The sequence below is a fragment of the Pelodiscus sinensis genome, chromosome 2, assembly GCF_052426305.1.
Source record: "Pelodiscus sinensis isolate ZL-2025 chromosome 2, ASM5242630v1, whole genome shotgun sequence".
Taxonomy (NCBI): domain Eukaryota; kingdom Metazoa; phylum Chordata; order Testudines; family Trionychidae; genus Pelodiscus; species Pelodiscus sinensis.
The window spans coordinates 41,997,488-42,238,526 of record NC_143053.1 but is presented as its reverse complement, the minus strand read 5'-3'; the positions used below and the strand labels follow the sequence as shown (position 1 = coordinate 42,238,526).

The 241,039-nt window shown below is 44.5% G+C and overlaps 3 protein-coding genes across 9 annotated transcripts; 2 read left to right on the top strand and 1 right to left on the bottom strand.

The window, feature by feature from the left end:
* Positions 1–40,943: 40,943 nt before the first annotated feature.
* Positions 40,944–42,926, bottom strand: LOC142826993 (GSK-3-binding protein-like). Its single transcript, XM_075920370.2, has one exon. The coding sequence runs from the start codon at positions 42,842–42,844 to the stop codon at positions 42,314–42,316; it is 531 nt and encodes a 176-aa protein (XP_075776485.1). The 5' UTR covers positions 42,845–42,926; the 3' UTR covers positions 40,944–42,313.
* A 95-nt stretch (positions 42,927–43,021) lies between these two features.
* Positions 43,022–239,375, top strand: DPY19L4 (dpy-19 like 4). 6 transcript variants are annotated; one of them, XM_089776202.1, is made up of 21 exons: positions 43,022–43,212; positions 49,226–49,339; positions 154,533–154,642; positions 165,895–166,002; positions 172,774–172,898; positions 178,205–178,295; positions 179,555–179,676; positions 184,010–184,155; positions 187,238–187,361; positions 188,405–188,539; positions 190,503–190,634; positions 190,729–190,827; positions 195,140–195,213; positions 198,830–198,988; positions 205,137–205,253; positions 210,670–210,790; positions 212,955–213,011; positions 222,162–222,244; positions 224,836–224,968; positions 225,676–225,834; positions 231,603–239,375. In XM_089776202.1, the coding sequence occupies exons 4-21, from the start codon at positions 165,948–165,950 to the stop codon at positions 231,765–231,767; spliced, it is 2,097 nt and encodes a 698-aa protein (XP_089632328.1). In that variant the 5' UTR covers positions 43,022–43,212; positions 49,226–49,339; positions 154,533–154,642; positions 165,895–165,947; the 3' UTR covers positions 231,768–239,375. The 6 variants fall into 6 exon arrangements, with proteins under 6 accessions (XP_089632328.1, XP_075776477.2, XP_075776478.2 ...); XM_075920362.2 differs by lacking the exon at positions 43,022–43,212 and adding an exon at positions 43,237–43,380; XM_006134071.5 differs by lacking the exons at positions 43,022–43,212; positions 49,226–49,339; positions 154,533–154,642 and adding an exon at positions 161,063–161,299.
* LOC102450114 (uncharacterized) lies at positions 71,226–106,315 on the top strand. Of its 2 annotated transcripts, none has more exons than XM_075920365.2 (3): positions 71,226–74,306; positions 75,207–75,298; positions 78,991–106,315. In XM_075920365.2, exon 3 carries the CDS (start codon positions 88,966–88,968, stop codon positions 90,376–90,378), a length of 1,413 nt encoding a protein of 470 aa, XP_075776480.2. In that variant the 5' UTR covers positions 71,226–74,306; positions 75,207–75,298; positions 78,991–88,965; the 3' UTR covers positions 90,379–106,315. The 2 variants fall into 2 exon arrangements, with proteins under 2 accessions (XP_075776480.2, XP_075776482.2); XM_075920367.2 differs by having other exon boundaries at positions 74,306–74,441.
* Positions 239,376–241,039: the final 1,664 nt, after the last annotated feature.

Sequence of the window (241,039 nt, the reverse complement as noted above, 5' to 3'; positions counted from 1 at the left end):
ACCGCAACTCGAGACCATTGCTCCTTATTCTGCCATCTATCATGACTGAGAACAGCCTCTCTGTCCTCTTTGGAACCTCCCTTCAGGAAGTTGAAGGCTGCTATCAAATTCCCCTCTCACTCTTCACATCTGCAGACTAAACAGACCCTACTCCCTCAGCTTCTCCTCAAAAGTCATATGCTCCAGCCCCCTAATCATTTTGGTTACCTTCCGCTGGACCCTCTCCAATGTGTCCACATCCTTTTTGTAGTGGGGGGGCCTAGAACTGAACACAGTACTCCAGAAGTGGCCTCACCAGAGCTGAATAAAGGGGAATAATGACATCTCTGGATCTGCTGGCAATGCTCCTCTTAATGCAACCTAATATGCCATTAGCTTTCTTGGCTACAAGGGCACACTGTTGACTCATATCCAGCTTCTCATCCACTGTAATCCCCAGGTCCCTTTCTGCAGAATTAGCTGGATGGTCCCCAGCCTGTAACAATGCCTGGTATTCCTCCATCCCAAGTGCAGGACTCTGCACTTGTCCTTGTTGAACCTCATCAGATTTCTTGTGGCCCAATCCTCCAATTTGTCTGTCACTCTACCCTATCTCTGCCCTCACGCGCATCTGCCTCTCCCCCTAACTTAGTGTCATCTGCAACCTTGCTGAGGGTGCAATCCATCCCCTAATCCAGGTCATTAATAAAGATATTGAACAAAACTGGTTGTAGAACTGAACCTTGGGGCACTCCGCTAGAAATGGACCGCCATCCTGACATCGAGCCATTAATCACTACCTGCTGGGCCTGGCCTTCTAGCCTACTTTCTATCCATCTTACCGTCCATTTTTCCAATCCACATTCCCATAACTTGCTGGCAAGAATATTGTGGGAGACCGTATCAAAAGCCTTGCTAAAGTCAAGGTATATGACATCTACTGACTTTCCCACATCCACAGAACCAGTTACCTCATCATAGAAGCTAATCAGATTGTTCAGGCATGACCTGCCCTTCATGAATCCATGCTGACTATTCCTGATCACTTCCCTCTCTTTCAAGTGCCTCAAAATGGATTCCTTAAGGATCCCTTCCATGATTTTTCCAGGAACTGAGGTAAGACTGACCGGCCTATAGTTCCCTGGATCGTCGTCCTTCCCTTTTTTGAAGATGGGCACTACACTTGCCTTTCTAGTCATCTGGGATCTCTCCTGATTTCCATGAGTTTTCAAAGATAATGGCCAAAGGCTCCTCAATGACATTTGCCAACTCCCTCAGTACTCTCGGATGCGTTAAGTCCAGACCCACGGATTTGTGTACATTTAGCTTTTCTAAGTAGTTCCTAACCTATTCTTTACCCACCAAGGGCTGTCCATCTTCATCCCATCTTGCGTCATTTAGTGCATTAGTCTGGGAGCCGACCTGGTCTGTGAATACAGAGGCAAAGAAAGCATTGAATACTTCAGCTTTCCCCACGTCATCTGTCACTAGGTTACCTCCTTCATCCAGTAGGGCCCCACATCCTCTCGGATCACCACCTTCTTGTTAACATGCCTGTAGAAACCTTTCTTGTTATCATTCACATACTTTGCCAGTTGTAGTTCCAACTGCACTTTCGCCTTCCTGATAACCCCCCGGCATTCTCAAGCTATACATTTAAACCCCTCCCTGGTCATTTGTCCAAGTTTCCACTTCTTGTAAGCTTCCTTTTTGTGCTTAAGTTCACCAAGGATTTCCCCTGTAAGCCAATCCGGTCTCCTACCTTGTTTGCCTCTCTTGCTACACATCTGGATGGTTTCTTTCTGTACCTCCAATAAGGCTTCTTTAAAATACTGCCAGCTCTCCTGGACTCCTTTCCCCTTCATGTTAGCATCCCAGGGGATTCTGCCCATCAGGTCTCTGAGGGAGTCAAAATCTGCTTTTTTTGAAGTCCAAAGTGTGTATTTTACTACTCTCTTTTCTTCCTGTGGTCAGGATTCTGAAATCTACCTCCTTCTTCGGGGATGTCCCCGTGGGTGCTCCACTATGGGTGCTGGGCTTGCCCCCGCACCGCAGACGTAAGCTTGTCATGAGCAGTGTTCGGCCGACCACACATGTGCTGCGGGCTCGCGGCTTTCGCGCTTTTTTCTGTCTTGCACGGTCCGCCCCCCGCCAGTTTCTCTTCACCGCCTCAAGCTGCAGACGCTTGGAACCGCGCTCTTCATTTAGTTCACTGAACTAGATTATTTCTAGTTCCCTTCTTGTACATACACCCTTACTTCCCCTTTTTCCTTTTCTCCTTATCTCTCGCTCTCAAAAAAACAAAAAAACACTATTGTACGGGAGTAAGAATAGAAACCGCTTACTGTTCTTACCTCCCGCTTCTCATCTGTTCTCCCTTTCGCCCCCTTGTAAATAGTTGCGTTCCCTTAAAGAGAGAAAGAAAGATTAAAAAAAAAACAGATAAAGAGAACAGAGTCATTATCACCACATTACCATTTACTCAGAGATAAAACTCGGCTGGAAACAACACTTGCCTCAAGGCAGCCGGCGAAATGTCAACTGCCGGCTTCAAAGAATGCGGCTCTTGCCGGGAGGCAATGCCAGCCTCCGATGGCCACTCAGAATGTATCCGTTGCTTGGGGTAATCTCATGTCTCCCAAAAGTGTACCCACTGCACCAGACTCCCCTCTAGGGCTAAGAAAGACAGAGAGGCGTCCGCGAATGCTTCTCTTCGACAAAGCCCTGCAGCCGCAGCAAACTGTTTCTGACCAGCAGCCCCGCCGGGCTTCCTCCCCGACTACTAGGGGGCTTCAGAAAAAGCTAAGGGTCTCCCCGACGAGATCCCTACCAGCTGCCTTAAATGGCAGGGAACGTCAGCCTGACAGACCTGGGACCTCTGGCACTGTGAAGCCACGTTCTCCTGTCTCAGCAGCTCCAAAGCGGAAGCGCCCGTGGGAGCCTTCTCATGCTCCGGCTCCCCAGGCAGCGTTGCCTCAGCCCCTTCCTCTGCCTCCGTTGCAGAGTGCTGAGCCAGCTCCGAGAGCTGACCTGGAACCGACCATCACAGCACCGGCACCCGCACCGCTCTCAAGCCATCGTGCAGTGCCGGACTACACGGCGCCGACTTGCCTCACCGGCACAGTGCCGGTTGCTGCTGCCCCTGAGCCGCCAGCACCGATCAACAGAGCGCCTGCTAGCTCTTCAGTGCGCGCCGCCAGATCAGGAGCACTGAGTCCTGCTCCTTTGATCTCCCCGCACCACAGCTGCTCTCGTTCCCACCTTCTCTCACCGGCACCGTCCTCACCTCTCCCGGTGCCTCATTCTCCACGCCGCTATACTCACTGGCATGATTCTCCCCATGCCTCCTCCAGGCTGCCTTCACCATTTCTGGCTGCTGCACCTTCCCATTGCAGACATCACTACATGCAGCTCTCTGCGTCCCTTGCTTCTGCCACGGCATCAGACATCCACTCCTGTTCGCCCTGCTCTCCGTACCGTTACCGATATTACGCCTGTTCCAACTATCACCACGGCCGCTCACTGCGACATGACAAAGGTCATCGTGGAGTCTGCCACTCTCAAGACTCCTGCAGCGGCTACTCCTATCGATCACGTTCTGCCTACGATTATCCATCACGCAGACGCTCTCCAACTCCAGCTCCCCTTACCCCTCCGCACCACTCAGCATCACTACCTCATCCTCCATCAGAGATGGATCACACCGCCTTCGGGGACCACCTACCGGGGACTTCTATCCCAGACTCGTCCCCGCCAGAGGAGGCAGTCACACCGGGCAATAGCTGTCCACCAGATGACCTCCGTCAGTTCCAAGAGTTGTTTAAGCGAGTAGCCATTACACAAGAGATTCCGATGCAAGAACTCAAGGACAAGCAACACAAGCTTTTCAGGAATCTCCAACCGCAGGATAGGTCATGCCTGGCCATTCCTTCTTGACGGCGGCATCCTGGAACTGGCTGATGAAGTGTGGCATGCTCCAGTGTCGGCTCTTCCGACCAACAAATGGGCCAACAAGAAATATTTCGTACCACCGAAGGGCACGGAATTCCTCTTTGCCCATCCACCACCTAACTCCCTAGTAGTCGACGCAGCTCAACAGAGGGCTAGAGCCCCACATCTCAAACAGGGCTCTGATAAGGATTTAAGAGACTGACCTCCTGGGCAGGAAGGTCTACACTTCAGCAATGCTACTCCTCAGAATCGCCAATTACTCGGCGCATCTCTCCAATCACGTCTTTGATACATTTTCACGCCTCACCCCCGTCGTGGATCATCTTCCTGATTCTAAGAAATCGATCCTGAGGTCCGTAATCCAAGAGGGCTACATATCAGCGAGAACGTCCCTCCAAATAGCCATGGATGTCGCTGATACCGCTGCTCGCTCCACTGCTACTGCCATCATTATGCGCAGAGCTTCTTTCCTTCAAGCGGCGGGAGTTCTGAAGGAACTACAGGCCAAAGTCGAGGACTTACCCTTCGACAAGGATAAGCTCTTTGCAGAGACCATGGACTCAATCTTACATTTCTCTAATGACTCCCAAACAACTTTGCGAACTCTAGGGATGTACACTTCCCCCCCTTTAAGAGACGCCGGTACTTCCAACGTTGGGGTTCTCCCCGAGTGGACCTCTTTGCAACTCCTGCCAAAACAAAATGCCGCAAGTACTGCACCAGGGCGGGCCTAGGCCATGCATCCCTGGGGGACGCCTTCCTTACGACTTGGCGCAGACCCCTCTTCTATGCATTCCTCCCCATACCTGTGATCCCCGAAGTCCTTCAGAAGCTGAAGGCGGACAGGGTAACGCTGATATTCACAAACCTGGACTGGCCTCGCCAGCACTGTTTTCCCTTCCTACACAGTCTCTCCCTGCGGACACCGATCCGCCTTCTTCCGCTCCACGATCTCCTCACGCAAGACCGAGGACGCCTGAAACACCCCCAGATACAAATGCTGAACCTAACAGCATGGTTCCTAACTGGCTGACTCCATTCGAATCTCTCTGCTCCATTCCAATCCAACACATCCTAGTACACAGTAGGTGACAAACCACAAAAAAAATAAAATAAAAAAACTTACCTTTGCAAGTGGCGCAGATACTCCTCCTGATGTACCTCGAACCACCACGATCCGATAGATCCGTCGATTCCCTCCGTCATGGACTATGCGTTGCACCTAAAGAACAAAGGCCTCACGTTAGCCTCCATCAAGGTGCACCTCGCAGCAATTTCAGCATTCACATAACCCATAGATGGCGTTTCTGTCTTCGCCCATCCTACTACTAAGAGATTTCTCAAAGGCCTTACCAACATGGCCCCTCCGCACGACCCAGTCCCACTGGTATGGAGCCTGGATGTAGTCCTCGACACCCTAATGAGGCCACCATTCGAGCCTCTGGCGACTGTACCCTTTCATTTCCTCACTTTGAAAACCGCTTTCCTGCTTGCCATAACATCAGCACGCAGAGTGAGCGAGCTTCCCACCATGATGGCCACGCCACCATATACAATTTTCCGTAAGGATGGAGTAGTCTTGAGACTACACCCAAGATTCATACCCAAAATAGTCTCACATTTCCATGTCAACGAACCAGTAATCCTGCCCACTTTTTTTCCCGAAGCCCCATGCCTCACCACGAGAAGTGGCCCTACACTCCTTGGATACCCTCAGGGCCTTAGCATTCTACATAGATTGCACTAAACCTTTCAGGCTTACTGACCACTTATTCGTCTCCTTGGCACACAGGTCAAAGGGTCAACTCCTATCTTCCCAGAGAATTTCCAATCTCGTAACCTCATGCATAGTGCAATCGTATGCAACGAAAGGCTTACCCCTTCCGTCCCAACCACATGCTCACTCCACTAGAGCCACAGCCACATCTACAGCGTTTTCATAGAGGGGTATCTCTGGAAGACCTCTGTAGAACGGTGACTTGGTCCTCACATGAGACCTTCGCCAAACACTATTCTATTTCCCTACTCACTCGTTCAGAGGGGGCAGTGGCAACTGCGGTACTCTCCGCAGCGGATAAATAGGGACTCCTTGCCCTCCTTCTGTTTTGGCGACTACTGCTACGCAGTCACCCATAGTGGAGCACCTGCGGGGACATCCCCGAAGAAGAAAGCGAAGTTACTCACCTCCGGTGCAGTAACTGTCGTCCTTCTAGGTGGTGTCCCCGTGGGTGCTCCACAACCCACCCTCCTCCCCGCTTCGGAGTCCTCTCTCTCTCTGCTCTTGTCTCTTACAGACTCCGAGGCAGTTTAGAGGAACTGGCGGGGCGGACCACGCAAGACACAAAAGAGCGCGAAAGCTGCGAGCCGCGGCACATGCGTGGTCCAGCCGAACACTGCTCATGACAAGCTTCGATGTGCGGCGCCGGGGCAAGCCCAGCACCCATAGTGGAGCACCTGCGGGGACACCACCTCGAAGAATGACAGTTACTGCACCGGAGGTGAGTAACTTTGCTATCTCATGATCACTGCTTCCCAGGTTGTCACCAACCTCTATTTCCCCTATTCATTCCTCCCTGTTTATGAGCAGAAGGTCAAGCTGTGCACGGGCCCTAGTTGGATGCTTCAGCATTTGTACCAAGAAGTTATCCCCAATGTTCTCCAAAAACTTCCTGGATTGTCTATGTACTGCTGTATTGGTTCCAACAGATGTCAGGGTGATTAAAGTCCCCCACAAGAACCAGGGCCTGCAATCTGGAAGCTTCTCTCAGTTGTCTGAAGAAAGCCTCATCTACCTGATCCACCTGATTCAGTGGCCTCTAGTAGACACCAACCACAACATCACCGCTGTTGTTTGTACCTCTAAACTTAACCCATAGACTCCAAACAGGTTTTCCTTCCTCTATATACTGGAGTTCTGAGCAATCATGGTGCTTTTACATATGGTGCAACTCCTCCTACTTTTCTCCCCTGCCTGTTCTTCCTGAACAGTCTATACCCTTCCATGACAGCGCTCCAGTCATGTGAGTCATCCCACCAAGTCTCTGTTATCCCAATTAAATCCTATTTCTTGGACTGGGCCAGGGCCTCCTGTTCTTCCTGTTTGTTGCCCAGGCTTCTCGCATTAGTGTACAAACACCTCAGGTAACCAGTTGATCACCCTATGTTCTCCATTTGAATCAGGAGTCCTCCTTTCTTGCTCGTTCCTCTTTGCATTCCTTCCCGATATCCGACTTTCCCACTCCCCTCAGGGTTTTGGTCACCGTCCCCCCGATGAACCTAGTTTAAAGCCCTCCTCACTAGGTTTGCAAGCCTGCTTGCGAAGATGGTCTTTCCTTTCTTGATTAGGTGGATCCCATCTCTTCCTAACAATCCTTGTGCCTGGAACAGAGTCCCATGGTCAAAGAAACCAAAGCCCTCTCTGTGACACCACCTGCGCAACCATGCATTTACTTTCTCAATTCGATGATACCGGCCCAGTCCTTTCCCTTCAACAGGGAGGATGGACAAGAACACCACTTGTGCTCCAAATTCTTTAATCCTTCTTCCCAGCGCTACATAATCCGCAGTAACCTGCTCAAGGTCATTCTTGGCCGTATCGTTAGTTCCCAAGTGGAGAAGCAGGAAGAAGTAGCGATCCGAAGGTTTGATCAGTTTTGTAAGCCTCTCAATCACATCCTGAATTCAAGCTCCTGATAAGCAGCACACCTCTCGAGATTCCAGGTCCGGACAACAGATGGATGGCTCAGTCCTTCTTAGGAGGGAGTCCCCGACCGCCGCCACCCATCATCTTCTGGGGGTGGTGGTCATGGAACCCTCATCCCTAAGACTATGCATCCCATGCCTTCCAGTAGATGGTGTTCCCTTGCACTTTCTTCCTTATGAGGTCTTTTCCAAAACATTCACCACTGCAGAGCCTGTGGAGAGAGCCTGAAAGTGATTACTTACCTCTATAGCATTGGTGGCTTCCTGTGCTGGCCTTTTTCACCTTCTAGAAGTCATATGCTGCCAGTTCTCTTCCTGGTCCCGTACTGCCCTGTCTGGCTCTTCCGCCTGCTGTGCTTGCAGGATTAAACGCTTCCTTCTATCAAAGAAGTCTTCATCCTCTCTGATCGAGCATAGGGTTGACACTTGGGCCTCCAGTCCTCTAATTTTTTCTTCCAAAATGGCAACCAGCTTGCACTTAGTGCAGATGAAATCCATTTTTTCTTCCGGGAGGAAGACAAACATGGCACACGCTGTGCAGGTAACAGCAGACCTATCACCATCCATCCCTGCTGTCCTGGAGAAAGGATTTAAAAGAAAGGCAAGAGAACCTCGCGCCCTTCCCAACTCCCACTCTAAACTCCCTGTTAGCACTCACCTGTTCGCAAGCTCCTTGGTCGCTTGCTCACTGTTTTATAAAGCCCTGGACTGCCTGAAAGTCCCTCCCCCTACCAAGTCTCAGTCAATCAGCAGAGGCTTCTACAGCTCAGACTTTAATTAGAAGCCAACAGTTTCCACCTGCCAGTCACAACACACACTCCGTGAGAGCCAGCTGGCTTTTAACTCAAGCTGTAGTAGAGGCCTCTACATTAAGCTCTAGAGGTCCCAGGTTTGAATCTGCCTGGTGATGTTTACACTAACAGCTTCCTGCAATCCTAAACTTAGATCCATCCACCTTTTTTAAAAAAAAAAACTATATCCCTAGCAAAATCTGTATTTAATCTGGGTAACATACTTAGATTTAACACCTAAATTAATGTGGAGCCTAAATATGCCCTACACTAATTAAAACAGCTTTTTAAATGGATACCTCATTTCACACTTATTTTATAAGAATGGGAGACATTGAGACATGCACTCAAGCCCTAGAGTGTTCACTTGAACTTTACATTTCTCAAGTGTGTGGTTGACTTGTACCTCAAACTAACAACTTATATTTTGTACTTCCTGTAAACTGTCTTTGCAAGATGTGAATATTTAAGTTTTGAATTGTAATGTTTCTTTAAAAAAATCTCTTTGCTTAGTCTTGTTTAATGCAAAGAATGAAGTTGTAATGCTTTGCTATGAATGTTTACAGTATACGCTACACTGTCTTGTTTTGAAGAAATTAAGTTCATTTTTTTAAAAGATTTGTGAATATAAGTCTTTGGTGTAGGATTTTTCAAAAGTGCCTGACGGCATCTTTGAAAATTCTACCTGAAATCTTAATTTTGCTGTTTCTGGCTTGTAGTACACTCTTCTGTCACAGTATTATAAGAAAAGTGGCTTGGCAAGGAGCATTCATACACAATCTTGCAGCAGCAAAGCCATTAAACAGTTGTAGCCAGATGTACATTCCCTTCTCCCCAAGATATCTGCATTCAGCAGGCAAGCCTCCCGTTGTGGATCTCAAATTAATACTTTCATGTGAACGTGGCTTCCTGCAAAAGGTTACTTCACTCACTGTGCTTGCTGCTTCACTATCTGATGGGAATGTTTGCTGTCTGCATGCACAAAATGTCATTGCCTTGCACATGTACAAAAATAGTATCTGTTAAGCACCTGATCATGTGCTTAATTTACAGGCTTAATTTGTAAGTAGGTAAATACTCCCATTGAAAATAATAGGACTGCTCACCTGTTTAAAGTTCAACAGCTGTATATGCAAAAAGAGGGCCATATTAATATTCCAACACTTTCAAGATCTGCCTCTAATGTGACCGTTTGAATTGTAGCAAAGTAGTGTTGTCTGAGACCTCATTTTCCATTGTTTCTATTCATGTTCCTGTTTTAGAAAGCAATATATTGTAACTAAAAAGTGTAATGCTTGTATGTGTAACCGTTCCATCTCCCTGTCCTGTATTTTCTTAAGGTAACTTGTTAAAATGTAGACCTGAAAGTGTGGTAGGCAGAGGGAGGAAACACTAGAACACCACATTAATTTTGTTATTGATACCTGATTTATTGGATAGTAAGTGTGAATATCTGGTATATAAGTGCAATGGTGACTGTTTAAATAATATAGTTTTGTCCTGTCTGAAAGAGGAAGAGGGGAAACCAATCTTAAAATAAGTGAGTGAGTTCCTTGTTTGTGTGAAAGTGAGTGTTTGGCATGGGCCCTTATGCACATTTCTAGATACTGTACTATTTTTCATTTAATCATTAATACCTTGAATGAAGAACCAAACAATTTCTCATTCCTGCACCCTTCCTTAGAGCTTGTCTAAAATGATCCTTTTAAAATCAGGTTGGACTACTTGAAAAACAAATGTATTCTGGGGAGTGAACCAGAATAAATAACTGAGAAGAGCTCACTTTTAAATAGCTGTCGTAACATAGCTTAAAGGCTTATGTGAAAGCCGTGTGGCACTAATAAGGAAAGAATGAAGCAATGTCTATTTTATTGCACACAATTGACATATTTGGTAATAAAAATGCTCTTTCCTAACTCTTGAATGTCTTCATTCAAATGAAAATCAACAAATAGTCTAGTAGCACCTTCAAAACTAACTCTCGGCTGCCCTTCTGAAACTTTCATTCAAATGGCTGATCATTTTTGGTTTAATACAGGCCACCTTGTATTATCTGGGATTACGTTATGGAGGGATTTTTTTTCAGTAATGTAGACCTATAGTCAAAACTGGTGTAAAAAGATGAGTTATTAAACAGAATTGGAATATTGCTGCATATGTGATAGAGGCAAGATGGGTACGGTGATACCTTTTTATTGGACCAGTTTCTGCTCTTGAGACACAAACTTTCAAGCTTACACTGAACTGAAGAAGAGCTTTCTATAAGCTTGAAAGTTTCTCTGACCTATGGAAGTCTGTCTAATAAAATATTACTTTTTTAATAGCTTGGGACCAACGCACCTACAACAGTACTGCATACATGTTTGATAATGCAATAACTCAGTTAAAATAAGAGCTACACTGGTGTTTGCTGCTAACTATTTTTCAGTTTGGGGTAGTCTACGAGGGACCCTCGTGTTGAACACCAAGTTAAAAGCTGAGTTGCTGTGTCCTCACTGATATTCTAATATGGTGTAGCTAACCCAAGTTGAGAACACACCATTTCAGTGAAGACCTACTCTAGAACAGGTATTTTAATAAGGGTGACTTTAGTGCAGGTTCAAATATTCCTTTTTCTAGAGTGACGATAAGCCTGAGGAGTTCAGTCTCTATGCAGACCAGTATGGGAGAAAACAAATTCTTGGGATTTGACCAGTGGAATTTGACAAACTCAACAGGAAATCTGTGGCAAAGCCAGGAACCAATAATTTCCTAACAAACATTCACCTTAAGTCATTATGCTCTTAATCTCTACACCCAGTTTTTCCATTTGGGGGGAGGCTCAGTGCTAGCTGTAGACAAAGGGTATAGATGTATGTTCCTTGCACCATAGGCAGAGGCTACATGTTCTGTCCTATGCCTTACTCAAATGGACAGAATAGTCTTCTCCCTCCCTCCCAGTAGGTGGGGAAATGCTGATGATTCTCCTTGAGGACCTCAACATGCCTGCATAGGCAGGGGAGCAATAAGCCAATGAGTGAATAATATCACTCAGGAGATAGGGCTGTCCTGCTGATCTTTGAGAGACTACACCCTTCAGCACCCACTTAGTGGTCTCTGGAAAGAGAGTAGCATTGGTGCAGTGGCAGATTGGGCCTATGACTAAGATAAGCAGCAACTCTATCACTCCCAAGAGCTGGGTGGCTTTCAGGGCCTTAAACTGAGCACCACATCTAGGCCAAGAGTCTGGCAGTTCCAGGATTGGAATGCTAGAATTTCTAGCACACAGTTGCCCTTAGAACAGTGGTTCTCAAACTTTTTGGCCCATGGCCCACCTAGCTCAATGTAAACCTTTCCTTGGACCACCTAGTTACTAATGGAAACTTGGCTGTTAATTATGTAATTAGGCCCAAGCCATTTTGCTAGTGCTGCAGCTAGGGAGAATGGTTTAATTTAACCAGTAAGAAAAAAAAATAAACAAATTAAGTGTTTAACTTTCATGTTTATTTAAGTAAAATATTAATTTGTGGTCCCCAATTGAGACACTTCAGTCCTCCTAGTACTCCAGCCCCACTGGGGTGAGGGAGTGGAACAGGGTCAGGAAGGACTGAGTTTCAGGGTTTCCTATAGGCCAAATTAACTCTTCTGGGGTTCCAGAGTTAGTGGATTTTGTACACCCCCTAAGATCTGGAGTTGGGACAAAAATGAGGGGTTCAGTGTATGGGACAGGGCTTCCAACAAGAGCGATGGTGTAGGATCAGGGCAGGATGTGGTGAGGGTGCAAGATCTGGATGGGAGAACCAGGTTGTGAGTAAGATGTCTGGCCAGGGGGAGGAGGCAAAAACAAGGGAGGATGCAGGAGCAGGCTGGGGGTAGGTTGTCTGGCCAGCAAGGAGGGTGCAGGAGTGGGCTGGAAGTAGGTGTCTAGCCGGGGGGGGGAGGGCGGGGGATCAGGCACAGGCTTGGGGTGGATAGGGCATCTGGCCAAGGGAGAGGGTACAGGAGCAAGGCAGGGTGCAGGAGTAGGCTAGGGGTGTGAGGTCTCAGCAGGGGGGATGCATGGGGGGCTGGTGGTGCATGAGCCTGGGAATGGGGGGGGGGGCACTTACTTGCCGCTTTGCCTTGCGTGGGTCCCAGGCATTGCCTCATGCTGCTGCCATTGGCCAGGTGTTGGCCAATGGAAACAGTGGGGAAAGCCTCCAAGCAGCATGCCTGCATGCTGCTGTTCTCCCATCTAGGGGAGTGGGAGGGCTTCTTCCCTGCAAGCTGGATTGTGCAGCAAGGCTCTGGTCTTCCTCTCCTCCAGTTCATGATTTTAACAATTGTTAATTTTTAATAAGCCAAAATTATCCTGTACACTCTTAATTCCTGTTCTTCCCTTATCCACAAACTCTGTAGTACATATATAAAATTTTTTGTAGATAGTTTCAACCTCATGAACAAATGTGGTAATTTAGCATAGGCAGTGCTGAGATTTTTCTGATTCTTGAATATTTTGCATCTTCTGCCACCTACAGGTTTGCATAATAAATCAAGTTTCTAGATTCCTGTTACTGCAAAGCAGACTGTCATAGACGGACCCTTTCCAATTAATCTTCCTTTTTTTTAAAAAAAAAAAAAGTTTACTTTAAATTTTTTTCAGTGATTGGGTTTATTTTTAAGTGGTTGGACAAAAGTTTTTTTTAAAAAGATAGTGTAGATGAGATTGGGGCTAGATATCAAGGGTGCCATTCTTTGGGGCACGAATATGGTAGTGTCACATTAAAAATAAGAAATCACCAGGAACATGAAGGAAAATTAAAGAATATGTGACTTAGTCAATTAAATCTGCTCCTACAGAATATTGTGTGTTAGGGGTCATTTATTCTTCCTACAGATCCAATATAAATGAGCGTGGAAAGCTTTTAGTTTCTTAGTTTATTCTTCGAACAATACTGTGAAATCCTGGATATCAGTCTGTATCAAGTGCAACTTGAGGAATGGACACTACAAAGGTGGCTGTAAACCACCTTTGTGGATCTGATATTTGTGCTGTTGCTCACATGTTCTGTCTCAAGAAGTAACTCATAGTTGCCTGAGGGCTGTTCTAACTTGTACAGTTTGCCTTGGTCCTCAAGGCAATTTTGGCAGTTAAACATTGCTGGGATACAAAGAAACACTAGCCACAACTCCTGCCCCCTTTGTTCAAGCTACACTTCTCTCCTACCCACAGAAGCAAAAAGGGAAGCTCTAGGTCTCATATAAGCCTTTGCTGCGGAATCCTCTAAAGACTTGTTAAGCTAGCTTTGAGCAGTGGAGCATGTCAGGTTCTGGCACATAAAACCTATAGGGAGTAACACAGTGACTCTCCACCTGTGACTGAAGCTCAGCTGGTGGCTTTCAGGTCACTGTGTGCATCCCAAACAAATGTACCAAGACGTTTCAGCTGGTGGGATTTTGTCTTCAGTGCTGACAGGACATGATGTGATTCAAATGCTTTTTATAAACCAAAAGTCTTGCATGAGCAAAGCTATAAAATGGCTTTGGTTACATAAGTAGCTAGGCTGTTGGGACCCACTCCTCAGACTAGGTTTTTTGGCACTGCTATGCTGTAAATATTAAACAAGATGTAAAGAAATACTATATTTTTGCTCGCTAAAATCTAATAGAAAATATGACCCCAAACAGTTAGCAACTAAAAATATCTGTATCCATTTGGTATCTAAAGTGCAAGACTAGTCAGAAAAGCAGCTATAAAAATAACATTACAGAGTTCCATATTTATGATCTCTTAGTGGCTTCAGATGAAAAATGCTGCACTGACACACAAACAAAGGTGCTAGCCTCTGACTCAACCTGACCTCTCAGAGTTAAACTTGGTTATTTTTCTTCCCATGCTTCATTGCCAGTAATAAATGTTCTGCAAATGAAATGGTCTCCGTGGCAGCTGTCTAGGCCTGTTGATTTCAGATTATGCCTTTCGTTCCACCTGTGCAATGTTGATGTGGGTGCAGTGTTGCACAGGTGCGACTGACTGCCCTGTAATTGGAACTCAGGGAACAATTACGCACAAAAAGGAATAGAATGCATCTCACTTTGTTACCCAGATGAACTCTGCAATGCTAACTGAAACTAATACACATAAAACTCAGTCAGATTACATGTATGTAAACCAATAATTTACAGGGCAGGACAGTGCTGAGTTTAAATCTCTATTCAGATCTGAGCTACACTTTCTCTGGTATGAATGAAAAAGTGGTATTTAGAAAGACTTAGAGGCTGTGTCCTGACTGGCAAGTTTTTCCGCAAAAGCAGGCGCTTTTGTGGAAAAACTTGCCAGCTGTCTACACTGGCCACTTGAATTTCCGCAAGAACACTGACGATCTCGTGTAAGAAATCAGTGCTTCTTGCGGAAATACTATGCTGCTCCCGTTTGGGCAAAAGTCCTTTTGCGCAAAGGTTTTGCGCAAAAGGGCCAGTGTAGACAGCTCAGATTTGTTTTGTTCCAAAAAGCCCCGATCGCGAAAATGGTGATCGGGGCTTTTTTTGCGGAAAAGTGCGTCTAGATTGGCACGGACGCTTTTCCGCAGAAGCACTTTTTGCGGAAAAGCGTCCGTGCCAATCTAGACGCTCTTTTCCGCAAATGCTTTTAACAGAAAACTTTTCCGTTAAAAGCATTTGCGGAAAATCATGCCAGTCTAGACGTAGCCATAGGGCTTTGTTACAGCTACAGTACCTGGTCTGTATAAAAATACTAGCAGACTTACCCAGTGTTGCTTGGGTCCTTAAGGGTGGGGGACAGGGGTGTAGGAATCAGGGCAGGGACTTGGGCTGGTGCGGGGGTCTCTGGGCAGGAGGCTTAAGGCAGTGGGCTGGAAATGGGGGTGTGCAGGAGTCATGATTGGGGATTGAGGAGGGGCTCAGGTCAGGAAATAGGGTGCAGGAGTCAGAGAAGGGGATTGGGAGGTGGGGGGGCTCAGGGCAGGAGGAAGGCTGGCAGCTTCTCCCCAGAGTAGAGGGGGCCACCATGCACCCCACCTGCCAGCTTCTCCTTGGGGCCAAACAGCCCCAGAGCAGGGGTGGGCAAGAGGGGTATGTCGCCAGCCAGTGGCTGCAACCAGTAGATACTCACTTAGGCACTTGCTGTCCTCCTGTGGTCATTTATGAATGTCAGCCCCACCCCCCATGCTTGCTCACCCCCTGTAGTCATTTGTGAATTGACAGCCCTCCCTCCTCTCTTCCCATGCTTGATCAGATATCCTCCATCCATTCATGAATGTGAATACCTTTGGATACAAAGCAGCTATCTGTGGCTTTGCAGGGCTTTATATACATGTAATTAACTATTTGAACAAATGTACAGAGGCTGAACTGACTGGGTGAAGGAAGTTGTGGATGTAATTATGTAAACAGAATGGGGGAAGTTGGGAAAGGGGTTATTGTTCTGGAAAAGATTAGAGGAATTTCAGTACAAATGTATGTGACTGAATCTTGGTCAGTTTCAAAGGACTATAAAGAACAGATAGAGCAAAGCATACTAAGGGGAAATAACCTGTTTCTACTCATGTTTTTGTTGTGGATAAGAGTCTGTCTATGTGCCATCTCGTTCTGTTCCTTGCAGGGCATTTCAAATGTGAGATTGTTGTGACTGGTAGGCAGCAGCTTAATTTATCATAGATTCATTCTTTGATAAATTCCAAGGCCAGAAGGGACCATTATGATCATCTAGTCTGACCACCTGTAGATCACAAACTACAGAACTTTCCCCAAAAATAATTCTTAGAGAAGATCTTAAAAAAATATATCCAATTTTGATTTAATAATTGTCAGTGCTGGAGAATACACCCCTGTCCGATAACCCCAAGTCCTGTATGCTTTCTTTGTGGCTACACACTGTAAAAATGCAAAATAAAAACTAAAGTAAAGCACTTTTTTAAAAAAGCTGTAACTCTTCTGTTTGTCATGGCTCCTGGGGAAAAAAGTCTGTGCAAAGTAATGCAATCACAATTCACGTGCATCTATCCAATCATATCACTGAAAAAATAATAAAAAGTAGAAACCAGACATTGAGCTGGCTAAACATAATACAATTATAACAATTAAAAAAGCAACTTTCTAGGCAAGTAATACCATGTATGTATGGTTGTTATCAAAAAGGTCCGAGGTGGTATTATTCCCTAGCAATGTACTCACTGAAGCATCCTTTTGTTAGTATAAATTGAAATTTATTAATAAAGAAAAATGTAAGACCTGCCCATTCAATGAGAATCAGAGAGATTGGTATGATATCACTCATAGCCAATAAGAAAGCTCCATCTGTGTTCAGAGTTCTACACCCACTCTGCACTATGTATTAATGTATCAAGCAATTTGTATGTTCTCTGCACTGCAGTACCAGTTATTGCTCTAAGAACAGAGCCATTCAGTGCATCAGAAGGGCTCTTAATGAAACATGTAGGGAGAGCTGGAAATCTCTCTGACTGGCAGAGTAATGAGCTAAATGGTAGCAAAGTCTTGTAAATTTTTGTTAAATGAACAGTTTAAAAGGAGAATGATCTGGCTGTACCAAATCACTGTGAGCAGAGTTTTTATTATATAAAGACTTTTCATAGAGTAAATATTTGGCTCAGTTGTCACTGCCCCTCAGAGGTTTAGTGTATTTTCCTGTGGGTAACACTTAATGATTATGCACACAGAGAGAAGAAAAAATTCATTGTGACCCTCACTAAAGCATGAATTGGGATACCCTGATGAATCCTATACAATCAATGGATAACATGTTTTGGATACTGACAGATTTACAGAAAGCTGCTTAAGGTAGAAAAATGTCTGTACTCAAGGATGTGAAGTACTCACGTGTCCTCAACTTGATTTGTTCAACTCAGTGAACTAATAATTCAAAAGCCACTTTAAAAGCACCCTACAGATTACATTCTCTTAGAGCTTCTTAAAGCTCACACAAAGTGCATTTAGGCTAAAAAGGTAGCTTTAACTTTCACAATCATGACTGTATACAATTGCTGTAGCATTTCATCTCAGCAGCAGCAGCTACACTAAGTGCATCATTTTGCAATCAACTGAGCATAGAATGTATGTCTTTACTATTTTATAGCATTCTTTTGTATTCTAAGTTATTAGACTCTTAAAGGGACTTTGTCAAGCCACTTCTGGCATAAGATGTATTGACAATAAGTAGCACCTTACTATTATGTACACAAGTAAACTGCAAGGCAGTGCAGCTGCAATAAAAATAAAAATTCAGGTTTGCTGTTTGCTAAACAATTGAGGCAGTCAGAGGGGAGGAGGGCTGATGTGATGCTTCCAGAAATCACTTTGTCATCTCTGAGTGCCATGTATATGGCCTTACATATATATTTATATTGATGGACTCCCTCTATTGTTTGAATATGTAGGGTATCAATTTCCAGTCCATTCTGCAGTTGTAATAACAAAAAAGTACATACACAGGCATGCAAGAGTTAGGTTTACCTCCTCTCGGATCAGATAAAATGCCCTAGTACTCCAAAGTGCACCACCTCCCCCTTTGTCACTGTCAGCCACTGAGGCTATATGTTCACTACCAAAAAAAGACAATAGCTAATGCAGGTTATCTGCAAAAATTCTCTTAAGACAAGGCACAGGAAGCTTCTACCTCTCTGTAGCTAAGAAAGGTCAACTCCTCCCACCAGAGTTGACTTTGTTACCCCTAAGGTTTAGAAAACATTCAAATTAAGTACATTGGTGAATGCGCTAATTAAAAAAAATAGATCCGTTCCCTCCCTCAGGATCCATCACCTGTGAATTAAGGTCCATAGACAAAGAAAAACAGACTCAAATTAAGGATGAAAATAAAAAGAAACTGTATTAGGGATTTTTATATAGTATCAAGTGAAAGCAGGGAAGAAACCTGAGGCAAACTAGTAGCCTCTAACAAAACAGTGAAAGGCTGTGTCTAGACTGGCAAGTTTTTCCGCAAAAGCAGAAAAAATTCCAGCTGTCTTCACTGGCCACTTGAATTTCCGCAAGAACACTGACTTCCTACTGTCTGAAATCAGTGCTTCTTGCAGAAATACTATGCTGCTCCCATTCGGGCAAAAGTCCTTTGCGCAAAAGGGCCCCAGTGTAGACAGCTCAGATTTGTTTTGTGCAAAAAAGCCCCGATTGCGAAAATGGCGATCGGGGCTTTTTTGCGGAAAAGCGCGTCTAGATTGGCCACGGACGCTTTTCCACAAAAAGTGCTTTTGCAGAAAAGCGTCCGTGCCAATCTAGACGCTCTTTTCTGCAAATGCTTTTAACAGAAAACTTTTCCGTTAAAAGCATTTGCGGAAAATCATTCCAGTGTAGACGTAGCCAAAGTGAATAGTAAAAACAATTGCCAGGACCCTTAATGCCTGACTAGATAGCACGAAAATAGTGGATTGTGCCCATGATACCATCTACATGTTTTGTTAGTCTCTAAGGTGCTGCTAGACTATTCGTTGTTTAAGTTTTTCCAGTTACAGACTAACTTGGCTACTCCTCTAAAGCTTTTGAAAATAAATAAGTTATTCCTCACTACAATAAGTGAATATTCTACTTCTCTTGACTGGAGTAGCCAGAGACGTGGTACCCTGGACCTGCAATGTTTGAGCTGATTGAGAGCCCGCAGGGAGGAACACTGGGGAGTCCCACATTGATGTAGCAGGAACCCTGGAGAGGACTGCTGGCCGATGACACTGGTGCTGATGGTAAGCAGCAGATGGGGTATCTTCTTCTTTCCCTCTGACTGGTTCACAACTGTGTCAGATCCCTCGATGATTTCAGATGAGTCCTAATGACCCATGCAAACAATGCCACTCAGATGGACAGCACAGCTTGGCTCTTCTAGGACTTTTGAAACTTCAGGGCAGGAAAGCCATGAGGTAGTCTGTACTATATGATTCCCCAGTTCTGAGGTAAATGATGAAAAAGGCAGGAAACTCCAGTCTGCGCCGATTCTTGTTTACCATTCTGGTGAAGAGAGCCCCTCCCTGCTCTCAAGATACCTGGTACAGAAACTCTATCTTGTTTTATTATGTACAGCCCAGAAATAACATTTAACATTCAAAACATACCATTTTTATAATTAACATATTTACATAATTGCTTACTATTACCAGGAAGTCAGTTTACAACTTTACCTAGCTACAATGAAGGTAAAAACTACCTGTGCCTAATCTCAAGGGGATTTCATAGCAAGATCAAGAACTCACTTTAAAAACAAACCTTTTTTTTTCCAGAGAAGCCATAACCTAAGTCCTCCAACGGCATCACTTCTCCAAGTAGGTCCTAGAGATTGAGAGGGATGGCCCCTAATATGGCTAAGATCAAGGAGCTAAATGAACTGGCTACCAGCCATTTAACCAGCTGACTCACTTTTGTGGGGGTTGTCACTATGTGCTCCAGAATCTAAACTTTCATTTAAAAAATATTTAGCCATATCATTTTAGTCAGACAAACCTTTAAAATATGAACAACCTGGAATCTGCAGGCAGGCTGGAAACACTAGTTCTGAGATGTGAACTGGTCTCTGCTTTATCTCAATGGGATGTTGACTATCAATATTATCAGAAAAACAAGGGAGGTGTGGTAGTATCTTTTACTGGACAAACTCCTGTTGATGGAAGAGAAATGCTGCAGAGTTCACAGTGGCTCTTCAGATGTGCAGAAGATAAGCAGAGTAAGCTAAATTCAAATTGGGATAGATAATTAAGTGGAAGGACTTCATACATGCTGGAGGTGACCACTCAAAATGAACTGGGCAATTAAAGGTTAGCAAGCATCAGGTGTGTTGCAAATTGGTGTAATGAGCAACACGCCCTGTTGCTGTAATGAGAAACCAGTGTCTCTGCTAAGTCCATGCTTTTTACTGTTTAGCTTTAGCCAAATTATGAATTTAAGTTCTCAGGCTCATCTTTTGAAAGTTTTGTTTGTTGATGAGGACTGTGAGATCAGATTTGAAAAGGAAGGCATGAAACTTGCTGGCTATCCAAAAATGGAAAAGGGTATTTTTAAGCACTATTTCCAGCTGACTGTCCAGAAGCAATGAGACACCTCTGGACTGTACACAATCAGACCACTTCAGTCAGCTCTCTGAAATTATTCCCATTTTCCACCATTGTCACATCTGACTTGCCTGTGGTAATCTTTAGTCAGCTGCTCTTCATCCAACTGCTCCTGTGTCTTGTGCTCTGGAACATCAAGGCAATGAAACTATGTATATTTCATGAGATTAAGAATTAGAGCTGGGTGTCATGATGCTTTCCTGGCACTGAATCCATAACTCCTCAGTGCTTCTGTACACGGGGGAGGGGGGGGGGACAGGATTCAATACTCCAGATGTGGCCTCACCAGTGCTGAATAGAGAGGAATAATCCCTTCCCTCAGTCTCATGGCTGTGCTCCTTCTAATGCACTGTTCACCAACTGGTAGATCCCGATCTACCGGTAGATCTTGGAAACTCTGACAGGTGATCTTCACTGGTTTGGCTGGTAAGCTATCAAGTGCTGGCACTTCAGTTGCCCCTCTACCCACTGTCATGCTGCTATTGCCCCCTGCCTTGGAGCTGCCCCCCTGGGAACTCCCTGCTTTCTGTGTAGAGTGTGGGAGAGAGAAGAGGGGGAGCACTGATGTCAAGGTGTCCCTCCTTCCCCCATTTCTGTACCCTATCTCCACACAGAAAGAAGGGGATGGAGGGAGTTTGGCAATGCAAATCTCTGTCACTCACACACTGTGTGTGTCTGTCATTCTCACAAACACACACTGTCCTTCCCTCTCATTTCCTGACTCAACGCATATGTGGGCTGTTGTTTTACTGCTTGCAAAGTGGATTACTTTTGGGTTTTGATTGGTCTGTGCATTTCATCATTTTCATTTCTCTCTTAGGGTGTGTCTACACTACCACCCTAGTTGGAACTAGGGTGGTAATGTAGGCAACCGGAGTTGCAAATGAAGCCCGGGATTTGAATTTCCCGGGCTTCATTTGCATATTGCTGGGTGCCACCATTTTTAAATGTCCGCTAGTGCGGACTCCGTGCCCCGCGGCTACACGCGGCATGGACTAGGTAGTTCAGATTAGGCTTCCTAAGAGGAGTAACGGTAGTTCGGAATAGGAAGCCTAATCCGAACTACCTAGTCCATGCCATGTGTAGCCGTGGGGCACAGAGTCCGCACTAGCGGACATTTAAAAATGGCGGCGCCCAGCAATATGCAAATGAAGCCTGGGAAATTCAAATCCCGGGCTTCATTTGCAACTCCGGTTGCCTACATTACCACCCTAGTTCGAACTAGGGTGGTAGTGTAGACATACACTTATGCTTAAATTTAATTAGTTGAGTAGTGAGTTCTAAAATGCCTAACCTGTTGTGACTGGAGTAATTATCCTTGTGGTAATTGCTGCTCCTGGAAGTGTCTGGCATGTCCCGGAAGCCATCTCAGGCCGTGTCCAGACTCAGGGGTTCTTTCGAAAAAAGTACCCTTTTTTCGAAAGAACTTCCCCTGCGTCCAGACTCAAGCCACGTTCTTTCGAAAGTAAATCAAAAGAACGCGGCTTTTCTTTCGACGGCTGTACACCTACTTTTACGAGGAAGAACGCCTTTTTCGAGGGAGATCCGTCGAAAGAACGTGAGTCTGGATGGGGGGAGCCCTTTCTTTCGAAAGAATTGGCCTCCAGAAAGAAGCCCTGGTGGACAATCTGGGCCATGGGTTGCACGTCTGTGGTTCCTGGCTGCAGCCATTCCTTAAAGGGACAGGCGCACCCTCACAGCCACTTGTTGCAGACAAGGAGCCAGAGCACACGGCGACCTTGCTGCAGCATGTCCCAGCCCCAAGACCGTCCTGGCCCTTCCACCGAGCCTTCTGAGGACCCAGCCAAGGGCTCCAAGCGCCGGGCACCATCCTGGTCCGGCGCAGAGATAAAGAGCCTGCTGGAGCTGTGGGGAGAGGAGGAGGCCTTACAGGCCCTCAAAAGCCGGCGGCGAAATGCCGAAATTTATGGCCGCATGGCTGAAGCCCTGGCCCAGAAGGGCCACTACCCCCGCACCCAGGACCAGGTGCGGTCCAAGGTAAAGGAGCTGCGGCAGGGCTACGCCAAAGCCAGGGAGGAGAGCTCCCGGTCTGGGGCAGCCCCCCACTACTGCCCCTACTACCCAGAGCTGGACCAGATCCTGGGTGGCAGTGCAGAAGCACGCACACCACAGACGTTCGTGCAGTCCGGACTGGCAGACCCCGTGGTGGACGCTCCAGAGCGGGAGCTACAGCACTCTGGAGACGGGGACATGGTCCCAGAGGAGGAGGAGGACAGCGAGGAGACGGCGACCCTCACCACCGTGGAGCCAGTCACCCAGACCTCTGAGGCCTCCCAGGCGTCATCTGGCGCAGGAGAGGAAGCAGCAGGTGAGTACAGTGAGGTTGTGTCACACCCGGGGGGGGAGGTAGGTGGGTGCACAGTGGGTGATGCACAAGGGAAACCTGTCATGCTCAGGCTGATGCCCAGGTCACACACACACACACACAGTGTGACCTTCAGAATGTCTGCTTCCCCTGTCTCAAGGGAGAGGGCATGCCCTTTTGGACAGCTGTTGCACACATGACTGATTGTGATAGAAATGTAGCCGTGTTACTCTGATCTGAGGAAGTGGGTCTGGCCCAGGAAAGCTCATCCCCTAATAAACTATTCTGTTAGTATTGTAAGTGCTACAGAGTCCAGTTTATAGGACTGATTGTGTCTTCTTCTTTTCCTCCACAGCCGGACCAGCCGTGGAAGAGGGCCGCAGCACCCCAGCCCCACCTCCATCTCCATCTCCATCTCGGGGACATGGGAGCCGCAGACACAGGCGTGTCTACGCGGACATCCTCAGACAGCACGTCGAGGCTGTGCAGGAGCAGAACTCCATCCTGCGACAGAGGGCGGAGGCAGAGGAGCGCTGGCATGATCGGCTCATGAACGAGCTGGTCCTGCAGCGCACGGTCCTGTACAGCACCCTGAGGGAGGTCAGCGGCTTGCCTGCTGCTGTGCCTGGTCCTGCTCCTCCAGCACCCCATGACCCCACCCCACCAAACCCCCCTTCCACAACAGCATCCCTTTCCCCCCTTGGACCTCCCTCTCCCCCAGCCCCCACAGTTCCCCAGCCCCTCTCTCCCCCTGGCCCTCCTCTCCCCCAGGCTTCCACGTCCCAAGAGCACCCCAGCAGCCAGCCAACCGACAGGTGCATCGCCCGATCCCGTAGCCGGGGAGCACCCCAAACACGAGGCCCAGGCAGGAAAGGGAAATCTGCCAAGCCCCGTTCAACCTCATCCCCTTCCCCCCTCCAGGTTTCCAGTCCCCTTCCCCCCTGCAGGTTTCCAGTCCCCTTCCCCCCTCCAGTTTTCAATCACCCCCATCACCCCAGTTATAAAGCACAAACAAAGGGTTAAACGAACTGTTTCTTTATTGTATATAGTTTGGCAACAACAAAAATGAAAAAAAATGTTGTTATGTTTGCAACATTTATAATTTTGTACATATTACCTAACAAGTAAAGAGAACATTTTATTTTGAAACACACCCTGGTGTAAGTGATGTGTCCAAACTGGGTCAGGAGATGGGTTGTGGAGGGAAGCTTCTATTGGGCCAGGGCCCAGTCCCCAGGCAGAAGCCCCTCAGTGCACTCAGTCTCAGTGGCCTCCACTGGAGAATTGCTCCCGGAGGGCCTCCCGGATGCCAACTGCAGACCGGTGAGCCTGGCGGATGGCAGCTGTCCGGGGCTGGGCAAAGAGCCTCTCCTGGGCATCAGCAGCTCTCCCCCACCATGGTAGGAAGGCATCCCCTTTCCTCTCCACGAGTTATGGAGGACGCAACACGCGGCCACCACCTCGGGGATGTTGGTCTCCCCCATGTCGAGGCGTGTGAGCAAGCACCGGAATCTGCCCTTTAAACGGCCAAACGCACATTCGACCTGGTTGTGAGCCCGGTTAAGGCGAGCATTAAACTGCTCCTTGCTCGCATCCAGCTGGCCGGTGTAGGGCTTCATCAGCCACGGCATCAGGGGATAGGCGGCATCACCCACTATGCACACCGGCATGTGCACATCCCCAACCGCAAACTGGCGATGGGGGAAAAATGTTCCTGCCTGAAGCCTCCGGTACAGGTACGAGTTTCTGAAGATGCGGGCATCGTGTGCCCGCCCTGACCACCCAACACAAATGTCCGAAAACTGTCCACGATGGTCGACCAGGGCCTGGAGGACCATAGAAAAGTAGCCCTTTCTATTGATGAATTGGGCTGCTCGATGGGGCGGTGCACGGATGGCAATGTGTGTCCCATCGAGCGCTCCTCCGCAATTCGGGAAGTCGAGGGCAGCAAAGCCGGCCATGACGCTGTCCAGATCCGGTAGACAGATGAGCCTGTTGAGCAGCTCCGAATTGATGGCCCTCACCACCTGCAGAACGAGACAGACAACAAAGTGTTAGAAGGGGTGCCTTATGTGTTAGGAGGAGAACCCACCGCCCACCTTCCCTCTCAAACACCCCGGGAATCCCCTCCTCAGAACCCCCCCCCACACAATTCAGGGTGAGTGGAGGAGCTCCCTCCCACTCCCACTCCACTTGGCCCTTCCTGACAGTCTCCCTTCCCCCCACCCCAAACTGTGACTGTCCCCAGACAATGACTTACCTCCATCAAGACGGCCCCGACAGTAGATCTCCCCATGCCAAATTGGTGTCCCACGGAGCGGTAGCTGTCGGGGGTTGCCAGCTTCCAGAGGGCAATGGCGACCCTCTTTTCCAGGGGGATGGCGGGCCGCAGGTGGGTGTCTTGCCGTTCCAGAGCAGGGGCGAGCCAGGTACACAGCTCCTGGAAAGTGGTCTTTCTCATGCGGAAGTTCCGTAGCCAGTCTTGGTCATCCCAGATCTCCATCACGAGCCGGTCCCACCATTCAGAGCTGGTGTCAAACCTCCAAACACGCCTGTCCACGAAAAAGTTCGGAGGCAAGGGCAGTGCGGCTGCTTGACGGAGGAACCCCTCGTCCCTCTGGTCTGGGAGCAGCTCGGGAAGGAGCCTCATGACTGTGTCATGAAGATGCAGCAACAGCTGCAGTATGGTGGTGTGGGGCCATCGCCTGCCCAGGGGCAGCTCTGGCTCCATGCCAAAAATAAGGGTCTGCAAGCAGAAAAACCTCAAAAGAAAAAAGCTGCTGGGGTGTCCCAGGAAGCTGAGCACTCCAAACCAGCACTGCAATGCCTTGCAAAATTCCTCAAGGGACAGCAAAGGCAGCTGCAGGAGCAGAGCAACGGGTGTTCAGGAGTGTCCCTTTAACCACGCGTCTCTGCAAAGGGCAGGCAGGCAGCACCCGGAAGGAAATGCTGCCCCCATGCCCTGGCAGAAGCAGTTCCGGGTGGCTTTGAATTTCGAAAGAGCATCCAGCAGTCTGGACGCTCTTTTTCGAAATAGCGGATCGATCTTTCGATCCGCGCATTGTAGTCTAGATGCGCTCTTTCGAAAGAGCCTCTTTCGAAAGATGCTTTCGAAAGAGGCTCTTTCGAAAGAAGCCTGCAGTCTAGACATAGCCTCAGTTACATGGTGCCCAGCCAGAGACTGCTTTCTGAACCCCTGCCCCAGCCCTGAACTCCCTCCTGCACTCTAGAGCTTGCACCTTGAGCCCCCTCCTGGACCCCAATCCCCTGCCTGGAGCTAATCCTGGAGCCTCACCCACACTCTGAACCCTTTTTGGCCCAAGACTAGAGGCTGCACCCCAAACTCCTACCCCAGCTTGGTGAAAGTGAATGCGGTTGGGGGAAGAAAGGGGATGGAGTGAGGAAGGTGAGGCCTTGGAGAATGGTGGAGCAGGGGTGGGGCCTCAGAGAAGGAGCGAGAAGGAAGTGGGGCAAGGGTATTTGGGTTTGAGGTAGATCTTACCACTTATATTGAAAAAGTAATCTTGTGATTAAAAAGGCTGGAGACCACTGTTTTAATGCAATCCAATATGCTGTTACCTTCTTGGCACCAAGAGCACCCTGTTGACTCCTATCCCACTTCTCATCTACTGTAATCTCTAGGTCTTTTTCTCTACAATTGTCACTCAGCCCATCAGTCCTGAGCCTCTAACTCTGCTTGGGATTCTTCCGTCTTAAGTGTAGGACTCCACACTTGTCCTTGTTAAACCTCGTCAGTTTTCTTTTGGCTCAATTCTCCAATTTGTCTCTATCCCTCTGAACTCTATCCTTACCCTCCAGCATATCTACCTCTCCTTAATGTCATCTACAAACTTCCTGAGAGTACCATCCAACCCAGTAATGAAGATGTTGAACAAAACTTGCCCAAGTACCGACACCCAGGGTACTCCTCTTGATACTGACTGCCAACTAGACATTGAGCTGTTGATCACTACTCCTTGAACCCGATGATCTAGCCAGCTTTCTATCCACCTTATAGTCCATTTATCCAGGCCATATTCTTTAAAAGTACTGGCAAGAATACTGTGGGATATCATATCAAAAGCTTTGCTAGGTATATTGCATCCATTGCTTTCCCCATATCGAGCCATTAATCACTACCCGCTGGGCCCAGCCTTCTAGCCTACTTTCTATCCATCTTACCATCCATTTTTCCAATCCACATTCCCATAACTTGCTGGCAAGAATATTGTGGGAGACCGCATCAAAAGCCTTGCTAAAGTCAAGGTATATGACATCTACTGACTTTTCCACGTCCACAGAACCAGTTACCTCATCATAGAGGTTAATCAGATTGTTCAGGCATGACCTGCCCTTCATGAATCCATGCTGACTATTCCTGATCCTTTCCCTCTCTTTCAAGTGCCTCAAAATGGATTCCTTAAGGATCCCTTCCATGATTTTTCCAGAAACCGAGGTAAGACTGAACGGCCTATAGTTCCCTGGATCGTCCTTCTTCCCTTTTTTGAAGATGGGCACTACATTTGCCTTTCTAGTCATCCGGGATCTCTCCTGATCTCCATGAGTTTTCAAAGATAATGGCCAAAGGCTCCTCAATGACATTTGCCAACTCCCTCAGTACTCTCAGATGCGTTAAGTTCCATGAGGCGTACAGATAGTTCGGAATAACTACATAGTTCGAACTATCTAGCACGGCTACACGCGGCACGGGGTTCGAACAAGCCGGCTTTTAAAAATGGCGGAGCCGGCTTTATGCTAATGAAGCCTGGGAAATTCAAATCCCGGGCTTCATTAGCAAGTTCGGTATGCATACATTACCCCCCCTAGTTCAAACTAGGGGGGTAGTGTAGACATACCCTTAGAGGGATAAATACCAGGGAGGGAGAGGAATTATTTAAGCTTAATACCAATGTGGACACAAGAACAAATGGATATAAGCTGGCTAGTAGGAAGTTTAGACTTGAGATTAGATGAAGGTTTCTAACCGTTAAAGGAGTGAGGTTCTGAAACGGCCTTCCAAGGGAAGTAGTGGAGGCAAAAGATCTATCTGGTTTCAAGATTAAACTAGATGGGTTTATGAAGGGGATGGTTTGATGAGATAACATGATCTTGGTAACTAATTGATCATTCATTTTCAGTGGGAAATAGGTCAATGGAGGGATGATAGGAGTTACTATAGAGAACTTTCTGGGTGTCTGGCTGGTGAGTCTTGCCCACATGCTCAGGGTTTAGCTGATCGCCATATTTGGGGTCGGGAAGGAATTTTCCTCCAGGGTAGATTGGCAGAGGCCCTGGAGGTTTTTCTCCTTCCTCTGTAGCATGGGGTACAGATCACAGCTGGAGGATTCTCTGCATCTTGGGGTTTTCAAAGTATTTGAAGGCTTCAATATCTGAGATATAGGTGAGAGGATTATTCTAGGAGGGGTGGGTGAGATTTGTGGCCTGCACTGTGCAGGGGGTCAGACTAGATGATCATAATGGTCCCTTCTGACCTTAAAGTCTATGAGTCTATATGAACTTTTTTCTGAAGAAAAAGCAGGAAACATTTAAATGGCAATCCATGTCCCTCTGCATCGCTCTGTGGGGATGGTGGAATTTATTCTCTCTCTCTTCTACCCTTGCAGAATCTGCAGGGAAGAGTCCAAGTATGTGATTAAGCAGTTATTTCAAGGTCCCAACAGGGCCCAGGAGATCAAGGTATTGCTGGACACAGGTTTAGTTTGGAGCTAACCGAGACAGGCTACAAATTGCAGGCAGGTTCTAAAACAGAATTTGAACTATGCCATAAAACAGAACTGTAGAATAGCTAGCTAAGTACAGCATAACACAATGCTCAGAAAGAAACAGCCAATCAGGGAAACCTGATTTGTCTTGATTTCCAAACTCTGGGACAACAACCTTTGTCTTTACAAGTCTGTGGCACCATTGACTCATTACTACAATACAAGATTGAATCATGTTTTTAAAATGTTGGGGGCATGGAGAGGAAGAGAAACTACTATGCTCTGACCTACCACCCTAGCACAGTATTTGCTACAGTGCAGATTTCAAGGGATAGGTAATTCATTTCAAGCCCAGTGTTGTTTGATAAATATTAATGATGTGGAAAAGGGAATACAGCAAAATGGTAGTGTCCTTAAAAAATGCTCAGAAGTTGAAAATTGCCAGTACTGTTATGGTTTTGTAGCTCAAATAATAAATGATTCAACAACTGTACTGTTACCATGGGGACGGTTTCTCATTGAGCCTAAAATTGCCACACTGCTGACAAGGAACCTATTTTTAGTATCAGCAGATGTGTATCTTTAAAAACAGCGGAGGAAACCTACTACTTAATGTGTGTGTGTGTGTCTGTCTGTATTAGAAAGTGTGTTTTCTGCTGTTAATAAGAAATGCAAAGAAAATGAAATACGTTTGATCTCTGAGCTAGATGATGCAATAAAACAGGATGTTGTGGACAAATTGAGTTATAATTAACATCTGGTAAATAAACCATGAAAAGAGGTCAGAGTGCCAGTATATAACTCAACCCATGCAGAAGTTATATCATCAGTGTCAGTTAATTTGCTATAGTAATAGGTGCATCCTATTTTCAGTATACATTAGTATCTAGTGGTGCATTATCACAAACTTGCTATGACAAAAAACATAGGCTCAAACTTGACACTTACATCTTTGGCACAAATACTGATCACTACAATCCAAACCCTCATTTTTACAGTTGCTGCATTTATTTCATGCAAGGAGGATGTGCAAGGCTAATGTAGAATGAGTACATAGATTAAGAAGGTGCTAATAAATTCTGATAAAGAGGCTGCAGGGGAGTAGATTTTTATCAGTAAAGTCAGTAAACATTTATTTCACCCTATGCACACAAACCAATTAAACAATGAACACAACTAAAACACAGTGTGTAGTATTAGTACCCCTATCTTGAAAATGGACAATACAAAATTAGAGAGTGTTTGGAGTAGTGCAATGAGCGTGAGAAAGAGCCTGGAAAAACTCATATGCAGAGAAAAAGAAAAAAAAATGAATTGTTTATTTTAGATAGAAAGGTGCTGAATAAGAGGGGACATGAAACAAGTATATAAAATAATGAATGGCCTGGAGAAGATAAATTGGGAAAGAACCTAAAGTTTGTGATAAAAAGTGTACAGGGGATCTACCATTACTGCTTGCAATTTTCCCAATCCTAGAGGCTGAAGTGACCACTGCTAAGCAGGCTGTCTTCATGGACAGAGCCAGGAAAATCTTCCTAACTGTAAGAACACTAGGACAATGGAACAGACTGCCTAAGCAAGTCAAGGAAGCTCCTTCATTGGAGGTTTTCAAAAGGAGGCTGGATAGACATCTGTCTTGGATGCTTAAGATACAACAAATCCTGCATCTTAGTAAGGGGTTAGACAAAATGACCTTTGTAGTCCCTTTGAATCATATGATTCTATGTAAAAAACATAGATTAATATATTAGGAGGACAGAAGAGACCACTGCAATCAACACAATACATGTGTAGTAAGATGAAAGCCTAAAACATAAGCCAATGCAGAACAGACCCAGCCAGAGGAGCTGAGGCTTAGCTAACAATGGTCAAAACGTGGCTAACATAAAGCAAAGCTAAGCTGTGAGCAAGAGGCAGGCCCCTGCTCACAGAACTTGTCACAAACAGGGCTGAGAGTGCAAAACACTAATTGGTAATAGGCCCAAGTGCAGAACAATAATTGATACTGGTCATAAGTGGAAAGCCCAGAATATCATTAGCTCATTAGAAAGACCTTGGTACCCACTCCTCACTGATACAGACCCAGGTTCAGGAAAGGGTCTAAAATGACAGCATGATGGATAGAGATGATCTAATCAAACCAGGAGGTACAGGGTGATTGGTGGTATCTAAGTAGAGTCAGAGGGTGGCAATCTGACAATATTAGAGGGTGGCAACCTGACAACATCAGTAGTGAGGTGTGATTTGTTCGTACCTGTATATAAAGTGGTATCTTGGGGGGACAGTCTTTGTATGATCGTGGGGGAGAGGGACAGGGGCGGAAAGGGCAGTGGAAATTTCCCACTGATTGAGTGACTCCATTGTGGCAAGTACATGTGTGTAGTGGTTCAGTAGAGTCTACTGACAACTGTTACTGTACTTTGCTTTACAGTAAACCTGGCCTGGCACCTTCAATCCTTATCTGGTTTGTGGTCTTTGGGGGCCCTCTCGAGGTCTACTGTGGTCATTGGGCCCACATCATTGCACACACATGCAAGCAGCCTTCTGGTTACCATCATCAACAGAGCCGGAGACCTGTGAGGACACCACAGCAGTAAATCCGCCTAACTACAACATGCCATAGGACTTCCCTGAATTAATTCCTGTTTGAACTATAGCACCTCTCTTTGCATGTTTTTTTTTTCTATCTTGATTTTAGAAGTACCAGGGATGGAGACTCTGTTACAGTCCTTGGACATATGATCCAATGGTTAATTACCCTCACTTTAAAAAAATTGAATCTATTTCCATGATACCAGGGACTCAAAGGTCAGATCCATCAATCCACATTTAAGATTTCAGTAGAGAAGGGTTTCAACAATAATGGGAATACATGCAGTAGGCCTGTAAGGAAGATAGCCAGTGTAGGATGTAAAAACACTGTGCAATTAGTGCAATTATGTAACTGCTGATTTAACTGCTGATAACATTAACTAATCTACAATATTTGGAATGTCTAATTCCGTTGCAGAAATATTGTGTTGGTGTGACCAAATAAAGAACCTTTTCACATCAATACTTGAGTGATCCTTAGAACAAACAATCTCCATGGAAGTCCGCCAGACAACATTTAGGCTGTGAGATACAAAGAGGCTGCATTCTGATGTAAGATTGTTCCATTTCCCAAAAAGATTACAGTATGTCTGAACACGTTGCTAAAGTTATTGGAGATTGAATTGAGAGTCTCATGTGATGTAGGTACCAGAAGTGTCTGAACCAAACTGGTGCTGTTAAGATCATTACTACAAACACTTGTTTGAGAGTTTTTTAAAATAATCACGGTATGCAATCTATCATCAATTTGATACAAAATAAGGATTTTAGAAGGGTTTGAATTGACTTAGTAATTAGAAACCTCAGGATAAGTTACCTTGATTGGGTTTATTAAGAATTATTTAGACAGCATTTAACAGAAAGACCACAATTACCACAATTTGTAAAAACCATTCCTATAGCCTGAAGCCCCTAATCAGTTAATGTGCACGATATGTTTGGTCCAGGTTTTGAGGTTAGCTTACAGCTTGATACAATTATAGGAGAGCTGTCTACAATTTTATATCCAAAAAGACATTTATTTTTACCCACAAATTTCCAGTATATTAACATCTGTTCTTTATCTGCTAGACTAAGTATTTGCACTTCTACTCACTAAAAATATTTATTCTTAAACTAATAATTTCCAGCTGGCAAGTGTCTTTTCTTCTTAGCATGACTCCAAAGCATCATGGGGATGTCTGATCCATAGATATGCTACACACCCTAAAATAGTCTGCTTCATTAGTCAACAAGGTATCATACCTCAGAACTGGGGTCCAAGAAGTAATGAGTGCATTTAAGGGGTCCTGGAGTTAGGCCGCCGTTGGAGCAAAATATGGGGCATTGGTTTATTTCTGTAGTAAACAATTCTATAAAAGAATGGCCTTACCTTCAAAACAATTCTTAGATTATAGTATCCTTTATAGTCTAGGGATAGTCTAGGGATGTTAAATATTGGTTAATTGAATAGTTGAGTAACCTCATGCATTCTTTTCGGTTAGTCGACTATTCTATAGTCCCTGAGGATAGAGCTGGCAGTCAGGGCACTCCAGCCCCACTCCCAAGGAGCCCCCTGCCATCCTGCGTTGCTGCCTCTGTATCAGAGGCAGCAGCGCAGGGTGTCAGGTAGGAGCTGATCCACGAGGGCAGCCAGTTTAAAAATCAGCTCTCCTTGCAGACCGGCTGCCTGTTGCCCTGTGCTGCTGCCTTTGATAAAGAGGCAGCAGCACGATGTGGCAGCAGCTCCCATCTGGGATGGGTCTGAGTTCCTGGACCCAGAGTGAGCCGGAACTGAGCTTGGCCCATAAATACACTTTAAATGCAGAGACGCAGCAGGGTTAGGTCCCAGACCCGTTGCAAGTCAGGATTGAGCTGGACTGCTGGCCAGCCTGCTAAAAAATTTACAGGCAATGGGGAGGGAAGGAAATGTGTATAGCCTATAACATTAAACTATAAGCTTTTGCTAATCGGTTAATTGGCTACTCTATTACATCCCTAGTATAGTCCTGTGCTGGTCATCAAGCTCAGGTGATCTGCTAGAGAGTTACATAGTCCAAGGAGATGCACATCTGTCAGGATGATATGGCAATGGTTAGCCTAATTCCACAGTCAGGCTACTTCTTGACACAAATGGGATGATCATGCTTCTTCTTGTCTCTTAATATAAACCAACACATTGGTGCTATCATTACCTGTGCTGTCACCTTGAATAAAGGTAGAAATGCTAAACAAGTGAAACAAATTGCCCTACGATATTTAAGTGAAAGTCAATCTCCTCTTGAGACCCTGAGTCTTGATGTAGGTCTAGATGTGCTCTCCCACTAAGGTTGGAAGAATCTTTCACTGTTGTCCTTGAGAGAAGAGGAAAAGAAAATGGAAACAACTGCATGCCTGATAGGTCAATCTAGTGTCTTCAGGATACCTGATAGGAATGCTGGCATGTCTATGTGATATCTGCTGGGATTGGTGTATTGACAGCAGCCAACCTTGCATATACAGTAATGGCTGTAAAGTCTGGAAGCTGGAATCACAAATATGCCTGAGGCCATATGACCTAACCTTAGTGTTGACTGAGGTTTTATCATAACTGCCATAGTTTCAAATCTGGCCTCGAGAAGGTATGTGCTTACTACTGTGTACTTTATTTTCTTGGAAGACACAAAGGAGGATTTCTTCATGCTGATTTTAAGATTAAGAGAGGCAAAAAGTTGTAGGATATGTTGAACATTGGTTCATACTTGTTGAGGTGAGCTGTATCTGATAAGGTGAAGTAGGGGTAAACTTGTATTCCTTGCATCTTTCAATATACTTCTACTACTGAAAGGCATTTCATGAAAACGCTTGAGGCTGTTAATAACCTCAATGGCAGGACTCTACATTTAAAATGAAATGTTCCTAGTAGAAACTTTAGGTATTTCAGTTATGGGACAGCATAATTGAGGCAAGGGTCATCACATTGAACTCTATCCCCCCAATAAAGGGGTTGAGTTCCCTTGCCTCCAACATAGGTCTCTCTCTTGGGAATTACAAAATTAAGGGAATAAAACCCTTTCCTCCTGTGCTGAAGTGAAAAGCCCTATAAATCTGCAGATATCCACTCAATATCATCTGTGTGGATATTGAAGCAGATGTGGATACTTCATAAAGGGCCCCAAACAGAAGCTTGTCCCGCTCAGCCAGACCAGCGCTTACTAGGGAGTAGGGTTGGGGTGCTTCTTTGGAGAAGCATGGTCAGGGTAGTAGGCTTGTCTTACTGGGGAAGCTGATGGACAGCTGTTTACTCACCCTGTTGAGTATCAGTTCTGGAGATAACCCTAGAGTAACCTTACACTGTTTGTATACTGTTTTCCACAGAGGGCCACCCAGAGTGAAATGTCCATATGAACAAGTACTTGAAAAATTTCTATTCTTCCTCACTCAATACTAGAGCAAGGAAACATTCAACTAGATTAAAAAGTGGGAAATTCAAAACTAAGAAGAAATATTTTTTTCAGACATGTAATTAGATTGTGGAACTCAATACCACAGGAAGTTGTTCAGACCAAGAGACTTCCGGATTTCAAAAAGGCACTGGCTAGTTATATGGAGATCAAAAATATCTATTGTTATTGTAATTAATTAATTTTTGGGAACAGATATTAAACCTTGTGCTGCTAGGTTTAGGCCAGTCTCTAGCAATTTGTGAGTAAATAGACTAATAATCATCCCCATCTTCCTTCTGTGGGGCTCTTAAGACTTCCTCTGAAGCTTCTAGTAGGAACTAGCCCCTGTCAAGATGGACCTTGGATCTAATCCAGAATGAATGACAATTATTGTTTTTAATTAAATGAAGCTGTCTTCTCTCAAAGAAGTGATGATCCATTAATCTTTCCTACTCAGTTATACAAGTTCAAAAGAATGGGAGCATACTGCTTATAAAGTTGAAATAGCCCACTTTTATCATTGAGTTTTAACATCCAGGCTAAACCTCCAAAAGCAAAGCTTCCTATAACTTAGTTTTATCCAGGAAATACCAGCATTCTAGCTAGTTTAGCATACTATATTTAGGACTACAAACCAGCTTTTAATATAACCTAACCACAGACACATTCCTGTGTCCCACAGTTTCAAACCATACATCCTGTGGGCTGAAACATTCTATGCTTTGTTTCGTTCAAATGGTGAACTTTTCTGTGTAGAAAAGGCTGTGCAAAAAATCTCTGCAGCCATGTTTACGAAAGTGAGGGGAACGTTATCTTTCTTTTTGGAAAAAAAAAGTAACCACAAATGTGTGCTTTAAACAACTCAAGAACAAAAAAAGAGAGATTTTAATTAACAGATATAAAGCCAGAAGGGACCATGATGATCATGTAGGCTGCTCTCCTCCATAACATAACTTCACCCAGTAATTCCTGAATGAAATCATACACGATGGCTACGTCTACACTGGCCCCTTTTCCGGAAGGGGCATGTAAATTTCATGAATCGTCGTAGGGAAATCCGCGGGGGATTTAAATATCCCCCGCGGCATTTAAATAAAAATGTCCGCCGCTTTTTTCCGGCTTTTAAAAAAGCCGGAAAAGAGCGTCTACACTGGCCCCGATCCTCCGGAAAAAGTGCCCTTTGAAGTAGGAATAAGAGATCCTCCGGAATAGGGCTTTATTCCGGAGGATCGGGCCAATCTAGACGCTTTTTTTCCGGCTTTTCCCCAAGCCGGAAAAAAAGCGGCGGACATGTTTATTTAAATCCGCGGGGGATGTTTAAATCCCCCGCGGATTTCCCTATTCTCACTTTCAAAATTAGCATGCCACTTCCAAAAAAGGGGCCAGTGTAGACGTAGCCCTAGTGTAGACCAGGGGTTACTGGTACAGATGAAGCCCTTATTGAAGATGATGGTCTTTGTTTAGGGGGAAATTAAATTAAGATACTATAAGTGACTGAAATCTCCTTTCCTAGGACACAAAGTTTTCAAAGAGCTAAATAAAGTCTCATTCTTTGTCACATCAGTACCAGAAGCTTCCCTTGGGACAATACATCCTGCATGCAAAAGTACTGTTACACTGAGAAAGCAAAATCCTGAACAACTTAACCTGCCATAACATTAACAATATCATCAAAACAGGTAATAAACATGTTATAATTTTTGCTGCATAACAAAATAATTAGCTAAATATTTTAAAACACCTCACGAATACCCATAAGAAGACCATTGGAAGTATTATCTTCCCTATTTTAGACACAGGGGCTGTGTCTACATTGGCACCCCTTTCCTGAAAAGGGATGCTAACGAGACACTGCGGAATTGCAAATTCCGCAGGGGATTTAAATATCCCCCGCGGCATTTGCATGAACATGGCTGCCGCTTTTTTCCGGCTCGGGGTTTTGCCAGAGAAAAGCGCCAGTCTAGACGGGATCTTGCGGAAAATAAGCCCTTTCAAGTAGGAATAAGGAATCTTCTAGAAAAGGGCTTATTTTCCGCAAGATCCCGTCTAGACTGGCGCTTTTCTCCGGCAAAACCCCGAGCCGGAAAAAAGCGGCAGCCATGTTCATGCAAATGCCACGGGGGATATTTAAATCCCCCGCAGAATTTGCAATTCCAACTGGTCTCATTAGCATCCCTTTTCCGGAAAGGGGTGCCAATGTAGACACAGCCAGGTAAAGGAGATACCAGAACAGAACTCAAAGCCCATCTCTGCCTCAGATGCTGTTGGCATTGATCCCCTTTCCATTCTGCTTGGAACAATTGTCTTCCTTGTCCTGTGGCGTTATCTGAAAAGATATGTCATTTGTCTGAAAATAAGGAAGGAGCTGTACTGTGGAAGGGAGTGTAAATTCAGAACAAGACTAATGAGAGAAGCTACCACAAGTAGCGGAGGGGAAACTGCTAGGAAGCAAAGACTGTAACAGTAAAGTGAGCAGAGGATACAAGAAAATATACTGTATCTTCCTAACAAGGATTTTAGAAAATATATCAGATTAGAAGGGGATAATCACATACACAACAGAGCAATCTTAGGTATTTTAAATGCAATACCCATTCATGTTTCTTTACAAGAACTTGAATGCATGGGGTAAAATCCCCCAGAAGTCAACGGGAGCCGTATTTTGGGTTTAAGTGGTACCAAGATTTCACCCATGACTCCTGCAGTTCAATTTAAAGTTACTTTCATTTTTGCTGAATTTAGAGAGGATGGAAGAATTAAAAATAAAACGAGTCACATAGCAAGCAAATGAGATTTCTGATGTCAAGCAGCAACGGTATAACTAAGTGCCAGGATAATAATGGGACAAGGTGAGTAAGAGAACATGTTCTGTTAGTGGAAGAGACACTTCTGTCAAGAAGTTGGTCCAATAAAAGATATTATCTCACCCACCTTAGTATGGTAAAATTGATGTAAGATTAAATTGTTTGGTTTTCATAAGAAGTTAACTTGATAAATTTTTAATGTTCTATGGTAATTTAGTAATGTTGGAGATTGCTCTGTTTTTTCCTGCCTTGGTAGAATTGTTCTGTTTGAAGATTTTTGTCTTGATAGAACTGTTTTGTTAGATTTTTGCTTTTGAAATCTGTGCTATTTTGTATGTGCATGAGTAGGTATGGAATGTGAATACAGAAGAGGACAGATGTCAGTAAATTACAAAAGAGGAAGAGAAGCAGCAAGATGGCGGCAGCATCATCATCTTGAGACCTTAATGGCCAGACAAGAGTGCGGACCCTAAAATGCAAAATGCATCTGCCCTAAATCAAGAACAAATTACGAGATAAAATCATGGAGAATAGCTATGAAAACAATGCGCTGCTTATTAAAAAACCCCACCACTTTATGATTAATAATCCAAGCATAATACGGTAAAGCCGATCTGCTTACATGAAGATTTGTTAGTATAAAAAATGGGCAAAAGATGAGGTGCTTTGGGTTCATTCAGCAACAACAGAGCATCGGATTGCAATTGACAGAGCCTGGCTCCCCTATTCATGTTCAGTGTAGCTGGCCATTACACTGACTAGCAACAATAAGAAATGGTTATTATAACAGCAGCTGCAGGACCTCTGTGTGTGTTGTGTGAATGCATGCATGTTCTGATATCTAGTCTGTACTTTTAAATAAGTGCAGTGTATCGCCTTGTCCCGTGAAAAACATTGTGTGCTTTTTAGAAGCATAACACCTTGTCTCTGTCAAACAGATTGAGTCAGAGCAAAGCTAGAAATCAACAAAGAAAAGCAAGGTAAAGTAAGTGCACTCAAAGAGGGATTCGGGATAACAAGGCTGCTTAGAACAAAGGATGAGATATCATTCATATTGTTTGGACCAGCATGAAAACAGGCAAACAATGTGAGTCAGAGATGATCGCAGGAGCCACAAAATGATGTGCAAAGTAGAAAGTAATGGGGAGGATTTGATATAAGTAGAACAGAGAGACTCATGGAAAGAGACCATGTGGAAGCTAGTGGTTGTGTTTTGAGTAAATTCTGTGTTAACTAGCCCCAGTTCTTCTTCTCCCTTGTACTGTATGTCAGTCACATTGAAGTCTTATGAGTATGTAAGCACTCAGGACAATGGCCATATCTTTCTGTATACCTCTCCTATGTCTAGCACAATTTTTTTAGAGTGTACCATAGTTGAGCAAAGCATATTTAAAGAAATTTAGGAAACAGTTTATTTCACAGTTTTTACTTTTATCTTTGCACCATTTAGCAAACTATCAAATCATTCTCAAGCAAGTTTTGCTTCCAGGTTGTAATGCATAGGACAGTGTATCGATGTTTGCACTGCAATTTAATGTTTGGGGGAAGGTTAAAAATTATTCAATAAAAAGATTATAAAGATTTGTCAACTGGTTCTAAGTAGCGAGAGTCTTGTTTTCCAGAACCAAAATGATAAACAGATCAAATTAGGTCTATTTGTGTAAATAGTGATGCAATCTCTATTTTGAAAAAGAATTTTCTTAAGATTTATATGGAGGGGAATGTTAAAAGGTTATTGGCATGTGTTTAGTACGTTCATGTTACAAGTGGTAGCAGCATTGGAGAGAGTTTTGAAAATCATCCAAAATGAGTGCCAAAATCCCTTTATACAAATACCATCACACACACTGTACACAATTCTTAACTCAATGGAGCCCTTTTCCAGCCACAGATCTGAGTCTTGCATAGAGGAAAGAGAAAGCTTAAAAACCAGCTTGTCAATGAAATTCACTCTTTTATTCTCTTAGTCTCATTCCAATTGGAAGTTTATTGAAATGTATTCTTCTGGTAAAATCCTTTGAAGGAGTGGCTCTGTCCTTTCACTGACTACAAAGGGCACTTGTAAAGTTAACTGTTATCAATATACACAGAACTGTATTTGGGTTTTGGAAAGGAAATGTAGAATTTCTGTATATAAATTACAATGATAAAAAGTCTTAAGTATTAGTATGGAGCTGTTTTACTTTATACACTCATATTTAACCAAAGTTCCACAAATACTGACATTGCATTAGCCGAATTAGGTATTTAATAAGATTACTAAATAGGCCCAGATAATTCAACTGTTCCTTCCAGGTTTTAAATAACCACTGGCACAATAGGTGCACCTCTAGCCCTGGAACTATCAGACAAAAATGTGAAAATGAATAGATGTAAAGTTATTATGGCACATAGCCACATTTGCCTCAGATTGTTGTACATATTAGATTTCAAGGATTTAAAGAATGAATTAAATTTATATTTTAAAATAATTTCTCCGCAGTATTTACAACTTAAATATTGCAACATTCTGCTAAATACAAGAACTCAAGTAAAAGCAAGTCCTAGCTGTGTGAAATGCAGAAAAGTAAACAGAATAAATTATGAAACTTTGATTTTAAAATTGTTTAAAATGTTAGGAATTAGATGTCACAAGGTTTTTGAAGTCTGTGCTTACCATGTTCAAGTTATATGTTTTATTATGAAAGATCACATTACATGTCCACAAATCTGCTTACAAATTAGAAAAAAGGAGAAAAAGCTGGTAAAAAGAACAGTATAATGCTTATTTACTACCATCTTAGGTAAAAAAAAAAAAAACCATGAAATTAATAAGTCAGATGAACATTAAACACAATTAAGCACCAAAGATAATGTATATCACCACAAAAATATGTCCTGACAAAGTAGTTTATGGATCAAATTTGACCTTCAGAAAGAATGAACTGTTCAAGTAACAAAGTGCTCAGGCTAAGGTAAACATCTTCCATTTTCTTTCAAGTGGGATCAGACCTTCAAAGGAACAGCTTTTGCCCCAGTGCTCATGGGTGAGAAAGGAGGAGAGAAAAGGGGAAATTGTTGTGTAGTATACGTATAAATCAAATCTAAACTCATTTGTTGATTTTAAAATAGTCAAACAAGATTACCTAGCAAACTAAACATTCAGAATGTTTAAAATTTAATTAGCACCATCATTTTTAATAAACATGATTAAGTCTATTCCTACTAAGATGTATGAGCTTACACCCTTCATACGCCATAGCTCAATTTAGTTGGAAATAAAAAGAACATGAATAACTTCATCTTCCTTCCTCCTTCAAATGTGATATACTACATTATCAATTTTGTGGTCAAGTATGATTTGACTTATGAATTCCTGAGGCAACACTGAGTCAGCATGAAAGGGTGTCCCTTGGTTTAAGAAAGAATGCTGCTGGCGAACAAAGGGGCTCAATTGCATCTCAATGCATTAATAACTGGTGTCCCGCTGCATCAGACTATGCGGATTGTTGTTTTGTCTGCAAAATGGAGATCTCTTTAACTGAAAAGGAAAATGATGATGGGTTATGTTCATTTGTAAGATTGTCACTACTGCTTAATTCATATAAAGGGGTTCACTTCCCTCAATGTCAATAAGACACAGACCCAAGCTAAAAACAAGACCACATTTATTCAATACAGACATGTTAATTAAGACAAGTCCTGTAAACCAGGAACACAATTCAAACACTCCGCTACGAAGTGTATATATTTGACAACAGCCAGCATCTTTTCAATCCAGCCATTGAGGTTTTGTTTTGTTTTTTTAAAGTTGTTTAGCTACCATATGTGAACAATGTATCTTAGTCTTCACTCACACTTCACAATGATCAGTTCAGCTGCTTTCCAACTTTGAGATTCACATTTAAAACGCTCTGTAGTTACAATGAGAAAAGTGTAGAAAAGAAACCCAGAAAGGGAAAGGAACACGCACCTCCCAATAAGGTATTTTAGACTTATTGCAAATGGCTCCTGTGAGACCACCAGAGAAAGACAAATTTAATCCCGTGTAGCGAGACAGACTCCAAGCCTGGAACACGCTGGCAGTTGGAATAGCAGGGAAGGGGTGTGAAAAGACAAACAGCCTTCTCTCTGTCCATCCTCCTGGAAAGAGCCCCCGAGCGCCGGAGCAATGGCAGTGGTAATAGCAGGAGGGACAGGGACTGGTGGGGTTCTTAGAGAGCTTGCTGTAATATGACCCTGTTTCTGAGAATCCCACTGGTAGGAGGAGCTCTTGGAAAACGAGGGGGAAAAAAAGAGCACAACAACAACTCTGATCGGGCAACGTGCACGTCCTCAGGAGACTCCCAGTGGTTACAAAACACAGGGCTGGCCCACAGTACAGTCAAAACACGCTAAGATAGGGTTACTATCTCCAAACGGCTGGTGAAAACAACACCACGATGCGTGCGCTGTGTGGATGCGCCTATGGGGGACTGCAAACAGTGACCTTGGGGCAGAGGAAGAGGAGCCACGCGATTTTAAACCCGCCACCCAAACCTACCTCCCCGCCGCCCCGTTCGAGTGCCGCTTCCCTCTACAACACTAATACAGAGGACCCCTTTCCAAAACAATGTGAGGCCGGGACTGGTCCATCTGGGTGGTCCCTTCCCCCGCCCCGATACACAGCAGCGAGTTGAGGGAACCTGCATATTCGCGGGGTAAGCTCGGTGAAAGGGTGTGTGTGTGTATGTGTATGGGGAGGTGTCCCTGATTTCTCCACCCCCACGAGCGACCTCTTCATAGAGACGTACAGCGCCTCGGAGCTAGCACCATCTTTATACAGAATAGCCGGACCCCCGCCACGGGGTCTCACTGTCAATAAAGAGTCTGATTCAAGTACGTGGGAGCCCTCCCCAGATCCGCCTCTTCGCCGACAGCTGGCCTCTGCCAGGAGGGAGCCCTGCCTGGCCCCCTCCCGCAAGCAACGTCCGGATCCCGTCGCTGGACTCGGCGCCACTGTCTCTCGGCAACTCGCGGGGCTATTGCAGAGGTTGCAAGGTTGCTGCTTCCCCCTCGCCGCTACCGCCGGTGGTAGCTGTGGCCACGGCCGCCGCCGCCAGCTGCAGGCGCCTGACTGCCTCCTTGATGAGGTTCCCGGAGAGGATGAGCTGCTGCAGGAGCCGATGCGGATCCTCCTCTTCGCCGGCGGCTTCCCCGTGCCCCGGCCGCTTCCTCCTGCGGGAGGCGCTCCGCAGCCAGCCGCGGCCGCACAGCTGTTTGGCCACCCTCTGGCTGGCCTTGCCCGGGCGCTGGGGCTCGACAGGCTGGTGCGGCTGCAAGGGAGCCGGGGCCAGGAAACCGCTGCCGCGGGGGGCGTAGGGCGCGACGCGTCCCCGGGCACTAGCGGGCTGAGGGTGCTTGGGGCCGCGGGGAGCCGGGGCCCGCTGGGCGCTTAACTGCAGCACCTCGCCCAGCTTGGCCACCAGCGCGTCCACCTCCTTGGAGCCCGCCTGCCCCACGGCGACCGAGCGCTCCAGCAGCAGGAAGCGCTCCCCGGGCAGGCACGGCATCTCGGCCGGCTCCTCACGCCGCGGCGGTGCAACCCCGACTCGCAGCAGCCTGCTGCTGGGCTTGGTTTGTAAACAATGGGTGACGCGAAGCCCCGGGCACGTCCCACCGCCCTGAGCGGGGGGAGCGGGCAAGACCAGAGGCGAGGGCGGGGGGCAGCAGGCGCGCGCATGGAGCTGCCGCGGCCGAGCTCCCACGTCCCCTCTAGGGCCCCTGCATCCGCCTGTCCCAAAGGCGGCGAGAAGCGGTGGGCGAGGGTGAATGCGCCTTTCCCTCGCGATCCGCTCCCCCCTCGCTTCTCAGTATATGGGCTCGTCCGCTTTCAAACCCCGCACCCGGAGGGACGGGGCGGGGCTTCTCCGTCTGACCGGTAGGAGGAGTGTGATGGGAAGGGGGCGCGAGAGAGTGAGGACGGAGTGGGCGGGGGCGCAGGCCATCTTACAGGGAGGGGGGAACGGAACCTGTTTCCTGAGGCGTCTTTGGGCGGCGCGCGCTGGGGCTGCGCGCAGGACGGTTGCCCAGCCTGTGCGGGCGCAAGGTAACGTGCCCGTTTGCCGTGCAGCTGCTGGCGCGTTTGGCTGTAGTGGGGACTGGTGGGCGGCACCAGCCATTGATTTTTTTTAATCGCTAGTTTCATTCAGACCCGTTCAAACTGTGTTACCTATGGTGCTGGGATTGAACCCAGTAACCTTGTCCCTTCCTGGACTCCATGACCTCGTGAGGTCTCTTCCAGCCCTAGGATTCTATGAGTCTTCGGGTCCTTTCCTGTATCCTGGCTGCACCAGGCAGAAGTATCTTCACCACGCTTCTCTGGCCAGCTACAGCTAACACAGATCAGGGCAGCATTCGCACAGCAGCATATTTTCTGGCATAACCCTATCAGGCCTATCGGCCTTTCCACACCCAGCACACTAAACATCTGTGTTTGAATCAGTACATTCTGGGGAAATCTGGGCAGCTCTCCCTTAATTCTCTCCCCAGCTACTAATGCAAGGGAAAAAGAGGTGGTTGTCGTAGTGCACTTTGGGATGTCCAGTGACTTGGGAAAGGGACAATCCAGCGATATGATTAGATGGTATCATCTAACAAATGTGTATTAGAATCTGAGAGCCATGTATATGGAAACCCCTAGTATGTATAGACACAAACTGCTTGGTTTAGAAACTGTTGCCACCTTTCACACTGTAAATAAGCACCCAGACTTTCATAATAAGCCAAAAATCAAGCTCTCATTTCAAAACAAGATCAAAACAAGCCAATCCTTAAAAGAACGCCAACACTGTATGTGACTAGATCTCTCCCGGGATGCCATCTGGAACTGTGGTCTTTTCTGTCCTAGGTTGGAGGTTATCAGAAATTACCACTACTAGCCATTCTATTAAAAAGATGCTATAACTGATGCCTCCTGGCTTTACATTCATGTTTCTGGTCTGTTTCTCTTCCTTTTAGAACTGGACCTTTATGTATATTTGTTTACATTTTCAAAGAACAGCTTTTTCTCATATTTTAATTTGTTTTTATTATTTAACTTAATTCCCAGAGCTCTCTGGCTGGGGATGTTGTATGAATGTTTTATATGCAAATAGTTTAATTACGTTGCAAGTTCTAAATTTTGCCTTTTAGTCTACCATAATTATGTAGGCTAATCTGTCAGTTCGCGGGGACACATTTTATGCCAGAGTATAAAAGGTAATCACATGCTTTACCTTCTTTATTAATACAGGTTCAACCTCTCTAATCCAGGACTCTCTGGTCTGGCAACATCTGTTGTCCTGAATCATTTTAGTTAGCCAGATGTTCACTTATCATAGTTGTGCCAAGTTTCCCATGGTCCCATAAAGTTTGTTTACAGTCACCAGTCCTGGCTCTCAGTTTTCTGATTTACCTCTCTAATTTAGCTCTAATTTACCCCTAAATGTCTTCTAAGAGCTCAGTAAGCAGTGGAAGTGTTGGTAATGCTGCTAGACAATATTGACCTTCTGTGGTTTGGCAAATTCTCTGGTACAGCACCAGTCAGGCCCAAGAGTTGAGAGGTTCAACCTGTACTAAAGGGCTGTGTCTACACTGGCATGAATTTCCCGAACTGCTTAAAACGGAATACTATTCCGTTTTCAATTTTTCCGGAAAAGGAGCGTCTACATTGGCAGGCTGCTTTTCCAGAAAAGCCCTTTTTCCGGAAAAGCGTCTGTGGCCAATGTAGACACGCTTTTCCGGAAAAGAGCCCCGATCGCCATTTTCGCGATCGGGGCTTTTTTCCGGAAAAGACTACTGGGCTGTCTACACTGGCCCTTTTCTGGAACAGTGTTCCGGAATAAGGACTTATTCCTGAGCGGGAGCAGAATAGTTTTTCCGGAATAGCGGCTGATTTTGTACAGTAGAGCATCGTTGCTTTTCCGGAAATTCAAGGGCCAGTGTAGACAGCTCACAGCTTATTCCGGAAAAGCGGCTGATTTTCCGGAATAAGTGGCCCAGTGTAGACACAGCCCAGAAGTAAGCATATGCTGTGATTTCTGACTTTCACACCCACTTAGTGCAAAAAAGAAACTCAAATCCTTGTTAAGCCCCTGTAAATCGATGTAATGTAAGGTACAGAAGTGGGAGACTTCTATCAGATATGTGGACAATACATCTCTTTTCCTACTACCAGTCCTTTCTGCCTAGAAAGCAATGTAGTCTTTCCCCTGCTTGCTAAGAATCTCTCCTGCTGTGGTGAGTGACTCCCTTCCTTTCCTAGCTTTAGTCTTGGGCTGCCAGGTGAAAAGTTCTGTCAACTCAAGTGCATTGCTCAGATGTGTGAAAAATTCATCACCTGAGTGGCATAGTTAAGACACGGATGCACCACAGTGGTGCAACTGCAGCTGTAGCAATGTAAGTATAGACCTTGTATTTATTCCAAATTCCAGTACTTGGCTGGAGTCTACTCTGACTGAACATCATATCACTACAGTTTCCAGGTAATCATTATAGGGAAAGCACCTGATTCCTCTTAGCTCTGCCTCTTTCAGTAATCAGGGTTGCCCAGCCCCAGACCCTCCAGTCCGTACAGTGCAAGCCACTGTAAGATATAATACTGTTAACTAGAAAGATAAACTGGTACCCGATCACCATTTGAGAGTAGATTTTTTTTTAAGTTTTTGGTAAAAGTATTTTATTTGTTGCTTGCTGAGAATACTTGGTATGTCTCAGCCCTGACTGACACAGTCTTTTTGGTTCTTCTGGCATTCACCAGGCCAAAACTCCTTGCCTTCTGGTCATTTGGTCCTTCCATATTCTCAAGGGCAAGCCTTTCCTCTCCCTCTCTGAGGACTCAGTTGTCAAAATCTCCCTCACCTGCTAAGACAAACCCCCAGCACTGATCCCTTAGTGCCAAAAATCCTTCCATGTGCCCTTAATTGAGCTACTGAACTTCTAAAACTCCCACAACCTCTAACAGCCAAAGAGTTGGATAAATTTCCTTTTACAGCTCATCAGCCCTGATTACTCAGCTACAGAGATTACTGTTTGGCAAGGATTGTCAAGGTGCCTTGCACAACATTCCCTGCTAACCTAGGAGAGAAAACAGGACTGGGAACACAACTTTCAGATCTCTCAGTGATGGACTAAATCACGAGTAAATCCGGTTACTTACGTGTCTTTTGTTTACTCGCATAATTGAGTCACTTGCAGCTGTCCTAAAAGGTCTGGATATAAATTGTTTACAGTGATATGAAATGATGGACTGTTGTGATGCATCTTGTGTGATTGTGTAGGTTTTCTATAAAACTTTATAGTGTTCTCTTTAGGTTCTCCCTTGTCATGTATTAAAATATAGAAATAGGACTACGTAGAGCTTAAAACTAAATATTGCAGGACAGAAGTCCCACAGATTTTTGCTGAAATCTCTGCTAAAAATCCTACAGATATAAGAGAAAATACATTTTGTCAGAATTCCCTGACAAGTTATTCACACTTACAATTATACCTTCACTCAATGATTAAGCAGATATTTCCCTTGACAGTTCTGTTAAATCAAACCTATCTACAATGAATACACTAGAAACACCACAATCAATATGCAAGTGTATAATGATGATGAGAAACCTGTCTCTCAGTATTTAGGTTAAAAAATGTTTTAATTGTAACGAGAAAAGAATTGTTTCAAGTTGTATACCGAGAGTCTAATCCAACTCCGCTAAATCAAAGGGACTTTGATAAGGCTGCTGCAAGCCTCCTCCATTTAAATCCCTCTTCAAAACACTCTTTCAACATTAATCCACCATACAAAGAAGAATGTTATTTTAAAAAATTACAGTGCGTGATATCTGATTATTATCAGGTATATTCTGTATCTGAACTGTGTTTTCTAATTTAGAGTATGAACCTGCTCTTGCTGAAATCTGCAGAAGCATGATTCAGGCAATTTGATTGTAAGCTCCTTGGAGTTGCTGTTATAGTTACGGGGTTTGCTGCATCTCTGTACAGTTCTCGGTCTCTCTGAGTGTATTGCCTCCGGTGTCAGGCCTTGTATCTCTCCTGGGGTGAATTCTATAGTTCTCCCATCTTAGACCAGACCCAAAGCAACTGTACCATGTAAGTCAGCCATCCTCAGCAGGCTCAAGTAGGTTTGGCAACTGTGGTTCTTCCCTTCAGGAGTGTTTGACCAGTGGCATCCATTGACAAAACAGCCTTTTTCAAAGCAAAGCATTTTATATTTAAAAGTAGGAGCAAAGCAAAAGAGAAGGCAAGATTTTAACAATAATCTTCACATCTGTCTTACTTAAAGTCTTACTACTCCGTTACCTAACCCTTGTCTTCACTGACCGGGAGATTGATGAGGGTCGATTTAGTGGGTCTAGTAAGGACCTATTAAAACTACCTCTGATCAGACTCCTGTCAACTCTGCTACTCCATTGGGTCACAGAAGTAAGGGAAGTCAATGGGAGAGTTTTTCCTGTCGACCCCCTGCAGTGGGAAGGCTACACAAATTTGAACTTAGGTACGTCAACTTCAGCTGCACTATTTACATAGTTGGAGTAATGTACTTTAGTCTGACTTTGCCCCCTAGTGTAGGCCTAGCTCAGTGGTCCCCAGCGCGGTGCCCACAGGTGCCATGGTGCCCACCGGGGCATTTATGTGCGCCCGCCGAAACATCTGGGCTGGCCCCGCCCCCGGTGCACGTCACATGCATGGTGCCAGCCCCGGGCGCATGGGCGGCCCCTGCTCCAGGCACGCGGCACATGCGCGGTGCTGGCCCAGGGCATGTGGGCGGCCCCTGCTCTGGGCATGCGGCACATGCACGGTGCCGGCCCTGGTCTCAGGGCGCGTGGGCGGCCCCTACCCCCCGGCGTGCGGCACATGTGCAGTGCCAATTCCAGGTGCAGGGCGCGTGGGCAGCCCCTGCCCCAGGCACGCGGCACATGCGTGGTACCAGCCCTGGATTCAGGGCGCGTGGGCAGCCCCTACCCCCGGCGCACGGTGCATGTGTGGCCCCACCCCCGGAAGTGCGGTGTGTGAACGTCCCTGCCCCTGGGCGCCCGGCAGCCACCAAAATTTGGGGACCACTGGCCTAGCTTCTTCAAAGGCATCCAGTGAATGCTTGTGTGTCATTTTGATCTTCTTGTGTTTCAAGATCGCTTTCTGCCCTGGCATTGTCTCTTATCTTAACAATCCTTAAGTCATTTCTCTGTGAACACTTATTGTGAGCAGTTCTTTGCCCTTCCTGTTTCTTTTTTCCATACAGTCCCCTATTGCACCAAAACAATATATTTGTAAATTAAACAACTGAATAACTTGCTCAGCATACAGTATTAATACATTCCAGAGCCATTCTACTTCTGTCACTGGCACTGCAACAAGGTCTTTCTCTATGTTTTGAGTAGAGCTAATCTCACTGTTAACAGGTAGTGATTCTTTTAGATTCAAAAGAATTGTCTCTTCTGTGTGTGTGTGGTTTTTTTTAGCACCCTACATTGAACGAGGCCTTTGGGCTTTATCATAATATAAATATTAATGATTAATAGCAAGCAGGTTTTAGTATTTATCCTCTTCATAAGTGCATAATCCCAGGTCTGTAGATAGCTGAGCTTCTGCTGAATACTGACTGTAACACTGCTCAGCTGTGTCCTGTGTAGAGGTCTGAAGTGCTATGAGATCCAGAATCTGGTTCCAATTCTTCCTATTGCACTCTCGCTAAGGTTATAAATAAATATACTTTCTCTTGGAGGGATTAATTCATTTGGAATAACCCTGTATCCTGTTCCTTCCTGTTAGTGTCATTACAATTAAAATCAACAAAATAAAAACCTCACAAAACTGCTGATAATAAAACTGTCTTGCTTTTATAACTGAACAGCATCTTTTCTGTTCCTCTGAATGAGCCCCTCAATAACCTCTATTTCCATCAGGTTGGGACAGACAAGTGCTTTTCACAACTACCATGGTACACTGATGTCAACACATCACCCTTTTTTGCTGCTGAAAGGACATGACAGTTACAATGGAGGTGCATGGCTCCATAGGTAAGTTTTTCATTTAAAGCAGAGATTCAACTTCTTTGTTTTGTAAAAAACACAGCGTATGTTCCCCAGACTTACAAAACTTATTCTTTGAGGACAGAATTAGTTTTCTGAGAATTTACAAATAATCCATTAATTTATCTATTTATTTTGTGGTAGTAGCTTCTTTTTCTGGGCCCTTGCTAATTGTTGTACAAGCATATACAGTTCATGCCTGTAAGGTATGCCTTAACTGCAGAGGTAACTGGAATGAACCTAGCTGGAATAAGAACTGCCACTCTGCAAAATAACACTCAAGTTGCTGCCTACTTATTGGTGCTGTATTCACTTGCATGTGTTGCTAAAACTTCTGAGGGCATATTCCTTGGTCCCTAGTGCTGCAGTAAACCGAGATATTCAGATTTATTTCCCTTTGGATTGTAGGAGAATTTGTCTGTGAGGGAATTCTGTAATGGCATTGGAGGACTAATGGACTTAAGTGCTGCTATTTGTGTCCATACTATGGAGTGGTTTTGTGAGCAGGTGATGAATTGTGATCTCTAAAGTTTTAATCTATAATCCCTCTTGGGCTATCTAACATGAGGTAAAGGCACCATCAGTCTAGTTAACAGTTTTTGTATATGGAGGGGACTCAAGTTATGGACAACTCATGAATTATAACTCAAGTTTACTTTTCAATGAAGAGTTCATAGTCTTTGCCCGAAGAGTTCACAGTCTAAGGACCTGTTTGCAAAATGTATTCAAAACTTATTAAAAAATGGGTCTGTTAGCACAGTTCTCTATCCACAGTGTGGAGGATACGAAGGGTGCATCTACACTGCACTCTTACCTTGAAATAAGCTACGCAATTTGAGGTACACAAATTGCTTAGCTTATTTCAAGTCAATTTCAAAATTGCTTATTTTGACATTTGGCGCTGTCTACACAACACTTATTTGGAAATAACCTGCTATTCTGAAACATCCCTTACTCCTTGTGGAATGAGGTTTACGAGGACATAGGAATAGCGAGCTCATTATATTTCAGTGTAACGGGTGCGCTCAAAAGATGTGGAATAACTATTTCGGCATATCGTATCCTGAAATAGACCTGCAGTGTAGATGTAGCCTAAAGGTTAACAACTCTAAGGCAGTTTCTCCAACACAAAAACTCACAACTAATGAGCCAATTAATTGAACAGTTGATATTAATTTTCATTATAATCTTCCTCTGAAAGCATATACTAGATCACATCTTCAGTAGGTAGGTCATCACTTAAGTTATGCATGATCAGCAGCATGAGTCTATATATTTCAGCCATTTTTCTTATTTGCACTTCTCACAAATTTACCCACACAATCAATGTTAAAATGCATCTTTTTAAAATTAGGTTTTAATTGAATGCTGCACTTTGGGAGGAAATCTCTACTGATTTAGCCAGTGTTTTACTGTTGTTCCACCATGGCACTGTTTACAGCTTTCACTTACCATGTAGTTGATTATATTCTGTGGTGGGGCTTTGTTATGGTAGTGTAAGACCTGGCAGATAAACTGCCTTTAAACCAGGGCTACTCAACTTTGGAAGCCCTGGAGGCCACAGTGATACTCACAGCATGTGTGGAGGGCTGCAACTTAAGTGTGGTTGCATATACATGAAAATATATATGCAAATAGCTTCTTTCACGTTGACGGACATGAATACAAAGCACTTTCCACAGTGCCCCGGTGCTCCCAGCACTTCCTCCCTGAGGGCTAGAAACACTGACATCCTGGACATGTCTATTTTAGCCAGCCCGTCCGCTTGCGTCTTTCAATGCTCATCCTGCCTGGGAGACACCTCGCCATTGTGGAATGTGTTCCCAGTGGAGGCCATGTTCAGAGGATTCTGCCTGCTGGCTGCGTGTTGAGCCCCGTGTAAACCCAAACTGCACTGCGGGCCTCAAACAAAAGGGCCGCAGGCCACGTGCAGCTCACGGCCATGTGCTGAGTAGTCCTGCTTTAAACAGCACAGTGCCTTTGGGAGTGGTGGGGGCTAGACCTTCTGAGTTTGAAAGACCATTCTATATCCTGTAATCATCCTTGATATTAAAACCTAAGTGTAGTGCAAGGCAAAAATTTAAGAAACAATAGGAGTAGTCCCTATAAAGCAGTTCCACATTTGTGATTATTCTTCCCCCTCCATGCTATCCCTCCCTCCCTCTGTTCATATTTATGCAGACTTTTATCACATGTGGGTGTTGCTCAGTCTGGCACAGCAATTTGTGGTACACTTGAAAAGGAATTGCATTATGAAAAATGAAATGTTGATGATGATGATGAAAATTCTGCTTGCTGTGTGGATTCCCTAGTGCAGTCTTATTATCACTGCTGCCGTCATTCAACTTCTGAAGTCTCCATTCTGTGCTCACTGATGAACTGCAGCTGAACGAGGTGAAATATTACATTGTTGTCTGCTTTTCTTGTGAACCTGAACGGCTTCTTACATAAAATCACCCTGCTATGAAATACCCACGTGAACTCAAAACCCCTGAGGAAGAACTCTTCTAAAGCATCTAAATAAGAAGACGACTGATAATTCCATTTTAGTAAAACCTTTAACAATAGCAAATTGAAGTGAGTGACCACATGAATATTTTCTGTCCCAAAAACACCTCAAATTTGAGAGAGTTGCAGGGTAGTTTTTATTACTTATGAGTAATTCTTATTGGAAGAAGTCAGTATTAGAAAACCTGTCACCAGCATACCCCAAGAGTCTGATAGGGTTATAGTCCTGAAATCATCTCAGAATCAAACAGTGCCTGAAATTCTCCTGTGGTTATTCATTTTGAGAAAGATATGATGATGGCAGCCAAAATAGTAGCTCCTATTTCTATTGTAGAAAATATTGTGACGGGGACCCAATTAATGCACAGTTAATCCTGGCATGGCTATACATGACTATGAATATTTTATTTATACAGTGTTTGTAGATTATGCCTGTTGAGGGCCTCCCAAAGGGCCCCCCAAAGTCAATATCTTTTTTGGAGGGCAAATACAGTCCTATAGGCCTAGTCTCAAAGTACAGTTAACTCTAACCAGGGTAAATATGGCCCTACAAACTGTTAGAGAGCAGGGTACCTGGGGGGAGGGCAGAGGAAGGGGGACTCAGGCCATCCCAGTCCTTGTCCTTGTTGGCAGTGGAGGATTTTCATTGCCTGCTCAGTGGGGATTCTAACTGAAGCATGTTGAGCTCCCGGAGGACAATCCTCTGCCCTGCGCCACTTCCTACTGTTCTCTGCGCTCCACTTAGCTCTTAGGCCGTTGCTCGGAGTGTCCAGCCCTCATTGCTGGCCTCCCTGGTTGGTCTGTCGCTGTGACTGTAGCTACGTCCGCTGCTGCCAGCGTCGCTGCTCCTGGGGCAGCTGTGGCTGCTGCTGCCGGCATCGCTGCTCCTGGGGCAACTGTGCCTGCAGCCGCTGCTGCTGGGGTTGCTGCTCCTGGGGCAGCAGTTGCTGCTGCTGCAGGGGTGGGTCAGGAGCTCCGACCTGAGCTCCTGCCCCTGTGGTGGTCCCTGTGACTGAGCTGCTCTGCTGCCTCTTATACTGCTCCAGCACTTGGAGCATGCCAAGTCTGGGAAAAAGGGCGGGACTTCCTCCGCCCGCAGAGTCTTAACCCTCCCTCTTCAGTGCAGGATATGCTCTCCCTGTCACACTCTCTCTCTTCAGTGTGGGGTACACTCTCCCCGTCACAATGCCCTACTTGGCATCATTCCATGTTGCAATGTAGACTGGAACTGTAAACATACTTATCCACAAATATGGTAAAAACACAACTTTTATTATTTAATATTTGTATAAAGCTCCTTTGCAAAACTGAGTGATGAACAGGCGTTTCAGGTGGGAATCAAACCATGTTCTGGCCATTTTCACCCTAGAGTCTTTTGAAATCCAAGTCTTGAATCATCATTTGGGAAGAGTTGAAATTCAATCCCATCCAATACTTGAGGTCAAACTATGTTTCAACCATATTGGAAGCCAACAGTGAGGTCACCAGGTCTTCCAAAATGGTACCTAAATGGATCTGTAAGTGCTTGTAAGAGATTTGAGATAATATAAGGAAAGACACAGAGTAACTTGTAAAAAAAATTAATTTGTAAATCAGAGTATCCTACATACAAAGAATTGCAAAAGAAGAAGACTATAGGGATATTCCTTTACAAAACTTGAAGTAGTGAGTATTCAATAGGCAGAAAAGGAAAACTACATACAGAGGTAGAGTCCAATGCTTTCTTCTTATTATGGGAACTGTGAAGGGATCCATTCCTTTTAGGTTCACCTCTTAGTGGCTGAGTCTAGGAATTAGCCCTCATTCTGTCTTTTACATTTGGTTGCTTGTACTATGGCCACTCTTCCTTATGGTGACTCACGGTGCTCCCACTTCATGACTCAGAGGTGACTACATAGTCCCTCTACCTCTGGAATAAGAATGTTCTACTGGACAAGCTGGCCAGATGCTGCCTTGGATAGCCTTTCATTCCACTCCAAGATCCTGCATTGCACCACTTCCTAGTGTCTGGCAGGGGAACTTATGCCTGCTTGCTCCTCCAGTTTCTAGCCCAGGAACTCTGTGTTGTTTGCCTAGGTCCCTTCCTATCTCATCTCTGTATCTCATTGCCTATCCATGTTTACTCCCAGAACTTTCTTTGCTCCCCTTTTTGTCCATATAAACCTGCTGAGGGCTTGTGTGGGATGACATAGTTAAGTCCCTTCCATGTGACATATTTTAACTGTGTGGTAGGTGTACTTATATTTGTTGTGTAGATGAAGCTTAAAAGAAAGTAAACTTTCTTAATTCAAAATAAGAATGCCACATACAGACTCACCCCAAAACAACTAAAGATTATTATAACCAATTTACTTATTTTGGCTCTAGTCTATAGACAAGCTCATCTTAGAGTGCATCTACACAGCAGGGCTTAACTCGAAATAAGCTACGCAAATTGAACTATGTCAATTGCATAGTGTATTTCAAAATTTGGAGCGTCTACACGGCACTTATTTCAAAATAGCACACTTTTCCTCTGACTTCCCTTGCTCCTACAATGAGGGTTACAGGGGTCGGGGTAAGAAGTCCTCCAGCTTGACAGTATTTTGACATTATTTTGAAATACCTGCCTGCTGTGTAGATGAGGACTAAGTTATTTCAAAATAATGTTGCTGTGTAGACAAACCTTTAGGGGAGAGAGAGCGAGAGATGGGATTCTGATGTAATCACAGGACATGTAGTGAAGGCATGAGGCTCTCCTGCACAGGGAATAGCAATTATGTTGGCCTTCTTGGGGTGGAGAACCCTGACCAAATAAGTTTGAAATGTAAGAGGAGGATGTGGGGAGATTCAGATTAATTCTTTCTGTTTAATTAACCAGTTCTGCTAGCCTTAGCAATTTTGAATTGCATGGCTCATGATGCACATTTTGAGAGATCACTGGTTACTGGGACTGTGAAATATGTGTAACACAAAAACTGTTATGTGAAGGACACTAAGGCTACTACAAAAACTACAGAGAGGAAGAGAAAGTTTCTCATAGGCAGTGTATGTATTTCCTGGCTGTTATACTATGATATTAAAGAGAAATGATGCTGTTTGCCCTCTGAACTGATTTTATATATATTTTGCTGCCTGGACTGCTGCTGGGAGCAACAAAGAAGGCTGCCGTAATGTCAGGCTGTCTGTCTTCAACTAAAATGAGTTGCAGTTATATAATTATCTGAAATGAGATGTTGAAAGACTGCAGCTGTCTCGTACATACTCAGCAACATTACTGAGTCTCATGCACATTTTCATAGCTATGACACATACACAGGTTTCCTATATATCATTTAAGTCTCACTGCATTTTATAGCATGGTCTGTGTAACTGTATCACTTTGCTTTTCTGTATAATTTCATACATAAATAACATTTTGTGGTTAGGTGAATGCTCTAATACAGCTCATCACCTACAGTATATCTGTCAGATTTTTTGCATGTCCTATTAACACTGGAAGAATAGAAATTTACTCTACCATTGAAAATTCATCTAATATTGTATTCAGCTTTACAGAATGTTTCCCACATGTCTTTGAGTGACAGTCCATCTTTTGATGTTCATATTTGCCATCTGGATATATTTGCTTTGTTCCATAGTAGAATTATAAGAAGATGCAAATAAACCCACAGGATTAAAATATTTTTAAAAAATGATCTCAAGCAAATGTAGCTGTAAATGGTAAAGAATATAATATAATTTTGTTTACATCTAATGGCACAGATATCCTTTTTAAAAATAGGGCAGGTGATTTTCAAAGGGATACAATCAACTTAAAAATCACACTTCTTTTTTTTTACTACTATTGCTACAAAAAACAAAGATTAATAATACTAAAAGAAATTCAAGAAATATATTTTCTAGTTTTTTAGTTTGTTTACTTTACACCTGCAATAGCACATTATATCTGTTAAGTTTCCCTATTTATCCAGCACTGTTCATAGTTATTCATTTTTCTCTGTTCTAATGGGTCTACCATACAGTGGTAAAGGAGAAAAATATTTGAACAAAATATGAAAATGTGCCTGTGAACTTACAGAAAGGCAAAGAGTATTGGGGAGGTGTGTTAACCAATACTACTTTTACTTATTATTTTCATAAGCTAGATTTGAAGTTGATGGATTCCTTTTAAATTTTTAATTAAAGGTGATCTGAAATTTTTTTATAACAGTACCAAATAAAATATTTAAGATCCCAAATTAGTAACCAAATATACACATAGACTTAACACTGACATTGGGTGTATTTATAGACGTACGTGCACATTTATACCTCTGTGTTTATATAGGTATATATTCATACACATACTTACATTATAGATTAAATCAAAACATTTCTTCTATTTAATATGTGTAAAACAATCTGAGATCCTGAGATGAAAATGTTTGTTTGTTTGTTTATGTATGTATTTATTTAGTATACCTGCCTGCTAATAGTGGAGTTCAGAGTTCTGTATTTACCTATGCCCAGCTATAGGTGATTCATAGCATTGCAAGAAAGAATAACAATGTAAAGGATGTAGCTTCTTGCTGCTCTGTATTAGGTGTTGGTTATGCCATCAGCAGTTGCAGAGTAAACACTGAATATGAAATACAGATCTTGGCAGGTAAAAAGTATTTTAATTACAGTTCAAAGAATCAGATAATTAAAACGTCATAATTCCCATATTATAAAACACTTAAATGTATAGTCCTGTAAAATAGAACCAGATCCAAACATTGATTCAAACTTGGAAAAAATTAACAGTAATTTCCCCAAAAATATCTGAATGTTCTTTTCTGCTATTTATATTGCTGTGATTTAGGCAGACTCATACACAGTAGTCAGAGATGGTATGCATTCATGTGTTGTTATGTCAGTGGGTGAGGTGCTGTTCTCTGCCTTTAGTGTTTCTCTGCATACTCACTGCCCTTTGTAAGATGATCTCAGCCTCACTGGGTCATATTATGATTTATTACTAACAATCCTCTGTGAGTTCTTTTCTGGTAGTCAGTAGTTAGTTTGGAATCCATTTTGTAAATGCTGATGACTTGGGCTGTTTTCTTGTTTGTTAGTGAGATCATATAGTGAGGACTTTATCTTTTCAGTATTTTGTTACTTCAGAAAATAATTTTCTCAGCAAATCAGGAGACAGTAGCTTTCCTATAAATTAATAAATTCTCCTTAGAAGACACTCAGAAATCTTGCATGTAAGGATGATGAATTTGATGAATTTCCATGAAAGTTTAATTATCTCCATTGCTTGTACTTTGTATCTTCATTTATATCCCTCATAAGTGAATGCAGAACAGTACTAAATCAGAATGTGCTGGCAGTCTTAATTATGTCACTTCCTAAGTTTTGAGTACTGCTTTACTTTCCAGTCTTAAAAGAATGTTAAGGTTGGTTGGTTTAGGATTTGTTTAAATGTACCTTTATATTCATCTCCCTTAATGATCTAAAGTTGTGGACATCCTTAATTTAAGGGCTTTTCTCCATGTGCACATCTCAAATAGGACAGAGGTCAGCAGAGTTGCAGCTAAATTCTGTGGGCTAGTATTCATTATGATCCACATTGGCATTATTGCAAACAATGTAGTGGCATGAATTTAGCCATTACATCGATGAAGATGTGATTAATGGCATGGCAAGCGCTCTCCCATTGACATCAGTACTGCACCTTAATGAGAGGTGGCAGCTATGTCAATGTGAGTATCTCTTGCCAATATTGCATGGCATAGATACCATGTTAAGTGGATGCACACAACATCGACTAAAGTTATGTAGGTTGTGTAACTTACATTAACTTAACCCTCTAGTGTAGACAAGGCCCATGTGTCTCATCTGTAGGGAGGAGAGACCCAAAGTAAGCTATAACCAAAGACAATGGAAAGTTGGAAGGTGTAAATAAATAAATCTAGGATATCAATATTAAGGGTTTTTTTTGCATATTTTTGTTATTCTTTGCTCTCAAGGCTAGCTTTCATATATTAACCAATGCAACTGATAGATCTCAAATAGCCTTCCCATCCCCTATTTTTAAATGGGCAGGGGTACTGCCATGGGAAAGGTTGAGAACAATTAATTTAAATCTCATTTATTCTCCTTACTCATCTATCTGCTCACCTAACCCAGATGACCCAAACCAGTTCACAATGGTATTAGTGAAAGAGTTTTCTCTGAGTGAAATGGAAATGGGGTCAAGACGTAGGAAATTAAGATCTGACATTTCAAAAGTCTCAGTTGTTGGCTGTCCTTTGTGAGACATTTGCTCTGATTTCCAAGGATGCTGAAGACTCACAATGCCGATACAGGTTGGACCTGCCTGGGCCAGCACCCTCAGACAAGGGAGTTTGTCAGACCAGGGGAGATCAGGGCTCTCCTGAGGCACTGGCTTCCCAGCCAGCTCCTCTCCTAGCTGCTTGCCCTACCCCAGCAGCTACCAACCTGACTGTGCTCCCCAGTCCCAGGTCTGCCATGGCTCCTGGCCCTGGTGGCTCCTGGGTTGGCTGGGTTCCACTTCTGGCCACTGACAGCTGCTGTTTTGGCCAGGCTCTACTGCTAGTCTATGCTCTGCTGCCAGCCCACAATGATAGCCAGCTGGGCTCTGCTGCTGGCTCCTGGGACTGCCAGCTACTGCCCTCGATGGCACCAGATTCCCAGCTGACAGCTACTGGGGCTTTCTGGTCCAGGGGCTCCCTGGTCCAGCAACATCCGTGATCCTGCCAGACCACAGATGCTGCCAGACTAGAGAGTCCTGGACCAGAGAGGTTCAACCTGTAGAAGTCTGTTGAAATGGAGAGTGCTCACCACTTTTGAGAAATCCGGTCCAGGCTGTACCCTGTCAAAGACTGGGGTACATAAAATTTTGAAAAAACTTCGCCAACATTTCTGATACTTTCCAGACAGGAAGTTTGTTTCTATAATATAACAGATAACTAGTAGCCCATGTTTTAGAGAGAAATAGCTAAATCATTGTATCAGGATTTCACCAGTTGTCTTTTGTAACTTTCTCTGTCTCTTCCCTTTAATGTCCCAGGATGGGTTTTGCCTCTGTTTCCCAGAGTAGTGCTTTCTTATCATTCTGGAGTAGATTAGCATTTCCCTTGTCCTTCATTATTTTCCTTATCCTTTATTACTTAATTTATTTTAATTAAACACTTTGTTTATTCCAATCTCTCTCCTCTGTAGTGACAGCAATGGGAAAATTTATTTACCATGGAAATTATGGAGAATAGCTCCCTTTATTATTACTATTCTTTATTATTTGTTAGTCTCTGATTGTGTCCCCTTTATTTAAGTGCTATACAAATTACCTACCATGGGATTCTGCTTCTTTTAACTATCCAATCTTTAGGTGCTTACTGATTACCAGTTCTGCCTATTTGGTTTTCCCATTGATATTTTCATACCCTCTGCTCCTTATTTCTCACACCCTTCCAATTGTTTCCCTTCCCTCCTCTCCCTTCTCCCCTATTTATTTTGAGTCTGCACATCTGAAACTCAAAACTCTGTTTATCTGAAGAAGTGGGATGTGCCCACGAAAGTTCATGATACCATCTATATGTTTTGTTAATATAAAGTGCTATCAGACCATTCATTGTTGTTTAAGTTTAAGGCCTATATGTTTGACCAATACTACACTGTCTTATCTGAGACATAGCCATTTACACAGATGCAAAGTGAATGTAAAATGTTACCACCAGTGTCAGTGAGTAGAGATTTCTCATTTGGTAGCATGTTACATTCACTTTGTTCAAGCATAAATGATAGAATTGTCACCCATCTGGATTTTTCCCAGAAAGTCCATTTTTTGGCTTCTCCGTTGAGAAGGGTTGTCAGGTGTGCAGTTTTCTGCATGTAGAGGTTGCTAAGTGTTTTGGGATTGTTGGATGAAAGGTGCTAATATAAATATTAGTAAATGAAAGTTACTAGTCTCAGTCATGACTGAAGTTGTTGTAGATACAGTGTGAAAGTTAGAGAGAAATCTTAGTAAGAACAGTAAACAGAATTATTAACAAATATTAACTGTCAAATGAAACTACATCCCAGCAATTCACCGGATTTATGAATACTCCCTCACACAGTGCAGTAATTTATGTTTATTACATTTATGTGCTTATAGGTGTACATGGAAGGGAAGTAAATAATTAATAGAACATTGGTTGGTTATTACTTAATCCACAATCTTACCCACGTTTATATCCCACCATCCCAGTAAGGCCTTATCTACACTTATTCTTTTCCCACCATGGGTCTAGCAATAATATAGCTATATTAATAGTAGCAATGGTGAAAACTCTAGTTAGACCATGCATCGACATTATTATTACAATGCGGTCTAAACCCAGTGTGGGGTATTGTTTTGCTCTGTGGAATAGTGTAGAATATGGATGTATTTTTACAGCCTGCCTTTAGAAATCAGTCTAATGCACGCATCAAGAGACACATAAAATTAATGTCCATGGGCTTTCAGCAAATAGCAAGGCAGCTTTAGCTAAATAACATCTCTTGTTATTATGTTACAGTGATAGGCATTAAAAAGGAAATATTTTTCTGATTCTGTATTTCATCACAATATTGCAGTCAAAAATAGGAAATATCTCAGCTTTTCACGAAGAAGTTAATATTACAATAATATGTCTTTTTCTTTTAGTGGTGACCTACAAAGTGGAAAAAACAGTGTGTATGCCTAAAGGTTAGGATTTAAAAACAAATTTGCTTGTTGTTTACATTAGAGATCCAGCTCTTATCTACCATGAGCTTTGTGCTGCACTGTTACAGAAATAAAGATAATTCCTGTCCCCAGATAACTTGTTCTTCACACAAATATTTCACTGCTTTTAAAAATGTAAGTTCAAGTTTCTAATAGTAGATCATTAAACAATAAACCAATAGCACAAAGCTTATTTATTACAATGTTCCGAGTTTCACTGCGGCTATAGATAAAGTTTTGCCAGCACTTTCATTTTAAGTAACCCCTGTTTGTTTTTTATATAACACAGCTGTAAATATTTTCTCTGGTTGAAACTTGACATTCCAAGGAAGAATTGTAAAAGACCAGCTTGGCTATTTTTGAACAGTTACAAGACTAATGAAGCTGGGAGTTTTGCATGAAAGTGTTTGCTTAACTCAGTGATGGTTTTTATTAAATAGAGGAAAGAAACAAAGCACACTTAACAGATCACTGCAACTAAACAAAATACCATTTTAATGACATTGAAACAGGACAATTAGTAGAGTGATGCTTTTGCTGACATGTTCTCTGTGGTTTTTATGTTGTAAGTATGGATCAGATCCATTAACAGTGGGGACATCCACTGCCATGAATGTGTCCTTGTGAGTGAAAGGCATTACCCAAAGCCCACTGAGGTTAATTAAATGCATTCCATTAATTTTAGTGGTCATTGGACCCAAATCTTGGTCTGGTTGAAATCAGTGGACGTTTACCATTGATTTCTGTTGTTTACCACAGATTTGGCCCTGTGTCTTTAATGCATTTTGTCCCACTTCTGAGGCAGCTCTTCAGAGTCCTCTCCTGAGGGCAGCTGAAGTTGGGACCAGAGGCACCTCCACAAGGTGGGGGGAGGTCGGGACCATGCTCCTGGAAAGGTGGGGCCTCAAGTGAAAGGGGCAGAGCTGGAGCAGCTAGCTCTCTGCACTAGCTGGAGTATGCCACCACCCCAGCCTTCAGAGTCACCTGGAGTGTGCGGTGCTTCAATGGCAATTTAGAGGACCTGGGGCTCTGTTTGCCACCATTGCTACAGTAGCAGTGGGGGCAACTGGGAGTTCCTGGACTCCTTTGAATCATTCCCCTCTTTAAGTTGTTTCACTTATAAGTCCAAGTTTTTTGGAACGTATCTTGGACTTACAGCAAGGACAACCTGTACAGCAGAAAAATTATCTGTTGCTGATAATGAGTGACAGCACAAGGCTCACTGCTGGTTCACTGCACACAGTTCACTGAAGTGTGTAGTCCAAGAGGAATGGACTAGACATAATTTATTCTAGTTTTTGCCTACATTTAAACCATGTACACCTGACCAAATGCTGAACTTGTTGCCGATACCCATTCTAGTGTAAAGCAAGACACAAATAATGTCAGTGAATTAACACAACCTGCTTTTTAGGCATCAGGAGCCATATTCAGGGGCCAGAAACTTTCATTTGCTTTTGTCTCTAAATTGGGGTCTCAATGCCAAATATCAAATGCATTTGAAAATGTTAGTCTTGAACTGTTTGGGGTCAGTCTTGTGAAACGATGATTCCTACTTCAGTCAGTGGAGACTGAGGGGTGCACTTGGTGCCATTAATGTCATCTGAGCCAATGTCATTATAGGCTAAATGGGTCATATTTATGTCAAGGAGAGTTTTGATACTGACCTAAATGGAACCAGTATTGGGTCATCTGTTTGTTTCCATTTGTAAAATGTGGATAATAATGTTTACTTACTCTAAACACTTATAAGGATGTTGTAAAGATTTATTAATTAATGTTTGTAAAGTGCTATAGTCTTTAAGTGTTTAGAATTATTACATTGGCTAGGGGAATGCACTAGATGTCCTGACCAGTCTCTTATGAGTCAATGAAGTTATATAATTACAAGGTACATCTATACATGTGCATCAGACTTGCCATATACAAAATACATTGTCACATATTTACTAGGGATTCATGAACTGGTTCAACTGAAGTAAGAAGAGGCACAAATCTTTGGCTATTACTCATGCCTAATAACATGTAACCCTTACAGTTGTCTGCACTCTTAAGTCCTGACAGTTTATTCTGGAAATATTAATTAATGAATGGCCAAATTGAGGAAATATTGAAAATCACCCAAGGAAATTTATTTGTGAGATTGTTTTTCAATGCAATTTCTAGGCTACAGTGGCTGCAATGCTTTCTTGTATCAGACCATGTGGAGAGTGTATAATTCCTTCCAGAAATATACAGGTCTTTGAAATTTGCTGGCACAGAGCACTGTTTTCAAAATAACTAGAAATATTAACATAAATAGCTGCATTCTAGATCCTGCTCTCATTTAGACCTATATAATCCATTGATTTGGGTTGAATGAATTCACAAAACTAGGTCCAAGGTTTGTATTCTTGATTCCAGTCTTCTCTGAAGTACTGTGTAGATTCACATTACTATCAATGTTAAAAAGTGTTCTTCTTTGAGTAGTGTCCCCGTGGATGCTCCACTCTGGGTGCTGGTGCATCCTCATGCCAGCAACCAGAGATTTTTCTAGCAGTGTCCGCCCTGCTGCACATGTACCGTGCTGCCTCCTCGTGCTGTTGGTGTCCGTTAGGTGTGCGCGTAGCGTGGCTCCCTCAGTTCCTTCTCTACCGTCTTTGGCAGCAGATGGAGCTTCTTTCCTCCACGCTATTCTACAGAGAAACGACAAAAAAAAAAGTTAATTACCCTTAGTTTCCTCACATTTCTAAGTTTTAAGCCCCCCTACCTAATCCTAAAGCAAAAAAAAATAAAAAATAAAAAAATTTCATCGGCCCACCACTTTTCATCACGCCTAATGCTGGGATCTCCCAACTTCAAGAGGTGTGAGTCATGCTGGGATGCCATGCCTGTCTCTGATGGGTATTCTGCGTGTATATAATGCCCTGGAGAATTGCACCACACACATTTGCCCTCACTGCTCCAAACTGATGGCCAGAGCATGCCGCGACCGCACTAACAGACTAAAGACCTTTCTCTATGAAAGGCTTCTCCAACCACCTTCAGAGGCCCACAACAACTGCCTCAAAATCACCATCCGAGCCAAACGGTATGGACAAATCACATCCCTCTGCTTCATCTGCCAAGTCAGTCTCACAAACGAGACAATCTCCAACCCAATCCTTACCCTCGGCACCGACTGCCTCGAGGGTCAGCACTTTGGACAGGCCCGGCACACTGGGCATGGCACCGTCCAAGATGCCAGCACCGCATAAGAGGGTGCACTTGGAGCCCAAACAAAAACAAACTGCACCAACGGCACTGGCCGCACCATCTGGCCAACACAAACACCGCTCAGCACCGAAGCAGCCAACTCACTCAGCACCACATCAGCATCAAAGAGACCCTCTGCCAGTATGCTGCCTCAGGACCAATTGGCACCGCCTGCTCCCTTGGTACCAAGCATTAAGAGAACCTCGGCACCGTCCCAGGAGCATTGATGGCACGATGCTCCTATCAGGAACCATCCCTCACCAGCACCAGTATCCCCAGGTTTCTCCATACAATCGGTGCACTCTCGCAGGTCACTGACTCTCTCTCGCTCCCTGAGTGAAGCCGGCACCAAACCACGTAGCTGTTTTTCTTCCCAGCATTCCAGCCCAGCATACAGAGCCCCATTTTGGGACACTGGGCCTGCTACATATGCCTACCCACCACCACCACCCTGGTATGTGCCTCATTCTACATATCGGCCATCCCTATACCCGGGGCAATGGCAATCATAGGATTTACGTCCTCATGCGGAGAGTCATCACATTGCACCTTCCATAACATCCAGGGAAGCACCTCATTTTCCCCAACTCTCTACCTCAGTGACAATGCCTAACTCCCTGGTCCAGACGGAGATGAAGGACTCTTTGTTGGAGGCTGAAGAGAGGACCCCTGTACATAATTTGTCATCCTCACCAGATGATGCGGTAATATCCACCCGCACCTCCTCCAACAGATGACTCGAAGTTCCAAGTACTTTTAAAAGGGTAGCTTTGGCACAATTTTCAGGAAATTCAAGAAAAGCAGTATTGTTTCTTGTGAACCTTACAGCCTCCTACCTCCTCCAGAATTGCCCTCCCTATGGACAAAGCGATTATGGACCCAGCAGACAACATCTGGCAAACCTCGGCATCCATCACTCTAACGAATAAGAGAGCGGATCGAAAATACTTCATCACACCAAAGGGAATGGATTTTCTTTTTACTCACCCTTCACCAAACTCCCTGGTAGTAGATTCTGATAGAGGTAGAGCTAGACAGCCGAACATGAGAACAACGCCACACGACAACGACCACAAAAAATAATATGTGGAGATATATCTATCTCATAGAACTGGAAGGGACATTGAGAGGTCATTGAGTCCAGTCCCCTGTCCTCACGGCAGCACCAAGTACCATCCCTGACAGATTTGCCCCAAATCCCTAAATGGCCCCCTCAAGGACTGAGCTCTCAACGCTGGGTTTAGCAGGCCATTCCTCAAACCACTGAGCTATCCCTCCCCCCTTTGTGGCCCATAATGACTATTCTCATTCCATACTCCAAGAACTTACACAATACTTACCCAAATATAAGAGGCCTATCCTCCTCAACATTATGCAGGAGGGCCATACAATTTCTCGCACAGCACTACAGACCGCGATGGATGTAGCAGACACAGCTGCTCACATCGCTGCATCAGCAATTGTGATGCGGAGAATATCTTGGCTCCAAGCATCAGGGGTCCCTAGGGATTTGCAGCAGAAAGTCGAAGATGTACCTTTCAGTAAGACTAACCTCTTTGCTGCAGAAACCAACAAAGTACTTCACTCGAGGAATCACTGCCCTCTGGATCCTGGGGATGTACACACCCGCATTTAAGACAGCCAGATACAACAATTACCAACGACCCAGGGGCCATACAGAGAGCAACGAAGATATGACTTCCGACGAAAGCAAAGACCCCAACAACGTAGGTCTCAACACCCACCAAAACACCCAACGGCAGCAACCCAACCTTCCACATCTAAACAGCAAATTTGAAGGTTTGGTCGAGAGCCAGAAAGACACTCTCCTTGTTGTTACACCATCAACCAACCTTCCACAATTCAGTCACTGCCTCCGCCCCTTCTTTCAACTATGGATTCAAATAAGATTGAACAAATGGGTCCTAGGGCTCCTCCACTACGGTTACTCCATCCCTTTCATTTCTCTTCCCCCTAGCCATCCTCCCACCCCATTCCTCTTCAGGGACCCTACTTATGATACCCTCTTCGAGCAAGAGGTGCTTCACTTCCTCCGCTCACACGCCATACAACCAGTATTAACAGAGTTCCATGGCCGAAGGTTTTACTCAACTTATTTTCTGACAGAAAAAGAATGGAGGATGGAGGACCATTCTAGATTTACAGATGCTCAATAAATACATCACTTATCAGTGATTCAAGATGGTGACCCTGGTAACAATAATCCCAGCATTGGGTCAAGGAGACTGGCTTTTAGCTCTCGACCTTCAAGATGCATATTTCCACATAACAATCCATTCTGCCCACAGATGTTTTCTAAGATTCATGGTTGGCCGTCACCTTTACCAATACCGAGTGCTACCTTTGGCTTTTCAACGGCCCCCAGGATGTTTTCGAAAACTCTAGCCATTGTAGCGGCATACCTGTGTCGTCAGGGAGTCATAATATTTCCATACTTAGACGACTGTCTCATAAAAGACACATCCCTCCTAGAGACAAAACACATGACTGAGACTACCACAATCCTTTTCCTCTGCCTCAGCTTTCATATAAACTACAAAAAATCCACCCTCCATCCTACACAGGTGCTGGAATTTATAGAAGCACACATTGATACCATTGCAGCCAAAGTGACTTTACTCGTGCACAGATTCAACAACCTACACAACCTCATAGCGGTAGCACAAGCAACCCCTACCATGACAGTTTGCAAATGCCTGAAAATGTTGGGCCACATGTCAGCCACAACCTATGTTGTAAGACTAGCCAGGCTCCACCCGAGATGCTTTCAGTCTTGGTTTGCCATACTTTATACCCCGTCCAGAAATCCACTCTCCAAGTCAGTTACCATTCTGCTGTGGGTTCTCAACTCCCTGCACTGGTGGATGAATCCACACAACGTCTTAACCGGCATTCCATTCCATCAGCCGACTGCTACGTTTACCATTATGACCAATGCATTACTTATGGGATGGGGTGCTCACATAGGAGCCCTCACAGTCCAGGGCAAGTGGTCCTTTGCAGAGCAAACCCTTGATATCAACCTTTCGGAACTGAGAGCAGTGCGATGTGCATGCCAGAATTTCCTACACTACATAGCTCGCAAGACTATCAACATCATAACAGACAACACCACTTGCATGTATTATGTCAATCGGCAAGGCTCTGCACGGTCCTCATCCCTATGAACGATCCCCATCCCTATGTTCCTCAAGCTATGGAATTGGTGCCTAGCGCACCATATTACCCCCATTGCCATGTACCTCCCAGAGGTGTTAAATGTTACAGCAGATGCCCTCAGTTGCAAGTTTTACAACCACCACGAGTGGGAAATAGACATGCATGCCCTCAATTATGTGTTTTTCTGACGGGGGTCAGTCAGACAGACATTTTCACGACCAAGAACAATTGCAAATGCCACCTTTACTGCTCCACAGCAGCCTTAGGAAAGCACTCCCTGGGGGATGCTTTCACCATCAAATGGGATGCACTGCTACTCTATACATTCCCACCCTTTCCTGTACTCTACAAGGTCATCATCAAAATCAGAACAGATAGAGCTCGCATGATTCTCATCACACTAGCATGGTTGAGGCAAACGTGGTATCCTTCCCTCCACAGAATTACAGTGACGGAGACATATGCTTTTCTGCCTCAACATAATCTTCTCTCCCAGAATCAGGCACAATTCTCCACCTTGAACTGCACAAACTCCACCTCCACGCTTGGCTTCTTCATGGCTCCAGGATGCTGAAAATGCCTGCTCTGAAAGAGTAAGAGAACTATTAATCAACAGCAGAAGAGAGTCCACTAGGAAAGCTTACCTCTACAAATGGAACAGATTCTCTCAGTGGCTTAAACGCACTCACACTATACTCCCTGAGACTGCCCGTCCTCCCCTCCTACTGGACTATCTCTTGCAACTTAAGGAGTCGGGCCTGGCACTAAATACTATCAAGATTCATGCAGCTGCTATAGCAGCCTTCAATTGCACCATTGGAGGTGATTCTTTCCTCTCAAACCCAATCACCAAAAAATTCCTCACTGATCTACAAAACATCTTTCCATCTGTTCGCCTACCAGTTTCTATCTGGGACCTAAATCACATACTCAATAGCCTGGCAAAGCCACCTTTTGAGCCCTTGGCGACCTATTCTTGGTCATACCTATCTATGAAGGTCTCCTTTCTACTCACAATAACCTCCAGTAGGAGAGTGGGGGAACTTGCCACCGTAATGGCGGACCCCCCCCATACAATTTTCAGCAAGGACAGAGTGACACTTCGACCCCACCCCAAATTTCTCCCAAAAGTTTCCTCTCCCTTCCACATAAATGAACTGATACACTTACCTGCATTTTTCTTGAATCCGCACACTGATCCATCACAAGCAGCATGGCACATCCTCGATGTCCGCAGAGCACTCGCATTCTATATTGATCGTACGAGAGCCTGGAGGATAACTCCTAGACTTTTCCTATACTTTGTGGAACTATCTAAAGGGCAGGCTGTCTCTTCTCAGAGGATTTCCAAGTGGATCTCTTCATGCATCCACGCATACTACACCATCCACAACAAAGAATCACTTGGCACCATCACTGCCCATTCCACCATGGCCATGTCCTTCTACAACCACTTTCCTCAGAAATGTACCTCTCCAGGACATTTGCAATGCAGCCACTTGGTCATCACACCACATGTTAGCACAACATTATGCTCTGGCATCCTCCATAGCATCATCCATGGCTGTCAGACCAGCAGTATTATCTTCTGTGACAACAAGAGGGCTCCAAACCCACCTCCACGAGCCGACTACTGCTTTATAGTCACCTAGAGTGGAGCACCCATGGGGACGCTTCTCGGAGAAGAAGAGAGAGTTACTCAGCTGGTGCAGTAATGGTGATTCTTTGAATTGTGTGTCCCCGTGGGTGCTCCACTACCCTCCCTCCTTCCCCTGCTTTGGAGCCCCATGTTCTACCAGAATGGGTAGAGAAGGAAGGGAGGGAGCTATGCCCCACACGCGCCTAATGGACACCAGCGGTAGGCTCCATGGTGTGTGCATGGCACAGCAGACACTGCTAGAAAAATCTCTGGTCACCGGTGCAAGGATGCACGAGCACCGAGAGTGGACACCCACAGGGACGCGTATCTCAAAGAACCACCGTTACTGCTCCAGGTGAGTAACTCTTTCTTCTTAGGACAGCTGTAGAAGAGTAAGACTGAGTCATTAGAGTGGAAGACTAGACATCAGAAGATATTGGTTCTCTTCCCCATTCTGCTACTGACACATTATGTGACTTTAGGGAAGTCACATTGCCTCCCTGTGACTCAGTTTCCTCATCTGTAAATTGAGGTTAGTAATGCTTACCCACGGTTGTAAAGTGATTTGGGATCCTTGGATGAAAGTGGAAGATTATTATAAATCCATTTAAGTGGCACAATTGCAAATACTTCAAGATCCCTGGTTATGTATGCTTTGTGTATAAATATTATTTAGCATTTATATTACAATAGAGTTCAAAATGTGTTAAACAGTGTATGAATATTCAGGAAGATACAGCCCTTGCCTCAAATATAATCTAAAAGCACACAGAAGGAAATGAAGGGCAGGGGGAATTGCTTGGATACAGTACTCAAGCAAAGTGTTCGTGCTGATGGCAGTCATATCTATGGTTGGTGTGTGTGGGTGTTTGTACATGTGTACACACACACACACGCGCGCGCGCCTGGCAACAGACTTTCCTGGGCCCTGGACAATGGGGGCAAAGGGGCTCAGCACCGAGAAGGAATGGGGCCTCGTTCAGAAGGGGCAGGGCTGGAGCAGCTAGCCCTCAGCACCATCCTGACTGCACCATGCCTCCCCTAGTCAGCACTCAGCTACACAGGGCTCTGGCAGCAATTTAAAGAGCCTGGAGCTCCAGGCCCTTTTAAATCACTGGCCCCAGGGCAAATGCCTTCTTTGTCCCCTCCTGTTGATAGTCCTGCATACACACACATCCATTTTTATGTATTAGTCAATTTTAAAATAATTTCACTATTTATTTTAAACTGGGTTTTAGTGGTTGGAAGTCTCCCTAGGGTGGAAATGAAGGAGAATATGAGATTATGGGACTAACAGAGGGGAGTGGGCAAAGAGAGAGGGAGGAAGGAAGGTAAGGAGGAGCAAGAGGCTATGAGAGAGAAAGAAAGAGAAACTTCATAGGTAAAGGGTGTGACGTTGGTGAATTGAATGGTTGCCATCTTAAGAGAAGAGCAGGATATAGCATGACTAAATACATGAAGTCCATCTTTCATACCAGGATGCATGTCAAGAGAGGAGGCTGTGAACACTTCTCCTAGCTTTTGCTGCTGCAAAAAGAAATATATGCAATAGAAACCCACTGAGCCTGGTATTTGGGCCAGGGCGCTCTGGGTCTGAGGTGGGAGGTCGGGGTCTGGAAGGTCCTCATTTATTCCCTATGCCCTTGACTGTAGTTCAGATTAAAATCAAGTTTTCATTCACTGTTTTATTTCTTCACAGGGGTGTCTGTTAAAGAAGGAGCATCTACCTTAACTTGTAATTTCTTGGATTCTTCCCATTTGTATCACAACTGTAATGTTCTTTAAACACAATAGTGTGTGTAGAAGAATAAGAATTAGTTTGTAGAAGAATAAGATTGAGTAGTTAAAGTGTAGGACTAGAAATTTATACCCACTTGTGCTGTATTACTGTGGCCCATGACGTACTGAACAGTGTTGCTGAATAGTCTTGCAATTTCATTGCGAATCTCATGATATTTAGTGTTTCCCTTAAAGTCCTAGCTCTCTGGGAATCATGTCAGTACATGAGAATATCAGCTTTTTTTTTAAAAAAAAAGTAAGTTTCAGCCCTTATGGTTGCAAAGAGAAGCTTAAAAATCTGATTGGTGTGTACCTTAAAGGTTCAAATACTGGAAAGTGAATAAAAATAACTCAAAATTAATTATTTCTGTGAAATCCCATGACTTTTTGAGCCTGGATCATGATATTTGAAGGTTTGGGGTTGGCAAGGCTCTAATACCAGGGTTTTTGTTTGTTTGGTTTTTTTGGTACGGCAACCTGAAAAGCAACTTTTAATGTCAACATCCAAGTTTGTTATCTCTATGGTTTCTAGTGACATGGAATAAATCAAGGCAGTCTCTGGAGAAGGATCTTAGAGGGCAATGGTCCAGTGGTTTGGATGTCTTCTCCACATTCTCATATCAGGCTAGCCTTCATTTGCTGTTTGTGAGCAGGTAATTTCAATACCTGTTTGAGATTCTGATGAAAATTTCTGGTTGGACTGTTGGATCCACAATCAGGTCCTGATTCCTGACCCTCTGTTTTTCCAAGACTCCACCACAGCAGGCTGCTGACCAGAAAAGTTTCCTGGATTTAAGGTGGCATCTTGGAGGTGATTAGATATCTTCATAGATGTGTAAACCTGGGTTCAGTATTACATGGATGTATTCTCGTATTGTTGCTGTTTCTCTTCAGAGGAATGAATAAAAGAGTTATGAAAACTATAGAAATAAAAATGCACAAAACTTCCCCATCCCATTCCAACTGCAGGAAATGGTCTGCTCTAAATTTATTGCAGCACCCCTAAGCAGGCTGAATGGCACAATGGTGCTATTATTTCTTATTATAAACTGGCTGGATAAGATCTGTACTGTGCCTCATTATACAACATTCTGTACAGTACAACACCTACTAGTTTAATATAAAGTAGTTCTTTGGTTTTAAAAATAATGCTGTCAATGGGGGAAAAAATCCAGTCTGACATCTAGAAGAAAATGTAGGAAAGAAATAACGGTAAGAGGCTCAACTAATAATGGGATATGAAGTTACACAGCTGGGTTAGGTTCTGATATCTGTTCCAACCTTTTTGCATGACTTTAGAGTAAAAAAAGAGTCTATACAACTGCCCTAATGGGGCAACTGAGGGCCATCCTGCAGCAAGAGAATGAGAGTCAGCATAGTCAGCTCTATGCTACCACCTTTTAGACCCTAGGCTTGGTCTACACTAGGGCTGTGTCTAGACTGGCAAGTTTTCCCGCAAAATCATCTGATTTTGTGGAAAAACTTGCCAGCTGTCTACACTGGCCGTTTGAATTTCCGCAAGAACACTGACGATCTCATGTAAGATCGTCAGTGTTTTTACGGAATATTGTGCTGCTTCTGTTCAGGCAAAAGCCCTCTTGTGCAAATGGTTTGCGCAAGAGGGCCAGTGTAAACAGCACAGAACTGTTTTCCGCAAAAAAGCCCCCGTCGCAAAAATGGCGATTGGGGCTTTTTGGCGGGAAACCACGTCTAGATTGGCCACGGACGGTTTTCCACAAAAAGTGCTTTTGCGGAAAAGCATCCTGCCAATCTAGATGTGCTTTTCCAAAAATGCTTTTAACGGAAAACTTTTCAGTTAAAAGCATTTTCGGAAAATCATGCCAGTGTAGACGTAGCCTAGGAGTTTAGATTGAATTTGGCCTCATAAGGTCAATTTTTCTAAATGATGTGTCACGCTACCAAGCCCATTCCATCGACTTTAAGGGCCGCTGAAGCCCATTTTGGTACTCCTGCTTTTCACAAGGAGTAATACAATTTTCAACATTGCCTGGTCAAATTTATGGTAGTGTAGACGGAGTGTTGAGAAAGTCAAGGTTCTTGGCCTCAGAAAGGCATCCCATAGTACCCTACTCTCACTGCTGTGGCCAGAACTTGCACCTCTACTGCTCTCCCGGTGAACAGATAAAGTCCTGTGAAAGTTTGAATGTAATTTCCCATGTGGCCAGCATTGTGAACACAGCTCAGGGTAGGCAGCATACCTGAGGAGCCATGTGACCATGACCTCAAGTCCTATGAGCTCCAGTTCCCAGGGGCACAAAAGAGTGCCAGGATGGAGTATGCAAAAGAACTGGGACCTCATTCAGGGGAGAGGAATCCATTCTCTCAGAGTTCAGAAACAGCAAAAGAAATGCTGATATTTATGTGAAGATAGCAAACCGCCTGGTGGCCAAAGGATGCCCAGCAGTACTGAGTTAAAATAAAGGAGTTAATGCAGTCCAATCACAAGGCAAAGGAGGCAAACAGATGGTCTGGTGCATCACTGCAAACATGCTGTTTGTACGACCAGCTGCATGCAATTCTAGTGGGGGACCCCAACCAGCTTCCCAAGCCAGCTTTTTAAGCCAAGACACTCCTGGCAGCAACGTGGAGGACAGCATGGTGGCGGGTGGGGAGGCAGGGGGAGAATGTCCAGCCGGCAATCTGCAGGATCCAAGAACTTTTCATGACCTTGGAACTAATCCCCTCCTCCTAGTATGTCTCCCAGTTGAGCACTGACACCAAGGAGGGCACTTCTGGTGAGTTCACAGTTTTGGTTTTTTTTTCTTCTTTCTACAAGCGGGTTAAGGCTATTGAGTTTGATGTGTGGCATACTATGTCTACGCAGTGCGATGGAAGGGGGAGGGCCTGAAACAGCTTGTTAACATGTCTGGAGATGGAACGGGAATCCTCCCTGCATATCTCCATGAAGCTCTCAGATAGGAACTCTTTGATCCTTCTCACAAGGTTTCTGGGGAGGCCAGCCTTTTAACATCCTCCACGATAGGACACCTTCTCACGCCAAGCCAGCAATAAGTGGTCTAGTGTCATTGCAGCACAAAGCATTGCAGCATAAGGCCCAGGTTCAGTCAGCATCAGCTCCCTGTCATTCTGTGTGGTTTGGAGAAGACTGATATCGCTCATGGCAACTTGGGTGGAGGAGGAGGGAAAGCTATTAGCTGATGCCATGGCTTCAGACTCTGGCACCCTCTCCCTGCAGTCTTCTTGCCTGCAGTCTTCTGCAGGATGACACACAGGATGGAAGCCACATGAGCAACCACCCTCCCTGCCAGCATGACTGGATCTCGTGACCCTCTCCCACCTTCAGGGTCTCATTCAGGTATCCCTGTTCTTCAGGGTGGGGGAGGGGAAGAAAACCATTCGCAAAGTTCCATGAAAGTGGCCTTGCACATTCAGAAGTTGTGCAGTCACTGCTGATCATCCCATACCTGCAGCACTATGCGGTCCCACCAGTCTATTCTTGTCTCACAGCACTAGAACTGGTATTCCACTGTGTCCAGAGAATCGACTGGCAGCTGCCTTTCCACCAGTGAAAGGGCTTGCTTGTATAGCAAATTCACGGGATCCCCACATTCATCCTCGTCCTTTTTCTGGCAGAGTGACGTGTGTACACTCTCAGCATACCGAACCATTAGGAGCATCGAGGTAGACATCAACATCACAATGGTTTGATGCAAAACAGGATCTATGCTCATGTTGCCATGGCATCTGTGTAGGTAACCAGTGCCAAAAAAGGCATAAAAAGACTGTTTCCCGTTGATCTCAAGCAAGGGGGTAGGGAGTAGATGAGAGTATTATGGGATGCTGATGACATGAACTTATAACCACCTGCTGCACAGTTTTGGTCCCGGAAGAGTAACCCAGAATGCAAAGTGGCACCGGTACGGTAGGATAGCTATTCACAATTCATCGCTCTCAAAGTCAATGGCAGTCTCCCTAATGAGGATGCCCTACTTCAAACTACATTGAATTCTACCCAGCAGTGGGGACACAGACCTTCAACTTTGCAAAATTGGGTGACCAGAAATCAACCTTAATAGATTCTACCTGATCTTATAGTGTAGATGTGGCCTTAGTGTAAAGGGTGTGTCAGGACTCTGACCAGAGCATGCTGCACCCCAGTGATTTCTGTTCATTATAATGGCCCTTAAACAGCTCACACAATTTAGGGCTTGTCTACACTCAAAAGCTGAATTGAATTGATTTAGTTTATATCTACTACAATGATGCAAACCCCATGTGTGGATACACTTGCATCTGTATAAACCTGCCTTACATCATTTTAGCTTGATAGATTAGAAACCCCTGTAATGGACAATTCTGGATAGGAATGTTCAAACACACAGTTATACCCCTCAATTCAGTTGGTTTAAAATGACACTTTTGGTTAACTGGTGCAAGTTTATGAGAGAGCAGTTCTGAAGCTGCTGTTAACTAGTGGCCAACCAGTCTCCACCAGCCTTGGGAATGGGAGATGTGCAAAGGAAGCCTAAAACTGCTCTTGCCCCTGTCCCGCTGAGTTGCACTGAGTGGAGCCCTGGCCCTGCTGAGGATCTGACCCATTTTGTATGAAATACTAATAAGTAGGTCAAGTTAATCATCATCTCCATTTAAATGGAACAAAGAAAAACTTCTTTTAACTATTGCATGAAAGTCTATTATTCTTATAGTCTGTGATTGACACAAATTCTGTACTCTGCCACATGAGAATATACTGCTGTGATACTAAATTAGCTAAATGAAATAAAACCAGAACTAACTCATCCACACTATTTCAACAGAGACAAACTAGTTCAGCACACTGTGTATGTCTGCAAAGCACTACAAGCAACAATTTCCTCACCAATGGAAACAATGAATCAGCTCTGCAAAGGTAATTGTAAAGTATGATATAAACAACTGGGTGTGCATGTGTGTAAACAAGCTAACTCAGAATACCATACATGTGATTAAAGAGAATAAAATGTGCACATTTCAAGGTATATGTTATGTAGTCAGCTCTAACAATTACTTACAATTGTAAATTGATGAGTCTCTATTAAACTCTTCAGGAGTCTGAGTAACTTATACATTTTAGCTGAACCTTTCTCAAGGTGAGACGTGCTATTTGATCAGTTATTTTATACTTAGTCTCTTTGATCAGTTTGGCAGGTTTTTTTTGTAGATGGCAGTTGCTATAATATTAGAACTATCATGTTTGCCTGCCAACAATATCCTGTGGGCCCTTTGTCCTTTATATCTTGGTCTTATCTTGTTTTGGTCACGTCTTACTTCCTTCACTTCTCCGTGTCAGATTAGTTTAGCTAGGGGAATGTCTCACGCCTACTGAATCACAGCAGTCTGGAGTCAGAGTCCTTTTGGAGTCAGAGTCCTTTTGTGGGGTGGAGGGGTCTATAAGGCTTATTAAGTCAAGAATAGGGTCTTTCATATGGTTTCAATAGTTAGTCACTATCTTTCACTGGAATGCTAAAATAGGAATTACAGGCAGTCCCCAAGTTACGCGGATCCGACTTACGTCGTATCCGCACTTACGAACGGGGCTTTCTCGCCCCGGAGCTCGCAGGCAGCGGAACCGCCCAGAGCGCAGTGGTCCCGCCACCTCGATCTCCAGGGCGAGAAAAGCTGCTCCGGGTGCCTCTGGTCTGCTGGGGACCGTCTCCAGCAGACCAGGGACACCTGGAGCAAAGCCGGGAAGGCGGAGGGGTCCCGCACCTCTGAGGCTTTGCTGTGGCAAAGGCTCAGAGGCGCGGGACTCCGCTGCCGCTGCAGCTTTGCTCCCGGTGTCCCTGGTCTGCTGGAGACGGTCCCCAGCAGACCAGAGGCACTGGGAGCAAAGCCGCAGCAGCAGCGGGTCCTGCGCCTCTGAGGCTTTGCCAGAGCAGAGCCTCAGAGGCGCGGCACCCCGCCGCCGCTGCGGCTTTGCTCCCCGTGTCCCTGGTCTGCGGGGGGGGGGGGCGCAGCTAGTTATGTAGCTTTTGTTGTGGACCCTGGGGTAGAGCAGCTGGGGTGCTGCCGGGTTGGTCCTGCAGGGACCTACCTGGCAGCCCAGCTGTTCTGTCCCAGGCTTGAGATTCAGCCGCTGTTGAAACTGATCAGTGGCTGATTCTAGGAAGCTGGGGGCAGAGCAATTCTGCCTCCAGCTTCCTGTAGTCATCCCCTGGTCAGTTTCAGCAGCAGCGGCTGAATCTGGAGCCAGTTCCGACTTACATACAAATTAAACTTAAGAACAAACCTATAGTCCCTATCTTGCACGTAACCCGGGGACTGCCTGTACTATATTGGTTCAAACCAGTGGTTTACCTAATCTGGTACCCTGTCCAGGACAATGGCCATTATAGATACTTCATAGGAAAGTACAAGGAACATTGTGATGAACAATTATGGAATTATCTTTTGTAGTAGTTGTCTTATCCCCTGAAGCAGGAATGTTTCTTACACATTTCTGTTCTATATAACTACAAATGCTTCTCCTTACCTATAGTTATGAACCATTAGGCATATATTTCTCTCCTTTTTATATATTACAAAAAGAGTGTTGGTGTCTTTAAAGTGATGTTTTACTCTGAAAAGTGACTGTGTATACATCTTAGTCAACAGACCTGCACTCGGGGTTGTTACTCGTACTTGGTGAGTTAGTGATTTAAATAAATTTTTGCTTCTTTTTATTGCTGCTGACATGGAAGAAATTGCATAGCCAAGAAAGTGTGAGTTGACTTATATTCTGGCTCTTGCATCATCTATAGAATTATAAGGATCCACTCAAGCTTGCAGATGAGGGGGGCAAAAGGTAAACTGCCCCAGTGATTCAAAAGGACCCAGGACAAAGTCATGAGATCAACCAATGGTAGAGGGGAAGGGAAAACCATAAACTCTACTGTATTGTATTTAATTAATCTTCTGATCACCTGTTACATTTTGTATCTCGCTAGTATTGACTATAAAACCCTCAGGAAAGGGAATGTCTTTCTTTATGTTTGTTTAGCGCTGTGTATGCTATTGGTTTTAAGTACTTAAATCTCAATAATACATGCTAGCATTAAGTATTTGTCTAATGGTTCACCTCTCATGTGCCCCATATATTTTAACATTTCTTTCTGAAAGGCCTGGCTCTAGCTTACCTTTTACAGAGCCTCTCTCCTCTGATCACATCCCTTGCATTACTAACACTTCACTAATAAACACTCCCTCTCCACTTCTCTTTAGACTTCTAGGGCCCCTGCATAGATCTTTTCTTTTTCTTTATAGATCCTTATTCATTTTCTAATAAATGGCACCTCCCGATGCTAGAGATGAAGGATGGTCCCGTGGTTAGGGCACTACCACTTAGGAAACAACAGGTCAAATCCTTATTCTACTGCAAACTTCCTCTGTGGCCTTACATCAGACACTAAACTTTACTGTGCTTTAGTTCCCTATCTGTAAAATGGAAATAATAGGGGTATTGTGAAGGTCATGGAGACCTTATAAGTACCTGAGATAGATAGTGTAATTAGTGCTGGTTTGCTAGAACAAGTTAATCAAGAAGACTGAAAACAGAAAAACGTACAATATTGAGGCACAAACCATTGGATAGGCTTCCATGTTCCTTTCAAGGGGTTAACTCACTGTTCTAAGTGTCAGGTTTACAGGTTAAAATCTTTGAAGGTCAATTCAATCTTTTATTCTTCTCAGAAAGATAAAACCGAATAACACATTGTACTGTCTGAGGATGTTTGGGTTAGACATACAGATGTGAGGGTCCTGCCTGCTCTTTAAGATCTTTTCTGTAAAGCTACTCCCCAGGGCAATGTAGCATGTTGCAGTTATTGTCTCACATTGACTCTATAGCAAATTGTCAAGCAAATCTGTTGACAAGTATATCTCTGTCTTTTCTAATGGCCAGGCCTGCAAATCAGTCTAGGATCAGATGTGAAATTAACACTAGGCTTTTTATGACTTACCCATCATCGAGACTAAATATTGTGCAATAGAACCAGAGGGGCTGACATTCTCACTGGGTCCCTGGCCAAGGTGTGTGTGTGTGTGGGGGGGGGGGGGGGGGGGGGGGGGGGAGGAGCTTGGCAGAGCCTCAGGCGGAAGGGACAGGGCTGGGGGCTAGCCTCCACCAGGCAGCCTCAGTTCTGCCTGAGGTTCTAGCAGTGATTTAAAAGGCCCAGAGTTCTGGCTTCTGCAGTAGCAGTGACAGTGGTTTGTGCCTCTGGGTCCTTTTGAATTGCCAGGCCCTGGGGTAGTTGCCTCTTTTGCCCCCCAGAAGCAAGACTGAGTGGAACCTAAAAATTCTGTAAATAATGCAGGAGCCAGAATACAAGTCAGCTCACACTCTCTTGGCTATGCGATTTCTTCCACGTCAGCAAGAATAAAAAGACTCAAACTTATTTAATCACTAATTCACCAAGTTTGAGTCATAACCCAGAGAGCAGGTCTGTTGACTAAGACGATACCAGGTAAACACAGTCACTTTTCAGAGTAAAACAACACTTTTACAATATCAACACTCTTTTTGTAATAGAAGGGGTTTGCTCTGGTATCCTTTGCCAAAAATATCTCTTTCCCTTGTTCTTTCAGGAGCAGTATATGCCAGCTGGCTGCCACCTTCTATTCCAGTGATGACTATATTTCAGTGCTGTTGTGTATATAAAGTTTGTGAAGGGATTTAGGGTCCTTTGGGATGAAATGTGATTGTCCTGGTCCAATGATTCTTTAATTAGTTATACACAGTGCAACCGCTTGAAAAGGTAAGGTTGAGAAAGGGAGAGTTCAAAATATTTCATAGCCTAATGGTTGAAGTGCTCATCTGAGAGGAAGAAGGCCCCTCCCCATGTGAAACCTTTATCCCCTTCAGGCAAAGTAAAGAATTGCTTTTGGGGGTTCCCACCTCTCAGGTGAAGATCCTGACCAGTGGACTAAAAGTTATAAACTGGGAGGCTCAAGTGTTCCTACAACTGAGGCTAATGGGCAAATTCATCACTTTCATAAGTAGATACAGCCTCTCTTACTTCAGCAGAATTGGTCTTTCTTTCATAAGAAGGGAATTTGCTCCATTGTTTTTACTTAGCATTATTTATTTTGACTTACTAAGTGCCTCTCACAGCTTCTAAGCACTATATGCTGTTAGAACTACCCAGTACAAAATGAAACATGCACATCATAGGTAGCAAGTGACTTGTGCAATATATTTTACTTGCTTTATGAATAATAAAAATCACACACACCCCTCTACATTTACACACAGTAGCTCTTAAATCTCTGTTCCCAAAATGCATAGGAAAACAGATGAGCTTTGCAAACAAATCTGGGTTATGGCAGACCAGTAATGTAGAGGGGCAAATTGCAGAGGGAAGGACCACACTCATAAAATGCCCCTCCAGGAACCCCTTTCTTGTGGCTCATTCATTATTCCTCACTGCACCAGGGATGGTATCATATGGCAAGAGAGTTCTCGTAGAGCTAATAAAATGTGTAAAATCATCAGGTTGGCTAATCCTTCTGCCACAGTTATCAGTTGAAGCTGACATTTCACTGATATCCTGACTCCGCATGAACCACAAAGAAACATCAGGCTACCATTTGTAATTTTGTAAACAGGAATATTAAAAGCTATTCAGCTTTGCTTCCTGCAGGTGATCCCACCCAGATGAATATCACTGCCTGTTGGAGCAGCAGTGGGAGGAAAAAATGAAAGGGAATTTCTTTTCCCATGAGGCACTGAGTCTTGAAATGTATTCAAGTTCAAAATGTGCAACAAGAGCAACACAGTTTCTTTAAAGCTGCTTCTTTCATGAGTGCCTCCCACTGGCATTGTGACAAGCCAGAGCGGCAGTGCAGGAAGCTGCTTTAGAGAAACACTGCATAGGATTTCCTTATTGGAACAGAGGCAGGAGGCAAAAAATGAAAAACTTGTGGACACTTGCTCTTGGGCAAGGAAAATTAACACTAAAAGAAGCAGACTGATGCCCAAAATGCTCTGGGAGACAGATGCTGAAAATGGGATATTTGCCATATACAATATACAGGCTTAAGCCTGTGCTCCTTCTTATTACCATTTGTAAGGGCTGCAGGATCCAAACATCTGTTACAGATAAAGCGCCTAATAGACATTGACATGATATTTTATTTTAGAGGTTACAGTTCACATGGTAGTTTTTCTGTATGTCTTACTATGCAAGCAGGAGTATTGTGTTGAGAATTAAAATGGAACTGCTGAATTTAAATAAGCAGCAGGATTAACCTTGACATCTGACAGAACAAGCAGAATATATAATCATTATTTCTGAGGCATGGACTTAATCCCAGTCCCATTTAAGAGAAGAAACACCTTCATAGCTTATTACTGCAGAATCAGTGCCTCGCTCTTAGAAAATCAGTTCCTTACTGTGAGAGACAGCTTGACTATTGGCAGAAATGACTATTCAAGAGAATCATTCTTGGATCTTTTGCTCCCCACACTAGCCTGAAGGTGACAGGCCTAAATTGTGAATTTGGCTTGAAAATAAAGATTATAAATTGTCATTTGGGAGCTCAGCTCTGGCAGTAGCCATCTTGCTGATATCACTTTTTCAACACCAGAAAGATGGGTAGTCAATGTCAGAGATTGCAAACCAAGTTGCAACCTGTTGTGATACATGCTTGACAATCCAGAAAACAATATTGCTGTTTAAACATGAAATAACGTGTTGACATATGAAACATGAATGTTCCTCTTGGTTGCATTAAACCAGTTTTGCAACAACATAGCTATTAATCAGCAGATTCTACCATGGTGGATGTTAGTGCTCTGCCTTCTGTGGAACACTGGTCATGATCTCTAATCCCTGGGGGTTTGATTCTTCTTTCACTTTTGCTAGTGTTAAGTAGGGATGTGAATGGCTAACTAGTTAACCAGTGGGGGCTGGAACTGCACCCCACCCATCACAGGCAGGGGGCTGCTCCAGCTGCAGAGGGCCTGCCGCAGGTGAGGGGTGATCCAGCCTGGCCAGAGCAACTGCTGTTGGTGGCAGGCCTGGCCCAGGTGTACCTCAAACTGGGAGTGCTCCAGCCCAGCTTGAGCAGCGCCTGTCCACAGCAGGGGGACCACTCCAGCCTGCCTGCAGCAGACAGCCCCCTCTGGCCCACCAGTTAATCATTGCATTTAATCAGTTACATGGGATTTTACATCCCTTGTGTTAAGCTGGAATTAGTCCCTCTAAATCAGGGAAGTTATAATTAAAGCTAGTATAAATGGGAGGGGAATCAGGTATTAGATTATATTGCAAAAGTTGTTAGCCAAGCAACTCCCTTGCTGGGAAACCACAGTGATAAATAGATGACAGAGAGACAAGATGGATGAGGCTATATCTTTTATTAGACCAACTCCTGTTGTTGAAAGAGACAAGCTTTTGAGCTATCCGAGCTCTTCTTCATAGACTTTAAGGTCAGAAGGGACCATTATGATCATCTAGTCTGACCCCCTGAACAGTGCAGGCCACCAAATCTCACCCACCCCTCCTAGAATAATCCTCTCACCTATATCTCAGATATTGAAGCCTTCAAATACTTTGAAGACCCCAAGATGCAGAGAATCCTCCAGCTGTGATCTGTACCCCATGCTACATAGGAAGGCGAAAAACCTCCAGGGCCTCTGTCAATCTACCCTGGAGGAAAATTCCTTCCCGACCCCAAATATGGCAATCCGCTAAACCCTGAGCATGTGGGCAAGACTCATCAGCCAGACACCCAGAAAGTTCTCTATAGTAACTCCTATCATCCCTCCATTGACCTATTTCCCACTGATAATGAATGGTCAATTAGTTACCAAGATCATGTTATCTCATCAAACCATCCCCTTCATAAACCCATCTAGTTTAATCTTGAAACCAGATAGATCTTTTGCCCCCACTGCTTCCCTTGGAAGGCCGTTCCAGAACCTCACTCCTCTAATGGTTAGAAACCTTCGTCTAATCTCAAGTCTAAACTTCCTACTAGCCAGCTTATATCCATTTGTTCTTGTGTCCACATTGGTATTAAACTTAAATAATTCCTCTCCCTCCCTGGTATTTATCCCTCTAATATATTTAAAAAGTGCAATCATGTCTCCCCTCAGCCTTCTTTTGGTTAAAGTAAACAAGCTAAGCTCCTTGAGTCTCCTTTCATAAGACAGGTTTTCCATTCCTCGGATCATCCTAGTGGCCCCTCTTTGTTCCTGTTCCAGTTTGAATTCATCCTTCTTAAACATGGGAGACCAGAACTGCACACAGTATTCCAAATGGGGTCTCACCAATGCCTTGTATAATGGCACTAACACCTCCTTATCCCTACTGGAAATACCTCGCCTAATACATCCCAAGATCGTATTAGCCTTTTTCACGGCCATGTCACAATGACGGCTCATAGTCATTCTATAATCAACCAGGACTCCGAGGTCCTTCTCTTCCTCCGTTACTTCCAGCTGATGTGTCCCCAGCTTATAACTAAAATTCTTGTTATTAATCCCTAAATGCATAACCTTACACTTCTCACTATTAAATTTCATCCTATTGCTATCACTCCAATTTACAAGATCATCCAGATCTTCCTGTATGATATCCCGGTCCTTTTCTGAATTGGCAATAGCTCCCAACTTTGTGTCATCCGCAAATTTTATTAGGACACTTCCACTTTTGGTGCCAAGATCAGCGATAAAAAGATTAAATAAAATTGGCCCCAAAACTGATCCCTGAGGAACTCCGCTATTAACCTTCCTCCAACCTGACAGTTCACCTTTCAATATGACCCGCTGTAGTCTCCCCTTTAACCAGTTGCTTATCCACCTCTCAACTTTCATATTAATCCCTTTCTTTTCCAATTTAACCAATAATTCCCCATGTGGTACTGTATCAAATGCCTTACTAAAGTCGAGGTAGATTAGATCCACTGCATTTCCTTTATCTAAAAAACCTGTTACTTTCTCAAAAAAGGAGATCAGGTTGGTTTGGCACGATCTACCTTTTGTAAAACCAGCTCTCGTCTCTCTATCACTTAGTTGTCTCTCAGGTAGGCTAATATCAGTCCATGGGCTGGATCCAATTTACCAGGGTTAGGTCCCGATGGGCTGCTGCAGCTATATTTACCTCCACCTCTGCAGGTATTGGTGACTGCAGATCCCATTGGCCGTGGATCGCTGTTCACCGCCAGTGGGAGCTGCAGAAGTGGAGTCCCCATGCGAGCCACTTCCCACAGCTCCCATTGGCTGGGAATGGTGATCCACAGCCAATGAGAGCCGCAATTGCCCATAGCTGTGGAGATGCAGGTAAATATAGCTGCAGTGGCCTGCCAGGAGCTAACCCTGAAAATTCACTGCTGTTTTATTGCCCACCCCTGCTGTATCTCTACTTCAAAAATACAAAGGCAAAAATGAGGGTGGCGCTATGGGAAGTATTGTTAGATGGGGTTGCCAAACCATAAATAGGGGGGTTGAATCTTGCTTAATTATTGAAATCCCTGGAATAGACTTTCAAAGAAGGTTGTGGAATCCCCATCACTAGAAGAGTTTAAGAGCAGGTAAGACAAACTCCTATCAGGATGATCTAGGTATATGGGGCCTACCTCAGCACAAGGCAGGGGTGGGCAATAAGACAGTGGTGGTTTACCAGGGTTAGCCCCTGGTGGGCTGCTGTTGCTGTATTTACCTGCATCTCTACAGGTACAGGCGATTGCAGCTCCCGTTGGCCATGGATCATCATTCCCTGCCAATGGGAGCTGTGGGAAGCAGCATGCACCAGGATACCACTTCCCACAGCTCCCATTGGTCAGGAATGGAATTCCATAGCCCAGAGGCGAAAGTAAGAATAAGAGCCTCCGGAAAAGGGCACTTTTTCCGGAGGATCGGGGCCCGGCTAGACGCTCTTTTCCGGCTTTTTTAAAATCCGGAAAAAAGCGGAGGACATTTTTATTTAAATGCCGCGGGGGATATTTAAATCCCCCGCGGGTTTCCCTACGGCGACTAGTGAAATTTACATGCCCCTTCCGGAAGAGGGGCCAGTGTAGACGTAGCCATATAGTAGTCAACACATATATGCATATAATACATCACACACATGCACACATCCACCATGTCTTGTTTTTACCAATAGTTGTTCCACCTAACTGCTGGCCAGATTAGTTAGGTGGGAGAGGGTTGGAGCCGGATCAATGCTCCCATGTTGACTGCAAGATGCCTTAGAGATGTATAGTGTCTTCCCTCTCATGCAGAGAGTCATCACAGGCATTGCAGTTATTTGTCTATGGCACCTTCTTCTGGGTGTTGTTTTAATGCTCCCCCATTTACCTTCAGAGAGGGACCTTCCAAAAGCAGGCATTTGCTGCTTACTTCCAAGGCATCCATAGGTCCAGTCTTTTAATGAGCCGACTTCACAAGTCCCATTGTTTTTATTGTTCTTGAATCTGGCTTCCACCTTTCTCCAGCCATTGCAAGTATCCAGAGATGCTTTTCTTTCATGCCTTATCCATTCACACCTCATTCACTCAACAAGACAGTCAGTTTAGAAAAGGGGGGAGGGGTACAAAGGCTACAAGATACAAGGTTTCTATGTAAAAAGGCTTAATACAAAGTTTCTATGTTCTGTAAAAGTATACGACGTTTCTATAAAAGGATTTAATACAACAAACTAAAGACTAATTACAAAACTAAAAGGACTTGATACAAAGTTAAAATAAAAAAACTGTAATGAGAAAATGATTAATACAGAGATTGAGATTTATCTACAGTTGCATTGGTATGGAGGGGGCTGAGGTGCCTGCTCTGGGGAAGGAGTGGTTGCATTGGAATGGGGGGTGCCTGGCTCTGGGGTAGGGGTGAGTGCATTGTGGTTATTTTTTTTAAATTAATAAAAGATACTTTATAACAAAAGGAAAAACCTAAAAACCAATAATATGGTAACACTTTAAATACTAACAAACATGTAGATAAGGCATGTCAAACTTGAAGCCCTCTGAGGGCCACACAAATGAAAACTGATAGCTTTTAGGGACACCAAAGAAAATGTACTGCTGTAGGACAGTTGTAATTAATTATTATTATAGATTATGTTTTGGGTATATTTTATAATTTTTTTCAGGTCTTGTTTTAATATAGTACAATAATTTGATATGTAAAATATTTGCTCATATAAAATGATTTTTAATTTAAATATAAATTTAAGGTATTTTACAAATTTGTATGATACATAACTTGTTTTTGTTGAAATAAAAACAAGTATAGACCGTGGTCACGCAAATATAACAGTCTTTTGTGAAAATTTCAGATACTTTGTAAATCTGAGATTTTGCATAAACATATAATTATTCGTGTAGTTGCAAAAAATTGACATATTTATTGATATAAAATTAATATACATTTTGTAATTTTATTTGGAAATAAATACATTAAAAAAAAAATTAACAAAATACTCCCCTCCTTTTCCCCAGAGCCAGGCACTCCCATACCCCCATTCTAACCCAATCCCCCTCTGCTCCCCTAGAGCACCACCCCTCCCACTCTAACTTATTGCTTCAAGTGCTTTAAAAAAAGTGAGGGCGATTCTGGAGTTGTGTGTTACTTTGATTTAAAAATATTTCTCTGTGTTATTTTAATAGGCAAGTTAATCTCTTACATTCATAATTATGATGTATTTTATTGCTGTGCGATAGTATGAAAAACAACGGGGTTAACTAGTAAGTAACTCAGCAATTAGGAAGCATTACAGATTGCTTAAAATAAATTTGATATGCTCAATCTTTTTTACCTTTTATTCATAAAAGCAATGAGTTTGCTGTAACAGTGGTTTTAAATGCTTGATTGAAATATAGTGATGAAATTCATATTTAGGTTGTATAAGATTTATTTCTCTTGTGTTTTATAAAACTTACATGTATTAAGAATTTGGCATTTTTTATGTAAAAGACGTGAACCTAATGAGAACAGGATATGAACATATTAAAGAGAAAAAATTATTTAACAGAATGTAAACCCCCAAAACTTTATATTTGTCTGTAGTTAGTAAAATAAGTAATTCATTAAACAATAAATATCTTAAGAGGTGGATTATTTACAGTGGTGAAGTGAGGATGGGGCGGGGGAGGAGGAGGAGTTGCCCCCAGGTGCTACGCTAGTGAGGTACCAATTTAGTGCCCCTCCATTCCCTGTCATCCCTATGTTTGCCCACCACTGCTGGCTGGAGCCTCCTCCTCCCAGCCTCCCTGCCCCCAGCCTGACCCTCCTCCACCTCTGCCGGAGGGTTAGTGAGTGCGTGCCCAGCCCCAAACTGGAGGGAGTGGGGTAAGATGCAGTACAAGCTCCCCCTCACCCCAAAGATCCGGATCAACCATGCACCAGGATTGGGGCCTCGCCACATGGTGGTAGTGGCGGCGGGGGGGAAGGGGGCGCAAATTTTGCCTTCGCCCCCGGGTGCATAACACCCTCACTACATCTCTGCAATAGCCAACAGGAGCTATAATCGCTCGTACCTGTGGAGGCGCAGGTAAATGCAGTGGCGGTAGCCTGCCAGAGGCTAACTCCGGTGAACCGGATCTGGCCCATCACTCCAAAAGGCTGTAGCTAAGAATTATTCTGTCATCCTAGTTGTGTCTACACTAGGGGATAGATCAACCAAACTACAATGCTTAGCGTGAAAATTTTTTCACAGCCCCGAGCTACACTGTTAGATTGATCTAACTTTTAAATTTAGACCAGGTCTATCATTCTTCTATTGGGAGTTTTAGATTAGTGGGTCTAGTTTAGGCACATCTCTACACAGCATCATTACAATATTAATCTTATAAAAATCAATGAGGATTTGAGTGGTAACCATATGAAGGATTTGGAGCCAAATCCTGCATCCCTTTACCACTGAATGCAGCTCGCCCATGAATATGTGAGTAAGAAAGCTATAAATACGAAAACCAATAGGCCAGAGTCTTTGGTCTGAAGTCTATTTTATGCTGCTTAGGTACAAACAAAGAGAGGAATTAAAGTATCCAGAGCTTGCCAATGGAGCATTCTTTCCATGAAGGCACTATTCCGAGCTGTACCCTCTGCCGCTGTGCAGGGGACAAGGAGAGGAGTTCTACGGTGCTTCTTCCCCCATTGGCATGAGGCGCATGAGGGATCCAGCTTTAACTTTAGCTTTAACTGGAGCTAGATGGCTCAGGATCAGGAATTCACAACTGGCTCCCAGTGACCTTTTGGCTCATGTAAGCATGGTGGCTACACTGCAATCAGAAGTGTGACGACAGCACCTGTCGCCGTATACCCAAGCTAGTTTTGATTTACCTAGCTCAGATAACCAGGGCTTGACAAGCGGCGGCGAGCCCTGCTCTCCAGTCACGTGGTTTGGCACGCTGCGCATGCGCTGATTGCTCTGCGCATGCGCTGATCATGCTGCGGTGCCATGCCGGGCTAAAATCTACTCGCCATGGGTGAGTAGATTGCCCTAATTGTCGAGCCCTGCAGATAACTATGAAGTAAGGTTGTGGCAGCATACAGGATAGCTGCTGGAATGCATACCCAGGGCAGGGTTGTAGAGCTCATGCTGCCACTGCTTCACCCTGTGTCTAAGTAGGCTTAGGACGGGTAGAGAATCTGCCTCAGTATGAAAAGTGGGTTCAATCTTGTTTGCCTCATTGATGTTACATTGGTTCTTCTTCGAGTGGTGTCCCCATGGGTGCTCCACTCCAGGTGTCTGGCTCGTCCCGCGCAGCAAATCGGAGAGTCGTCAGCAGTAGGCCAGCCGGTCTGCGCATGCACGGTAAGCGTCTTGCACCGTTTGCACCTACTCTGAATGCACGTGGTCCGGCTCCCGCCAGTTCCTCCTATCTGTCTACAGGTGCTGACGGAGCTCAACTTCTCTCCTGTATTCTGACAGAAAAGTTTTCAATTGGAGTTAGTTAGTTTAGTTGTTTTAGTTATTACAGTTCAGTAGTCATAGTTTCACTAGTTAGTTATAGTTCTTAAAAAAAAGTTGTTAAAATTCTCCTCACAGTTCAGTTCTGCATAGTCGCACATCAAAACAACAACATGTCCAGCTTCAAGAAATGCATTACGTGCCAAGACGCGATGCCTGCTTCGGACGGGCATTCGCAATGTATCAAGTGTTTAGGCGAGGGTCATATCCTTCAAAAATGCCAGCACTGCGCCAAACTCACAGCGCAAGCCAGACAAGACCGCAAAATGCAGCTCAAGATGCTGCTGTTTAATAACGCCTTACAACCTGCCAAGCCTGATGCCTCACGGCCCCCAGACTCTCCAGCAATGGACAAGCATCGGGCCACCCCTAGCGTGCCTAAGAGAAGATCTTCCCCACCCTGCCATTCTCCAGCCAGGCGGACCAGTATGGGGGAAAAGCCAGGCATTTTGGGCTTCTCCTATCATGCTGATAGGCACAAAGCCACCCTCAGCACATCAGCGCCGAGTTCTGCCCTTTCAGAGGAACTGGCACAGATAGCCCCATTGGCCACTAGAGCAGAATCGGCACTGGCAGCAGCACCGAGAAGGTCCTCTATGCTGGCACCGAGAACAACCACGCACCAGTGGCAAAGTCAGCATCGACAATGGTCTTGGCACCTGACGTGCCAGCACTGACACAGCAAATCGTACCAAGCATGGCATCAAGTGTGGCACCGAGCATTCATGCACTTATTTCGGCACTGACATTGCTGGTGCCACCGTTAGAAATGGAGCCAGAGGTGCCCCTGCACCACTGCTCCTCTCCAGCACCGTCGAAGGCATTGCGCATGTTGAGGAGACTTATTACTCCTTCTCCTAGCCCAAAACTGAGCCTTCTTCTCCCGCTTCACTGCACTCAGTATGTTCAGAGGATCGGGTGCATGGCAGCTCCATTTTATACCATCACCGTGCCTCTCTGCGTTATTCCCCATCTCCTCAGCACTATCATTGGCATAGATCCGCATGATCTCCAAGGCACTCAAGAGGCAGGTCACATTCACCTAGATCTCCTACCCTTTCATCCTATTCCCAGTATCACCATTCCACGAGGAGGTTATATTCCTCAAGGTATTCTCCACACAGAAGTTACTACAGGCACTGCTACGAACACCATTACTACGATCGACGCGGCCCTTTCTCCAGATGATGAACCCACTCAAGATTGCCACACTACCACCACCCACATGTCTCCCACGACACCGTCAACCTCTCTGCTACATCCGTGGTCATGGGACAACCTACCCCTACCGGAGATGTGCCTTTGCTACCTCAGCACCCTAAACCTGACGCAGAGCATATATCGGAACAGGACCAGCCACAAGGGGAGTCTGACAGAACAGTCATCCTTGTCCCCAGATAAGGCAGTCTTTCCTGGTGACTGTTCACCCACCGACGATGCCCGCCAATTTCAAGACCCGTTCAAGCACATGGTGGAATCGCAAGAGGTACAACAGCTGACCCAAGTCCAACAAAAACAGCATAGGCTCCTTAAAAACTTACAACCATCGCAAAAATCAATGGTGGCATTACCTCTGAATGACGCAATACTTGAGGTAGCTGATGAGATATGGCAGACATCTGCCTCAGCCCTTGCAACCAACAAGTGGGCAGACAAGAAATACTTCATTCCCTCAAAAGGCATGACATTTTTATTCATGCATCCACAGCCTAACTCACTGGTAGTGGACGCGGCGCAGCAGAGGGTGAAGACACCCCGACATAAGACCACTCCGGCAGACAAAGAAGGCAAACGGCTAGATCTACTCGGTAGAAAGGTTTACTCATCAGCCACCATAACCTTGAGGATGGCAAATTATGATGCCCTCCTTTCTAACCATAATTTTGATAATTATACCAAGCTAGTTTCATTATTAGAGCATTTGCCTGAAAACAAGCGTGAAATTTTAAAATTGGTGGTACAAGAGGGCTATACTGCATCAGGGACTGTGTTGCAGATAGCATTGGACATCGCTGACACAGCTGCAAGAACCACCACCACATCAGTGGTGATGTGCTGAGCATCCTGGCCCCAACTGGCGGCAGTACCAAAAGAGCTACAGTCAAAAGTAGAAGACAAGCAAAGCTTATTCACCAAAAAAACGCACAGGTGCTCCATTCAAGCAAGGACTCAAGAACGATGCTCGGGATGCATATGCCACCTTACCGACGTCAACAATAAATGCCTTACTATCACTAGAGGCCTTTCTCATACGTGGCATCCCGATACAGACAGCACGACCACCAATGACCCAGGCAGCGACAGCAGAAGAGGCGACCCCAAAACAACAGGGGGCCCAACCAACAAAATAACCGGCAGTCTGTTTTTGCCTTGGTTGGGGGATTGCAAACCATTCCTTTAGCGTACCATCCACACGACACGCACAAACTGTTTGATCATTGATTGAGACCATACCAACATCTGTGGTTTGCCATCTACCAGCAACAGATGTGTTCGCGAGCTAATTACATCGGGCTACGCAATCCAATTTGCTTCTCTACACCCTCTCCCCCCCCTTCCCATCCCTCTTCAGGAACCCCTCTCATGAGCCTCTCTTGCAAAGAGAGGTTCTCCACCTACTCTCAATCGGTGCCATAGAAAGGGTGCCGGAACAGTTCAGAGACGGGATTTTATTCCCGTTATTTCCTTACCCAGAAAAAGTCAGGAGGATGGAAGCCAATCCTAGATCTCCAACTCAATCGATATCTTCGGAAGCACAGATTCAGGATGGTGACATTGGCTTCCATCACCCCAGTGCTCAATATAAGGGATTGGTTCGCGTCCCTTGACTTATAGGACACCTACTTTCACGTGACTATAAGTCCAGCCCACAGACGTTTCCACAGGTTCCTGGTAGGCGATGAACATTTTCAATACAGAGTTCTTCCTTTCGGCCTTTCATCAGCGCCCAGAGTTTTCTCAAAGACGTTAGCAGTGGTGGCCACTTATCTGCGCCGACAGGGCATTATAATATTCCCATATCTGGATGATTGCCTAATCAAGGTGCCTACTTTCGAGGAGGCATCACATGCAGTCAACAAGACACAAGCTCTATTCAATGCTGTTGGTCTCATAATCAATCTTGCGAAATCTTCCATGACTCCACAGCAATCCCTCATTCATTGGAGCACGACTAGATTCCACCATGGCCAGGGCATACCTGCCCCTATCCAGATTCCGTGTAATTCAAGATTTTGTACAGATACTTTCCACGAGCCCCAAGATTCCGATACTTACCTGCTTGAGACTCATGGGCTATATGGCTGCCACCACATATGTGGTGCAGCAGGCAAGATTACACTTCAGATGCCTCCAGCATTGATAAACTTCAGTTTATCAACCAGGCAATCAAAATCTGCACAGAACGGTGTCTGTCCCTGCTACAGTACGGGACTCCCTAACACGGTGGAGTACCCCCACCAACATGCTCGCTGGTGTCCATTTCCGTTGCCCACAGCCTGCAGTGCAGATTACAACAGATGCATCCTTGTTGGGCTGGGGAGCCCACCTTGGAGACTACCAAATTCAAGGCCAATGATCTGCTCAGGAGTCCCTCCAACACCTCAATTTCCTCGAACTGAGAGCAGTAGTCCGTGCCTGCAAGCATTTCCTAACCAGTATACCCCTACACAGGGAACCTCCGAAAGTGTGGGACTTGGAATTAGTTTTAGATGCACTAATGCATCCCCCCCACTTCGAGTTGATGGTGACGTCTAACCTGCCTATGCTCACGATGAAGGTTACCTTCCTGCTGGCTATTACTTCCGCACGAAGAGTGGGTGAGCTGGCTGCCCTCTCAGCCACACCTCCATACACACTGTTCACCAAACGGGGTGACACTACGTTCACCAAACGGGGTGATACCCACCCAAGCTTCTTGCCCAAGGTGAATTCCGATTTTCACATTAATGAGCCTATAGCACTCCCAACCTTTTACCCTAAGCTACATTCCTCTATCCAGGAATCCCGTCTCCACACTCTAGATGTTCTCCGGGCTTTGGCATTCTACTTAGACAGAACACGGGCATTCGGAAAATCCCAGCGCCTTCTACTATCCACCGTGGAGCGCTCCAAGGACCACCTCTGACAGCGCAGTGCGTCTCAAAACTTATTGCCTCCTGCATTCTACACTGCTACTCCTCGTACACTGAGAGCACATTCAACCAGAGCAGTAGCAACTTCCACAGTCTTTCTTAAGGGGGTTTCCTTACCAGACATCTGCCGTGCAGCTACATGGTCATCGAACTTCACGTTTGTGAAACATTATGTTGTCAACACTTCCATTCGTGACTCAGCAGTTGCCTCTGCAGTTTTGTCCACGACGAAAAGCTCATAACTCCAGGACCCACCTCCATAGACCAAACTACTGCTCTGAAGTCACCTAGAGTAGAGCACCCACGGGGACACCACTCGAAGAAGAAGTTACTCACCTTGTGCAGTAATGATGGTTCTTTGAGATGTGAGTCCCTGTAGGTGCTCCACCACCTGCCCTCCTCCCCGCTTCAGAGTCTCTCCTTCTATATTTCAGATATCTCTGCTTAGGAGAAACTGGTGGGAGCCGGACAGCGCGCACTCAGAGTCGGCGCAAATGGCACGAGACGTCTACCGCGTACATGCGGTCTGGCTGGACTACTGCTGATGACTCTCTGATCTGCGGTGCGGGATGAGCCCGATACCTAGAGTGCAGCACCCACGGGGGGACACATCTCGAACAACCATCGTTACTGCACAAGGTCAGTAACTTCTTTCAAAGGGGCTCTTCACAGGAGCAAGGGGAGTTGCATCAGGCTCTTCTACAATCTTGTTGATTTATGTGGTTTTTTTCCTCCAAGTTCCTACAATGATGAAGGGCATTTTTATTTTCAAACTGTGGCCATTTTTATTCCAAGGCTGCCCTACAAGGGGAAACTATCTAGAAGCACCTGCCCCGCTTCCCAGCTTTTCATTTCTCTCTTAAATACAGCCAAACTACTTTTGACACATTTTAGTTAAAACGTAAATAATGCCTGGGAGCCTGAGTGCTGCCTACTCATGCAACTTGAAGTAGCTGAGTTTTGAACCCTGGAGATACAGCTGATAGTTCCTTAGCTACTGAGCCACTACTGAGCACTGCAATAATTATACTGTCCTAATCAAGGACTGTGAAGTCTCAGCCTCAGTGACATTAAAAAAAAAGCAGCACTACTAATGGAATGTCATCATAACGAGAGATTGTAAAGCATTCGACAATATATTATCTCCTGGCTTCTATACAGGCTGCTGTTTTTACTCATGGTGAGCACATCATCATAAGTGAAACATGGGATCAGTGCTAGCCTGACATTTTAGAGGAAGAAGGGGACGCATAATTTTTGCCTGTCCTTTTTGACCCCTCTTCCAGGAGCTCCCATTATTCATTCTCTCTCCATAAGGCCCCCACACTCAACCTTCCCTCCCCACTATGCTCTGACCAGTCTCACCCCTTTTAGCTTCCAATTTACGAACTTGTTTTATTGCTTCCTCTCCCAGCTCCAGAGTTCTGCCTGCTGACAGGGCCTGTTGAGATGGGATGGGAATGGTGCTATTGTGTACAGTCTGAACAGCTCTAGGATAAGATGTGTTTGGGATGAACTAATCAGATAAATTAATAAGCAAACAAGTGGTTAAGAGAATATGCTGGTGGTGATGTGGCAAAGGCATTTGTGGGTGACAAAGAACTAATGAGGGATTATAATTCTCACTTCCCAGCTCCTTGAGGAACTCTTGATTTCCTTAAAGACACAGTTGAGATCTATGTATATAAAACATCCCATATGGTTCAACTTGTGGGGAGGAACCCAAAGCCTGTGCTTCAACATCACAAAAAACCCAGTTCTGTTTTTGAGTAGTCTGACTGCTGTTTGTACCTGAGCTGATTACTCCTCCTGTTCCATATGCAGTGTTAGTTATGCCATGAAAACTTATATCTGAGCAATTCTGAGCAAGAGAGGGCTAGCAAGAACAAATGTAGGCATGCTAAAGAAAAGGAGTGTGAAGAGATGAGGAATAGTATTCCTCTAGGTTGAGAGGCCTTCATCTGGATGGCTGAAAAGACTGGCAACTTAACAGTCTGATTCTGATAAAAGGAGCAGAAAATGGGAAAAGGGGACTGTAATACCTGCTGGAGGATGGAGCATCTCCAAGAAACAGAGGGGAGAATGAGGAAATTCCTTTTATCTGAGGTAAGAGTCAGGAGCTCTTGGGCTGACAAACTCTTGGAGTCAGGATAAACTTGGGGAAAAGGAATTGAACTGTACAGTCTTTGTGGAGAAAGCATGAGACATCTTGGTCCTGTTTTTGTTAAGAAGTTTTGAAATAAAATCCACAGCAGTTAATTGGACTGGAGATTTCCCTTCCTGGATTCGGTGAATGGGCCTGAGATGGGATTTCTCCAAGGAGTGAGGTCACTCTGCAGGCATCAGCCTTCATTCGACCGGAAGAGGATTGTTGTAAGGTAGGCCTAGTCCTTCACAGGGGAACATTTCTCTGTCAAAGAGAGCCTGCAGCCATTAGGAGGATAACTATTGTAATATGCCACCAGTTTTGATACAGAAACCTGAATCTTGATGAGAATGCCACCATTTTGGGTAATCTGTAGGAGGGTCCGAAGCCAGGTTCTAACAGAATACTCTTGGTCTCCTGAAAGAAGGAAAGATATGTGCTATTAAAATGAGGATTACAGCACTGTCCTGTATATGAATGCTCTTGTCTGGTTTTGGATGATATTTGTAGTGTTTGCTTTTTCTACTCATCCAAGATTGAATCCAGACTCAATGACTCTGTTTTCAAACAATTTAGGCAAGCATATCCCATCTAGGACAAGGAAGTCCTAGTAAGATCTAGGCAATCTGGCTATTGCTTATGTAAATTGCAGTGTGTGTGTGTGTGTGTATGTGTGTGTGTGTGAGAGAGAGAGAGAGAGAGAGAGAGAGAGAGAGAGAGAGAGAGTGTGTGTGTGTGTGTGTGTGTGTGTGTGTGTGTGTGTGTGTGTGTGTCTGGCAGAACTCTGCTCAAAGGTATATGTATGGGTGCCATTCACTCTGTCCAACATGAACTAAAGTCATCTCTCACAAACCTTCTGTGTAACTTCTAGCTGTGTCTTTCCCTTTCCCTACATATGCTGGAATTGAAGAAACCCTTCGAGCAGTATATAGCAGAAAGAAGCTTGAGCAATGCCAGTGGGGTTTCTATAATCTGCTGAAAGACCCGAGCCTACTGTGTTCAGGGTGCTGCTGACCTTGAAGAGAATGAACAAATCTCCTGTGTGACACCCTCTTCAGGTCACATCTGAGCTCACTCCACAGCTAACCTGACAAAGGCAACATGCAGTACAGGTTGTCCTCGCTATAAGTCCAAGATACATTCAGAAAAACTTGGACTTATAGCAAAACAACTTAAAGCGGGGAATTTTTTTCCTGTGGCTGACTTCCATTTGTGCAAATTGGTTTTTGAGGGGGTTTTTTTGCGTGACTTAAGAGTGTGAAATGGGAGGACTTATTATTCATCAGTTCCTACAAGCGTCAACAACTTTAGTGCAGAACGTATGTATACCAGGGCGACTTATAGTGGGGGTGCTCTGTACTGAGTCTCTAATATAGGACTTGCTTGGCCTCATTGAGCTCTGAGTAGACCTTCTTTGACTCATAGATCAAATGTGGAGGCCCTGGATTTCTCCTTTGAATCTGTCAGGGCAAGCGTTGCTCTCCTCCTTTTCTTCCTTACTGGCCTTGATCTATGTGACCTTGGCAGGCCTGTTGATGGGGGAGGGGAGAAGGGAGCAACTGCACCGGGGCCTGGGGATACAAAAGGGCCCAGAGCACCTGGCTGCTGCTGGAGCTCTGGGCCCTTTAATTTGCTGCTGAAGTGCCACACAGCACGCTCTGGGCCACATTGAGGACTGCCTAGGGTGCTCCCTGTGTGTCACTGAGTGCTGCTTAGCCCCCAGTCCAGCCCCTGCAACTTGAGGTCCTGCCCCTTCCAGGGGCACAGAGCAACCCTGCACCTTGCCCAGGAGCCCAGTAAGGCTGCAATCCTAGCTGGACCTTAGGACTGTGAGATGTGCTGAAACCAGTGACTGATATAGCCCTTACCTAGAATTTCCCAACTCAAAAAGCATTCTCCCTCAGACATCCTGAAAGCTCTTTACACATTTCCCCACCCCCTTCTCCCCTGATTTTCCTGAGAGTTGGGCAGGGGATCAGGAGTGTTGTCTCATCTGTTTAGAATGAACTTCTGGGGTCCAGATACTGTGCAGATCAACTAATTAGTTGCTAATACCTCAGGGGCTTAACTTGAACCTCTAGCAATCTAGCAATACTTTGATCCAGCTATTCCAGCGGCACGTGGTTGAGCATGTGGGGACTCATGAGAGTCTTTGGAAATCCTGAATGGACAGTCAGCCCCTTAACCGTGCCCTCTGGGAGAATTCAACTGCTAGAGCATTCAGAGTATATAAGCATTACTACCATGTTGCTCTGAAAATCCTAAGTGCCTGAACATGACACTTGAGTCCCATTTGGAGCATGCAGCAGGCTATTTGGAACTGCACACGTTTTGGGGAAAGTTTTTTGGGGGTTTTTTAGTTCAGCTTTACCATATTTTTGCAGTGTGTGAACCAAAAGTTCATTAATGGGAGTGGATCAGGCTTTTATGTTTACTGTATGATCTCCATTCAGGGCCACCGAGATCATACACTAGATTCACATGGCTTATTGAAATAAATGTGCCTCTGTATCTTAATATAAATAACATTAAAATTATTAAACAAAAAAAAATCAGAAAACATATCACTAATACTAAAAATAAAACAATACAACAGCTAAATCAAATGATGGTCAAATCAATAAATTTCACTGTTGGGTTTGAATTACATCATCATATTAATACACACAAAATAGTCATTCCTTATCAGTTCTAAGAAGGAATCTCAGGAAGTAGTTGTCCATTTGTTTATAAACCCTCACTAAAGAACTATACCAAAATCAATCAGCTCTATAACTCAGTGCCAATTAAATAATTTAAGACTGAAACCAAATTATTATGTAATGTCTGATCTACAACCCCAGAGCCAATTTTAAAACTGAAAACTGAAACTGAAAACAGTTTCTTGCCATTTTAACCAGAAAGGACACTCTCTCAATGACTTAACCACCTGCATTCTGCTACAAAGACCTTTTACATCTGCACTTGAAAGGGAATCCTCTGAACTGTCATTCATGTTAAAATTCGACACTTTCCAACAAGGACTTAACAAACATTTGAACTATCTCACCCATTACCAAGATAGTTTCCCCAATTATCACCTCTAATACCATTAACTCACAAACATCCCACTCTCCCTACCTCTAATATCATCAATTCACAGACACTTACCTTCCTTCCTCCCCCCCCCCTGCATCCCCCTCCTGTTCTGCAATGTGATTTGTCCTTTTCATATTTGTTCATTTTTTTAATTGTATCCTTTGGTATATATGGTTGTGACTACTTTCTTCCACTATTTGATCTGAGGAAGTGGGTCTGGCCCACGAAAGCTCATCATCTAATAAACCATCTTGTTAGTCTTTAAAGTGCTACATTGTCCTGCATTTTGCTTCAACTACCCCAGATTAACACGGCTACATTTCTATCACTATTGTATAGGAGAGAGAGAGAGTGTGTGTGTGTGTGTGTGTATGTGTGTGTGTGTGTGTGTTTTACCCCTCCTTGTTTGACCTTTAAAGATAAAGTAAATAAAAAGTATCTAATTATGTGTATTTCTTTTTAATAGAGGTTCAGTCAACTTGATGATAATTTGAATGTTTGTATGATTGCCATTAAACTCGCTTGAATATGAGCAATTTGACCAGATGTCCCTTATTCAAAGATTCAAACCAATCTGTTAGCTTTCTTTGATAGGATAATGTCTTATGGATAAGGGAAAAGCAGTGGACATGGTATACCTAGACTTTAGTAAGGCATTTGATACGATCTCACGTTATATTCTTATCAATAAACTAGGCAAATACAACTTAGATGGGGCTACTATAAGGTGGGTGCATAACTGGCTGGATAACCGTTCTCAAAGAGTAGTTATTAACGGTTCACAATCCTGCTGGAAAGGTATAACAAGTGGGGTTCTGCCGGGGTCTGTTTTGAGACCAGTTCTGTTCGATATCTTCATCAATAATTTAGATATTGGGATAGAGAGTATGCTAAGTTTGCAGATGATACCAAACTGGGAGGGATTGCGACTAATCTGGAGGATAGGGTCATAATTCAAAATGGCCTTGACAAATTGGAGAAATGGTCTGAGGTAAACAGGATGAAGTTTAATAAGGACAAATGCAAAGTGTGCCACTTAGGAAGGAACAATCAGTTTCACACACACAGAATGGGAAGCGACTGTCTAGGAAGGAGTATGGCAAAAAGAGATCTAGGGTTTATAGTGGACCACAAACTAAATAAGAGTCAACAGTGTGATGCTGTTGCAAAAAAAGCAAACAAGATTCTAGGATACATTAACAGGTGTGTTGTGAGCAAGACATGAGAAGTCATTCTTCTGCTCTACTGTGCACTGATCAGTTGGAGTATTGTGTCCAGTTCTGGGCACCACATTTCAAGAAAGATGTGGAGAAATTGGAGAAGGTCCAGAGAAGAGCAACAAGGTCTTGATTAAAGGTATAGAGAACATGAGCTATGAAGGAAGACTGAAAGAATTGCGCTTATTTAAGTTTGGAAGAGAGAAGATTGAGAGGGGGACATGATAGTGATTTTCAGGTATCTAAAAGGGTATCGCAAGGAGGAGGGAGAAAACTTGTTCTTCCTGGCCTCTGAGGATAGAACAAGAAGTAATGGGCTTCAACTTCAGTAAGGGAGGTTTAGGTTGGACATTAGGAAAAAGTTCCTTACTGTTAGGGTGGTTAAACACGAATAAATTGCCTAGGGAGGTTGTGGAATCTCCATCTCTGGAGATATTTAAAGAGAAGGTTAGATGAATGTCTATCAGGGATGGTCTAGACAGTACTTTGTCCTGCCATGAGGGCAGTGGATTGGACTTGCTGACCTCTTGAGGTCCCCTGTCCTAGTATTCTATGATTCAGCACAAGGAAATGTGGTCACCTTAAGCAACAGGGTCTGAGAGTGAGAAGTTCTGGACTGCTTATCATAAGGGGTTCAGTTCATCTACCAGCCACTGAAAAAGTGGCACAGGACCCGGAGATGTAAAATGAAAGATTGTCTGAGGCAGCATCCGGAAAACTTGTGTGGTGATCCTTTGATAACCTAGGAGGAGGACACTGTGTATAATGACCTGGCTGGAGGGTTGAGTCACAAGGAAAGAGGAGGCCCCAGTGCAAATAATAGATGAAGAGGGTGCCAGATGGGATGAGAACCAACGCCTAAAGCAGGCCACAAGGAGGTGCATCTAGAGTGGACTAGTTGACAACTAGGAATGTAATACTGTAGTCGATTAACTGATAAGGAAAAGCATTTCCCTCTCCCTGCCAGTACATTTTTCAGCAGCCTTGCTCAGTCCTGGCTTGGACAGATCCGGGATCTACCCCTGCTGCAGCTCTGCATTTAAAGTGTATTAGGAGCTGGGCAGACAGACAGCCTGGCTCAGTCCTGCCTCACGTTGGGTCCGGGACCTACCTCCGTTTTAGCTCTGCATTTCAAGTCTATAAAGAGCCAGGTGGGCAGCTAGCCCAGCTCAGTTCTGGCTCGTGTTGGGTCCGGGAGCTCAGACCCCCCCCTTACATAGGGATTGCTGCCACCCTGTGCTTCTGCCTCTTTCTCAGAAGCAGCAGCACAGGATAACAGGCAGGCAGTCTGTGAGGGGAGCTGGTTTTTAAGCTGGCTCCCCTTGCAGACCAGCTCCCACCTGGCACCCCACGCTGCTGCCTCTGATACAGTGGCTGCCAGCCCCACCTCCAAGGGACTATAGAATAGCCGACTAACCAATACAAATTCATGAGGTTACTCGACTATTCAAATAACCAATATTTAACATCCCTAGTTGACACTTGGGAACTTTCAGGTGCCTTCCCCATGTGGACTTTATGGATACACACTAGTTATACTTTCACACCCTAAAGTTATCATCTGAGGAATGATCCAGCCTTTTTATATTCTTTCAAGACAAAAATAGAAAAAAATATGACCAGCCATTTAAAAGAATGGGAGCTGGTGAGCTCAGCTCTCACATTCTTATGGATTCTGGTAGAAAACGAGCTGAACTACAGTCAAGGAGCCTGACAATGATAATTCTGCTGGCACAGTGCTTTGGGCCACTAGGTTAATTGTCGATGTTATGGTTTCCTCTCCCCAAGATTCTGGAAGGTCAGTCTTGGGTGGCTTGTTGAGCCAAAAGTCAAGGCTTCTCAGCCTTACCTTTTAATATTATGGGTAGTTAGCTTTGCTTACCCCACCTTATAGTGCCACCCTCTAAGGCCTTTGGATAAGACAGATGTGAGGCCTATTCTGGAGTGCAAATTAATCAATGTTTTGCATACCACAGAGACTGGCAACGGACCTCCCCCCAAAAAATCAAAAAGTGGATATATGAGACCACTGTGGAATTTGGTATGCTCTTACCTGACATTGTCTCACAAAAGTTTGACACAATACTATAAAAATAGCTGATTACAAGGATTTTCTTTCAGCAACCAGTCACTTGAGATTCATTTGCCAGTAAAATTTTTAAAAATTCTTATTTTATGACTAAATTAAGTCAACAGATCTGTCAGCTGCAGGTGTTGCCTGCAGCCATTACCAGGGGCAGCCTTAAAACCAGAAGTTAGTTGAGCTTCTCCAGACCTCAGAAGGCAGAGCTGTTGCTGCACAGCTGTTACCACCTAGCTCATGAGTGAGAGGCCTGCCCGTTAGGACTCAGACCTTTCAGCTGCAGGTGTTGCCTGCAGCCATTACCGGGGCAGCCTTAAAACCAGGAGGCCGCCCTTGGCGGCGGGCTGCCCCGAAGGGGTGATCCAAAGGGGGCTGCCCTTTTGGGGGAGCCTCTTAGGGGCAGATCAAGGGCAAGGGTGTGTGCTGTGATAGTGGATTATAATTAAGTGTGTGTGTGTGTGCTGGTGAGAACAGCACACTTTGTTGTGTGGTGGCCTCTTCAGTCCCTGGTGAGGGCAGGCGAGGATTCTTGGTGAGAGGAAGTTCCTTTTAGCTACCCAAACTGAAGGTGTGTGTTTGTTCTGCTCCTCCCCGCCCCCACTGCCAATATGAGGTTGGCACTGATGGGGTGCCTAAGGAGGAGGGCTCAGATGGCATCATGGCAGTTGTGACAGGTAGGGGAAGATATGGAAGTAAGATCTGGACTGGCCAGCCAAGGGGAATGAGAGTTAGACAGTTATGTGCTATTCCCAGCCTTAAAAATGTTGGAAACTTTAATACCTGGTTTTCTGGGGAGCTGATGGTAGCAAAACAGTCTGTGCGACAGCTAGAACGCTGCTGGAGGAGAACTAGAGATGTCTGATTGACTGCGGGTTAGAGCTGAACTGCGAGCTTACTCTGTGGCGGTGCTGACAGCAAAGAAAAGCTACTTCTTCACCCGTATTGCGTCTGCACAATGCCGTCCAGCGGAATTGTTTCGAGTAGTGCGGGGTCTGTTGCAGTCTGGCACTCGTGACGAAATAGAGAAGCCTTTGGCCTCCTGCTGCAATCTGTTTGCAAAGTATTTTGCAAATAAGATCGCCCTCATACGGTTGGATTTAGACTCTGGTTGCGGTGTAAGTGGGGCACAGAATGTGTTGAGTGCATCACCCAGTCTTTTTTCTCTGAATCAGTTTCAGCTATTGCAGATGGAGGATGTGGACAAGGTGCTTGGAGGAGTGTGACCAACCACGTGCTCACTTGACCCCTGCCCTTCATTGCTTCTTAAATTTAGCCAGAAAAGGATAACTAGCTGGGTCCAGGGAATTATTAATGCATCTTTTAGATCTGGTATGGTTCCCGCTGCCTTGAAAGAGGCAGCGATAAAACAGTTACTCCAGAAGACCTCCCTGGACCCACATGACTTAAATAACTATCGCACAATTGCTAATATTCCCTTCTTGGGCAAGGTATTCGAGCGGGCAGTGACACTGCAACTCCAAGTTTTCTTGGAAGAAACAGATTACTTAGATCCATTTCAGTCTGGCTTTAGGCCTGTTTTTGGAACTGAAACAGCCTTGGTCGCCCTGGTAGACAATTTACGCTGGGAGATAGACAAGGGGAGTATATCCCTGTTGATTCTCCTAGACCTCTCAGCAGCTTTTGATACCATTGACCAGGATATCCTTCTGGGACGCCTGGCGGAGTTGGGTATTGGAGGCACTGTTTTGCAGTGGTTCCGGTCCTACCTGTCAGGACGCTTTCAGAAGGTGGAGCTGGGGGCTGCTATTCGACCCCGTGATGATTGTGCTATGGGGTCCTGCAAGGCTCCATCTTGTCCCCTATGCTGTTTAATATCTACATGAAGCCGCTGGGAGAGGCCATAAGGAGTTTTGGAGGATGATTCCATCAATATGCAGATGACACCCAACTCTATTTCCCTTTGACATAAGAACCAGGTGTGGCAGTGACTGATCTAAATCGGTGTCTGGAGGCAGTGATGGTTTGGAAGAAGTCAAATAAGCTGAAATTGAACCCAGATAAGACTGAGGTCCTGTGGATCAGGAGGCCATCTGTTCGTGAATGTAGTATGGCACCTGTTCTAGATGGGGTTCCTCTCCCCCTGAAAGAACAGGTACACAGCTTGGGAGTCCTCCTGGACCTTTTTTTAACATTTGAAAATCAGATTTCTTTGATGGCCAGGAGTGCCTTTTGGCAACTTGGTTTGATCCACCAGCTGCGACCCTTACTGAACAAACATGACTTGGCCACAGTGATTCATGCTCTTGTTACATCCCAACTGGATTACTGTAATGCACTTTATGTGGGCCTGCCTCTAAAGAGCCTCGGAAACTTCATCTGGTCCAGAATGCGGCTGCTCAAGTCTTAACTAACACTAGTTATATGGAGCACATTATGCCAGTGCTTCAGCAACTGCACTGGCTTCCAGTATGTTTCCGGGCACAATTTAAGGTTTTAGTTATGACCTATAAAGCCTTAAATGAGTTGGGTCCAGTGAATCTGAAGGACCATCTTTTCCCATATGAACCTGCCCGGGGATTGAGGTCAGCTGGGGAGGCTTTGCTTCATGTTCACCCACTTGTGGAGATAAGATTAACATCTACGCAGAACAGTGCATTCTCAGCTTTTGCTCCCAAGCTGTGGAATTCTCTTCCTCGGGATATTCGCATGGCACCAACGCTAGCATTGTTTCAGCGTCAGGCTAAAGCCACCCTTTTTACTCATGCTTTTATTAATGTTTGAGTCTGTATGTGTGTATTCCTCCTCTCTATATGTTTTTAGCTGGTTATGTCCCTTTGAGGTCTCATATTTTAAATTTTTATATATATTTGTATTCTTTTTGTCTGTTCTTGTAAGCCACCTTGAATATTTTAAATAGAAAGGCGGGGTAAAAATATTTAAATAAATAAATAATGTTCTGAAAAATATGACAATTTCTAGTTATCTTCCTAGCTGGAGTTTGGCTATAAGTCAAACAGCTTATCTTTTGGATTCTTCATCTTAAGAGAGAAAAAATACTCTAAAACCTCTTGAGCTGGAAATGTATTTAAGAAATAAGGTATTTAAAGTTTACATAAAGTCTGGATTCCCATATAGTCTAGGAAAGGAGAACGAGGTTATAGTGACACCAACATGGGGTTTCATCAGGTAGCTGTCTGAACTTGGAGCCTCTGTATCATATGAACTTTCTGTTTAATAAATCAAATGGGCTCTTCTCAGCTGCCATTTACTTGGCTGATTTCTTCATGACGGATTTGAAGGAGGAAGAGGGACTTGTCTGACAGAATAGTTCAACTACTATTGAATACTGTCTTATTTATTTTACTGGCATTTGGGGACCTATTAAAGCAGAGCTCTTCCATCAAGAAGGCCTTGTGTAGGCTTTCTACAGTAGGGTAGAAGGTGAATTTTACCCTCATGTCTGCACAGGATTGTCAGCACCAAAACTACCCTTTAAAAGAAATCAAGTATGTACATGTTGTTTTCCAAAGAGGAGAGGGAAAAAAGAATTGGAGCCACTAGCCTGGTACAAACATTAAGGGATTTTGCATGCTTATGTTTCTTTCTGTAGAGACAAATTGTACTGTTTTAGGTTGCTATGGTTTTTAGTTTCCTTGGTTACCCCTTATGTGGTGGGTTGGGGGGAACACCTGGGGATGAGGGGAAGGAGGAGGAGTCCAAAAAAGGTGGGAACCAATTGAAAAGAGCACGGAGATTGTTGTTGATGTGTAGCTTTTTTCTAGGAGAAAAACAACAAAAGCAAATATCCTGGCTTTGTTGTGTCCTTTCAGGTGTTTTTTTAATTAAAAAAGTGAAAATATTGTGTAGTAAAATTGGACTACTGTTTTCTCTGAAGATGAATATTTCAGATTCTGTTAAATTTAGAATTGCAAGAGAATCAATAGATAGAGAAGAAATATGGGGCAAAATGAGGGTATGCTCAGCTGTGGAACCTTGTGGCACCTGAGAGTGTGTTGGTGAAACCCTAGAAGGAGCATTCCCAGTCACTTCTCAGCTATTTGTAAAGAACATAATGCACCCTATTACAAAAAATATAAATAGGTAAAGCTTACTCTGCCACCTCCCTCCTCCATGTTGTTAGCTCCTGATTCTGCAAATTATGGGTGAAGGTAGGGCTGGGGGAGGCAAGCCCTCTGCCCCACCCTCAGCCCCCACCTCTTCTGCTGAGGCTCCACTCCTCCATGGGAGTCAAACCGCCTCCTTGCCCGCCCAGCACAGAGGACAGGCAGTGCACGACCTTAGCCTCCCCAGTCCCAGAGCACAGGAAGGGCGGGTGCTTGGGGGCAGCAACACTTTGCCCCCAGTATGCCTATACTATGCATTATGGGAGCGGAGCGTGGGCGGGGCCAGGCTGGCAGTTTGGGAAGGCTTCCCCTACCTAGCATACCAGCCAACCATGCTGCAAACCTTGCACAAGCAATCCTTAAGCAAGTATCCCTGAGGAAGGCAATGGGACTATATACTTAAGGAATACTTGCTCATGAGACTAAGGCTTTGGATTGGACCCTGGGTCCTTTGTTAGTGTCTCTGTTATCACTTGGGTTAGAACTCATAGAAACTGGTGAGTATAACAGCTGCCCATCATTACCCACAAATGTAAGAAATAACTAAGCTTATTTATGGAACCAGCTAGCTAAAACCATTACACTAAGGCATAGAGGCTGGAAATGAAACCCATTAAAAGCCCATTGAAACCCATGGGAGAGTTGAAACTGACTTTAATGGGCTTCAGATCAAGCTCCAAGTCAAGATCTAGTATAGATCCCTACAGGGGTGAGTGGTGAGGCAGCATATGGAGGCCCACTGACCACGTGGCCCCTCATCCCAGAGAAGGACTGGAACAGTCCCCTTCTGCTCTAAGTTCCACCTCTCCCTGCCTTGCTCCACCCTCTCCTCTTCTTTTCCCACCCTTGCTACGCCCCCATCCCACCTCTCCCCTAACCCTATGGGCCTCAGGGGACTAGCGGGGCTGGGGATCCAGCACTGGCAATGGGGATCCAGCCCCCAGCACTCATTGACAATGGTGGGAGAAATGGAGCAATGTGACTCCAGCTCACTCTGTTCCCTGGGCTCCGTCACTCCACTTCCTTCTGGTGAGTGCAGGGGTGGTCCTGCCTCCTCCCTTGAGTGATGCAGCCAGGAGAACAGAGTGAGCTGGAGCTGCATTGCTCCGCTTCCCTTGCCCTTGCTGATGAGTGTGGGTGGCTGGACCCCGGCTGAAGGCTCCAGCCCCCGCCCCTCCCCACTAGTCTCCAGCCCACCCAGAGGCTCTGGCCCCACTGGTTGCTGGCCATTCCTTTGCCCATGGCATTTGGGAAGCATGTGCCTCTTCATGCCCTCATGTTGCCCCTGGACTCCTACAGCTGACAATGAGATGATTACCAAAAACACTTCTTGCCCATATTTACTGGAACTATCGTTATTTTATGGTACAGTGTCAAAAATATTCACATTTGAGCCAGAAGCTAGAAATATCAGAAACCTTAATATAGCAAGGACAAGTTTAGAAATCCTGGATGTCACATCTCTGCCATTAGTACCTTTGCAGCAGGATCATCTGGCTATGTTGCCTCTCTCCTCAGACGCTATACTACCAGTACTCCTAGCTATCTTTGAGACACCACTGACTTCTTGGGGAAACTACAGAACATCAGTAATCTTCCTGAAAACACCATCTAGGCCACCATGGACGTAGAAGCTCCTTATACCAATATTCCACACGATGATAGATTCCTGGCTGTCAGGAATACCATCCCTGATCGCGCCACTGCACACCCGGTAGCTGAGCGATGTGACTTTGTCCTCACAACTATTTCCAATTTGGGGACAATTTATACCTTCAAGTCAATGGCATAGCCATGGGCACGTGCATTGCCCCACAATATGCCAACATTTTTATGGCTGATCTCAGACAATGTTTCCACAGCTTCCATACCCTAGCACCCTTCCTTTATCTATGCTACATTGAAGACATTTCTATCATATGGACTCACAGGAAGGAGACCTTTGCAGAATTCCACAGAGATTTCAACAATTTTCACCCCACCATCAACCTTAGCCTGGATCAGTCCACACAAGCTATCCACTTCCTTGACACTACAGTACAAATAAATAATGGCCATATAAACACCATCCTATACTGGAAATCTAATGACCACTATTCTTACCTACATGCCTCCAGCTTCTGTCCAGGACACGTCACATGATACGTTGTCTATAGCCAAGCCCTAAGATACAACCAGGTTTGCTCCAAACCCACAGACAAACACCTACAAGATCTTTATCAGGCATTCTTAAAACTTGAATACCCACCTGGGGAAGTAAGGAAACAGATACTACTTCAAGACAGGCCCACCATGGAAAATAACAGAACACCACTGGTCATCACCTACAGCCCCCAACTTAAACCCCACCAGTGCATCATTGACAATCTACAACCTATCCTGGAAAATGATCCCTCCCTTTCACAGGCCTTGGAAGGCAGGTCAATCCTCACTTGCAGACAACGCCCCAGCCTGAAGCAAATCCTTTCCAGTAACCACACAACACACCTCAGATATACTCACCCAGGAACCTAACCCTGCAACAGACCCCATTGCTAATTCTGTTTATGTATCTATGCAAGTGACACCATCACAGGACCTAACCACATAAGCCAAAACAGCAGGGGCTCATACAACTGCACATCTTCTAATGTAATACATGCTATCAAGTGCCAGCAATGCCCCTCAGTCACAGTGTGTCAGCGGGTCCCCAACCCTGCACCCCCATTCGCAGTCAGACATGACTCTCAACCAGCAGGAAGAACAGAAGATTGATTCACAGGGACACAGCGTAGCATAGGATCGATGTTAGCGCAGGTACTAAGAGCAGACAGCATTATTAATCTTGGGGAGAAGGGGTCCCAGATCCTTCTCCCCCCTTTTCCTGCTCTAAGCCCTTTCTCTCATTCTAGCCCAGATGAGACTGACTCTTCCCACAGCCCTATCTCCCAGCATGTTGTCATTCCTGCCTATCCTATGTCTTTCTTCCCAGGAGTATCGCTGCACAGCCGCAAAGATCCCCAACCAGTAGAAGTTCTTCAGCAGCGTCTCCTGGGTACGCCTCTCCCTTGGTGTCCTGAGAATGGGATGTCATGGGCTAGGTGCAGCAGCCTGTGGCAATATCTTTGGGAAACAACAAGCTGCCGCTGGACCCCCCATAACTCCACTTTCCCTGGGGGGAGCCATTCCTGGTACAGAAATCCCCTCTCCCGGCAGCCTCCCCCCAGGGAGGCCAGCCCAGTCCCTCAGCTTCTGCAAGGAGGGATCTGCCTACACCTCGGCCTGGAATTCAGCAGCTGGAGAAGAGACGGGGACCTGTTCCCCCTCACTGCCTTTGTCCGGAGTCCCAGCTCTGTTGAGCCCTGCCCCCTGGGGCCCCTTGTCTGCAACCAGGGCACTGTGGGGTCCTTTCGGCCAATCCCCTAGGTCACCCCCCATCAGCACCCCAGAAAGCAGGTGTTGGTGCACCCCCACTTCCTTGGGGCCCTCCTTAGCCCCCCATTCTAGAGGTACCTGGGCTACGCATACCTTGAATGGGGTTCCATCTATGCCCCTCAGGGTCAGCTGAGTGTTGGGTACCATGTGGTCTGGGGCCACTAGCTCTGGTTGGGCCAGCATCACCTCTGCCCCCGTGTCCCAGTAGCCCATAACCTTCCTCCCATCCACTTTCAGGGGCACGAGGCACTCGCTCCGCAGGGGCCGCCCTACCCCCAGCCAGTACATGGAGAAATCTGCCTCTGGAGCGTCAAGTCTCCCAGAGGAGCTGGCCTAAGGGGTCTCCCCGACCTGAGCTGAGGGCCTGCCAGCCCGGGCCACTGGGGCAGCCTGTTCCTCCTCCAATCTCACCCAGTTAACCCTGGAAAGTCTTGGTTTGTGGGGCCTGTCCTGGCGCTTGGGGCACTGAGCCCGCTTGTGGTCTCTTTGCCCACAGAGATGGAAGGTCAGGTCCTGCAGGGTGCACCAGGGAACTGGCTGGCCCTCTGGGGGGAGGGTTGCTGGGCCCTCCCTTCTGGGACCCCTCCGTAGATGCTTCTCCCAGTTGCACAGCCACGAGCTGGTCTTTCCGGGATTTCCTTTCACACCCGGACCAGCTGTCTGTTAACTCATCCGCCAGTTTCCCTGCACTGTGTGCATCCTTCAGCTTCCTGTTCTTCAGCCACAGCCTCAGGTCAGGCGAGCACATTTCATAGAATTGTTCCAGGTCCATTAGCTTAACCAGGTCCTCTGTGGGCCCCAGATCCGAACACCCACTTGTGGAAGTATTGCATCAGGCGGGAGGCCAGGTCTACGTAGGTCTCCTCAGGACCCTTCTGTGCATTCCGGAACTTTTTCCTTTACGCCTCAGGGGTCAGCCTGAACTTACGCAGCAGGGCTTGTTTGTCCCATTTGCAGTCCCCCCGTCGCAGGCTTTCCAGTTGGCCAAACACCCCTGCGGCCTTCTGATCCAGTAAGGAGGTGAGCTGCCAGAGCCAATCGGCTGGGAGGACCGGGATGCAAATGGAGACAATCGAAGTAGTTAATGAAGCGGGGATTTAAATATCCCGCGCTCCATTAACATGATCTCGCCGGCGCGCTAGTTCGAATCACAGCTGATTCGAACCAGGAAGTGTGCGCCGGGACGCGTTAGTTCGGACTAAAGCCCTTAGTCCGAACTAATGTTACTCCTCATCATTAACTACTTCGATTGTCTCCATTTGCATCCCTAGTTCGAACTAGGGATGCAGTGTACACATACCCAAAGTGACCTGTAGTCCTGGGCCTCCAGGGCCCCTCCTCACTCACTGCAGCTGGGGCCCCACTCTTTCTCAGCTCCGCCATGGCCCACTCATGCTGCGCTGTTCCCTACAATCCTCTAATTACTTTAACCGCAACTCAATCTCCAGCTGTCACAACTCCGCTGAGGGGGACCCTGCCCGGGACAAATCGCTGCTGGCTGAGTGTGGCCGGGTGGGCACTGCATCTGTCTAGCAGATTCCAGCCCTCTCTCCTGCCTTAGAGCCTGAGATACTCCCTGGGAGTATGTCTACACTACCACTTCCTAGTTCGAACTAGGGTGGTAATGTAGGCAACTGGAGTTGCAAACGAAGCCCGGGATTTGAATTTCCCGGGCTTCATTTGCATATAGCTGGGTGCCGCCATTTTTAAATGTCCGCTAGTGCGGACTCCGTGCCGCGCGGCTACACGCAGCACGGACTAGGTAGTTCAGACTAGGCTTCCTATTCCGAACTACCGTTACTCCTCGTGAAACGGTAGTTCGGAATAGGAAGCCTAGTCTGAACTACCTAGTCTGTGCCGCGTGTAGCAGCGCGGCACGGAGTCCGCACTAGCGGACATTTAAAAATGGCGGAGCCCGGCTATATGCAAATGAAGCACGGGAAATTCAAATCCTGGGCTTCGTTTGCAACTCCGGTTGCCTACATTACCACCCTAGTTCGAACTAGGGTGGTAGTGTAGACATACCCTGGGAGTGTCTGGCTGCCACCAGCCGGGACAGAATCCAGTCCCTTTGAACGATCATTCTCTTCCAACTGGGCAATTAGCTGGGCTTTGGTCAATTTTCCCACTGGCAGGCCTCTCTCCTTGCACAGTTCCACAGCACCTGCCTTAAAGAGCTGGTTGTAGGCCATCTCCGTGCTGTTCCCAAGGGTGCAAACTCACAAGCTGATGCTGCAGCGCCCCACAACTCCCAGGAAGAACCCTTCAGTGGGCCAGCCTTCTTGAGCGCCACTCCCCGTCCTGGGGAACACTCCTTCTCAGAGGCCACACTCAAGTTAAGCCGCCTGCCCCTCCACTTCCTGGAACTGCTTCTCACTGCCTCCAGCACGCCTGGCTCTTGCAAGCCCCCCTTCTTTCTACTGCACCCCAGTCACTTACTGCCGGATGCTCTATCCCTGGGGTGCAGTCCATCCCATTCTTGACACCACTGTCACAGTGTGTCAGGGGGTCCCTGACTGCACCCTCATTTGCAGCCAGATGTGACTTTCAGTCAGCAAGTAGAACAGACGTTTTATTGGTTCACAGGGACACAGAGTAGCATGGGATCAATGTTAGCACAGGTACCAAAAGCAGACAGCATTATTAATCTTGGGGAAAAGGGGTCCCGGATCCTTCTCTCCCCTTTTCCTGCTCTGAGCCCTTTCTCTCATTCTAGCCCAGACCAGGGCCGGACTGAGGGGTGGGCGAGCCGGGCAGCTGCCCGGGGTGCCAACCGATGGGGGGTGCCTGGTGGCAGCTGTAAGGGTCATGCAGCGTCCCTTATAGCTGCCATCAGGCGCTGCGCACCCGGCTCCCATAGCACCGCCGTCCCCTCCTCAATCTCCGCGGCGCCAGCCAGCAGCGCCCTTCCCCCCATAGCCGCGGGGCCCTGCACAGCCCAGTGCGTGCGCCAGCAGCGATGGCCAAGCCAAGCTGGGCAGCGCATGCGCCGTGTGCCCTGGGGGCGGGCCCGCACATGCGCCGTTCGCCCAGGGGTGGCGTCACGCGCCTGGGCCCGGGATGCCAAAATGGCTCAGGCCGGTTCTGTCCCAGACAAGATTGACTCTTTCCACAGGCCCTATCCCCCAGCTTGGTGTCAATCCCGCCTATCCTTTGTCTCCCTTCTGGGGCAGGAATTATCTCCTATGTGTGGCCCTCAGGTGTCTGGGCCCATTACACATCTGGAGTGAGTCATGCTCAGCCTCTCCCTCCTCATGCCGAGAGTGCTGCAGTGCTGGTGGATGGACGCGCGCAAATACACACACACACAAAATAGAGAATGTAACAACACCCCCCCATAACATCACATTCTCTGCCATGTGTATTTGCCAAATTGGACAGTCTCTGTGACACAGGATAAATGGACACAAATCAGACATCTGAAGTGGTAACACACATAAACCTATAGGGGGACATTTTAATCTGCCTGGGCACTCAATTATGGATTTAAAAATAGCCATTCTTCTACAAAGGATTTTCACTACCCAATTACAGAGAGAGATTGCTAAACTAAAGTTTGTTTACAGATTTGACACACTCTGGGCTTGAACAAGGACATTAACTGGTTATTGCATTTCAAAGCCAATTTCCATTGCCTTTGACATTTGCTGGTTCATTATTACTGTGGTAGGAACACCATAGTAGACAAGACACAGGCAGATTCCAGCACTTTGACCACCATACCATATAATTCTGCTTAGTGCAAGTCTAAAGGACATTTGGAAAACAGCCTGGTAGCTGCAGTATCTCTTTGCATACTCAGATTTCCAGTGTTGCTAGTACCACCAATGGAATGGTGCTAGTGAGAGCAATGGTGGAATTTTATGGCAAAAGCCTGGTGAGATTAGTCCAGTAAGTAACTTACTTTCCAACACACGTTTTCAGCAGTGCTACTCGCAGAATAAATTAAAGAATAGGATTGGTGAATGTGCAGCGCGAAAATTACTAAAATGGTGTGTCAATATCTTGGAACTCTGGCTTATTTGTTTTATATCAAAGGTAAATATACAGTTTAGTGCTGATTACAGCTGAATTCCACTTGAGGTTGATTCTGTGAAAACAACAGGTAACCTTCATCAAAAGTTGCAGTTGTAGCTGGATTTGAAGAAGTTTTACAGTACTGATGGCTTGAAATATATTTTTCAGCATTGTGATGTGTTATAAACCGGGGCTTTTATGTATCACAAGTGAAGCAATAAATGCCACGACAGATTTACTGGTTATTGCTGCTCTGATAAAAGGGTCATTATAAGTTGTAGAACTCTAAACGTTAATGGGAAGATGTTGTAAATACTATAAATGAAGAGAATGAAAGAGCATGATGTATTAATCATCGGAGGTCACTTAGTCATTTATTTTGAACAATGAAGGAGAAGCAAGGGATTGCCTTTTGAGGAAATAGAAAATGCAGATTCAATTACTGCCACTTATAAGAACAACCTCAGTGACAGCTCTTTTATAGCACTATTCTGAGAGGACCTAATCTGAAGCCCATTCATATCAACGGGCTTTGGATGCATTGCATTTCAAAACATGTGACTGGCCTGTGCCAACTGAATTGGGATGGACTAAGGTAGGGGTGGGAAACCTTTTCTGGGTCGGGCTGGGGGAGGGGCATACAAGTGAGAAGAAAATAAAACACCCAAACCCTCACTGACATGTACCCTGACTGAGAAGCAACATTCTTTTTGCATACCTAGGGGAGGCCCAGGCTAGTAGATTCTATGTGCTGTAACCCAATGGGGGGAGTGGTGGAGCACCACCACAGGTTCCCCAATGCTGGGGAGGTGGAGAGCCTTGAGCCTCAGGGGCCAGATCCAGGCAAGCTGGAGGCCACATCAGGCCCCCAAGCTTTAGGTCCCCCCATTCACTAAGGGGCTGCTTAATAGCCAGGAGCCCCAGCTCTAGACACCTCCCACTTTGTAGGGTCTGTTTGCCAGAAGCTGAGAGTGGATGACAGGGGATGGATCACTTGATGATTCCCTGTTCTGTTCATTCCCTCTGGGGCATCTGGCATTGGTCACTGTTGGCAGACAGGATACTGGGCTAAATAGACCTTTGGTCTGACCAAGTATGGCTGTTCTTATGTTCCTAGAGTCCGGGCATCGGTCTGATACCAAATGTTTACATTGCAATTTAACGGCCCTTAGCCTTAGCCCACTGAGCTTGTGTCAGCCACTGGTGTTTAATTGTAGCCTAGTTAGGGTGACTATATTTCCTTATCCTCAATATGGGATACCTTACTTGTACTCAAGCAAATTCAACTGCAGTTAATCAGAACTATGCAGTGCAAATGTGCAAACTAACATATTGACTGAGCCCCTGTTGAAAAGAAATACCGTAAAGTGGGATTCTTTTTATTTACTTTATTATCTTTAAGGCTTTAGGATTCACATGGGGAGAGGTGACACCCACAAACTGTCACTCAGGGGGTGACCGTGCCTGCCTAGTGCTCTCTTCCCTCCATGTCTGGCTGGGTTCCTGGGACAGACTCACTTCTTCTAGTACCTGGCATAGCGTCTTCACAGGGTAACATGTGAGGGAGAAGGCAGAGGCTCAGAGTCACATGGTCCTACCCCAGATTTCTGCCAGGGTTCACCCTGGAATTTGACCAGCACTTTTGACATTGCGCAGGAGGGAAGGGACAGGAGCTGCTTCCAGCCACAGGGAGAGAAAGGGATAACCTGGCCCATGTCATTGCAGAACTCATCTCTTTTGCTTCCCCCACCCTCTGGAGGCAGCTTGTCCCTTCCAGCCCATACAGTGTTGAAAGGCAGCTAACATCTCTAAGCTATTGCTGGCCACCAACATAAACTCAGCTGCCTCCTGTCTCTGGCTATAGCATGGGCAGGAAGGAGTTAAGCCTTAAGGATGCATTGTGTTCCAGGACTCAGAGAATCTGCCACCAAGACCTTCAGTGAATCTGGCCAGCTAGTTGTCTCAGCAGGGAAGGGTACCTAGCATTCTAACAGACAGAGCAGCGAAGTTTCTTAGCAGGGAAAGATGCCTAGGGGACAAAGCAGCCCCATGCTCCCTAGGATCCATGGAGGGGGCTGGGGTTGAAGAGGATGCTAATATCCTACCTGGAGGTTGCTGTGGAGCCTGCTGGGTTGGGGTGCACAAAGGCAGGAAATAATTTCTCCCCTACTATTCCAGAGCTTATCTGAGGGGCAGAGAGTGCTTTGTGGGGTTTTGGCACATGTAGAGCTTGGTTCCTCCTGGCAAACACTCCAGGTTCGAGAATCATGGGCTTTCCTGGGACACTGGGTCAGTCAGAGGCAATGGGGGAAAGGAAAGAGCCTGCTGGCCAGGGTGCTGGTGAGCTGAGCTCTCTGCCCAGGAGCTGGTTCTCCACACAGTGCTGGGAGTGGGGTGTGCTCTGCTGAAGAGGAGGGAGAAGAATATGGAGAAGCAGCAGAGCTGGTGGAGAGTGAATGGGCAAAATAGGGAGAAGACAGCAAGAGGAGGCGCACATAAGGGCTGGTGGGTGGGCAGCATCGTTCCCTGTATGTTGTGCGCTTGTGCAGCCACACAGGAGAGAGATTCAGATGCTGCCCAGCTGTTTAGCGGAGTGCCCACAGGTAGATTTTTGTGTCTACTGGAAGAGGGGTCATTCACACATGCGTTGGTGCCTATAAACAATTGTATTCTGCACATGGATGAAAAATCCTCATATGGATTGAAAAGATTAGAGGGAACACTGGTGGGCAGAAGAGGCAATGTCACTGACTACTGCCTGGTGCCTGCCCACACTTACCAGCTACCTCAGACTGCAGTTAGCTCCGGCTGGAAACAGGACAGGGGGTGAGGACCTGCTGGCTGAGAGCCAGCATGCAGCCGGGGCCATGTTGACAGACTGGCAGGGAGAGTGGCTAGCTCCATATGCTGCAAATTTGCCCCACCACCAGTCTTGTACACCCACCCGCATTGTTGGCCACTGGTCTTTTCCACTCACTGCTGGTGTGTAGGCCATTGGCGAGCAGACATCAGTCAACAGCAGGACCCACTGGTACTAACAGGAAGGAAACAGAAAATATGGTACAATTAAGAAAAAGTTCTGACACTTCCAGGAGGCTTAAATATGGGACTGCCCCTTTAAAAATATGCTGTCTAGTAACTTTAAGCATGGACATATCCTGTGGGGATTGCATTCAGAGCATATATGAAAGCTTACAACAGTGCATGCATAATACACTGTACACTTTACTACAAGTATTTCTGAGAAATGCATTCACCAAAATCAAATATAAAAATAAACTTACTCATCCTGAACCTGTAGCAAATCTGTGGGAGTGTTGTTTTTCACTAAAACTACAGAATTTGACCCAAAGACAAAAATTTAGCAATATGATTTGATTTAGCTCTCCTGTACATAATATTTAACCAATGATATTGCCCATTGTCATGGCTCCTTTCCCACTCTGTCACGATAAATTCAGAAGTGGGGGCCAGAAAGTATACCCCAATACCTTATCTACCAGGCTTTGGTATAAAACTTTCCCCCCAAAATCTTAAAACCCTAGATTTTGGGAATAAGACTTCCGCTGCCACCACCCAAGAAACCAAGGGAGAGACCATTTGGGAAAATCTCACCCCTAAAGTAAAAAGCAGGACACCACCATTAACTAATACCAGGTTAATAAAAGGAAAAGAGCAAACTTTTATTATTACCACACTATTACTGTTGCAAGCATAATAACTAGATGGAAAAGTAACAAATAATATACTCATGGAGAAACTCCATGGGCCTAGAACTTAGTTACAAAGAAAAGCCAAACCTCTTTTAAAAAGTGCACAGACATCAGATCCCATACTCAAAACAATAAAACCTAACGGATTTATCTAAACTTTACCCTACTTACAGAAAATGAAGAAAGAGTCTTTGCTTGGAGGGAGACATAGTGTCTGTTCCCCTCAATAGCTGGAGAGACCTGCCCAGAACAAAGGAGGGAAAAACCAAAAATTCCTTTGTCCCAGTTTGAAATTCCTATGTACATCCCTATAGGCCACTCCATCTGGCTAGGTAAGAGACATAGTTAACCCCTTAGTCCCCAGGCTGCTGGCTAACCCCCATAATCATGACACCCAGGAAAGCTGATGCCCAAATAAATCTGTTAGTCTTTAAGGTGCCACAGGACTCTTCATTGTTTTGGGGGATACAAACTAACACGGCTACCCCTCTGAAACTTGACATGTTCAATAGAGGCTTCTTTAGAGAGAGCTTTGCAGATAAATTCTGTAAGATTTCATTCAGAATGGGACGGAAGGTTGCCTATGCTGCTTTAATTGGCCCCTTACTCATACCTCAGGCAGTCCTGAAAGTGGCCATTATGTCCCTGTGGCCCTAGGCATAGAGACTTCTAGGGGGCTCCACATGCTGCGGTCACCTGCAAGCTCCATGCATGCAGTTCCCTTTGGCCACAGTTCCCTGCCAGTGGGAGCTGGGGAGCCAGCTCTTGGGGCAGGACAACTCACAGAACGCAGGCTCACTGTGGACAGAGTATCTGTGGGACACAGGCACAGCCTTTGTCTGCGGGGATCTTGGATCTCTCCATGGAGAGGGGCTGGCTGCTGCCCTCCACTGCTGCTTCTGTATCAGAGGCAGCAGTGCAGAGTAACAGGGGGCTCCCTGGGAGTGGGGCCAGGAGTGCACTGGCTGTTGGCCCCACCCCAGGGGCTGTCGAATAATCTTGTAACTGCTAAAATTTGCTGTGGATACATAATTATTCAGTTACTCGATATCTAACATCTTTACTGTCTGCTTTGCCTCTTGGCCCAAGGCTCTGCCTTGTTCACTCCTCCACCGTGTCACCCGCTGTTTTCCCTCTTTCTGTCCTCTGCCCAAGTTGGGGGGAACTTACCTGTGGAGCTAGGGCAGGGAGCTGCAGCTGCCCAATGCAGGCAAGAATTGGCTGAGTAGGGGCTGACACAGGTGATAGCCCAGCTTCTCTCTTGGCTACAGCAATAGGATTTAGGGTGTCAAGTTCCCTTTTCAACTCAACTTTTTGGTCAAAAACTGGACATTCTACCTTCTTCACACACACAGGCCTTGAATGTTCCTTTTGTTTGGGGTGACAACATGAGCCTGTGTTTTTGGTGAAGGCTCCTATTGTTTCAGCTACCTGGTTCCATAAAGGACCTTAATGGTATCTTACCTGGAGTGCTGGTTATTCCCTAGTCATAATGGTATTTTACAGATACATGAAGACAAATGTGCTCCAGGGGAAAATTTATCCAAAGAAACCTTTTCACTGGCATTTCCTGAAAATATTCCTATTTATTATCTGCCAAATTAATCTCTGCAGTAACTCTGCTGAAGTTTGTGTCATTCCATCCAGGAGGAATTTATGCTAATACCTTTGAAAAAGGGCTACACACTACAAATAAGCCTACCTGGGCAGACTTCTGCAGAGCACAATAGAAATACAGGTGGATCAGTTTGTAAGATCTAGCCCTTTTGCATGTGGCTTTTAATGTGGAGAATTTGGTTTTAATCTGCATTAATAGTATCTGGTGTTTTTCCTGTGTGGTATTTTTGATTATTGTTGTGGGAAGGTTTTTTTTTTCTTTTTTTAATTTTTTTTCATTTGAATTCATTCACTAAAGGTACACTAGTGCTATTAATACCATTGTTTATTAATCTGTCTCTTTGCTGGGCTTTTTACTCAGTTTGAATTTCTGTCTTTTTTGGGTTTTTTTCCTCTACAATAACAAAGTAACTGTCTTTCAGGAATTGCCAAAATATTTAAGCATGCTTTTAGCATACAACTCAGCACCCAATATTGTACCAACCTTGTAATTGCTGTAGTTATACAATCACATTGTATAGAATCCATTGTTTTTACATCCATTAGCAAAGCACATGAAAACACCATGCATTTCCCAAACAAAGAACTTCTTTAACTTTTAAAATTAGTTAAAGTTGCTAGCCACCCAAAAAAAACCCTCCCCCCAAAACAACAACAAAAAACACTCCAGCCTTCTAAAAAGCAAAAAAATGGACAACTGAATCATCCTATCTACACTCCACTCAATTTTTTTCTTGATTTCAGCTGCCCCTTTTTCATTCTTCACCATCCACTCCACTCCACTGTCATCCAAAACAACCAAAAGGTGGGTATCCTTGAATCCTGACTACATGTGTTGCTCATATCTTTATGTGTTTTTGATAATTATCATGGGGTTGGTGTCGTTTTTATAAATTACAGAGTCCATTGTAGTAGACGAAAGCTCTAAAAAAATCATGATTCAGGCATCAAAAACACAAAGTTGTCTTAAAATCATGAAATCGTAAAAATCATGAAACATTTTAGGTTTGTTTTATTTGCCTTCTTGATTTTCAGTCTTTATGGGTCAAATTTTGAAGTTGTTCTCTGCAACTGAGGCTATGTCTAGACTACAAGCATCTTTTGGAAGAAGCTTTTCCAGAAGAGATCTTTTTCGAAAGAGAATGTCTGGACCCAGCGTGAGCCGGAACTGAGCTGGGCTGCCTTCCCTTATTGATTAATCAAGTAGTTGATCAAAATTTTATCGACTACTCAATTAGCCAGTTAACTGCATCTTAACATCCTTAGTTTGGGTGCAGGTATAAGTAGGGGATCAGAGCAATGGGTTGGGATGTGGGAGTGGGTGCAGGCTCTTGCTCAGTGCCCCTTTCCTTGGGTGGCTCTAAGATGGCAGCATAGTGAGGCGAAGTCAGGCTTCCTACCTGCCCTGGCTCCACACTGCTACTGGAAGCAGCTGGTGGTGGCATGTCCAGCAGCAGCTTCTGGGATGTGGGGGAGGCAGATAGCTCTACACACTGTCCACAGGCACTGCCCCACAGCTCACACTGGCTGTGGTTCCTTATTCCCTGCTGACCCCACACCCAGGAGCAACAGCGACATACTGGCCACTTCCAGGAACAGTGCGGGGTCACAGCCAGGGCAAGCAGGCCACCTTCTTTAGCCCTTCTGTGCTCCTGGACTGATAATCCTGTGGGCTGGATTAAAAGCATTGAGGGGCCACACCTGTACTAGGCTGTTAAATTTAAATCTGCTTTATTTTTCTCTATTTCTGATCTTTTTACAGCTCACTGGAACAACGATAAAAAAGATTAATCAGATTTGCTTTTTGTTTCTAATACCTCCTGGTTCTCCAGTGCTTGCACATTGTTGCACACGTTCACACCAAAGGAGGAAAAGAACTGCTGATCAAAAAAGGAATGTAACACTCTGAAACATTCCTCTTAATAGCAGATTTTGTAAAACTTTATTTTTAAACAAAACATAAATGTTGGGCAGAGAATGCTTGATTGTGGTTCCCTTTATACTATCTGGTTTTGTGAGTCCATTATCAGCAAACGCTGGCCTGCTGGCCTTCAGAGAGCAGCACTTCCTCAAAAAACAACCAATTTTATTATCACAGTCACATGGCCTCAGATAAACTACAAAGACTGAATGGGGCAAGGAGCAGGCAACAAATCAATACATCATTATGAAACAAAAGGCTTTTACTCTTAGGAGTAAAACAGATAAAAGAGAACAGATCAGCTGACTTGTTGTTCATTGAACAATCTAATAAAAGAAAATTAGTGGCCTGACTAATCTGATATCTACCAAAGATTAAAAAATAATGTAAAGTTCTCCTATAGGATAGAAGCTATAATAATATTTTAAAATATATTTTGCATACAAAAAATTGCACACTAGCCCTAAATACTTGTCATCACCTACAACCCCCAACTTAAACCTGTCCAACACATTATCAATAAACTACAGCCTATATTGGAACAGGATACCATACTCAAAGAGGCTCTGGGAGACAGACCCATAGTCTCCTATAGACAACCACCTAACCTCAAGATGATTCTTACCAACCACCACAGGACATACCACACTAATACCAACCCTGGTACCTTCCCTTGCAACAGACCCCGTTGCCAGCTTTGTCCACATATTCATTCTGCTGATACCATTATTGGACCTAACCAAGTGAGTTATAAGATCAAGAACACATATTCCTGCACATCCAGAAATATAATCTATGCTATCATGTGCCGAAAGTGTCCATCTGCTATGTACATTGGACAAACATCTCAGACACTTCGCCAAAGGATTAATGCCCACAAAACAGATATCAGACAAGATCACAAAGAGAAAACAGTTTCTTGCCATTTTAACCAGAAAGGACACTCTCTCAATGACTTGACCACCTGGATTCTGCTACAAAGACCTTTTACATCTGCACTTGAAAGGGAATCCTCTGAACTGTCATTCATGTTAAAATTCGACACTTGCCAACAAGGACAAACATTTGAACTATCTCACCCATTACCAAGATAGTTTCCCCAATTATCACCTCTAATACCATTAACTCACAAACATCCCATTCTCCCTACCTCTAATATCATCAATTCACAGACACTTACCTTCCTTCCTTCCCCCCCCCCCCCGCATCCCCCTCCTGTTCTGCAATGTGATTTGTCCTTTTCATATTTGTTCATTTTTTTAATTGTATCCTTTGGTATATATGGTTGTGACTACTTTCTTCCACTATTTGATCTGAGGAAGTGGGTCTGGCCCACGAAAGCTCATCATCTAATAAACCATCTTGTTAGTCTTTAAAGTGCTACATTGTCCTGCATTTTGCTTCAACTACCCCAGACTAACACGGCTACATTTCTATCACTAGCCCTAAATAGGTATCATTAAGTCTAAAATTTAGTCAGGAATGTTTTTGGTAGGAATCATGGACAGCACTGGCAATAAATAAAAATTTACAGCTTGTGACTTGACCAGGATTTTTACCTAAAATACCCCCCACTAAATCTCTGCTTCTGGGGCTCTTCTGTTCTGATGGTTCCTGATTGGGGTGGCAGCTCCAGTGTTGGGGGTTGACTGTCCCCTGGCCACTGCTCTCCAGATGGCCTCTGGGCACCCCTGCGGCCGCTGCTGCGTGGGTGGTTTTCAGGGCACCAGGTCTGCTGGTTGAGCACTTCTCAAAGCCAGCTATATCAGTTTCTGTTCCAGCAGTCCCTGGAGTCAGCTGCTTGAGCAAAGACCAGTGGGGCTGGCCCCAGGGTAGCCCCCATGGCCTCTGTTCAGGAGCTCCCCATGGCCTCTTCAGGGACTGCTGCTTGGATTGTCCCTGAAACCAGCTGCCTGAGGCTGTCCAAGCAGTGACCGGTGTGACTGGCTGTGGGACAGCCCCCAGGACTACTGCTCGTGCACACCCCAGGTTGCCTCCAGAACCCTGGGTTACTTCAGCAATGGCTGGTGCATCTGGCTGTGAGGCACCTGAGCAGCTGACAACCGCAGGGCTCTGCATGGGTGGCCCTGATGTCAGCCATACCAGCAGCTGCGGAAGTCATAGAGATCATGGAAAGTTGTAGGATCCATGACTTCCACAACCTCTGTGAAAGAATCACAGCCTTAATTATCGTGAAGTGGCGAACAAAGCAGCCAAACTGTTTGTAACCATTTATTTAAATATACAGGCAGTCCCCGGGTTATGTACAAGATAGGGACTGTAGGTTTGTTCTTAAGTTGAATTTGTATGTAAGTCGGAACTGGTACATATTGTAGGGGAAACTCTAGCCAAACATTTCTCCAGAGCTCAGTTTTATTCTCCCACACCTCACTTCCTCAGTCCTTTATTCTCAAGCTGAGGTGTCTGCTGAGAAAAGCCGCTCCGCGTCTCCCTGGTCTGCTGGGGGAGGGGGGGCGCTAGCTTCGTGTCTCCCTGGTCTGCTGGGGGGAAGCAGCTAGTGCGGGGTTGCCTCACCCCGTTTGTAAGTAGGGATCCAATGTAAGTCGGATCCATGTAACCCGGGGACTGCCTGTACTTGTGATCCAAACAGCTTCTAATGTTCCTACTGCCGCATTTGAAACTATTTGTTTAGAATTTGGGTTGGTTGATTTGTTTCGCTATGATAACGGTGACAATACAGATGTCACTTATGTGGGTAAAACATTCCTGAAAATGTTCTTGAAGTATGGGTGAACATCTATATTTTTTTCTGCCTGGTATTGGTTGCCACAAATCATTTTGGGCCAAATGCTTCTCTATGTTAGGATTCCCTCTGAGTTCCACTCCCTTTATCAAGAACACCTCATCCAGTTCTGGGAGAACATTTTGTTCTATTCCCTGGGATCCAAAAAGCTCAGTTTAACTCCAGCTCATTACTCAGGTTACTTTATTAGGCATGTAACAACTCTTTCCCTGCGCTGGTCAGGCCTAGTACAAGGGTACAGATTTAGGTACAGAGTGGTACCACAATTTTAATTAATATCACACAGTTGCATACGTCTTTCCCAGCTACAAACATCTATTCTTTTTACATGGAAAGACTAATTGCTTTGCAGATTGCGTGAGGCAACCTTTTCAGTTCAGCTTGTTTCTGTCCACTTTATTTAGTATAAATATACCCACAATAGTTAGTTTAGTTAGATTCTGCCTCCCTTAGGCAGATTTGATCAGTTAGATCTAGTGATAATTACAATCTATTTAGGGAAATAGAAAATTGGCACACATACAGATGTTGCACAACTTCGTATTTACTGAGTGCCATTTATTTATAAATATAAAAATCCAGTATTTATTACTACAGCTATACACTACAATGATGTTTGGAACTGCGATGCTCATATTAATCAGTTTACATTACAGGAAATCAATGTAATATTCTTTTGTCACAGTTTGAACCCCAGCTCAAAGTACAGGTAGCACAGAGTAGGCTGAAAAAGAACATAGGGTGTCTAAATAACAATACGTTGTCCTAACATTTCTAAGAAATATCAGCTCTCCTGGGAGTGGCATATGTGATACTTTTTTTGCCTCAGTGCTTCCCTTTTGTTTTAAATACAATCTCTTTAAAAATATATAGGCTAAATTCTGTCTTGATTTAGTTTCTATGAGGTGATCAGCATTGTGTCATATTCTTGATGAGTTCAGGACTGTAAATCAGCTTTTTACCCCCCTGTCTCTAACAAGAGGAAAATTTGCTCATGTTTAACTGGATGTCAGATCTCACCACCAGGCTATTAGCCACTCAATCTCTTCAGGGCTTTTCTGTTCCCCACTTTGCTTTGCAGATTAACAATGGGTGAACCACAGCCTCTGAGCCCCTCTGAAAGCATGGCGCTGTAGTATCCAGTCCCTGATCCTGGGACTGGATACACAAAATTTACTGTATTTGTTGTCCCCAGGAGAACAGTATATGTACAACCTTGACTGGTATGACTCAGGATCAGTCCTTTATAAACATCACAGCACTGAGATACATTTATAGTGAAAATAATCTTAAATTTATTATCAAAAGCTAAGATTTAAGAGATATTGAATAAGGTTAATGGAAAAAGAAATGGTTATAAAGTATAATATGCTTCTTAGAATCTAAACTTAGTTTTAACAGACTGAATTCCTGGTTTAAAGTAGTTTTTCACCTATAGCAATCTTCCAGCTTCACCAGCCAACATGATTAGGATCCAACTTCCATGAATGCAGAAGTTTGTTTCCTCAGTGAAGGATAAAATGGTGTCCTCTACCCTTCTTCATGTAATCCCAAAGTTAATTATTTTGTTCCCAAAGTCAGGATGGCTCCTACCCCTCAAATTTATTCTTCAGTGTCCTGTGTCCTATTGACTTCCCATCATCCCGTTAACTTGTGTATAAATGGGGCCTCCATTGTATTGGCCCAGAATACTTAATGTACATGACCGAGAAGCACAAAATAAATGCCCTTTGTTTAACACCAAAATCAGTTAGCCAACCCTGCCTGATTTAGACTTTGAAACATGTCTTTAGTACATGGGTCCTGGCAGGCCAGTGAGGCTAGTGGTTGGAGTACTTGATGTCCTGCCCCTGCTTCTATGGTTGAGATGCCTCAGTTAAGGCAGGAGAGTTGGAGGACCTGGGTCCTGACACTCCAGCAGGTCCAGCCCAGGGCCCTGTGTAAGTCAACCTCTTGAGTAAGGAAACCCCCTGGTGGGGACTCATGTCCATTATCCTGAGCTACTTCCTACTGTTGCCCCTTCTGTTTGGGGAATGGCCCATATAATTCGAGTTCCTGTGGTGCCTTGTCTCTAAGGCTACATCTAGACTACATCCCTCTGTCAGCAGAGAGATGTAAAAGAAGCACTTTGAAACTGCAAATGAAGCCGGGATTTAAATATCCCATGCTTCTTTGCATAATCACGTAATGGCACTCTTGTGAAAAGCTCTATTTCAAAATTGAAACTGCAGTCTAGACACAGTTCTTTCTAAAATGGGGCACTTTTTCAAAAGATCCTGTAAACCTCAGGATCCATAAAATGATCTAGACTGCGGTTTCAATTTTGAAATAGCGCTGTTCACAAGAGTGCCATTATGTGATTATGCAAATGAAAGATGGGATATTTAAATCCCGGCTTCATTTGCCCTTTCAAAGTGCTTCATTTTCATCCCTCTGCCGACAGAGGGATGTAGTCTAGATGTAGCCTAATAGAGCCCTCTCATGGACCCTAGGCAGTGTCCTGCTGTGATTCCAGGTTCCTCTGGGCACATCTGGCAGGGTAATATCCCTGCAAGGTCTCCATGCTTTGGTTACCTACGTTCCTCTTAGTCTGGGTGCTTCTAGGCCTCTTTCTCGGTCTCCTTTGATCAGAAAGGCAGAGTGGGGTTCTTGGTGACTGCCTCAACTAGCAGGCTAGTGAACCTTCCCTCAGGTATGAAGGCAGCTATTTCCTGCCTCTTCACCAGTCAGCCACAAACTGAGCCAGCCTCCCCTTTATCCATTAAAATAGTAAGCAGGGAAGGATTGGGAAAAAATTCCCTGCATTTTGTCCAAACATTTATAATCAGCTGTAGTATCTATATCAGTTGATTTTTGCATTCACATTTCTGAGGAAAAGTAGGAAAAAGGCAGAAAACTTATTTATCAGTGTGGTAGCTTATCACATATTTCAATCCCCTTTTTCCTTCCTCCGTGTATACATATATGCTTTGTCCAGTCCACCCTGCTAAGTGTAAAGCACTTAATAAAAGTTACTATTGGGAGACAGGTGATTGGATTTGCACTCTACACGTCTACAATTAGTATGACTAAGAGGAGCCCTAGACATGGATCAGGACCCCATTGCACTAGGTTCTGTATAAACACAGAACACAAAGATGACCCTTGCTCCACAGACCTTTACACCTCATCAACCCAAGCCCTGTGCAGTGTTTGAATTTAAGAACATTTTTAAACACTTAAACTTTCAGTTTAACAAACTGACCTTTTGATTATTCAGTGTTGTTGGGTTTCTGTAATTTATAGTAAAATCCTGGTCACCTTACTCATATGAGTTGTCTCAGTGACGGTAGAAGGACTAATTGAGTAAATAAGGCAATCCAAATTTGTCCCATAGTGTTAGTCATTTTATCATATTAAGTATGCCAAGATAAGAGCTTATGATTGCTGGTGCTTTGGAACCCTTGTAGTGTGATGTGCACTGTGTCTTCTGAGGCTATCTCAATGAGAATTTTAATGTACATGAATAACCTAGCCCAGGGGTGGGGAATCTCAGGACTGGGGGCTGGATGTGGCCCTCAGCTTGCCTGGATATGACCCCTGAGACTCAGGGGGGCCCCTCAGAATTGGGGAACCCATGCTGGTGCTCCAATCCCCCTGCTGCTTCCCTGGCAACTGGAGTGCACAAAATCTAATAGGCAGGGTCCCCCAGGCTCTGGTGTGCGAGGGGAATATGGGGAGTGTCTTTCTTCTCAGTTGGGGGCCACAATTAGTTTTTTTTTTCCTGCTTCTCACTTGTGTGTGGCCCCTGACTGATTTTTCTGTGGGTCAGTGGCCTCTGACCCAAAAAAGTTTCTCCACACCTGACCTAGCCCATCATCACTCAGTTCAAAGGAATCTTCTCTCCAGGAGGGAAATCCATGTTTCGTCTAGGCCTATGTCTCTTGTACTCCCTTGCCACCTCTTCTTCTTTCTTCCTCCCCTCCCCCTTTATGTTGCTTTTTTGGGTGAAAGTTGCAGCAGTGATATGGAAAATAGGGAGGACCAGACTTCCTTTTCCTCTGAAACAGGTTCTAGCTCCTTCTGGAGGATTCCCCAGTGTTTCCGGACCAGCCAGGGGATATAATCCCTCCAGTGTATCCTGGGTAAGTAAGCCCTGTGGCCTCCACCCAGTGGGATGTACTTGGTAGAACTTCAACAAAAGCCTCCCAGGAGACATTCTTATCAGGTACCCGAACCATCTCAACTGGCTCTTGATCAAGAGGAGTAGTGGCTCTACTCCAAGGCCCTTCCAAATAGCCAAGCTCTTCACTCTCTCTTGAAGAGTAAGCCCAGCCATGCTGTGAAAAAAAATCATTTATGCCAGTTGTACCTGTGATCTCATCCTTTCAGCCATTATTCCAAGTTCACAACCATAAGTGAGAATGGGGATGTACAGCGATCTGTAAACTGCGAGCTTCTTCCAGGAATTCAACTCCCACTTTCCCACAACGGATCGGCACAGCATCTATATCACTGCCATCACTGCACCAATCCACTGATTGATCTTATGCTCCTGCTTGCCAACACTCATGAATAAGACCCCTAGATATTTGATCTCGTCCACTACGGGCAGCTGCTCCCCGCTGATATGGGGAGAATAGCCCACTCTCTTTTGGGAGAGGACCATGACCTCTGACTTGGATGAGAATCAGCACCTCCCAGCCACTTCACACACAGCAGCAACATTTGAGTGTGCGTCAGAGATCACAGTCTGAAGAAGTAAGGACAACATCATCTGCAAATAGCTGAGATGTCAGATGTCAGCTCCAAGTTCCTGTGCTTGATGCACATCATAGGTTAGCTGCTCCATGGACTCCTGTCCATGAAAATCACAAACAGGAGTGGGGAAAAGACACACTCTTGACAGAGTTCAGTGCCCACTGAAAGCGGGTGCGTCCCACGTCCTATAGGTGCCCCGGGATCCCGGTCTGGGTCCCCCTGCGGACTCCAGTCCTGCCGCTTCCATTTCCTGTTCCCAGGCCCTCTGGAGTGTGGGGTCTTCTTTCTGTTCTTGGAGGAAATCTCCTTCATCCACCTCCATGGTTGGGGCTGGTCCCAAACTATTCCCTCCACCAGGTGCGGAAGGGCGGGGGAGGGGGTATGTTGTCGAGTGGCCAGGGCCTCCTTTATCTCCTCTCTCGTTTTCCCTAGGGGTCCCTTCCGAACGCATGCCTCCAGGATATATTCAAAGCCCTTCCAGTCTCTACCCAGGAGAGCTTGGTATGTCAGCGCTGGGGCTAGGGCCACATAGCAGTATCCTGTGCTGTGAGCGTTGTCAATGTGGACCCAGGCGGTGAAGTACAGCCACACATCACCATGCACGCACTGCATCCAGACCGGCTCCCCCTCCTGGGCCTTGTTTTCTGAGAGGCTGGCCCATATAACTGCCTGCAGCCCGAATCTACCAGGACTTCGACCGGTTTCCCTTTGACCTTTATCGGGACGAGGACGCGGTCGACTTGTCGTGGGCCCAGCACTGCCTTGGACCCTGTAACCCACTTGAAGGTGCAATCCATTACTGTACAGTCGTGGTGAAAATGGCCTTCTTGCCCGCACTGGTAACAAACCACCCGGGTTCCTCCGCTGGGTCTCTTCCCTTCTCCGCGCCCTGAGGTTTAGGGGTCTTGGTCCCTCCCTGCGCCGTATTGGCCCAGATGGATGTCAGTTTGCGTCCCTCCTGCCATCTCACCGGGGTTCCGGACATTCAACCCAGGCTTCCTCGGGGCCACTGGGGGCTATCCGTATGGGGCTTTACCATCGACACTGCCTTGGGTTCTTTCCCTCTGTCATTTGCCGCTTCAGTGGCCAGGTAGTCCTCTAGCAGCATCACCGCCTTGCCAAGAGTGGTGGGATGATGCCTGCGCACCCATTTCTGTTCCTCTGTGGGTGTATCTGACCCCTGACTCTCGTCCTGTTACACCACGACCACCTCAGCATCGGACCTACTCACCCACATTCCTCCCATGCACTCCTCCGCCCCACTCACCTGTCCTGCTTCTCTCCCCTTGACCAGTGGTGGGTCCCTTTTGAATACTGTGCTGCAACATCACCCCGGCCATACGGAGCGTGCACCACCCCATCACCCGCTTTCCCTCCCCTTACGTGGGGGAGGGGCCGACTCACCACGTCCGCCCACCTTGGCGGCTCATGCGCAGGCGTCTCGCAGCACCACCCCTACCTCCTCCTGCACGGTCTCCGGCCCCAGCATATGGAGCACAGCGGCTCCGCCACAAGCGTAGCCTATGCTGGCTCCCTGTAGCTGCACCGCCATGCGGGTCTCTTCCAGTTGCGGCCCCTGCCCCGGGAGTGTGGAGCCCATTGGCTCCGTCTCACCCACCTTGAACAAAGGTGACTTAATGCCAAGAATACAAACAAAACTCTCATTCTGAGACTAGAGGGACAGGATAGCATGAAAAAGTGATACTTCGTACTCCCACAGCACTTCCTACTAGACATCTTGGTGAATGTAGTCAAGTTTCTCCAGGTCTACAAAACAACAGCAGACTGGATTAGCAAAGCCCCGTGACCCCTCGAGTATTTATGAGAGAACAAAGAGCTGATCTGTTGTTCCACAGCCAGGATTGAATCCACATTGTTCCTCTTGAATCTAAAGTTCAACTCACGAGTATAATCTCCTCTCTGTCACCGTGACATAGGTTTTGCTGGGGAGGCTGAGGGATATGACTTTTGTATTTGGAACATACTCTTTGGTCTCCTTTCGTAATGGTATGGCAGGATCAGTCCCCCTCCTGGGACCCTGACCCCTGTTCTGTGCACTATCCCACCTTTGAAGGCTGCAGCAAGACTCTAACTTGCAGAGTTTTTAGCCCTGGGCATTCCTAGCCCTCAGCATACAGAATGGTGTATTGGGCTGAAGTCCTGGGCCAAGCAGTAAGCCCTCTTCTAGCCCAATGGGGATAGAGAGCCATTCAACAGTCCCTGCTCAAGCTCTCACCTCCCCGTGCAGCCTTTAGCAGGGCTGGTAGTTCCTCCTGTGCCGCATCTCTGGGTCTCCTTATCACCAGACTGTTTGCTCCTCTCCATGCTTCTCCTCCACTCTCTCTGTTGCCCTCCCTCTGCCTTAGGGAAGGCTTTTAAAGAGGCCCTGTGGCAGCCTAATTCAGCTAACCTGGCCCTTGATTAGTTTGCAGCTGCCCTGTCTCAGCTGCCTCTTTTCCCTTTTAACAGGCCTTTTAACCTTCCCTGTCACAATGGTTAGGATCACCAACCTGGGTTGCCAGTCCAGAGGTATTGCATCCACCTTCCACATAACATTGAATAGGCACATTAACCATAACACCCCAACATTGTCCAGTGCTTGCCACTTTTCCTTGCCATATCTGAATTCAAGGAATAAGCCAAAATTCCCTGCTAATCCCTATCCTGCTCTGATTCTGTTGACATCCAACCCCACCAAGGAATTGAAAAGAAAGTAATTATCTACTTGTCTCAACAAATGTCATCCACTTTATTTGCAATCCTTAAGGCAGGGCCAACTGTTCAACTATGAGTTCAAAGTTACGTAACTCTGGGAGGGATGAGAACAATAATAAAATATGCACTCTCACAGTGACGTGTACAGGAAAAAGTAAGACAGTCAACAAAACTTAACCACAAAGGCTTGCTCTCAAAGTTTTCCCATCATAGTCACATTATCAAAATCTGGCACATTTACTACAAATATGTAGCAACATGTTACTAGCACAAAATCTCTTCATAAATTATTTGGTTAAGCTAGTTTTCCAATGACTCTACTGATCAGCATGCCTGAAAGAATGCTTTTCCTTGTTCGTTTGTTTTTTGTTTGTTTCGTTTTTTTGTTTTATTTAAAGTACAGGAGTATCTGTATAGTTAATTCAGAAGTTACCAGCAAGATTAACCGGGAAGATCTCCTTTTTCCATGGGATTAATGCATTCAGATCTACCATGGGACTTTCTACTTCAAGCAAGGATTGAATAAACAGTTTTCTCTGTCAGCTTCCATGTGCCCTTGGATAGCTCTTACTTCTTCATGCTTTACAGAAGGCAGATCTAGTAATAAAATAATAATAATAATAATAATAATACATTGCACTAATATGGCCCCTCTAAAACCAAGATAGACATTCCACAATGCCAGTATGGGAATGTAACTCCTTTTGAATGGAATAAGCTGAGGTCACTTTGGAGCCTAACTGGATCATTGTTTCCTTGTGCTTCCCTGTCTGTTTGTCTCTCCAGTTGAGCTTTGTCATGTACATAGCTAGTAAACACTGTGTTCTTTGTTCAGTGCCTATGACACAAGAACCCTGGTCAATAAGTGGAGCACCAAGCTGATACTGCAAAACAGCCTCTTTCCTAAAAAAGAACCAAAACACCCTAGTAACAATGTCCTGTGAAACCTCCCTGATACTGGGGACTGTAATCACCCTTCAATCACAATGAATGTAACACATAATTCAATTCCTTCATGGAATAAGGACTTTTTCATGTACGGACTTCCTGTGCAACAAGATGGTGTGTAAATCTACAGTGCACCAACCTGCCCTGTCATGTTGACCCTGCTGCCCCACACTAAGAGGCTGTGTCTAGACTGGCAAGTTTTTCTGCAAAATCATCTGCTTTTGCGGAATAACTTGCCAGCTGTCTACACTGGCCGCTTGAATTTCCGGAAAAGCACTGACGATCTGATGTAAAATCATCAGTGCTTTTCCGAAAAACTATGCTGCTCCCGTTCAGGCAAAAGTCTTTTTCCGAAAGACTTTTGCGCAAAAGGGCCAGTGTAGACAGCATAGTACTGTTTTCCGCAAAAAAGCCCCGATCGTGAAAAAGGCGATCGGGGCTTTTTTGCGGAAAACCGCGTCTAGATTGGCCACGGACGCTTTTCCGCAAAAAGTGCTTTTGCGAAAAGCATCCTGCCAATCTAGACGTGCTTTTCCGAAAATGCTTTTAACGGAAAACTTTTCCGTTAAAAGCTTTTTTGGAAATTCATGCCAGTGTAGACGTAGCCAGAGTGTGTCTATACAGCAAAGTTATTTTGGAATAATGTCCATTATTCCGAAGTAACTATGCAAGCATTTCAAAATAACAGATGGCTTATTCTGACTTCTGTAAACCTCATTCTACGAAGAACAATGCCTATTCCGAAATAGCTATTTCAATAAGGTGTGTATAGACACTCCACTTCTCCTATTTCAAAAGTTATTCCTCCTGAGTCTTTAAATTGAGATAGTACGTCTGCACTAGGGAAGCCTGCCTCGGAGTAATTTTGAGGCTTTCCTGCAGTGTAGATGTGCTATTTTGGAATAACCATTCTGGAATAGCTTATTCCGAAATAACTGTGCAGAGCAGATGTAGCCTAAATGTTCCTTTAGTGGGCTTTGATCCGTTGCTGTATGAATCTAAAGAATAACAGCCTTTTTCATACTATATTGTGGCTTTGTGGACCCTGCTGCCCCACACCATTTATTTCAAAGCCCAGATTGTTGTGCATTAAGTCTCTGTGTAGACAAGTCCTCATATAGTTGAAACAATAGACGCTACCATGCAAAACACAGTCCAGATCCAAGGCTGGTTAGGAATTTGTGCAATGTGGACAGAAGAATTTGATTGAGGGCTGGATACAAATGTAGGAGGTAGGCATTGTTTAATGGAACAGGGGAAAGCAAGGAAAGATTACTCCTGAGGGAAGTCTGCATCAAAAATTGGAAATTTTGCATACAATTAAAAAAAATAAAATTTTGCACACAGTATTTTAAAATTTGGCAGATTTTGTCAATAAATACACATGGGGGCTCCAGCATTATAGTGAGGAGCATGGGTCACTGGCTGCCGTCCTCCCTACCCCTTACACCATTGCACAGAAAACAGACTGTCTCCCAGCACATAGAAAAGGGCACATGGGGTGGGGAGGGATAGCTTAATGGTTTGAACATTAGCCTGCTAAACCCAGGGTTGTGAGTTCAATCCTTGCAGAGGCCATTTGGGGCAAAAAATTGTCAGGGATGGTACTTGGTACTGCTGTGAAGGCAGGGGACTGGACTCGATGACCATGCAAGGTCCGTTCTAGGAGATAGGCAATCTCCATTATAAAAAAAAATAAGGACCTAAGAGGTAGCATCTAGCTGCAGAGTCAGTGGAACCAAGTGACATCCTCCTTCACTTAGGCTTCTCTGCACTCCTAATATGGGGAAGCAGAGTGGAAAGTAACCCCATGTGACCCCTGTATCCTGCATCTGTTTGGAGGGATAATGCTATCTGCCTCTCCTAAGCTATGCTGATGGGCATCCCTAGCCCACTTCCAAAAAATCTTCTTTTGAAAGAACACATCCAAACAGCACAAGCACATCAAAAAAGGGATCTGCTTTTTTGAAAGAGAATGCCCACATTGATTCCACATCAGCCAGGGCATCAGGTCAGCAGTTACTTCTGGGTACTGTTGCCTAAGGCTATCTGAGACGTGTGCTTAAAGAGACCCACCTGGACAGCCATTTCTCAGGTTCTACTGCGTGCTTGCCTACCCCTACAAGGGATAGCAAAGCTTTAACAGTGCGGGCTCTTGTTGCCCAGCTTTGTTGGATGCCACAGTGCATATATATATATATATATATATATTTTTTGCTGTGGAGCTGGAGCTGGCCCCACACAGCCATGCTGCAGGCTCTGCAGCAGTCTGAACAGACTGTCTTGATGATCCTGCCCCAGCTCAATTCAGAGCTCATCTATGAGTCCCTCTGCCTGGGTGTGGGAGCCTCAAGGCCAGGTTCAGGTGCCTCCTGACTCACTTCGATGTGGGGGAGTGCAACATCCCTAGGGTGGTCGCGGCATGCTGTGCTCTCCACAACATAGTGTAGAGCAAAGGGGAAGCCTTCAGACAACTGCCATCCGCCAGGCCCATCAGTTGGGGGTGCGCATCCAAGAGGCCCTGAGGTAGAGTTTCTCTGAAGGACCTCAGTAACTCTCCCCAGAGCCTCCCCAGTGGGAGCCTGTGCCTTGCCCCGCTATACCTTTCCCACCACAACCCCTCCCTGCTCCCCTCCCTTGTACAATCAATAAAAACAACAGTTGTGAGTTGAACAACAAAAACTTTGCATATTTTTTTAACAAAAAGTAACTGGGGAGGAGAGGGGTGAGAACCTGGATGGGGGAATGAAAAGGGGGATCAGGGCTGGAAGTGACATGTGGTGCGGCTGCAAGTGCCATCTCAGGTCCAGGGACCTCAACGAGCTCGGGGTTGGCTGGGGCCTGGGACAACAGAGGGACAGGCAGGAGGGGGGCTGGAGTGGGGTCAGGTTTGGCGGGGGGACAGAGGAAGGGGGCATGTCAGAGGGAGCAGGAGTGGGGAGGGCTAGAGTGGGGACAGGAGCTGGGTGTGCCATCACTTCCCAGCCTGCTGCACGAGCTGGTCCCACATGCTGTTGCACCACTTGGCATCATTGTGGACCTTTTGGGCCAGGGTTTGCTGCATGTCATACAGGACTGCAACATGTTCCCTCATGAAGTCCTCATGGACCTTCCAGTGATTGTCCCCCAGGTTTGGGTGGCTGCCTGTGGTGGTGTGGATCGCCTCTCAGTGATGGCTAGTCCAGCTGTGAAGGAAAAGAGAGAGAGGCGGTCAGTCATACATGAAGACATTGTCCCTGAGGCTGTACCCTCATCTGTGAGCAGCAAGCATCTGTCTTTGGAGCAGGGGACCGTGATGTCCTGAGAGCAAGGCCATGTGTGGCTTGCACAGCAGGCCCTGCCTCACAGGGACCCCAAGGTGACCAGGGCACCATGCTGCCCACTTCCTCTGCCCCCTCTAATGGACAAGCAGGCCAGGGAAGTGTCTGGCCGCAGTGGGATCCCATGTGTGGGAGAGGGGTCTGGAGCGGCCTGGCCCTTCCTGGGGCCTGCACACGCACCTACACCAGGCAGCGCTGTCTGTGAGAGTGGCCACGTGCTGTGTGCGGCACTCCTCGGTCTGTGTGGGGTCATGCATGCACCCTTCTATTCAGCCTGCTTCCAGTGGTAGCTGGTGAGGGGATGACTCCCTCCTAGTGCTTGATGTGTGTGTGACCTCCCCCCAACCTGTGAGCAGCTGCCTCTGTGTGCTCTGGGGCTGGCTTCTGAGACTACGTGGTGCACACTGCCGCTGCATGTGTTTGCACATGCACAGATAGCAGCACGCTGTTCAGGCCAAGCATGCCAAGCGACGCTTCCACCCAATTCCCTCTGAACCTGCCTCCCCAGCCCTGTGTGTGTGATAAAATGAGAGTATTCACCAAATGATCCCTCCCCAGCATCAGATGATGCTTGGGAAACCTCCAGGGCCTGGGGTACCAGCCCCAGGCTGAGGGTGATGATGCTGCCAGTGTTCTCTTCCTCCTGCAGCTGTTGTTCATCGCCGTCATCCTCCTCCTCCTCCTCAAGGAACTCTGGGCGGATGAGCATGGATGTTTCCAGGCCTGAGTCCACCAGTACGGGTGGGGAAAGGGCTTCCACACCCCCACAGGATCTGGTGCAGCTCTTTGTAATAGGGGCAGGCATGGGATCCTGCCCCGGAGCAAGAGCTACGCTCCCTGACCCAGGTGTACCCTGGCCGGAGCTCCTTCACCTTGCTCTGTACTTGGTCCAAGGGTGGGGGTGGTTTCCCCTTTGGGCCAGACCTTTGGCCATGCACCCATAACTGTATGCATTACGCCTCCAGGAGCAGAGATCCTGCATTGTTTCCTCCTCCTCCCACAGCTCGAGGCGGCACACCCTGGACCAGGAGGGCACCCAGCGTTTGGTGGCCCTGGGTGGATCATCAGAGCCCTGGTCCTGCTCCCTGTGTGGGCTAGGGTGGTTTCAGGGGGCTTGTGGCTGTGCCATGGGTCAGCAGGCCTTTAGCAGTCAGAGCCATTCAGTCAGGGTGCTGCTGCAAGGCTGGCTTCCTGCCACAAGACTCGTCCAGAGTGCCTGCAGATTTAAGAGCTGGCAGGAGACAGGAATTATAGAGCTGTGACTAGTTTGGACGGAGTGTCCACCAGGACACCTGTGCTTTTTCCTGGAGGCCTTTTCTTTAAAAAAACCTCCCTCTTCTGTGTCCACACATGCCTTTTTCTGAAAGAGTTCTTTCGGAAAAGGTGTTCTTCCTTGTAGAATAAGGTTTACCAATGTTGGGAAACCCCCTGCGTTCTTTCCATTTTCTTTCAAAGGAACACAGTAGCAGTGTGGACGTAAGTGAAGTTTTTTTAAAAAAACAGCTGTTTTTCCGAAAAAACCCTGCAGTCTAGACGCACCCGGGATGGCAAGCCTGATTGTTGAAGAAGAAAGACTGGATTATGAAGGAGAGCTATCGGAGCAGTGTCACAGATAGACTGACATGGCAAGTTCAGGTCGGGGAGGCTCTAAGTGATATTTATTGAAAGAAAATAGCCAAGTTGTGTGGGATTGCTTGATTACTACCCTAGTAAGAGAAATACTACTGTCTATTATAGAAGAGGAAGAATCATTTTGCAAATGGGTGGATAGTATGGTAGTGGTGCCCCAGTAATCTTGAGAACTTTGATATATAGAACAAACCATTCTCACCAATCAGGCCTTTTTTTTCCATAACAGATCCAAAATTTTGCATAATTAACTCAATTGTTTACCTTCATGAATTAATACTGGAATAAGCCCTAAAGCTGTTACCAGTTACAGGTAGCAACCCATTTATTGTAGAAGCAGGAAACAAAATATTATGATTCACTGCCCTAACTAGTCTAAACAGGATAGGCAAAGCAAGCTTCGATCACTAGTGATTCCCAGGAAAAACTTTTATGCAACAGTTCAGTTTTGCATAATTATAAGGTGATTCATGTACTACACACTTGTTACATCTATTCGTACTATTTGTTTTTCATAATTCCCTGCCTTATAAAAGGCGTTATCCAGGATGATAAAGGTAGCAATACAAATAATAATTTCAAATGCTGCAATTTAATTCACACAATTACAAACTTGGGGAGAGTGAATACTGGCAATGACGTCCAAACCATGATGATGGTGACCATGATTCAAATAATGCAAATAAATAAATATTATATAAAACAAAACAGCCCTACTTTCAGGGTTCTTGAGTTGAGGTACTTTGTTAGCACTCTGCCTTCCACAAGAGGGAGAATTGCTTATGCTTACCTTGTTATCAGCTTCCTGACAATTCCAGTCTGTTAACCACCCAAGCAATCTCCTCAGAGCACTGTCAACCCTTACTTTTGTACCCTGGACCCCTTACTCCATTCATCTGAAGAAGTGGGTTGTGCCCACAAAAGCTCATGACACTATTTATATTTTTTGTTAGTCTCTAAGGTGCTGCAGAACTATTCGGGTTTTTTTAAAGTTTTTTGTTACAGACTAACACAGCTACCCCTCTGAGACTTTTGCCTTGCATCTTAACAATAAGTGTTCTCTTGGGGTACATCTAAACTGTGGAGCTATTTCAGGATACCAGAGGTATCCTGAAATAGATATCCTAGGACCAGTCCTATTCAACTTATTCATAAATGATCTGGAGAAAGGGGTAAACAGTGAGGTGGCAAAGTTTGCAGATGACACTAAACTGCTCAAGGTAGTTAAGACCAAAGCAGACTGTGAAGAACTTTAAAAAGATCTCACCAAACAAAGTGATTGGGCAACAAAATGGAAATTGAAATTTAATGTGGATAAATGTAAAGTAATGCACATTGGAAAAAATAACCCCAACTATACATATAATATGATGGGGGCTAATTTAGCTACAGCTAATCAGGAAAGAGATCTTGGAGTCATTGTGGATAGTTCTCTGAAGACATCCACACAGTGTGCAGAAGCAGTCAAAAAAGCAAACAGGATGTTAGGAATCATTAAAAAAGGGATAGAGCCCAAACTATGGGCTGCAGCCCGCTACCGAGCTACAGGAAAAAAATACTGGGCCTCGACGTGGTTGCCGGGGTGTTCTGGGCTCCCGGAGTGCGAGATTTGGGGCGGGGGGCAGCCGGCGGAAGCAGAGCTGGCTGGGGAGCAGGGGGCTGGCCGGGAGATCGGGAGGAGAAGTAGGGGAGAAGCAGCTGCCAGAAGCAGGGCTTGTCTGGGGCATCGGAGTTGGCCGGGAGAGATTGGGGGGGGCCAGCGGAAGCAGGGCTACCAGGGGGCGCGAGGTCAGGGGTAGGGAGCTGGCCAGGGAAGATTGAGGGGGGGCGGGGAGGAGAGAAGCGGCAGCTGGAAGCAGGGCTGGATGCAGGCAGCGGGGCTGGCCAAGGGAGATTGGGAAGAGAAGTGGGGGAGAACTGACTGTCCGGGAGGGGACTGGGGAAAGTGGGGCTGGCCAGGGACGCAGCGGGGAGGGGAGAGGAGGATGACCCGGCCATATGTAGATCTCAGGGCGCTTCCCCCCCCAAAGCACAACTGAGTCTGGCCTGGGGATTCACCCTCATCCCCTCCAGTAGTTGTGAACTGCCTGGCTGGTAGACACACTCATGCAGCCTGAGCACATTTAGCAGCCAGGCGGTTCGAAACTACAAACTGATACATCTAGTAATAATAAAACTTACCTAATGAGAAAATACCAGACATATTTTATGTCTGGTATTTTCTCAGTTTGTTTTTTATGTACTTATATTTTTGGGCTGCAAAAAACAGTACTAAAAAAAGGGTTCCAACTACAGTAAAAAGTTTGGGAAACCCTGGTCTAACCAGCTTTCTGTCTGTCTTACACTCCATTTATCCAATCCATATTCTTTAACTTGATGGCAAGAATATTGTGGGTGACTAATACCCAGCTGATACCCAGCTGATACCCAGGTAAGCTGGCACTGGGAACTTTGGGAGGACCAGAAACAACTTTTTAGAATATGCAAATGAATGTTACTGGTCCTCCAAAAGTTCGTGAATGGATTTACTGGTCTCCATGTCAAAAAGTTTGGGAACCCCTGGGATAAAGAATAAGAAGGACAATATCTTATTGCCCTTATATAAATCCGTGGTACACCCACATCTTGAATACTGCATACGGATGTGGTCTCTTCATCTCAAAAAAGATATAATGGCATTAGAAAAGGTTCAGAGAAGGGCAACTAAAATGATTAGGCGTTTGGAACGGGTCCCATATGAGGAGCGATTAAAGAGACTGGGACTTTTCAGCTTGGAAAAGAGTAGACTAAGGGAGGATATAATAGAGGTATATAAAATCATGAGTAGTGTGGAGAAAGTGAATAAGGAAAAGTTATTTACTTGTTCCCATAATATAAGAACTAGGGGCCACCAAATGAAACTAATAGGCAGCAGGTTTAAAATAAATAAAAGGAAGTTCTTCTTTACACAGCGCATCGTCAATCTGTGGAACTCCTTGCTTGAGGAGGTTGTGAAGGCTAGGACTATAACAGGGTTTAAAAGAGAACTAGATAAATTCATGGAGGTTAAGTCCCTAAATGGCTATTAGCCAGTATGGGTAAGGAATGGTGTCCCTAGCCTCTATTTGTCAGAGGGTGGAGATGGATGGCAGAAGAGAGATCGCTTGATCATTACCTGTTCGATTCACTCCCTCTGGAGACACCTGGTATTGGCCACCGTCAGCAGACAGGGTACTGGGCTGGATGGACCTTTGGTCTGACCCAGTATGGCCATTCTTATGTTCTTTTAAACCAGCCCATTATTTCAAAATAGTTTTCAAAATCATGAGCTCATTATTTTCACGACCCTGTAACCCGTGTTCCATAAGGGTTAAGGGATGCTTTGGAATAGTGATTGTTTAAAATTCGGTACTGTGTAGACAGCGCCAAATTTCAAAAAAAGAAACACAATTTGTGTAGTTCAAATTGCGTTTCTTATTCCAAGCAAAGGGTGCAATGTAGATGCACCCTTGTAGTAGTCAGACCCTTATCCACTGAACACTCATGGAATTACCATGTCAGCTGTTCCCAAAGGTACAGTGTGTACACCAGCTTGGATGATTCAATGTAGGATCCATGGGTGCTATAGCAGTTTGGATAGTGGGGGTGCTGAGAGCCATTGAACTAAACTGTAAAGTATAAACCCTCTATATGATGGAAATCACTTCAAGTCTGGGGTTGTGGCAACATCTCTAGTTCCAGCACCTATGTTAGGATCAGCTTCATGTATATCACTATAGCACTGACGTATATTTAAGTAAAAACAAGGACAAGTTTATTATCAGAGATGAAATCCAAGTGATGTTGAGTAAGAATATTGAAAACAATGTTACATTAAAAAAATCACAAATAAAGTACTAGAGACTAATTTGCTAACCTTCTGCCCAATTGAATGTATCTCACCTCAAATATTCCATGCAGCATTTCAACCATGCCTGATGGAAATCTGTTTTCATGAACTGCATTATCCAGGTCTTAAATGCAGAATGCAGGGGGTGTCTCCTTGGCTTCTATTTTTACCTCCTCAAGTTCATTATCTTTTCACAAGGCCAGGCTAATCTCCATGGTTTGTGATTTTCTGTGTGCTCCTTGCCTGTTAATTTAATAGGTAAATAGGGCGTCTAATGTGTTGGCTTACATTGCTTATTTTACATAGACAGGTGGAGTATACATCCTTTTTCTGGCAGAAACCTGTTTGTCCATCCTGCCTCAATTCAGACTCTAAGAACATAATTTCACTGTGCATACATAACTTCTTACATGATATCTGTGCATACATTTGACAATGGTATTAATGATCAGTATGATCCGGCTTTTCATTTAAGTTCTTATCATTTATGGATAAAGACCTAAAAGGTTCTAGGTGTAATGAGTTTGTCAGGCCTATTAGGTGTTGCTTTACAAAACAGTGGACCCATTGCCAGCTGGCACCAATGGACTTCTGTCACATCAACACTGTGGAGTCATATTACTTCATCCCTGCTTGACCCATCTCTGCAGCTCAGAAATGTATAGCTGAGATTTACAAAGGTGCCTGGAAATAAGGTGTCCAAATTCCTTAAACTGCTTTAAAAATTGCACTCTGTGTTCTGAGCCATACACAATCCAAGCTGTCTCTTGCTACTGTATAGCGAATTCAGTATTCCAATATACAAATACAGTGCAGTATCCCAGCTGAACTACTCAGTTGCATTGTAGTCTGTTACTATAGTTCCTTGGAAACAAAGAACAAGTTGCAGAGAGCTGCCAAAGTCTGAGCATGTTTTAGTTATGTCAGAGACAATCCTTGCAAAGGGTAATCCTTGATGTCAGGGGTGTTAGCTACATTACTGATTGACAACCTTCACATGTCAGGCTAAACTCATCCCTGTTTAAATCTGTTTAAACTCCACCTTATGCCAGAAGTGAATATGGCCTATCATACTGAGAATATAGAACAAAGCACCCAATTCTTTGACTTTAGTGGATGAAATGTGCTTCGTTAGTATTATTTGAAACACTGAAATCAGAATACATTGAAGTTTTACTGTGAAAAGAGCTTACATAAAAAAGTACCTTCTTATTCAGAAGATCTACTCCCTGTGTGCAGTCAGTCATATCTGCTGACCTACTCAGTGTTGTGGTAAATAATATTTTCACTGATTTCTACTCCTAATAAGCCTGCAGAAACAATACTGTTAAGTAGGAACGAACTGGATTATATTTCTACTTTTGAATCATCAACAGAATTGTTTATTACATTCTAATTAGATATACCTTTGCAAAAATGCACTGACACTGTACCTTTGACTCTGAAGGCACAATTTGAAGAATGGAGTTCCACACCTATCTAAATAACTTTGATTATTGGTGACTAACAAGGAAGAACCCAACTTGATCCTCTGAGCCTAAGTTGAATTTGAAGGACCAGGCCCACCGACGACAGAGTAGTTGCAAAGAGGGCAGTTACCTTGTGGCCTGGCAATTCAAAGTGGCCCAGGGCTGCTCTGGGTGGGGCTAAGGGTTGGCTGCCCCGGCTGTGCTCATTCTGCCCAAGGCCCATTCTACCTTTCCAGGAGTACAGAATTGACAACCCCTCCCCCCCCCACACACACACCTTGCTCAGGGGTCTGCATAGACTGTCAACTCCCCTTGTGTTGGACTGACTGTTTGGATAAAAATACCTTGTTACCCAGAAACTGAGCACATTTAATCCAGAGTCTTTGACAGACAATAAATATGAAATCCCACAATGTCATTTAAAAGAGTTACTTTTTTGAACAGAATCACTATTTTAAGTTTGAACAGCATGAACGTGCAAGACAATATGAGTAATCCGAGTTTTACAATTCAATTTACAGAAAAAGTGCATTATAACCTGCAAAGAAATAGAAGTTTGGTAGGTGCAATTTAAGAATGGAAAATAACATGAAGGGTTCAGAATAGGGAAGAGAGTTCCAGACAGATGGGACAGCATGAGCATAAGACCAAACCCCTTCTTGTCCCCCACCCCTGCCACAAAACATGAGACAAAGAAGGGGGAAAGCATAGGAAAAGTTGAGTGAATAGGTAGATTGTAAATCAGTGACTATGGACAGACCCCTTAAGGCAGGGGTTCTCAAACTTTGTGATACCGCGACTCCCCTCTAAGTTGCTTGCGACCCCCCAGGGGGTCGGGACCCACAGTTTGAGAAATGCGGCCTTAGGGGTTTAGGACAGCATCACAAAGAGTGAACTACAGTAGTTAAAACATGAAGTGGACAAGTGAAGGCTTAAACAATAATTTCAGCAGAGATAGAATCAAAGAAGCAACATCAAGTGATAGTCTGGAAAAGGGAAACATTGGAAGAAAAGGGGCCTTTGGAGTGAAAGGTGACTTAATCGTTGTTGGCCTTGGAAACCAACAGAGCTGGTAAAATAAAATCAAAATGAAAAGCTATTTCACAAAACACAGAAACACACTTCTCGTGAACTTTAAAAAATATTTGTGATCAACTATGGAAAGAAAGTTAAGGTCTGAGTTGAAGAAAGTGATAGTGGATTCAGTGTCATGGACAGCAAAGGTTTTGCAATAGGAAGTTGTGGTTTAGCCAAGAGCTGACAAAGGTAAGGTGCAGAGCTGTGTGTCATCCACATAAAAGTGTTTTAACCTTGGACAACAATCAAAGAAACATCTAAGAGAAAAAGACAGGAAGAAAGAAAGGGGTCAATGACATCACCTTCAGCCTCTTCATAATGCTGAAACAGAACTGGGGGTGGATAACAATTCATTACTATAATTTATAGTTACTTCGGATAGCACACACAATGTGCTATGTGCTAGACAAACATAAGGGCAAGGCTCCTGCATGGAAGATCTTACAGTCTAGAAAACAAACACAAAGACATAAAAACAAATGGAAGAGGGAAATGATATTACAGGCAAGTAAAGGCAGCAAAGCGGTGACTGGGTGAGTCATCTTAATATTATGGTTTTTACAGTATCTCTTTAACTGTTGCCAATTGCCCTTTTACTGTGACACTATTAGTTTTTTGATTCCTTAAGGTCATCCAATTAGATATAAGTTTTAATGCAGTGTCAGCCAAAAAGATCCATGTATTTTTGGGCTGCATATGAGGAAGTATCACGTCCTGCAGGAGAAAGAAGTTACTCCCTCTCTATATTGCTCTCATGGGAGTGCAACTAGCACAGTGTTTCTTAAACCAGGTCTTTTCGTGCAGCCACAATAGCCTCCTGGGCAGTGATGTGGGTAGTGTGCAAAGTATTGGCCTTGTCTCCTCCCTCCCTGTTGCTCCTGGTGGTGCTGCCCAGGAACAAGGCAACTTTTTGATTCACCTGAATGGAGGGCAGTGAAACTCAGGCTTCAGCCCTGGGGTGGTTGGGTGGCAGGCTCCAATGGTGGGACGTTGGGAGGCTGGCCATGAAGTTTGGGCGCTGACCCCTGGTGCCTCCCATGTGGCTCTGTCCTTGATTCTGTCCCCTAGTTCTGGTCCCTGGCTCCATGGGTGTGACTCCTGCTCTGACTGTATGATGCAGCCTCCAGCTCTGACCATGCAGCAATTGGTGCTGACCAGTATTCCCTGTAAACTGTGCGCTTGTGTGGCCACTCAGGAGCGATTCAAATGCTGCCCAGCTGATTAGCAGTGTGCCCACAGCTAGGCTTTCTGTTTCTACTTATGGTGCAATTCACACATGCCTCAGGGCTCATACAAATGCATACTGTACATGGATGGAAAAATCCACACATGGATGGAAAAGATTAGAGGGCATATTGGTGTTGTAACCTGATCTGAAATGTGCCATATATTACTCTGAGGGTTGACAGGTCCTTATCCCAAGATCAGGCCCAGTAAACTCGTTTCCATTATTTTATAGTTGGGAACCCTGATGTGCACAGGTGAAACACTCACACTATAGGAACTCTTTATTTAAATAATTCATTTACATATATACACATTAACTGAGCAAGGTAGATAGAAATAATACAAAACGTACATTGGAACATCCATACTTACACCATGCCTTGCAGAACAACCTGGATGTTAATTCTTATCTTCCTCATTACCGTCACCTTCTTCATCTTCACCAGTGGCTACCATTCTGGCCCCTCCCAAGGTTTACATCTCTACCTTCGTTACTCTAGGATGCTACTTTTATATGTTATGCTGATGTTACCATATCTAATGCATATTTAATAGGGGGTTATCCTTATTTGTATTTCCTCCCCGGGCCAATGCTAAGATGTCCTTTTCCTATAGGTTTAGTATAGCTATGATTTCAACCCATTATCATATTCCTCAGTTCATTGCCATGGAGCACTTGCTGTTGGATGTGCCATCCAGAACCTTCCAGAATCTGGTGTCAGTTCTTGTTCTGTGGTCAGTTGATATCATATTACCAAGGCTCTCCCATACATCCTACTTCTAGTTTCTTATAACCTATGAGTTACTTAAGTATATCTGTGCCAGAGTTTACAGGCCTCAAGCCTCTTGTTGACTGCTAAAGCTAATGTCTTACAGGATTCGAACCTGTGGGTTCCTTGCATTACTACTGAATATAATAAAGTAAAATATATTACAAAGTAGCGAATACAGTAATTCCTCGCTTAACACGTGCCTGCTTAACACGTTTTCACGATAGCACAATTTTTTTTGAGGGAACATTTTTCGAACAACATGACCCGTCCCCGCAATAACACGATTTCCCCTACCGGCTGGCCGGTTGCCGGCAGCTGTGCGAGGCTTTCCCTGCCTCCCTGCAAAGCGGCAGAGGTTCGCCGCTCACCACGCCGTTCCCTGGCAACCCCCTCTAGCTGGATGCCTCACGTCCAGCGAGGAGGGGTCGCCGGGAAACAGCACGACAAGCGGCGAACTTCCGCCGCTTTGCAGGGAGGCAGGGGAAGCCCCGTGCAGCTGCTGACGACCGGCCAGCTGGGGAAGCCCAGCTGCTGGCTGTAAATGGGGGCAGAGGAGAGGAGAGGAGAGGGAGCAAAGCATCCCCAGAGGGAGTCGCCGGGGAATGGCGCAGTGAGCAGCGAACCTCCAGGGGCAGGGGGAAGCCCCACGCAGCTGCTGGCGACCGGCCAGCTGGGGAAACCTAGACACCAGCTGCAAGCCCCCTCCCCTGCCCTTCCCTTCCCTTCTCTAGAGCCAAATACCTCCCCTCCTTTCTATAACCCAGTCCCCTTTCTTTCCCAACCTTATGTCTTGGTCCCAGATGCTAACAAGTGTAGACTGGAGCTGCGAGCACATGTGCACTTGAAATGCAACCCCCACCTTTTCCATTATTTTCAATGGGAAAATTGAACCCGCATAACATGTTTTCACTTAGCATGATCATTTTCGGAAATGTATCTACCGTGTTAAATGAGGAATTACTGTATAACAAAAGTAAGCTGGTCCACTGGGCTACAGTGCTGACCCCCAGCTCAAGCCATGCAGGCTGACCACCATTCCCAATCACCCCAGGTCCTCCCTACTTTCCCTGGCCCTGCATCCATCTCTCTGTCTCCCACTGTCTCCCCTTCTGATCCCCCCCATTCAGGGCTTAATTTGTCCTGAGGCTGCTGAGAAAAGTGGTATTAACAAACATGCAAATATCACAGCAGACTTACTAGCTAGCTGGTGCAAATGATTACTTGTATGTTTGTTAATACCCTTCCCAGCTAGTTACTAAGTAAGTGTATGTCTACACTGCATGCTTATTTCGAAAGAAGCTATTTCAGAATAGAAACTCTGAAATAGCATGTCTACACAGCAAATGCCAATCTTAATGGCGCTGAGCTATTTCAGAATAGTGTGTCCACACTGATTGGAGCCTCAATCACATTTAAAGTCCCCTAGAAGCACTTCAGGCAGGGCATCGGGACAGTACTCACTTCCTGGAGCTGCTTCCTGAGGCTATCTGAGGCTTGTGCTTAAAGAGACCTCCTTGTACAGTCATGCCTCCGGCTCCTTTACCTTGAAGGACAGCAAACTCTTCTCACTGTGTGCTCTGATTTCCCTTGCAGACACCACAGCACTCCAGCCATGGAGCTGGACCTGCCTCCAAGCAGTCAATGGCTCTTAGACCCCCATGCCACACCTCCTGCTACAGTTATTGTGGGCTGCCTTTGTGGCCCTGCAGGAACAGGACCCCCAACTCACTGTGGGTCACCTCCTCTCCTATCTCCATGTGCTGCTCATGCAGCAGAATCCCTCCCACCCTTCCCTGTACACCGTGCACTGCCACATCTGGCAGCTGGACACCAGTTCCGAATGGTGGAACTGGATCATCATGGAGTGGTTGGACAGCTAGCAGTGGCTCCAGAACTTTCGCATGCGGAAGGACACCTTCCTGGAGCTATGTGAGTGGCTCGCTCCTGTCCTCAGGCGACAGACATCCCCATGCCCTCCCCCTCCAGAAGCAGGTCACCATCACTCCGTGGAAGCTCGTCATGCCAGACAGCTACTGCTCCATCGGGAACCAGTTCAACATGGGGAGATTGACTGTCAGGGCCTTGCAATGTATGGCACTCTCGTGCTATTGTCCCAGGAGGGTGGTAAACTGCTGGAATGGGTTTCCCTAGGGATCGGGGGGCATGGTGGAGGCTCCCTACCTGGAAGATTTTTTAGTCCCTTGTTCACAAAGCCCTGATGGGGGATAGAGTAAAGTAGGGGGGTTGGTCCTGGTGTGTCTGTGTGGACAGCGTTTGGGCTCAGGGACCTCCCAAGAGCCCTGGCAACCCTGCTGCGCCAGCTCATCATCCTGGGTGACGTAGACCCCATCATCGCTGGTGTTGTTGCCATGGGATTCCCCAATTGTGGGGGGGCTATTAAGGGGTACTTTTCTGTGGTCCTGCAGGCCCTTGTGGACCACTGAGGCCAATTCACTGACATCAAACGTCGGGTGGTCGGGGAAGGTGCATGCATCTTTCGTAACTCCAGCCTTTTCCAGACACTGCATGCTGGAACTTTTTTCCCCAACTGCACCATCAGGATTGGGGAAGTAGACATGCCAATGTGCATCATGGGGGACACTGCCTACCTTCTGCTGTCCTGTCTGAGTAAGCCCTACACTGGGCACCTGGACCAAAGCAAGGAATGTTTCAATGCCAGGCTCAGAATAAGAAGCCTGTTATTTCGATATTATTTCAAACTAATGGGTTTGCTGTGTAGACGTGCCTTAAGCTATGAAAAATGATATTAACAATCAAAGAAATGTCACTTTTCACAGCATTATTTTTAATATTGAGTCTGCAAAATAAAAAAAAAACCACATAAATAAACTGCAATGATATGGACATCTATATGTGCATATGTATTAGTTTTTCCTAAAGTTAATTATGTCTTGTAGGGGAAAATGTCAGTACAGCTAACAGCAAGAGTGGGTGGCCAAACAGAGGCTATTAAAAATTTGCCTTGAAAACACCTGACCCAGAGTATCATGGTTAGTTCTGGGCATCACAAAACAAGTAGGAAATAGATGAAAGAGAGTGAGCTCAGATAAGAGCAACAACAATTATTAGTCAGCACAATGTGAAACTTAGGAAGAAGGTTTAGCAGTGCTAAATAAGAATATAAAATTAAAAGTCAGCTAAAGGGTCTCATTTTACCCTTTCCTCCAAATTTGGAAATGTACTGTAAAAGAAACTGTCATCAAAACCTGTGAAGAAATGCTGTGATTCAGGAAGAAACACCACAATGAATGGTTGCCTAAGGATATATGACAGAAAATAGAAGAATAAAACTGAAAATAAAACTGAAATTGAATCCAAAAGGAAAGAATGAGAACACTGAAACAGGAACTTCAGCAGAAATATGCTGCAAAGAAGAAGGTGAAAAAAAGTTCCAGGAAAGATAAATGAGATTTTATAGACAAAATGGCAGCAGAAACATAGGTTGCTGCAGCACAAAGTTATGTAAAGATGCTATATAATAACCCTACTAGACAGGAAGAATAAACACTAACCAAAACAATTTAGCAACAGTGACATCAGAACAATTTCATATGTGGAAGCAATACTTTAGTCAGCTACCAAAGTGTAAGCCCCTGTTCAACTCCCCAGATATAGAGGAAGTAAAAGGTCTGAACATCCAACTTGGGCTTGTGAATAGAATAGAAATAGAGATGACAATCAATCAGTTAAAGAGTGGAAAGACACCAGTTCTGGACAACATCTCAATGGAGGTCCTTCAAATAGACTCAAATAATATAGTAGACAAAAAAGATGCAGGAAGAAGAAAAAATACCAAACAAGTTGCAAAATGGTCATCTAGCAAAACTGCCAAAGAAAGGAGATCTCAGGCAGTGCAAAAACTTCAGGCGCATTCACTTGCTGTCAATCCGAAGAAAAATACCTACATGTGTTATCCTAGACAGCCTAAAGAAGGCAGTAGAGCAGTGAGATCCAACCTTTTAAAGCCCAAGATCACTTTTTGAATTTAAATACAATCCAGGTTCTACCTCAGACTCAAATACCTTTGCCCCACCTCCTTCTCTGCCCCTTCTCTGAGGCCAGGCATCTCCCCCATCTTTCTCTCAGGCCTCGCTCTGCTCACTTCATTTCCCCCCTCTTCTCCCATTCTCATTGACTTTTACCAGGCTGGGGCAGAGGGGTGAAGTGCAAGAGGATGCAAGCTTGGTCTTGGGCCAAGGGGTAGAAAATGGGAGGGGCTCTGGGGTGAGCCTGGGGCAGGTTGTTGGAGCGCAGGAGGGAGTTCATTATGCAAGTTCTGGGAATATGTGTGCAGGAGAGGCTCAGGGCTAGGATAGGGGTACAGGATTCAGGCTACAGCAGGGCACTATTTAACTAAGGTAGCTCCCAGGTGGTGGCACAGTGGAGGTAAGGCAAGCACATCTCCCCCCACCCTCCACGGCCCTGTGCCACTCCCAAAAGTGGACAGCATATCTAGCAGTGGCTCCTGCGTGAGGAGGGACAGGTGGCTCTGCCTGTTACCTCTGTCTGAAGTCATTGCCTCCACGCCTCCCATTGGCTGTGGTTCTCCATTCCCTAGCCAATGGGATCTGTGGGGGTAGTGCCTGCAGGCAAGGGCAATGTTGAGACTCTCTTCCCTGCCTTCCACAGGGGCCACAGGAATGTGCCAGCCACTTCCAGGAGAAGCAGGGAGTCTGTCTTAGCCCTGTTGCACTGCTGGACTGTTAGTGGCTGATCTCACAATTTGCCTGTAGGTGTCTCCAGGAAATCAAGCCCGATTCCATGAGATTCCTGGTCAATGTTCTGCACTTGTATGGAAAAAATAAGAGAGAATTAATTTTGTTATGAACATTAAACTTTGAGGTAATGTGTGGATGTGCCCCATCAGTAGAAACCAAAAAAGCTACATATAATATATATATTTTTAAAATTACCATGGGGTGATTACTCCAGTCATGATAGGTTAGGCGTTTTAGAACTCACCACTCAAATAATTAAATTATGAAATGCTCAGGCCAGCCAAACACCTAAAATAACACACTTTGAAAGAAAGAACACCACCAGTATGTATTGGATCAGGAGGTAAGTGTGAACGACAGAGTATGTTTGCATGAGTGACAGAGGCACGCACAATGTGAGTGACAGAGATGCATGCTGCCCCTTTAAGTATGTTGAGCATGTTCAAACATAGGAGCAGCTGCCAGCAAAGCTCTCTCTATCCAAAGCCCTATCATGGCCCTCCTCCCCTCTGTGGAAAGGTGGTACAGCGGTGGGGTGAGAGGGACATCCTGACATCAGTGCCTTCCCTCCTGTGCCTCCCTCACTGTGCACAGCAAGCAGGAGATTCCTGGCAGGCAAGGCAAAGAACAAGAGCTGAGGGGGAAGGGCAGCTGAAATGCCAGCACTTGATAGCTTCTGGGCCATACCAGTCAAGATCACTTGTCAGAAGCTCCAGGCTCTACCAGTAAATCCCAATCTACTGTTTGGTGACCACTGCAGTAGAGACAAGGCTCCAGCAAGAACCCTGCAGCAGGAAGGGTTCAGACAGGAGAAATCATGCATAGATCAAATAGCAGCCCTGCATTTAGAGACAGTCACCACTCTGCATGAATTTCATAGATTTCCAAAAAGACTTTTGGTACATTAGGTTGAACAGCCTTAAGGAAGTTGCCACACCATTATATAATCCCCCAGAAATTTGTGAATACTGTATAGATTAGAACTTCTATGAGATTATGACATGACAAGCAATACATAACAACTAATTGACTAAGTGATTACAGGTAACTGCTAGTGTCAGATAAGGATGTCTTGTCACCCATGACCTTACTAATGGTAATGGAAGACCACAGATCAGCAAGATGTAGTTTCTTTGTAAAAGTCTATTGTCCAACCCCTTGATTTGGCAAACATCAACCTGCTGTCCCATACCCACCCTGATATGCAAGCTAAAACTAATTAGCTCCAGACTCATGCACTGTAAGTAGGGCTACAAATCAACACCAACAAATCTAAAACCATGAAAATAAACACACAAGAAACAACTACACTCACACAAAAGGGGTTGGCACTTCATATATCTTGGCAGCATCATAAGAAAAACAGTAGAACAGATGAAGACATTAAATCCAGAATAGTGAAAGTCAGACATTCCTTTGCAATCCTGAATGCACAGGCCAATGAAGTCAGTCAGGAGAAACAGAAACCTTGTCTTCTGAACTAAACATTGAGGCTATGTCTACACTGCTTCCCTTTTCCGCAAGAGGAAATACAAATGGAGCACTCGTTTGCATATGTCGCACTCGCATTTGCATTTCCTCCTCGGATCCTTGTGCAAGAGGTTTTTGTGCAAAAAAGAGCTGTGTAGACGTCTCCTTTTTGCACAAAAAATCCCTTTTGTGCAAGAGCCGTTCTTCCTGAAAAAATGAGGAAGAATGGCTCTTGCGCAAAAGGGATCTGAGGAGGAAATGCAAATACAAGCGTGATATATGCAAATGAGTGCTCCATTTGCATTTCCTCTTATGGAAAATGGAAACAGTGTAGCCATTGCCTGAATGTCTAACATCTTTGTAGAGTCTGTCTTACTACAGGGTACTGAAACAGTGATTTATCAAGACCTTACTATCTGAACTCCAAATATTTATAATCATCTACTTTAGCCAAACTTTCAATATCAGAAGGCCAGAAAAAAATCACAAATGGAGGAGAACAAAATAGAAAATTATGTGCAATCATTCTGCTAAGTGTATTCAACAGCACCATGGGACATGTCAGTATGCACCTCTTAGCACCTCTTAGCAATACAACATCAAATTGGTTTGAGCCCCAACCCAATAATCTGGGAATGTAACACCATCCCTAGGCACCTGTCAAGGCAAGTCCACACTATGTTGATAAGTACATCTAAGCTTCACAATTTGAATTATTTTAGTAGCATAATTCAAATCGATATAGCTTAGATCTACTTACTGCAGGGTTCACATCAGGCTGGGTTGACAGAAGAAACTCTCCCATCAACTTCCCTTACTCATCTCATTCTGGTGGAGTACCTGAGTCAATGGGAGGGAGTGATTGGTGCTTGATTTAGTGTGTCTTCTCAAGACCTGCTAAATTGACTTCCTGTGGATTGATTGCTGCAGCATAGATCCACCCCATACTGGAGACATACTCTCAGAGGTAATACTTCCCTTCTCACAAGCACTGAATCTGTGTATAACTAAAAAACCTTTTTATTAAAAAGTGGAAAGGAACCCAGCATTAATTTGGGAAAACCCCGCAACCATGATTCAAAAGCATTAGTTACCAACTTTTCCAACTGGACAGACCAGACACCATTACCACAAAGGGTGTCCAGGCCATCCAGTCAGAAAGTTGTCAACCCTAGAAAGCAAATAACCATGAATAAAACAACAGAGTGCAATGGGCAGTGTCCTTTGCCTCAGTTTATTTATTGTTCTTGCCTTGAACAAGAAGTCCATGAGCCCAATTATGTCAATTCCTTCAGTGTATCTCCAGTTTAATACTACTGATGTCAATGGAGGGGGTCTACATTTACACCAGTGAAACTAAGATCAGAACTTGGGACTGACTGTGTTTCCAGCATTCACCTTTCGTCACTTGTATCCTGTGGCACCTGTCTAACTTCTCCTTCATTTATTTCTAAAAGAGGCTTTGCATCTTTTTCTCATCCTCTCTGCCACTGTGTTAAAGAATAGAGATTAAAATACTGTACCAGTTCACTCATCTACATCTTCCTCTACTCATTCAGAACTACACTCCCTACACAGTACATTTTCTGTACTTTTTCCCCATGTTTGTTTAAGGTGTCCCAAGTATTGCGGATTACACTACTATCTTTGGAAAATCATTCCTAAATCTAATTTACCCTAAATTTTCCTTTTCTTTATTTCATCCTATGATTGCTAGTATTCCTCTATTGTACCACCTTAAATTATCCCTCTGTTCTTTGTGTTTTCACCCATCAAATGTTTGTATGCCATTATCACACACCCCTTTGATTTTCTTGACTAGTGTGTATCTTTATTTTACGCAAACCACAAAGCCTTTACCATTTCCAATCTTTGGGGGTCTATTGCTGTAATCTGAGCTTCTTCTCATGTCATGTTGATTGCTTCCATTGTGAATTTCCATGTTGTCATTTGTCTACCCTGTTGCATCTTGTCCCAGGAGACTCCAATGAAACACTTGTCTTACTCTGTTGTTCAGTTCTTTCCTCTATGTGTGTCTTAGCTCTGTTTTTATTCCATATGTAAGCAGGCTCTGAATAAACTCTCCCCTGCCAGCTAATGATGAGCTGGGGGGGAAAGACTTCAGACGTAAACCATATTTGCACAAACACAACTACTTCGCCTAGGTAATCAACAATGGGAGTGAGTGCAAAAATAATTAAATATAATTATCCTCATTGTATGAGTAAAGAGCAGCAGAACTGTACCTGAATGGGGATGGAGGTGTCATCCTAGATCAAACCTCACTTGCTAAGAAACCAAATTCTAGTAAACAGAGGGGGCGAGTACAGCTGTTCCTATCTGGTCTGTCTAGGAGTCCCAAACACCTTTTGATCTGTCCCCCTCCAGTGCTTAAAAACAGTGCTGGTTAGACTCAACTGAAAGTCTTTATTTTGTTCAGAGATTCCTAGAGCTGATATTACTGCTATGGAGGGGTAGATGTTAGTTCTTAGGTGCAGTGTGTTGCAATGAACGACACCGCACAGCCTGCACTAGTACTGAGGTTCCTCTCTATCCTTCCTAGTCACTGAAACCTGGATTAATGGGTGGTGCTTCAGAATGTGGAGTAGCAGTTGAGAGGCTGGTGATAGCAGGGAAGGGAGGGGGGCAGAATAAACAATGGTGCAATGGCTGTTAGCAGCGGAGTGAACAATGGTGGCAGTGGGAAGCAATGGCAGAGTGAGTGGGGTACAGTAAAGGGACCAAGGAAGTGATGTACTAAAGGAATATTCTTTTATTAGACCTTCCCATGACAAAGGGAAAGTCCACTTTTCACCAAAAAGACTGAAGTGATCAAAAGCATTAGGAGCGTCACTGGGATCAAGCAGGAGAGGAGAAAAATAGGGTGGAAGAATTCTGAAGGTTATAACAAACAGCAGATAATCCTTCAAGAAGAAAAATCTGTAAAATCTTTTCCAAAGGACAGGGTGCTTTTCAGGTCAATGTAATTTATGCAAATTAATATTTCATTATGAAAGAAACATATTCCTTAGATATCGCCTCATGTAGGTAGCAAAAGACATGACAAGACATGTAAATAAATGTGGGTAGGGGACACATACACATGTAACAAAATAAAAAAAATAAAAACATCTGTAACTAAATAAAACAAAATACAGGACTATGTAGCACTTTAAAGACTAACAAGATAGTTTATTAGATGATGAGCTTTCGTGGGTCAGACACACTTCCTCAGATCAAACAGTGGAAGAAAATAGTCACAACCATATATACCAAAGGATACAATTAAAAAAAAGAACACATATGTTTATTGTTCTTGCCTTGAACATGAAGTCCATGAAGCAGGGATTTTTTTTAATTGTATCCTTTGGTATATATGGTATATATGGTTCCACTATTTGATCTGAGGAAGTGGGTCTGGCCCACGAAAGCTCATCATCTAATAAACCATCTTGTTAGTCTTTAAAGTGCTACATAGTCCTGTATTTTGCTTCAGCTACACCAGACTAACACGGCTACATTTCTATCACTAAATAAAACATGTATGTGCTATGGAAGACACAGCATAATATATTATACATTAGGAATTGTCAGATCTGCCAATTTTGTCTTGATCTCTCTATTCTGCTGATGAAACAGAGGTAGAAGAAAAACAGCACACCCTGAAAGCACACGTTATATACAGTTTATGGCTCTTTCATGTATTTTTAATTCTCTGTATACTTACACCTGAGTTTGGTTTCTTCGCTTTCTTTTGCAGTGTCATCCCAAATTTTTGCTTATTTTAATTATTTCAGACTGTTCTTCCTGCCTCTTTCCCCTTCACACACATGTATTTACATGTCTTATGACAAACCTACTGTAATCTTCTTTCTTCTTTTTTCTTATTAAAAATGTTAGTCAAGATGAAAGGGTGCACTGGGCCCCCTGCTGGACGCTTTATGACTCTACCATACTCTGTCCCAGAAAAGAGCAGTAGAGAATTCTTCTAATTTAAGGCCATGTGTCCACGTGTGGCATTGGAGATTGATCTTCTGGTGTTCTATTTAGCAGGTCTAGGTAAGACCCACTAAATCAAATGCTGAGGGTGGCTCCGGTCAGCACATGCATTTGCTTCCATCAGCTTTCCACTGTGAAGATGGGACCAAGTTCAACTTAAGGTAAGCTGACTCTAGCTACATGTTTTATATAGCTGGAGTTGTGCACTTTAACCCGACCTTCTGGGTCTAGAGTAGACCTGGCCTAAGAGCCCTGGAGCAGCTGTATGAGAAGCAGTCAAACAGTGCCCAGAAAACTAGTATTAGCAGGTAATAGAATAATTGAATTTTCAGCGGTTAGTCGACTGTTCTGTAGTCCCTGAGGGCAGGGACAGGGCTGGAGGCTACTCCACAAGGGCTGCTGTGAAGAAGACGGTGTCCACCATCTCCCCACCCCCCACGCTGCTGCCTCTGATAGAGGAAGTAGTGCAGAGGGGGAGGGGAAAGCAGTACTGCAGAACTGGTGTTGCGGGGAAGCAGTTTTTAAGCCGTCTGCCCCCAGCATTAGCTCCTGCTTCCCGCCCCCCTTGCTGCCTCTGATAGAAAGCAAAGGGTGGGGAGAAATGCAAGTAGTTGACTAGATTAACTGATAAGCCTACGCTTATTAGTTAATCGACTACTAGTCGACTACTTGTTCAAAACCCATTCATTCAAGTTCCACTGCTATTCTAATTCCCTGGGCCACTTCCCCTCAGCCATTCACCATTTTCTCTCTTTCCTCAGGGCTTTGTCCAAATAGAGTCCCAGCACCTAACTCAGGGCTCTTTCTCATTCTCCCTAGCAGCTGGCCACACCACCCATTCCCTTGCAGCTCCAGCAAGAAACCAACTGATTCTGGCCCAGCATCCATCTTTATACTAGGGATTTGAACAAGTAGTCACTCCCTACTGCACCCAACCTCCATCCCAGACCCCGCATCTCCTCCATTAATATCATGGAAGAGTGCGGCCCTTGACCACTTTTCAAAATCTTGGAGTGGCCCCCCCATCAAAAATTATTGCCCATCCCTGTCCTATGGGGCTTGCCGGGATTGCTCATGGTGGTGAGGATGGTACTGTAGCTGCCAGCTTCCTGGCTTCACGGGGTGAGGCTGGGGCTGTGGTGCCTGGACTTGGCTGCTGACACCTCTGGCGGGGAGGGCAGTCAGGGGACTGGGGCTGTAGTACCTGGCCCTGGCCAGTGGTGGGGCTTCTCCAGGGGCCAAGGCTGGGCAAGGGCAGGGCTATGTGGGGAGTACAGGAGGGCCTGGGGCTGTGTGCCATAACTCTGGGGGAGAGGGCCAGGATTGATGGCTGATGGGGCTCCACCCCCAGGCTGCGTCTAGACTGCATCCCTAGTCGACAGAGGGATGCAAATCAAGCATGTCAAAATTGCTAATGAAGCAGGGATTTAAATATCCCATGCCTCGTTAGCATAAACATGGCCACCGCTTTTTTTTTAAACGGAGTTTTTTCAAAAAATGAGGTTTACAGGATCTGTCGAAAAAGGCTTTATTTTTGACAGATCCACATCTAGACTGCCGTGTTTTTTTCCTGAAAAAACTCTGTTTTGAAAAAAAAGCGGCAGCCATGTTCATGCTAATGAGGCACGGGATATTTAAATCCCTGTTTCATTAGAAATTTCGATGTGCCTAATCTTCATCTCTCTGTCGACAGAGAATACACAGATTAATTTCCTTTTTCCTTGTGGCTGCTGCTAGATAAGTAATCAAATTGGTTTTCCAGTAGTTGACCAGACAGTGGCTTGCCATGGAAAATTCAGTTCCTTAAAGGCAATTCCCACCAACCTCTTCAGATGCCTTGTCAGACAATTTTCTTCTGAGTCTTGTAAATAAATGTGTAAGCCCTTCTGTCCCACTAGGTCTGTGCTGTCCTCAGAGATAGTGGTGTGATAGCTGCAGGAAGTTGTGTGGGATTCCCTGATTCAGAACAATCAAGCCCCAGCCCAAGGTTGTGCCTGGGCAACTCAATCTTCCAACATTTGAGAACAGGATAGTACAGCTCTTCTGTTGCTCCCCTGCCCTGGTCATAGTCAACCCCCAACATGGTCAAATATGACACTTGGGTAATACCTATTATGATTTGGTTTCTGTTATTTTGTTCCAGTTCTTTCTAACCTATCCGTTTTTAAAGTACAATGTCTTAAGAAATATTTAGGAACTCAGAATGTGCACTTGTTTCAAAAGATGGTGGATCAAATCTTGCAGTTCACCCTTAGTCCTCATTCAGATAAGACTCATTCAATGGGATGGCAGAATTTGGCCTAGACGATATACAAAGGGAATGTTGTCTGGCATTCTGTAGAGTTTATCTATGGTTGCCTAACCACATATGCCTTGAGGCCTAATCCAACACTCATCAAAGACAACAGGCTCCATTTGATTTCAAGAGGGAATGGATCTGGCTTCAAGATACCCAAGTCTTTCACTTTGAACTCATTGACGCAGAAGGTTTCTCCCAAACCTATGTCCTATATTCCTAGGACAAGGATGGGCAAACTGTGGGCTATATCTGGCCCATCAGACCTTTTAATCTAGCCCTTGAGCTCCCACTAGGGAGCAAGATTGGGGGATTGCCTTGCCCCATTCTGTGTGGTTTCCAGACAGAGGGGCAGCCAGGGGGCTCCACAGACTGCCAATGCCTCAAGCATCAGCTCTGCAGCTCCCATTGGCCAGGAATTACGGTCAATTGGAGCTGAGGTGGTGGTGTCTGCAGATGGAGTAGTACGAAGAACCATCTTTCGCAGCCTTCATGTGGGAGTCACTGCTTCCAGGGGCTGCTTCAGGTAAGCATTACTTCCCAAGGCAATTCCTCAGTTAAGGGACACTACATCTTTTCTTGCACTCTGCTTTAGTGAAAACAATGTTTTGTTTCTATTCATAACCATGGCACAATTCTGTTTATGTTTCTTTTCGCGTTCTTTTTCAAGAGGTTTTGATTGTTTGATAGTGCCTCTAATGATTTGCCATTGATAGTTTTGGACAAAAGGTTGATTTAACTGAATCTTGTGTTACCACATCAGCTGATTAAGGAAGGGTGATAACTCCCTCTTGCTTGGATGAGCCATTCCTGAGGCTCATTAATACATAGTGATTAATTTCTACTCCAGATCCATTAAGCACACTTTCACTGTAAATACATTGTCAATACACACATCTCACAATGGTTATAAGTCTGGAGAAATTATGAGCTTTCTGTAAACATGTCACATGATATCCCTTATGAGCAATTACCCTGCAAGAAATGTGTTTGGTATAATGAGTTCATCAGGTCTTAGGTAACAGCTGTTTTAAGAAATGGAGGATCCCTTGTTATGGGGTCTCTGTGATACAGATGTCACAACATAGTGACATAATCATGTACAGCCTGTAGCATGAGGCTAAATATTCCCATGGAGTAAAAAGATATAAGAGGAAAGCTGTGATCTCAGTCCCAGAGAATAGAGACCATGAGAGAAAATCCCACCCTCCCATAGCAGAGCCCTAAGGGATGACTCATTAATAGCATCTAAAGCGTGTTTCTCAACCTTTTTTTTATAAAGTACCCCTTTAAAAGAAAATTAAAATTATGAGTACCCTCAGTACCTACAGTTTTCAGACACACAACATTTTTTCTACTATTGCAACACATTTGTTTAAACAACTTAATCATAGCCAGGCGGGTGATAAAATTTTGGGGTGTAAAAAGTACAGAAATAATAAAGTGCTGTAAAACTTAAAATAAAAATTCAGTTTTCTCCAAATTTCAGGTGTGTTGACGTACCCCCCAGACTTCTCTCGAGTACCCGATTGAGAAACATTGATCTAAAGTACTCACAAAAACCCATCTGCCGTTTTGACAGGAGACAACTCCCCACAAGGGTACAACCACTCAAAGCAAAATGTATGGCTATCCATCTGTAAACGCGTTGGGCCGTGCACCCCATTTTCACCTGGTACCCCTTCCCTTTCCCCATGTTTCCTTTACCCTTTTGAGCACCCTTCAGCGTTTGAGTCTGTTTTGTCCAAGGCTCGCCGGGCCCTCACTTCCTGGGATTTTGCTGACCCCTAAGCAGGGACCGACCGCGGGGAGAGGGGGGTCCGGGCCTGCCCCCTCTCACAGACCCCAGCCCAGAGCCCTAAGGACACGGACGCTTCTACTGTCCGGTCCGGCTGGCGGGGTGTCAGCCGTAACTCGCCAGCCCACAGGCTTCCTTTGCCTGCCCTGGGCTACCTCCTCTCTCCACGGTTAGATATCCCCTTACCTCTGGGCTCACCTCTTTTCCTCTGGGCCCTGGCGAGAGGCTGCTTCCTTGGACCTCTCCTCTCTGCGGCATCTCCAGGGGTTTAAATCCCTGCGCCGACTCCCGGACCGTGGGATCCCGCCCCTTCCGGCGTGGCCCCGCTTCCGGTCCGTTGGCGGGGCCGTGGTCCGACGTTACTCCCCCCCACGTTGGCGCCCGGCCTGCCGGCAGTGCGTGGGCGTCCTGTCGGGGCAGCCGCCCGGGAACAGCTGCTGCACAGCGGTAGGCCGGCCCCTGCGCCACTCTGCCTGCGTCATGCGGTGCATCCGACGCCGCTACCCCGCCCCCTACCCTGAGAGCCGCCAGATAAGCGACCGCCGGCGGGACTGGAGTGCGGGGCGCCTCCGCCCCGTCACACCATCATATCAAACAATGCAGTCACACCAACTGTATGCTTTCTTGTGGTAGTGGACCTGTGAGCAATATCATGAGCAGAAGTCACAAAGGAATGCACAGGCTCCCACAGAAGACTTGCTGGGATACAAGGCCGTTGTTCACATTTGTCTTTTTCAACCTGTTTACAACATTTATTGATAGGTGCTATCCATTCAGGTCTGTCCTTGGAACCTGTGGATGTTTATGCGACATGAACTGAAATTCTAGCTGAAAGATATTTTTGAAGCATTTACGTTGACCACCCTTCTTGTGTTTTGCAAGTCTCAGCTCACTGTTGAGGACTTTTGCTGGGAGTCTATCCTCATGCATTCTGATAACATGACCTGTCCATCTAATTGTGCTTGATAATCATTGCCTTGATGCTGGTTGTAGCTATAGCAGGGTCCTGGGACTCTTATGTGGAAAGTGTAAATGGCCTGGATTGTCTTGATCTATAACTTTATGATAGAAGGGGATTTAAAGAATGATGTCCCTACACCCATCTTAGAAGATCCTCTCACTTTCTGTGTCTATATATGGGACATAAGAAGTCAGGGCTGTGCTAAGTGCAGAGCAGACCACACAAAGCTTTGTGATAATGCAGCCTCAGTTTTTAGCCTTGTTAATTGTGAAATAGCCATGTGAGGGGAATGGGATATTGAAAATGTTTTCTAGTTACAGTTGCTAACATTCATGATTTTTATCATACATCATGATATATGGTGCTCTTCTTGAAGCTGCAGGAGACACAGGAATATATGAGAACCTCATCTTTCACTTTATTTTTATAGCACACTAGAGGATTTACCAAGCATTGGTCAGGTCCTTGTAGGGGCTCAGGGCAGAGAAGTGGTGGGCGAAGGGGTGTGTGTGCGTGCGTGCGTGCAGGAGTATGGACATGGGATGGTGGGTGCAGTAGTCAGGACAAGAGGTTGTGTGTATTGGGGGGGGTCTCTCAAGGCAGGAAGTAGGGGGTGCAGGAGTCAAGGCAGAGAGTTAGGAGGTGGGTGCTCAGGACAGGGTGACAGTGCAAAAGTCAGGACAGAGGGCTCAGAGGTGGGGGGGCCCTCAGAGCAGGGGGCTGCAAGAGTTAGGGTGGCAGGCTAAGAGATTAAGTGGGGGGCTCAGGGAAAGAGACTGAAAAGTGTGAATGGGCTGCATGGGGCTGTGCTGGCCAGCAGCGGTGGCTCCCTAGGGCCTACACTGCCCATTTGGATTCTCCTCCCCATCTGGTACTGGGACTTTAGGAAAAGGGTGGGGGAGGGGGAGTGGTTTGACCTCCGGTTATGGCAGCCAACATGGCAGGGGGAACCATGTCCAGCACCAACATGGGAACCTTACCCATGGACGGCAACATCCAGAGGCATACCCCCAGCTAGACACACACTTACAGGCGCCCCATCCCTCCTGTGGGCATTCTGCAGTATAACTGTGCCTGTTAGCAGATTCCTCCCTTAGCATTTTATGAGAAATAATCCCATCCCAGGCATATCCTATTTTCCTTCCACAACCACACCCTGACCTGGCGTTAAGTTATGGTCAGAGAAAGCTGCAGACCGAATTGGATGTTCCTTGCTCTTACCATTTGGAGGAGTTTGTGAATAAACAGACTTACACATGGAGGGACAGTTAGTCTGTCCCAAGCACATAGTACATTTTTAGCCTCGGGGGTGCTTGAAATCACAGCCCAAGTGCTTCCTCAAACCCAGCCAGTGTATGTAACTGGGACACCCCACGGCACCGCCCCTGGGGTGCGCACGTGAGTTTTAGATCCGCGGGCTCGCCTCGGGACAGAGGGAAGCTGTCCCCACGGGAGGGGAAGTGAACGTCCCTGGGTTCGCTCCCGTCACACCGGAAGTGGAGCGAGGCCCCGCGTTGCCTCGGTACCCGCCTTGGTGTGCACCGCGCACGTCTCCGCTCCCTGAGACTTGGGTCCCCTTTGAGGCGGCTCCAGGAAGCAGGAGCGGCCTCCGCCGCTTGTGTGTGTTTGAGGCGCTCCGCTCCCGGGACCACGGAGAGGAGAGGCCGCGGGGGGCGCGGACCAGACGCCCTCGCCCTGGAGAGGCAGCGGGAGGAGCAGGCGGGAGCCCTTGCGGCTCAGCCGGAGCCTGGCGATGGGGGAAGGTGAGAGGCTGCCTGGCGTGTGCCCCTCCCGCGGGGCGCCGGGCTGGGGGGCGGTGTCCGGAGCCGCGGGGGAACGGGCGCCAGTGACAACGGGGCGCTCGTGTCTGGCCCCTGCTGAAGCGAGGCGGTTCGGGGGCGTTGGGGGCGCGGTGTTGCTCCGGTGATGCAGCTCGCAGTGAACGTAAATCAGGTGGCTGCTCCGGACTCGGCTTCCTGCGTCTCTAAAAACACGATTTTAACTGAATTTCAGGAGAGTTTGGTAAGAGCCTGGGCGAGCCCCAGAGTTAGCTTGTTTGGCAACAAATAAGTGAGGGTCTCACCAGCCCTGCAGTCCCCTGCCTGGTGGGAAGGCAAAGCTACACTCCTCATTGCTCAGAGTTTGCTGCTTACAGACTTCTTGTTGCCTTATTAATTGCAAATCTGTGGAGCTGTTTTCACGGCTGCGGACTGTGCAGGATTTTAATGATCACAAATGCAGCTACTCCATGTCACTTCCCTTTTCCTCTAAATCACACCGGATGGAACAACGATACTGCTTAAAATAGTTGAATTCGTATAAAAGTTCTGTAAATGGGAGATTTCTGTAGGTGCCAGTATTGACTTTATAAGCCTTCTTGTCCCCCCCCCCCCCCCCAAAAAAAAAAGGAACCAGAAAAATAGTGTAAAATCACAAAAGCTGGCAGGGAATGTAAAGGGCTGGACTGTAACTGCATATAATTTTATAATTTTTAGGATAAACCAGAAAGCTTTGATGATTATTATATGCTAGTCATTACAGTTGCATAAAAGTATCAAAAAATACATTGTTTTGGTGGATGGTGCTGAGTATCCAGACGTGAGAGCTATCTTTATTTGTCAAATCTGCACTCTTGGCATTGCACATGTAAACGAATTAAATAATTCTGAGCTATAAATGAACTTAATCCTCTTATTTTATAATCGATTTATAAACAATTAATGCAAAGCCTTCCTGCTGTGTCTGCACAGAAGGTTGAATAGAGAAGGTCTTTAACTAAAAGTTGTAGACAATTGTACTGGGAACCTTGGGACACTATGAAGTGGTCATTTAAGATGAGAAGCTGCCTGCTGGATGTGGAGGAGCTAGAAGCTGTGTCATAAAATCAACATCCAGAACTTATTTTTAGTTGTCACATTTCTTGGCTTTCATTTCACTTAATTAAAAGGACTTAGAGAAGCATCCGCAACATTCGTTTTCTTGTTTAAGGCATCTGCAAATCAAACAAAAATAACATACTTGTATATTTTGTTTGTTGATTTTGGACTCTCTTGAGCAATTGAAAAAAACAATGTCCAGATAACTTTAACTAATCTGTATTTATATCAGAATTGGAGGTTTTAAGTTTTCCTTTTGTGATTTTCTGTAAATACTGATAAATTTAGATTTTACTACAAGCATCTGTTGTCATTGCCTACATATGTATTTTTGGCACTAGTTGTGGTAGTACCCTACTGTTAGTGTTTTTGTAATAGGTAGTATTACAGAGTAAGGTATCTAAGATTTCCTTTTAAAATATCAACACTTATTGGTCATGCGAACATGTAGATTTTACCTTTTTATATTGTATAAGCATAAATCATGTGGTTTTTTAACATGTTTTTTTAAATGCCTTTGATGCAAGGTGGGAACTAACTATGTTTATATTTATTATTTCGATTTTAGATCATCAAATCTGAATGCTCCAAATTCTTTTTTATCAATCATATTCCTAAACCTCCTCCCATTGAAGTAAATGGAAAATTTTCATTTAGTTAAAAAAAAAATTAGATTGTGTTTGATTAGGGATAATTTATATATTATGCTAAAAATATAATTTAAAACATGTTTTGTAATAGACCAGTCACCGGTTTGAACTGTTTACTTGTACTGTTATATCCTTTTCCTGTTTTTCTAGGTCTAATAACTGGAAGTTGAAGCTAGACAAACTTAAACTGTAAAGAAGTGCAAATTTTTACACTGAAAGTAATTGGAAAGGTTTGCAAAAAAAATGTGACGATTGGATGACTTTTTAGAAGAGATGATCTAACTGAACCCCCAAATTACTGCATATAATTCTGTGGTCTGTGTTATACAGTAGGTCAGACTAGATGCATCAGAATAGTCCCTTGAGGTCTTTATATGCATCAATTGGCCTGTTTGCCCTTTGGATTGTAAAATCTACAGGATAAGACTTGGGCTTACTTTTTTTTTTGGAAAACATTGATTCTACAAAAATGAGAGCAGAACCAGGCTTATAATCTTACTATGTGCCGCCTTTACACACCTGGCTTTTTTACTACACGTTGGACCGTCGGCTGACACTGGTCCAGCACCCTCAGGACCTGGCTGGTCCTGAATGAGGGAGTTTGCTAGACAAGGGGAAGTCAGTGCTGGCCTCTGGTCCCTACTCTGGCTGGGCCACAGACCTGGCTGGGCTCCCAGCTCCCCAGCTGACCGGTCAAATTCCGCTGCTGCCAGCCCTACTGTCGCCACTCCAGCAGGGCTGCCAACTCTGCTGGGCCCTCTGCCCTGCCCACTGGTCCTGTTGTTGCTGCTTCCGGCAGGCCACCTTCTTGCTGTCGGCACTTTCTGGTCCAGGAACACCACCACAGACGTTGCTGGATCAGAATAACTATATAAAAGTAGTAGTAACAGGCACTTCTTTTAAAAAAGCAACATGGGCCTGATGCTTATCTAATTTACACTAATGTAAATCAGAAGTCTGTGAAGTTACACCAGTGGGAGAACAGAAACATGTTGGTATCCATTAGGGATGTGAAGGACTAGTCGACTATCCAATAAGCAAATGCTTATCAGATAGTCCATATGCTAGTCAACTGGTTACCCCCTCCTCCCCCTTATTGCTTCTATCAGAAAGAAGCAGCAAAGGGAGGTGGGGGAGAGAGGGGATACAGGCAGTCCCCGAGTTACGCGGATCCGACTTATGTCGGATCCCCAGTTACGAACGGGGCCCTTCCTCTCCCTGGTCTCCAGCAGACCAGGGAGAGGAAGCAAAGCGGCGGAACATGCGGCCAGCTGACAGCCCAGACGCGTCTGGGCTGTCAGCTGGCCGCGTGCTCCGCTCTGCTCCCCCTCCCCCTGGTCTGCAGACCAGGGGGAGGGGGAGCAGAGCAGAGCAAAGCCGCGGAGCCCAAGGGCAGCAGGATAGCCACGGCGCATCTGGGCTGTCCCGCTGCCCGCGTGTTCCGCCACTTTGCTCCCCGTCCCCCTGGTCTGCAGACCAGGAGGATGGGGAGCAAAGCAGAGCAAAGCCACGGAGCCCGAGGGCAGCAGGATAGCCACGGCGCGTCTGGGCTGTCCTGCTGCCCCTGTGCTCCGCGGCTTTGCTCCGGACGCCTGTGGTACAGCAGCTGGGGCGCTGCCGGTTGGTCCCGTAGCGCCGCTCTGGGCGCCACGGGACCAACCCAGCAGCACCCCAGCTGCTCTGCCCCAGGTGTCCCCAAGTCAGCAGCTGCTGAAAATGACCAGTGGCTGACTACAGGAAGTCCCTGCCCCGGGCTTCCTGGAATCAGCCGCTGATCAGTTTCAGCAGCAGCTGACTTGGAGATGCCTGGGGTTCTTAAGTTGAATCTGTATGCAAGTCAGAACTGGCGTCCAGATTCAGCTACTGTTGAAACTGATCAGTTTCAGCAGCGGCTGAATCTGGACGCCAGTTCCGACTTACATACAGATTCAACTTAAGAACAAACCTACAGTCCCTATCTTGTACGTAACCCGGGGACTGCCTGTACTTCAAAGTAGCAGCGCAGCTTGAAGCCTGGGGCCAGAACCTGGGCTCCATGTGGCAATGCTGCTTTGAAATGCCGCGTGCAGTGTGGCAGTTGGGGTGTCCCCAGGGCCAGACTAATTCCAAGAGACAATGCTGTGTGGAGCCTGGGATCGGCTGGAGACCCCAGCTGATTCCGGGCTCCAGGCAGCACTTTTGCCTTTGAATTGTAGCAACAGCCCTATGGCTGTTGCTACTCTTCAAAGGCAGAATCACCCTATCGACTAATCGAATAGTCGATGCAAACTGCTACTCTTCAATTAGTCAATATTTAACATCCTTAGAATCCATTAATGTGAACACGCTGCATTCTTCATTATATGCCAAAGTCACTATGAAATAAAATTTAAACTTTCAGTGACAATTCTAGTGACATCACAGTTCCCAAAGCAATCTTTAATGACTTCTTGAAATGATCTCATGATGTAATAAATATTAATATATTTATTACATCATGAGATCATTTCAAGAAGTTTTATGTTAGTTGTTTTATGTTTTATGTTAGTTGTATATTCAGTATAAAAGTAGAAAATTGATTATAACACTTTTTTTTTTAATGGGACCTTTTGTTAAATATACCTGGTGTGAGGTTGTGTCAATAACAATAACTTTATATATTATCTTCAGAGGGGTAGCCGCATTAGTCTGTAACAGGAAAAAGTGAAAAAACAACAAATGTTTTGTTAGTCTGTAAGTTAAGGTGCTACTAGATTTTTTTTTTTTTTTTTTAGTTTAGTTTAATATATGATGCTGTGTCGATTTCTTAAAACATATAATATATATTGCAATAACTTCTGGGATTGTCTTAAGGGGCAGCAGACTTGCGACAAAGAAAGAAGCAAAATTGCACAGAAACTGACAAAATGGCTCCAGATGAGAGAAACAAAGAAAACTCAAACCTGGGAAGATCCCCAAAATGTAAGCTGCAGCATATTCTGTTAATTTCTCATTTTTAGTGTTCTAAAACTGTGTAAACTGTATGGAATTATGTTTTTAGTACAGTAAATATAATTACAATTATTGAATAACAAGCAGATATGTCCGGTGTTGCTCAGGTCTTTAAAGTAATGTTTTTGTGGTTTTTTTGCAAAATAAAAAGGAAAATGTGCATGCTTTATTTAAATGATTTAATTTTTCAAAAAAATTGAGGAAAAAAGTGTGCCTGAATAAAAGAAGAAAAATAATTCAAATGTTAGATAGGTCTTGTTGGTAGCCAATATTTCCAGTTTTTCTGTCTTTTGCTAGAATAAAAAGGGGGCGGGGTTGCAGGAGTGAGAGCAGGGGGCTAAGAGGGTTGGAGGCAGTGTTCTCTTTTAACTGCACAGCAGCACAGCTTCACAGGTGATTAATCACCCCCCCCCCCCACCCCACTCCCAGTCAGCTCCATGCATGGAGCCCTGAGCCTCTAACTCAGCGATTCCCAGCCTTTTCCAGATGGGGACCGATTTTGACAATCCAGGAAGATTTGAGCTTCAGGGGGTAGGCAAGTTAGTCTGTAACAGAAAAAAACAACAAATGGTCTGGAGGCTGAGGGAAGGAAGTCGGGAGTGCCAGAGTTATGTCAAGGAGTGGAGGGCTCAGTTAATGGAGTGTGGGGTAGGGCGCTGGGGGGCTTGGGGGAGCTCAGGGCTGAAGTGGAGGGGGGCTAGAGTGAGGGCAGGGGGTAGAGGGTTTAGGCTTTGGTGTTTGAGGGGAACTCAGGGCAAGGGGAGGCAAGTGGCGGGGCTCGGGAAAGGGGGTAGAGTGCAGGAGTGAGGGCGGGGAGGCAGAGGGTGGCACTGCTGCAGCAGCAGCTCCTTCCAGAGGACTGGTGCTGCGTTTCCCAGCTGGCAGCTCCTCCTGGGGCCAAAACTGCATGGGCCAGCTCTGGCCTCCAGTTTCTCAGGGAGAGCCTGGGGCTCCATGGGCCATTTCCGACCTCTAGTACTGCCACCAGCCTGTTGGGGGGTGGGACTCCAGGGACTAGCACGGCATCCAGCTGCACCCGCTTCTTGGCCCTGCAGCAGTTTGGTGGCGGAGGAGGGGGGTGGCAGAGCTCTGGAGGCAGGCCCTGGCAAGTAGTTGCCACCCACCCCAGCCTGCAGCTGGTCTGGGGGGGAGCAAGGTCCTGGAGACTGGCCCTGGCCTCCAGCAGGATCCAGTTTGAAGCCTGTCTGTGAGTGGGGGAGGGTCCAGAGGCCAGCCTCAGCCTCCAGCTAGCTGCCCCCGCCTGCAGCCTGTCCTGGCCAGGCCACGATTCCCAGACCTGGCCTTTCCTTGGGAGATGGACCTCTACTTTGTGAGGGTGTCAGACCTGGTTTCTGGCCTTCCCTGAGTGGGGGGAGCTGGTGGGAGCTCCTTCCCTGCTTGTCTGGCCTTCTTTGGAGGAGAGGGGCCACTAAACTGGTGCAGTGGCTGGCCAAGTAGACCTCATCCCCAGCTGGCCACTCTCCTGCTGGTGCAGCTATTCCCAGTGATTACTCTACATTATAGCATCCCTTCTCTCGGCCCCCTTTCTTTCCGTACACCGGAAGACATTCCCATTCGAGGCACTTCCCGTTTTCCTGGCACAGCCAAATCCTTGCCTTGCTTTAAGTTAAGGTAACAGGAAGCTGCATATCAGATTTGGTGTTCCTATCTCTTACCGTTTAGGAGGAGTTTGTGAACAAATGGATTTTGCAGACAGATGTAGAAACTCTCTAAAATATATACAGTAAAACTCCGGTGGTCCGGCATCCAGTGGTCCGGTACGCCTGATGGTCCGGCACCAACTGCAACCCGGAAGTGCTCCAGCAGCTGCTTCAAGTTGTTAGAGTAATTGATTAACTGCGGCTGGATCCACAGCCGACACGCACTTAATGTAACTTTCCTCTCTACTGCCGGGGGGGGGGGGGGTAGGGGAAGGTAGGGGTCGGTGGGAGAGGGGGAGGGGTAGAAGGAGGGGGCGAGGGTGTGCCAAAGCAGCCGCATTCAGGACGTTCTGGTCAGTTACAGTCACTCCGGCTGGATCCACAGCCGACACGCAGTTAATGTACTTTAACTCACCCCTCTTCCTCCCCTCCCCCTCTCCCACCGACCCCTACCTTCCCCTGCCTCTCCCCCCACCCCCCCGGCAGTAGAGAGGCACACCCCGCCCCCTGCCCCGCTTTCCCTCCGACGAGACCCGCCCCTGCCAGAGTACCTCCTGATAGTCCGGCATTTCTGATAATCCAGCACCACCTGGGTCCCAAGGGTGCCGGATTATCGGAAGTCTACTGTACATTATTTTGAGGAAGATTCTTTGGTTTACTAGCTTTGTTGGCTACAAGGGCACACTGTTGATTCATATCCAGCTTCTCAACTACTGTAATCCCCAGGTCCTTTTCTGCAGAACTGCTACTTAGCCATTCAGTCCCCAGCCTGTAACAATGCTTGGGATTCTTCCATCCCAAGTGCGAGACTCTGCACTTGTCCTTGTTGAACCTCATCAGATTTCTTGTGGCCCAATCGTCTAATCTGTCCAGGTCACTCTGTACCTTATCCCTGCCCTCAAGCGTATCTACTTCTCCCCCTAGCTTAGTGTCATCTGTGATCTTTCTGAGGATGCAACTCATCCCCTCATCCAGGTCATTAATAAAGATGTTGAACAAAACTGGCCCTATAACCGATCCTTGGGGCACTCTGCTTGAAACCGACCACCAACCAGACAGAGCTGCTGTTCACTACCCATTGGACCGGACAATCTAGCCAGCTTTCTATCGACCGTACAGTCCATTTACCCAATCCATATTCTCTTATCTTGCTGGCAAGAATATTGTGGGAGACAGTATCAAAAGCTTTGCTAAAGTCAAGGTATATCACATCCACCGACTTTCCCATATCCACAGAGCCAGTTATCTCATCGTAGAAGCTAATCAGATTAGTCAGGCATGACTTGCCCTTGATGAATCCATGTTAACTATTCCTGATCACTTTCCCCTCTTCCAAGTGCTTCAAAATGGATTCCTTGAAGATCCCTTCCATGATTTTTCTGGGAACTAAGGTAAGGCTGACTGGTCTGTAGTTCCCTACATTGTCTTTTTTTTTTTTTTTTTTTTTTTAAAAGATGAGCACTATATTTGCCTTTTTCCAATCATCTGGGATCTCTCCTGATCTCCATGAGTTTTCAAAGATAATGGCCAAAGGCTCCTTAATGACATTTGCCAATTCCCTCAGTACTCTCAGATGCATTAAATCCGGGCCCATGGATTTGTGGATGTTTAGCTTTTCTAAATAGTTCTTAACTTGTTCTTTCCCCACCAAGGGCTGTCCACCTCCTTTCCATACTGCGTTGCCTAGTGCATTTGTCTGGGAGCTGACCTTGTCCATGAAGACAGAGGCAAAGAAAGCATTGAGTACTTCAGCTTTTCCCACATCATGTGTCACTTGGTTACCTCTCTCATCCAGTAAGGGCCCCACACCCTCTCTGATGATCCTCTTATTGCTAACATGCCTGTAGAAATCTTGTTATTCCCCTGCTAGCTGCAATTCCAATTGCGCTTTCGCCTTCCTGATAACTCCCTTCCATTCTCGAGCAATATATTTATACTCCTCCCTAGTCATCTGCCCAAGTTTTCACTTCTTTAAGCTTCCTTTTTGTGTTTAAGCTCACCAAGGATGTCCCCGGTAAGCCAATTTGGTCGCCTACCACATTTGCTTTTCTTGCTGCACATCGGGATGGTTTCTTCCTGTGCCTTTAGTAAGTCTTCTTTAAAATACTGCCAGCTCTCCCCTTCATGTAAGCATCCCAGGGAATCCTGCCCATCAGTTCTCTGAGGGTGTCAAAGTCTTGTTTTTCTGAATTCCAGGGTGTATATTTTGCTACTCTCCTTTCTTCCTTTGGTCAGGATCCTGAAATCTACCATCTCATGATCACTGCTTCCCAGGTTGTTACCCACCTCTACTTCCCCTATTAGTTCCTCCCTGTTTGTGAGCAGCAGGTCAAGCTGAGCATGGCCCCTGGTCGGTTCCTTCAGCACTTGTATCAAGAAGTTATCCGCAACATTCTCAAAAAAACTTCCTGGATTGTCTGTGTACTTCTGTATTGGTCTCCCAACAGATGTCAAGGTGACTAAAGTCGCCCATGAGAACCAGGGCCTGCGATCTGGAAGCTTCTCTCAGTTGTCCAAAGAAAGCCCTCGTCTACCTCATCTACCTGATCCAGTGGGTCTATAGCAGACACCAACTACATCACCCTTGTTGCTTCCATCTCTAAACTTAACCCATAGACTCTCAACAATCTTTTATCCCTCTAAAAGGAGAAAAGGGGAGGGAGGGATAGCTCAGTGGTTTGAGCATTGGCCTGCTAAACCCAGAGTTGTGAGTTCAATCCTTGCGGAGGCCATTTAGGGATTTGGGACAAAAATTTGTCAGGGATGGTACTTGGTCCTGCTGTGAAGGCAGGGGACTGGACTTGATGACCTTTCAAGGTCCCTTCCAGTTCTAGGAGATAGGCAATCTCCATTAATTTAATTTAAATACTGGAGCTCCGAGCAATCATACTGCTCTCTTACATACAATGCTACTCCTCGTCCTTTTTTCCCCCCACCTGTTCTTCCTGAACAGTTTATACCCTTCCATGACAGTGCTTCAGTCACACGAGTCATCCCACCAAGTCTCTGTTATTCCAATCAAATCATAGTTCTTCAACTGGGCCAGGGCTTCTAATTCTTCCTGTCGTTTCCCAGGCTTCTCGCGTTTTTGTACAAACACCTTTATGTAACCATTTGATCTCCCTACTTTCTCTATCCGAATCAGGGGTCCTCCTTGTGATTCTTCCCAGTGTCTGACTTCCTCACTTACCTCAGGGCTTTTGTCACTGTCCCCCAACGAACCTTGTTTTAAGCCCTCACTAGGTTTGCAAGCCTACCTGCAAAGATGCTCTTTCCTCTCTTGGTTAGGTGGATCCCATCTCTTCCTAACAATCCTTGTGCTCGGAACAGAGTCCGATGGTCAAAGAAACCAAAGCCCTCTCTCTGACACCACCTGCACAACCATGCATTTATTTCCTCAATTCGACGATCCTTACCTGGACCTTTTCCTTCAACCGAAAGGATGGATGAGAACACCACTTGTGCTTCAGATTCCTTGATCCTTCGTCCCAGCTCTACATAATCTGCTGTGACCCGCTCAAGGTCGTTCTTGGCCGTATCGTTATTTTCTACATGGAGAAGCAGGAAGGGGCAGCGATCCGAAGGTTTAATCACTTTTGGAAGACTCTCAGTCACATCATGAATGTGAGCTCCTGGTAAGCAGCACACTTCTCGAGATAGCAGGTCTGGATGGCAGATGGATGACTCAGTCCCTCTTAGAAGGGAGTCCCAGTCCACCACCACCCGTCGTTGTCTTTTGGGGGAGGTGGTTGTGGAACCCCCATCCCTAGGATTACTCATCCCATGCCTTCCAGTACATGGTGCTCCCTTCTGATTTCTTCCCTGAGAGGTCCCTGCCAAAGCATTCTCCACCGCAGTGCCTGTGGAGAGAGCCTGATGGTGGCTTACTTACCTCTACAGGAATGGGGGATACCTGAGTTGGCTGCCTTCTCCTTCTCGAGGTTACATGCTGCCAATTTTCTTCTTTGTCCTTTACTGCTCTGACGGGCTCTTCAGCCTGCTGTGCCTGCAGGATTAAAGGTTGCCTTCTGTCGAAGAAGTCTTCATCCTCTCTGATAAAACTTAGGGTCGATGCTTGGGCCTCAAGTCTTTTAATTTTTTCTTCCAAAATGGTGACCAGCTTGCACTTAGTACAGATGAAATCCTTTCTTTCTTCTGGGAGGAAAACAAACATGGCACATGATGTGCAGGTAACGACAGCAGATCTATCACCATCCATACCTGCCTTCCTTCTGAGAGATTCCTCAGTTATTAAATGCCTCTTTGAAGGGCAGGAGTATAGTGAAAAGATTGTAAAGACTGGGGAGTGTATCTTGCCCCCTTTCCAAACTCCCTGTTAACAGCCCCTCTTTGCAAGCTCCCTGGCGGCTGACTCACACCTTTATAAGGCCCTGGACTGCCTGATAGACCCTTCCACTGATTAAGGCTCAACAAATGAGCAGAGGCTTCTAGATTTCAAACCTTGATTAGAAGCTCACAGCTTCCACCTGCCGGCCACAGCACACTCTCCATGGGGGTGGGAGGAGGGAAAGGAGAAGAGAGAAAACCAAACAGCGAAACACAAGCTAAACACATAGCAAGAAAACCACAAACACACACTACAGACAGCCACTTCCCTCAAGGGTCTTGTATTAGCTTCTTCCTTTATCTGGAGAACTCCTTCTCCAAACTCCCTGTTAACAGCCTCTGTTGCCTGTATTAATCTGTTACAGTGGATGTAATAAAATCCGAAGTTCAGTCTGTTTTTTCTCTAGGATGTTTTTCGTTCGCTAGATTGTTTCGGAAATTATGATTGCTAATATGAGGCATAAATTTTCAGCATGATGGATAGGTATTTATCAATAAAATTCCTTTTCAGCATTAGTGAGGACTGAGGGATAAAATCCCCATTTTAAGGAATGCAACTCTGTTATATAGTTTCTTCATGTGTCTGTAATGAAATATTAGGTTAATTTTAAGGGCCTTAACTTTCTGAATTGTAAGTAAATTAGTTATAGTGAACTGATTTAAAAAAAAGTTGTCATATTAACAAGTGCTGTATTTCTCTGGCATATTTGAGCTTTTTATTCTTCTTTCATAGATGTCTTATTTCAACGTTTTGCAAAGCTTTTCTTTGGCTGTGTCGCAGCTGTCACTAGTGGGATGATGTATGCAGTATATCTCTCAACATACCATGAACGGAAATTCTGGTTTTCCAGCAGGCAGGTAAAAAAGAGTAGTTCTCAAGTCATGTGTTGTGTTGTGTTTTTTAATCCTCTCCATTAATGAGAATGTCAGATTGAAACTCCTTGTTCCTACTTTCAAATCCCTAAATCATGCATCCTTTGTTTACATTTGTGACGAGGTCATTTGTTTGTATCCTTTGTGTCAGTAATGCCAATCTTAGTTTCCTTTGGCTCCTCTAACATAGGTCTTCATGCCATTTTCTGTCCTGGTCTTTATGGTTTGAACCGCCTTCTAAAGTCGCTTGGAGAAGCCACCCTCAGCTCATTCATATCATTCCTGAAACTGACTTCTTGCTGCAGTGCCCTACATAATGTTTTATCTACTATGAAAAAATTCTAAAATTGAGCCACCCACATGTACATATGCCATAAAGAGTAACTGAATAATGGTGGATGTAATGTATGTTTGCCCTTTCCTCATCCCATTTTGGTGGCTGTTATATCCTCACTCATTTAAAATTAATCATTTAGATTGCAAACTTTCTGAGAAGAGACCTGTTTTATCTGCTTCTGGACATGAGAAACTTCTTCGGTTCTAATTCCAGAGCTGACCCCAACTCTTTCTTGTGTCTTGAGCATATCACAGAATATTAGGCCTGGAAGGGCCTCGAGAGGTCATCGAGTCCAGTCCCGTGCCCTCATGGCAGGACCAGTCTAGTACTGTCTAGACCAGTGGTCCCCAACCATTTGACGTCGCCGGGCGCCAGGGGGGCATGGCTGTTCACCTGCTGCGCACCAGAAGGCAGGGACACTCGCGTACCAGGGGGCGGGGCTGTGCATATGCCACACCCCCGTGCGCCCAGAGCACGGACGGCCGCTTCGCCGCGTGCCCAAGGACGGTGTCCCTCTCCCCTCCCCCCCCCATAGCCGCACGCCCGGAGCACGGGCGGCCACTTCGCCGCGTGCCCGGGGCCAGCGCTCACCATGTGCCCAAGGCCGGCTCTGGCACAGTCCAAGTGCCACGTGTCCGGGGCCAGGACAGCCCCGAGCACTTGGCGGGCGCACACAAATGCCCCCACGGGCACTGTGTTGGAGACCACTGGTCTAGACCATCCCTGATAGACATTTATCTAACCTACTCTTAAATATCTCCACAGATGGAGATTCCACAACCTCCCTGGGCAATTTATTCCAGTGTTTAACCACCCTGACAGTTAAGAACTTTTTCCTAACATCCAACCTAAACCTCCCTTGCTGTAGTTTAAGCCCATTGCTTCTTTTTTTATCCTCAGAGGCCAAGATGAACAAGTTTTCTCCCTCCTCCTTATGACACCCTTTTTGATCAAAATTTAGAATAGAAATCTCAAAATCCCTTATCAGCACTCAGATCTGTAGGTCATGTCGCAACTTGGTTTGGTGATGTGATGGGAGCCCCTAGGGGCTAAAGCTGACTACCCAGTGAAAACTACTGGATGATAGTGAAACAAATGATTTTTTTATTAAGCAAAAATGATTCTTTTATAAAAACCAAATGACTTTAAAACGAGTTTTTAAGAAGTAATTGCCTAGTGCTTTTACAGGAGGGAAAAACTGAACCAAACTGCACTTAACTGATTATAAACTTTGTGATTATAATTCGATTATATTAAATCACTATTTCTAATTTGCTTAAGGCAGCGCAGCATGCCAGCAAAAAATACAAAAACAAAGTCAATATAATGATAATAAAAACTCCATCCACAGCCAGCCCCGCTATGGTTATTTTAGGGCAGCTGGTAGAGTTAGTCATTAATTTACCTCTACAACTTAACAACTCCTGGGTTTCTATTTCTAACACTTATACTTGGCCTTAATACACCACTACACAACACGAGATTATACAATTTACACAGTGTGGTTAATAGAACTCAGTTACACTTTACAGAATTACACAGTGAACTTAACACAATTCAGCTATTAACTAAACCAGTAACTAATATATTTAAGCAATACTTACAAATCCAGCAACGATAACAGCGTAAAGACACACTGGAACTCAGAGCATGCTCAGAACTTCCGCACCCCTATCTTTGACTCGAAGGGTGAGGAGGCAGCCTCAGAGTGATCAATCCTTCAGCCGGGCAAAAAGACACATGCCCTCAATACACGGAACCTCGCTGAACAAAGGGGTTGAGGGTCTTTTATAACATAACCTGATGTCCAGTACATTATTAGGGTCTGTTCCCTGGCTGGGCCTGATAGGCTGGTAATGAGGTAATGTGCAATATGGCCTTATAGGATTTTTCATGATGCCCGCCTGATGGCCCCGTGGACAGTGCCGGGTGCGGGCATGGTCAGTGTGCATGGCAGTTGTGTCTTATCTCCCTATGCCTACCTCCCTACCTTCAAGGACCGGTCAAGAGAGTCTTATTTATCTCTTGCAGCTCTGCTCTATCTTTTCATGCTCACCTCCCTGTTCTTAGATGCCTACAAGGTTAAATTCCATTCACTGAAAGCTGCATTGTGCATTTACAAGTTATGCTTTCTCAGAGTGTGTCAGTGGCCTACGTTTTCTGTGAGGGACCTTTGTGTGGCAGAATGGGCAATGCGCGCGCGAGGCCGTGGTCAAAAGGACCCGCTCTGAAACAGGTCATAGCTCAGGGGTTGGCAACCTTTTCAAACCAAAGAGCCAAACTACATCAAAAAAAATCAGAACAAGTGGTCAGCAAAGAGCAGTATAAGAATGCCCATTTGAATGACTGAAAATATTCAAATTAATATTATTGATAATTGACATGATGATTAATAGCAAAAATGAAACATCGTACTCACAGACTTTATTTAATAGGACTTGTGCTGCTGGGGGTGCAGAAGTCAGGGTTGGGATGTATGAGGGGCTGAGGGCAGGGGCTGGGGTGTGTGGGAGGATCAGGAGGCAGGGAAGGATGCTGGGGGTGGGAAATAGAGTATGTGGGGGGGAAGGGGTTGGATTACTTTACCTTGCCAGGGCTGGGCTGCTGCACCCAGGCAACAGTGACTGGACAAGGGGCTGGGACGGGATCGCTGCAGCAGGAGGGGGACAGCCACCAGCCCTTCCTGTGGCCAGATGGGGGCTGGACTAAGGATGTTAACTGGGTAATCAAGTAGCCATTACAATATGTATTGGCTACACAATTAGTTGTATAAGGGAAGGCGCTACCCTCACTGTGGCTCTGCAGTCCACGTGTAGTAAGAGCCAGGTGTGCAGGCAGCCCAGCTCCTACTACATTTAAACTGCAGAGACAAAGCGGGGGAAGCTCCAGGACCCAGCGTGAGCTGGGATTGTTCAGTCCGGATCGCGCTGGATCCAATAACCCCTGTCTATGGGGAGTCCCAACTCCCTGCTGGGACCGCCCCTCAGACAGGGGTTGCTGCTGGAGCAGCCTCCCATAGCCCCCACCCCCCACTGCTGCATCAGACAGCAGCACGGGCGATGGGGTGGAAGACGGCACCACGGAGACAGTGCTGGGGGAAACCAGCTTGAGAGCCGACTCCCCCTAGCACCGGCTCCTGCTCCCTCTCCCTCTTAGTGCCTCTAATAGAGGGAGGAGAGAGAATGAGAGTAGTCCATTTGACTACTCTTTTACGTTCCTAGGCCGGACCGCAGGGCCTGCCCCAGGATTGAGGCTGGGGACAGGATGCTGCAGCCAGATGGGGTCTGGGCCCCAGTTGGGGCCTTGTTGGATAGGCTTTATCTTAAATAAAGTAAAAATATTAGGGACCCTTTTTTGGGTTGGGGGCCATTAACCCACAGAAAAAAAAATCAGTCAGTCAGGGTCCACAAAAAAAGAACCAGTCCCCTCCTCCCCCCCAAAAAAACTACCACCACATGCCTAAAAACTCCCAACCTTCACTAATGTGGCCCCCAACCTCACTCCCCTGGTGCCCCATGGTGGGGGGGATGGGCAGGCAGGACAGATTCAAGGCTTAAGATTAACCTTCTGGGGTTCCAGAGTTAGTGGATTCTGTGGGATCCCGAGCTCTAGGGTGGGGCCAAAAATAAGGGAGGGAGCAGGAAAAAGGGAGGGTGTAGAGTCTGGTCAGGAGGGAGGGTGCAGGAGCAGACTGGATGTGTCTGGGGGGGATCTCGTGAAGGGGATGACTAATGGGGATGCATGGGAGGTTGCAGGGTCTGGGCAAGAGGGAAAGGGGGAGCACTTACTTGCTTTTGTGCCCCATGCCAGTCCCAGGCATGGCCTTCTGCTGCTCCCGTTGGCTGGATTCTAGCCAATGGGAGCAATAGGGAAAGCCTCCAGGAAGCTCATGCATACAGTGCTGTTCCCCCAGCCAGGTAAAGGAAAGCAGCAACATGCACATCTGCCTTTCCCCACTCTGTCCCCACAGGAAGACAGCACTGGCACTCCAATCCTGCATTATTCATGTGTTCCTGTTTTCCCATAGGTAAAATGCAGATAATGCTTTTTACAGGCATTTTGCAAATATTAATTAATGAATCCAAAGAGAAGAGCTGTTATACCCCATGTATATATTTTAGTATGTAATCATCCAAACAAGCTGTACTGGTTTCCATCTGATGTTTTTTGTTTTGACAGCATCAGCACACTAACTAGCTTTGTGCTTGTCTTATTAAGAAAACATTCTTTATGACTAAAATAACCTAGAAGTTTTAAAAGGTATGTTGCAGCCATGTGATGAGTTTTATCTGCTTTATAATGGCAAAAGGTGCTGCACTATAGTGTTGATATTTAAGTTGTCCTTGCAAATAATTTTACAGACAGGTGGTAGTGACTTCTATATTTATGTTGCTTAAGGCTTTGTATAAGATTCTAGTGACCTCTTTTTGAGATGCTTTAACACCTATGTTGTATGGAGTAAGCCCTTGGATTAGAGTAGTGCCTTTTCTCTATCCTGTGAAATTCTGTTTAGTTTTGCTGAGCTCCAAACTTAAAATCACCATTTTTCTTGTGTCACTTGCATTGCTGCCAACATTTTTCTGAGCATTTCAAAATAATGTCTGAATATGAACAGTTTAAACCAGGCCCATGTCACTAAAGCAGCAACAGTGGGGACTGCAGTGGGAAAACCTGAGTGCCTCTAGAACAGCTGTAATAGTGGGAGTGGGAGGACAGAGCCTAGCCAATCTTATCCACTGATTTTTCCCATGTGACTTTCCCAACTCACTTTGGTTCTCAGCATCAGGGTCTATACTCTTATTTATTTATATATATATATGAAAGGGGTGCAGTGAAGATTTGCAGTTATATACACATGCTATATTACAAAGCTAGCTTATCTAAAAATATGTGGTCTTTTAGGAGAAGAAATATAGGAGGTAATTATAGATTTAATTATTTGATTTTCTTTTAGGAACTTGAAAGAGAAATTACATTTCAGGGTGACAGTGCCATTTATTACTCATTTTATAAAGAACTGCTAAAGGCTCCTTCCTTTGAAAGAGGTATGTATGACAAATGCTTATTCTAGTCTTATCTATATAGGTTTTTATACCATGCTTATCAATCTGAGTTCCTTCCAGTAGTACATTAAGCAGCACGAGAACACATGTGTCATGTGTTGTTTGTTTTCTCATCCTCTCCCCAAAGGGAGATGCATATGCAGTGGAGTGTCTTTTTTTTTTAGTAGTGTTGTCTCTTAAAAAGAAATATATAAAATGAAATATACCAGTTAACTGGTAGGGGCTGGAGCTGGTCTCTTCCCCATCCACCCTCCCTTTAATTGTTTAAACTTATTGTTTAACCACATAACTAATTAAACAGGATTTTACATCCCTAGTCTTGGACTGCCCTGGAGATAGTCTCCTACACAAACAAACATTACTTTTTCTGTTGAGGGTTCTATAGTGTCAGAGGAGCATAGTTGTTGACAATATTCTTTGTTCTGTAGCTTTAAACAGTCCTTTTATGTATTTATTTATTTTACATGTATTTATTAATCTCAAAGTCCTTTTTTTCCCCCTTTGAGAGAGTCAAAAACTCTTGTAGACTAAGAGAGTTGGTTTTAGACTCCTATATTGGTATAAGGGTCAGAATAATTAAGAATTACTAACTGAACATTTTCTGAACTTTACAAAATATAATCTCATATCCACCCTATATTCCTTTGAGCCACTTTAGTTTACTAATGGTGTTAATTGAAATTAATCTGATTCTGACACTAACCTGTATGTAAATAAATTCTGATTCCCATTTGTGAAGTAGTTGCCCTGTCTTCTGGAAATTATGCAGGTATGTTTGTTTGTTTGATAAATACACGTCCTTTTGTAAAAGATGGTGATGATCTTTAATTTTTCAGTGGTTTTCCCCTTTCTGATTTTCATGCTAACATCAACATTTGATTAAGAAAAATACAAACCAAAGTCCATTGTTTGGGAAGGATAAATTGTATCAAGTAATAGTTTAAAAACCATGTTCTATATTAGGAACTTAATAGTTTATTTACACTTTTGGCAATTAATTAGGACTCTACATTTAAAGGCTAGCTCATGGGATGTTTATGAATGGAAATAACTTAATGCTACCTTCCTCAAAATTATCAGACTGTGGTTGCATTTAGCACAGTCCTTTCTCCTTTCTTTTAAATTGTGTGGGTGTATTAGTAGTTTGAAGTCTGATCTACTGCCATCTTGGTCTGACACTACTGTTGTCATTCCTACAATCAGAGTAAGTGATTTTAGAACAAAATCTTTTCTGCCTTCAGGTGTTTATGAGCTGACACACAACAATAAAACAATCTCTCTGAGGACTTTAAATGCAGTGCAGCAAATGACTTTGTATCCCGAATTGATTGCCAGTGTATTATATCAAGCATCTGGTAGTGAAGTAGGTGCATCTTTTCTGCTTTGCTTTTATTTTACAGTATATTACAGGTATGACGTTTTGTTTGCTATGTGTGTTGAAAGGACATGGTCTGAGCACAACACTGGGATCCTGGATCTACTGAGCTCTAATCCAGTCTCTGACATAGGCTCTCTGGTCTAGTCTATGCTAGACGTGTAAAGAAGTAAACATTTGTAGACTGTTTCAAAGGTGCGGGGCGGGCCCACACTAGTCTTTGCATATGTTAACTTCTTGAGTTAATTGACAGTCAATTTGTATGTCTACAGAAGTTTGTTGCAGATATATACCCCATGTGACTTTGGGCAGATCACAAAAGGAGGATAAAATAATATTTTGGAAAGGACTTTGAAATCTAAATCGACCATGCCAATTTAAATTGTTTCTGCAATATAGGCTAGAAGGCCCTGCACAGTCTAGCCAGGTTCTGTTTTGAGCAGGTGTGCACTTCTGTTTTATCTTCATAACAGTTGGTTGAGGGGATGATTATTTTTCCCATTCACTAAAACATCTAGGCTGTGTCTAGACTGGCCACTTGAATTTCCGCAAAAGCACTGACGATCTCATGTAAGATTGTCAGTGCTTTTGCGGAAATACTATGCTGCTCCCATTCGGGCAAAAGTCTTTTTCCGAAAAACTCTGCAGTCTACACTGGCCATTTTGCGCAAAAGATTTGTTTTCCGCAAAAAAGCCCAGATCGTGAAAATGGAGATCGGGGATTTTTTGCGGAAAAGCGCGTCTAGATTGGCCACGGATGCTTTTCCGCAAAAAGTGCTTTTGCGGAAAAGCGTCCTGCCAAACTAGACGTGCTTTTCCGAAAATGCTTTTAACGGAAAACTTTTTTGTTAAAAGCATTTCCGGAAAAACATGCCGGTCTAGACGTGGCCCTAGCGTAGATTTAGCTATCTTGGTAGAAAGGTGCTATACAAACGTAGCTTATTTTGGTTCCCAAACTGGAACAAGTATACCGGTATAACTGTGACCTGGTCTGCAGTACAAATGCTTTGCCATTATAGCAGTACCAGCCAAACCCTGTAGTGTAGACACAGCTGTGGCAATAGAAGGTGCTTTTTTGTTGGCATAGTAACATCACCTCCTTGAATATTTTGTGGACAGAAGCACTTTTCTGTCAACATTGCTGCATCTGCACAGGATTTTGCTGCATAATATGTTGGCTGGAGGGTATGGTGTGTGTTCACACTCCTCACCAACTGAAAAATTTTTTGTAGTGTAGACCTGGCTTTCTCCTATGTGTTTTTTGGGTGTGCGTGCAGAGAACTTAATCAGTATAGATTAGGAATGTTAAAAAGCATGAAAATGTCAGTGGTTGCATGGTTACACATGAGGCGGTAGGCAGCTCCCTGGGAGCCTGCCACCCCATTCTGCTGTCTGATACAGAAGCAGCAGTGCAGGATGGCAGGCAGCTCCCTGGGAACCGGTGCGTGCCAGGAGTCTGTGTGTAACCGTGAACTTTAATCGATGAGCCCAGGCTCATCAGTTAATCATGTACGCTATTGCACGTTCATATCCCTAGCTACTGGAGGAGCTTATTTGTCTGTAAAGTATCTACCACCCTGTTAGCAATATATGCATAGTGAATAGTCATAATTTGGGGCAATGTAAGCTAGTGAATGAGCTGCCTGAGTGTCCCTCCTTCATCTCAGTGAAATGCAAGATTGTCATAACTAAGATGGTCTACCAGGATAAGATGGTTTTCCTAAGTGTACCTACAATTTGCAGGGTGTACTGAGTGAACCATAGCAGCACTTTGAATACAGAGTACGGATGTTAAAATGACTTTATTTTGGTAAACTCGTTTAAAAAAGTGGGGGGAAGCAGCAGTGGGAGGGGAGGGGCATGTGGGAGCTGGCTGAAAAGACGGTTCTCTGTGTGTACTGACTCCCTCAGAGGTGCATCTCCCCTTCCCCAGTGTAAATGTGTAACCGCTGCAAACTTCAGCGGTTACATCCAGGGATGGGCAATAATTTTTGAAGGGGCGCACTTCACAAATTTCAGAAGTGGCTGCGGGCCGACTTGGAAGGGGTGAGGGTTGAGAACTACCCTGTTGGGAGCTTTGTTTAGCCTGGGGTCCCTGCCCCCTGATTTCGGGCCAATGGAAGGGACCTGGAGCAGATGGGAGGGTGCTGGGGGCTAGCCTCCTCCCAGATTTGTCTGGGGTGGAGGCTTAGAATTCATTTAACATTGCTGGCAGCTCCTGGCCCAGCTACTAACCTGTTGCCTGGCAGCTGCCCAGCAGGCACAAGCCCTTTGAATAGAAGCAGTTGAAAGAGCTCGTGCCTCCTGGGCAGCTCCTAGGCAATGGGTCAGTGGAAACGAGAGCTGGGAGCCCTTTCATTTGCGTCTGTTTAAAGGGCTTGTGCCTGCCAGGTGGCTACCAGGTGACACAGCTGCTTAACAAGTGAGAGTCCTTTAAATAGAAGCAGTTGACAGGGCTCATGTGTCTCCTGCTCCCAGGCAATGCACTAGGGCAGGGGTCAGCAACTTTTCAGAGATGGAGTGCTGAGTTTTGACTTACTCATGTCTATGTATGGGTCTGAGTGCTGGTGATACTTTTTAAGGTCAATAGTAATCCTACTTACAACAGCTTCATTAATAAATAAAGATGCAGATCTTACCTTTTAGTGCAGGGGTTGGTAGCTTTTTAGAAGTGGCGTACTGAGATTTAACTTTCCCACGGATCTGTGTGCCATGGGTAGGAGGTGGGGGGGAAGAGAGGCAAGGGCAGACTGGGTACGGTGACCTTATTTTCTGCACCAGTTGCAGCTAGTGAGAACCGTTTAATTTAAATAATGAAACAGTTTAAGTGTTTTAACTTTCTCATGTTAGTTTATCAAAGTTCATTTTAAATAAAGTAAAATATTATGTCGAACACAAAAGGTTTCCATGTTTTTTTATTTATGGCAGGTGTGTGGAACCCTTTTAGAGTTGGGAGTCACTGACACTCAGAAAAACCAGTTGGGGTCCACATAAGTCAGAAGCAAAAAAACCTCCCCCAACCTCTCCCCCCCCCCCCCATGCTCACTGATGTGACCCCAACTAAGACACCTCTCTCCTCTGGTGCCCCAGCCTCAGGGGTGAGGGGAAGGGAAGGGAGGGACCGAGGTTCAGGGCTTCCTATAGACCAGATTTACTTTTCTGGGGTTCTGGAGTTAGTGGATTTTATGGACCTCCTTAGGCTCTGGGGTAGGAACAAAAATTAGGGGTACGGTGCATGAGACAGAGCTTCCAGCAAGTAGAACAGGGATGGGGTGCAGAAGCAGGCTGGGAGTAGGGTTTCTGGCCAGGTGGAGGGTCCAGGAACATGGGAGGATGTTGGAGCAAGCTGGTCTGGGGCCGGTCCTGGAGGCTGGAGGTGCTGCTTCTGTGGCCACGTGGTCCCAGACCGTGTGGCCATGGAAACGGCGCCTCCGGGGCTGGCCCCGGTGCCCCTGGTCCCTGCTGAGGCGCCACTGAGAAGCCTCAGCCCCAGCACTGCCTCTTCCCACCACAGCCTAACCTACTGCAGGGAGGAGGGAGCGCTCTCTAGCGGCTGCACGAGGTGGAGGGGTGAGGCTGAGCTCCCTCTCCCATGCTGCTGAAATTCGCCATGTGTTGTAAGTTGCTGACCCCTGCCCTAGTGGGCGGGGCCTGGAACTGCCTCTTGGGCTGGATCAAAGCCCTAGGTGGGCCAGATCTGGCCTGTTGAGAGGCTTTTGCCCATCCCTGGGTTACATGTTTACCAAAATAAATGCACTTCAACATCCCTGCTCTGCATCCAATCAAAGTGCTACTCCAGTTCAGTCAGCACACCCTGCAAATTGTAGGCATGCAAGTTGCCAGCAGGGGAGAGATAGGTGGCTTTGTGGGAGCCAGTGTTTGTGGGGAGCCTCCTTAAATGCTAGCTGCCCATGAGCACCATCTCCAGCCTGCGCCTCCCTGCAGCGGGCAGTGGGGACTTGTGTGTAATCATGAAGGCTAACCGATGTGCCTAGGCTCATCAGTTTACCATTTAAATGTGTACACAGGAGTGCACAGTTCTCACAATATTGTTTGAAGTCAGCGCACACCCCATTTGATATTCCCTTGCTTTAAGTGCACGCCACTTTTTTGTAATATCGATAGGAAAAAAACTATGTTGACGAAAATCAGCAGAATCCAGCAGCCCTGCATGTGGGCTACGATGAACAAAATGTCTCATGGGCCACACATAGAACCCCAGTGGGCTTCATATGGCTCTTGGGCCGCAGGTTGCCCAACACTGATTTACAATGTCAACTCATTTGCTGCAATGTCTTTTCACTTTTATTTGTAATTTCAGGAGGTTATCGAGCCAATGTATTTCTACATTGGTATAGTTTTTGGACTGCAGGGCATTTATATGGCTGCATTGTTTGTAACCAGTTGGGTTATGAGTGGAACTTGGTTGGCTGGAATGCTGACTGTAGCATGGTTCATTATTAACAGGTAAGAAAAACACATTTTAAGTAATCTGGTTTGTCAGTAAAGCATTTTAAAAATCTTAGTAGAGCTACTCAGAACATTTCTGTTGAAATATTTTTTAAAAATATATTATTTCATAGAAGCTGAAATATTTTATGGAGGTATAGTGATTTCAAAGTTTTTGACAGGAAGGTTTTGAGGTGATTCTCTGGTCACAGAATGAGAGAGAGCAGATGTTTTAACAAAACTACATTTGGCAAAAATATTTGAAAAGTTTTGTTTTTGTTGTAGTGTGGAAGGGAAACAAGTGTCAAAACCTTGAAAATTGTTGTGAAATGGAAATCTCATGCTCTGCCCAGCTTTAACTGTTTTGGGTGCAGTTTTCTTGATTTGAACTTCATGCCACGTGCATTTGTCTTCAAAGCCTCTTGCCTTTCTGAACTTACTTTCTGTTGCAAAGTAGAATCTCTTTAGAAGACTCTGGTACCCAGATTTGTTGTTGAATGAGTCACTTACCTGAACACTCCCTTCCTGCTCTTCAACACACTTTTATGAGATTCAGATTTTAATGATGTGAACAGGCTCTGAGAGTAAATGATTGAACTTTTCTCCTAGCTTTGTCACTGGCTTACTATATATCTGTGATTTTTTTTTTTTAATTCGTTATAAAGTACTTTTAGATTCTTGGAAGGAAATAACTATGAAAGTGCAAAGTATTAATAATGTACAATAGATAGAATCATAGAATCCTAAGGCTAGAAGAGACCTCAGGAGGTCATTGAGTCCAGAGCCCTGCCCAAAGCAGGACCAATCCCAACTAAATCATCCCAGCCAGGGCTTTGTCAAGATGGGACTTAAAAAGCTCTAGAGATGGAGATTCCACCCTAGAGGTTTTTAAGTAGATAGGGATGTTCAATTAGTTAATTAATCTAAATTTAATAGTCAATGGGATTTCCATCGACTGTTCAATTAGTCTATAAGGGCTCCTCCGCCTTTGAACTTTGTTACAGTCAAAAGTGGAAGCCATGCAGGGAGCTTCGGACCAGAAGGGGACCCCTCTGGCCCCATGCTCCCATGTACATTTCAAAAGCAGAAACACTTCAGGAAGTGTGGGGGCATTGGGGACTTCTCTGCGGCCCCGTGCTCCCTGCAGCCTTTGAAATGTACATTGGGGCTCTTGTATATTTGAAAAGGAAGCCCCACAGGGAACATGGGACGAGTGGGAGGGACTCTCACTGGCCCCGTGCTCCCTGCGGCACCTGAGCCTTTGAAATGTACAGAATTGCAGCAGAAGAGGCACACATGGAGACTGCTTCAGTTCCCGCTTGTGCCGTTTCCACTGTGCCTCTACCTCCCCTTCCTGCTGCAGAGACAGTGCTGGGGATAACTGGCTTTTTAAGCTGGCTCCCCCCAACACCAGATGCTGCGCTCCTCCCTCCCCACCGCCCTTACTGCCTCCCTCTGATAGAGGTAGCAAAGCGGGGGGAGGGGGAGAGTGATTAGTCACATGATTAGTTGACTAGTCTCTTACATCCCTAACAGTAGAACCTTGTTTACCTGACTGTCCATTATCTGTGTGTCTGTGCTGAACAAATAGCACACACAAGTAGAGAAGCAGACAGTCTCTTCGGTGGCCTCTAGATGGCACTGCAGGTGCACACTTTTCCAATCTCTGGATTATTCAAATGTTTTATTATTCAATCTGGACCTGGTCCTAATTAGATCCGATAAATGGGATCCTGCTGTGTTTAAGTTAAAATTGTTGAAAAGCATCTTCTTTGAGGAAAGGTATAAAGTCATCATTGTTCAACTGTGATCAGAAAATAAAAATGCTGGCTGGCTAAAGTGCATTAAGTAGAAGGGAAAGATAATTGTGAATAATCCATGTACAGTAAAACTCCAATAGTCCGGCACTGCTGATAGTCCGGCATCAAAATGGCAAGAGCCTAGTGAGTGAGCTTCGGCAAAAAATGAGTCACGAGGTAGCAGCAGCAGCAGCTGAACTGAGAAAAAAGGGTAAAAAAGGCTTAAACTAAAACATTACAGTATACTGTATACAGTATGTACAATAAAAAGGGCTAGGAACACTTTATATACAGTATATAATGTGTACAGTGTGTGTGTGTGTGTGTGTGTGTATATATATATATATATATATATATATATATAACCATTTTATAGTACCTCCTGATAGTCCGGCATATTTGATAATCCGGCACCCTTAGGTTCCGGATTATCGGAAGTCTACTGTATTTTCCATGAGCAAGCACAGTTTTGGAAATTGAAATCAAAAGTAAATACAGAGCTCTGAATGGACCACTGTGAGGGTATTTGAAGCAGCAAAAATGAGATGGGAGTAACATTTTTTTCAAAAGTGCCTACATTATTTAGCAATCTGAATACAATTTTCAAAAGTGGTTTAGGCATTTAGAAGCATAAATTTCACTGAAAGTCAGTGGGCCTAAGTTCTTCGGTGGGATTTAGGTATCTGTGTTATTCAGCCATTTTTGAAAATGTTCCTCTGTGATTCAAGCTGTGTGGAAGCTTTTTAGTCACTGTTGGCAAGAAAGTTCTAATACTTTTTTAGGCTTTGCACCCCATTAATCAGTAATCTCCATTTTATCAGCAAAAGTCTCAAAAGCAAGCAGACAATCAACTGTTGCTGCACTGTTGTTTGGTAATATTGCATAATTCCCGAGATGCAATTGAGATATTTTAAGCAGTTGAGAAAATACTTGTCTAAAAAGTATATTGTGTAATTGTTGAAAAGAATCTTAGTATATTTTCTGCCATAAACTATATTTATGGGCCCTGACCTACAAACCTTAGTCATCTAAGTAGTCCTGTTGACTACTTATATGCATAAAATGGCAGACTACTCATAGCTAAATAAAAATTTTAAGACCCTTCATTTTGACTATGTTAAACTTGTGACTTTTACCAATATTAAAACAGGTTTTTGTTTCTAGTAAATAATGCTGTGTATTAGTGCACCAGTAACAGAAATTATTTGATAATAGATATGTGATAACCAGAAGTGGTTTCCCATAATATTTTCATTCCATAAACAACTTAATCTGTTTTGTTCTTCTACACTTTGTTTTAGGACAGATACAACAAGAATCGACTACTCCATTCCTTTAAGGGAAAATTGGGCATTGCCATATTTTGCATGTCAAGTTGCAGCTCTTACAGGCTATTTAAAAAACAACATAAATTCTTCTGCTGAGGTAAAACACAAGTATTTTCTTAATAAAACACAATTAATAGAAATGCTCTCCAAAGTAATTACATTTTTATCACCTAACTGTCTTTCTAGGAAGAAAAAGAAGAGAAAAAATTGTTTGTTTTTTGCAAACCAGCCATCTGGTACATTTAGTTTCACTGCAAAGTAAATCTTAGAGAACATCTAGACTGTGGCGCTATTTCAGGATACTGGAGGTATCCCGAAATAGCTATTCCACATCTTTTGAACCAGTCTGTGGGTTCGCTATTCCTATGTCCTTGTAACCCTCATTCCACGAGTGTTAAGAGATGTTGCGGAATAGTGATTTATTTCAAAATTAGATTGAAATAAGATATGCAATTGCGTAGCTCACATTGCAGATCTTGTTTTGACCTACTGGTGCAGTGTAGATGCACCCTTAATATTACCATGGTGGAACAGTATGGGAATCAACCTTACAGTAATGCCAACAACTCTCTCACTTTTGAAACTTGTCAAAACTTATGTGGGGTGGGGCACATGTTTGGTGGTGGTAGTGGTTTTTTTTTTTTTGTTGCATAAGGTTATAGAGAATTGGTTTCTTTCTTAGCTTCTTAATGCCATGGTGACATTTCAAAGGGGCAATGCTGAACAGAGTCCGGGATCAGCTGTGTGGTGCCACCCCTTTGAAACGCCACCATGGCTAGTGCCGCCCTATCGACTAATTGAATAGTCAATGCAAAAATGCATCGACTATTTGATTAGTGAATTACACGCTACTTAACATCCTTCTGACATGACTCGTATGATTTTGATTGCTTCATATATGACCTCTCCTCACTGAAAAAAGCTAACCTGGGGCAAAGAAAAAATCAGCTAGAAAAATGTGTTGTTTGTCAATAAGACTCCTTACCATGTCTTCCCTGACCGTCTAGTGCAAAGAAAATGAAGCCACCTTCTGAGAAAAAATAATTGTTCTTAATTAAAACATCAGTTCATTAATATCTCAGTTTTTCTTATGGCAGAAATACATGATAATTAAGGTAATGTCCTTTTGTGTTTCCTTAGAGGTTTTGCTACCTTTTGGTGAGTGCTTCAACATATACGTTCATGATGATGTGGGAGTACAGTCACTATCTGCTGTTTGTTCAGGCTGTCTCTCTCTTCCTGCTGGACAGCTTTGCTCTTGTGCAGACAGATAAGGTATTATGACTTAAAACTATTGATGATTTATTGGAAGCTTGCATTAAACAGCTACAGTAACTGCAGTGATTTGTTTCCACAAATTCCAAAGGGCTTGGATTATTTCTGTTTGTGAGTTAAAGAGCCAAACTGGAGTCCAGCTAAAGTGTACATAACACTAGTCCTGAGAGTAAAGTGACTTTAAGCTAATCTTTACACTCTTCTCTTCTGAGAATCAGAGTTTGGTAGGGCCTTGTCTTCTGGCATAGAACAGTTTGAGGTTTAGAAAGGGTCTGATGGCTTCTCTAAAACTCACTCTCTGTAACACTGCCTCCTCTTAAAAAGGGGAAGTCTGAACTTTAGCCATGAATTAATGTACAGCCACATGTCTTTTGCTCTGACAAGTTCCCCTTTTCTTTGGGAGCAAGGAGGCGCCTTGGGTTTTGTCTGCTGCTCTATGCTACTGGAAACTAACCTTTGCATTGAATGATTCTCCACCTGCAGTTTAGCAGCCTTTATGACTGGATAACTTATGTAACCAGGAGGTTCAGTAGGGGAAAATATTTAAAGTTTGGAGCTACTCTGAAAAATGACTGAATATAAAAAAGAATACTCTCTCTTGTTTAGATTCTTGTACTATACTCCTTAGCATGGTATGTTTGTGCCTTCCAGATTTCAAAACAAAATAAAAAAGTAAATCTCTTCCCTTCCCATATACAGAGTGACTTATATCAACAAATTAGCTTCCTTTCCATTCCCCCTTAGTGAGGAATAAGTTATGCACACCGGCTCTTACATGGCTTTAGTCTCAAACGGATGGGACCATGTTCTGGTCTGTTGAAGAAACCACTGTATTTAAAATACACATGGTAAATTCTTTCATTGTATATTTGCATAAAGAATTGTGTGTGACCAAATGCTGCATGCTGAACTACCCATGTTTACTCATGGGTGAATAATCGTGAGCAAGATGCAGTACTTACATGTGAACATTCTAAGTTTTGTCACATGGTCAGGTGATATGGAAGTGAAGCAGAAGGAGAAAAGTCCTACACTTTTACAAATGTGTATTAAGTCACTGAGCAATAATTATGGAATCCCACGAACACTGCTTTTATATAGCCATCTTTCAGAGGCATGTCTCTTGATGGGAGGACAGGTTCGGCTAGAGTCTGTCGTCTTCAAAGTCAGGTTTGCAGAGCAACGCTGTTTACATTATAGGTCCTTAAATTGAGGGGTACGCCCCTTTTGGAGGATGTGAAGAAATTTCAGGGGGGGGGCGTGAGGCAACCCAGCCCCCCATTCCCCGGCAATACCCCCCCCCCCAAAGAAAGAGCCCGGTCTGTCCGGTAAAAAAAATTCAGAAAATACTATGTGAAATGTCCAGTATTTTCTGTTTTTCCTGGCTCAGGCGTCCGCCGGAACACGCACAGCTCAAGCTGGCTGGGGCCGGAGGGAAGATGGAGCATCCCAGGCAGATTTCAAAATGGCCACCTTAAAAGGGCAATGCTGTCTCTGCTCTTAGAAGGGCAACCTTTTTTGTTTTTTTGGGGGTCAACAACTTTTCCCCTGGAGTACCGGCACTTTTTTATTATTATTATTATTATTATTATTATTATTACGCTGGTCCCAGTAATTAAAGGGAGCCACAACTGTTTTTCAACCTCAGTCAGTTCCTTTTTTTTCCCCCTCTTTTTCTTCCTCAACAAGTTTTGCTGCTATTTTTTGGAGGAGGGGGGCGTGAGGATTTCTCAAAAATCAAAAAGGGGGCATGATGCCGAAAAGTTTGGGAACCACTGGTTTACGTTTTACATGGTCCAAGCAATTTTTGCAATAGACAAAGATGGAACCACTTTTAAAATACTGAATTCTTAGGATTGTGCAGTAAAAGGATTCACAGGTTGCTTACCTGTTTTTGTTCCACTTTTTTGTAAACAAGGAATGAGCTATAGGTTATTTTATTTTTATTTTTTTCCCCCAACAGGTGCATGAAGTGTACAAAATCTATCTGTTCTCTCTCTTCCTGGGATATCTCTTACAGTTTGAAAATCCAGCTTTATTAGTATCTCCATTACTAAGCCTTGTAGCAGCTTTAATGCTTTCTAAATGCCTTCAGGTAATTGGGATATTGTTCTCTAATTTGGTGCATAGTTTTTGTTGTTTACATTGAACTCCAAATAATACACATTTTAAAATATTTATTTTTGCAGATGAATATGAAAAAGGGCACATTTATTTCAAGGATGCTAAAAATAATGTACTTTTACTTGGTATTTACGCTAACAGTGACAATGAATTTCTTACTGAAGGTAAGATTTACCTTTAGAAAGAGACATTTAATTGAATGAGGTCCTCCATGGAGGGATGCAATTATGTCTTTAACAAAGTAATTTTAGCAAAATAACCTTTTCAAATATGTGAAGATGTTATTGGTCTAAGTTAATGGAAAATAGAATAATTAAACCTTTAGCCACTTTTGTTTTACAGGGGAAATTAACAAATGAGGGCTGTCAGTTATTCACAGTTAATTCAATTGATTAATGCAAAACAAGTTAACTACATTTAAAAAGTAGTCTTGATTAATTACAGGTTTAATTACATTGTTATTCAGTAATAGAATATCAATTTAAAATTACTACAAATATTTTGGATTATCTTCAAATACATTGATTTTAATTACCAACCCAATACAAAGTGTACAGTACTCTATATTGTTTTTATTACAACTATTTGTACTATAAAAAAGAAAAACAAAGTAAATAGTATTTTTCAGTTGACTTCATACAAGTACTGTAACACTCTCTCTATCATGAAAGTACAATATACATATATAGAATTGTGTGTGTATATATGGGTACGTCTAGACTACATGCCTCTGGCAACAGAGGCATGTAGATTAGACTACCCGGCATAGGAAAATGAAGCGGCGATTTAAATAATCGCCGCTTCATTTAAATTTACATGGCTGCTGCGCTGAGCCGATCAGCTGTTTGTCGGCTCAGCGCGGTAGTCTGGACGCGCGGGGGTCGATATCAAAGGCATTTGTTGACCTCCCAGCTATGCCTCCTGGGATGAGGCATACCTGGGTGGTCGACAAATGCCTTTGATGTCGACCCCCCGCGCGTCCAGACTACCGCGCTGAGCCGACAAACAGCTGATCGGCTCAGCACGGCAGCCATGTAAATTTAAATGAAGCGGCGATTATTTAAATCACTGCTTCATTTTCCTATGCCGGGTACTCTAATCTACATGCCTCTGTTGCCAGAGGCATGTAGTCTAGACGTACCCTCAGTGTTTGTGTGTAATAACTATGCTCAAAACCGAAACAATGTAAATCTTTAGATCTTACAAATCCACTCAATCTTACTTCTTGTTCAGCCACTCACAAAGACAAAAACATTTGTTTACACTTACAAGTTAAATTACCTGCTTTCTATTAACAATGTCACATGAAGTGAGACTAGCTGTTTGCATGACACTGTGAACTGAATTGAAAAATACTATAATTTTTGTTTATATTTTTACAATGTAAATATTTGTAATAAAAATAATAGTACAAAGTGAGCATTTTGCATTTTGTATTCTGTTTTATAATTGAATTAAATATATTCGGAAATGTAGAAAAAAATCCCAAAATATGTATACTTTTCAGAGGGGTAGTAGTGTTGTTCTGTTTCAGCAAAAACAGTGAGAGTCCTGTAGCACTTTAAAGACAAATACATTTATTTGGGCATAAGCTTTCATGGGATGGCACCCGCTTCATCAGGTGCATCTGATGAAGTAGGTTCCAGCCCATGAAAGCTTATGTCCAAATACATTTGTTAAAATATTTATAATACATTTAAATTGGTATTCTATTATTGTTTAAATAATTGACTAAAATTGTCATTATTCATGGCTTTTTTAAATCTCTTGATTTAATTTTTTAATCATTTGACAGCAGTAATATAAATGTGAACAAAATGAAAATGTGTAGTTACCTCTCGTAACTTAAGTATTTTTATCCAAAATACCAAAACCTTTTGGGTCAAAACTAAAGCCCAATCTATTCCGACATAGAAGCAATCTGTGAAAAGAGCCAGCAACAAGAAACAGATGTGAGACACTTTAAGGTAGACATTAATTCTCAGTTTCATCTGAAACTTGGGAAAAGGGAATCTTTTAGTGGGAATCATCAGAGTCTGGGGTATGATAGTGGGATTTTGCTTTGGCTTGATCTTAATGTTTTTTGTGACTAAAGTACTACTTCTAAGCCAAGTCCTTTAAATAAAATCCTGCACTCCCCTCCCAAATTCTTATTGGGTGTATTACTCTAGATAAAAACAAACAAAAACCCCCTTCAATACTCTCAAGATTTGTGAAGGAAGATTCAAATTCCATCCTCTGCTTGCTGCATTCAGCCCAAATCTTATTCTCTTGAAGCTACAGAAAAGTTGGCCAATTTTATAAAATGCGTGAGCTGAATTATCTAGACCAGTGGTTCTCAAATTTTTGTACTCATGACCACTTTTACATAGCAAACATCTGAGTGCAATGCCCCCTCTTATAAATTAAAAATGTTTTAATATATTTTATACCATTATAAATACTGGAGGCAAAGTGGGGTTTGGGATGGAGGTTGACAGCTCCTGACCTCCCCATGTAGTAACTTTGCAACCCCCTGAAGGATCCTGGTGCCCAGTTTGAGAAGCCCTGATCTAGGAAAAACAAAGTGAGTTAAGAAAAGAGTGTGAATACTAAGGGAAGTAGTTTATATGAAGGTCTCTGAAACACTCACAGCTTTTGTTTGAGCCAGAGCCTAATTGACCAGGGGAATCAATTACCATCCTCTTTGGTTTGCTCTCTGCTGGGATTATACCATGTTTGCAGTTTTCCTTCCTGCTAGTGGCTAGTCAGGTGGAAGCTGGCTGACAGCTGTCCACTCTTCTCTCCATTAGGAGTATCTGAGTGAAGTGATACTCTCTAGGGCATTCTGTGCCAAACAATTGAAAATTCTGCACACAGTATTTTAAAATTCTGCAAGTTTTATTTGTCAATAAATAAATGCAGAAGCTCCAGCACAGCAATGGGAAGCACAAGCCATTGACTGCATAAAGGAGGAAGATCAAACTGCTGACCCTTCACTTTCCACTCCCAGAACATGTAGTTAGTGGTGAGACTGAACACAAACCTGACATGGATTAAGACCTGGGCCTGCCTCAGAAACACCTTAGGACCTTGTCCATCTGTGACCGGCACACTAGGTGTGATGCAGGTAGGCTCAAATAGGCAGGATCTAAGTGTGGATGAGTTGAGTATGGGGTATGAGGTGAGAGGGCTTTCTGTGGGACAATCTGGGTACAGGTAGTTCAGTGGGAGGGTCTACGTGAGGGGGGATATGGATGCCCAGAGGCTCATTGGGGGATGTTTCTAGGTGCAGGGGCAATGGACCTCTGAAGAGGCTTCCAGGTGAAGGTGGTTGGGATTCAGCAGAGGGGAGTGGGTACTCAGGGAATGAGGTTTGGTGTGATGGGAGCCTGGGTGCAGCTAGTTGTGGGTCAGTGAGATGGGGTTTAGATATGGGGACTCAGGGTGATGTAGGGGTGTGGAGATCATCAGGGAGTCTGTTAGGAGGTGGTCTGGGTGCAGGGAAGCTCCAGATGCAGGGGCTGAGGTTCAGTGGAGTGGATTCAGTTATGAAAGTCTTGAGAGATTCTGGATGTACCAGGTGAGACTTGGCAGGAGTGTCTGCACATGGATGGTCCAGATGCACAGGGAATGAGTGGATAGAGGAGCAGTTTCACATACAGTGATCCCCTCATCCACATCTGAGCAGTGATGGGGGCAGGAAGCAGGGGAAGATTCTGTGTTTCTTGCAGCTGGAGGCAATCTGACATAGCCCGAGCAGCTCCTTGAAGGGGAAAAGGAAGTCTTTTCCTTTCTGGCCTCTAGCCCAGCTGGAACTAGCAGCTGATTCTAGCTCAGGGTAGAAATCCCCGACTGGGGTGTCCCCAGTCCTGTGGTGATTTACTTCTCAGCTGGCTGCTCTGGATGCCTAAAGCCATGTGCCTGTATGGCTAGGGAATGGTACACAACTGTTCTTGCAGCTTCCCGTTGCTTCCCCATGTGATGGCGCATGGGGTTTCCCCACTCTGGCTGGGAGGCAACTGGTTTGACAGGTTGGGAGACCCTTGCTTAGTGACTCTTCCACTATCCTGCTGGGCCATGCTATAAATAGCTGCCAGTGGAGGTCGCCCACTGCCCAAGCCTAGCAACCAGCAAGGCACCCCTACCAATTCACGCTGGGTTACAGAGCAGACAGCACGCCCCCACTAGGTCACACCTCGTCAGAAAGTAATTTTTTCTGTGGGAAGCAAAGAAATCTGGAGGACATGAATTCTATGCATACACAGTGGCACAGAATTCCCCCAAGAGTAAAGTGAAGATTATACAACTTTCTGGGAAACACTAAGCAAAAAAAGTGAACTTTTACTGAATTATGAAATTCCTGAACTGATGACAGCTTTGTTTTAGTTATATTTTTGGGGTGTATTGTTATTCCCTGCACTGCTTCGTAATCTGAAAGAAAAGAAGGATGTGTTACAGGTGTTACTTAGTTACCTTCACTTAACTGTTTTTCAGACATTTATTCCCCATAAAGAAAATGAGCATGTGTTGAATTTCCTTGAAGTAAAATTTGGATTAAACACAACAAAGTAAGTTTGAGCGATTTATTTACAGCTGTCTAAAATACGTAGAATTTAAAATTACGTGGCATTTGCACAATGTGCTTGGGTTTTCTGGAATTTTGTAGTGCCATTTCCTGCAGCAAGGATAAAAGTTTCTGGTTGGGGTGTGTATATGTGTATGTATTTTTGTATACCTATGTGTAAATATAAATAAAATAATCATCCTACTTCTAACCAATATTTGTAGTGATATTCAGAGGCTAAGATGATGATGAGGAACCATGGGGGGCGGGGAAGGAGAGAGAGAGAGAGATCATTACCTCAGTAGTATTTTTGTAAGTAAACAGCGGGAATTATTGAAAATTTTGGAAAGTTTGTACAGCAAGGCACTGTAACCCTTACAATACTACTTCTACATTCCAGTAGTGGACATTGATTTCTAGCAATACGTACAATTAAGGAACATACTTTCTTTTTCAAATGGTATCCCTGCAGGTGCTCCACTCTACGTGTCAATGCATTCTCACTCTGGCAATTGGAGGTTTTTGTAGTACTGCCTTGCTGTGCTACGCATGTGTAGCAGTCGCCTCATGCCATTGTGTCCATTGACTAAGCACATGGCATGGCCCTCTCAGTTCCTTCTCTGTTGTCCTCAGCAGCTCTGTCTCATCCTCAGAGAAAGAGTTCCTTGGCAGTGCGACTCTCCTTCCTAGAAACAACAAAAAAAGTTTGATTTATCTTCTTTTTGTTTCTTATCTCTTGCCCGTTCTCACCTTATTCATATTAAAAAAAGAAAGACAAACCCAAACAAACAAAGCTTTTCTTTCCTCTTTCCCCGTCCCGTCCCTTTCCCCTCTTTCCCCCCCGCCCCATCCTCTTCTTCACCCTGGGATGAACCAGGCCCACGATGCACATCCCTGGTTCCAAAAATGTGACTCTTGCAGGGAGTCCGTGCCCATTTCTGATGGGCATTCCTCCTACGTTAGGTGCCTGGGGGAGGGCCATGTCTCCCAAAAATGTCCACATTGCTTGAATATGACCACCAGGGCCAGACATTACAGAGAGCTGAGGCTCAAGATGATCTATGGGACTTGAACCATGTTCTCACGAGCCACATGAGACCCCCCCCCCCACCCCATTTGAATCCTTAGAAACCTGTTCCCTTCTTCATATGTCAATGAAGTTTGCATTTCTGGTGGCGATTGCATCTGCAAGACACGGGCGAGATCACAGACCTTATAGCTGATCCCCTTTACGCTGTCTTCTCAAAAGACAAAATCATGTTTCAACTTTACCCCAAATTCTTGCCCAAAGTCACCTTAATTTCCATATCAGTAAACCTATACATCTCCCCACATTCTTTCACAAGCTGCATAGTAATGCTAAGGAAGCCTCACTCCACACTTTGGATGTAAGATGAGCGGGTGGCCTTTATTAGGACAGAATTAAACCATTATACAACTCTTATCAGACTATTTGTTTCTATAGCTGAATGATCCAAGGGCTCAGCTGTTTCTTCGCAACATCTCTCTAAATGGATATCTTTTTTTATCCAAACATGTTATATAATTCATGACAAATGTTCCTCACAAGGTGTTACGGCACATTCTACACACACAAGGGCAGCTTCAGCAGCATTCTTCAAGCAGCTTCAGCAGCATCCTCTCTCAATTATCTGCAGGGCAGCAACCTAGTCTTCTGAACACACATTTTACCCAACATTGAACTTTATAGCATGTCCCTATCCCCACTACTACTGTGTTATTTACTGTTCAATCTACCTAATGCTTTGGATACCAAAGCCCACCTCCATATACAATCACTGTTTTATAGTCACCTAGAGTGGAGCATCCACAGGGACACCACTTGAAGAAGAGGAAGTGACTCACCTTGTGCAGTAATAATGATTCTTTGAAATGTATGCCTCTGTGGGTGCTCCAATACCAATCCCCTCTACTTTGGAGTCTATCCATATATGATTCTGTGGTAGAGAAGGAATGGAGGGTGCCGCACACATGCAATCAGCGGAAACAATGGCACAAGGCAACAGCTGCGCATACACAGCAAGGCACTGCTAGTAAAAACTTATGATCACTGGCGCAAAGATGCATCGACGCCTAGAGTGGAGCAGCCGTAGGGACATACATCTCGAAGAACCATCGATGCCACACAAAGTAAATAACTACTACTTCTCTGTTCTCTAACTGAATTTGTCATAGGAAGGAGGGATTGTCAAGGTATTAAGACCCAGGACTGGAACTTGGGAATTCCGTGGTTTTTGTTTTTTTTTTTCTTGCCTGTACTATAACCTTTTTTTCTTGGCTGTACTATAAGCTATCTATGTGATCTTTGACAAACTAGCTCAGCTTTCAGTTTTGTTCTCTATGAAATGGGAATAAACACACTTTCTTGACTCAAAAATAAGTTTAGGTTTAATTCATTGATATGTGTGATTCCCTGGAACTAAGTTTTTAGAAATGTACGAGGGTAAGTCAAAAAGTAACACAACAGCAATACAGAACTCGTAAGTGTATTATTTTTCAACATAGTTCTCCTGCTTTTCAACACACTTGGTCCAGCATCACACAAGCTTTTGTATGCCTTCAGAAAAAATGTTTTCAGCGGGGCGGCAAGCCATGTATGCACCGCCTCCTTCAAATCATGGTCACTGGCAAAATGACAGCCTCTTAAAGCATCTTTGAGGGGTCTCTCTGACATTTGCTCTCCGGCTCATAGTAGTGGATCCACGTTTCATCACCAGTGATAATGCGACTCAAAAAAGCATCACCTTCCTCATGATACTGGTTCTCAAAAGGCGGTTACAGGTGTCCAAACAGTTACATCTGTGCTGTTGTATGAGTTGTTTGGGAACCCACCTTGCACATAGTTTACTGAAGTGAAGTTTGTGGTGGATGATTTCATAGGCAGAACCGTGACTAATCTGCAGTTGGTTTGCCACTTCATCGACTGTTACCCTCCTGTTTTCGAGAATCAGCATGCGGACTTGTTCAATGTTCCTTTTAGTAGTCAATGTGGATGGGCGCCCTGATAGTTCTTCGTCAGTGACACTTGTTTGGCAATTTTTTAACATGTCAGTCCATTCGTACACGCTTTACTATGGCAAAACACTGACACCGTACTATGCTGATAGTCTTCGATGAATTTCTGCACCTCATACACCTTCAGCCCACAAAAATTGAATCACTGCACGCTGCTCTTTTTTGGCGCATGTGGCAAGTGGAGCGGCCATGTTGACCCCCCCATTAGTGGTGAAAGACATCTGAACAGTCAAGGCCAAATATGTCACTATAATATAGGGAGGTTCCATGCCTACGGCTGCGTGCGAATTCAGCAGTTGGGCTAATCGCAAAAAAAAAAAAAAAGAACACTTTGTGGATATTTTTTGACTTACCCTCGTATTTGTCTTTGTATAGAAGTGCCTATTAAAATTTTGTAACCTGCTCTTTTCAGATCACAGAATATAGATTTAAAGGATGAGCTTGTGATTTTTTTTTAAAAAGCATGCTTGTAAAAATTATATTTGAAAAATATTTATTATTGGGGCAGAAATATATTAATTGGAATTCATCTGAGCACATTAGCTAATAATTTCTTTTTACGTATGATATTTCTACCTTTCTAGGAACTTTACAGTGAACTGGCTTCTTTGTCAAGAATCCCTTCAGATGCCATCTCAAGACTTTTTTTTGCGGTTAACTCAGTCATCTTTATTGCCTTTCTATGTTTTAGTATTAACTATCTGCCTTTCTTCTGTAACTCAAGTCATTTTTAGGAGAATTAGGTAAGTGGTTTATTTTTAGCACTTATTTTTTTTATTCAGCTGACTTCAGGATTATTAAATTATGTATAAAAGATATATTGTAATCTCTTGATAGACTAGTGTTTTAAAACAGTATAAAACATTTATGAATTTAGCCATAGCTTGATAGGAAATATGAGTGGAAGGGAGCTTTGTTGGTAATTCCCTGATAAGTAGTACATCATCCACCAATGCTGCCAGAAGAGAGAAGACTTAGATAAGGGGCAGGGAACCTCAAGCCTGGAAGTTTGATGTGGTTCCTGGCTTGCCTGGATCCAGCCCCCAGGGCTCCGGCCCCCCAACATTGAGGAGCCTGTGTTGGCACTCCAGCCCCCCACTGCTCCACCATGGGGCTGGAGCACACAAAATCTACTAGGCTGAGACCCCCCTAGGCTCTGGTGTGGGAGGAGAATGTGAAGAGTGTCTTTCTCCTTTTCAGTTGAGGGCCATGTCACTTGTGTGCAGCCCCCAACTGATTTTTCTGTGCTTGTGGCACCTGACCCAAAAAAGGTTCCCTTTCCTTAGTTTAGATTCTTCTAAAGAGCTCCTTCTGTGTCAGCCTCTGATTAGTGTGTTTCTGGAAGAGAGAAGGGGGTTTCCACCCCTAGCTGCAGAGTCTCCTGCCACTGCAAGGGAATTTGTGTTTCTCTGGTACTTGCCTCCTCCACAACCTCCTGGCTGCCAGGAATAAGATGGAGGAATGGAAAGGATCTCCAATAGTCTGCCTCTCCTCTGTCCTTTTTTGGCCCCGGTCTCCTGAGATGACCCCGTGTCGTCATCTGCTTAGAGTAATAGTGTCCTGATTCCTTTCTTTCACTATAGCCCACAAGAGTATGAAAAAAACCAGTGGAACTGACTCATGTTCTCTTTGAGTGTATTTTCACTGTATTTGCATATTACTTTGATTGAGATATCTCACTAAAAATAGTGATAGCATGTCAGCTGAGGCAATTGCATGGGTTAGTCAGCAGAGTACAAGCCTTCCTGGATAGACACTAAAGTGTCTAGCCCAGGGGTGAGCAATAATTTTTGAAGGAGGGAGCACTTCACAGATTTCTGAAGGAGTCCCGGGGATGGGCTTTGGATGGATAGGGTGGGGCCAGGAGACTTCTCATGTTCCCTTGCCCACAGAATCTGATTGGCCTGAGGGTGGGGGAGCGTGTGAGTCATTGCCCCCCCCCCCAGTGCCTAGAGAGAACTGCTAGCTGTTTAGAACAGCTGGCGGGTCCCTCTGTTGCTGCACAACCCTGGTGAGGGAGGAGACTTAGCGCACTCCACGTCCCCAGGTCTTGATTGTCCTGAGGGCAGGGAGTTGCAGGGTGGCCACAGGCTGGATCAAATGGCTTGGTGGGCCTGATCCAGCCAACAGAAGCAGTCTTGCCCACCTCTGGTCTAGCTCATACAACTGCCCATGCTGCTGTAGCTACACTACTGTTTTTAGTGAGCTAGCTCAAAGTTAGCTCAGGTGTGCTTACACATGCACCAGTCAGATCCTCTGCATACAGTGTAAACATACGTTTAGTTTGAATCTGTTTTTTCTAGGTAAAGCTATGACCTGTAGAAGAGGCAATAGAACTGTCTGCAAGCTTAGAACCACCACTGCGTAGAAGTTAACTTTGAAATATTAAGTACTAGAAAATAACCATACTTTATTTCTGAGGACTTTACGTTGTGTTGAATATAACAAAAGGTACAGATTCCCTCTTATGTTAGGTCAAGCTTTCCACTTGGTAAGGGCAAAGGTGAGAATGGATTTTTCAAAATTCATCATAGATTTCATAGATATCATAGAATACTAGAACTGGAAGGTACCTTGAGAGGTCACGGAGTCCAGTCCCCTGCCCTTACGGCAGGACCAAGCACCTTCTAGCTTATCCCTGATAGATGTCTATCTAACCTGCTCTTGAATATCTCCAGTGATGGAGATTCCACAATCTCCCTAGGCAATTTATTCCGGTGTTTAACCACCCTGACAGGCTGGAAGTTTTTCCTAATATCCAACCTAAGCCTCCTTTGCTGCAATTTAAGACGACTGCTTCTTGTCCTATCCTCAGAGGCCAAGGAGAACAATTTTTCTCCCTCCTCCTTGTAACACCCTTTTAGTTACTTGAAAACTGCTACCATGGCCCCTCTGTCTTCTCTTTTCTAAACTAAACGAGCTCTGTTATTTCAGTCTTCCTTTATAGGTCATGTTTTCTAGAACTTTAATCATTTTTATTGCTCTTCTTTGGACCTTTTCCAATTTCTCCACATCTTTCTTGAAATGTGGTGCCCAGAACTGGACCAGTACTCCAACTGAGGCCTAATCAGCACAGAGCAGAGCGGAAGAATGACTTCTTGTGTCTTGCTCATAATATTCTTGTTACTGCATCCCAGAATCATGTTTGCTTTTTTTGCAACAGTGTCACACTGTTGATTCATATTTGGTTTGTGGTCCACTATGACCCCTAGATCCATTTCTGCAGTACTGTTTTCTAGATAGTCACTTCCCATTCTGTATGTGTGAAATGGATTGTTCCTTCCTAAGTTGAATATTTTGCATTTGTCCTTATTAAACCTCATCCTATTTATCTCAGGCCATTTCTCCAGTTTGTCCAGATCATTTTGTATTATGACCTTATCCTCCAAAGCACTTGCAACTTTCTTGGTATTATCTTCAAACTTAGTAAGCATAATTTCTGTGCCAATATATACATCATTAATGAAGATATTGAAGAGAATCGGTCCTAAAACAGACCCCTTTGGCATCCCACTTTTTATGCCCTTCCAGCATGACTCTGAGCCATTAATAACTAATCTCTGAGAATGATTATCGAAGTAGTCATGCACCCCTCTTAAGAGTAGCCCAGTGGTCCCCAACGCAATGCCTGTGGCCGCCTTGGCGCTTGCCGGGGCATTTACGTGCGCCCACCAAGTGCTCGGGGCTGGCCCCACCCTCGGTACTCGGCACATGCACGGTGCCGGTCCCAGGCACGCAGCGCATGGGCAGCCCTGCGCCCGGGTGCGTGGCTATGGGAGGTGCCGGCTCCGGGCGCGCGGCGAATGTGCGGCCCTATGCCCGGACGTGTGGCTATGGGGGGCGCCAGCCCCGGGCACGCGGCGAATGTGTGGTCCCGTGCCCAGACGCGTGGCGCATGGGGGACACCGGCCCCAGGCACGCAGCTATGGGGGGGCGCTGGCGCCGGGCGCACAGCAAATTGGTGGCTCCGCCCCCAGACGTGCGGCGCATGGGGTCATGAGTGGCCCCGCCCCCGCGTGCCTGGCAGCTCCAAAAGGTTGGGGACCACTGGAGTAGCCCGATCTAGGTTGTATTTCCCTAATTTATTGATAAGAATGTTATGCAAGACCAAAGAAAATGCTTTACTGAAGTCTAGCTATACTACGCTTCTCCCTTATTCACAAGACTTGTTATCTTATCAAAGAAAGTTATTAGATTGGTTTGACATGATTTGTTCTTTACAATCCATGGTGGCTGTCCCTATCACCTTGTTATCTTCCAGATGTTTGCAGATGAATTCCTTAATTACTTGCTCCATTATCTTTCCTGGCACAGAAGTTAAACTGACTAGTCTGTAGTTTCCTGGGTTGTTCTTATTTCCCTTTTTATAGATGGGCACTATATTTGCCTTTTCCAGTCTTCTGGAATCTCTCCCAACTTCCATGAGTTTTCAAAGATGATAGCTAAAGGCTGCGTTACCTCTTCTATCAGTTCCTTCTAGGATGCATTTCATCAGGCTCTGGTGGCTTGCAGACATCCAACTTAAGTAATTTTTGATTTATTATTTTTTTTATTTTAACTTCTAAACCTGCCCCATTTCCACTACCACTCACTATGTTAGGAATCCTGTCACCATCCATCGTCTTGATGAAAACTGAAACAAAGAAATCATTAAGCTTCTCTGCCATTTCCAGGTTTCCTGTTGTTACTTCTCCCTCTTCACCAGGCAATGGGCCTATCCTGTCCTTGGTCTTCCTCTTGCTTTTAATATATTTGTAGAATTTCTTCTTGTTACCCGTTATGTCTATAGCTAGATTGAGCTTGTTTTGTACCTTTGTTTTTCTAATCTTGCCTCTGCATACTTGTGCTATTTGCCTATATTCATCCTTTGTAATTTGACCTAGTTTCCACTTATTATAGGATTTACAGCAGGCCTGGCCCAGTCTGTCTGGAGCAGCGTGTCATATTAGGGAGTGCTCCTGCCTGGCTGCAGCAGCCCCATTCTCAGTGTCCTGGCCCACCTGAAGCAGCAGGAGGCCACTCTAGCAAGGCTGTGGTGGACGGGGCAGCTGCTCCAGCTAATCTGTGCCCTCTGCCCACCCCCATTTAAGCAGTTAACTGGTTACATGATTAAATGGGATTTAATGTCCCTAGCTTGAGTCCAGGTGAGAAGCGCTTGTCCATGGCTGCTGCAGGGAGGAGAGAATTCTGTACCCCAGCTGGGGTCTCAGACACATAAACAGATAGGCTCTCTGAAAAATATAGTAGATAGTTGTCTCTTTTGCTACCCCTGCTGGCACAAGGAATTATAGCTATCCCAGTACCCATCTCTGGACCCTCTGTGTAGTCATTCTGCAGTATAGCTGCCTCCTATCACATCCCTTCGTTTGTTTCTCATAAAATGGAATCAAATTGTATGTACATCTCATTACCCTGGCACAATCAGACCCTGATCTTGCTTTAAATTATGATAAAAGGAAGCCTCATGTCATATTTAGTGGTCCTAGTTTTACCGTTTAGGAGTTCTTGAACAAACGGACTCACAGACAGATAGAGAGGCACATTTCTAAAATATATAGTAAAGAAGATAACAACCTAGGACTGATACTACTGGGATTTGTAAAGATAAGATTGAACTGTCTTCCATCCCTTTTTCTGTCCTCAAATAGTAGGTGCAATCACACTGATTCTACAGCTTATAGTTGGATTAATAATATAATTAGCTCGGGGTGGGCAATAATTTTTGGTGGGGGGCCATTCCAAGATTTTGGTAAGTGGTCAAGGACTGCACTTTTCTATGGAGGGGATGAGGGGTCTAGGTTGGAGGTTGGGTGCAGAAGAATGCACAGGATAAGGGACTGGCGTGCAGGAGATGATGTGGAGTCTGACAGGGTGTTTGGGTGGAGGAGGGGATTGTGACCTGGGTCAGGGGATTGGGGTTTAGGGTCAGGGAGGGAGTGTGGGTGCAGGAGAGGATTCTGGCTTGGGGGAGGAGTATAGGTGGCGTATAGGGTCTGGGAGGGAGTTGTCACCTGGGGCAGGAGGTGCAGAGGATTTGGATGGTGATCTGGGGGAGGAAGTAGGGGTTGGGGTGCCAGAAGCAGGCACTGGCTGGGAGGAGTTTACCTAAGTGTCTCCTGGCCAGCAGGCTGGGCTCCCTGCTTGTTGCAGCCCCAGCCCTTGAAAATACAGGCTGCTCCCTCCCCATGGATCTCAACTCCAGATGGGGGAAGAGGCTTGCACTGCCCCAGTTTCTCAGGCCAATCTTTTAGCTCCGATTGGCTGGATGTTTCCTGCCAATAGGAGCTGAGAGATTGGCTGAGGTCAGTTCTTTTTGACCAGAAACAACTGGCTAATAGGCGCTGAGGACTTGGTGGGGCAAGGAGATTGCATGAAGCTTCCTCCTCCCTGCAAAGCAGAGAGCCACAGGGGCTGTGTTTTAAACTGCAACAGCTGCGTGTGTCTGAGGGTCCAAGCAGGATGGTCCGTGAGCCAGATCTGATGGTTTGTTGGGCCGGATCCTGGCCATATTTTGCCCAGCTCTGGTTTAGCTGAAGTACAGCATACTTCAGTGCAGAATAGTTATGTTTGTGAAGGCTTCTTACTTTTGAATTAGGTTCTCTATTAAAGTTAGTTATGATTTGTGTTTATTGTAGTGCCTAGGAGTCCTAGGTATGGACAAAGCCAGTGTGCTAGACAAGCATAGAACATAGAGCTTGCAATCTAATTACAAGATAAGAGACAGAACATAAATACAGACAGATTGACAGGGGGTATAGGATACAATAAAACAGTATTGGTCAGAATGATAGATAGTGGTACCAGCACACAATGGCTGAACTGTTGTCAAGTTTCTTTGTAGTCTGAGACAATGTGTGAGATAAATACTGTTTTATTTTCTTCCAACTGCAGAGGTGAACCACTGAAAGAAAAAATTACGTTTGATGGCCAAATTGGAGAGAGGCCAGAAATAGCTTACCATGTAATCCACACATTGTTAATGGGCTCTCTTGCAATGATGTTGGAAGGGTACGTTTTATATTTTTCTATTTTGAACATGGCAAAATATTACTAACTAGGTTAGTCACCCTTTTAGAAGTTGTCCAAATTGTCCCCATCTCTCATCCTTCTCAGAAACCGATTTGACATACAAAACTACTAATTACTTTTCGAAGTAGCTTAGTGAACATTGAACATATATCTAAAAAAATAGTGTTTAGTTTCTTGAACACATTTTCTTGTTTTTTTTTCCCCCTAGCATAAATCTGAGAACTTAAATGGAATAATTTTTTAGTCATTCCCCTGTTTTTCAAGTTCAGCTGCTGTGCTAGCACTCTTTCTACATTCTGATGTTCCATTGAAATCTTATGTAACTTTTTGATGCACTAGATAGTTCAAGGTTAAGGCCATACTTAAATCACAGGATGATTATCCAGAAATTGCAGCTGAGTTGCAGACAAGCCATGGAAAATCTCAGAAAAGTAATAAGTAATTTGTGGCAATAAGGTCCATAATTATTTTTCCATTATTTTGTTCTGTCAGCAGCCTGGGGTTAAGAATGGGAGCCTGAGGCTGAAAGGAGGGGCCCTAGCTGTCAGCCATCTGGAGCTCCCGTTGTCAGAATTGCAGTGGAAGCCTAATATTGCAGGGTCTGCAATTTTCTCAGTATTGCAAATTAAGTTGGGCCTGATTCATGGGCTGTGTCTACACTGGCATGAATTTCCGGAAATGCTTAAAACGGAATACTATTCCGTTTTCAGTTTTTCCGGAAAAGGAGCGTCTACATTGGCAGGCTGCTTTTCCGGAAAAGCCCTTTTTCTGGAAAAGCGTCTGTGGCCAATGTAGACGCGCTTTTCCGGAAAAGAGCCCCAATCGCCATTTTCGCTATCGGGGCTTTTTTCCGGAAAAGACTACTGGGCTGTCTACACTGGCCCTTTTCCGGAACAGTGTTCCGGAATAAGGACTTATGCCCAAGCAGGAGCAGAATAGTTTTTCCGGAATAGCAGCTGATTTTGTACAGTAGAGCATCGTTGCTTTTCCGGAAATTCAAGGGCCAGTGTAGACAGCTCGCAGCTTATTCCGGAAAAGCGGCTGATTTTCCGGAATAAGTGGCCCAGTGTAGACACAGCCATGGTGTATTACTATGACGGACTAGGCCGGGTCTGGGCACCGCTGAGGGCGTCTGCTCAGGGCCAATTGCTCAAACTCAGGGCTCCTTATAGCCCCTCACTGGAGACCCTTATCAATAAGGCCACAAACCAGTCACACCAAGTGTCTCAGCTGCCAATCCGGCTAGCAGGAAACCTCATGAGCAAAACCCCTCTGACACCCCAGCTCTCTCTCTGCCACAATCAGCCGTGAGTCTGCACACACAGGTGAGGGGTTATAGAACCCAATCTCACCTACCCCAAAGGGTCTTTCCAGTCCCAAAGAACCAGCCACAAATCCCCGGTCAATTTACACTTTGGATCTTCGCTGGGCCAGTCCTTTAGAATCTAAAATCTAAAGATTTATTAACAAAAGAAAGAAAAGCATGAGAGTAAGGTTGTTAAGGAGAATACATTACATGTTTTGAATCCAGCAAGTTCTCAGTGCAGGCTCTCAGCAGAGATGTTACAAACTGCTATATTAAAAATCTCTGGTGTACATCCTATGTCAGGATGGGCCAATGATTCTTCCCGGCTCTCTGTTCCTCGCAAGGTTACATCTGGAATCAGTAGCAGATGGAGTCCGTCTCATGGCATTTTATATCAGTCCCTGGTATCTTCCAAGCTGGAGCAGGTCACATGGCCCAGTGACCTATCCCTGTGTCCCAAGTCAGCAGTCATGATATTAGCTGGTTTGCAGGCCCCAGACACATTCCTCAGGTGTGTATTGGCCCCTCTAAGAGCCTTGTCCCTGCAACCTTGCTAATTAGCATAGTCACTGAATGAACATTCCTGGCCCATTGCTCTGTCTCAGACAGAGAATCTTCCAGCATCAACAAAGATTACTTATTTATAACTCCACATACAGATATCACACAAGTACTGAATAACATAAATAAAATCAGTAGAACATAAGCTTTCATTTGACATCTCACATGGCCCCCTTTGTGCAGACTTTGGGGCAATCTCCCCCGCCCCTTGATGAAGCAGTAACCTGTCTGATCTCCTTAAAATCCAGTAACGTGACACCCCCAATGCAAAACTAATGCCGGAAGTGATGCCAGTAACGTCACTGAGTGCATCACAGGCCTCCCCATATTTTGGCTCTGTATTATTACAGGTTCTAATCCCATATTAGAAACGAGAGTACAGAACTGGACAAGTGTACGAAAACCAGGCTCGCCTACAATAGGCTTCCTCATTGCATGGTCTGTCATAGCAACAACCATGTCCTTGTACTGTTTTATAAACCCAAGATAAAACTGGTAAGAACCACAGCCAGTCAGATCTGCTTTTGCAGCATGATCCCCATGTGTGTCATGAGATCTCGCACAGAGCTGAAGAAAATAGTAAATTTGTCCTGGCAAGCTCTGGCAATGGTCTGAAATCCAATTAACATTGTATTAATGTTGGTATTCTTACCCCTCATAGTATAGCATCTTGGCCCTTAGCCATGAAAACATAATGGTGGTGTGCCTCAGTTTCCTTTTCCATACAGTACATTATGGCTGGAATCTTCTTTGTCCTGTAAGAAGTTCCAAGATTAGTTATAGGCATAGGCATTAACCATGAAATATCAACATCACAAGGTCCTTTAACATACAGTCTGGTACATTTCTTGACAGGTTCAATGGTTTTTCCAAAACAGTATGCACGTTGTACATTTTTACAATACTTGGCAACCACAGCACATTGGTTACAAAAGTTAACATGAGTAATAGGAACACACCCATATCCAGTATACATTTACAACACTTTCTCCCATGCCACATCTTTGGCTCCGTGCCCTGTAGTTTTGACCCTTCAGGTTTAAACTGAAATTTTCCTTTGACAAAGCAAGTTCTGCCTTTCCCCCTTGTCCTGTAGGTTCACATCCTGAACTCCTTATCCCAGAGACAAAAGGCTGGCTGGATGTGACTTCCCGGTTCACAATGGCCATGGGATTCTTCTCTTCCCCCCCCCCCCCATCAGTGGGGTAACAACAATAAGCAGTATACTCACAAATCTCTTGTCCTTTCACCTCCAACCTCTGCTTCCATATGGAATGAGATGTTAAGTTCCTTGATTGATTTACAAGTGTCCACTATGTGTAGAGATGGGAGTTTACTTGCCATCTCCTGCATTCTAGAGAGATTAACCTGGTTTGCCCTGCATACTTAGCTACATAGTTCTTCCCCTGAATCTGAGACACACTCTGTCCACCCTCATAATCAACCTGGGAACATTCCTGTCCCAACCACACTGACTTCCCAGCCAGCTGGTCAAATCCAGTCACTTGGTTACCAGACTGTTCCAATTCTCTGGCTGTTTCTGCCTCATCTGAAATAATCCTCAGTCCCTCTGAGACCTCTCTACAACCATGCACACTGAATCTTTCTCAATCCAAGTCAGTGGAGTCACTGTTAACAGAAAAATTCTGCCCATCAGGCTCTGAAACAAGTGTCTCATGAAATAAAGTGCTGCCTCTTTCAGGAAGAGCTTTCTCCTGATTTTCCCCAAAGAAGGAATTTTTATTCTTCAGCTTCCACCAACTCCTGCAATCTTCTCTGGCCCCTCGGGTGGACTCCTAGACAATCCCCTTTCAGGCACACAGACAGACTCATGAGATACAAGGTCAGAGACATTTTCCTTCCCTTTGTAACTCTCTCTGGACTGGCACCCTGAAGGCTCCTTGTTCCAGCACGCACAAGGGTAGGAATCATTCTCTCTTCCTCTGGTAACATACAGGCACCAGAATCATCTGATCTCTGGGATCCTGGCAAGACACTGACTGGATCTGCCCAAGTCACAGCATGCTTCTCCCCAGCAGACACAAACGTAGGGCCATCCCCTTTCTGGGCTTTAGCTGTATCCAGTCCCAGCTCTGGGACAATATCACTGCTCTCAGCCATCACAGGCTGCGGGGCACCTTCCTCAGACAAAGGATTGAGAGGAAACCCTTCCCCCACAGGCATGCTGCTGCAACAACTAGAAATAGTCCCTCCTTTTTCCCAGCACCTCTGGCTATTCTCAGACACACAGCTAGCAACTGAGACAGCTTATTTCATTGACACACTGCTATTCTCAGCAGCCAAACTGCCAGCTTGCACACACTGTGGCTGCTCACACTGTGCTTCCTCACACAACTCACTTCCAGCTTGTGCAAGTGCAGTTTCACAAGCACTACCAGCTAATGATCCATCACTTCTCAGAACTTTATCATGTTTCACGGTGAGAAATCTACCCTGGCCATCCACTGCAGCCTGCTCCAGAGAAGCATTGTCCTGGTCCCTGGGGCCCCGCCTGCACAGACACACAGCTGTCTGCTTCAGGAAAACATTTAGCAATACTTTCCCCCTGGCTGCAATAGAACCGATTAGCCCCAGACAACTGCCCAGAATCACATTCACCCCCTTCACAAGCCCCATAAATGCTTTGGGGCTATGTTAAGACATCAGCCTGGTTAAACACATCTGCCATGACATAATCACACCACATACCCACAAGATTATACACCGAACTCCCAGGAGGATACAGACTCTTTGGCTCTTCTATTTTCTTAAGCTGAAGCTCGAGTCTGGCAGATTTCTCATTGGCTTGTGCCATCCTCTTTGCATGTTCTAGTTCCAGCTTCTGCCTTCTCTCAGCAGTTTCTTTGATTAGCTTTAGCTAGCAGACAAAATTCCTCCAGTTCTTGTTAATATTTAAGTTGCAATCTCCTCACTGGATCCTGCACTCTCATTTCTTCTGCAGCATCTCTGGCCACTAACAAACATCTCAGTTCTGGCTTAGAAGCTTTCTCTCAATTCAATGTCTCTTTCCAAGCACAAATCTTCCAGAGCCCTTTTGTCCAAACTCTCATACTGTTGCTGACTCATTGCAGCCACCCTTTAACCAACTGAACTCTCAATACCAACATTAAATTTAGATAGCGTGGGGCCCTGATCCAAAGCTCAATTGACCAAGATCTGTGGATCCTGCCAACTGGGCACTGCTGAGGGTGTCCACTCAGGGCAAATTGCTCAAAATGCAGTAACGTGACAATCACAGAAACTAGAGATAGAAAAGACCTCTACTCCATCTCTTTGTCTGTTAAGGACATCACAAAGTGTGTTTTAACATGTCAAGCAACCACAAAGCAGTTGAAAAAGATATTCTGAACATTTATTATTATGGCACTAGATGTCATGATGTTGTTTAGACTAAAAACAATTACATTTACCAGACTTACCTGCCAAATAAATTTTAGACAGGTGTATGTTTGTGTCCGAATACGATCTGTGCAGAGTCTCATCTTTGATTGTTGTGCTGTTTCTCAGTATGAAGTACCTGTGGACTCCACATGTGTGTATGCTTGCTGCATTTGGTGTATGCTCTCCTGAGCTTTGGATGACCCTTTTCAAGTGGCTTCGACTGAAAACTGTACACCCAGTATTGTTGGTGAGTCATTAGTATTAGTCAATGTTAGCAATTGTTGGTAGTAGTTATATCTAATGAGTTTATCTCTTTGTTTCAAGTGGTGCTAGAGAATTCTAAAGAAACATCAAAAGGTAGAAAAATAAAGCAGCCTGGACAAATGTATATTTAATTACTGAGTAAGATTGAAAAATTGTCAAATTAAACAATAGCTGAAATTATTTATTTAAGATTTGTTGCTGCTCATGTTTATGCTACAGCCCCTAAGAGGCATCAGCGTTTAAGAGAAATAAATGCTGCAGTGGGAATCAGGACCACCTCTCTTGTAATACCAGCTCTCATTATAGAAATTACCACAATTACTCCTCCTTTGCAAGATAAAGATGAATACCTGGAATGCTGCCATGCAGAATAACAGGATGTTGTTTTGTATTAATACTGTAATTCTGAATGAGAGGACAAATAATGTTAAAGGGAACTGAATTGCATTTTTAAGAACATAAGTATATAAGAATGGCCATACTCGATCAGACCAAAGGTCCATCCAGCCTAATATTCTGTCTGCTGACAGTGGCCAATGCCAAGTGCCCCAGAGGGAGTGAACAGAATAGGTAATGATCAAGAGATCTCTCTCCTGCCATCCATCTCCACCCTCTGACAGAGGCTAGGGACACCATTCCTTACCCATCCTGGCTAATAGCCATTAATGGACTTAACCTCCATGAATTTATCTAGTTCTTTTTTAAACCCTGTTATAGTCCTAGCCTTCACAACCTCCTCAAGCAAGAAGTTCCACAGGTTGACAGTGCATTGTGTGAAGAAGAACTTCCTTTATTTGTTTTAAACCTGTTGCCCATTAATTTCATTTGGTGGGCCCCCTAGTTCTTATATTATGGGAACAAGTAAATAACTTTTCCATATTCACTTTCTCCAGACCACTCACGATTTTATATACCTCTATCATATCCCCCCTTAATCTCCTCTTTGCCACGCTAAAAAGTCCTAGTCTCTTTAATCGCTCTTCATATGGGTCCTGTTCCAAATGGGACCAATCCTTTTAGTTGCCCTTCTCTGAACCTTTTCTAATGCCAGTATATCTTTTTTGAGATGAGGAGACCACATCCGTATGCAGTACTCAAGATGTGGACGTACCATGGATTTATATAAGGGCAATAAGATATTTTCCTTCTTATTCTCTATCCCTTTTTTAATGATTCCTAACATCCTGTTCGCTTTTTTGACTGCCGCTGCACACTGCATGGACGTCTTCAGAGAACTATCCACGATGACTTCAAGATCTTTCATTATTTTTTCTTTGTCTCTTGATCACCTTCATGAAAGAGACACCTCTTCAGTCTTGCTTCCTTCCCTAGTTCATATCTGCACTTTATCACTGTTTCTTGAAAAACTATTCAGACCCAATACTACTAAAGTTGCAGTGTGCCAAATTCTGCAGAGTTTAATAAGTAAAATCCTGTTTGTTCATATTGAGTTTAGCTTGGCTCAAAACAGCAAAATTTGTCCAAATGTCATTTAATGTCCATGTCCGGGACTTGTTCTCTTAAAGCAGTGCTACTCAACACATGGCCCGGGGGCCGCATGCGGCCTGCAGTGTGGTTTGGGTTTATGTGGAGCTCAACACACGGAGCACAGGTGGGAGCCAAAACAAAAAAGTAGTCAATATAATGGTCTTCTGTTGATAGGCATTTTAGTAGTTAAATCCCTGGACTGTCATTGCTCATTAAAAGTGCTGTCATATGGGTGGAAATGGGGTAAATACTGCATTTTATTAATATAATCCGAACTGATTTAAATGGGAACTGTGTGTTTTGTAGTCTTGCCTTAATCTGTGTATTCATGCCCGTCAGTGTGAAAAAAGCTGTGTGTGTATTTATTTGCATGTATATGCAGCCACACTTAAGTTGTGGCCCTCGGCATGTGCTGTGTGTAATATTGTGGCCCTTGAGGCTTCCAAAGTTGAGTAGTCTTGTATTAAACTGACAGCTTTTAGATATGCAGTGTTGTTGTATTTATTTTGGTCCCAGAGTATTAGAAAGATGAGGCCCATTAAAAATTACTACTTAACCCACTGTGTGTGTCTGCTTTGGACAGATAGCCCAAATTCCATTTGTGGGGAATAAAGGGAACAATCAGTACTAGTTTTCTCTCTCTTTTTTTAATATTCTAGGCTCTCATTCTGAGTATGGCAGTTCCGAGTATAATAGGTTTCAGCTTGTGGAAAGAGGTAAGAAAAAGTATTTTGAATGTTCATTGTAGGTACGGGATACATAATGTCTTGCAGGTGAGAGAAGATAATGCCTATGTGAAATAATTAGTAATATCTGAGAGTGTTCTCTAATGCAGTGTTTCTCCACCTTTTTTTTTTTTTTATAAAATACCCCCTTTAAAAAAAAATTATAAGTACCTCCAGTACGTACAGTTTTCAGACACACACACATTTTTTTCTACCATTGCAACACGTTTGTTTAAACAACTTAATCATAGTCAGGCAGGCGATGACATTTTTGGGTGTAAAAAGTACAAAAATAAAGTGCTGTAAAACTTAAAACAAAAATTCAGTTTTCTCCAAATTTCATTTGTGTGACATACCCCCAGACTTCTCTCAAGTACTCCTAAGGGTACTCGTACCACTGGTTCAAAACCACTGCTCTAATGAACACAGTTCTTTATCATTTTATTTGCTGTTTGTATACAGTTATATGTGCAAGATTCAGAACACTTGTGGCTGGTGCAATTAAAAATGCATTAGTTTGTAGGCTGAAGACAAAAGGCCTTGTAACAGGGCAGGCCTCACCACCAAAGGCACCGCCAGCTGGTCACTCAGGGAATTAGCATTTTTGGTGCTGGAGCTCCCCCTTCTAGCTAGTGTCTTCCTTGCTGTTATTACTTACTCTCCACCATACTTGGTCACTGCCCACATCTCTCTCAGGCTGTGGCGCCCTCCGACCTGCATACTGTCCTACCACAGTACCCCACACTCTGGAGTCCACCCTCTCTGGAGACCCTCAATCCCCCTCTTCCCACCTTGCCTCACTGACCCAGTGCCAGTCTTCATCTAGCCCCTGCCACAGGGGCAAACTGCAGTCTGAAATGGCCACTCATTGTCAAGGGGTTGCGGACCTGCTGCTTTTGCCTGTCCTGGCTGCTTTCCCATAGCCCTAGTACTCTGAGGCCTTGCTTCAGACCCTGCAGCCTGGGAGATTACCTGGCCAGAGCTTCCCCAGCTCTGCCTGACTTTCCCCAGCCTTGCTTTAAATCAGGAAGCCTCTAGCTTCCCTAGCAGCTAAGTCTCTCCTCTCCCTAGCTAGTGCAAGTGTATCTCTCCCTTCCTCCCTCCTGGAGCCTTCATTTATACAGCCCACAGCTGGGCTCTTATTGGCAGCTATCTACTGCAGCTGCTTGCTCCATGGCTCCAGCTCTCACCCAGGGCTGTGTTTTAACCCCTTAAAGGGCCAGTGCAGAGCAGATACCCCATCACACAACTTCACTTAAATTTTGGATTCATAAAATAAAGTGATTTTACAGAGAAAATATTGCAAAAGTAAAATGTTGGAATACTTTGAGTACATCATCCTATGTGTGTTTTCACTGAGAGGCAGTTAGATAAGTTGGAAGTAGAATTATAGAAGGCAGTTGCAAGTGCCTTATTTGGAAAGCTCTGGTCAACAAGAAATGGAATTTTTAATTTAGAATGGGGTCTCAAATTCAAATGCCATGGGCCATCTATGGCCAGAGCATAATTGCTATCTGGCCCGGGGAAAGGTTCTTGTCCCCCAAAGGATGTGGCCGCTGGGATTAGCAGTGCATGGAGTGTTGGGGGGCCCAACTGCTGTTGCTGCCTCACGCTGGTAAGCCTAAGGGTGGGAAGGAGCAGGGTTTGGGGTGGGGGTGGGGGACAGGAATGAACGGGGACACACACACACACACACTATTTTTATATATATATAATCTCCCCACCTAGATGGGGGTCACTCTAGATGTTTAAATACTCCAATAAAGGATGTCATTTAGGAACCTACATAGATATGTAGAACATAAGAATGGCCTACTGGGTCAGACCAAAGTTCCATCTAGCTGAGTGTCCAGTCTGCCGACAGTGGCCAATACCAGATGCCCCAGAGGGAAGGGAACACACAAGTAATCCTCACATGATCCCTCTCCGATCACCCATTTACAGACAAACAGAGGCTAGGACCACCATTCCTACCCATCCTGGCTAATAGCCATTGATGGACCTAACCTCAATGAATTTATATAGCTCTTTTTTGATCCCTGTTAAAGTCCTAGTCTTTACTGCATTCTCTGGCAAAGAGTTCCACGGGTTGACTGTGCGCTGAATGAAGAAAAACTTCCTTTTGTTTGTTTTGAACCTGCTGCCTATTAATTTCATTTGGTGACCCCTAGTTCTTATATTGTGGGAATAAGTAAATAACTTTTCCTTATTCACTTTTTCCACACCAGTCACAATTTTATAGACCTCTATCATATCTCCCCTTAGTCTCCTCTTTTTCTAAGCTGAAAAGTCCAAGTCTTTTTAATCTCTCCTCATCTGGCAGCCATTGCAAACCCCTAATCATTTTTGTTGCCCTTTTCTGAATCTTTTCCAATGTCAATATATATTTTGTGAGATGAGGTGACCACATCTGTGTGCAGTATTCAAGGTGTGGGCGTACCATGGTTTTATAAAGAGGCAACTAGCTGGACTTATCCAGCGTTTCTCGGGAAACCGGAGGAACAAAATTTAGGAAAGGAGGGGACCCTGAGCCAGGAGACCCCCAGAGCCACAGACCCCGGGGGCTGATGGCTCCTGTCCCACACCTGACCGTCTGAGAGCAGCAGGACCCTCCTCCCCCCAAGACCGAGCAGCCAGCCCCCAGGAGAACAGTACGCAGTCATGCAGCCAGTAGCAAGGGGACCTCTCTTTGCAAGGTCGGCTCAGGGATCCAGCTGCCCTGCCTTGGGAAGCAAAAGCTCAGAGCTCATATCTAACCCCGATGGCTGGAACCAGACATAGAAGAGCCCCACTCTCAGTACGAACAGCAGCTGGCTGGCTTCACATCAGTGTAACACATCGAGGGTTTAACCCGGCCCCTCTGCCCTGCAGCAGGCACACGGATTCCTTCTGCTCGGATAAGCCCAGCGAGCTGAGCAGAAAGGCTGGTGGGCTTTGGGTTTGGTTTCCTGAGAGGAGGGTGACAGGTGGGAAGCAACCCCGAGTGGAGGGGAGGTTACATGCGGGAGGGGCGCCCTAGCTTGCACCTGGGGCTGCAAGTGCCACAGGGGGCAGGGCAGGTGCCCGAGCTGTTGTGCGCATAGGGCTGGGGGCACTGTGTGCCAGCAGGGAGTGGGGAGGGGATCGGTTATGTAACCTCGTGGGCAGGAGGGAGCAAGTCCTGGGATGCTACACGCAGGAGGGGGGCCCCAGCTCGCGCCCGGGCCTTACGTGCTGCGGGGGGCAGGGCAGGACCCCGATCAGGTTCAAAAGTACCTTAAAACCTCCTGGATGAAAGGTTCTCCCATGCAAAGTTTGGTTGTGGTAGCTCTTACAGTGTCCAAGTTATTAGTGCAAAAACTTACAAACATTCTCCTTTATGTATTAGATAGGGTGGTACTTGGACAGATGTGGTGGAAGAAAATCAGATTCTCTATGTGAGGCATAGGCTGACAGTTAGGGAGGTGGCGGGCAAAGGGTGGGGAGGAGCGGGGCACTGTCTGTATGGTGCACAGGCCAGCAGTTAGGCAAGTGGTGGGGGAAGGGTAGAGCGGAGTGGGGTGCTGTCTGTGTGGGGCACAGGGTGGCCGTTTGAGAGGTGGTGGAGGAAGGGTGGGGAGGAGCGGGGCACAGGCCGGCAGTTAGGGAAGAGAGGAAGGGGGGGGTGGCAGCATGCAAAAGAGCCTACCCCGCTCCCCCTTCCTCCTTCTCTCTTTCTTCTCCTCCTGCCCCCCTCCCTCGTGTCTGGCCCAGCGCAAGTTTTAACCATCAGCGCCCTTTTCCACGCCGGCATCTCTGCTCTCCTCGGGTCCACTTGCCCGCCGGTTTTCACGCCATCTGAGGCGCACCTGCACCATGAGGGTGGTCCTTCGCATGCCGCCTCTGCGCAAGCGCCACAGGCCCTGAACAGCGGCGGCCTGGGAGCACATTGCCGCCAGCGGAGCTAGTGCTGGGGGAGGGGAGAATTGGGCCTTCATCACACCCTCCCACAGTACCTTAAAACCTTCTCCTGGAGGAAAGGTTATCCCATGGAAAGTTTGGTTGCAGTAGGTCTTATAGTGTCCAAGTTATTAGAGCACAAACATACGAACATTCTCATTTATATATTAGATAAGATATTCTCTGTCTTATTCTCTATCGCTTTTTTAATGATTCCTAACATTCTATTTGCTTTTTTGACTGCTGCTGCACATTGAGTGGATGTTTTCAGAGAACTATCCACAATGTCTCCAAGATCTCTCTCTTGACTAGTTGTAGCTAAATTAGCTCTGCTTTTGCCCGCCTGACACGAAGGGTCTTTGAGAACTGGGACATCAGTACCAAGATTAAGCACCTTGTGTACTGCACAGTGGTTTTTCCAACACTGCTGTACGCATGTGAAACCTGGACAAGATATAAGTGTCACCTGAAGGCACTTGAACAATATCATTAAAGCTACCTCAGGAGAATCCTAAATATCCCCTGGGAGGATAGGCGCATGAACACTAGCACCTTGGAAGCATTGAACATGACCAGCATTGGAAGCTATCATCGTCTACCAACAACTTTTCTGAACTAGTAACGGTGCCTGATCAGCGCCTCCCAAAACATTATAAAGGAATCAGACTGTTCTTGTAACAGCTGTTTTCATAGAATCATAGGCCTGGAAGGGACCTTGAGAAGTCATCTAGTCCAGTCCCCTCACTGATGGCAGGACTAAGTACTATGTAGACCACTCTGGACACGTGTTTGTTTAACCTATTCTTAAAATTCTCCAATAATGGTGAGCCCACAACCTTGCTAGGCAATTTATTCCAGTGCCTACCCACCCTGAAAGTTAAGGAAAAACTTCCTAATGTTCAATATAAACCTCCCTGACTGCAAATTTAAGCCCACTGCTTCTTGTTCTATCCTCAGAAGTTAAGAATATTTTTCTCTGTTTTCCTTATAACAATTTTTTATGTATTTGAAAACTGTTGTGTCTCCTCTCGGTCTTCTCTTTTCCAAACTAAACAAACCCATTTTTTTTCAGTCTTGACTCATAGGTCATGTTTTCTAGACCTTTAATCATTTTTGTTGCTCTTCTCTGGACTTTCTCATATTTATCCACATCTTTCTTGAAATGTGGTGTGCAGAATGGGAAACAGTATTCCAGCTGAGGCCTAATCAGCATGGAGTAGAGCAGAGGAATTACTTCTTGTCTTGCTTTCAGTACTCCTGCTAATGCATACCAAAATGATGGTTTTTTTTTTTTTTTGCAACAGTGTCACATTGACTTACATTTTACTTATGGACCCATGTCTCCCAGATCCCTTTCTGCAGTATTCCTTCCTAGGCATTCATTTCCCTATTTGTATGTGTGCAAGTGATTGTTCTTTCCTAAATGAAGTACAGTAAAACCTGTGTTATCTGGCATGCTCGGGGATTAGGGCGTTCTGGTTATCTAAAAATTCCGGGTTCCATCAACCTAGGAATAACCAATGGACAATAATAGTAAAACTCAAGTTTTTAATATTGGTAGTTTTATAGTATAGTTTTGTAGTTGGTCTCTCATTTCTATTTTGAGTTAAAGTACTTCTTAAATAAAAAATTAAGTCAAGTCAATCATGGTAAACCAAGCCAGGCCTATGTGCCTGAAGATGTGATAGTATTGTGGCTGGGGGCAATGCCAGTTAACAAAGTTTTCTGGTTAACAGAGTGGCGGATAGCAAAGGTTTTATTGTACTTTGCATTTTTCCTTATTGAATTTCATTCTATTTTCCTCAGGCCATTTTTCCAGTTTGTTCAGTTAATTTTGAATTTTAACCCTGTTGTCCTCCAAAGCCTTGCAACCTGTCCCATCTTGGTGTCATCCTTAAACTTTATAAGTATACTCTCTATGTCATTATCCAAATTACTGATAAATATATTTAACAGAACTGAACCCAGAACTGATTCCTTTGGGACCCCACTCGTTACACACTTCCATTATGACTGGACCATTGATTACTTCTCTCTGCGAATGATTTTTCAGCCAGATATGCACCCATCTTATAGTAGTTTCATCTTGGTTGCATTTTCCTAATTTGTTTATGAGAAGGTCATATGAGACAGTGTCAAAAGCTTTACTAAAGTCAGGATATACCACCTCTACCACTTCTTACTTATCCACAAAGCTTATTACTCTTGTGACAGAGTGAATAATTGATACAATTTAAGTTTGTAGATGGTAAAAGACAATTGTAACTGTTCTCTGCACTGAGATGAGGTGGGCACATGAATAAATAGATAATAATTAGCCATCAACAAGTTTAGGCTTGAAATTAGGCAAAGGTTTCTAACCAAGAAGTCAAGTTCTAGAATAGCCTTCCAAGGAGAGCAGTGAAGGCAAAAAACCTAACTGCCATGAAGACTGATCTTGCTAAGTTTATGGACAGTATGACGAGACTGCCTATAATGATATACTGCTCTTTATATTGAAGTATAAGTACCGTATTGTATTCTAGTTGATTTATTTTGTAATTAGAAAATAAACAATTTGTCAGTAATAATGTCCTGTGACACTTTGTATTTTTGTCTGATTAGTAAGCAAGTAGTTTAAGTGAGGTGAAACTTGGAATTACACAACATAAATGAGATTCCTGAAAGGGATACAGAATTCTGGAAAGGTGGAGAGTCACTGCCCTATGTCTGTGTTGCCTTCTTCTGCAACATGGATATGGGTCACTTGCAGTTTTAAACTGTAACCTGAAGTCTTTAAACCATGATTTGAGGACTTGTGTATGTCAGCCCGAGGATGGGGGCCTATTACAGGAGTGGATGGTAAGGTTCTATGGCCTGCAGTGTACAGGAAGTCAGATTAGAGGATCTAACTATAAAAATGTATAGCAGTAGTATTTTTTTCAAAACAGTATCAGACACGCATCCAAAATCTTACCCATAGTATTTTAGTGGTTAAGGTATAAACATCTGCCTCGGGTACTGAGGGAGTTGGCAAATGTCATTGCAGAGCCATTGGCCATTATTTTTGAAAGTTCATGGAGATCGGGAGAAGTCCTGGATGATTGGAAAAAGGCAAATGTAGTGCCCATCTTTAAAAAAGGGAAGAAGGACAATCCAGGGAACTACAAACCAGTTGGCCTTACCTCAGTCCCCGGAAAAATCATGGAGGGGATCCTCAAGGAATCCATTTTGAAGCACTTGGAAGAGGGGAAAGTGATCAGAAATAGTCAACATGGATTCACCAAGGGCAAGTCGTGCCTGACCAATCTGATTAGCATCTGTGATGAGGTAACTGGCTCTGTGGATACGGGAAAGTTGGTGGATGTGATATACCTTGACTTTAGCAAAGCTTTTGATACAGTCTCCCACAATATTCTTGCCAGCAAGTTAAGGAAGTATGGATTGGATAAATGGACTGTACGGTGGATAGAAAGCTGGCTAGATTGTCCGGTACAGTGGGTAGTGATCAGCAGGTCTGTCTGGTTGGTGGTCGGTTTCAAGCGGAGTGCCCCAAGGATCGGTCCTAGGGCCAGTTTTGATCAACATCTTTATTAATGATCTGGATGAGGGGATGAAATGTACCTTCAGCAAGTTTACAGATGACACTAAGCTAGGAGGAGAGGTAAATATGTTGAAGGGCAGGAATAGGGTCCAGAATGACCTAGACAAATTGGAAGATTGGACCAAAAGAAATCTGAGGAGGTTCTACAAGGACGAGTGCAGAGTCCTGCTCTTGGGATGGAAGAATCCCAACCATTGTTATAGGCTGGGGACCGACAGGCTAAATTAGCAGTTCAGCAGAAAAGGATCTGGGGATTACAGTAGTTGAGAAACTGGATATGGGTCAATAGTGTGCCCTTGTAGCCAAGAAGGCTAATGGCATATTAGGGTACATTAGGAGGAGCATTTCCAGCAGAGCTAGAGACATTATTCCCCTTTATTCGGCACTGGTGATGCCACATCTGGCGGATTGCGTCCAGTTCTGGGCCACCCAATATAGAAAGGATGTGGATGCATTGAAGAGTATCTGGCAAAGGGCAACCAAAATGATTAGGGGATTGGAACACATGAACTATGAGGAAAGGCTGAGGGATTTTGGCTTATTTAGTCTGCAGAAAACAAAAGTGAGGAGGGGATTTGATAGGAGCCTTCAATTTCCTGAAGGGAGGTTCCAAACAGGATGGAGTGAAGCTGTTCTCAGTAGTGACTGATGGCAGAACAAGGAGCAATGGTCTCAAAGTATAGGGGGAAGGTTTCGGTTGGATATTAGGAAAAACTGTTTCACTAGGAGGGTGAAATACTGGAATGGGCTACCTAGGGATGTGGTGGAATCTCCATCCCTAGAGATTTTTAAGTACCATCTTGACAAAAGCCCTGGATTGGATGATTTAGTTAGGCTTGGTCCTGCTTTGGGCGGGGGGGGGTTGGATTCGGTGACCTCCTGAGGTCTCTTCCAGTCCTGTGATTCTATGATGATTGATTTCCTGATACAATGGTATGTATAACAATACAATAAGACTTTCTCTGCACATTTTCTGACTTCACGTATGCTGACAGTGCATTTAGATTGTTTTGAGAAAGTGTAATTCCTAAAAAGGGTTGGCAGATATAAAGCTATTTATAGTAAATAAAACTTGTTCAATTGTCTATGGAATTCTTTACTACAAATTGTTCTAACAAAACTATTTAAGGGTTTGGACACTAGAGGGCTCCATATAAATCCAGTTTAAGGGGGTTCTGTCATTATACCATAGCAGTGGGAAATTGCAAAATGTTTAAAAAATCCAAATGTTATAATAATTTTCTCTCAGAAACTTTCATAATTTTATGTTGGGGTCATTTGAGGGACAGCAGGACACTTCAATAAAATACATTGCTAGATTAAATTACGTATCATTGTTAGACCTACTGTTACCCTCTGTAGAGGGACAACTGTGATTCAGTTTACTATTCTATGCTTCAAGTTTCTGTCTCAAAAGCCAAAGGGGAAAACCTTGGATTTTTTTAAAAATAAGGGGTCAGATTAATTCCTAGTATAAATACTTTGGTACTAAATCATTGAATTTGGATCAAAATGTAGAACTTTTTATTAAATTGTAATTGGTCATCTGTAGCAATATTTCTTTTGTGAAAATAAAGACTGCAGTGTACTCTTATGTATACTCTGATGGTATGTGATAAACTTCTGTTTATTTTCTTCAGTATTTTCCAAGGATAATGGCAGAGCTTTCAGAACTGCAAGAATTATATGATTCAGATACAGTAGAACTCATGATGTGGATAAAGTAAGTGTGAACTCCTGGATATCTGTGTTTTGTTTTGTTAAAAACATTTATCTCTTGAGTCATAACAGCATATTTTATCAAGATACAGTTATTAAATCAGCATTTTCCCTCCATGCTTGACCATGTAGTTTGGGGAAGAGAGAGAAGATGAAATTACGGGCTTGATATTGCTACCATTGAAAGCAATAGGAACTTGCCATTTAATTTTAGCAGGAGTAGAAGCAGCTTCTGCATTATGTATGATTAGCTTTCATATAATGTAGTTACCAATCTTAATGGCCAGTTAAAAGACTTAAGATGGTGAATGTTCTTTATATGAAAATTCTTTGTTCTTTATAAGCAAATTTCCTGATAGGTATTTACAAAAAACATTGTTAGATACAAATACCAGGCTTGATTCTGCAAGGTGCACAACCACTTACATTCATAGCTGTGTTGCGGCCAGTGTGCTCAGCAATCGGGAGGAGCAATCCTACTGAGGTGGGAAATAAGAGATTTAAGTACATAGTAACATCATGTAGTTGGTTCAAGACTTCCACTTAGACCTGGAGGCTGTGCCTGTTCTTGTCCATGGCTAGTTGTGTTGATTATAACAAATTCTGAGAGTACAACTGACTCTTGAAGAAAAAAATAATTTATCTATAAAAATAAACTGTCTTCCAATGAGAACTACATGCCCTGTTTGGCCCTCCTACAGTCCAACTTCCATTTCATTGATGCTCCTGAACTTGATAGAATTGGGCCCATTGTGTTCAAATAGCTTAGTGATTTTAATTATACATCTTCAGAAAAGGCTAGGCTGTTAATTGTGATGTTTCAACTATTTTTTTTATTTTTGTTAATAACAGTGTAGGATATTTGTCACCCCCTGTACATCTTCGTGGCAGCAAGTAGAGCCATGTCAGATGCCTCCTGACTTTTGCATTAGCCTATTTATATTATGCATCAAGTAATTAATCACAAGGAATTGTTTTGTGATATACTCAATAAAGAGCAATCTGACTACCACTTTTTATAGCTATTGTTTGTATTTTTAATGAAAATTAGGATTTTTCATTACATGACTGAATTATTGGCTACCTAATTAAATTTCACTGATACAACTCATTTTTTCTTTTAATTTTATCACTTAGAAAAGAAGTGTATTTTATTTTGATAAATACAGAAAAATATGCCTCTCCTAGGCTTTGTGTTTGCCATCAATAAACTCCTCATACCCACAGAGAGACAATACTTAAGCAAAAGATTAAATCAAAGACCCACAAAAATCTCCTTTCCATTCCCATCTCCCACCTTACCACAAATTTCTTATACTAGTACTTACTGGCTGAGATACCTCTTCTGTCAGCTCCTTGAGTATTCTAGGATGCATTTCATCAGGCCCTGGTGACTTGCTGACATCTAACTTTTCTAAGTAATTTTTAACTTGTTCCTTTATTTTAACTTCTAATCCTACCCCATTTCCACTAGCATTCACTATGTTAGGCATCTTATCACAATCCATCATGACAAAAACTGAAACAAAGTCATTAAGCACCTCTTCCATTTCCAAGTTTCCTGTTATTGTTTCTCCCTCCTCACTGAGAAATGGGCCTAACCATGTCCTTGGTTTTCCTTTTGCTCCTAATACACTTGTAGAATATCTTGTACCCTTTATGCCTCTAGCTAGATTTAGCTCTTTTTGTGCCTTTGCCTTTCTAATTTTGTCCCTGAATACCTGTGTTGTTTGCTTATATTCATCCTTTGTAATTGTCCTAGTTTTCATCTTTTATGTGACTCCTTTTTGATTTTTAGATCATGTAAGATCTCTCGGTTGATCTATGGTGGTCTCCTGCCATACTTTTTATCTTTCCTACTCAGTGGAATAGTTTGCTTTTGGTCCCTTAATAATGTCCCTTTAAAAACCTGCCAACTCTCTTCAGTTTTTTTTTTCCTAGTCTTGCTTCCCATAGGATCTTACCTACCAGCTCTCTGAGTTTACTAAAATTTGCATTCCCAAAATCCATTGTCTCTGTTTTGCTGTTTTCCTTTCTACCATTCCTTAGAATCATGAACTTTGTGATTTCATGGTCACTTTCTCCCAAGCTGCCTTCCATTTTCAAATTTTCAACCAGTTCCTCCCTATTTGTTAAAATCAAATCAAGAACAACTCCCCCCCCCCCCCCCGTAGCTTTCTCAACCTTCTGAAATAAAAAAAAATGACTCCAATGCAGTCCAAGAACTTGTTGGATAATCTGTGCCCTGCTGTGTTAGTTTCCCAATGTATGTTTAGATAGTTGAAGTCCCCCCCATGATCACCAAATCCTGCACTTACCTAGTATGTCTGCACATACCTAGTATGTCTGAGTTTCCACCTAGCAATACAGAGGACTTTGATCATGCTACTAGGCCTTCATAATTGATTGCTAAGATCAAAATTTCAGTTGAATGTATAGATGCAGAATGGTAGCTTCATGAACTGGATTTTTACCTTAGTAGGTTGTAAGAGTCACTTGGATATTAAACTTTATGTACAATATTATTTTAGAAAATATGTCCTTGTCCTTAAACCCATGAAGTGATACTGGTTTTTGTGGGTTGTTTTTCTCCAGAAGACAAGCTCCTGTTGCTGCTGTGTTTGCTGGAAGCCCACAGCTAATGGGTGTGATTAAGCTGTGTACTGGGTGGACGGTGACAAGTCTACCTTTATATAATGATTATAATCTTCTACAAAGAAATGAGAATGTGAGTATTTGATTCCATAAATATATTGTGGTATCAGTGTGTCATTTTTCCATTGTGGAAGTTGAGATGAAATGCTTAAGATGTGTAGGAGTACTGAAAACTGTACATATTGAAGATATGTCAAGGCCACATGATAGTCTAGTGGAGTTGGAGTTCCCCAAAGTCCCTCAATTCCTAGGCCAGCTGGGGTGAGGATATATGATATATATATATATATATATATATATAAATGATAGAGGAGTTGTGAGCTCAGGAAGGTCTTGCCGTGCATACAGGGCTGTGGAGGAAAAGTCTCAAAATGATTGTCAAGACAATCACTACCCCCTGTCCAACCCTTCCACCACCTGATCCTCTCCCTCAGGACCTACTGCTTCCTATCCATCCTCCTCTGCTCCCTGCTCCTTCACTACCCCCCCAGCACTGGGACCCTGACTCTTTTTCCAAACTCCCTGCTCCCCATACTTGATGGTGCCACCCAGCAGCACATCAAGCTAGTGTCCAGAAATCCATTTCAGCTATAAAAACATATTTTCCCTTAGATATTTAGGGAAATATATTGGTAACAAATATATACAATTATTTTTAAATAATTGTCTTTTTATAATTTGATATGTATGTAACTTCTTACTCCAGATTACCCAGTGTATTTAATATGCATTTAATTTTCCATGGTTCTACTTTGTATTGAATGTTTTTCTAATCTACAGATTTATCAGATGTATTCAAAAAGGTCTGCTGAGGATATATATAAGATACTCACATCCTACAAAGCCACCTACCTAATTATAGAGGATTCAATTTGCAATGAGGTTGGACCTGTGAAAGGATGTAGAGTTAAAGACTTATTGGATATTGCTAATGGCCATGTAAGTAGCACCTGCAAAAAGTTAAATGTTTGAGTGGATGAAATAATTTGTTAAATTTAAAGAAAAATTAAATGAATGTCACAGGAATACTTAATTTGACAGTTACAGTTGGTATGTAGTCTGGATTTGATAAATATTTTAATGAATGTTAAGCTTTTGTTTTGAGAACTCCCTTGTTTGTGAATGTTTGGAAATATATGATACTTTTTCCTTGTTGCAGCATCATAGTGTAGGTATTTCCAATGTGGAAGGTGCTTTTCCATAAGTGTAGGTAATCTGCTTTCCCAGGCAGCAGTAGCTAGGTTGGCGCAAGAATTATTCTGTTGACCTAGACATATCTACGCCAGTGTTTAGATCAGCTTACTCTTACTATATATTTTAGAAATGTGCATCTAGGTGTCCATCTGTGAGTCTGTTTGTTCAAGAATTCCTCCTAAATGGTAAGAACTAGGACTACCAAATTTGGTAGACAGCTTCCTTTTCTCCTTATTTAAAGCAAGGTTGAGGGTTGCTTGTGCCAAGAAAATGGGATGTGCCTGGAATAGGATTTTTTTCCATAACATGGAAAGGGAGGGGGCTGCTAGGAGGGACAGTTATTCTATTGAGTGACTATATGACGAAGTAGGCAATAATTTTTCCCCGGGGGCCACTTCAAAAATTTTGGAAGTAGCCCCGGGCCATCCCAGAAGGGGCGGGGCCTAACCAGGAAGGGATGGGGCTACCCCACCCCCAGACCAATCATGGTCTGGGGATGGGAGAGCCCCTTTGCCCCCCCTTCCCACTAGGCACCCATGACCTGGAAGAGACTTGGCACACTCTCCCACCCCCAGGCCAGTCAGGGCCTGGGGGTGGGGGAGCACAGGAAGCCTCCTCCCGCCCTGCGAGGAGCACATGCACTTTGGACGAGGCAGGACAAAGGAAGCTTCACGCAGCTCCCCTGCCCCCAGGTTCTGATTGTCCTGGGGACAGGGGAGCACGAGAAACCTCCTCTGCTCTCTCTCCGCGCCCCCCACTGCCCTTTCCAAGCAGAACGCAGTGCTTCAAAGTGCCACATGCTCCTGGCAGAGCGGGAGGAGACTTCACGCTCTCCCTGCCCCCAGCCAATTAAGGCCTGGAGGCTGGGGAGCATGCAAAGCCTTCTCCGTGCTGCTCGCAGGGTGGGGGCAGAGTGGAGAAGGCTTCAGGGTGCTCCCCCGGCCCCAGACCTAATTGGCTTGGGGGCGGGGAAGCAGCAGGTCCTTTGTGGGCTGGATCCACCTGTTTAGCGGGCCAGATCTGGCCCCTGGACACCCTTTTGCCCACCCCTGCCATAGGGGGTGGCCACACCATTAAGACAGTGGCCAGCTTAGGGAGGGGCTTTGACTGTTGCCATTCACCATCCATGGTGAGGTTCCCGTGCTGGTATTGGGCAGAGCTCGCCTCCCTCCCATGCTGGCTCCCATTCTCCCACAGTGCAGGGCCGTCCTTAGAAATTATGGGGCCCTATGCAACTGAGGATTCTTCCCAGCCTCTACCAGAGTCCATGTGCATCCCTCTGCCTTTTTCCACCCACGGCTCCTACAGGGGCTAGACTAGAAGCTTATCTCCATCCCTCCTCTTTGCTGCTTCCCAGAACTGAGGGCTTCCCTAGTGGAGCTGCAGAGGCTGGGAACTCCTCTCTGTCCTGCATCCAGCAGCAGGGAGAGGGGACAGTGAGAAATCCTGCAGCAGTTGTGCGCATACACGTGCCCAGAGGGGCACCCGAACATTTGGTTCCCCACATTTTCAGGTGCCCTACACAGTTGCATATTTTGCGTATGCATAGGGACGGCCCTACTACAGCGGCAGCCCAATCCAAACCCCTCTTGGCCCCAGTGCTGGATAGCAGGGGAGAGTCCAGGCAGGCAGAGCAGCCCTCACTGCACCTGTCAACCTTGGGGAGCAGCTACTGGCTGGCCAGCATGGTCCCCACCACTGCGGGGGTCCATGGAGAGCTGCCACCAGCTGAGCGCACAGCCCCAGGGAGCTGCTTCCAACAGAGCAGTATGGTCCCGGCAAGCTGCCACTGCCCAGGCAGCACTGCCATGGGTGGCCCTAGGGATCCATCACCGCCTGGACAGCATCACCTCCACCATTGTGGATGGCCCTAGTGAGTCCCGATTGCCCTCGTGTTCATTTGTCAAGCACTTTTTCTTTCTTTTTCAACTCTTAAATCCCATTTCTTCTGGAGGAGCTTCTCTTCAATAATCGCCACATCTTCCCTTATCTGAACTGTTTTCTTATGTCTTGTCTTATATTCACCTTTTGTTTGACTATAATCTCTTGGGTGCAAGGAATGCAAATGCATGAAGTAGTAAAATGACTCAGTGATTTCTTGATTAGGGTGGCTGAAGAGCAATTGCATTGTTTTTAAATTGCCTGAGATGGTAGGTTCAAGTTTAATTTATCTAATCCAGGGCCATTGCAATTAAGAAGAGAAAGTCAAACTTCTGTGCAACTTGTAGCTTTGATTTCCCTTTACTTTACACCCCTTAAATTCTCTGACTTTATATTTACAAGTAGAAATTGTAATTAAAGAAGGAAAGCACATATTTAAAATTAGAAAAGCTGTGTTTTCTGTAACTGCAGAGGTTAGCTGACTATTTCTATTTATGGACAGGGCCATATTATGCTGGAGACTCAATTTAAACATTTATGCAGCAGAAAAGTCCTTAAAATGGTTTGACTGGTCAACATGGGTACGTCTACACTACAGCGCTAGTTCGAACTATCCTTGGATAGGTTGAATTTTCTTTTGGGAAGGTTGAAATTTTGTATGTGCAACACCACTATTGAGGTAGTAGGTAGATGTGCACCTCCAATCCAATCCAATCCAATTAAAGTGTGTGCGCACACACATTTTAAGCAGTCCATATGTGTGGAAGAAAATATATTAAAATAAGGGATAGTTAACAAGGAGCAATGCTCATGATATTTAATATGAAATTAAATACAAAGGAAAAGTAACACTATACTTGGAATACATGTATCATCATCCTTTTTAACAACTCAAGCTAGTAAACACACCAAAATGCATATTATCCATACAGAGCTCAGCTTTAAGATGATAAATAATTTTGAGTCAACTAGAAATAGTATTTGCAAGGAGAGCATGACTAATACATATTTACTGACACTGGAAAGGAGAGTAAAAGGCATTCACTAAAGCTTACACAGTTTCTCTGTGGAATATTTAGGATCCATGCTGTAAAAACAGATAAGTTCTCCTGATTTGAAATTTTCACCTTGTGTGTGTCACCAAGGAGGGATAGCCATATTAGTCTGTAACTGAAAAAAGAATGAATGGTCCTGCAGCACCTTAGAAACTAACAAAACTCAAAGAGTAGAATCCCCCAGAACAAATTAACACATGACTTCAGGGTTTGTGGACAGATGCATGTTTCAAAGAGCTTGCAAATAAGGTTTCATCCTAAAAATGAACTAAGATCACACCTAGTATTTGCTACTTCTGACTCATAAAAGCCAGAATTCTACCACATAGCAAATATCTAGTTTTAATGCAATACAGTATACCATGTATTAATTAGTAACACAGGATTTTAAAAAAATCATTAAGATCAGAGTTATAGATATCTGCAACACTCCAAAAAAAATCTGTTAAAATAATATTTTTCTTTCTTATATTAAGCTATTAACATCTATGTAAACTTTGTCTGAAATCTAATCATGCAAATGTACTGGCACACACCCACCCCATGAAGCTTGTTTCCCCCTCCCCCCCAGCCCCAGATAGAGAAGACTGCAGCAAGTGAGCCAGGGACACCCGAACAAACGCCCACCCCCTCCACTTCACTGCACAGATGCCAGCACTTATCCCTGTACAATCTGCTCCCCAGAGCCCAGGTGGGGCCTGGGATAAAATCCTGCTTCTCAAACTAGCAGGCATTAGCAGTCTGTCCTGTCCTAACTCCCAGCTTAAGCACAAACAAATTATCCACACCTCCCCCCACCTCCACCTTGCCAAGTGCCAGCACTCATCCATCTCCTTTTTACCCCACTTATTCCATGCAGCCAACCCCTGATCTCCGACTTCTCAGGAGGTTTGAGAGTGCTAAGTTTCTGCCTCTTTTCTTCCGCAGACAGGACCCTCCAAACTCCTCTGCCCTCCCCCTCAGCCAATTACTCCCCTCCCTCACTCCCTCCCGCTCCTCCTCCCCCCTCCCTCCCAGACACTTATTCCCTTATTATCTCACTTTGTACTTGATCTGGGACCAGCTCAGTTTCAAGCAAGCAGCTAACTCCATTTAGCTGCTTGCTTAGCAAGATGACTTCCCGCCCCCTGCTGGTCAGCTGAGCTCCCTGCCTTCATGGGAGCTTTGAACTTTTGAGCAGAGCTCAGAAAATAGCTGTGTGATAGCGCAGCTACACAGCTTTTAGGAAACTAAGGTGGCATTACTCTAGCAATGACTCCTCAGGGGAAGGAGGACTGCACTGCCTGGCCTGCAGCTCCAGGGGTGGGGGTCAGGGCTGTGCTGCCCAGCCCCAGTTGGCAGCTGAGCCAGGGCTGTGCTACTCTACCAGAGGGTCCTCCCAGAGTTGAGGGGGCACAGCAGTGGTCCTCCCCCCTCTCCCCAGTCCAGGGGTGGCAAAAGGGTCTTTGTGGGCTGGATCTGGCCTGCCAAGCAGGTTGATCTGGCCTGTGGAGGCCCTGCCGCTCCCCTGCCCCCAGGCCAGTTAGGGTCTTGGGGCAGGGGGAAGCGCACAAAATGTTCTCCACTCAGACAGGAGCACACGGCACTGATTGGCCTGGAGGTGGGGGAGCACAGGAAGTCTTTTCCCACCACCAGGGGCATGGGTGCTTAGTTGGGAAGGGGGGGGCAAAGGGGCTTTCCCACCCCCAGACCAATCATGGTGTATGGGTGGGAAAGCCTGAAGCATTGTGGCCCCATTCCTTCCTTTTGAGGCCCCACCCCTTCCAGTGCAGCCCCGGGCCACTTCACAAATTTTTGAAGTGACCCCGGGCAAAAAATTATTGTCCACTGATGGGTTTGGGGCTTGCAGGCCATTGGCCCAAGTTAGTGCCCCCAACATATAGAGCCTTGGCCTCTGCCAACCAGTCTCTTACTGATTCGACCCCTTTCCCCCTCATGATCATTGTGGAGCATAACTGTCCCTGTTCTCAGACTCTTCCCTTTCCATGTTATGGAAAACTATCAGATTTTAGGCGCTTCCCATTGTCCTGGTATAACTAAACAATGACCTTGCTTTCAATTAGAAGAAGAAGCTACATTCAAAATTTGGTGGTCCTTGCTCTTACCATTTAGGAGGAGTTCTTAAAAAAAATGGACCCTCAGATGAACAGGCAGACAGACAGATGCACATTCTAAAATATATAGCAAGAAGAAGATTAATTATGTACTGGTAACTTGAGAGTGAGGAGTTCACTTTACTTAATCCAAAATTAACAGGGAAGACAGAACTCTTAGTATTATTGCTATAGGTGCAAATGTTAAACAGTGCTGTATTTAAGAAGAAAAGGGTAGGCTAAATGGCTTTTAGAAAATAATACGTTAAGCCTTTTGCCTCTATTGATTTTCAGGGGTACCAATCTAGAACTAGTTTTAATCAATTCACAAGCATTAAAAAACCACAAAGCATAGGGGAAGCTGTTTTCAGCCATTTATGTATATTTGCGTTATGCCTGTTGGAATTGTATAATATAGAAATGAAAGATTAATCATATGTTCTGTTGTTAGATTTCTATTAACAAATTTCTTCTTATCTGATAGGTGGTTTGTGACGAAGGTGACAGTTATGCCTATTCTAAATATGGACGATTTTGTCATGAGATCAAAATGAACTATTCTCCATATGTGAATTATTTTACTCGGGTATACTGGAACAGATCCTACTTTGTGTATAAAATAAACACTGTGATATCCTTCCAATCTTGAAAAACCATGGAGATGTCTTTTTGAAGAGTGACCGTGTAGGAATTAATAGAAGGAGTTCTTATTTTCCAAAGTGACTTTTTGCAGAGAGAAGTGGGAGCATGCCAAATGCTCATGCTGTTGGTCTTCCAAACTGGAATTCTGTGGACTACAGCTCTACAAGCAAGAGTATCGTCGTCTAAGGAAATGTGAGCACTAGTCAATTTTACAGTCTCTACAAAGTATGACCATCTGCCGTAATTCTTACATTTTTCTTCACAGTTTTTCCCATTTTGAATCATACTAATTTTCATGTAAATAAAATGTCTAGCCTAAATGTTGCAAAAAATAAATAAATTCAAGATGAACCTACTTTCGTAAATACAGAAAAATTATAATCAGGTTGATGTAAATTCATGCCATTATAAAGCTTTTCTTTTCTAGCATTTAAAACTATCAAAGCATCCATGCAAATAGCTTGATTTTCTGCTAACAGGACTGTCTTTAACTATGTGCATTACTGTGTTAATTACAGACACATTCACGTTTTCTCTGTGCGTAGATACAGTATTTTTGTATGAGCCAAATCCTGAAGATTTTACTTAGGCCAAAACCCCCATAAACTTTTACTTTAATGCATGGACAATGGGGTTCACCTATGTAGACAAGGATCAGGAGTAGGTCTTTGGGATTTGGCCACATTAAATAATATTTGTTCATTTTATTCAATTAAATAGGTGTTTTGTGGTTAATATTGGTATAACATTGCCACACATTTTATTTAAGCTCACACACACACAATGAAGCCATGCTAAACCAGTGGATAACTGTTTAAAAATATATGCATAGAATGAATTGAGAGTATACTGTCAAGATATTTTTTAAGAATTTTGGAAAATATTTTATCCCTTAACTTTGTTTTAGCTTCCCCACACCTTTCTAACCAGTTTCCTAATGAATTCTCTGTTTATGCAGTTTAGTTAGTTGCTATTTGATGTGTTTCTGCTATAATGGATGCTTGTTTGTGTCCTACTTTTGGCCTGATCTAGGTGTGCTGAAACAAAACACTGCAAAAGTACTTTTGCTTGAGTGAGGAGTGCAAAATCATTCCCACTATCTCTGCTGGAAAAATGTAAATCCAAAGAATTTAACTTCTATGAAATGAGCATATGCGGCAAGAACATGGTGCATGTGTATGCTTACCATTTCCTCTGTGAACATAGGTTTGTTTATTGTTATACTAACAGTGCTGCAATATCAAATAACTTGTGGTCTTTTTTAAAGACTTTATTGTTGCAAATGTCGTCACATCGGTAGTCCAGTTTTAATTTCTATATGTGCTAATTTTAAGGCTTAAAAACCTTGACAATGTTTATATTATCCACTTTATTTTAAACCAGGGCAAATCTATAAAACAAAAAAATAATGGGTTTGGTGATCTGAAGGAAAAATGGTTTTTAGTATAGTTGAGTGGCAGGATATAGTAAGTAGCCTTATATCAGATGTAGCCTTGAACATTCATTATATTAAGAATGTGTGTGCGTTTGTATTGTATATAAAGTTCACTAACAGTATGCGTTATTTGTGTATTTATACACAAGTGCATATGTGTATCTGCACTGAACATTAAGACTTTTCAGTCACCACAGTAAACTAATGCATCATCTTCAGCTACTGCAAGGTATGGGAACCTTTTAGTGATCTTTTTTCTGTGTGATAGATTGAATGTAGATGTATTTAATATTTTGAAATAACTCTAGAACTCCATATGCAGTTGGAGTTTATTATGATTGACTGTCAGGGATGTCATACCTATGTGTCTCATTCCTAGTAAATGTCTGAGTCTAAGTGTTCATGAATTCCATTTCATAATAGCCCTAAGGCATTCCAGTAGTTATTTTTAGGGTGACTGTTGCACTCATTAGTGGCTGAAATCACTTAGTCAGTGGCCTCATGCCTTATAACAGCATTCAATGTGCAATATTTTAATTACCCTGCAATGGGCTGCCTATTGTGTTTTACTTCAGTGTATAGTACTAAGTAATATATAGTTTGAATACACACACATAGAATACATGTGTAGAGAAAAATACAGCTAATGGCCATTGTATACATCTGAAAATAAATCCAGTCTATAGCACTTTTGCCTTTATACGTCTTTGAATAGACATGTTAGCTCATTTCATCCGTGACATAATATTCTTAAGTTTTATCATTTTTAGTGATGTTGCTACTTCAGTTGATTCTGCTTTAGGATAATCAAAATCAGGAGGATTTTTAAGGTAGACACAGACACACACACTCACACAACCACAGAGGCATTGAGACATTGGGTTAAAGAAAACAGAGTCTTGTAACTGCAGGGAAGTGTTGCCATTGTAATTCCAGTTAGAAGGGAAAAATATTTAAATAATTTAACCTAAAAAATCAGAACTTTGGTTTGAACATCCAATCTGCTTGCTGGCCTGCTTATGAAATAACCAAAAAAAGTGTCATTTACTAAATGTCTATTCTCATTCCAGCTTTTTGTGTAGAACACAAGTTCCATGGTGTTCCCAGGAAGGGTTAAATAGGGCTTTTCACAGAAGTAAACTGCAGTTATGTCCAACTTGCTTACCATCATAGGTCACTAGCATTACAAGGCTACTGAAAGAATAAAAACTCATAGTTCAGAGGCATGAGAACATACTGAAAAATCACATCTGTGTTACTGTAGATGTTGCAATCCATTTGAAATATGTGCCTTGAAAACTTTATTAAACAAACAAAATAAACTCGTGTTTATTTTTGTGAGGATTTTTAATCCATTTCCTTTGTGGTTGATGGAGCTTCAATTGTATCTTATTTTCAGCAGGAAAAGATCCTAGTAAATTCATAAATGATCTGGAGAAAGGGGTAAGCAGTGAGGTAGTAAAGTTTGCAGATGATACAAAACTGTTTAGGATAGTCAAGACAGAAGCAGACTGTGAGGGACTCCAAAAAGATCTCACCAAACTAAGTGATTGGGCAACAAAATGGCAAATGAAATTTAATGTGGGTAAGTGTAAAGTAATGTGGGTAAGTGTAAAGTAATGCACATCGGGAAAAATAACCCCAACTATACGTACAGTATGATGGGGGCTAATTTGGCTACGACAAATCAGGAAAGAGATCTTGGAGTTATCATGGACAGTTCTCTGAAAACTTCCACACAGTGTGCAGCGGCGGTCAAAAAGGCAAATAGGATGCTAGGAATTATTAGGAAAGGGATAGAAAATAAGACACAGAATACCTTACTGCCCCTGTATAAAACTATGGTACGCCGACATCTCGAATACTGTGTACAGATGTGGTCTCCTCACCTCAAAAAAGATATTTTAGCCTTGGAAAGGGTTCAGAAAAGGGCAACTAAAATGATTAGGGGTTTGGAACGGGTCCCATATGAGGAGAAGTTAAAGCGACTGGGACTTTTCAGTTTGGAAAAGAGGAGACTGAGGAGGGATATGATAGAGGTTTATAGAATCATGAGTGGTGTGGAGAGGGAGAATAAAGAAAAGTTATGTATTAGTTCCCTAAATAGAAGAACTAGAGGACACCAAATGAAATTAATGGGGAGCAGGTTTAAAACGAATAAAAGAAAGTTCTTCTTCACACAGCGTGTAGTCAACCTGTGGAACTCCTTGCCAGAGGAGGCTGTGAAGGCTAGAACTATAACAGAGTTTAAAGAGAAGCTAGATAATTTCATGGAGGTTAGGTCCATAAAAGGCTATTAGCCAGGGGATAAAATGGTGTCTTTAGCCTCTGTCTGTCAGAGGCTGGAGAGGAATGGCAGGAGACAAATTGCTTGATCATTGTCTTCGGTCCACCCTCTCTGGGGCACCTGGTGCTGGCCACTGTCGGTAGACAGGATACTGGGCTAGATGGACCTTTGGTCTGACCCAGTACGGCCATTCTTATGTTCTTATGTAGTAACCTCCTACTAAGGTGATACTGATGTGAATCTCATAGTAGCGTCTGTGCCAGCCATTTTATTTACAACCATTGGCTACACCAGCCCAGAGAAAATGTTGAATTTACATGGCAAGATGTTGCTTTTGTTCTGGTTTACTTCCTCCTTCCCATGGTGAACCCTCAACCCCTCTTATACTTGCTCAGTCTCAACGAACAAAAATATTATCTGAAAAGGTTATAGGTAGAAGGTAGGAGTATTTTATTGCTCTAACCCCTTGGTGGGGAACCCGCAGGCCAGGCGCCACTTTCCACAATTCCCATTGGCCGGGAATGTTGAACCATGCCAAATGGGTGCTGCTCTGTGCCTGTAGACACTCAGTAAACAAACCATCTTGCAGCCCACTAGCAGCTAACCCTGACAAAGGTTCCCCACCCTGCTCTAACATTTCACCTTCAAATTTAGTCAGGTCACAAGTGCAATGAGATTGGCAATATCAGCCTAGTCCCTAAAGCATTCTTGTCCAAGGACTACCAATTGAACCTCCCTAATCCAGCATCCTCAGGACCTGATCAGTGCTGAACCAGAGAATATGCCATATCACAGGAGGTCAATATTGTATAGGAGCATTACCAATACTTCAGTTGCTTACTGGGCTCTTAAAAGAGATGTAGGGGTAAACTAGAGCTAAATAACAGACAAGAACACTGAGAACCAGGACTACTGGCTGTAAACAAACTCTATGGGACCAAGGGAAACTTGGTCACATTCATGATAAGTGGACATTTGGCTAACTAAAATCATGCTGAACCATGGATGTTGCCGAGCCAGAGTGCGCCACACTAGGGAGGTTCAACCTGCACTAGGTATGTAAGTGTCTATTAGATTATCCGATAAGCAAATGCTTATCAGAAAGAGGCAGCAAGGGGAGGGTGGGGAGCTAGTAAAGCTGGTTTTCCCCCAGCACCATCTCTGTGGAGGGTAGGAGAGGCAGATGTATAGTGGGAAACAAAGTGAATGGGGATTGCTTCAGTCCCCGCTCGCGCCAATTCCCTCTGTGGGCGCTTCTGCTTTTGAAATGTACAAGAGCCCTGTAGGGCTCTTGTACATTTCAAAAGCAGAAGTGCCACAGGGAACACAGGGTGAGCAGAGACTCAAGCAGTCCCCACTTGCCCTGTGCTTTCTGCAGCACCCTGCTTAGCTGCCTCTAGAAGAGGCAGCAAAGGGAGGACAGGAGCCAGTGCTGGGGGGAGCTGGCTTAACAGCCAGTTTCCCCCCAGCACCGTCTCTGGGGTGCTGCCTGCCCCCACCCCACTGCCTCTATCAGAGGCTGAAGGGGGGGGGGGTGGTAAGGGATGCTGCTGCGAAGCAACCCCAATTCTGCAAGGGTCCCAGTGTGGGGGCGGGGGGCACAGCTCCCCAGACAAGGGCTGTTGCTGACAAGCAACTCCTGTTTGCAGCGGCCAGGGCTGGTCACGGGCAGGAGCTGCTGCCTGAGCAGGCCCTGGCCATCGTGAACAGGGGCTGCTCCGGCACCAGTCCTGTTCACAGCAGCCAGGGTTGTCTGCTGCAAATTGGGGTTGCTTGACTAAGCACAATCTGGGACCAAGCAGTCCCAGCTCACGCTGATTGCTGCGTCTCTGCATTTTAAATGTTGTAAGAGCCCAGAGGCTCTTAACTACATTTAAAATGCAGAGCCACAGTACAGGTGACTCTGGAGCCAGCACGAGTCAGGACTGCTCAGTCCTGGCTCAAGTCGGCTCCTGGAGCTACCCTTTGCTGTGGCTCTGCAGAGGCACTTACTGAGTAATCGTATAGTCGATATAAATTGTATCGACTATACAATTAGCCAAATAATCTCATTTTAAAATCCTTAACCAGTACTACATAGTTTGACACAGTTTTGCATAATTGTCTAGAAGAAATGTAGGACTGGATTAACAAGAACGATTGAGGTCATGGTTAAGATTTGTTGTCCAAGATATGTAACACTTTGATTAACTCTTAATACATTGAAGCAGCACTTTCACTTCCTCCAAAATAAATTAATTTTTAAAGCTAACTGTAACCATTTGGGAAACAAAGTTTTACAAAGAACAAACGTTAATTGACGTTTTAGGTTTTTTCCAATTACTCGCATTGTTGTTGTTAACACATAAACAGTAAGTCTTTAGGGACCAAATCTTGCTTGCCTTATTCATGTAATTTAGTGTCTGGGTGCCCAAATCTTGAAGCAGTCAAATTATCCCTTTGGTTTTACAGGAATAAGAGCTTCAATATTAGGTCCTAGATCTGCACATTTTCAGTGAACCACATGTTGAGTACCAATGTTAACTTTACACAATCCCTGTACTTTAACCAATATCAACAGGAGAAATTACTATGTAGGTGTGTATACATTTAGAGAGTTCTTCTATCCTGCTATCATGTTTTAGACTTTAAATGTGCAGTCTTTATTATTAATGACATTTAAACCCACAAATCCCCCATGTATATGCAAATAGACTCAAAGTACATTGGAATAAGGATGTAGCAAAAATAGAGATTATTTCAATTCAAGTAGGCTTGGCAGAGTTGGATTATTTTGATGGATGATAAATATGTTTAAGCATGTTTTTATTTTTATCTAATGTTCAGTTGAGAAATTATTGGGGGGTCAGATAATTATTTACTGTAGATGTTGAGATTCAAAAAGTTAAATCTCTATAATCATTAAAACATAAATTGTCAACATCAGACGTTAAAATATTTACTATAAATACCCTTTATCAAACGCTAATAAGTTCTCAGGCATCATTTTTGTTACTATGTCCATCTGTAAATTGTCAATTATTGATGGAAATATTTTAGTTGGTTTGTGTGTATACAGAGAAGTCAATGTTTGCCTATATTTACTGATAAAAATCTAATCCTTCCAAGCCTAAATACAAGCAATATTTCACTGAAATAATACCTCCTCTTTAAGATGTTTAATTGTGTGTTGAGTAAAGAAGTGGAAGCTAAAGGAACATGCAGTGCATGTTTATATAGTAACCATGTTTTTTACATTGTCCGTGCAGTCAACATGTATTGTGTTCTTATAATTATGTTGTTTCATGTTTTAAAAGTTGTCTACATATGGGGCCAAAAATATTTAAAGACTTTTTTTAATTCTTTGGTACCTTAATTGCTATTCAAGTGTGTTATTAGAACTGGTGGTATTTTAGACATAAATACAGGTAAATATATATGTGACTGTACTTTTGAAGGTGATGAGATTATAAAGGGGTTTTATTTGATGGAAAAAGGAATGTGCAGTGTATTATAAAAAAATTTAACTTTGTACTTTGAGAATAGAAACATTGTGCTACCAATGCTTTATTTTTTCCTGTTGACACTAATTGATAGAGCGTGTGGCATAATTAATATACCTCATCATGTGCAGGTATTTGATTACAAACCTAAAAGGAATTATATTGATTGTCTGTTGGGACAGGTCGCTGTCGATACAATTAGTATACAGTACCTATTTTCTCCTTTGACAGAAGTTTTGTCTTTGCAAAAGAATAAATGCTAAAACTGATGAATATGGATCACTTGAGAGACAAAAGGTTTTTACCTGTTTTTGAGACCTCAAATATTCTTTCAAGGAAAGAAGTTTCTTAGTTCGTGGTAAAGTAATATGCTCGTTCTGTTACAGTAATAAAATTGTTTTTGTATTGTTATTGTGGGTTTTTTCTTATACAACAGCTTTCAAGTAAGTTAAAATATTACATAAAGTTCTTCAAATATTTGTGTCTTTTAAGACCATAAGAACAGCCATACTGGGTCAGACCAAAGGTCCATCTAGTCCAGTGCCCTGTCTTCCGACAGTGGCCAATACTAGGTGCCCTGAGAGAGAATGAACAAAACAGATTATCAAGTGATCCCTCCCCGTCACCCATTCTCAGCCTCTTGACAAACAGAGGCTAAGGACTCCATTCCTACCCATCCTGGCTAATATCTCTTGATGGACTGAACCTCCATTAATTTATCTAGCTCTTTTTTTAACCCTGTTAAAGCCCTGGCCTTCATAACGTCTTCTGGCAAGGAGTTCTACAGATTGACTGTGCATTGCATGAAGAAGTATTTCCTTTTGTTTGGTTTAAACTTGCTACCTATTAATTTCATTTGGTGATGCCTAGTTCTTACTGGAACAAGTAAATAACTTTTCCTAATTCATTTTCTCCACACAAGTCATGAATTTATAGGCCTCTATCATATCCCCCCACTTTAGTCTCCCCTTTTCTAAGATGAAGAGTCCCAGTCTTTTTAATCTCTCCTCATATGGCAGCCATTCCAAACTCCTAATCTTTTTTGTTGCACTTTTGTTGCTAAGATATCTTTTTTTAGATGAGCTGACCACATCTGTATGCATTATTCAAGATTTAAGTGTACAATGGATTTATACAGAGGCAATAAGATATTCTCTATCCCATTTTTAATGATTCCTAACTTTTTTGTTTACTTTTTCATTGCTGCTTCACATTGAGTGGATGTTTTCAGAGATCTATCTATGGTGTCTCCAAGATATCTTTCTTGAGTCGTAATAGCTAATTTCGTTCCCATCAATTTGTACATATAGTTGGGATTATGTTTCCCAATGTGTATTACTTTGCATTTATCAACATTAAAATTAATTTGCCATTTTATTGCCCAATCTCCTAGTTCTGAGAGATCCTTTTGAAGCGCTTCACAGTCTGCTTTGTTCTTAACTATCTTGAGCAGTTTAGTATCATCTGCAAATTTTGCCACTTCACTGTTTACCCCTTTCTTCAGATCATTTATGAATATGTTGAACAGGAGTGGTCCTAGTAAGGACACCTATGGATCACTTTTCTCCATTTTGAGAACTGACCATTTATTCCTACCCTTTCTTTCCTATCTTTTAACCAGTTATCAATCTATGAAAAGACTGTCTTTCTTATCCCATGACAGCTTACTTTACTTAAGAGCTTTTGGTGAGGGGCCTTGTCAAAGGCTTTCTGGAAATCTAAGAATACTACATCCACTGTATTTACTCCCTCCCCTCCCTCCGCCCCCCAAATCAACATGCTTGCTGGCGCCATCAAAGAATTCTAGTAGATTAGTAATGCACAATTTCCCTCTACAGAAACCGTGCTGACTTTTTCCCCCAACAAATTATGTTCATCTATGCGCCTGACAATTCTGTTCTTTACTATAGTTTCAACTATAGGTTTCTGTAAAGGGAAATTATTGTTTCACCTATTATGTTTTAGAGCAGAATAGTAATCATGAAGCACTTCAGCAATATCCGGCCTATTAAAGCTGGATCTGTATGCCATAGTGACAGTGATAGCTGTTGAGAAACACATTGGTACAAAGTAGA

Bases quoted from the DNA above. Each gene is read 5' to 3' on its own strand.
- LOC142826993 (XM_075920370.2), bottom strand. From the start codon at position 42,844: ATGCCGTGCCTGCCCGGGGAGCGCTTCCTGCTGCTGGAGCGCTCGGTC.
- LOC102450114 (XM_075920365.2), top strand. From the start codon at position 88,966: ATGGTCTTGGCACCTGACGTGCCAGCACTGACACAGCAAATCGTACCA.
- DPY19L4 (XM_006134071.5), top strand. The intron at 190,828-195,139 runs GTAAGATTTACC...ACTGTTTTTCAG, and splicing joins CAATGAATTTCTTACTGAAG to ACATTTATTCCCCATAAAGA. The intron at 213,012-222,161 runs GTAAGAAAAAGT...TATTTTCTTCAG, and splicing joins GTTTCAGCTTGTGGAAAGAG to TATTTTCCAAGGATAATGGC.